This window comes from Oreochromis niloticus, linkage group LG19 (genome assembly GCF_001858045.2).
Source record: "Oreochromis niloticus isolate F11D_XX linkage group LG19, O_niloticus_UMD_NMBU, whole genome shotgun sequence".
In the NCBI taxonomy this organism is placed as follows: Eukaryota; Metazoa; Chordata; class Actinopteri; order Cichliformes; family Cichlidae; genus Oreochromis; species Oreochromis niloticus.
Window position 1 is genome coordinate 30011183 of NC_031983.2, and position 272292 is coordinate 30283474.

The 272292-nt window shown below is 47.0% G+C and overlaps 19 protein-coding genes, 4 long non-coding RNA genes, 14 other non-coding genes and 1 pseudogene across 55 annotated transcripts in view; 26 read left to right on the forward strand and 12 right to left on the reverse strand.

Moving 5' to 3' along the window:
* The first annotated feature begins 24556 nt into the window (after positions 1-24556).
* Positions 24557-63281, forward strand: ccdc88c (coiled-coil domain containing 88C). Of its 3 annotated transcripts, none has more exons than XM_019348552.2 (29): positions 24557-25442; positions 30481-30593; positions 32811-32919; positions 39998-40067; positions 40725-40783; positions 41988-42071; positions 42663-42806; positions 43208-43434; positions 43946-44027; positions 44997-45155; positions 45819-45965; positions 46484-46634; positions 46746-46927; positions 47464-47601; positions 47686-47970; positions 48043-48840; positions 51304-51431; positions 51511-51649; positions 51729-51866; positions 52106-52267; positions 52347-52624; positions 56516-56659; positions 56920-57106; positions 57181-57326; positions 57948-58037; positions 58473-58718; positions 62658-62747; positions 63058-63171; positions 63254-63281. In XM_019348552.2, the coding sequence occupies exons 1-28, from the start codon at positions 25383-25385 to the stop codon at positions 63068-63070; spliced, it is 4569 nt and encodes a 1522-aa protein (XP_019204097.1). In that variant the 5' UTR covers positions 24557-25382; the 3' UTR covers positions 63071-63171; positions 63254-63281. The 3 variants fall into 3 exon arrangements, with proteins under 3 accessions (XP_019204097.1, XP_019204096.1, XP_025756724.1); XM_019348551.2 differs by having other exon boundaries at positions 24558-25442; positions 51508-51649; XM_025900939.1 differs by lacking the exons at positions 63058-63171; positions 63254-63281 and adding an exon at positions 61419-61778 and having other exon boundaries at positions 24558-25442; positions 51508-51649; positions 62658-62753.
* Positions 34360-36036, reverse strand: LOC112843121 (uncharacterized). The gene is made up of 3 exons (XR_003215263.1): positions 35915-36036; positions 35218-35264; positions 34360-34773 (listed from the first exon to the last, which is right to left on the reverse strand). It is a non-coding gene; the product is annotated as an uncharacterized LOC112843121 (long non-coding RNA).
* On the reverse strand, positions 52634-56509 carry LOC109195826 (endonuclease domain-containing 1 protein-like). The gene is made up of 5 exons (XM_025900975.1): positions 55078-56509; positions 54902-54992; positions 54648-54756; positions 54183-54387; positions 52634-53900 (listed from the first exon to the last, which is right to left on the reverse strand). The coding sequence occupies exons 2-5, from the start codon at positions 54979-54981 to the stop codon at positions 53455-53457; spliced, it is 840 nt and encodes a 279-aa protein (XP_025756760.1). The 5' UTR covers positions 54982-54992; positions 55078-56509; the 3' UTR covers positions 52634-53454.
* A 118-nt stretch (positions 63282-63399) lies between the features above and the next one.
* Positions 63400-67425, forward strand: LOC109195827 (protein Daple-like; annotated as a pseudogene). The gene is made up of 3 exons (XR_003215185.1): positions 63400-63405; positions 63836-64057; positions 65100-67425. The product of XR_003215185.1 is annotated as a protein Daple-like (transcript).
* A 451-nt stretch (positions 67426-67876) lies between these two features.
* gpr68 (G protein-coupled receptor 68) lies at positions 67877-88149 on the forward strand. Of its 5 annotated transcripts, none has more exons than XM_019348572.2 (7): positions 67877-68443; positions 84598-84827; positions 84934-85083; positions 85839-85972; positions 86071-86293; positions 86661-86841; positions 86923-88149. In XM_019348572.2, the coding sequence occupies exons 2-7, from the start codon at positions 84726-84728 to the stop codon at positions 87351-87353; spliced, it is 1221 nt and encodes a 406-aa protein (XP_019204117.1). In that variant the 5' UTR covers positions 67877-68443; positions 84598-84725; the 3' UTR covers positions 87354-88149. The 5 variants fall into 5 exon arrangements, with proteins under 5 accessions (XP_019204117.1, XP_013120754.1, XP_025756755.1 ...); XM_013265300.3 differs by lacking the exon at positions 67877-68443 and adding an exon at positions 70268-70434; XM_025900970.1 differs by lacking the exon at positions 67877-68443 and adding an exon at positions 73490-75023.
* Positions 88150-97377: 9228 nt separating this feature from the next.
* LOC112843119 (uncharacterized) lies at positions 97378-98189 on the forward strand. Its single transcript, XR_003215261.1, has 3 exons — positions 97378-97409; positions 97682-97703; positions 97827-98189. It is a non-coding gene; the product is annotated as an uncharacterized LOC112843119 (long non-coding RNA).
* A 258-nt stretch (positions 98190-98447) lies between these two features.
* Positions 98448-108002, reverse strand: dglucy (D-glutamate cyclase). Of its 2 annotated transcripts, XM_005461902.4 has the most exons (15): positions 107755-108002; positions 106583-106668; positions 105334-105487; positions 104653-104739; positions 104205-104358; positions 103588-103738; positions 103100-103222; positions 102804-103025; positions 102124-102241; positions 101783-101925; positions 101569-101668; positions 100961-101109; positions 100734-100853; positions 100149-100309; positions 98448-99973 (listed from the first exon to the last, which is right to left on the reverse strand). In XM_005461902.4, exons 2-15 carry the CDS (start codon positions 106656-106658, stop codon positions 99815-99817), a joined length of 1917 nt encoding a protein of 638 aa, XP_005461959.1. In that variant the 5' UTR covers positions 106659-106668; positions 107755-108002; the 3' UTR covers positions 98448-99814. The 2 variants fall into 2 exon arrangements, with proteins under 2 accessions (XP_005461959.1, XP_013120752.1); XM_013265298.3 differs by lacking the exons at positions 106583-106668; positions 107755-108002 and adding an exon at positions 106242-106570.
* A 2723-nt stretch (positions 108003-110725) lies between these two features.
* Positions 110726-135341, forward strand: apoba (apolipoprotein Ba). 2 transcript variants are annotated; one of them, XM_019348548.2, is made up of 29 exons: positions 110726-110877; positions 111415-111456; positions 111857-111969; positions 112055-112158; positions 112315-112462; positions 113246-113392; positions 113680-113804; positions 113881-113957; positions 115078-115534; positions 115798-115948; positions 116055-116201; positions 117122-117333; positions 119297-119504; positions 119579-119749; positions 119836-120039; positions 120333-120497; positions 120569-120774; positions 120857-121033; positions 121150-121280; positions 122900-123107; positions 123207-123379; positions 123461-123636; positions 123734-123855; positions 123945-124318; positions 124819-132354; positions 132455-132566; positions 132768-132800; positions 132915-133101; positions 133218-135341. In XM_019348548.2, the coding sequence occupies exons 1-29, from the start codon at positions 110823-110825 to the stop codon at positions 134364-134366; spliced, it is 13110 nt and encodes a 4369-aa protein (XP_019204093.1). In that variant the 5' UTR covers positions 110726-110822; the 3' UTR covers positions 134367-135341. The 2 variants fall into 2 exon arrangements, with proteins under 2 accessions (XP_019204093.1, XP_019204094.1); XM_019348549.2 differs by having other exon boundaries at positions 111860-111969.
* A 2260-nt stretch (positions 135342-137601) lies between these two features.
* ldah (lipid droplet associated hydrolase) lies at positions 137602-144847 on the forward strand. Its single transcript, XM_005461901.3, has 7 exons — positions 137602-137691; positions 137969-138148; positions 140338-140472; positions 140546-140715; positions 143102-143342; positions 143703-143785; positions 144168-144847. The coding sequence occupies exons 2-7, from the start codon at positions 138031-138033 to the stop codon at positions 144405-144407; spliced, it is 987 nt and encodes a 328-aa protein (XP_005461958.1). The 5' UTR covers positions 137602-137691; positions 137969-138030; the 3' UTR covers positions 144408-144847.
* Positions 144344-148420, reverse strand: gdf7 (growth differentiation factor 7). The gene is made up of 2 exons (XM_003457211.5): positions 147660-148420; positions 144344-146681 (listed from the first exon to the last, which is right to left on the reverse strand). The coding sequence occupies exons 1-2, from the start codon at positions 147919-147921 to the stop codon at positions 145771-145773; spliced, it is 1173 nt and encodes a 390-aa protein (XP_003457259.4). The 5' UTR covers positions 147922-148420; the 3' UTR covers positions 144344-145770.
* Positions 148421-148885: 465 nt separating this feature from the next.
* Positions 148886-149024, forward strand: LOC112843207 (U4 spliceosomal RNA). Its single transcript, XR_003215393.1, has one exon. It is a non-coding gene; the product is annotated as a U4 spliceosomal RNA (small nuclear RNA).
* Positions 149025-149390: 366 nt separating this feature from the next.
* LOC112843213 (U4 spliceosomal RNA) lies at positions 149391-149530 on the forward strand. The gene has a single exon (XR_003215399.1). It is a non-coding gene; the product is annotated as a U4 spliceosomal RNA (small nuclear RNA).
* A 374-nt stretch (positions 149531-149904) lies between these two features.
* Positions 149905-150044, forward strand: LOC112843202 (U4 spliceosomal RNA). Its single transcript, XR_003215388.1, has one exon. It is a non-coding gene; the product is annotated as a U4 spliceosomal RNA (small nuclear RNA).
* Positions 150045-150419: 375 nt separating this feature from the next.
* LOC112843215 (U4 spliceosomal RNA) lies at positions 150420-150559 on the forward strand. Its single transcript, XR_003215401.1, has one exon. It is a non-coding gene; the product is annotated as a U4 spliceosomal RNA (small nuclear RNA).
* A 366-nt stretch (positions 150560-150925) lies between these two features.
* LOC112843199 (U4 spliceosomal RNA) lies at positions 150926-151065 on the forward strand. Its single transcript, XR_003215385.1, has one exon. It is a non-coding gene; the product is annotated as a U4 spliceosomal RNA (small nuclear RNA).
* Positions 151066-151431: 366 nt separating this feature from the next.
* On the forward strand, positions 151432-151571 carry LOC112843209 (U4 spliceosomal RNA). The gene has a single exon (XR_003215395.1). It is a non-coding gene; the product is annotated as a U4 spliceosomal RNA (small nuclear RNA).
* A 375-nt stretch (positions 151572-151946) lies between these two features.
* LOC112843203 (U4 spliceosomal RNA) lies at positions 151947-152086 on the forward strand. Its single transcript, XR_003215389.1, has one exon. It is a non-coding gene; the product is annotated as a U4 spliceosomal RNA (small nuclear RNA).
* A 364-nt stretch (positions 152087-152450) lies between these two features.
* LOC112843200 (U4 spliceosomal RNA) lies at positions 152451-152590 on the forward strand. The gene has a single exon (XR_003215386.1). It is a non-coding gene; the product is annotated as a U4 spliceosomal RNA (small nuclear RNA).
* Positions 152591-152965: 375 nt separating this feature from the next.
* Positions 152966-153105, forward strand: LOC112843204 (U4 spliceosomal RNA). Its single transcript, XR_003215390.1, has one exon. It is a non-coding gene; the product is annotated as a U4 spliceosomal RNA (small nuclear RNA).
* A 366-nt stretch (positions 153106-153471) lies between these two features.
* LOC112843205 (U4 spliceosomal RNA) lies at positions 153472-153611 on the forward strand. The gene has a single exon (XR_003215391.1). It is a non-coding gene; the product is annotated as a U4 spliceosomal RNA (small nuclear RNA).
* Positions 153612-153977: 366 nt separating this feature from the next.
* LOC112843201 (U4 spliceosomal RNA) lies at positions 153978-154117 on the forward strand. Its single transcript, XR_003215387.1, has one exon. It is a non-coding gene; the product is annotated as a U4 spliceosomal RNA (small nuclear RNA).
* A 363-nt stretch (positions 154118-154480) lies between these two features.
* On the forward strand, positions 154481-154620 carry LOC112843214 (U4 spliceosomal RNA). The gene has a single exon (XR_003215400.1). It is a non-coding gene; the product is annotated as a U4 spliceosomal RNA (small nuclear RNA).
* A 375-nt stretch (positions 154621-154995) lies between these two features.
* LOC112843206 (U4 spliceosomal RNA) lies at positions 154996-155135 on the forward strand. The gene has a single exon (XR_003215392.1). It is a non-coding gene; the product is annotated as a U4 spliceosomal RNA (small nuclear RNA).
* Positions 155136-155844: 709 nt separating this feature from the next.
* alkbh1 (alkB homolog 1, histone H2A dioxygenase) lies at positions 155845-159936 on the reverse strand. The gene is made up of 6 exons (XM_025900973.1): positions 159621-159936; positions 159018-159126; positions 158366-158528; positions 157169-157259; positions 156851-157044; positions 155845-156775 (listed from the first exon to the last, which is right to left on the reverse strand). The coding sequence occupies exons 1-6, from the start codon at positions 159756-159758 to the stop codon at positions 156442-156444; spliced, it is 1029 nt and encodes a 342-aa protein (XP_025756758.1). The 5' UTR covers positions 159759-159936; the 3' UTR covers positions 155845-156441.
* Positions 159937-160154: 218 nt separating this feature from the next.
* On the forward strand, positions 160155-162558 carry slirp (SRA stem-loop interacting RNA binding protein). The gene is made up of 4 exons (XM_003457195.5): positions 160155-160309; positions 161613-161671; positions 161905-162012; positions 162268-162558. Exons 1-4 carry the CDS (start codon positions 160246-160248, stop codon positions 162334-162336), a joined length of 300 nt encoding a protein of 99 aa, XP_003457243.1. The 5' UTR covers positions 160155-160245; the 3' UTR covers positions 162337-162558.
* Positions 160316-161550, forward strand: LOC112843120 (uncharacterized). The gene is made up of 2 exons (XR_003215262.1): positions 160316-161180; positions 161415-161550. It is a non-coding gene; the product is annotated as an uncharacterized LOC112843120 (long non-coding RNA).
* A 613-nt stretch (positions 162559-163171) lies between the features above and the next one.
* LOC109195828 (mitochondrial import inner membrane translocase subunit Tim9) lies at positions 163172-165356 on the reverse strand. Its single transcript, XM_019348582.2, has 4 exons — positions 165114-165356; positions 164826-164874; positions 163708-163803; positions 163172-163626 (listed from the first exon to the last, which is right to left on the reverse strand). Exons 2-4 carry the CDS (start codon positions 164862-164864, stop codon positions 163492-163494), a joined length of 270 nt encoding a protein of 89 aa, XP_019204127.1. The 5' UTR covers positions 164865-164874; positions 165114-165356; the 3' UTR covers positions 163172-163491.
* A 711-nt stretch (positions 165357-166067) lies between these two features.
* Positions 166068-190764, reverse strand: gphna (gephyrin a). Of its 6 annotated transcripts, none has more exons than XM_019348568.2 (24): positions 190620-190764; positions 190440-190468; positions 181650-181728; positions 181508-181565; positions 180975-181067; positions 180806-180900; positions 180199-180265; positions 178831-179136; positions 177700-177801; positions 177151-177288; positions 174882-174924; positions 174608-174745; positions 173326-173418; positions 173178-173233; positions 172605-172724; positions 172471-172529; positions 172113-172388; positions 171783-171870; positions 171317-171390; positions 170966-171030; positions 170345-170448; positions 170016-170112; positions 169224-169362; positions 166068-168755 (listed from the first exon to the last, which is right to left on the reverse strand). In XM_019348568.2, exons 1-23 carry the CDS (start codon positions 190715-190717, stop codon positions 169229-169231), a joined length of 2412 nt encoding a protein of 803 aa, XP_019204113.1. In that variant the 5' UTR covers positions 190718-190764; the 3' UTR covers positions 166068-168755; positions 169224-169228. The 6 variants fall into 6 exon arrangements, with proteins under 6 accessions (XP_019204113.1, XP_005461955.1, XP_019204114.1 ...); XM_005461898.4 differs by having other exon boundaries at positions 166068-169149; XM_019348569.2 differs by lacking the exon at positions 177700-177801 and having other exon boundaries at positions 166068-169149.
* On the forward strand, positions 186300-189331 carry LOC112843115 (uncharacterized). Of its 2 annotated transcripts, XR_003215257.1 has the most exons (3): positions 186300-187176; positions 187295-187480; positions 187698-189331. It is a non-coding gene; the product is annotated as an uncharacterized LOC112843115 (long non-coding RNA). The 2 variants fall into 2 exon arrangements; XR_003215256.1 differs by having other exon boundaries at positions 187295-189331.
* A 502-nt stretch (positions 190765-191266) lies between the features above and the next one.
* Positions 191267-191348, reverse strand: trnas-gcu (transfer RNA serine (anticodon GCU)). The gene has a single exon. It is a non-coding gene; the product is annotated as a tRNA-Ser (tRNA).
* A 17932-nt stretch (positions 191349-209280) lies between these two features.
* On the reverse strand, positions 209281-222993 carry LOC102082553 (uncharacterized). Of its 2 annotated transcripts, none has more exons than XM_005461895.4 (5): positions 222274-222993; positions 215648-219693; positions 214194-214317; positions 211906-212778; positions 209281-210874 (listed from the first exon to the last, which is right to left on the reverse strand). In XM_005461895.4, the coding sequence occupies exons 2-5, from the start codon at positions 219072-219074 to the stop codon at positions 210301-210303; spliced, it is 4998 nt and encodes a 1665-aa protein (XP_005461952.1). In that variant the 5' UTR covers positions 219075-219693; positions 222274-222993; the 3' UTR covers positions 209281-210300. The 2 variants fall into 2 exon arrangements, with proteins under 2 accessions (XP_005461952.1, XP_019204095.1); XM_019348550.2 differs by lacking the exon at positions 222274-222993 and adding an exon at positions 222062-222235.
* A 3341-nt stretch (positions 222994-226334) lies between these two features.
* LOC109195784 (proline-rich receptor-like protein kinase PERK2) lies at positions 226335-233477 on the forward strand. Its single transcript, XM_019348504.2, has 2 exons — positions 226335-227490; positions 233053-233477. The coding sequence occupies exons 1-2, from the start codon at positions 227456-227458 to the stop codon at positions 233456-233458; spliced, it is 441 nt and encodes a 146-aa protein (XP_019204049.1). The 5' UTR covers positions 226335-227455; the 3' UTR covers positions 233459-233477.
* Positions 233478-240297: 6820 nt separating this feature from the next.
* On the forward strand, positions 240298-249468 carry rin3 (Ras and Rab interactor 3). The gene is made up of 9 exons (XM_019348570.2): positions 240298-241180; positions 244297-244477; positions 244572-244743; positions 244911-245032; positions 245212-245398; positions 245744-245875; positions 245957-246123; positions 247421-247535; positions 248611-249468. The coding sequence occupies exons 1-9, from the start codon at positions 240447-240449 to the stop codon at positions 248877-248879; spliced, it is 2079 nt and encodes a 692-aa protein (XP_019204115.1). The 5' UTR covers positions 240298-240446; the 3' UTR covers positions 248880-249468.
* Positions 249469-250600: 1132 nt separating this feature from the next.
* Positions 250601-254323, forward strand: pth2 (parathyroid hormone 2). Of its 3 annotated transcripts, NM_001279492.1 has the most exon segments (5): positions 252037-252111; positions 253247-253351; positions 253497-253690; positions 253693-253699; positions 253970-254323. In NM_001279492.1, coding segments are annotated over 4 exon segments (480 nt in total). In that variant the 5' UTR covers positions 252037-252111; position 253247; the 3' UTR covers positions 254145-254323.
* On the reverse strand, positions 254270-258947 carry tedc1 (tubulin epsilon and delta complex 1). The gene is made up of 8 exons (XM_005461892.4): positions 258457-258947; positions 257268-257349; positions 256992-257191; positions 256778-256915; positions 256330-256392; positions 255988-256074; positions 255728-255865; positions 254270-254876 (listed from the first exon to the last, which is right to left on the reverse strand). Exons 1-8 carry the CDS (start codon positions 258589-258591, stop codon positions 254517-254519), a joined length of 1203 nt encoding a protein of 400 aa, XP_005461949.1. The 5' UTR covers positions 258592-258947; the 3' UTR covers positions 254270-254516.
* Positions 258948-258955: 8 nt separating this feature from the next.
* dnal1 (dynein, axonemal, light chain 1) lies at positions 258956-261835 on the reverse strand. Its single transcript, XM_013265293.3, has 5 exons — positions 261801-261835; positions 259969-260024; positions 259629-259832; positions 259385-259525; positions 258956-259316 (listed from the first exon to the last, which is right to left on the reverse strand). Exons 1-5 carry the CDS (start codon positions 261833-261835, stop codon positions 259273-259275), a joined length of 480 nt encoding a protein of 159 aa, XP_013120747.1. The 3' UTR covers positions 258956-259272.
* A 4972-nt stretch (positions 261836-266807) lies between these two features.
* adi1 (acireductone dioxygenase 1) lies at positions 266808-268744 on the forward strand. The gene is made up of 4 exons (XM_013265311.3): positions 266808-267000; positions 267466-267585; positions 267969-268148; positions 268244-268744. The coding sequence occupies exons 1-4, from the start codon at positions 266878-266880 to the stop codon at positions 268358-268360; spliced, it is 540 nt and encodes a 179-aa protein (XP_013120765.1). The 5' UTR covers positions 266808-266877; the 3' UTR covers positions 268361-268744.
* Positions 268745-269068: 324 nt separating this feature from the next.
* The window catches only part of trappc12 (trafficking protein particle complex subunit 12), a 30282-nt gene continuing 27058 nt past the window's right edge, over positions 269069-272292 (reverse strand). The window contains 2 exon segments of the mRNA XM_019348567.2: positions 269069-270115; positions 272185-272272. Coding sequence (XP_019204112.1) covers positions 269873-270115; positions 272185-272272 — 331 coding nt within the window. The 3' untranslated portion in view covers positions 269069-269872.

Sequence of the window (272292 nt, forward strand, 5' to 3'; positions counted from 1 at the left end):
CTTCTTTCCTTTTTGTATTGGTGACATTGTTTTATTAGTGCTGCTTTTTGGTCTCTGGTTGTCTGTTTAACACGTTAGTCACACTGTTAGGCTACGTCCACACGAGCCCGGATAGATTTGAAAACGGCGTTTTCGTCCACACTCGTTTTCACAGAGTTGCACTAAAACTGCCAAAAACGCTGATGTTGCTGTTCCATGCAGGCGTGAAACACAAGAGGACTCGACCTGCATCATTTCCCTCTGCCGTTTATTTACATTTCAGCTCTTTGAAACGTGGCGGTGAAATGGCAAGACAAGGCACCGAATTCTTGGTTTAAGTGGTCACATGACTGAAAACTGAAAACTGATCATATGACCAACATGCGTCATCGTTTTCGAAAGTCTGCGTTTTCAAAACGCTGCATTTTTCCTTCGGGAAAAACGCCGTCTCAGTGTGGACGGGAGGCCATAACAGAGAGAAAACGATGTGTTTTCAAACCAAGACGCATTATTGTGGACGTAGCCTCAGACACATGGTGGGGTCTGGTGAGGAAATGGGGACATTCACACAGGAAGCCTGGCACCAGGTGAGGAACAATCCACAGGTTTTGAAGTCTTTCGTTCGTCTTTGAGGACGGGGGACAAGGGGATCGACCACTGTAAGAGGTGACAAGGGACTGTGAAGTCTTCCTTTGGGGAAGACCAAAGGTGTAAAACAGGTGTAATGCCTTTTGTTTCGTAGAAGGTATTTAAACCCAGGGCTGTGCTGGGGTTGGGGGAGAGACTGTGCTGGTAAAAAGGATGATTTGTTATTATATATGACTGAGCCTGCACGCTCCATCCCTGCTGTTTTAGGTATTCTGGGGAACTTCGGCTCGTTTTCAGGTTATAAATTAATTTTGGGGAAAAGTGAGTGTTTTCCCGTTAATACAGCAGCACGTCAACTTCAACAGTCCGATCTACCCTTTCGTCTCAGTCCATCGGGGTTTAAGTACTTAGAGAACGAGTCACGTTCTCTCTGGCCTTAAATCAGCTAATTTGACTCAACTTATATCAAGGATTACACCTGATATTCAAAGATGGGGTAATCTCCCCCTTTCTTTAATTGGTAAGATTAATGTTGTTAAAATGAACATTTTACCAAAAGTTTTATTTTTATTTCAGTTTTGCTGAAACATTCTTTTGTTTCACTGGCCATCCTCCTCGGGTCCTCTAAGTGACAACCATTTGTTTCCCCTTCACTCTTGGACTCGACGTTCTCAGTGTGGTGTGACAAGAGTATAAAACAGTTCAAACATTTATATGTGGATGGTGTTTTCAATAGTTTTCCCAATTTGTCTTGTCGTTACGATCTCCCTATTATCCATTTGTTTCGCTATTTTCAAATTTGAAATTTTGTTGCCAAGTGTTTCCCAAATTTCCCGTCTTTACCTCCAGAACAGCAGTGGGAAACTACGCTATCATTTATTCCTCATCACAGAGGAACCATTTCAAAACTCTATGATACTATCCTGTGTTTTAGTAACCACTCTAATGTTAAGCTTAAGTGTACATGGGAAGGAGAACTAGGAATTCAAATCCATGAGGAGTCTTGGGAACAGGCTACAGCGAGGGTACGGTCTTCCACCTCCTGCGCTCGTCTTGGACTTATTCAATTTAAGGTCTTACACAGGGTGCATTTCTCTAAGTCTAGACTTCCTGAGTTGAATCCAGAAGTGGAAAATAAATGTGATAAATGCCACGGCTCTCCTTGTCACCTTAGCCACAGGTTTTTTCTGTCCTGAGCTGGAAGCTTTCTGGGGATGTTCCTGTTATATCAGCTGTTCTTGGAGTAACTCTTCATCCCTGTCCTCTGACTGGTTTGGGATTCCTGATGGCTCACTTACACTTGACTCTACACAAACGGATATCATAGCTCTTTGTTTCAGAGTGTGTGTTTGTTTAGTTGTTTCTTTCATACAGAAGTATATTTACTTAGGAAAATGAAGAAAGGTTAATTGTATTTCAGTAAGTGCAGATTCTGTGTTGTTTTCTTTTTTTAATAAAAATATTTGCAAAAAGAGCTTCCTCACTGTTCAGCTGAGATAAGCTTCACACTTCTGCTGCATGATGACAAAGTGAAACACTCGTTGTGTAACACAGGTTTGGCAAACAACAATTTTTTTTGCAACTATTGACCTAAAAATGCAACCAAGGATTTTTTTTATAACCATTGAAAATGATTTACAGAACAATCAGCTGTTCTGTATCAAATACGACGCCACACAAATGAGTTTGTATGAGACAGAGGAGCCCATCACAGCCTGACCCCTGCAGAGGCTCCATATTATACCCCGTATGTCAAACCGAGTGACATAAGTGACAAAACGATTTATGACCTAGGAAGTAATAAAGGAAGTAATAAAACAGCAGTCACAAAAGTATGATATTAATAAAATTGTGATATTGATAAAGTTATGATATTTCATAACTCGTTAATTTTCAATAATTCCAAAAAATATATGATCATGCAAAAGAAGAACAGAATTTTTACCCAAGTTTTTCTAAACTTTTTAGCCAAAAAAAGTTTAGTTTTGATGGCCACAAAAATGCCGTCTGTTTATGGGCCCGTGCTGGCGCGCCTGTGTGTTTGTGTGAAAATGTGTTAAACCATAGTGAAGTCCTTAGTTCAACTTGTGCTTTTGTAACAGTGAGTATGGCGAGAGATAGAGGCTGCATGCCCCAATGGAAAACTTTATTACATTTGATTTGCATTTGTTTAATCCGAACTAGGAAATTCAAAATCAAAGTCACAAACTCTCATGATCCCAAAGCCCCGAGCATCAGCTCACAGCGTCTCCCACCTAACCCCAAGCCTTAGACAATCCCCCCCGTGCTCGTCCAAGATCACAGCACTGCTGACCCCCGTACCATAGCTTTCTAGGGTCTCCCCTCTATCCCCAACACCTTATGCAAGTTAACAGGGACCAAGAAACCCTCAGGCATCTTCACAGGATCCTTTTTCTCAGGTAGTAAATGAACTTTTTTTTTTAATTATTTGAATATAAATGAGTGCTTGTGTATAAATACACAAACAATACACATATGCTTTCAATTGTCTAATGTAAGTGATGTAGGGAGCTCTGTTTGGAAGTTCAGTTAATGCTAGAAATGTGTTTTGGAGTTTGCACGTGCTTTGTCTCTATGGGGCCACAGTAAATATACTTTTATTACACTCCACATAAAATGTAATAAATAAATCATATAATACAAAAACCAACTATTCACATTTCAACTTTTAACTATTTAAATTTTCAGCTTTTTCCTCTTAAACAAATTTAAAGTGAAACAACACAAAACACTGCAAACCACAACACAATTAAATATAAATTAAAATATGCAAAACAAAAAGAAGATGCACATTCTCTGTCATATGGGCCTGCATGAATAAACTTTCTGAATCCTTTATCATCCGCAACTGCAAATAGTTGTGGATGATTACTATACCTTTCTAATGTGACGTTGTTGTCCCTGGCTCTCTCTCTCTCTCCCTCCCGCTCTGTTCCTGTGCTACTGCGAGTGTAACTACCGCCCCTCCCCCCTCTGCCCAGCGCAAAGCACAAAGCTCGCGTGCGGAGTGAAGCGGGAAAAAAGTGCGAGAGAGAGAGAGAGGGTGAGAGAAAGAAAGAAAAAAAACCCACGCCTCGCGTCGTTCATGTCAAAGATCAGCTCTTAGAGCCGTTTCATTCACGACCGACACATCACTAGAAGCCTGCCAACATTTCCCAGGAGGATGATGATGTGGTGGACATGGCCATGGTTTGTTGTAGGATGAGCAGAGAGCCCAGTGTCGGTCCAATGTGCCACTGCTGCCGTGCTGGTCATCCACTATGACGCCTCTTTTTCCCTGTTTCACCGTACAGCTGAGAAGCTGCAGGTGGACTGGCCCTCTCCTCCCCCAGCTCAGAAACTGTTGCGGTTCGCCAGTTTTATCCTCCCACCGGAGCCCACGATGGCCAAAAACTGCCTTCCTATGTTCCCACACTTTGTCTCAGAGCTAACAGCATCATGGAGCAAACTGCTGTCTACCTGCGTCACTGTACGCGGCTATGGACAGTACATGAAGTTGGATGGCGCTGAAGAGCCTAGCTTAGCTAGCCCCCCCCATGGAGCCGTCTCTGGCTGTTTCTCTGGGCCCGTCCCATAACCATGGTGGCCCCGCAACTCTGCTGTCCAAGCACTGCAGATTCTCTGCGTCGCAGCTGGAGAACATTTATCAGGCTCAGGCCGGCACCACCCATGTCATGACCTCCGCCACCATGCCTCAGACATACCAGGTGACGTTTGGATGGCTGGTTCCTGATCACAGCCCACTAAGACCTCTTCTTAATGAGGTCAGAGTCACCGGATTACATCCCGGACAGGGACAGGGCTGTGTATCTGGACGAACCAGTGTCTCGAAATCAATCACTCGAAACCGTCCAGAATAGATTCGATCTGAAGACAGAAGCTCTGTGAGACATCATCCCCAGTCAGGCGAAGCCCAACCCCACGGCTCGCTAACACAGGCCCGCCGCCACTCTGCCGACCAGCAAGAGATCGACGCCCACTGCAGGAGTGGGAGCGGATCTTCCGGTTCGACTTCCGCTGATCGATCAGTGATCAGCGTGTAACACAGTAACTGTTTGCAGTGCAGGAAACTGACATCAGACAGCATCACTGACCACAGACTCACAGAGATGAAGACTACAGATGAAGATACATCTGTGATGTCATCGCTGTCTCTGTCCTGATATATTGATTACTGATTGACTGTCAGAGCTTCGTGTTAAACACAAAAATAACAAAGTAACATAAATCTGAGATTCAGGTGCAGCTGAGGGGAGGAGTCAGAGAAATCACCTGCCATCTCAGAGTCTGTTACCATGGTGACTGACTCAGAGTTGAAGTTGGAGGACATTTCAATAACATCTTTGATGGACAAATGGATAAATGGCCACGTGGTTTACATAACAGAACAAACTCTGATCTCACTGATATCTGGAGAGAGAAATATCCTGATGACAAGGCGAACAAAACTCCCATTAGTTCCTCAACCTAGAAAAACATCACTGCACCATTAATGCTATAAGTTAAACATCAGTGTGGTTGTTACTGAGGACCGAAACAGCCAATGTCTGATCCAACTTCTATAAACAACTTTACAGATCCAGTTTCTCACAGGCAGATTCCTTCCTGACCTCCATTCCTACTGAGACATTAAATAATAGTTATGTGATCGAACTATTGCAGCGGGAGGTGCTGAGCATTATTAATCTTCTCAAAAATAACAAATCACCAGGAACAGACGGTCTAACTGAAGAGTTTTCTAAGGTTTCTGCTGCTGAGCTGGGCCTGTTTTTGTGGAAAGTCTTGATGAGGGAAGTCTTCCACCCACTATGACTCAGGGACCGCCCACTCTCATTCCCAAACCCAATAAAGACCGTTTACTTCCAGATAATTGGCGCCTATTTGTCTGCTCAATAATGATTATAAGACTTTTGCTCTAATTTCAGCAAAGAGGCTCAAAATGGATTTCCCTCATAGATGAACACAATCAGGTTTTATGGCTTACAGACAAATAACCAACAGTATCAGATCAGTGCTGGATGTTTCAGACTACTGTCAACTTTTTGATGACAGTGGATTCATGTTATTTTTAGATCTTTCTGAACACTGTGGACCAGCAGTTCATTTTACAGTCCTTACATACAGGGAGTGCAGAATTATTAGGCAAGTTGTATTTTTGAGGAATAATTTTATTATTGAACAACAACCATGTTCTCAATGAACCCAAAAAACTCATTAATATCAAAGCTGAATATTTTTGGAAGTAGTTTTTAGTTTGTTTTTAGTTTTAGCTATTTTAGGGGGATATCTGTGTGTGCAGGTGACTATTACTGTGCATAATTATTAGGCAACGTAACAAAAAACAAATATATACCCATTTCAATGATTTATTTTTACCAGTGAAACCAATATAACATCTCCACATTGACAAATATACATTTCTGACATTCAAAAACAAAACCAAAACAAATCAGCGACCAATATAGCCACCTTTCTTTGCAAGGACACTCAAAAGCCTGCCATCCATGGATTCTGTCAGTGTTTTGATCTGTTCACCATCAACATTGCGTGCAGCAGCAACCACAGCCTCCCAGACACTGTTCAGAGAGGTGTACTGTTTTCCCTCCTTGTAAATCTCACATTTGATGATGGACCACAGGTTCTCAATGGGGTTCAGATCAGGTGAACAAGGAGGCCATGTCATTAGTTTTTCTTCTTTTATACCCTTTCTTGCCAGCCACGCTGTGGAGTACTTGGACGTGTGTGATGGAGCATTGTCCTGCATGAAAATCATGTTTTTCTTGAAGGATGCAGACTTCTTCCTGTACCACTGCTTGAAGAAGGTGTCTTCCAGAAACTGGCAGTAGGACTGGGAGTTGAGCTTGACTCCATCCTCAACCCGAAAAGGCCCCACAAGCTCATCTTTGATGATACCAGCCCAAACCAGTACTCCACCTCCACCTTGCTGGCGTCTGAGTGGGACTGGAGCTCTCTGCCCTTTACCAATCCAGCCACGGGCCCATCCATCTGGCCCATCAAGACTCACTCTCATTTCATCAGTCCATAAAACCTTAGAAAAATCAGTCTTGAGATATTTCTTGGCCCAGTCTTGACGTTTCAGCTTGTGTGTCTTGTTCAGTGGTGGTCGTCTTTCAGCCTTTCTTACCTTGGCCATGTCTCTGAGTATTGCACACCTTGTGCTTTTGGGCACTCCAGTGATGTTGCAGCTCTGAAATATGGCCAAACTGGTGGCAAGTGGCATCTTGGCAGCTGCACGCTTGACTTTTCTCAGTTCATGGGCAGTTATTTTGCGCCTTGGTTTTTCCACACGCTTCTTGCGACCCTGTTGACTATTTTGAATGAAACGCTTGATTGTTCGATGATCACGCTTCAGAAGCTTTGCAATTTTAAGACTGCTGCATCCCTCTGCAAGATATCTCACTATTTTTGACTTTTCTGAGCCTGTCAAGTCCTTCTTTTGACCCATTTTGCCAAAGGAAAGGAAGTTGCCTAATAATTATGCACACCTGATATAGGGTGTTGATGTCATTAGACCACACCCCTTCTCATTACAGAGATGCACATCACCTAATATGCTTAATTGGTAGTAGGCTTTCGAGCCTATACAGCTTGGAGTAAGACAACATGCATGAAGAGGATGATGTGGACAAAATACTCATTTGCCTAATAATTCTGCACTCCCTGTAAACTTGGCTTTTGTTCATCCACAGAGACTCTACAGAAACAGCTCAGAGACACTAACGGTGGAACTAAATTTGATCAACAGGCATCAGACAAGGACGGCCTGCTTCTCTGTACCTCTTTTTACCATCCGTCCAACTCTTAGCAGACCACATCAGATCTCATAGGTGTCTCACTGCTGGACAGAAATCTGATCATCACTCAGCTGCCTGATGGTCCTGTTTTTCTGATGAATGAAAACCAAGCAGCTCTGGAAGCAGTGAAAGTGTTCTCTGGAGCTTCTGGCTTACGTCTGAATATTAACGAGTGTGAACCTAAGGCTGTCAAGGAATGTTCCAGTACATCTATTTGTAATATACAAGTTAAAAATGATGTGGAATAATAATTACGAAGGATCAGCAAAGAAGGACATCCTTAAATCTGGAACCTATCCTCCAGAAATCTCAAAGTAGACTAAAGCAGAGTCTCAGAGAGATCTCTCCTTAGTTCTGCTCACCAAAGCAGAGGGAATCTCACCATGAACAATAGCATGTGGAGAAAAAACTCTTAAATGATGCTCTTTACCTTCGTGTGGAGAAATAAGACTCATTATGTTCTCATGAGCAGAGATGGGCAGTAACGCGTTACTTGTAACGCGTTACTGTAATCTGATTACTTTTTTCAAGTAACGAGTAATGTAAGGGATTACTATTGCAAAAACGGTAATTAGATTACCGTTACTTTCACGTAGGAACGCTGCGTTACTGCGTTACTAAAACCGTGATTTTTTGCAAGAACGTCTCATGACAGTGACGTAAGCGAGTGCGATGTTCGTGACAACAGCTGTCTGCAGATCAACAATGGATCAAGTGCGGGAGAGAGTATGAGCGTGCAGCGTTTAAAGCGTGGAAGTACTGACCTTATTTTGAGTTTGATTCCATAAAAAGTGACAAAAACATTAGTGTCCGTTGTGCGTGGGAAGAAAACTTCTTTTTACAGCGAAAAAACCCCTAAACTTCCAAGCAAGCAGCGAGTGTACTACGACATAATGTGAAATTCACAGAGAAACTCGCGGATTCTTCCACTGACCGCTGCAGCACACCTGCACCAGGGTAAACCTCCACCTACCCCAGTCCTGCTTTACAGGTGAAAATAGAGCAACAGGACCGCTAGTCTTTGATTTTATTTATTTTCTGCTGTGTTTTACTTGCATCTATTTGAAAGAGTGAGTGTAAACACAAAAAAATATTTTATTTTATGTGCTGGAATGTGCAGAAAATAGGTTTAAATGTTAAACAAATTTCTTCCAGTCAGAGAATGTTGCATATAATTTAATTTTTGCTTGATGCATAAAGTTAAAAGATTAAAACTAATAAAACAAGTTTTAAAAAGAGACTTTTCCATTTGATTACATTTTGTATGATGGATTATGCAGAAAAAGTAGAATTGGGCTGAAAGATCTATCGCTTTATCACCTATTCAGGTTGTAAATCGTGTTTTTAAAAAGTAACTAAGTAACTAAGTAATTAATTACTTTTGAAAATAAGTAATCAGTAAAGTAACGGGATTACTTTTTGGGGGAAGTAATCAGTAATTAGTAACTGATTACTTTTTTCAAGTAACTTGACCAACACTGCTCATGAGTGTATATGATAAAGGTGATCTAAACTTTACGGATTTTAGCACTTTAAACAACAAATTTAAGATTTAAATATAACACATTAATTCAAACAGTACATTCAATCATCACAAAACCAAAAAAAGCAATTAAAACTGTAGAAGCCTGCATGAGGTTCGACCTCGCTCTGTAGTCTCTTATCGCCCCCTAGTGGTTAAACAATCCTGCTCTACTTCTACTGCACTTTGTAGATGATTAATTTAATTTTATTTATTTATGTTTAATGTTTCTTTTTTCTTCTCCACTAAAGCAACAACATTCATGAGTCTCATTAAATATGGTAAAACTTGTGAACACGATGTAAAAAAAAAGACTCAGACTTGAAGTTAACTCTGGAAGAGAGAGAAAGAAGAGGAAGTCAAAATCAGAGGACACCGGGCCACTCTCCAAAATAAAAGTATGTCTCAGCAGGTGGGAATCAATAAATAATAAGAACCAGTAAATAAAACTGAAAGATAAAAATGGAAAATAAAATAGACTAAATAAAAATAAAATATATACAAAATGAACAAAAGTGGCGAAAATTAACACTAGAACAAGTAAATAAAAATAAACAGACTAAAAATGAAAAGATATGTACAAAATAATTAAGTTAAAAATATGTAAAAGTAAAATAATTGAATAAGAAAAATAAAAAACATAAAATTATAACAGAAAAAAAACAATTAAAACTAGAAAAATTTGCATTTCCTGCGAAAATGCTGTGTGGATGCCTTAACGCTGAAGCTGTCTGCTGAAAAGCTGAAAAAGATGAAAAGTTGTAAAAAGTTGCATGGTGGTGAAAAAAAACATGTCACCCTGAGCAGGATTCGAACCTGGCCCTGCTGGTCTCAAGGCAGCTGCTCATCTCACTGAGCTAAACTCATTCTCTCAAAAAAGAGGAGGAGAGACGGACAATTCTGTTGAAATGAGCAGAAGCTGCTGAGAATTGTGCTGAGAAGAAGTGAAAAGGCTGAAAATTTTGCAGAAAAGAGGTAAATCAGCAGAATTTCTGCAGAAAAGAGGCAGAACAAAAGAGAAAACTGAAAACAGGTTTTGATATGACCAGGATTTGAACCTGGCCCTTCTGGTCTCAAGGCAGCTGCTCATCTCACTGAACCAAACTCATTCTCACAAAGACAAGAGATGGAGCAACTGACAATTTTGCTAAATGAGCAGAAGCTCCTGAGAACTGTGCTGAGAAGAAGTGAAAAGGTTGAAAATTTTGCAGAAAAGAGGTGAATCAGCAGAATTTCTGCAGAAAAGAGGTTTTTTTTCTGAAAACAGCTGAGATTTGTGCTGATAAGAGGTGAAAAGGCTGAACATTTTGCAGAAAAGAGGTGAATCTGCAGAATTTCTGCAGAAAAGAGGTAAAGAAGCAATAAGTTGCGCTGAAAAGAGATGAATCAGCAGAATTTCTGCTCAAAAGAGGTTTTTTTTCTGAAAACAGCTGAGATTTGTGCTGATAAGAGGTGAAAAGGCTGAACATTTTGCAGAAAAGAGGTGAATCTGCAGAATTTCTGCAGAAAAGAGGTAAAGAAGCAATAAGTTGCGCTGAAAAGAGATGAATCAGCAGAGTTTCTGCTGAAAAGAGTTTTGTTTTTCTGAAAACAGCCAAAAAAGCTGGAATTTGTGCTGAAAAGGGGTGAAAAAATGAAAATTTTGCCTACAGGGGTGAAGAAGCTAAAGTATACCAAATCAAAGTATTTGTGCCAAAACATAGTGTTTCTGCCATATTGTGGTACTACTACATTACAACATGAATACGGATTAAAGATGAAAGAAACTGGCAACAAATTCCTCCACTACAAACCAGTCTGATACCACTTCTTTGCAGTGTTCACGTTTACTAAGGCACTACCCAAAAGGCGCCACAAGAGGGCACTCCAACACAAGAGATGAGGTGAATGAGCAGAATTTCTGCTGAAGAGAGGCAGAAGGTTCTGTATGTAGAAAAAGAAACACTGTTGAACCATGTGTGAAATAAATAAAGAAATGAAATGAAAGAACAACCTGGTTCTGCTCAAATTCACCAATCAGAGGTACTGCCTCAGTCTGCTTCATGAGGCTGTGTACTTGTTTCTGCCATGGAGCGTTAACAAGAATCTGAGGTCCATATTAGAAAAGCTGCTAAAATCATAAAACTTTGCAGAATTGTAATAAATTAGCAATATAAATTACAGGTCTGTGATAGTGTATAAATTTGTAGTGAAAAAAAAAAACGTGGACCAAGGTGGGATTGAACCCACGACCTTTGAGCTGCAGAGCCGTGTCATTACTGATTGCGCCACCTGGACAGGGGGCAGCAGTCTGAAAGACAGATACTTGGGCAGTCAGAAAATAGATCGCGGTGAGAGGCGAAAAACGCCGTTTTTTGGAGTTACAAAACGTCGTGTAACTCAAAAACTAGGAGGGCTAGCAGCATAATTCTTGTACTGGGTGAATCAGCGGACTTTGGTGTATTTTGACTGTGATTTTCATAGCTCGTTCTACCTCCGTCGCGGAGATATGACGAGAGAAGAAACGGCTTCATTTCCAGAGTTTGAAGACTGAGAGAAGGACAGATTTCCACCCCTCAAACAAACGTAATTCATTGCTCAACGGTAAGATAATTGTAAAAACGGCTTCCACTGTGAGTGTCAGCAGTGTCTGAAGATATATTGGCACAAGCCTCATGTCCTAACTTTGCTTTGTTAAAGAGATATGGCGATTTGAAAATGCCTCCCGTTTCAGAATTTCAGCTCTGAATTTCAAAACCTCCCCATAGACTTTGAATGGGGAGTATTGAGACCTTGTGTCACTCCGAGGCAAATTGCGAAAAAACGGTAAATCTCACAATAAAGATAGTGACATTGTCTGAAAGCCAGCAAAAATACCTACGTTTTGATGTATAATTTGTGGGGGTTGAGTGGAAATTGAGCGAGTAGAAAGAAGTTGTTTAGACATGAAGAGAAAATTCAGAACGGACCAGCACTCACTCTGACTTAATTGCATAGCAACCATAGCAATGCATGTATTTTCTGAAAAATCACAATTTTGCAACTGAAAACTTAAAGAGAGATAAGATTAAAACGGTAGAAGATCTGAAAAAGCTGAATCAGACAGGAATAGCCCAATAATCTGAGAACATTTTAAAGTTTGAATGGAGTTTCTAGGTGAAAGTATGACAAAGTAGTTAAGTTTCAAAAACAAGCAAGTTTTAGCAGAATTTCTGAAGATTTCCATTCATTTCAATGTGACAAATTAAAGGAAAAAAGTGTAATATTTTAAAAAGTATAACAGTAATAAACACCAAAAGTCATAGCCATCATTAGCAGAAAGAGCAGAACAGTTTAGAGTTTGAACTGAGAAAATCGGCTGAAAACTGAGGGAGTAGATCCACGGCGAAAAACGTACGGAAGCAACTAGAACTAGAAAAATTTGCATTTCCTGCGAAAATGCTGTGTGGATGCCTTAACGCTGAAGCTGTCTGCTGAAAAGCTGAAAAAGATGAAAAGTTGCAAAAAGTTGTATGGTGGTGAAAAAAAAAATTTCACCCTGAGCAGGACTCGAACCTGGCCCTCCTGGTCTCAAGGCGGTTACTCATCTCACTGAGCCAAACTCATTCTCACAAAGAAGAGGTGGACAGACTGACCATTCTGCTGAAATGAGGAGAAGCTGCTGAGAATTGTGCTGATAAGAGGTGAAAAGGCTGAAAATTGTGGGGGTTGAGTGGAAATTGAGTAAGTAGCAAGAAGTTGTTCAGACATGACGACAAAATTCAGAACGGATCAGCACTCACTCTGAGTTAATTGCACAGAATTGTGGAAGTTTCCCATTCATTTCAATGGGACAAATTAAAGGAAAAAAGTGTAATATTTTAAAAAGTATAACAGTAATAAACACCAAAAGTCATAGCAGGAATTAGCAGAAAGAGCAGAACAGTATAGAGTTTGAACGGAGAAAATCGGCTGAAAACTGAGGAAGTAGATAAGCGGCAAAGAACGGAGCAACTTGAAGAATAAAGTATAAAGAATAAAGAGAAACAGGAACTCAATAGTGTGGAAGCCCTTTTAGGGCATCCACACAATAAAGAATAAAGAGAAACAGGAAAACAATTGTGTGGAAGCCCTTTAGGGCATCCACACAACTAGAAAAATCTGCATTTCCTGCGAAAATGCTGTGTGGATGCCTTAACGCTGAAGCTGTCTGCTGAAAATGACTGAAAAAGATGAAAAGCAGCAAAAATTGTATGGCAGTAAAGAAACTGAAAAATTCTGCTAAATACACGTGAAAAAACAAACTTTTGCTGAAAAGAGGTGGAAAGGCAACGATTCTGCTTAAAAGGGGTAAAGAAGTTCAAATTTGTACTGAAAAGAGGAGAGGTGAAAAGGTTTCTTCTGAAATGAGCAGAAGATACTGAGATTTGTACTGATAAGAGGTGAAAGCCTGAAAATTCTGCTTAAAACAGGTGAATCAGCAGAATTTCTACTGAAAAAGAGATTTCTGTTGAAAACACCTGAAAAATCTGGGATTTGTGCTGAAAAGGGGTGAAAAAACTCACAATTCTGCTGAAACGGGGTGAAGAAGAGGTGTTTGGCTGTTGAGAAGAGTTAAATAAGTTGAACTGACAAATGCGATGATATGGCACCAATACTATGATTAGGTACAAATACTATAATTTGGCACAAGTACTATGATTTAGTACAAATACTATGATTTGGCAGAAATAGTATGACTTGGCAATAATACTGCGTTTTAGCACAACTACTGAGATTTGATTGAAATACTATGATTTAGAAAAGATATTATGACTTTGTACAAATACAATATTTTGGCACAAATACAATGTTTTGGCAGAAATACTATTATTTAGTAGAAATACTATGATTTACCAGAAGTACAATGTTTCTGCAAAAATAGTATAATTTTGAAGAAATACTATGCCTTAGTAGTAATACTATAACATCACAGATATATGATGATTTTGCAGACATTCTGGTTTTACACAAATACTATAATGTGGCAGAAATACTATGTTTTAGCACAAATACTATGATTTGCTATAAATACTATGATTTGGCACATATACTGTATTCAGCAGATATACTATAACAAAATAGAGAGTCTACGACTTAGTAATAATACTATAACATAATAGATATACTATGATTTTGCAGACAGTCTATGTTTTTGCACAACTAGCACAATGTGGCAGAAATACTATGATTTGGCACAAGTACTATGATTTAGTAGAAATACTCTTTTGGCAGAAAGGAATACTATGATTAGGTAGAAATACTATGCCTTAGTAGTAATACTATAACATAACAGATATACTGTGGTTTAGCAGACATAGTATGTTTTTGCACAAATACTACGATTTTGCTCAAATATTATGAAATTGCAGTAATACTTTGATTTTGAAGGAATACTATATATAGGTAGAAATACTATGCCTTAGTAGTAATACTATAACATAACAGATATACTGTGATTTTGCAGACATAGAATGTTTTTGCACAAATACTACGATTTTGCTCAAATACTATGAAATTGCAGTAATAGTATGATTTTGAAGGAATACTATGATTAGGTAGAAATACTATGCCTTAGTAGTAGTACAATAACATAACACATATACTTTGATTTAGCAGACATAGTATGTTTTTGCACAAATACTACGATTTTGCTCAAATACTATGAAACTGCAGTAATACTATGATTTTGAAGGAATACTATGATTTGGTAGAAATACTATGCCTTAGTAGTAATACTATAACATAACAGATATACTATGATTTTGCAGACACAGTAGGTTTTTGCACAAATGCTACAATTTGGCAGAAATACTATGTTTGGGCCCAAATGCTATGATTTGTTATAAATACTATGATTTGGCACAAATACTATGATTTAGCAGAAATACTATGTTTTAACATAAATAATATCTTTTGACAGAAATTTCTGCTAAAAGGTACTATTTCTGCTTTTTAGCAGAAATACTGTAATTTTGCATAAATACTATGATTTGGGATAAATACTATGATTTGGCAGATATATTGTATTCAGCAAATATACTAGAACATAACAGACATTCCTCCACTTAGTAGTAATACTATAACATGAAATAAATATTATGGTTTTGCCCCAAAACCATGATTTGGCACAAACAACATGATTTTTCAAAAATACTATGATTTAGCAGAAATACTATGATTGAGCAGAAGTACTAAGATGTAGTAGAAGTACTTTGATTTAGCACAAATACTATTATGGAGGAGTAATACTTTAACATGGGAGAGATATTGATACACACACACACATACACAGAGAGCAAAGTGAACAGTGGCTGTTAAGAGTCTGGGCTTGGTATATCTAGGTCAGCTAAATTGGCTGCACCTGCTGTAATCAGCACTTACACACACAGACACAGAGAGCTATGGGTTTCCTTCAGTGTATTTCTCACATTCAGGATTCCCCTCGAACAAATGGCCATAATTTCCTAACCGTAGGGGCTAGAATGCTCATTCTGACACCGTTTTGTTCAGAAGAGATGGGGAAATCTGCAGGTCTTCATAATTCAGAGATAAAATATAAATTATTGAAGATATATGACTTGTAATACACTGTAACTGAGTAGAGGCGAAGCAAAACTGCCTTGACCTGCCCTCAAACAACGTTTTGTAACTCTAAATCTATATGGAGCATCAAAATCATTCTTTCACCGTAAGAAACAGCAGGCTTTGGTGAACAGTCATGGAAATTTTCAGGTCTCTGTTGAAATCCATCAAAAAGATATGACGAGAGAAAAAAGTGCCTCATTTCCAGAGTTTGAAATCTGAAGAAATCTGAGCGAGGGACAAATTTCCTACCCTGAAAGATGTGTAATTCATGGCCAAACAGTAATAGGTGAGGAAGAAATTCTTGAATTGTGAGCATCAGGGATGTCTGAAGATATATTGGCACAAGCCTCATGTCTCAACTTTGTTTCGTTAAGGAGATATGACGATTTAAAAATGCCTCTCATTAGAGAAATCCAGCGCTGATTTTGAACAAACTCTCCATTGACTTTCTATGGAGAGTTTTGAGACTTTGTGTTGCTCTGAGGAGATTTGCAAAACATCTGTAAATCCCACAACAATGATAGTGACATCTTCTGAAAGCCAGCAAAAATACCTACGTTTTGATGTATAAATTGTGGGGCTTGAGTGGAAATTGAGCGAGTAGCAAGAAGTTGTTTAGACATGAAGAGAAAATTCAGAATAGACGAGTGTACACTCTGAGTTAATTGCATAGCAACCATAACAACGCATGTATTTTGTGAAAAATCACAATTTTGCAACTGAAAACTTAAAGAGGTATAAAATTAAAACGGTAGAAGTTCTGAAAAAACTGAATCACTCAGGAATAGCCCAATAATCTGAGAACATTTTAAAGTTTGAATGGAGTTTCTAGGTGAAAGTATGACAAAGTAGTTAAGTTTCAAAAACAAGCAAGTTTTAGCAGAATTGTGGAAGTTTTCCATTCATTTCAATGGGACAAATTAAAGGAAAAAAGTGTAATATTTTAAAAAGTATAACAGTAATAAACACCAAAAGTCATAGCACACATTAGCAGAAATAGCAGAACAGTATAGAGTTTGAACTGAGAAAATCGGCTGAAAACTGAGGAAGTAGTTAAACGGCAAAAAACGTACGGAAGTCCTAAGAATAATAATAAAGAACTAGAAAAATTTGCATTTCCTGCGAAAATGCTGTGTGGATGCCTTAACGCTGAAGTTGCCTGCTGAAAAAGCTGAAAAAGTTGAAAACTTGCAAAAACTTATATGGCGGTGAAGAAACTGAAAATTCTGCTGAAAACAGGTGAAGAAGCAGAAAATGTTTGCTGAAAAGTGGTGAAAAGCCAAAAACTTCTACTGAAAGGGGTAAAGACAGAGAAATTTTTGCTGGAAAAAAAAACATTGCCCTAAGCAGGATTCGAACCTGGCCCTCCTGGTCTCAAGGCAGCTACTCATCTCACTGAGCTAAACTCAATCTCTCAAAAAAAGAGGAGGAGAGACCGACAATTCTGCTAAAATGAGCAGAAGCTGCTGAGAATTGTGCTGAGAAGAGGTGAAAAGGCTGAAAATTTTGCAGAAAAGAGGTAAATCAGCAGAATTTCTGCAGAAAAGAGGCAGAACAAAAGAGAAAACTGAAAACAGGTTTTGCCATGACCGGGATTTGAACCTGGCCGTTCTCGTCTCAAGGCAGCTGCTCATCTCACTGAACCAAACTCTTTCTCTCATAAAACCAGAGATGGAGAAACTGACAATTGTGCTAAATGAGCAGAAGCTGCTGAGAATTGTGCTGAGAAGAAGTGAAAAGGTTGAAAATTTTGCAGAAAAGAGGTGAATCAGCAGAATTTCTGCAAAAAAGAGGCAAAGAAGCAGAAACTTGCGCTGAAAAGAGATGAATCAGCAGAGTTTCTGCTGAAAAGAGTTGTCTTTTTTCTGAATACAGCCAAAAAAGCTGGAATTTGTGCTGAAAAGGGGTGAAAAAAATGAAAATTTTGCTGAAAATGGGTGAAGAAGCTGAAGAAGCTAAAGTATACTAAATCAAAGTATTTGTGCCAAAACATAGTGTTTCTGCCATATTGTGGTACTACTACATTACAACATGAATACGGATTAAAGATGAAAGAAACTGGCAACAAATTCCTCCACTACAAACCAGTCTGATACCACTTCTTTGCAGTGTTCACGTTTACTAAGACACTACCCAAAAGGCGCCACAAGAGGGCACTCCAACACAAGAGATGAGGTGAATGAGCAGAATTTCTGCTGAAAAGAGGCAGAAGGTTCTGTATGTAGAAAAAGACACACTGTTGAACCATGTGTGAAATAAATAAATAAATGCAATGAAAGAACAACCTGGTTCTGCTCAAATTCACCAATCAGAGGTACTGCCTCAGTCTGCTTCATCAGGCTGTGTACTTGTTTCTGCCATGGAGCGTTAACAAGAATCTGAGGTCCATATTAGAAAAGCTGCTAAAATCATAAAACTTTGCAGAATTGTAATAAATTAGCAATATAAATTACAGGTCTGTGATAGTGTATAAATTTGTAGTGAAAAAAAAATGTTGAACAAGGTGGGATTGAACCCACGACCTTTGAGCTGCAGAGCTGTGTCATTACTGATTGCGCCACCTGGAAAGGGGGCGGCGGTCCGAAAGACAGATACTTGGGCAGTCAGAAAATAGATCGCGGTGAGAGGCGAAAAACGCCGTTTTTTGGAGTTACAAAACGTCGTGTAACTCAAAAACTAGGAGGGCTAGCAGCATAATTCTTGTACTGGGTGAATCAGCGGACTTTGGTGTATTTTGACTGTGATTTTCATAGCTCGTTCTACCTCCGTCGCGGAGATATGACGAGAGAAGAAACGGCTTCATTTTCGGAGTTTGAAAACTGAGAGGAGGACAGATTTCCACCCCTCAAACAAACGTAATTCATTGCTCAACGGTAAGATAATTGTAAAAACTGCTTCCACTGTGAGTGTCAGCAGTGTCTGAAGATATATTGGCACAAGCCTCATGTCCTAACTTTGCTTTGTTAAAGAGATATGGCGATTTGAAAATGCCTCCCGTTACAGAATTTCAGCTCTGAATTTCAAAACCTCCCCATAGACTTTGAATGGGGAGTTGTCAGACCTTGTGTCACTCCGAAGCAAATTGCGAAAAAATGGTAAATCTCACAATAAAGATAGTGACATTTTCTGAAAGCCAGCAAAAATACCTACGTTTTGATGTATAATTTGTGGGGGTTGAGTGAAAATTGAGTGAGCAGCAAGAAGTTGTTCGGACATGAAGAGAAGTTTCAGAAAGGACCAGTGCTCACTCTGAGTTAATTGCACAGAATTGTGGAAGTTTCCCATTCATTTCAATGGGACAAATTAAAGGAAAAAAGTGTAATATTTTGAAAAGTATAACAGTAATAAACACCAAAAGTCATAGCAGGAATTAGCAGAAAGAGCAGAACAGTTTAGAGTTTGAACGGAGAAAATCGGCTGAAAACTGAAGAAGTAGTTAAGCGGCAAAGAACGGAGCAACTTGAAGAATAAAGTATAAAGAATAAAGAGAAACAGGAAAACAATAGTGTGGAAGCCCTTTAGGGCATCCACACAATAAAGAGAAACAGGAACTCAATAGTGTGGAAGCCCTTTGAGGGCATCCACACAATAATAAAGAATAAAGAGAAACAGGAACTCAATAGTGTGGAAGCCCTTTAGGGCATCCACACAATAAAAAAATGACAAATGAAACAGAAGAAAACATGAAATGAATAAAATAAAGATCCACAGTAGAATAAAGGAACGTTCAGAAAGAGGCGGGATTTTGTGCGCAGCCGTACAAACAGCGATGCGCTCTGTGACGTGTAATAGCGTGAGTGCGCCACAGGATGGAGCTATACCCACACGGTGTGAGCGTGTCTGATGGACTTCCGGTGTTCGTGTGAAGCCGTGAGCTCAGGATTCCTTTCAGAATAAAAGCACACACAAAGACAGAAAACAGGGGTGCAGGACCACAGGTGTGACCCGCCCCTCCTCCCTCCACAGGTGATAACGAGATAAACTGATGACAAGCGCAGTGACGTCAAACTGAAACACGCTGACGTGTTTATGAAAGTTTCAGGTGTAAAAACGTCAGAGCGCGTCCGCCACTGCGGCTCCGAGCTTTGATCTTTGGTTTCCTTCAAACCTGTAAGTAAAATCAGAGAGTGCGCAGGCGCAGCGAGAGGATTCCCTGCTGCTCACCGCATGAGGTCGTTTCAGGAGAAAAACTGCTCAGAACAAACAGGATGGTGAGTATTTACAAATTTAAAATATTCATAAATAAATAAAATCAGTCTTTCAAACAGCAGCTTGGAATCTTTATTGATTATGAACACAAACATTCAGATCACAAAAGAATCGATTTAAATTAAAAAAAACAATAAAAAATCATCCTGAAGAAATTCTGTCCTCACTCTTGCCTCCCTTTAGGGGGCGCCACAACCAGCCACCTGCCTGCATCTGGGTCATTCCTACTATTCGGTGCCATTTCAGTGTGATCACTCTTCATCAAAAAATACAAAATTTTGAATTATTTTAACATTTCATCTAAAAGAGGGATTTTCAACCTATAAGAAAAATGTATTGGTCCAGCTAAGGATATTATATTATAATATTTTTTAAAATCAAAGTCTTTACCCATGACGTGCCAAATGTCCACCCTGTTACAGGACATTCAATTTTCTATTAATAACTGTTTTGAATACACAGTTATAGTAATATTTACATTTTCTAAAAGCCACAATGTCCCTTTTTAAAATCTGCAAGGAAATTTCAAGGAAGTATTTTAAACAAGCATTATATTGAAAGAAGACAGGTTCAGTTTTAAGACACAGTGTAATTTCAAAAGATTGTTTTTAGATTCAAAGGGAATATAAAAAAAAAATTGGCTCCATTTTTAAGTAACTTAATTTTGCTGATTCATTCCCTCCCAATAACCAAAGAGACATGCATTATGTTTGTTGATTTGATTTAATTAACAAAAGAAACACACAGGTAACAGGGTGGACAGAGGAGAAACAGGGTGGACAGGAGGTAACAGGGTGGACATAACATCAGTGACAAAAAATACCACCTTAAAGAAACTTTGAACACCTTCACCATGCCCGTCCAACCAACACAGGTAGATACATGTCCACATTAAACAAGCAAATTTTCACTGTACACCCAACATAATGAACATTTTTCTCACACCTTTTACCTATGCAACAGACCAGCAACTCCAGTTTTTTTCAAGGAAATCCCACACTTTCCTCTCCAGCTGAACTGACCTCTTATTCAAAGGTGTTGGTTCTTTCATCAGACACACAACCTGGTCATCCCTATACCAGGTTATGTCCTCACGTGGACTTGGCCAGTGGAACTTGTTGGTCCCGTTCTTGTGCATGCATTTCACTTTAACATCCTCTTCAACCTCCAGAATGATTCCTGGGTAGGGGTCACCATCGTAGTTGATAATGCACCACTGACCAATATGATCTTTTGTGATGTTCTCAGGCCGGGTTGGTCCCTCAGTGCAATGTGGACTTGCCTCTTGACTAAGGCTTATCTCCTTCAGGCCATAGCATTCACAGTCCAGTACACCTTTGTCTGCCTGGCAAAGGCAGGTTATGTCCCTGTATTTTATTGTTCCTGGAGAGAAACTGAGTACTTGGTGGATTTTCATGGTTCCTTTGACAGGCACAAGTGTCGGTCCATCAATAATTTCTTTTACTTTCCTCTCAACATCATCTTCTCCCACAAAAAAAAGTTCCACTGAAGTGCCCATGTCTCTCAGCTTGTGAAACATAGCTTCTGCGTTGGGGATATCTCCTCCATGGCGGACAATTGTGTCAGCTGACCTTTTAAGGGTGGCTCCAATACCATCTGGAGCCCCCTTTCCATGGCTGGCCTCAAAAAAGTTCCAGCTGATGTTTTTGAACCCTTTTTTGAATGGCTCTTTTGAGAGCAGGTAAAAGTTGCCCTTTTGTTTGTATTGTGTAGCTGGACCATCGCTGAAGACATGGAGGTGTTTGATAAGAGGGTATCTTTCTCTGATCATGTCTAACACAGGGTCAAGATGGGCCCATATCGCAGGGGGATCATGCCGCCTGGAAGGTGAGATAGAGCAGAATGTTACTGGTGACTGTTCAGCTGCAGTGTACAGTACTCCAGTATGTAGGGTTGCCTGCTGGTGTGACCCTCCGAAGTGGACTGCTTGTACTTCTTGAGAATACTTACAGGAGTAGTTCTCACTGAACTGTCAACTCTTCTTCTAACCTTGAGGGTCCTGGTTGCGGGGCATTTTCTGGCTCTAGGGAATATTCTGGACTTAGGGGAGGAGTATTCATAGCCTCAAATTCTGTCCTGCCTTTGGCACTAGCCCTCTGCTTTCTTTTCCTTTCTCGCCACTGCTTTCTCTGTGCTCTCTTCTGTTGTTCACTGAGATCTGCCACTTTCTTTTTTTTCTCTTCCTCTCTGTCCTTTCTCCACTTCTCTTTCTCTTTATTGAGATATATCTGTCTTCTCTCAGGGTCAGCATCACGACGTGCTCGGTAGCGCCGCTGCTTCTCCGCAGCAGACATTGGTGCCATTCCCTGAAAAATGTATACTATTCAAAATCTTCTAAAAGTATATATATACAGGTTAATAATAATTACCAATACACACTTGTATAAATAACCCTAAACACTAAACTTCTATCATCTTACGTCCCCCCTGTTACCATGTGTCCCCCCTGTTACAGTGCATAGCAATAACAGGAGTGACGGTAACAGGGGGGAGATTTTATGCTAAACTTAGCCATTACTACTAGTATGATGAACAACAAGCTAGTACATGGTGACCACTAAGAACCATTTTTAACATGTTTATTAGCCATATTATAAAAATTACAAAAAAAAAATTGTTTCCACTATTAATAAGCGTAACAGGTTGGACGTGTTATGCTTTGCCACATTACAAAATCTTGCTAAAACATTGAAAAAAGGGTTGATTAAAGAGTGGTACTTACTCGTCTTCTTCTTGAAAGTTTTCCCTCCAAAATATGTTACATCCGGGAGTGTCATGTGACTAAAAGAATAATCAGGTGATGTGTTCCATGGAATTCTTATCAGAGTAACAGGGGTGACAGTTGATTCAGGCACACAACATTTTTTAAAGATTTTAAGTATTAAACATGCATTAATAATAAAAAAGAACATTTGATGAGGAACATTAGAAATAAGCCAATCCAGAAATGATGAAAAATCTAGATTTTTTTTTTTTTTTTTTAAGTTATATTTGTAACTGAAGTCGAGCAAGCATGACTGGGGACATAGTACTTTAGTGACTTGTGCTAAAATAAAAGTAATTTACTTTTAATGTATTTATCCTGTGTATATATCAATGTGTTCTATGGTAGAGGGGGGTTAAACATACAAGAAAATGGTTTAGAAATAAGCATTAGACAAGTTTTACACTAAATATACCATATTATGTCATTAGGACTCAAATGGCACCGAATAGTAAGAATGACCCATCTGCTCCTAACACAGCCTCCTCCTCTGTCACTCCAACCCTCTGCATCCTTCATCCATGAACCTCCTCTGAGCTCCTCCTCCGTCCACTGCAGCGGGAAAAATAAGCACTGAGCACGTGCAGAAAAGTCTCAACATCAGTGATTAGAATGAGTCCTGCTGCTCGGTGCAGATTAGCATCAGCTGATTCAGTCCCACCTGATGGCCTCGTAAAGGTGCGTCATCACCAGCGTGTCACACAGAAACATCTCGTGATGGGTGAAACCGTGAGCTCTCTCCAGACCTTCAAACTTTATTTAAAACATGCTGAAGCTTCCAGTGAGACTGTCGGGCCACAGTTCATCATCATTTAATCGTAAACCATCAGGTGCACCTCACAAGGTTTCACACAGGAGTGAAAAGGACAGAAACACCTGGACCAGCAGGTGTGACTGTTTGAAGCAGGGCTGTACACCCGCTCACCTCCACGACTCCAACGCTGAAGAAAACGTTTGCTGAACAGCTTTTAGACGAGCCTGTGAAAGAATACAGACTGATCACATGACACCAACACTGATCACACCGTGTTAGGAGGTCAAAGGGTGTGGTGTATCACCCCAAAAACACCAACAGGGAGGTTTGGAGGTGGGAGCGTGATGGGGGGGGCTGTTTGTCAGTGTACGGCACCGTGAAGCTCGAGACGTTAAATCTGCTGCCGTCTCCCGGGATGATGAAGAAACGAGACGATGATCAAACACAGCCGTGAAACTCTCAGCTGCTTTCAGAGACACAAAATAAAGCTGTTGGGATGGCCCAGCCAATCAGCTCATCTTAATCCACCTGACACATAGAACGAAGGTCAGAGTTCATAGATGGGCCCACAGAACCTTCAGGATGGGCCAGAATCCCACCTGAGCTGTGCAGGAGCTGTCATCAGCAACAAAGGCTGAGACAAAGTATTCAGTGCACTTCAGTAAGTGGGTTTGTGCTTCTTTTACCTGCTGCATATCCACCCTTCCTCGTCTGCACATGCTCAGACCGTCTCAGCCTCTCTGACTCTGAGCCGTCCACAAAGACTCAGTGAAGCTCCTCCTGACCTTCTCTGAACGTCTCCACCAACATCTGTAGAGCTCTTTGTCAGCACGGAGCCACACGGCTGCTCTCTTAGCTCAGCTTCAAAAACTCCTTCTCACATCTTCATCATCAGCTTCACCCTCTGTAGCTCCTACAGCTCTGCACATCAGCACCTGTACACTTCGTCTCCATCCCTCCTCATCCTCTCACTCTCCAGTTAAACAGTTTAAAGTGCCCTCGATGCCTCGCTGCTCGTTACCAGTCCCTTTCTCCTTCCTCACATCCAGCTCTCAGTGAGCCTTTTCCTGTGAGGTACACCAGTACTCCTCCCCTTCTTCAGCTTATGACTATCCCACATGTTCTTTAGATTACTGGAATAATTAAGTAAAACAAAAAACAAACAAACCGACAATATAACTGGAAAATAAAGACTTAAAAAAATCCTGAAATGAAGGAAAAGGAAAGGAAAAGATCAAATAAACACAAAATAATTTGTAAATGTAAATTATAATTGTAATAAATAGGTAAACTAACAGGGCTCATGTCACGTGTTGTGATTTGATTACGTTGTCTGTATTTGATTTTTAAGGCATTTTAATTTGTCCATTATTGGCAGTTTGTGTCCTCCATACATTTCCCTCCTCGGGGCGGTCACCATCTTGTTCTGTCTGAACTCTTTGATTCGGTCTGTTGGTGACGTCAGACAAAGAGTAAATCTGGTCTGTTATTGGCAGATTTCCTGAAAAGAGGCGGGAGCAGAGTTTGTAGTGAGCGCTGATTGGCCGGCGGGTCCGTCGGTCAGTGCTCGTGCGTGTGGCGTCTGTGGGTCAGGTTGATGGAGCGCTGTGGAGGAGAAACACGGTGAAGGTGCTGCGAGCAGCGGAAACTTTTCTGTGTCCCTCCGCTTCGTGTTTTTCCTTCGTCCCGCCTTTTTCGGCTCTTTTTCACTCACTTTACTTTCTTTTTTCAAACTTCACGGCGGTTTCTCCAGTTTACGGTCCCAGTGGTGTCTCCCTGGCAACACGATCAACTGTCCTGCGAAGTTTGGGTCGGTGTTTTTACCTTCAGCGGAAAAAAGCTGCTCGTTCACGCGCTGAGCTAACGGAACCGAGCCGGGACCGACGGGAGCGCGAGCAGAGGCTCTCCCGGTACTTTTTTGGTTCCGTTTCCGTTCGTGTGGCTCGGACCGGCTCTTAGTCGCGAGACAATAGTGAGGGAGAGAAAGAGAGAGGGAGCTCGCGCTGGTGGCGGGGAGGGGTGTCGATGCCTCGCGGCGCTTTGTTCTATCCGCTGTGGAGACCTCCCGCGTGCCCGCCGCGGATACCCGCCGATCGATCGGAGTATTGATGACCGAGCAGAGCCATGGACGTCACCTTGTCCGAGCTGCTGGGCGCGTTCATGGAGTCCCCCCTGGTGGTGTGGGTGAGTGCACGCGCACACACACAGCTGTGAGGTTTGCTGCCCACGCGCTGCACACGTCAGGTGTATCACACACACACACACACACACACACACACACACACACACATTGATTTTGGGGAGTGAGCGGCTGGCGGAGCTTCTGGTTGGTGTTTGTGGGACTTTCCAGGTGTTACACAGAAAAGTTCACGCGCTGTTCTCCAGAGCACATTTTAATCTGAAAGAGTTTGAAGCACTTCTGGTCAGTCTGAGCTTCAGGGGTGGTTTGAGTTCCTGAAGGAGCTGCAGAGACCAGGAGAAGCTTCCGGATGTTTCACCTGAGCTCACCTCATCACACCTTTAACAGAAACACACAGAGCACAAACCAAGCGCTCAGCATCTCTGAGAATCAGCACAGACAGAGCAGATGTGCACGTGGACCAGAACCAGGACCAGGATTGAAACCAGGAACAGGACCCAGAGCTGGACCTGGAAATTTACAGCCAAGTTTTAGGAATTAAAAACTGAAAGTTTCCAGAAAAAATTCAGACAGATACTAATAATCCAGCATGAAGCCAACTCTGCAGACATGTTTGGATCTGGATCAGAACCAGGGTCTGGATCTGGTCCTGGGGTTCCTTGAACCCTTGGATGTGTCGGCAAAAGTGTCCCTGTGTCACTTTCCCACCGTGTCACCTCCTGATCCGAGTTCCTGTCCAGCACAGACGGGCACAATGGTTGGCTGAGCCGGCGGGTCAACAGGAAATGAGGTCACAGGGAAGCAGGAACAGTCCGGTGGAACCAGACTGACTGTTGGAAATCCTTCACGGCTTCATGAAGCTCCAGATGTTTCAGCGGTGATGGTTTGGGCTGTTCTCAGGTCAGTGATGGAGAAATGGAAACACCTGGACGTCAGCAGAAGCTGCAGATGTGCTTCAGCCCTCGCAGATGCTCCAGTGACCCGTGCATGTGCACTGATGCCTCTGTGGGAGGGTCTTCTTACAGCCAATCACGTATCTGATTCACTTCATCAGCTGACAGAGAAACATGTTTGTGATTGATGTGTAAAAACTCGATTGGTCGATCATTTCCTGTGTTGGATGTTTCAGGAGCTGTGGGGGTGTCGTTAACACTAAAGTGTTTGCTCCTGATATCCTGGAACATTATTAAAGCAGATGCAAATTTAAGTTGGACTACATTAAACTGAAAAACGGTTCATGGTGATGTTATCGCCGTGGTGATGATGTTCCTCTGATGGCTCCAGATGTTTGGACTGGAATCATCTCTGAAGCTTTTTGGAGGCAGGTCAGAGACTGGGATGGCGAGCGGTAGTGGTGGGCGGATCGATCCAAATATCGATAGTATCGATCCCAAGTCGGGATCGGTATTGGATCGATACTAGCCTGGTTAGATCGATTCTTTACTTTGAGTTCTGTTTGCTATGCTGTGCTTTCGGCAAAAACGAAACAGCCAGGTCGCTGGACTAGCCGCTCCTGTGTCAGCGGAGAGCAGGCACACTTTCCTCCCCCCGCCCCCCCCTTATGTTTCGGTGTTGCGCTGACACGTCATGTGACTTAGACACTTTGGGGGTTATTAAGTTGTTTACATATTAATTATATTTTTACCAATTGTTTTTGTTGTTGAGAATTTTAATTGTAATTTTCGTATTATAGTTTATCAACACTATTTGTTTTAATTTGTTTACTGGTTTGCGTGCACTTAAGATTAAAAAAAAAGAAGAAAAAAAAAGATCGCCACCACGGCAGACCCGATGGCATTTTCATGCTTCGCCGCATCATTTATTCTTACAATAATCACACGGTTGCTGTAACAGTACATTCAACGGCTGCAGCTCTCCCGCTGCAGCCGTACACATCACCACCACCAAACCTGCAGCGGCATCGCAGAACACGCCCTGCCACATACCCCATCGCCCACTTCACCCCACCCCGCGAGCAGGCGAGGGAATCGGCCTGGACCATCGGCACCCCATGCCCCGGCCCAGCGATGGGGAAGTGTCCACTCTGGCGGTCGCCCGTTCCTCCAGCGGAGGCCTGATGGCCACCCATATGGCAAGCAGAGGCGGCGGAGCAGGAGTGGAAGTGAGCCGGGGCTCAGAAGCAGCTGGGCAGACGGCCGGCACGTAGGACCATGCAGCCTGCGTGCCAAAGCGGACAGCATGCCGCCCTCAGGCAGGACCCCCGCGCACCTCGACCTCCATCTCCAGCTTGGCAGGTCCCGCTGGCGCGCCAGCCTCCGGCTCACCCCGAGCCGCGCGCTGTCCCACCCTTACAGTGATCACCCGGTTGCTGTAACAGTAGTCTACATTCAATGGCTGCAGCCCTCCTGCTGCCAGCTGTACACATAAACACCAAAAACAACAACAGCACAAGCAGCGCACAGGTTTTAAGCCGGTGAGGCATGATTGTAGATGCAGTGAAGGTGAGTCCACCTCATCTGCAGCAGCATCACAGACCACGGCCCGCCACAATAATAAAGCATTTTTTATTTAATTATAAATAAATTATTTCTCCTAATTATGTCCTGGGTTTTAAGTAATTAATAATACAAAAGGAAAAATCACAAAAAACACTTAAGGTCATGAAAATTAATTGCGATTTAGCAATTCAATGAGGCATCCACCTGATTTATTGAAAAGTATCGGTGTCGGTATTGGTATCGGCGATACTGGCCCGTATTTACTTGGTATCGGATCAATACCAAAATATGCAGTATCGCACACCACTAGCGAGCGGAGCTGTCAGCTGCTTACTATCTGTGGCGCTTCCTGTTGAGCTGTCGGCTCAGCCAACCATTGTCCCGTGGGCGGAAACTCGGATCAGGAGGTGACAGGGTGGGAAAGTGACACAGGGACACTTTCACCGACACATCCAAGGGTTCAAGGAACTAGAGCTGGGCGATATATCGAGTTTTTAAAAAAAAATATCGATATATTTTTATACGAGATGTGACAATATCCTTTATATCGATATAGTCTGTGTTACGTTATAATTATAGTTGCGGAGCCGCAAGTTTGCCTCTCTTTCGTCCACTTTTGTCTTTACGCAACGTTACTCGACCTCGCCTCTCCTTCACTGAACACAACTCCCCCTCCTCCCCATCGCTTCACGTGCAGGCAGCGACAAGATGGACACGGCAAATCTCCGTTAACGAGTTACTGCGCATCGCCCCGTGCGTGGGGCTGGACGGCGTCAACGTGTTAACGAGCTAGCCACGCTAACGCCATGCACGGCCTGAAATCCTTTCATTTTCTCAAAAGTTGACTGCGCGCCTTTTGTATGAATTCTGGTTGTGCTTGATGACCGCGAACCGATTTTATGTGATACACAGCGCTCAGCAATCTGTCAATAAATGTTTTAGTTCGACTTTGCTAAGCTACGGAGCTGCACCGCTTGATGGATTGTTGGAGCATTACGGCTACCGAGGAGCCTCGCGGAGTGATACGTACTGTGCTTCAACGTAATATTACCGTACTGTGTGTGTATAAGGGCCATAAATGGCTCCTGTTCAGAGACATGGTTACGAAGCGGATTTCAAACTCCAGGCTGTCAGTCACGCAGCAGAAGTTGGGAACAGAGCAGCTGTGAAATCTGTCTTTGTTATTATGCTCAGCGTCTGTTAGTTTACATTTTGACTGTACAATTGTGAGCTCTTTGTTATGCACAAAACAACATAGTTTTCTTTTATTTATAGAGCATCATTATTTAATAAATGCTCATAATTTATTTTGGAGTAGTTTTTTTCATGTACATCTATGCTGTATGTTAATAAAAGTGCCTGTGTGACATCTGGGACACAGCTTTGACTAAGAACTCTCTTTTTGTTCTTACTTTATGGCTTTAAAAAAATATCGAGATATGAATTTTGGGTCATATCGCCCAGCTGTACAAGGAACCCTGCAGGAACCTCAGGACCCGCCCTGGTTCTGATCCAGATCCTGATCCTGGTTCTGATCCTAAACCCAAGGCCTGAGCTGGATTTAACCTCAGGTTTCCTGAGCCCGGGGGAGGCCACGTGCTCCCACCACAGCAGACTGTGGTTTGGCTTCCAGCAGAGCCTCAGTGAGCGCGTGCAGGGCGTTCCTCGCCATTACCCGAGTGAGTAATGCTTAAAAAAAACATGGAGTCCACTCATTCAAGCCGGCTTGTCTCCGTGAGTCTGCACGCTGTCATTTAAACTCTGAGCCGCCGCCACAGCCGAGGTCATGTGACATTAGAGCCGCTGTTTAATGTGTCACAGCACCATGACCTTTGACCCTGCTCAGCCTGGCTGCAGGCATAAAAATGTCTCAAACTGGAGAAGACGAGAACAAACTGCTGTTTAATACCAACGTGATCATAAGAGACTCCAGGAGAACAAAGTGCACGTCACAGGAACCTGCTCGGGACGCCCTCCTCGGGCCCAGGCGGAGAGCTCGGCTCTTTAGATATGACCTAAACCCCGTCAGCCTCCACTTCCTGCTCACTGAGTCACATGGTCACATCCAATAACCAGTCTAATTATGACATTTGTGTTTCTCCGTGTCTGAGCTGTTCTCCTCATTAAAAGTGAAACGATTTCCTCGCAGTCAGCGTCAGAGGCTTTTATGACCATGGTTTCAGAGGCCCCTCCCCCGCACACACACACCCCATCTCCACCACAGAAAGGTGGCGATTAACAGAGGAGCAGAGATTCCAAACTGTGCCGTCCTTCAGCCCGGTGTTTAGATTACAGCTGAGGATGATGATGATGATGATGTAAAGATGACAGGCAGCCTGAGAGCAGCGACAGCACTTGGGAAGCTGCGTGCCCAGGTGTGAACAGGTGGTTCCAACATGGAAAATGGGAAATATTTTATTTTTATTCCTTGTTACTTTAAATGAGCCGGCAAAGCATAAAAGGGAGCAAAGTTTGAGCTCTTAAACTCAGACCGGAGTTTATCCTCATTTCAAGCTCACCTCTGTGTTTTTCATAGTTTGGCTCTGAATTTGATTTAAAGTTTTTTTTTAAATGTGAAATCTTTTAAAGCTGCAGACAGTTGATGTTCTGATTCTGTCCTCAGGTGCGGACGCTGGGCCCGCTGGGGTCAGGTGACGACGCCGGCTCAGACGAGCGACTCAGCATGTTCATGGAGCTGGTGGACGGCGTCTTCCTGCACAAGATCATGACACACATGTAGGTGGCAGCGAGCGCGTTCATTTGCATGAGTCAGTCAAAACTGCCGAGTGTTTCTGGTGGTTTTTGCCTGTGTGTGTGTGTGTGTGTGTGTGTGTGTGTGAGTACATAAGGGGGGTAAGAGAGGTAATCCTGTGTTTCCTGTGTGTGTCTGTGCGAGTGTATTTGTGCGACCACATCCTGAGTTTCAGGTTCAGACTTCACAGCCAGATGTGCTGCTCGGTGCTGAGGCGCTTCACAGAGTTGTCGTTGTCTGCAGCCTCAGAACACAGCTCAGGTCAGCTAGACTGAGATCCAGGAATTAGACCGAGCCGTGTGTGATGGGCAGAGGCTTGTAGGCTGTGAGCGTTCAGGAGGAAGAGTAGAAGCATCGATCAGAGAGCAGGTGCAGCGCCTCAGCACGCCTCAGTGACTCGTACTTTCACTGCAGCCGTCACCAGCCGAGGCGCTCATGCAGGCTGACTAATATCAGGACTGATTTTCAGCGTGCAGGCTGATCCACTCGTTAGAAAACCCTGACAGGCTGAATCGTGGTTAAAGTTCACTTATTGACAGCAGCTGCAGGAGCTGATCGCAGCCGTGACTGGAAGGAGAGATGCAGTTAAAACCAGACAGCACGGCTGCACACACTCATTCAGATGAGCCCAGCTCACGTCTGACAGGATGTCCAGAGGTGGTGCAGCCGGGTGGTGTTATGTAATGATGGCAGGAAATCGACTTTTCAGTATCTGCCTTTCAAACCTGAAACATTTAGTCTTGTTTCCCCGCGGAGCTGCAAGGAGGAGTGTGTTTGTGGAGCAGTGAGGAGGTGCACATGGGGCTGGTTACTGGGTTTACTGGTTTGTGTTTCTGGGATTTATTGAAATTAAAAAGCGAAAACAGCACCCTTCAAGTCCCCCGGTCTGATAATCCTCTGTGTGGGACGCCCCCCTGACCCCGATCACACCACATGTTCATGTTAGTTATTGTTGTCAGTTATTGTCCTCAGGAACGACGATAATCGCGCTATTGTTCTCCACGGCGAGGGTCGGCTGGGCCGAGGGGGGGCGGTCAGGACCTGCCGGGGCTTCATGGGAAACTGGGTTACAGAGGAGCAGTGAGGAGTATGAAAGGAGACGTTAGAGAGTCGGAGGAGCAGTCGGCTGTTAAATCACTGAGTTCTGCACAGAAACCTGCAGCTAGTTTAACGAGGCCTGCGGAGCTGGCTGAGAGTCGCACTGGAGACGGTTTAATGTCGTGGAAAAAATGAGCTCACAGTTCAGAGCAAGCTGCTGAGAGACGCCGGAGTCAGTGAGGTTGGAGCTTCAGTTATGAAAGAAGCTCGTTCCCCTCTTTGTTTATACCCTGAATGTGTCAGTGTGGATGGACGCTGCTCGTTTCCAGCTCCTCGTTTTTATTCTTCTACTCTGTCAGAGCAGCTTTGCATGACTCACCGCTCAGAATAATCCTCCTTTATCTGATAGTGGCCCTCAGCGCCTCTCACTGCATCCTCTGTCTGAAAAAAGCTCTCTAAGCCTCTCCCTCTTTAAGAACATGTTCTTCTGATTGGCTGCCAGCAGGTGGGTGGGGCAGTTAGCCTCTCCTTGTGACATCATCCAGATCTAAGTGTGTAAAAAGCTGTGATAAACAGCATGTTTGGAGCAGTCTGCAGAGAGCCTTGTCCCGCTTCTGATGCACTCTGATTGGACGGCTGAGTGAGAGGTGACCTTAAACTTCTTTTAAGGTGTCTGCCGCCTGACAAGATCTGCTGGAGGAAAGCTGAGGTGGTGGGACAGAGACACCTGCAGAAAGCTCAGTCTGAGTGAACTGACTGTAAACACTGAGCCGAGTACTTGATTACTCTGACGGAAAACACGACATTTAAATCAGCATTTAATCAGTTAAACCTGATTCTCTGTGAGGGTTTAATGAATAATCACATGTGAAGTCCTCGCTGTGAGACCGGCCCAGCCATCTCCACGCATCACACTGACATGATGACAGCGACAGGAGGTCAGAAGGACGGACAGCGGGACACACCCCCTATTGACATGCTAATCAGGCATCCATGCAGGGAAATGCCTGCGCCATGGTTACCCGAACCTGGTGTGTGTGTGTGTGTGTGTGTGTGTGTGTGTGTGTGCGCGTGTGTGTGTGTGTGTGTGAGATGATCTTTGTCCCAAACAGCCACAAACGTCAGCCTCAGCGCTCCTCTGCTGTGTTTATTTGTCTCCATAGCGACCCGAGCCCCACCAATCAGAGGCTGAACAAGAACGTGAACAATGATGTGTCGCTGCGCCTTCACAACCTGACAGTCCTCACCAGACACATCAGGACGTACTACCAGGTACACACACACACACACACACACACGGTGATTTATTGATGAGTCCCAGCAGGAAGTGATGCAGGAAGTGATGCAGGGCGTGCGTTCACTGGAAGCAGCTGATCTAGAGTGTTGACCTTTCAGCACTGCTTCATCGGTGTGCATGCTGACAGGTGAGGTTTACCTGTGTCAGAGCAGCAGTGGCGGCTGAACGAGGACACGGAGTGTGTGTGTGTGTGTGTGTGAAGTACAGCCCTGCGTGTGTGTTTTCTATAAATCAGAGATAAGCAGCTCAGATGGAGCTGATTTGGCTGAACGGCTTCACATCCTGCATACATTCTCGCACACACACACACACACACACACACTCACACACACACACACACACTTCCTGTGTGTCGTCTGGATTATGTGACTGTATTTTTTCCGAGAGCTGTTAACATTGTTGAAACTGAAGTTTTATTTTTGAGTTTTTGCTTTTATTACAGAGGATTGTTGTTGGTTTTTGACTGTGTGTGTGTGTGTGTGTGTGTGTGTGTGTGTGAGGCCATCAGTTGCTCGCCTATGAAAACAATGCAGAATACGCGACTGCAGCAGGTCTGTAATGATTTGATTCCCGGCCTTCGTGGCTCGTTTATCCTGTGGCTCATCACAGGAAGTGGAAGCACCTGTGTGACTGTGCAGACCTGCTAAAATAACTTCTGCCAGGAAGCAGCAGACACGTTTGCATCCTACAGGCTCCAAACTAGACCTGAGCAACCTCCTTTGGCTCCTCTGGAGGGACCACGGTGTTCCCAAACCCTCAGAGAGATCTCTCCAGCTGACCCAGGGTCTGCCCTGGGGTGTCCTAAAGAAAGGAGCAGGAAGTGCTGTGAGGTCCTGAAAGCTCTGAACCAGAAAGCCTCTGCTAATATACAGTCAGGTTTCAGGTCCTCAAGTATTAAATATAATACAGCTGGAACTGATTATTGGGAGTTTGTCATGAACACACATGCATCATCTGCATAAGCTGATGTCTCCGGCTGTGACCTGCAGGTCTGTGGGTGACGGCGCACCTGTTTGTCTGTTTTCAGACTGAAGCTGCTGATGGAAACGTTACTGTTGGTCTGTTTTTAGCTGCTGGCTGAACACAAAGAGGCTGTTTGTGAAACAGCAGCGACTGAGCGATCAGAGCTGCTCATTTTCATACAGCCGTCTGAGCACTGAGCTTACTGAGGATCAGCTTCCATCGTTCTCTGTGACACACACGGAGCAGAGGTTTGGGAAGCTCCACATACAGTGAAGTGTCCCATCGATGATGCCCTCCTTAGTGTTTCAGGCCCGGCAAGTTTCTATTTCCCTGGTCTGCAGGTTGAAAACAATAAAAGCAGCAGCTGCAGGTGCTGTTTGAAGGGTTTGGTCAGATCTGGTTCTGAGATCAGGGTCAGGTCTGGGTCAGGTCTGGGTCTCTGGCCGGTCTTAGATGCTGACGGGTGTTTAGGATGAGCTGATGTTTGCAGTGAGATCGTGCTGTGTGACCTCCATCTGTCCACAGGAAGTGTTTCAGATGTCATGGTGCCGATGGACTTTTATGAGTTTTAATAAAGTTTTGGTGTTTGAATAGTGAATGACCACCAAGAGGCCACGCCCCCAACAAACACTTTACTTTTATTGTGAGATGGATTTCATTTTTAACTTTGTGCTAATTGGACCGTTTATGAAGTTGTGTCTGGATTTGTGCGCTCTTTGTGACCTCAGCAGTTCTACTTCCTGTAAGGAGAAAACGGCGATGGAGGTGTGGCCACGGTCATCTGCTGGTCTTTGGTCCAGGTTAATAAACGAGGCCTGAAACACTTCAAAGCTGTCGATTCATAGATTTCTGTTCCCTTTAAACAGCTGAAGGAAGAAATAAAAACAAAACATTTACTGAATAAATTAAACGAAACCCACAAAAACACGACAAAATTATTATGAATGAATCAAATCCCATAAAAGCAGTTTGATGTGTGTGTGTCTGTGTGTGTGTCTGTCTGTGTCTGTGTGTGTCTGTGTGTGTCTGTGTGTGTGTCTTTGGGCAGGACGGAGTTAATCTGCTGCCTTTTAAAACATTTTTTAAAAATCTGAGCACAAACACACCTCAGATGATAATATGAAGTTAGCAAGCTTTAGAGAGCAGGATCAGCTGCAGCACACACAGCTGTTCATGTGGGGCTGGGCGTCAGCTTTCTCCTAATTAGATGAAGTCCCAGCAGATGCAGCCTGGCCTGCTGAGTCGTGTGTGTGTGTGTGTGTGTGCGTGTGTAGCTCGGTAAACTGATATCTGGAGCTCTGCTCTCTCACCTGTGTCTTTGCTGTTTCTCTGCCTGACTGTGTCCACAGTTACTGATCTGTTTATCAATAAAAAATGAATCAGTGAAAATACAAAGACGACTCTTTGTGTCTGAAACTGGTTCAAAGGTTAAGGTCCTCTCACCCTGAGAGGTCATTTATGTACAGGTACAGGTGACCTCCTCGCAGTCAGCTGATATTTATGTGCTTTAACTTCAGTGCATTTCATGAGGCCTTGTGTTTTCAGCAGATCTCCAAGTTTCTCATGGCTGAAACATGAGGACTAAAGTGTCACCTGAGTCACCTGCAGCAGTTTGATGTCTGTGACGTAGAGCAGAAAGCAGCTGCTGCCTGATCTTTGACCTGTTTCTGATCATTCGCTACAGGAAACCTCACAAAGTGCATTCTGGGTAAAGTTTAAAGCCTCGTATCAGCCTGTGGGAGAGGTGCGTGCTCAGAGCGAGTGGGAGCACATGAAAGGTCTCCTTTTACCTGCATCCACAGACCAGGATCATCTCTGTCTCAGAGTCAATGCTGTGAATGCAGCTAATGGCTGTGAAAAGGAGGAGCCGATCACATGGATCAATCACCTGATCAGGAGCTGAATCAGCTCTGCTCTGTTTTTATGAGAAACGTGTTTCCAGCCTGGTACACAAACTGTTTATCATGTCATACCAGCTGTACAGCAGAGAGCGTTTCTGTAACTCACCTGCATTGTTAGGGGCGTGGCCTCTGATTGACAGGTAGCTGCTAACTGAACCTCTGGACTGTGTGCTGCTGTGGTGCTTCCTGTGTGTGATCACATCGGCTTTATTAATGTTTTATGTGGTCTGAAGTCAGAGTCCATCCTGGACTAAATTTGGACCTCAGCCTAGTTTCAAAGGTCACGACCTGTAAACAGCCGGTGGGAGAGCGTGACGCCTCTGAAGTGTGAGGCTGTGGTGACCGAAGTAACATAAGCAGCCCTCCTCCCCTCCTCCTCCCCCTCCCCCTCCTCCCCGCTCACTTTACCCTCCTCGGTTACCGTGGGAACTCCAGAACAAAGGCCTCAGCCTACAGTCTGGGATGTTTGGAACTCCGTATCCTCTGCCCTACTTTATACACACACACACACACACACACACACACACACACACACACACACACACAGCTTTTCCTGACAGTAGCAATAAAACACTGACAAAGTGTCTGAGCAGGCTGGGTGTGTGTCTGTGGGTGTGTGTGTGTGTGTGTGTGTGTAAGGTCGGGCTGCAGGGTAACCAGAGGGCAGTTTCTGATTGTTATCTACTTTTGTGTGCGCGCTGTATGTGTTTTGGTAATTTGTGTGTGTGTGTTTGTGTTTTCTCAGACTGTCATCTGGTGAGAGACACGCTCACGTTAACGTGTGAAAACAAACAAAAGTCGCTTTTTTCTTTGTTTACCTCCAGTGAGTATGGAGGACCAAAACTGCCAACTTAAAAATAATGAGTTTAAAATTAAACAAAAATGCTAAAAGTTAAAAACTCAGTAAGTGAACAAAGATTCCAGTAAATATAAAAAGTGTAAATATTTTATTTTGAAATGTTATTTATGTTAAATTTAATCATTTATGCAGTATTTTTAAATTAATTTTGAAAATCTTTTTTTTTAATGAATCTATCAAATATAAGAAATATTATTGCTAATATTTTAAGGTTCTTTATGAAACTTGTTATTTTTTACTCTTTTTTTTTAACGTATAAACTTTTTTCATCAGTTTTTTCTATTGTTTTTATTTATTTTGTGTTTGTGCGTTTGTCTCAGTATTTATCTTCTCACTGTGTTTTCTTTTTACATTTGCTCGTTATTTTTCAGTTTCACTATGCAAATGATGGCCGTCACTCGAAGCGTGTCATGAGCTCAACGAATAAACTTATTAAAAAAAAAAAAAAAACTACATTTAAATGGAAAATGAAAAAATTTTAAATTATATATTAAATTTAATGAAATAAATAATTTTTATATATATTAAATATATAAAAATAAATGATAGATGACATATTAAATGGCTGCATTTTGGGTGTTTTGGGCTGATTATTTATTTTTAAATGTATGTTTTGGTCCTCCGTACAGTGATCCTGGCATAAAGTGTTTCAGTGAAGTAAGCTGAAGCATTTAATTTGTTCCTGGTGAGAAACAAACTAATTAACCAGACTAGTTTTTACCTCTTTTTCTCCTGTCAGATTAATCAGATTAATTTTAGTATTTTATAGTGACGCTGCGTTTAAACGACAGCATGAGGAAACAGACTTCTGAGCTTCACGGGGTGTGCAGACAGTTTCGGGTCGTCGTTAGAAATGAGCTGTGATGCTGTGTTACTGTTTTAAAGCGACTGTCGGTCTCAGAGTTTTGTTTGAGGATGTCTCCTTTGTTCACGAGGTTAAACTTCACGCTCCGCTGAGCTTCCTCCGGTCTTTACTGTCGCGCTGCAGCGTCTGATGGTGGTTTTCTCTCTTCAGTTTCTGTAGTAAACTTGTTCTGCAGCTCCAGCAGCACTGAGACTTTGTGGAGCTTTTATTTTCCGCTGCATCGAGCACTTTTTCCGTCCCGCTGAGGTCTGTGGCCTGACGTCAGCCCGCGGACTCTGCTGGCACGTTTCATTGAAGTCTGGTCTGTGCTTCGCATTTTAAATTGGTGAGAATTTGCTGGAACGCAGACGCCGGCGGCCCGGGAGAAGTCGGCTCTCTCGTTAGCAGCCACCGTTTCATTGATCTGGGATTAGAAACGTGAGCCCAGTGTGTCAGCGGGCCGAGGATTGAGGCCTGTTAAATGGGTCAGTGCTGCCGGCTGCATTGATCTCATGTCAGAGATCCTGCTGGGGACGAGATCGTGATTAGAGTTCAGACTCTCACGGCTGAAACGTTTCAATCAGACTGCAGCCACAATGTGTTTGTGTGTTTTTATTCATGTGTGTATTTAACGGGGACGATGCTTTGAGCTGGATGTCAGTAGGATCAGCAAGCACGACTTGCAGATTTGTTCCTGGTGTAACTTGTAAACTTGAGCTTTATGAAAACAGACAGAAGCTCACGCTGCCTTACAGACAGATGGTGGCCTGGTTGGCTCTCGTGTTACCTGTACAGACCAGTGTAATGTTACCTGCAGGCACCTCAACGCTATAGCACAGCTGACTGTGTGTGTGTGTGTGTGTGTGTGTGTGTGTGTGTGTGTGTGTGTGAGTGAGACACCTACTGTACCTCTGGTCATTATCAGCTCCTGCAGCTCAGGTTACCTGTGGTGTGCCTCAAACTCAGATATATTCAGATATACCTCCCCCTGACCCCTGGTGACCCCAAAGTCCTACCTGTTGATTTAAACCGTGATCTTAAGTTTCTGTAACTGTGCCGCCACAGAGGTGGAGGTGATCCCAGCTACTGAGGCTGCGTAACAGCGGAGAACCAACAGCTAACCAGGTCCACTGATAACAAACAGATAACTCGACCCCAAGCGACGCTACATGTAATGATGTAATCAGTGATGCACATTCCTGACCAAAAGTACAAAAATGGACTTTTCTCTGGAAGCTCAGAGACACCTCGGACTGTCTCTGCCACAGATGTGGAGTCATGTGACCTGCTGTTTATTTGTTTTAAAGAGGTTTCTTCCTGAAATGTCGTCTCCCTCCACGCTTTACTGTCGAGCGCCTGGCCTCCATGTTTTCTTCTCCTTCTTCTCCTGTTGTAGCTGCCTGCTGTCACACCACGCATCGACAGACTCCACCTGCGGACCATCTTGATCGTCTCCTTTACAGGAAACTGAAACCAAAGTCGGAGCTGATGCAGGGGCATGGGAACCTTTCTGAATTTCCCGTGCACTTCATCTTCTCCATGTGCTTCTGCAACAGCTGCAGGTTCTGGTTCTGGTCTAGGATCTGTGGACCAGAACCAGGACCATCGTATCAGCTGCAGGCCGACATGTGAACATGGAAATGCTCAGTTCTTTCTTTCAGAGCTGCAGCCGTGAAAACGGCTCAGAGCATCGAGATAAACGATTCAAACTTTTTAAACTTGGCTTTAATTTTCCACTTTTCCTGAAACGTTGGTGGATTTTAGGCTCAGCTCTGACATGTTCCCGCACACGCTGAGCTGGGGTCACATGGCAGGGTGGGGTCTGCTTTGTGTGGCTGAATATATACACCCATCAGTGCCAGGCTGTGGATAAATATGAGTGTGTGTGTGAGACACCGGGCAGGTTTGGGTGGATTGCTGCTGACAGCCACTTCCCTCCTCCTGAAAACACTCCGATCAGGACGTTTCCCTCTCAGCCTACGGCCCTCTCTGACCTGATGAAGGCCCACCTCCTCCACCTCCTCTGCTCTGCTTTGAAAAGTGTTCATATTAAATCTGTGTGTGTGTGAGTGTGTGAGTGTGGGACAGTGTTCTAGAATGGAAAGCATTCCACCTCGTGGGCTTTTTGTTTCCTGACACACACTTTGTCAGCAGCAGTGTGTTTCCTGTTGGCTGACTGCCCACACACACACACACACACACACAGGTGTGTGTTTCTGATTTCATGAGGCAGAAACGGAGAGACTGAAGCTTCTACCTGTGAATGAAGCTCACGATGACCCACCTGCTGCCTCGTTTCCTTGTCTCACTGACATGTTAATATTTATAAAAACAGAAATATTAAAACCTTTATTTTGGCGGTGGGAATATGTGAAAGGTCCCCAGTTTGAAGCTGAACATGGATCCACCCACCGCCTCATTACTAAGCTTTGTTTCATGATGTGATGTCATCATCGTCACTGTAATGACACTTTGTCTTTTCACAGGACACGCTGCAGCAGCTGATCGTCATGCCGCTGCCCAACATCCTCTGCATCGCCAAGGACCCGATATCAGGTAACGCTTACGTCGCACACCTTCACCGGTGAATGTACCTCCACACGCTGATCAAAGCGCCCGACCAACGCGGTGAAGATAAACTTCAGTCAGTCAAGTTAGGATCATAAAACACGCGAGTCCATCTCACCTGCGCAGGTGCAGCAGGCAGTGCTCATCCCTCCAAACTTTGTCCCAGCTGCTAGAACGAGATAGCCCGCTGCTCCGGAGCGGCTCGTCCATACACGCCACCCATACGGCGTCCTTGCAGTGAGGAGAGCTGAGACGCTCAAATGCACTGAGCGTCTGTGCACAGAGATCAGCTGATCACACACCTGAGGCTGTGCTGACAGTGTGCAGACTGTTTCATTAGACACACAGGGGTGTTAGCAGGTGTGTGTGTGTGTGTGTGTGAGACAGATTTGTGTAGCTTTCGTGCTTTAAGCCTCGTCTTTACAGACTCACCTGTGATGACATCAGCTCTTCGCTCAGCTGAAGACACAGGATTTAAACCAGAGTGTGTGATTGAAAAGTGGTTTGTATTTATTTCTCGGTTGTTCTCAGAGGTCGGATGGCGTGACCGCTGCACCTCGCTGCTGCTGTGGCCTGAAATCATGGCGCCGTGTATCGAGCCATGGCGTGACTGTAACCACGAGTTTCTCTGTTTTGTTCCCTCAGCAAAGAGCATGGAGGAACTGAAGAGGCTTTTGTTGCTGATTCTGGGCTGTGCTGTGCAGGTAACACACACACACACACACACACACACAGCCTCTCCCAGGAATCATGTTTGTGTGTCGTTTTGCATGTCTGAGCACAGCCGTCGCTTCGTGTTCCTGCTGATGAGGGCTGGACTGGATGTGGGCGGGGCTTCTCGCTCTTTTAAACACCAATCAGTTGTGTTTCTGTTAACCCCGTGGATCCTGATCACAGTGAGGTTATTTGGCGTGTTGCTGGAAGCCGCTCCTCCCTGGAAGTGATTTATCCAGATGTGTCGAGCTAAGACTGAGTTTACCTGCTGACAGGTGGGCTCGGTTTGTTCTCCCATCGCTCTGAATGCAGCGACCTCGTCTTCTTCTCGCGACCCTTTGTTTCCGAATTTCCCTCCCCCTTTGTCCCCCCCCCCCCCCCCGCACTTGCTCGACTGGTTCCCGGGAAGAGGAAGGCCATGAGGGGAAACAGGGAGGGAGGATAAACCACAGGGAAATGATGTTGTTGTTGCATTAAATAGCTGTGACCCCGCCCTGCAGACACACACCTGACAACAAAAGGTTGAAGCACATCAGTGAGGATGACGCTGCCTTCAGCCCTGTACCTGCTAACATTTACCTGCACACCTGCTTCCTCCCACCTGAACCTTTCATGCTTTTATTTCTGAGCTTTGCTGCTGCACGTCTGTGACATCATCAGCCCAGACGTGTCGAACACGCTGGATTTTAAAAACTGCAGTTAGTCTGTGATGTGTGTGACTGTGTTCCAGACAGACGCGAGTTTAGAGCAGAAACCAGATTAAATGTAAGAAAGCAGACGTGTGCACATGCAGTTACATCATCAGTGTTTAGATTTTATTGGGTCGTGGATATAAACTGCACAGGTGAGCCCTTCACCTCCAAGTCCACCTGTTACTGACGTAGTTACCATCTCGCCTGAAAACATGATTTTATTCTTTCACTTTTATGTGACGTCATCTTTTATTTGTCTCTTTGTGCTGTTAATGTGTAACACACACTTTCATTTTTAACTTTAGTTTTCTGACGTCTGTCATGTTGTTTTTAAAGATGCTGAATAACTGAAGTTGTTATTTTTGTTATTATTGTCGTCGTCATTAATAATTTCCACACACAGAGAAACAACAGCTGCTGTTTGATTTTAATCCTTCATTTCCTGTGTGTGTGTCTCTGTGTGTGTGTGTGTGTGTGTGTGTGTGTGTGTGTGTCTCCTCAGTGTGAGCGTAAGGAGGAGATGATCGAGAAGATCAAGCTGCTGGACATTCAGACTCAGGCTGCCATCGTGTCTCACATCCAGGAGGTGACTGAAACACAGATGAAGAGCTTCACTGCTGATCACTGATCACATGGTGCTGCTGCTGCAGCATCTCCACCCGGGAAAGTTTGTCCCAGGTGGAGACGCTGCAGCAGCAGCACCCTCACGTTAGTGTGTACCTGCTGCCTGTTTTCATCTGGAGGTGCTGACCCACGTCAGCCTCACAGCGTTCAGGTTAACCTGCAGACCGTCCTCTGGCGTCGCCAGGAGGACGGCACCTGCATCGAGCACAGACGTGGCCTTCTGCTGGAGTCTGTGTTGACTGTGACGGTAAAACGTCTTTGAACTTGAGTGTTCAGAAATCATTTTGTATCAATAGCAGAGGCTGAAGGGGAGGCACCCCTCAGAAACCAGCACGGGACGATCACCGTCGCTGGAGGAGGCCACACCCCTCCTCTGGTTTAGGTTTATCAGCCCCAGGCTTGAACCAGAGAGCAGGTGTAACACTCACTGTGACATCATCATCAGCAGGAAACTGTTTAGAAACTTTAAAATCTAAGTTTCAGCTGCATTATGGGATGTGCTCGAGCTGCAGCGGTGTATATCTGTGTGTCTGTGTGTGTGTGTGTGTGTCAGGTGACCCACAACCAGCTGAATGTTCTGGACCTGTCCTGGCTGGAGGAAGGAGCAGAGATCATCCACGAGGAGCTCGAGCCTCTGTCCCGCAACATGGCGGCGTCCCTGCGGCAGCTCATCGACCAGCGAGACAAAGCCAGCGAGGTACGCTCGCAGACGCAGCTTTATACACGTCCTCAGCGTGACGCAGCCGCCGTGATGTCTGTGAACAAGGCGCTGAGTCTGAAGGTCGTGTTTAGGAGAGATGAGAGGATCCACCGACGTGTTTTAAATCAGTAAAACTTTAACGTCTCAGAATAGCGTGATTGATCGGCTTTAATGATCAATGTGACTGTGATGTGTTATTGACGAGGCTGAGGTCACAGTCGCTCCTTTCATGATCAGGACGTTTGTCTCGTTAAGCTTTAAAGGACGCAGCGTCACGTTTGAAGGCTTGACCAATCGCATCGATCTCACTTCGTTCTGTGTTGCTGACACGAGATTCAACATTTTTCACCTGAAATGTTCACGTTTCCCACTCTGACACCTGCACACCTGCCTTACAGGTGATTGTGGACCTGACCCAGGAGAGGGACTACCTGTCCAGTCAGCAACCCCAGGACGGGTGCAGGGTCCCGGGCACGATCGGCCCGGAGCATGGGCGGAGCTCCGCAGGGGCGGGAGTGAATAATGGCGGCTCGGCCGGGGCGGCGCTATCCAAGGAAGAGAAGCAGCATCTGTCCGTGGAGCTCGCCGACACCAAAGCCAAGCTCCGCAGATACAGACAGGAGCTGTGAGTCTCCGCCTTCAAACACGTCCGTCCAATAAAGTCTGTACGCGCTGAAGGTGGCTCCGCCTTCAGCGTGATGAGCCCGAGCTGTAATGTTTATCTCACGCTAACGCTAACGAGGCTCCAGCACACCTCACAGGCCGTGTGTACACGACCACGCCACTGTAATCACAGGGCGGAGACATGTGATTGGAGTTTACAGCAGGCACGCCTGTGCTACTCACTGACCCAGGAAGCTCTCTGCTGAACACACGTCTCTCTCTTATTTTTGGTCATAAACATGAAGCGTCACAGTTTGCAGAGGTCAGAGAGCCGGTAGTGTTTCCATAACGACGCTGACAGGACGTGTGTGTGTTTAACTGGTGACCGACAGGAAACAGTTTAGAGACAAACGGAGCCACGAAATCTAACACACGACCTCGATCACGTTAACCACTGAAACAGCTCGGGTGCTCTCAGAGCGAGCGTGCTGTTGGCGTCAGATAACTAACGGTGTGTGTGTGTGTGTGTGCAGGGAGGAGAAGACGGAGCAGCTGATGGATTCGAGGCATGAAGTGCAGCGTTTGGATCAGGAGCTGCAGAGACTGAAACAAGAGGTGAGAAACACTGAGGTCAGAACAGGACGAGTCACACATCACTGAGCCGCTGAGCCACAGTAAGGTCGCGTTTCCGTGAGGAGCATTTGTGTGGAAGCTCGTTTTCCTGCGTGTCGGTGTGAGTCGTGCTCAGCTGACTGCTTTTGGGAGAATCCCCGTCTGCAAACGGGATGCTTCCTAAAAGGAAGCAAAAACAGAGCCTGTAATTATTTACAAATGGTCCCCAGAGAGCATCCAATGTTCAACCTGAGGATTTCTTATCTGCTCACTTTGGATCTGATGCCAGCCGTGAAGTTGTTCCAGGAGCAACAGAAAGCTGGAGAAGTCGGAGCTGTGGGAACATCTGACGGCTGATGACAGGTCGGATGAGGCGAAGGTGTTCAGGGGCGGAGCTCTGTGGCAGTGTGAGGATGGAACGGTGACTGAATACAGGCTGGAAACATCTGGAGCAGCTGGAACCGCTCCTCAGCAGGAACGACGCTGCATCAGGTTCAAGATGAGCCCATATTCTACAAAAAGGGACAGATCGATCACTTTGACCTTTGACCTGCTCTCTGTGGGCTGTGATTGGAGGACGGCTCTGTCCAGCTGAACATGGTTTGCACGATGGATTATTTCTAACATGATCCTCTCACACAGCTGGGATTAGACACACATGTAATCTGATGGAGGGTCATTCCCCTCTGCAGTGGTCACTTTGTCCCAGTTTGATGAACTGGTTTTGAGCACGCAGCAGAGATTAATAAGTGTACAACAGGATGACGTGTAATCCAGCACGGCTTCAGCATTTAAATTACCAACAGATTACAGAGCATCAGGAGATCAGAGCCACACAACGTTTGTATAGAAGAAGTTTAAGCAGGCCGCTGCTCTGGGTTCGTGGTTGGATGGTGGCGGCGCTTTTATCGTGAGGTTTGGATTAATAACAGGAAGGAAGTGACGATAACGTGTGCCTGTTTTATTTTTCAGAACCAGTCTCTGTCTGTCGAGGCGCGCTCCGCCCGGGTGTACCGGGACGAGGTGGACTCCATGCGGGAACGAGCCGCACGCGTCGACCGCCTGGAGACCGAACTGAGCAGATGCAAAGAGAAGCTCAACGACGTTCACTTCTACAAAACCCGAGTGGAGGTAAAACCGGAGCGTCACACCACAGAGCAGCCTCGACATTAAAGCCACCGACAAACACCACCATCACCTCCACACGGCGCCTGAAACAGGAAGCTGTGGGTCCTCTGGCGTCCGCTTCAGGCTGGCTCCAAAAGGGAGTCAAATACCTGGCTACTTCCATCTTCTGCATACAGTCTGTGTACGGAGCGACAGTTGAATGCTGTAAACAGATGAGCATAAGAACAACAGCGTGTGCAGACCTGGTGGTGCTCCGGGTGGTGTTCAGCTGGGACACCTGGGTCCTGCATTCATGTTTGATCCCCTCCCTAACCACAGACCTGCACACGCCTTGGTGGCGGCGCCCTCTGTCAGGCGGTTAATGCCTGACTGAAAGTGATGTACACAGACCTCACCGCACAGCTTTCAGGACACCTGCAGAGGTCTGAGGCGTCCACACCTCCTCCACTCGGGGGAGGGGCCTGGTGATGTCAGGTGGTTTTAATGTCGTTGCTGACAGAAAAAAAAAGACAAAGGGGTGAACGTTTATTTTCATATTTCTGTTTATGTCCTCACACCGAACACAATTCTGCACTTAATCTGACCATGTGTGCGTCTGTGCATGTGTGTGTGTGTGTGCGTGTGTGTGTGTGTGTGTGTGTGTGTGTGTGTGTGTGTGCACTCCAGGAGCTCCGGGAGGACAACCTGACCCTGCTGGAGACGAAGGTGTTGTTGGAGGAGCAGCTGTCGGCCTCACGGGGGCGCTGTGACAAACTGCACACGCTGGAGAAAGACAACCTGCTACTGCGGTCAAAGATCCACGACCTGGAGATGGTACGACCCAGACGCACACCGTCACATGGTTCACACAGTCACCGCGCCAGATGTTTCCAGATGTTCTTGACACGAAGCACAGAGATGGTGTCTGGGTGGTGTGTGATGTAGATTAGCACACGTAGGATGAGAGCACCTCCCCTTACTGTCAGGATCAGCCTCTGAAGTTCTCATCATCATCGTTTACGATCACGCCCCCTTTACCTGTAAAAAAAAAAAAAAAAAACTTTATTCAAACCACTTCCTGTGACAAACGGTCACATGGCATCAGCGTACTCAGGTGATAAACAAACTATAATAAAATGCAGTTTAACAGCACACACGTCTGTGATGGGCTGGCCACCTGCCCAGTCTATACCCCGCCCCTCACCCTGTGACCTCTGGGACCTCAGGACCCTGAAAAGCATAAACAATGAATAGAGTGGGCAGGAACCAGAAGAACGCTGGTCTCTGTAAAAATCCAGTTCTCCTGTTAGTGTTGCTCATCATCCACCTGTCTGTCCTCCACCTGTCTGCAGGAGCGGGACAGCGAGCGGCGACGGCTGGAGGAGCTGGTGGAGGAGAACATGCTGCTGGAGATCGGACAGAAGCAGAGCATGAACGAGTCGGCTCACCTGGGCTGGGAGCTGGAGCAGCTCACCAAGAACCACGACAACACCAACACCGAGAGTGAGCCTCCACCTGTCTGTCCTCAGCCCATCTGTCTCCATCATTCTGTCTTACCCCGTCTGTCCTCCACCCGTCTGTACACTGGTAACCGTCTCTCTTCTCTCCGCCCAGCCCGCAAGTCTCTGGTCGACGAGCTGAACGAGTGCGTCTCCAGCCGCATGCTGAAGCTGGAGAAGGAGAACCGGGAGCTGCAGGCGTCCATAGAGAGGCTGAAGGAGGAGAACCACCTCCTGCAGGAGCAGCAGCTCCACACGCAGGAGCTGGACCGGGAGAACCAGAGTCTCAGCAACAAGGTGGGACCTCACAGTCACACCTGCTCGAGGCACTGCTGTTGGGATTCTGTTTTTCACAGTAACAGTGATGCATCGCGTCTCAGTCCTGCAGGCGTGCAACATTTAGTCTCGATGCTGATATGAGACACATACGTGCAACTTTTACTGATTGATAACACAGCTGATCAACAAAGAAACATGGATCTCATTGGTTAAGGTTTACAGTAAAACTCACACAAGCCGGTGTCTCCACCTGACTGCAGGTGTTCATCTACAGCAGCCCAATTTCACGTGCACTACTCGTGCACGCAAACATGAACATCACTCAGTAAACTTTCATTCGTCCAGTATTTGTGTTTGCGTCCGTGCTGCAGGGGAACTTTCAGGGAGTAAACATGAAGAAACATGACGACGTGACCTGATAACAAACTCGTCTCGTTTTTTTACGGCACAGTTTTAACTGTTTTAAGTTTTAACGTCCTGCAGCATCATTTAACCTCAGTGAGCTTTGAAACACTCACCTGTCTCTAACATCTACACCTGTGTTTGTGTTTCAGCTGGAGCGTCTCCAGGGTTTACTGGACCAGGAGAAAATAACCAATCAGGACATGGAGGCTCTGGGGGAGGAGCTACTGAAGGAGAAACAGAGTCTGGAGCGCGAGATGCACGTTCTGAAGGCGGAGAAGGACCGACAGGTGTGTGGCACGCTCAGGTAACATCGCCTTCATTGTCAGTCGCAGAGGAGACCGGCTGACTTCCTGTTCTGCTTGTCCAATCAGATCTCAGAGCTGGAGAGCGAGAAGCAGCACCTGTCGGAGGCAGTGGCGTCCCTTCAGGAGCGCGCACAGTCTAACAGCGTGGCGAGGGTCCGCGAGGTGGAATCAGAGAACCGCCTGCTGCACCAGAGCATCACCGACACCAGCTCCCGATTGGCCAGCCTGGAAACGCAGCTCAAAGTATCCAATGAGGAGGCAGAGAGGCTGAGGGAGCGGGCGGGGCGGTGTGAGGAGGCGGAGCGAGAGGTGGCGCGGCTGGAGAGGAGCCGGGAGGCGCTCAGCAGAGAGGTACGTAAACGCTTCCTCCTCTCTGACGAGTCTCACTGCGGCATAAGTGTAACATGCCTGTGTCGCCTCCAGGTGGCGTCTCTGCGGGCGTGCAGCGAGCGCTCCGAGGCTCTGGAGAAACAGGTGACCTCCTTGGAGCAGGAGGTGCACAGGCTGAAGCGGGAGGCGGAGGAGAGCCAGCGGGAGCTGCAGCGGCTGACGAAGCAGGAGGGAGAAAACGGACTGCTGTCCAAGGAGAACCTGGAGCTCCGCTGCTCCCTGGAGAGCCTGCGCTCCTCATCCACCCGCCTCACCACTGTGCAAGAGGAGCTCCAGGAGGCGCAGAGGGAGATACAGGAGCTGCAGAGGAGGCTGGATCAAGCTGGGGAAGAGACGCAGGGAGAGAGGAAGAGAGTGGAGAGGCTGGAGGTGAACCTGGCAGCTCTGAACCAGGAGAAGCATCACATAGAGGAGGAGATGGAGAAGAGCAAAGAGGAGAGGGTGGAGGAAGAAAGGAGGCGGCAGGAGGCAGAAAGCAGAGAGGAGGACCTGAAGAGGGAGGTGGAGGAGCTGAAGGAGGAGCGGAGGAGGCGAGTGGAAGGAGACGAGGAGAGGAAGAAGCTCCAGCTGGACCTGGAGCAGTCGGAGAAGGGCCGGAAGCAGCTGGAGAAGGAGAGCTGGAGGATGAGGACGCTCCTGGAGGGGAAGGAGACGGAGCTGGAGGAGAAAACCAGGAGGCTCACTGAGGTCACGAAGGAGGGAGGAGCTCTCAAGAAGGAGGTGGAGCGAATGAAGGAGGCGGCGGTGAAAGCAAAGGAGGTGGAGCGAGAGAACAAGGAGCTTCAGAAACAAGCGACGATCGACAAGAGGACGCTGGCCACGCTGAGAGAGGTGAGAGGAGGGGCAGGGGGAGGAGCTTCGTTTACGCAGGTGTCCGTGGCACCGCTGGGTGGGTTATTTAGATTCTAGTTCAGAGTTTGGATCTGAGCAGGTGAGCTGTGGAAGCGTCACTCGTGGGTCCGTGTCGGTCTCCTCGTTGCTGCTGACGCCTGTGAGACCGCGAGGAGCCGCACTTCCATAGCCTGCATTCAGCTCGTCCTTTGCAGAAGTCACGTAAAAAACGCAGACAGCAAAAACGTCATAATCCAGAAACACGCTTTGCAGATCCGATCAGCTGTTCATTGCACTTCCTACTATGGCATGTCCGCCATTACCTGCAGATACCAGGAAGTGACGTCATTTTTTGTGGGAAACTGTTTTTTTCCTACAGGAGCATGTTTGACTTGAACTTAAACTGCACTGTTGGAAATCATTTATTTTGATGCTGTTTTTTTGCACAATAATATTTATTTGAGTTTCTCCTGAAGTTCATAAAAGTGGGTGTAGCTCCAAAATGAAACTACAGAGACACTCAGTCAGTTTGCTGGTTGGAAATATGTGTAAAAACCCAAGAAGGCGGGGTATATATTTCCTACAGGCTTAGTGCATACATGTTATTAAAACTTATATTGATGTATAGCAGCTTGGAAGATGGAACAACAGCAGGTAAAAATATGAAGATGAGCTCTGGTGGACTTGGTTCTGTGGGGGCTTTAAAGGGTTAATCAGTTTTATTTATAAGGCGCATTTCTTTGCTCTCAGAACTGCAAAAAAAGCAGTAAAATGAAAACAGTGTATTAAAATCTGAGGCTATGTCCACACGTACCCGGGTATTTTTGAAAACGCAGATTTTTCTATGCGTTTGCACCTTTCGTCCACACGTAAACGGCGTTTTCGGTCAGTGAAAACGGAGATTTCTAAAAACTCCGGCCAGGGTGGATATTTTCTAAAACTCCGTTTTTGCATTTACGTGTGGACGAGAAAAACGGAGAAAACGCAGCGTCAAAGGTGTGCGCCTTTTTTGACGTCACAGTGTGCGCCACGTTGTTGTTTCGATGAAATGAATTTCTACAATACTGTTACTGTTAATTGTCCTCTCTGCAGTGTTTAAATGCTTACATATACACACATAGTTACTGTCCCTCCACACATATGACTCGGTTCTGCTTCTATGCCCCAGCTTTGTTTACTATTTCCCACCGAGGCTTCTAGACTTCTGATTGGCCAACATTTCTACACGGTTAGGAATATAGCGCCACCTGCTGCTTTGGCATGTTCCTAGCAGCGTTTTCCTTCATTTCTGCCTTTACGTGTGGACGGGATTATTTTTTAAAACGAAAACGGAAAATCTCCGTTTTCAAAAATACCCGTGTACGTGTGGACATAGCCTGAATCTTCATCAAAGACGAGGCGCTTGGTCAGCTTTAACCGACATATACACCAGAAGGCCAGCAGGGGGCGCTGCACTGCTAGGTACTGAACACTGGGGTGTTTTGCAGCATCAGTGTGGAAGGTTCCTGTGAGCGTCACATCGAGTCCTGAACAACCAATCAGCAAGTCTGAAAACGTGTATGTGGTTAAAACAGACTGTAACTTGTGTCAGTTGTTCGTTCTCGGCTCTTTGGAAACCTGCAGAGAGGGGCAGTGTGGCCAAACGATAACGATATAACTCACCATGTAAATGATGCGAGACTAAATACTTTACAGCTCAACTTTGTTAGTGTAAAAAAAACATCAATTTATTTCCACTTAAACAAGCAGCTGTGTTTTCTCTGCATTAAAGCTATAAAAATGTAACAGAGCAAATGCACCTGTGTGGAACCTCCTCTTCCACACTCTGAGTGGGCATCATATCCTTAACGATGCGTCTCTGCGTTAGTTCGTTCCCCCAGCGATGGCTAAGGCCTGCAGCTATTTAAAGCCGACTGTTTGTTGAGTCAGCTTCTTCAGTCTCACCACCGCGCTAGTTGAAGCCTCTTCGTTCAGCTGTGTTGTGCTTCTGCTTCAGATGATGAAGGTTTGTGGTGTTTCCTCCCTTCACCACGACGGCCCGCTTGCATGTTCTACAAAAACATTGTGCTTTGGTGGCTTTCTGACGAAAACCAAACCAGTTCCACATCACTGCGGTTGCTCCACTTTTACAAACCAGTTCTGGTTCGTCTGTTTCATTCAATGATTTGCTTTCGCCCTTCTCATTCTCCGCCGCCGCCGTGCTTTTTACGCCATGTTTGTATGAAAACAAAGGCACCGCGCATGCGTGTTTTACCCATATTCTATCACGATGTTTCATTTTCTTATCATTGCCTAACATTACACCGGTGTTACCGTGAAAGGTATAATGTGTCCCAGCTGTACTGTAGATGCTCCTGGGATTCAGTTCTGGTGCCTTGGGCAGACGCCCGGCGACGTCGGCCGCTCTGAGCCTGACGCTGAGCGCCCGTGACCTTCAGCGGTGTTTGTGTCGTGGTTTTGCAGGAGCTGGTGTCGGAGAAGCTGAGCGTTCAGCAGCAGAAGGTCGAGCTGGAGCGACTGAACGAAGAGCTGGAGAAGATCGGACTGAACCGGGAGAAGCTGCTGCAGCAGGAGCACACGCTGGAGCACAGGTACGACCCTGCGACCTCACCTGTGCACTTTAAACCGATCTCTGACGAGGGACTGACGGATGTGTTTGAATGTCAGCAGGTACAGGCTGCTGGAGTCTCGGCTGGAGGAAACCGTCCAGCAGACCATGAAGGTCAAGGAGGAGAAAATCTCCAGCCTGGAAAAGAAGCTGGAAGAAAGCGGCGCCCTCAACAAGACGCTCCACGCGGAGCTGGAAGCTGTGAGGAAACGCGCCCTCGCCTTCGCGTCTGTAAAGTTGAAGCTGTGCGACAGTCTGACATTTTTCTTTCCCGCTGCAGGCTCGTCAGACGGCGTCCGCCTCGCATCAGCAGCACGAGGAAGTAAACCACAACTCCCAGCAGCACCTGGCGGCTGACCGCAGCGCCACGGCCGAACTGCTGCGAATCAAAGATCACCTGATCGACGTGGAGAAGAACGTGAGCCGCTGTTTCTGATCATCATCATTAATAATGATGTTATCACTGTTAATGATTATAGCAGCACAGGAACGTTTCCTGTTCAGCACCTAAGAAAAGTTCTCACACGTGAAAAATACTTTGTGCTAATTTGATGGTCAACATGTGGCTTGAGGACCAGAACTGGGCCACAGAAAAATAGAAATGAAAGGCGGGATTAGTTTGTGTGACTGCTGTGAAACTGTGTTTGTTTGGTCCAGAACGCCTCCCTGCAGACGGAGAGCAGTCTGCTGAAGGAGCAGCTGAAGCAGCTGGAGAACCAGAACACTTCCCTCAACAACCAGATGGCGGCGCTGCAGCGGCACACCACCACGCTGCAGGAGCAGAACTCGGCGTTGCACACGCAGACGGCGAAGCTGCAGGCACGCTCACGCACGTGTAACTTTGACTCCGTTTACATTCAGGCCGTCGCGCTCACGCTTCATCTCTGTGTCCTCTCAGGTGGAGAACTCCACCCTCTCCTCTCAGAGCGCCTCTCTCATGGCCCAGAATGCCGTGCTGCAAGGCCAGGTGACCGCCCTGGAGACGGAGGTGGAGTCGTGGCAGCGGCAGCGCGAGGAGGCGTGGCGAGCCAGAGAGGGCGTGCTCAGCGATCACGAGCGCCTGCTGAGCGTTCACGAGAGGCAGGCTCACGAGTACGAACAGCTGATCAGTCAGCACGCGGCGCTGAAGGGCAAACAGAGGGCGCTGGAGAGCGAGCACAGGACGCTGCACGGCAAGTAAGTAGACGCGTCGGCGTGAAGCGCTGGAATGAGTCAGGTGACAGGAAGCAGCACAGGTGGGAGAAAGGGCGCCGAGTGTAACCATGGAAACGGCTCCTGATCGCTCGAGCCACAAGTTTCATTTTAGCTGATCTACCTGTCCGTGTCACTTCCTGTCTCTGTCTCTTGATCTGTCAGCTTCACCTTTGACCCTTTAAATCAGGCTAATACCTGCGAGGTGTACATGAATTTGAACCACTCTCAGAGAGACGCTTTGAGGTGGCCGACCTTTGACCCAATGACACTTCCTCCTTTCACAGTTAAATAGAGGTTTGCTCTGAAACTGTAGCTGCAGTTACGATGTGTACATTTAATGACGTTCACAGCACGATGGCGATGAAGAGCAGAGGGTCTGATGAGCACGGAGCGCCGCTGCTCGCTCTGCTGCTTGCTCTCTGTGAGGGGTTAATGTGTTTGTTCCAGCTGAGAAACATCAGGCTCAGGCGTCTGCACCGGTGATCAGATACTGTCTGCACTCTGAGGTCAGAGCGTCCATCGGCTCACTGAAGTTTGTCACACTTGCTGATTTGGACTGAACACACAAACACGCGACACTGAGCATTTCATCAGATTTTAATAAGCAACAAGCTGCAGTGAAGCTGCTCTCAGAGTAAAGCAGCCTGTAAGCATGACAGCATGTGTTCACCTGCACCATAAACATGTGCTGACATTTGTGCGACACAGTTAAGATCACAGTAACTGTTTACATGAGTTCATGTGTGCAGTGCTGAGGAAAGGATGAGCTGCATGACTCTGCAGAGATCAGTGATCTCGTGAGTATTTCTGGACTATATGTCACAAGGATTTCCTGCAGCAGCAGACGCGCCTGCAGCAGCAGACGCGCCTGCAGCCTGCTCCACATAGCAGTTGTTGTCAAACAGCTGACCTGCAACTTGTTTGTGTTTTTCAAGAAAGGCTTGAAGCTGTGACACGGTGCACTCGTAGATCTTGTTCTCAACATTCTTAGCTGTGGCACCCCCACTCTTATAAGACTGTGATGTCTGGTCATAGTAGCAGTAGGCGACCCACATGTAGTCTGGGATGTTGACACGAGCCTCATTATCTCTTTTGATCCAGTTTCCTTCTGATGGAATCGCACCGACCAGAACGTAGACGGAGTTATCTTTGGCCAAACGTTTGAGTTTGGCCTCATGGAGACTCCACTTTTTTTCATTCAGCTTTTTTCTTTGGGGAACTATATTAGTCAGGGTCATAGTGGCTTTGGAAGCATCACCTGTAGAAAATGATGTAGAGACAGAAGAAGGATGTGATTGGTGGGTGGATGAAAGTGTAACAGGTTATGATAAAGTGCTGTTTAGAATAAATTTCCTTCATAAACAGAGTTTAAATATTTTTAAAGGTCTTGTGTTTGAAGTCTTCTTCTTTCCTGTGTTCTCTGGTACATGTTCCTGGGACCGTGTTCTGTCTCCCACATGTGAGAACACGCATGTAAATCTTAATGAGTGTGCACAAGACAGACACGACAAACCCCTCAGAACAGCTCGACCTCTCTTACCTGCATGATGTGAGCTGGGGTTGAGGTGACCATGATTGTATTGATCTTTGTATTGATCTTTGTTTTGATCTTTGTTTTGTTCAAGTTCTTCGTAGTCCTCATCTGTTGCCTGCCTCTTTCCTATTTCCTTAGGGTCTAGTGTAGGATGTTTGTGTTTCACTGAATCCTGTGTCATCATCTTCTTTTCAAACTCCTGTTTCACCAGCTAAAGGTAGAAGATCGACATGTGATGTAAACATGTTATAGATCAGCTGATCTACATACACACAGTACTTTGTTTACATTAAAACGACTCATTCTGGTGCGTTACTGTAATATTAAACACAGAAAGTACTGCCATCACTTTTTACAGTCTTCACTGAAATGTTAAATGTGTGCTGAAGCTTTAGCATCTGTCAGGAAGTCTGGGATCAGCTGTCTGTGGAAGAAACCTGAGTGGGTCTCATTTACAAAGCTGTCGTATACCTGAGGCTCCACCATCCAGCTGTGATCGGAGCTTTTTCCATCCTCAACTTTGTAAGCAGAGTAGACGGGAATGCGGTTGGTGGTGTCGTACAGGGTGGCAAAGTGGTAGCTGGTGGTTCACAGAGTCAATAATTAGAAAGATTGAATCTTAAAAGTAAAGTTCACAATAGCAACGACAGATCGGAAAGTTCATTTAAGTCCAGCTCTGCAGTTTAACAGAATAAATAAATAGTTTTATTTAATATGATCATTACCAGTTATTAAACTTCTGGCAGATGTGGACGTGATTATTGGAAGTCCAGGTTGGCACATGCCCGTTGTAAAAGTATTCCATGCAGTCCTACACAACAGAGCAGCAGAAACCAGGTTTAAACACACACAGAAACCATCTTATCATCTTTATGAATGCACTGACGCGCAAACCTCATTGAAGTTTTCCACGACGTGTGTGTTGACGGGAAAGACGAGGAGGAGGAAGCACACGGTCACTGAGCTCTGCATGCTGGATAAGTCTGAGATCCTCAGCTTTTATAACTTACATACGTTTTTGTTTTTTTTTTGTTTTTATTGTCCTCATGTTATCTCTACTCATAGTAAAACATTGGCTATGAAGAAGAATTTGGCTAAAAACGAGATAAAAACTAGAGTCTGTTTCCAAATGTAAATTACATGCAACCTGATAATTCTTAACATTAAGAATTAAATTAAAGAATATATAACAAACTAGTCTTTTTAATATAGTGTATCTATGCATCTTCTTCCACCTACCAAGTCTTGGTCAGGCTGGAGTCTATCACAGCTGCCATGTGGTGGGAGGTGTGGGTACGCCTCAGCTAGAGGTTTTATAATGGCCACGTGTACCAGTCCTTCCGTCACACACAGAGACGGGCTCATGTTAGAATAATCGGTTAGCTTTAGCCCACCTACACAGAGAACATGGGGACCCCACACAGCAGGGCCCAGTGGCTGCTGCAGGACAAACATGGTTTATTCAGCTCAATACAATAAATATAGACTGTACCCCATAACAGCGGCTGTGCTTCTCAGCAATACATCAGGAGTAGTAAACGGATGTGTGTAAATATTTTGCAATGGCAGCCATGCTGACGTGATCTTCTGAGGATTTCCTGGACTTTTCTGTTGAAGTAGATCAAACTTTGCTGGATTCGAACACTCGGTCAATAAACTTGATGAAGGTAATCAAAGTGTTTTTCAGAGCGAAAGTTTGATTTTTAGCACACTCGAGGCTAACATGGGCTGCCAATAATGTTAGCTTATAACCAGCGGTTGTTGTTTAGCCGTCCATCTCTGCCACTGTATTCAAGATGGCGGGGTAACATGGCAGCTTCCACAAACCAGTGCCCGCTCATGTGTATTTTTAAGGGATTAATTCTAAGAGTGCACATGTTTGTTGAGTACAATATTGTTCCTTTTTCTTTTAAATAAGTGATCACTTCATACTGAAGAAGTCACTTGGATGAGTGATGAAGCATTTCTCCTACTGAAAACACTCCAGATGAACCGAATCAACCGCCTGGGATTTCCTCACCTGGATGACTGAGCAGAAAAGCCCTTGCCCACCTTTTTACCTCTTTATTTTTTCTACATGTGAGATATAACAGAGATGAAGAAGATTAAGTCTGAAATTTAAAAAGTATTGAGTTTGGTTATTTTTCTCAGGGAACCCCTGGTCCTGAGGTCAGAGGTCACAGGGTCCTCTGTGATGTGATGAGGTTGATCTGATGTTGCAAAGTGACACCCCAACAAAACAGCGATGATGACCTTTCTCCAGACATGATCCGATACAGATTCAATAGATCCATACTCCTCGTTTTGCTCTTTTTAAGTGTGTGTGTGTCTGTCTGCAGGTACTGTGCACTGCTGCAGCAGAAGGATGAATTGGAGGCGCGTGAGGGGCGTGGCCTGAAAGAGAAGGAGGAGCTAAACCTGGAGTTCCAGAAGAACCGCCTCCTGCAGCAGGAAAACCTCCAGCTGAAAACAGATGTGGACAGGTGATGTGTTTTCACACACAGACTGTATATAAAGGATGGATGTTACCCTCATGACATCACGCATTAGGTTCTGATGTTTTGAAGCCTCTGTGTTAGCGTTTTGTCCTCCATGTTGGTTCCAGAAGTGACCATGTTTGGATGAGAGGGTGGAGCTACTGGCTGATGTTGCTCATCAGAGCTCAGTAACACCCAATGAAAGCCCTCGACAGCAGCCAATGAGCACAGACTTTAAATTGTTCACCTTCTGCTTCCATCTTCAGACTCTCCGAGAGCCAATCACAGCAGGCGGAGCAGAGCAAGGGACTCCAGCAGCGACTCAATGAACTCAAGAGCTCTTTAAGCTCCGCCCAGCTGGAAGTGAGTCAGTGGATGGCGCGATACGATTCGCTGATGGAGCAGCACCAGACGCTGGATCTCGCCATGACTAAACTAGACAACCACTGTGAGGTAAGCGCACGTTTTTCTGAAACGGCTGATTGACAGGCGGCAGCGTGGTCACCGCCTCCTCTGTGTGTGCACAGCTCCTGAGTCGCCTCAAAGGGAACCTGGAGGAGGAGAACCACCACCTGCTGAGCCAGATCAACCTGCTGAGTCAGCAGAACCACACACTGCTGGAGAGGAGCATGGAGAGCAAGGAGCTGTACCACCAGGAGCAGAAGCTCTACATGTGAGTGCTCGTCAGCCGCCGAGAGGCTCAGACAGGCGACGTCCTGCAGGACGAGCTGATCGCTGACGAACCCGGTTCATCCTCAGCTGTCAGTGCAGTCCTCACATCTGTGTTTAGCTTTTACGTGACTGCAGACACACACCTGCCGGCACACACCTGCCGGCACACACCTGCCATCTCATCAGCAGGTTGGACCATCTAAATCAGGGGTGTCAAACGCATCTGGCCCGTGAGATAATTTCATGTCAGTTAATGATGGCCCGTCGGTGTGGGGGAGCTGAATCTTCAGCCCCGCTGAGAATCCTCGCAGGGAGGGGTATGTGGTTTCCATGGAAACACCAGAGTCTCAGCTAAAGGTTCAACAATTTCAACAACCAACCCAAACAGCTGCCACAGCAGACCATTAAAGAGAAATATCAGTTTTTCTGTGAGTTAAATAAAGTGGAGAGTCTGAGCGAGCAGAACTTTTCTGTCATCTTTGTTCTGACAGTTTAGAGTCGTGCTGACAGAAAAACAGTTGAATCTGTAACGCCTGACAGGAAGTTTCACTGGTGTGTGGGCCGCCAGACATATAGTGATCACAATTGGCCGACTGTGACCGATGTCTGTCTGTCTCATCAGTGATAAGCTGAACGCTCTCCGTCGTCAGAAGGAGAAACTGGAGGAGAAGATCATGGACCAGTACAAGTTCTACGACCCCACGCCTAAAAAGTAAGAGTCCACACTTCACTTCAGCAGCACCAAACCAAACTGTCTTATCTTTATGGCCATCGCCGCCATCTTTGTTTTTGTGGCGCCATGAGAGGCGGAGCATCAGCTGCTGGGTATCCATACGCATCTACAGACCAAATGCCAGAATCCTTCTCACCTTGGCTCACGTGTGCCGCTCACCTGTTTGTCACAGGTGTGACAAACAGGTGAGCGGCTGCAGGTTTCAGCGCAGAGGCCGGGAACATGAAAGAGCCCAACATGCTCGTGGAGGTTTTTCCAGGTCTAGTTGGTTAAAGCGCTTTGAGGCGACTCTTGTTGTGATTTAAGCTATATAAATAAAATTGAATTGAATTGAAAGAGTGACGCCGTTTCCTGCTTATTGTCCAATCAGAGCCCTGATTGTGTTTAAAAGTGTGAGTGCTCACTGTGTTGCAGGAGGAGTCAGTGGGCCGGAGCCAAAGCTTTAGTCAAACTCATCAAACCCCGAAAGGAGAGCAGCCGGGAGAGGGGGGCCGAGAGGGAGCGGACTAAGAGCGCCCCGGACATCCCTCTACCTGCCACGCCCCCCTCCTGCCCCCCGAGACCCCGCCCCCTCCACCCCAGAGGACCCTCAGTGACTCGCAGGACGGCGGCCATAACAGCCCGGGCCCCAGAGTCCAGCTGTGACCCCCATCAGCCGAGGTACACACACACACACACACACACAGAAACTCGTTAAACATGCCTGCAGAGTGTTTAGTTTCCTCTCGGGGACTCGCTCACTGTGAAGTTTGGGGACTTCTGATCACATGTGGGGGAGCTGCTCTCTCTGTCCTGTAGAGGGCGCCGTTGGCTTTCACATGACTGACCGTAAGTTCACATCTGGAACCTTCCTGAGCAGCTGACCCAGCCGTGCACACGTCTGATATTTTTACTGCAGATTTTCAGGGTTTTTATCAGATTCGATCCGTTCTTTGACTTGTTACCTGTCGGTCATCGCTCCACAGACGCAGCTCATTTAAATTCAGACATGCAGTGACAGGTCTGCACAGCTGTTTGTGCACTTTTAGTCTGAACGGGAGTTTTTTGCAGGCGTGTTGTTGGCGTGTTACTCCTCACCTGTATGCACACGTGGAGCGAGCAGCCCTCTCACAGAAACCTCTGTTTGTTTTTTTGGAGCCTAAATGAGAACAAAGTGAAACAGGAAAGAACAACAAAAACTGTCTTTGTGCTTTTTGGCCGGCGTGACGTTCCAGACGTCACATTCTTAGTTTGGGACCGTCGGGAATGCTGGCACGCCTTTAACCCTTTAAAGCCGGTCAGAGCAGGCACGCTCCGTTTTGCGTAACTATTTTTAAATCACTGTAGAACTGCAACCATGTAAGCTAGCGCAATAAATTTTTTTGCACATGAAACCGGAGGAGTTGTACTTACATGTTATGCCATCAGCTTGTCCTCGGTCACGGTTTCCTTCCACATATGGCTTTGCAAAAACTGCATAAAAACCACTTGCAGCAGCAAAAACATAATATTCCAGAAACAGGCTTTGCAGATCCGATCAGCTGTTCATAACACTTCCTATGTTGGAATAGACGTCAGTCATCTTCAGGGCCTTATAAGCCTTTACTGGAGTTTTTAAAAGTCATATTTCACTTCATGCTTTTCTGCATAGTTTCTGTGATGCTTAGAACTCAAACTGCACAGCTGGAAATAGTTTATTTTGATGCACATGCTGTTTTTTTGCAAATTTGCATTATAATATTTATTTTCGTTTTTCCTGCAGTATATAAAAATTGGTGTATTTCAAAAATAAAACTATGAAGACTCTCAAAATAAATTTCTCGTGGTTGGAAACTGTTTAGTGCAACTTTTTTGTATTTACAGTTTTGAGGGACAAACCTCTTAAATTTCTCTAAGCAGAAATATATTTAAAAAACCAAAAAACAATTTTCAATTTTTTTGTAGTTTATTGCACTTTTTTTGCAATTTATGTAGTTACTATGGACTTAATGCAAACATATTATTAAACTTTGGGCTGTAATGGTTGTATTGATGTATAGCAGCTTGAAATGCTCCCACAAACGGCTCTGCAGCATGTAAAAATATAAAGATAAGCTCTGGAGGACTTGGTTCTGTGGTGGGTCATAAAGGGTTAAAATCACTCACGGACCGTCGCTAAGAGCAGGAGCGTCTGTGTCCACGATGAGCAGCACCACAGTGTCCTCCAGCTGTTCAGCACATCTGGACAAAACGGGACAGATCATGTGTTTGAGAGGAAGTTTTCTGTGAAACAAACTGTTGGATGGAAGTGAAAACAAACCTTTGTGTGTGTGATGGCTACAGGACGGCGTGGACTCTTTGTCCACAGAAACAGAGACGTGCTGTGGAAACGTCTTACATCTGGACATGTCCGGGGCTAAATGTGCACTAACACTTCCTCACACTGACACAGAGGGGTGCGATGGGTTTTTAAACAGGGAACCGTCACACACTGACATTGTTTAGGCTCTGCCCACATTTATAAACCGTAAGAAGGTCGGCACTGAAACGTTTGTGACCCAACAAGTTCAAAAAGGTGATGAGTCGTCACAGACAGCAGCTCCTGCGTCGTCCTCTTCTCTGTGGTGCATGCTCCTAACATCTGTGGGATCTGAACTCAGGCTGAGCTCGGCTCACTCGTTTATAAACCTTCTGTTTAACAGAGGACATTACATCCTAGTCTTCCTCACCTCCCTGCTCTCCTTCATCAGTGCCGCGGCGCACTCGGCGACGCCTCCAGCTTCAGATTGAAGTCAGGTGTTTTTAAAGGTCACTGAAGCTGGGAACACTTGAATGCAGCCTGTGAGGGCGTAGTTCCCCTGTAACTAAAGGTTTCAGTGTAATTATTATATTTACATACAGATACTTTCAGGGAGACTAAGTATATTTAGTCGAGTATTTCCACATCTGCGCACGCTGTGACGTGTGTTATGGATTATTATGGAGTGGATCATATTTATATTAAATATTTATCCACACTTGCTTTGATGTGCACGATGCTAAAGGTTAAAGGTTAAAGGTTGATCCACTGCCAGTACTGCAGTACTTTAATGTACTTTCAGTATAATTACTTCTCTGTTTGCTGTACAACCTTGTGACCTTTGAGTATGTGTAGGTAATTACAGTGTAATTACAGGCGTTAGGCCTGAGTCGTTACTGAGAACGTTGCGCAGCAGCGGCGGTGGCGCCGAGCCTTCATCCGAGCTTCAGGTTAACCTGAGCGTGAGCCGAGCTCAGCTCTGACGAGCGCTCTGATTGGTGTGTTCTGGGTTCTCTGCATGATCTCTGCTGTTCGTCCATGACGAGTTCTCACGTCTGTTTTCTTTCGTTTACTCACCTTTCCTTTTCCTCCCGTCTCCTCAGCTCCTCCTCCAAAACGCTTCAAATTTCTCCGCAGTAAAAGTCAGGACAAGATCCTCCCCTCTTCCTCCTCCTCCTTGTCGCCGTCCTCATCCTCCCCATCACCCGCCGCTCCTCCCTCTCTCTCACCAGACGACTGCGATTTTGGTCCTCCGCCGACCTCACAGCTGACCTCATCGCTAGCCAGCCAATCCTAGCCAACGGAGATTTCTAACATCCTCATCCTCATCCTCATCCTTTGTGCCCACTGACACCATCCTCATCATCACAGTCATCAGTGTGACAGACACACACACACACACCTCTGACACTAAAACATTAAAGACAACTTCGAGCAGCCCCGTGTTTCTGGACAGTGTTATAGTAAGTAGTGTGCGTGTGTGTGCGTGTGTGTGTGCGTGTGTGTGTGTGTGCGTGCGTGTGTGTGTAGCTTGCAGTCTGTTCTGAGCTGTAAGTCTTTAAAGTCATGAAGATTTTCAGTCCTGAGTGGATTTAAAGCGATGGCGCTCGCTCTCATCACTTCCTGCTGCAGAAAGCTTCAGACGCCGCTTTAACGCAGACCTGCAGGCTTCGCCCGACGAAACACTCACAGAATCACAACTGCTGCAGGCCGTGTCCCAGCTCACCTGTGCGCTCACCTGTGCGCTCACCTGTGCCCTCACCTGTGCCCTCAGGGTCACATGTCTCAGATAAGCTGCAGCTCGCTGCAGCTGTCATGTTTCATCGTTTGATTAGTTTTATCACAAAAGTAAAAACCAGCGTCTTTAAAGTCATCATCAGACAGGAAGTAGGTTTGTTGTTTCCTGTCTGGACAGCGATGTTCCTGAACCTGCAGATGTGCTTTAATGGAAACTTCACAGATGTCACAGTTATCACTAATGCCCCTCCCCCAGCTTCTGATTGGTCAGATCACAGCACAGTGTCCTTAGTTTTGACTAACCGTGTCCGCTGTCAGGTGGGACGCAGCAGGTGTGTTTGCTGTGTGTGAGGCTCCGCTGTCACTGCTTCAGCTGCGTCATGTCCCTCTAATGCAGATCAGGAGCTGCCATCTCTGATCACGCTGTGATGTCATCAGGTCACATAGTGAGCTAACAGTGAGCGTGTGCGAGCCGCCGTGTCCTGCTTTGCTCTTTGTGACGCTGACCTCACGCTCACGGCCCGCCCGCTCACGCCGCTGTGCTTCCAGTGATTTTAACCCTGCCGCTGTGAATCCCTCCTCACTGCATTCTGATTGGTCCACAGGCTTGGCGGACAGGGGCCGGGGCGTTTATCACAGCAGCACGCCAGGAGGAAGCAGCGAAAGCGTCAACGGAGAAGATGCACAGGGACCAGGTACCATAGCCCTCACAGTGTTTTCACAGGCTGCAGGTCAGCTTCAGTCCTGAGGAAGGTTTCCAGCTCGGGCTCTGAGGTGTTCCTGCCTCACAGAGCGGGAGCTCCGCCCACTCTGTGGCAGTCTGTGGGTCCTGACTAAAAGAGTAAAAGCGCCCAATAAATTGGTGAAACTGAGCCTTGCTGGTGCGGCTGAGCTCAGACGTCGAGCAGAGTCGACGCTGTAACAAAAATGATTCCTGAGGTTTGAGGATCATTAAAGGAGGAACTGCACACACAAGAACTTCCTGATTTTCTGTTTTAATTCCAGGTCAGACCCATAAAATCCATCTGAGCTCCACTCCGAGCCATCCGTCGTCTTCGCTGGGCTTCACCGGCAGCTCTGCCTCCAGGCTGGGGCAGATCGCCGTGCGCAGGCCCAGAGGTAGGCCGGCTTTTCGTTTTACTCAGAGCAGCTGCAGAAGTCTGAAACACTGCACGTGTGACGCTGCGGCTCACATTTACAGGCCCGTTACTGGACGAAGACTCGCGCCACAACGCCTCGGACCCGGCGTTCGGAGGTCGCCCGGGGTCAGCCGACTTCAGCCACAACACGTCCAGCTCCACCTCACCTGTGAGCTGCAGAGGTACAGACACACACACCTGGTTAAATATGGAGGTCTGTGTCTGTGGCCTGCACAGAGCAGGAGTCTCGAACTCCTCGAGGGCCGCGTGTCTCTGCTGCAGCACACATGGTTACGTTTAGTAGGTCGTTAGCAAGACTAACGAACCTGACTGCGTGCTGAATTCAGCCATTCGATTCATGTTACAGCAGCTCATGAGTGAATGAACACGGTGCAGTAGAGTTAGAGCTCGCCGCCTCAGCTTCATCGTCTCACTAAAGAAGGACTCATGGTATTCAGGTGTGTTGCAACAGAGTCTCTGAGAAATGAAATTAAAGAACTTCAGGTCAAATCTGTGCTAGCTAAACTTTGGAGGCGGGACTAGGTGATCTGTGGAGGCGGGGCTAGTTTAGAGGCGCAAATGTCGCCTTTCCCACTTTCGCCGCACTCAGCTGTACTTTCTTTTCAGATTTCTCGGAACGCCAGGGCCGCTCCGTCAGCCTCTCCAGTGACGACGTCACAGGTCTCAGCCAATCACAGCTGACCCTGTCGCGAAGCTCCACCCTTCCATATGACCACGCACCCCAGAGGGCCCAGCCACAGCGTGGCGGCGGGGTCAGAAGTAAGACCCGCCCTGCTTCTCCTGGGAGTGAGATGGTGACGCTGGAAGAGTTCCTGCAGGAGAGCAACCTGCAGTCTCCTCCTGTGGTGAGACATGAGGCACATATTTCTGCACACGCCGCCGTCGCCGCTGATCACACGAGGCGAGCTTTCGGTCGAGGAGACTCACGCTGAAACCGGCCCTGATGTTGACGTTTACCTGCTTTAAATTAGGCCGCCGCCCCTCAGGCCCCCCACAGACTGTAAGCCAGTCACAGGCCTCTCGGGGGATGTTCTGACCTTTGAACCCCTGACCTCACACCTGCCCACAGAGCAGACGTGATATTCAGTTTCACACCAGGAGCTTTGTGTTTTAGTTAATACTTTTAGTAGAAGCAGCAAAAGGTGAGACTGAAACGTGATGATTCAGTGACTCTGAGTAACACTGTGAGAAACTTTAGTCTGAGATGAACTCTGGAGCATGACGTCACAGTCGTGTCAGCGCACTTCCTGTTTGTAGCAGATCAAAGTGTTCGGTGATGTAACGATTGTGTGGTGTGCAGCTTGATGATGATAACCTCTGATAAATAGCACGTAAGAACACGCCCAGCCTGAACCTGCTGCTGCTGTGAGCGCTGCCCTCGGTGTTTTAGTGAGTCGGCGCCTCGAGCGTCCGAGAGCAGAGCGGCAGTAAAACAGGAAGCTCTGCTGCTTCAGCAGGTCAGATGTTTCGGTGTTTCGTGCAGGACGGTGCATGAAAACACTGACGGTGTGTTTGATATGTTGAGGTGCAGCTGATGGGTGGAGGCAGGCACGGCAGTGGAGGCAGGCACGGCAGCGGCGGCGGTTTCTAACTGAAGCGTTTATATTCACCGTGTTTCTGTTTGCTCGCGGTGATATGTGGTTCGTTTCCTGTCGGGAGATTTCACTGGTGGGCGGTCTGTGTTTGTAAGAATTGTGGAGCTAACGTCCCGACACGGTCGGTTTCTCTCAGAGCCGCACGCGCTCTGATCACGCCGTTATTAACCACTTTAGAGGTCAACGTTTATAAAAGCGACCTGTTGTTTTTCCCGGCCTCTCAGTCACATCTCAGGTGTGTTTGACCTTTGCCCTTTGTCAGCCCCGCCCTGACTGTTTCTCTGGTTTTCAGGTGTCCACAGGAAGCAGAGAGGACCTGGTGACGGACTATTTTGCTAGAAGCCCCGCCTCCTCAGCTCCTGCCTGCAGAGATCAGGCAACGCCCACCAGCTACGTCACGCCCACCGTGCAGTCGTCCAATCAGAGGCCGGGACAGAGTGTGAAGCCCTCGCCCCGTCAGCCCGTGGGCCAGTCGCCGGCCTCGGGTCAGAGAAGCAGCCAATCGCTGAGCAGGACCTTCAGCCTGGCCTCGGCCGACCTGCTGCGCTCTAACGGGCCGGACAGCTTCAGAGGACACGACGGCTCCCCCGGCCAGGCTGACGCCGTGGTGCGGCGTCAAGGAGGCGGGACCACTGGGAGAGAGCGGCCGCTGTCGGCTCGTTTTACCGCTCTGTCCAATCAGCACGCAGATGGCAGCTTCCTGAACCCGCCCATCCACCACTCCGCCTCCCTGAACCTGCAGGCGGAGCGCTACGCGGAGCGAGAGCGGGACCGAGGGCGGAGCGCCGCCTCCCGAAATGGCCCTCACCGTGGTGAAATTGCCATGGTAACCCAGTGAGAGCGACGCCTGCCACTCAGCCTGACGACACCCCCGAGTACGCAGAGGTCCCGAGGGAGGGGCGGTTGGGCGACTCCGCCCACATGAAGAAGGATGGCGAGAGAGGGAGGTGTGGCTCGGTGGAACGCCCAAAGAGCACCCCGGCGTCACCCGACCCCAACAACGACCCGCAGACGGTGTGGTACGAGTACGGCTGCGTCTAAATACCGGAGCGCCACGCCCTGCATCCAGCCTCAGAGACAGGAAGTGAGACTGAAGCCACCCTTTCACTTCCTGTTAGTAAATAAGTGGACAGGTGAGGCAGTCACATGATCATCACTCTGAGGTGGATGCAGGACTGGATGGACACTATCAGCGCTCCCCATGGGGGGGCGGGGCTTACCGGAGCGGGACGTTTCCTGAAAACATCTTTTTTGGATTCTATAGTGACGCCGAGCTGACGCTCCGTCTCTAACACACACAGAGAAGACGCTGCTCCATCACCTCCACCCTGCAGCCACCACAACACAACACTACGAGCGGCCCTGTCTAACTGCTGGACTCTCTGCAGGACCGCCGCCTGAATGTACGGGACACCACATTCCCCGCCTCCAAAATCACGCCAAACACTGGAAAAGACACAGGAGGGGTGGAGGAGGGGTGGGGGTGGGGGTAAACAGGACAGGCGGAGAGCCTCCTCCCTTTTAAATTACAGCCCTGCTCCATCCATCTTTAGATTCTATCCCAGCATGCAACGCTCTGACACTTTACTGGAAATGTTGCTCAACCCAAGCCGACACTAGACACACACACACACACATTTATATAATGATAGAGAGACACTCAGGCTTTGTCCTCGGGGGGTTTCTGTGGCTTCTCTGCTCAGCTGGATTTAATTCAAACACACACACACAGACACACACTCTCTCACACACACACAGACACACACAGACACACACTGAGGTTTGGAGCCTGCGGCTGAGAGTAAAATCATTCACGTGTTTCCTCTGAGCTGTAACAGCCACTGTTTTGGTGTTTGTGTTAATTATAGATGGAACACACACACACACACCTCATTCCCGGATTCACGCTCATTTGGTGATTGTCTGTTTGTCTCAGAGGTCAGAGGTCACGTGAATGATTTTAGTGTTTTTCCCTCTGGCTGAGCTCACACACTTCGGGGAGGAAGAGGAGGCACAATGACTGAAGGTGTGTCTCACACACAGCTGATGATATTTAATGACTGACCTTTGACCTGCTGTTTCAAAGCACTACATTAACGATGATGATGATGATGGTAGAGATGAAGATGTAACACTGGAGTTATGAAATGAAGACTGAGCTGATATGAGTTAAATTATTCCTCCTGGAATTTGTACGTGTTTGATGATTTTTTTTGTTTTTACTTTGAAAATACCAAATGACTTCCTGTGTGTGTGGCGGCGCTGCAGGTCGATGATGTCACGTTACCTGTGCGTTTGCTCTGTTTGTGTTTGCTGTAAAGTCGACCTGTTCTGCTGGTTACTGCTGCACCTGTGAGAGTGGCTGAGCATGAGTCTCAGCTCAGAATAATGCTTCTGTGTCTGAGCCATCCTCTGTCTGAATCAGGCTGCTTTAGCTCCTCCCTCTGCGAGGCTGGATTCATACATACACATCATGCTCATTTCTCAGCAGCCAATTAAATCCTCCGGCTTCATCACGAGCCAATCAGATCACGTTCTAAGAATATCTGAGAGCGAGCGAGGTGGCTGTTAGAAAACTTTCTTCTGATTGGCTGCCCCTCACAAACAGTTTGAATGCAGGTGGGTGGGGCCTCTGTGACACTTTTGTGACATCACTTAGATCACCTGTGCATGCAGCAGGTGGGTGACGTTAAGAAGAACTGTTCGACTTTATGGGCTCTTCCTACTTCCTGTGTGCTCGCCGCGAAGCGTCATCTTTCATACGGAGGAGGAAGTGAAAGAGGAAGTGGCAGCGTCAGTGACGTTCCTGCTGTAACTGGATTTGCTGTAGTTCACTTTAAGACGATTTCTGCTGCGGTCGCTGCAGACGCGCTCAGAGGCTGAGAGCAGAAACATGTCAAAGCTTTTTGCTAATAAAGATTTTTAACCTTTGACCTCTGTGTGCTCTGTGGATTCACACTCGTCACACCTGAACAGACACACACAGCATCATTGGCAACACAGCGCTCAGGAAAAGTCTGCTTCCTGTGACGTTTTCCCTCTTAAAGGTAGAGCCTGACGGTCGAGGTCGCGTCAGGAGTGTGAGGTAACAGGTGGTCGTCTCATCAGCCACACACTCGTAGACGCTGTTGGACGAGCTGGGATCGATCCACTCACCACCTGATGGGAACACCACCCGCTCTTCCACCTGAGCTCATGCTGCTCAACGCTGATTAAAGCTGTGAGATCGTCTGAGTGGACAGGTGTGCAGAGGAGGCTCCTCCCCCCTGTAGAGTGCGCCTGTGGCTGATGACCTCTGAGTTCCTCAAATCGAGACACTTTCATTTTAACGCATTTCCTCTTTCTCTGACGGCGAGATGAGTCACGGCTGCAGACGGGTAACCGTGACGGGCTCTTTTCATGCCGTGGGAACGTTTCAGATGACTCGCCAGATGTGCTCAGGCTGTGATCATGTGACCCATCACAGCTGCTTTCCTACACCAGGCATCGCCAGGTTAAATTCAAACTGTGACCTTTGACCTGACCCATCAGTGACCACACCACCAAACCTGAGCTCACAGCGTCAGAATCGCCTTCAGAACGCTGAAATGTGATTGTTGTAAGAGACTCCACGGTCGTCTCCGGACACGCAGACAGGTGAGCGTGTGCAGATCTGACTGTGCGTGCTGCTCGTGTTTCACACGTCTGTGAACGTTTGTTCAAAGATTCAGAAGTTCAAAAATAAAAATGAGGCTGTGACATCACAGAGTGTGTGAGTGTGTGTGTGTGAGTGTCTGTGTGTGTGTGTGTGTGTGTGTGTGTGAGTCTGTGTGTGTGTGAGTCTGTGTGTGTGTGTGTGAGTCTATGTGTGTGTGTGTGTGTGTGTGTGTGTGTGTGTGTGAAACCTGCGGAGGAAATGGTTGTTTTGCTTCTTCCCTGCAGCACCTGAACGCACCGTGAGCCCAGCGTTGTCTCACTGTTATTCAGGTGTTTGTTTTTATCACACCTGAGCACCAACATCCAGACCCGAAGCACAGAGCGCTGCAGTTCCTCTGACGTTCAGCGGAGGCAGCAGTGAGTCAGTTTCCCGCAGCAGCAGGTGATTGGCTGATGATTCAGAGGACAGGTGACTGTAATGGAAGCAGTGACCTCTGACCTTCGCCCTGTGCCAGAACATTTGTAGCGGTGGTCCTCTCATTTGTCTCAGCTCCCTAAACGACACTGAGGCGTTCCTCGGAGAAAGACTCTGGCATGCTAAATGCGGCGTTAAGGGTGAAAAGCAGTTTCCGGGGAGCGTGCGGCACAAGCTGTCAGACTGTGCCTCAGGGGGGCGCTCTCACCTGGACCTTCAGTGTAACCGCTGCTCATCCACCTGCTGAACGAGCTGCTTCACACATGCACCATCATACGGCTCGGGTAGGTTCATGTGCTCGTAGCTCTGCTTCCGCTCAGGTAAATACTCACTGTCACTGTGAGCCTGCCTGGTATCTTTGACCTTTGACCTGCTGCTGCAGCTTGAGTCTTCGGCATCGACAGAGGACGTCATGTGAGGACTGTCCCCACACGGAAGCCCCCTGTGGACATCTCGCAGCTTTTTGCCGTAATGATCGGATCAGGAGGAGCTGACCCCACGCTGGCAGACATCCTGAGGACGCCGCAAACCCACCAACCAGCCTTCACGGCTCACTCTGGAAGCTCCGCCTTCAGCAGCGTGAGCCTGCTGGAGGGCAGGGAGCTGAACACACGGCCTTAGTTGTGTCTTTAAACTTCAGCTGAGATCAAACTAAAATGGTGAACTGGAGCTCAACAAGGTGGACTGGGACCAGAACGCCGAAACGTTTGAGAAAGCGAACGCGTTTGTGGCTGAAACTAACCACCTCAGGTTTGAGGCCACCATCAGGCGCCTCGTGAGGTCTCTGAATCACTTCCTGTTTCCTTTTTCCTGTAGCATAGTGTGTGTGTGGAGATCTGACAGGTGGAGGTCCTCATCAACACCACGATGGAAACTTCCAGAAGAAAAATATCTATCCTTCTGCAGCTCCACTTCCTGCTTCCCTGTGGTGCAGGAAGTGGAGCTGCAGGGGAGGAGCTCCGATTATATCAGATGATATCAGAAGTCATGCTCGGGGATGGCGCTCACTTTGTTTTCACTGGATTTGCCTTTGTTCATGTTTCCTTGGTCTGAACTCCAAAACAGAATAAACTCAGCTAATACAATAAAATCTAAACATTTTTATTTTTATTTTATTGTTTGTTTGTTTAGAATTGTTCCTTCTCTTTCTTCCCCCTGAAAATGTGTTATTCTATAGTTTTTTCCTGTATTGACCCCCCCCCCACCGCGTGCTTCCCGGCACTTTATTTATTTATTTAATTTAATGAATCTCCGCCAGGAGGGGCCGGCTCCCCTTGAGGTCGGCCCCTCCAGGGGCAGCCTGCCCTGACAGGACTGCTGATGACTGTGTGCAGCAGAGCTGTGGACTGTGTGGACACTTTCATATGTTCCCACTCGGATATCATAAAGAGCGTGTGTGTGTGTGTGTGTGTGTCAGAGTGAGATTGTGTGTGTGTGTGTGTGTGTGTGGGCAGGCAGGAGGCAGAGCAGCAGCAGCAGCGTTTGCAGAGACATTCAGAGTGGAGCTGCAGAGCCGGTAAGACCGCGTCCTTACTGAAACCCTGAAAGTGTGTTTGTGTGTGAGCGGGCTCGTGCTGTTGGATGCAGATCATTTCTCTGGCTGGTCAGAAGCTGTGAGTTATTAATTATTGATCAGTTATTAATTGGTTTTGGCGTGTGTTATTCTTCCTGCTGGATGGCGCGTGGAGCTCGTTCATGTAATATTCAGAGAGCACGTGCGTGCAGGATGATTAACAGCGGGGAGCACGCGGGTCGTTTCCAGCTGGAGCGCCATAAAGGCACAGACTACGTCACATCACCTGTGGAGGGAATACCTGAGTCTCAGTCACGTCACTGTGATTTCCCACAACACCTGAAGGTACCGCTGTTGTTCCTAATGAGCAGTGAGGTGTTGGGGGATCGCCACCTCCACCTCCAGAGACGAGCAGCTCAGCTGACTCTCAGGTGTGAGTGAGCGCAGCAGACTCAGGCTGACTGGGGGTCAGTTTGCAGCGACAGGTGCCCACAGCTTTTTTTATGGCTCAGAGTTTGTCAAAGAGCTGCAGGATTAGTTTACAGTTCACATATAGTCCTGCTGGGGTCTGAATCAGGAGTCCCGATGTTGGTGGTGCCGGGTTATCCTGGGAGCTTCCCGGCTGTAGTCAGGATGTGCGGTAACTGATGACAGAGGCTTGAGCATGGGTTCAATCTGTGGTGGTTTCGGGCAGGCTCGCAGGAAATCTGGCACGCAGGGCGGAACGGCAGGGTGGCTTCTCTCTCCCACTCAGAGCCTGTGTGTCCTTTCAGCCGCTCAATCAGAGGCTGAGTTAGTATTCGGGGGGCGTCGGGGTCCCGCGGGGGCAGCAGCAGGCCTGAAGAGCGTTCAGCTGCAGAGGCTGAGCTCAGGTGAACCTGTGTGGAGCGTTATTAAAGCAGCGTGCAGGACGTGAGGCCATGATGCATATTAATAATGTATGCGCTGCAGACCCCCGAGGCTCACAGTGGGAACCTGCTCGCTGTGGATTCAATTACAGGCAGGCGGTGTGGAAATGACACTCGGCTCTGAGTGGGGCCCACCCCACTCTGATCAGTTTAGCTAACCGAATATCTGTGAAGGTTCTCGGCCATCCAGGTCATCGTGGAGAGATGTGAGAGCCCGTTAAGGGGTCTGGGAAGGATCTCAGAGCTGGATTACGCCCACTCACATCTCAGTAAGTCACATGATACGGTGGGACAAGATCTCACAGTGGGTTCACCTGATTGTGACCTACACCCATCTTCACACCTTGGCTCGTGTGATTAGGTAGAGGATCAATAGGGGGTCCACGGCCCTCTTGGGGACACTCGGCTTAAATCTGGAACTCTGCACCAACGGTCTGTTAGAACTGAAACGTCTTCGTGGAAACGTAAAGAAGTCCAGACGCTTTTCTTTCAGAGCTCCTTAAACCAATCGTACATCAGTGAGTCAAAGCATTGAAAGCCCCTCAGTCAGTCTCTGTGGGAGTCACACAGGTGGGACGGATCGACTGACGCCACACCTGTGGCTGATGGACACAGCTGAGATACCATCATACGAATGGTGGGGAGTGGTTCAGAGCAGGGGAGTCTCAGGGAGGTGCTCAGTGGTGAGGACAGAGACGGACGCTGGGACTAACACTGCTGTCCAGCTTCGTCCACACTGGATTTATTTGGGTTTCTTTCTGGCTCCGACTGTGTCCGTGCCCTGAGGCAGCGAGCCGCCCACGTGCTGGTCGTGTCTCTGGGGAGAATCCAACTGGAACTTTCTGGCAGGCTGAAGCAGCCATGCGTCACACGCCAAATTACACACGAGGGCAGTCAGAAGCTGCAGTTCCTCTGGTGTCCAGCAGGGACAGCACAAACATGTGAGAGGCTGACACTGTGCTGGGCGCACAGATAACCTCCCCCTACATTACACCTGTACGGGGGAGCATGTGTTTATAACCCACCTGTTTGCATTGTGTTTTTGGGGGCATGGCCTGTTTTTCATTGTAGTGCTGATGTCAGTGCTTTTGTTGACATTACATAAACTCTGCACATTAGCACATTCACACCGCTCGCGTATGCGTTATTCATAACACGGACATCCACAAACACTAAGAGCTGCCTGACGGAGGTGGAGGTGGGGGCGGCCCTGCAGACTTCAGCTGCAGCTGCTGCAAACTAACACGTCCTGCAGTCTGAGAAGCTCCACCTGCAGTCCTTTTGTGAACACAGATGATCTCAGTCTCCTGTGAGAAGGTGGGGGCAGGTTTGCAGGCGGAGGTGGGGTGGGGGGGTTCATGGAAAAATCTGCTCCACCCATCAGCAGCTAACACGGCCAGCCGCTAGATTCAAACCCAGGACCTTCTCCCTGTGAGGCAGCAATGCAGAAACATTTGACCCTGAGCTCAGTCTGACTTAAAGAAGAGCTCCGCCTCTTCCTGTAAAGACAGTCCAGGCTGTCTGAGGCCTGCTGCTCCTCAGCGACCTCCACATGAATGCTGACAGTCTGAAGAATGACCTCTGACTTGAGGAAATCACCTCCTCATCTTCACTGTGAAGTTCTTCACCTCCAATCAGATTCCAGTATTCCTGTTGCTGCCTGTTCCTCAAACACGCCCCATTCGTGTACAGCGTGAACAGGAACCGGGGTTGAACTCCGTGAGGTCCAAACTGCTCAGAACAGCTCAGACACACGTTGTCATGGCTGCAGCAGCCAATCAGCTGCTGATAAATACAGATGCCCCCACCTTCTCCTGTTTATCCCCAAGAATGCTCGAGCAATAAGAAAAAGTCCGGCAGCGCCGCCTCGGCCACGCCACCCGTCCTGTCCGGCATCACCGGATCAGATCAGGGTTAAAACGTTAGCAAACTGCGCTGCTCATGGCCGGTGCCACACAGCGAGCACCATCAGCTCTCTAACTGCTTATCCCAGGGTCATGGTGGGTGACAGGCAGGACACACCTGCACAGGCCACCTATGCGTCGTGGCACAAAGACAGGAAACAGGTCTAAACATGGCTCAGTCTGCTGGAGAGGGGGGGAGGAGCCTAGGTGGAACAAATCACAGCAGCAGCATCTCAGGGCGCCGTGCACTGGCAACGGCCAGCTGCCACCTCCAAGGGGTTAATGATCGCTCCACTGGTTTCCATGACGTCTGCTTCTGCTGCTTCCAGGTTCAGCATGTCGACCAAAGACCGTCTGTCGACCATTTTGGCTCAAAGTGAACTAAACGGCGAGCTTCAGCTGAGAGAAAGGAAAAGCTTTTATCTGGATGAAAGTTTGAACTCATAACTCAGACTGAACGCCGTGTTTCACCTGACCTGACCTCCACATTCCTCACATCCCAATCTGATCCAGGATCTGGGATAAAGCCGGTCCACGGAGGACTTAAGTGGTCCTGTGGGTTGATGTGTCACTGTGGCATCACATTGGTCTGCTGGCTCCTCCCACACCAAGTGCCAGACAGCGTTGCGGCGCGCCGAGCTGTCGACTGTGACTGAGCGAGCAGCGCTGATGAGATTCAGACCGACGGCCTCTGCGGCCCCACGGACACTCGAGTAGAAGCACTCATCGACAGCAGTGACATCACAGCACGCGTCAAATCCTTCTCCTCAGACGCTCTGCAGGGCGAACGCTTCAGGCGGCTGACTTAGCTTAGAGTTCAAGTGAAGGATGAAGGAATCTGATTACTTTATCGACTGCTCTGTGATGAATGAGTGATGAATCAGCTGATTCTGAAACAAGCCTACCGATGGAGCCCAGAGCGCATGTAGGGATGCTCGTACGTGCACGCCGATCTGCCGAGAGCTCCCCGAGAGGACAGTAAATCAAAACAGCTGATTTATTTCCCGCTGGATGGAGCTGATTTCCCCGGAGGGAGGAGGCCATGGATTTCATATCTGCTGCAGCTTATTAAGTGCTTTTGTTTGGTTATGAATGATGATGTGTGTTTGTTTTCCACTAATACCGTGTGGAATTTTTAGTCCTGGAAACTTTTTTAAAGGAATGAGCAGAATCTAAATCCCCAGTGCGGCTGTGTTCGAACTTCTCATGGTGCTCTTTCACGCTGCTCGCAGTGCTTCCTTGGACGGCGGCCTCAGAGGCTGTTGTTACATAACTGCTGTTGTGTTTGCAGAGAGAGGAGAATGAACGAGCCTGAGGCCTGCTCCGGGCAGCAGAGCGAGCTGTGAGAAGCTCCGAGTGCGTCGGGGACTCGAGCATGAACGTGGGGGAATGAACACTCGTCACTGTGATGTTTAAATGTTCAGCTTTAACCTGACGGGTCGAAGCAGCTGAAGATACAAATCTGGACCAATCAGATCACAGCTGCTCTGACCTGTGATGTCACTCAGACCCAACAGCTGCAGCTATGGCAGACATTTGTGCATCAGTGGGACTAATTGATCGCTGGTCCTGATCAGTATTAATACTTAAAGCGTCTCCATGGAGACCGCAGAGTCCACATCGATCGCTGTCTCCGTCCTCGCGCTGATTCGTTCACAGCCGTCGTGCTTATCAGAAGATTTCAGGTGTGAGTGAGGAAGTGAAGCTGAGGGTCAGAATGAGTGGGAGTCACACAGTCTGTTACCACGGTAACCGTCTCAGAGTCTGCACTACGAGCCAGGTAACGTCAGGGTTAACCTCTGAGTGACCACGAAGGTGAATCGCCATGGTAACTGATGGTGTAGCCCTCACCTCTTCCATTATTTTCCATCAGATTCTCCTTCCTGCCGCCGTAACATGAACTTCATGTGATTTTCACTCAGTGCGGCTAACACACACACACACACACACACACACACACTCCCTCTGCTGTCGCACGTCCAGTCTGGGTTTAACATCTGCACAATGTCACACTCTGTCTTTTATAAAACCGTCCACTCTGCTGTCGGGACATTTATCCATGTTTGTGATTGGTCAGAGGGTGGAAGCCCCGCCCCCGCTTCATAGTGGACTAAGAGGAGAGGAGAGAAAACACACTGAGTGGGAAAAGAGGAAAAATATCAGCGAGGGGCAGCCAATAACAAAGGAGGAAAACTGATAAAGACAAGAAGTGCGAGGAAGTCCAATCACCAAAATAAAACAGGAAATAACATCACAGAATGAATTCCTTTTGATCGTTAATGAAACAGGTGATCAGTTTATGATTCATTAATGATGCTGCTGTTATATTCAAACTCAGGCAGGATTGCGGTGGTCATCCTTATTAGGTTTGGTTCTGTGAGTTTTGTGATTCGAGTCTGAACCGTCTGATTCAGAAACAGCAGGAGAGGAGCAGGTGGGTTGCAAAGCAGCTTGCAGCTGTGGGTGGACTGAAGCAGCTTTACTAGAATGAGTTCTGAGTGTTTCTAACAGGATGTGTGGCTGAGCCTTCAGCTCATGTGGGGCTGCTCCTCCTCTGAGCTTCATGAAAACTTGGAACAAAAAACCAACATCCATCCATCCATCCATCTTCTTCTGCTTTATCCGGGGGCAGCAGCCTAAGCAGAGAAGCCCAGACCTCCCTCTCCCCAGCCACCTCCTCCAGCTTATCCGGGGGAACACCAAGGCGTTCCCAGGCCAGCCGAGAGACATAATCTCTCCAGCATGCCCTGGGTCTGCCCCGGGGCCTCCTCCGGATGGGACATGCCCAGAACACCTCACCCAGGAGGCATCCTTGTCAGCTGCCTGAACCACCTCAGCTGGCTCCTTTCGATGTGGAGGAGCAGCGGCTCTACTCTGAGCCCCTCCCGGATGGCTCACCTTCTCACCCTATCTCTAACGGTGCGTTCACACTGAACGCGATAGAGGCGGCCAGAGCGTCAGGTTTACATGTAAAGTCAATGGAAAGAGCGCGATGACATGCGATTGCGCGTCCGGCGAAAATTCGGAAGCAGATTTGCGTCGCAAAAACGCCAAAACCTGTGAAACGCGCGTCAGTGTACCGCATCTGGCGCGTTTGACTCGCGAAAAAAACCACGCGCGTGAGTTTTTGTGTTGCATTTTGTGCATACGCCTGTTTCGCCTCTACCGCTCGAGTTGGAAAATCTGAACTCCGGCGTCAAATCGCGCCGCGACAACCAATCAGGAGGCTGGTGACGTGGCTCTGAACTAGGTACTAACGCGTACTGTCCCGCTATTTTCCCACTGATGTACAAATACCTTTCCTCTAACAAGATAATGTGTTTATTCAGAAGACATCTGCAGGAGAAAGTGGAAGAGCCTCAGGGACACATATAATAAGGAGAAGAGGACAGAGAAGGAGAAGAGGAGTGGGTCTGCAGCAGGATCGGGGAGGAGATGGAAGTTCTTCGCGGTCATGGGGTTTCTGGACCACTTCCTCACCCCGCGGGAGACTAGCGGCAATATGGTGCGGACCGTGGAGAACTTCCCCCCCGAGGACCAGGGACAGCCCGGAGAGGCAGCAGGGGAGTGTCAGTCAGAAGGACAAGGTTTACAGTGAATTAATGTAGGCAGTTAATTTATGCGTGTTGTCATATAGGAATATATTTTGTTTATTAATAAAACAGTATACAGTGGTCCCGCTGTTCACCCGTCACATTTCGCTGATTTTTGTTATTGCACCGTACAGCTTTCAACAATGCGCATTGCATTCTGCAGCCTGATTGACAAATCTCCTCCGTGTCGTGTCTCCTGCGCTTGCCAAACTTATCATGTTTGGTTTTGATAACCATCACGTCCAATAGAAAAAACAGCACAAAAACACTCATAACTATGACCCTCATTCTGAGATACACACCTGCACCGCGAGGGAAAAAGGCGCAAGAAAGTGGCGCGCAGACGGAGAACAAGCACGGCATAATAAAACTTCCTCCCACATTCCTCCCACATTTCCGGTTCACGGAATGGATGGATTTTTCTTGGATACGCGTTGAGGTGCGAATGTGCACGCGTCAAATTAGGGGCGTTTGGGGCGTTTTCGCTCGCGTCTATCGCGTTCGGTGTGAACACACCGTAAGGGAGAGGCCAGCCACCCTCCGGAGGAAGCTCATTTCTGTCGCCGCCGAACAAAAAAACTTTTATTTTGAAATTTCAAACCTTTATTTTGAAGTGTTTCAGCTTTGGTGGTTTACACATCCCTGGTGACTCGTGGAGAAAAATGAGATTTGTTCCTAGTGAGAAGCCAGTCGGGTTACTGTACCTGAGGCTGTTGTATCTGTCGACGCACTGAAGCACAGCAGGGTGTGTTTTTGAGCCGCGACCAGCTGAGTTTGTGTTTCCTCGTGAAGGCTGCATTCCACTAACCCAGAAAAAGATTTAGTATGTCCCAAATAGTATGTCAGAAACAGTTAGCCAAAAATATCACAACGTCCGACTGCATCTGGCCACATTTTGCAGTCTCTGGGTCTTTTTTGGTCTCTCTGACCCAAAGTCCCGAGCTCGCCGTGAGAAACAGCAGAGAGACGGGACCACAGTGACGCCGCACGCGCATGAAATCGTTAACTTTTAATGATGAACACAGACTGTGCTGTGACAGCAGTCACGGTTTGACTGCAGGCGACGTTTTCAGACTGTACGACATTCTGAATTTGGAGGAAAACGGAAGCAGTCGAACGTGACCGCCAGGTGAACGCATCAGAGAGGGAGGAGCATCGTCCTAACACGCTGACTCAGCACTGTCACCTCACAACAAGGTTCGTGGTTCAAATCTCCTGATCAGCTGCACATGCTCCCTGTGGTTCTACAGTGACTGTGGGCGTGGCTGACACTGGGACGGAGGTTTTAAGTGTCAGTGCAAACGGTCTTTTATTGTAAAACTCTGCACGTACAGGTACAACTCATACGTCCATCCATCATCCCCCTGCTGATGTCACATCACAGCTTAATAATATTAAACATGCGTCTAACAATGAGCTCAGAGTGTGATTAAAAAGCTTTAAACATCTCTATCACCTCTATGATGTCATCGAGAGGGGATATCATTATATGCTCAGCCACAGAAGCTCCACCCACTGACTGTTCAAACCATCAGTTTACAAAGAGCAGCCAATGAGAAGAACGTTGTCTTAAAGGGGGATGAGCTTAAACAGCTCCTTTCAGACAGGGATCAATCTCTGAGCTGAAAATTGAGACACCAAAAGCTGCAGTTCCTGTAACGTCCACCGGGGGCTCCAGCAGGGGTTCAACATGCTGATACTGAGGCTCCACATCCTCCCTCTTCTGTATACAGTCTGTAGTTTCTGAGTAAGATTAATCTGGATGATTTTACGCCTGATGAGTCTGACTTCACCGTCTTCTGGATTTCTGTGAGACTTTCATGTGTTTAACTCGGGATTAACTTTTTAAACTGGCTCAGAGTCCACTTTAACCATTTAACCTCATTTTTAATAGTTCATGTGCAGACAGACGTCCGGCATGGGAACAGCTGTGCTTCGTGGCGAGCAGTCGTGTCACAGCAGCTTCACATGAATCAGAGACCCCGTGAATCGAGCAGCACTGCAGGCGCATCGGTGTGAGCTCACACGCCGCTGTGCGCTGACAGAACTTCTCACGATGGGCTAAAGCAAACACAAACATCCTGTGATTTGGAGGAAATGTGTTTATGTCACAGTTATTAGCCGTCCTGTTTATTATGCATCATTAACGTGCTTATTTTACAAACTCTTCTCAGCCAATCAGAGCCGACGATGACGAGGATGAGCTTTGTGGCAGAGCACTCTGAGGATGAAGCAAACACTGACAGGACCCTCGCTGGGGTCTAATTTACCACTTCCTGCTGCCACCATGGTTACCACCATCAGGTGACTGATCACAGAGTCATCTGTTACCATGGTGATCTCGGCGTGGATGTGTTCTTGCAGTTTTAACCCCGAGTCGGTGCTCGGTGAAGCTCTCGGGTCAAACGGTTCGTCTCTGACATGCTGAGCCTGCTGGCGAGGGGTGGATTTGAGTCGGTGACCAATCAGAGCAGTGTGTGTGGCGGGAAACCATCAGCTGTCTATGAGCTGAGAGGATAAAGGTGACCCGTGCAGGTGCCGCTCGCGTATCAGACGGCCTTCTCAGAGCATGCAGGATGGCTGCGTGCGTCTCAAAGCGTGGCTCGGCTCGACTCTTCAGGAATGTTGTGCACATCCGGCTGTTCCCTAATCTGACTGATTTAAACTGGAGAGGAGGACGGATGCAGCGAGATGATAGCCGTGGTTTCAGAGTGCGGCCTGCTGCGGCTCTAAATGCTTCGCAGCGTGTTATTAAGGAGTCGCTGTGAAGACGCCGCCATGCCAAAGCTAACAGATATAGTTAGAGGTTACGCTGACTGTCACTGTTGCTCCATTTAGACGCTCGCTCCGACCAGCACAAAAACAAGTCTTCCTTCACACGGTGTGACCTTCAGCTCGGCGAGGAAACCCGGCCTCTGCTGCACACGAGACATAAAAACACAGCTTCATATGGAGGGATAAACCTGAGACATGGAGGCTGACAACAAGCTACACGCCTACAGCTCCTGCATACATAGGCGGATGTGCACACGTGTTTCATGCCATTATTTGAAAGGACTGAGTGCTTCGTGTCACACTGACCCTTTGTTTTCACTGATGCTGTGGTTGACTGAGGTTTGCTGTCACTGCGGTGTATGGGGCACAGCAGCCCATCTCTGCACAGGTCGCTGTGAAACCACCCATGATGGTTTGGAGGGTCTGTACGTAAAACCTCCGCTAGACACAACACAGTAAGCTGAGCTGTGTCAAAGTCACCCACACTGGAGGACTGGAACATCTGTACTCCTAAAAACAACAACAAGCAGAGGAACTCGACGAGGAAGCTAGCAACAAAAACTGAAGGCAGACCGATTGGAGTGACGGTCGCTGGCTGAGGTGACCAACTCTGTCACAACTCTGAAAAACAAACTGGCATAAAGCGGAGTGCTGCTGAGAGCAGGATTATGCTAGCTGAAGAACAGCACAGTCAAATCTACCAGGACAATGAAGCAACTTTCCATCTAGAATATCAGAGACAAAGAGGTCAGGACTCTTTGCTGGTTTCTGTAGTTTAAAGAGGGGCTGGCACATGACTGACAGCACAGAGGACGGGCTGAGACAGAACCACAGCGAGTCCAGTGCAGACAAGACGTTTGGTGAAAAGGGAAGTTTGTGTGGATTCCATCTGATTCCGGGCTTCAAGACAGGAAGCTGCATCTATTCTCAGTCCTGAAAGCAGTGGAGCATTTCTACCATCCTGGAAACGTCGTCTCGCCTCTGCTCAAACACCTTTTTCTTCTTTTTCTCAACCAGCTTCTGTTCAGGGTTCAAAACAACCTGAGTTCTGTTTTCCAAAGAGTACGTCACTCGACCTGCGACACGTGAGAACTTCACAGGTTTACTTTCATCTATGTGCCGTTCATGTCATCATAGCATGAAGCAGGACTGACATGCGTTTCTCAACCATTAGTGATTTCACACAGTGACAGAGCCTGAGAACTGAGGAAGTATGAGCGGCTCACCAATTAGATTTCATAAAACATTCGCAGAAACATATCGAAACACGTCGCCCTTCTTAGCGTAGTGCTAAGACCACACACCTTTGGAGTGAAAGTCGCGAGTTTGATTCCCTCCCAGTATCCAGTAAGGGTCCTGGCTAGGCCCACCAAGCCCTGGAATGGCGTGGCTACATCTGCAGCCTGTCCGCAGCTTGGACACGTCACATTTCACTGCATGTTGTACTCTGCATGATTGTGTACGTGACCAATAAAGCTCGTTTCTTTCTTCTTTTCTCAGAGTGTGGCAGTAATCTCACTGGACACTCAGTTTAACAGGTTCTGAAATAAAAATATGATCAGCGTGACCGCGGCGTGCTCAGCGTGACCGCGGCGTGCTCAGTCAGTAGATCTATCAGAGTGTTTAAACAGGTGTTTCAGTAGACGATGAGCCTTTAATGAGGAGCTCTTGAGTCCGTGTCACTGAGTTTTTTATTAACTGATTTGGACAGAAAACTCCCACATCTGCATTGACACGTGGGCCGTTGCTTTCTTTAGTATTTTGACACATCTGCGTCGTGGGTGGATATGAAACATGGAAACACTGTCCCATCACAGTTACAGAAGAAAAGCTGCTGCTGACGTTTGGCACAAAGCCCTTCGGCGTGCAGGGGAAACCCGGTGTTGCTCATGTTTCCCGATATGGAGAAATTCAGATTTGAGAGCTGGGGGTCGGGCGGAGGTTTCAGGACGTGCCTGACGAGGTGAGAGAGGAGACTTTAAGGGGCCTCAGCACTGGGACGGGCTGAAACGCTGCAGCCATCGCCGTCACATCCTGGGCCTCTGGAGACAGCGATCATATTTGTGTTTGACTGGCTTTACTGCGTGTTAATAAAGAGGACCTGTCTTTGACTGCAGCCTCACCCCCTCTGTTTATGTCTGAGGGTGGGAGGAGTCTCCCTTTGAGCCCACTTCCTCCTGCCGGCTGATACGCACACTCACAAATATCTGAGCACCCTGTGCCGCGGTTATTACTGAGACTGCAGGATGGAGAGGTTGTAGCACAGCTGCCGAGGGTGAGACCGACGACAGAGGGGTGGTGGTGCGCTTTTAGAGTGGAGAAAGACACCAGCCGTGGGTGTGTGGATGTCTGCAGGTTAGTGTGAGGCTGTGATCAGCGTTTGTAAAAGCTTTTTTACTTACAGACTTTGTTATAGTAGAGTCAGTGTAAGAGTACCAGTATTATCATTGTTGTTGGTCACAGCAGGAGTTTGAGTCGCTCCTGTTTGCAGACAGCAGCCAAAGAAACAAATCAGAGGAAGTTATTTCTCAATGCAGTTATTTTTCTGTGGCGTGTCACAACCAGTGGCCTCTGATCACTCCTGCTCCATGTGTGTGTATGTGTGTGTGTTTGTGAGACTGTGTGTGTGTGTGTGTGTGTGTCTGTGTGTGTGAGAGAGTGTGTGTGTGTGTGTGAGAGAATGTGTGTGTGTGTGTGTGTGTGTGTGTGTTTCCGTCCTCATCACGTTTGTTCAGATTTACCACCATCAACAGTCCATCATTATTACAATATAAAAATGTGAGGCTGCTATGTGATTTAGTGCTGATGGTAAATGTAGGATGTGTGAGTCTGTGTCTGTGTGTGTACACAAGTAGCTGTTCAGAGATCTGTGTGAGGACCAACAGTCCCGTTTGTTTGAGACTTAAAATGTGGTTTTAGCGTCAGAGTTCTGTTTAAGGTAAGCAGCTCGGGAAGGGTTATATCAATTAGATGTCCTCACTAAGATATGAAAACAAGTGTGTGTGTGTGTGTGTGTGTGTGTGTGTGTGTGTGTGTGTGTGTGTGTGTGTGTTCAGGCTGATGAAGTTTGTCAGTGTGAACACATGAAGGTTGATTCGGAGCGAGCTCACTGAAGCGAGCAGCAGATGTATCCTGGGATTCGTCGTCTGTAAGAAAAAGCATATCGTGGTTGTTGTGATGCTGCGCGGCTCTGTTGGCGGTCGTTTCTCAGCGGTGACTCGGGGCTGATGTCTCTGCTGGTGTTTCAGACTCCAGCCAGCAGCACAGCAGACACTGCGACACATCTCACAGGTGTCACGATGTGAAGCACAAAGGATTTTGGGCAGTTTGGGCTGATCTCAGGTGTTCAGGACGTTTGCTCCACAGGTGAGGAGCCTAAAAACTGAAAGCTGGGTCGCTGTGTGTTGTCTGAGCTGTGGGGGCACAGATTTCATCTGACTGTAAGTCACTGCTTTGTAAAAGGATTTTAAATCTGTGGTGTGAGGACGTGCAGAGATCTGAGAGGACGACCGAGCTGTTCAGGTGTTTGTCTCAGTGAACTCGTCTCTTTCTTTAAGACACAGTCAAAAATCCTGTTACGATTTTCTGACTGTCGTCAGTCCAATGAAGCCGTGTTCACGTTAGCTTCTGCGTACGAACCCAGGACAGAGAAAACATGCTGAGAAAAGTTTTTCCAGCACCACACAAGCTTTAAATAAAAATCATACATGTGAAACAGCATCAGTGTGTTTTTAGATTTAACACCGGCCCACACCGTTACAGCCACCCACACCTGCAGGCAGTCCCCCGCCAACCTCATGTCATGAGTGGGACTAAGTCTGAGAACCCACGCAGACACAGAAAGAGAGGCCGGGGGATTCAAACTAGGAACCACATCACTGTGAGACGTCAGTGCTAACCGCAGAGAAACAGGCTGTTTTTACTCTGAGACGTGCCACACCACAACAGGAAGTCGCTGCTGAGGGCTGAACACGTGAAGACAATAGAAAGGTTCAGTCCTAAGAAGCCTCGGGTCAGCGTCGGGCTGATCACGGCGAGCTGCAAAGAGGTGACGCCCTCAGGGCGGCGAGCACAGGTGGAAGGGAGAGAACACCTGACAGTCTGAGCATTCAGCCTCTGAAGAGCTGGAGGACAGTTTTAATGTCTCGGTCCCAAATTACAGATGCTGATTCAGGCCGAGGCCGAGGAACGTTTCAGACGCCGGGCTTCAGGTTTCTCACATATTCATTTCAAACAGCTGCAGAAAAACGGAGGATGTAACTTTAAAAATGACAAAATGTTGGTTTGAGATGATGTGACCAAGGCCTAATGTAAGTGGAAACAGTCAGCTTGTCACATTTTCTCACTGAAGTTGGATTAAAAACGACACTTCCTTCATATCTGTGCACAGATTACTCATCATTTCAGCATTAGATAAGGACAAACAGGAAGTTCACAGAGCAACCTGCTCGTCATCCAATCCTCTCATGACTCTGTCAGAGGAGCAGCACTGAGCGCGCTCACAGAAATGCTTCAGAAAGTCTCGTCAGTCAGCACGGGCTGGCGTTTTAAATCATCGGCTACATGCTGCACATTTCCAGGTACCCTACAGGAGCACATCAGCGCGGCGCTCTCGGTACAAACTGAGGACTGTAGAGCTGCTCAGGACAGTTAAAGAGTCGCTGTGCTTTCCAAAGCCTCCACCTGCTGGATTTCAAACCTGAGCTCAGCCTGTAACTAAGCTAGCTGTCAGGTTTGGACAGGAAGTCTGCGCGGTCCAACCGCACACCGCAATCTATTTCAGCCTGAGGGCTGCACCTCAGAGGTTTAGCGTGTGTGTGGATGGCGTGGGTTTGCTGGGGCGACCTGAGAAAATGTCTGTGGGATTATCATCACACATTCAATTTAAAGACAGAAACGAGATCATATTTACTTCTTTAAGCTCTCCCTGCTCACCTGCAGGGAGGTGTGTCTAATCTGGACTAAGCTACACTGTTTCTTCCACAGAGCGAACCGTCCAATCAGAGGCCCGATGAGACAAGAGCGGGATAATCCACCGCACAGAGCGCCGAGCAGCACACGTGCTCTGGAGAGATGAATGAGTCAGGGTGAAACAGTGTGAGAGCGCGAGCAGTATGATGGCGATCAACAAGTCTGAAGAAGACACGAGCAACTGCAGCATCAACCATGAGATCCACCAGCAGGTGTTCTCCTGCGTCTACATCCTGGTGCTCGTGGTGAGTGATGGAAGTGTCTCTGCTTTTAGGAAGTATTTCCCGAGTGCTGATAAACGGTGCTCTAGGATCTCCATGTGCTGGATGGTGAATGATCTTGTGTTTGTAGGTTGGTGTTCCTGCCAATGTGTACTCGCTGTACCACGCTGCCCTTCAGCTGAAGCAGAGGAATGAGCTGGGAATTTACCTGATGAACCTCACTGTGTCTGACCTGCTATACCTGGCGTCTCTGCCTTTCTGGCTCCAGTACTTCTTTCAGGTAATGCAGAGACGTCCTGTCCGCTCGCTCTTCCCTCGGCGGTTCTTCACGATGCGTCTGAGGCGCTCTGGTTTCAGTCAAAGTGTCAGTGTCATCACAGACAGTTAGCACAGCGCCACGGTGTCGTCTGCCCACCACAGTGGAAGGCTGTGGTTGGAGCTCGACTCCAGGTTCAGTGCCATTAAAAGTGCCACGAGCTGCAGTTCCTCTAGCATCCACCGGGGGCTCCAGCAGTGAGTCAGTCCCACAGACTCCCACAGTTAAACGTTCCTGCAGAAATAAACATGTTTACATCCTGATACACAAACTGTTTGGTCTCCGTAGATCATTTCCTCCTTTATAACAGCTGTACGAGGGAGGATGTGTTTGTAACTCACATTAAGGCTTAAAGTTTCCATTTTAGGGGCGTGGCCTCTTTGAGTGACAGGTGGATGCTGACACAGGTGGCTGTAGGTGCTAGCTGCCTGCTAGCTTCACCTGAACCGGACCGTGTTTGTGCTGTTTTAATGACATCATGTGACCAATAATATGGCTGTTGTGACGTCACCGTGCTAACAGATCTCTCTAATGTCGTCCCGCTAACAGCGTCATGTGACCTGTGGCTGTGTTAAAGCTCTGCTTGGATTAAGTTGGTGTTAGGTGGAGGTGAACTGGGCCATTATTAGCAGTCTCCTGCCCTGACAGCGTGCGCGGGTGGAGTTCCTCCACCTGCCTGTCTTATTTGGTCCACCTTCAGTCTCCCGTTGCTGTTTCAGGACGATGATTGGCGTCACCGAGAATGGCTGTGTCAGATGTGTGGTTTCCTGCTCTATGAGAACATCTACATCAGCATCGGCTTCCTGTGCTGCATCAGTCTGGATCGCTATCTGGCTGTGGTCCATCCTTTGAGGTAAGATGGTCTCCCGTCGTTTCGTCCTTCGTGGCTGAGATCAGGACATCTTTGGGTTTATGAAGAAGTAAAATCACCGCGACGCATTCTGCCCGCAGGTTCACAGCTCTGCGCTCCATGAAAGCAGCGTCCGTCATCAGCGCCATCATCTGGCTGAAGGAGATCGCGGTGGGCGTCTTTTTCTTTCACCATAAGGAGCTCAGCAAAGATCCCAAAAACCACTCGCTGTGCTTCGAGCACTACCCCATGAAGTCGTGGGAACGTCCAATCAACTACTACCGCATCAGCATCGGCTTCACGTTCCCGCTGGCCATTCTGTTGGTACGGTAACGGCTTTACACGCTCTTTGTGTGTTTCAGGATTTCTGCGTCGGTGTTAAAGAAGAGAGCTGGTTATTGGTCAGGAAACCACGTGTCTCCTGGCTCAGTGCCACAGCCATGAGTCCGCCGCTCTGGGTTAATCCCACATCTTCATGATGGTCTCAGTTATTTCATATTTGTAGTTAATTTGTCGTCCAACATTTTCAGCTGCTCACCATATACGATGACCTTATTTGGTTATTCAAACGCTTCCTTTTCTCGATGTCACAGTTTTTTAACTCTTCACTTTACTGTTGAGAATAAATGTTGTTCATGTTTTTCTGATGAATCTATCCTGTAACCACGGCGTCTTGTTTTGTCTCGGTTAGATTAGCTACCTGTGGGTCCTGCGAGCCGTGGGCCGGAGCGCGGGAACGCAGCCGGATCAGAAGATGAGGATCAGGCAGTTAGTCAGCAGCACCATCCTCATCTTCCTCATCTGCTTCTCGCCCTACCACGTCTTCCTGCTGGTGCGCACGCTGCTGGAGGAGGAATGCAGCTTCATCGAAGGTACCGTTTCACTCGCAGGAAGCCGTCCGATAAATAAAGATGGCGCCGTATTACTGTGATGACACAGTTCTTGTTTTGCAGCCATATTTAACTACTACCACCTGTCCCTGCTGCTGACCACCCTGAACTGCGTGGCCGACCCCGTTCTCTACTGCTTCGTCAGCGAAAGCGCCCGCCGAGGCCTCTACAGAGTCGTCTTCAGACCTGTTGCCAGGATACTCTGCTGCTGCCGTCGCCGTGGCAATGCCAGTCCCGCCAGTCCGGCTAACGACTCCCACGAGGTCGCCACAGACGAGAACAACGGCCAGCCGAACGTGACGCTGCTCACGCACAGCAATACGCTGAACAACGGCCAAACGGACGCTGCCTGCAGAAACACAAGTTTAATCACACGGATGCACGAAGAAAGCATCAAATCACGAGTCACAGAGAGTAACACGGCCTTGGAAATGCGTGTGACAGAGAAGCAGAAACAAAACCCCGACAGGACGGAGGGACGTGGGCAGAAATGAAATGATCAGCATGCCTCTGGGCACCAATGACCCACCTGCACGACGAGGGCGGGCTGTTCTCTGGGGGGGCGTCTCTGTGCTGATGCAACAGCCCAGCCTGAGGGAGATCAGGGTGGATCTGAGGTCTGCAGTCTGAAAGCCCCCATTACCCCTCTGTGGTGTCTGACACGGCGCAACATGGCTGACAAAACGCACATGAGGAGATCTGAAAGACTGCAGAGTGTCACGGCATCACTTCTAATAAGACTTTATCATGTTAGACACACATTCGCGTCTAATAACGCGCCTGAAAGGCTCCGTGTGGCAGCGATGAGGTTCCCGTCAAACAGTGAAACAGGAAGCAGACGTGGAAGAAATAAACCGAACGTTTTCACTGCAGCGCCGGAACAAACAACAGGATTTCCTGTACTTTGATTTGAAGAACCACACGTAACATGAAGGGACGCAGGAAGACCCGACAGAACATTAGAAACGATTATTGATCAGTGATCAGATTTGACCCAATGTTAACCATCGATTGGCTCCAGGACTCATTAAATGGGCCGATTATGACTTAAAACAAGCTGAGACTTTGTGACCCCTAACCTTTGGTGACCTGTTAGAAAGTGTTTCCAGAGTTCTTGTTAAAACGTAGTTTATTATAACAGTGAGTCACACCGATGTTCCTCGCCGTCAGATAAATTCAATTCAATTCAATTCAATTCAATTCAATTCAATTCAATTTTATTTATATAGCGCCAAATCACAACAAAAGTCGCCTCAAAGCGCTCTATGTTGTACAGTAGATCGCACAATAATAAATACAGAGAAAAACCCAACAATCATATGACCCCCTATGAGCAAGCACTTTGGCGACAGTGGGAAGGAAAAACTCCCTTTTAACAGGAAGAAACCTCCGGCAGAACCAGGCTCAGGGAGGGCGGGGCCATCTGCTGCGACCGGTTGGGGTGAGAGAAGGAAGACAGGATAAAGACATGCTGTGGAAGAGAGACAGAGATTAATAACAGATATGATTCGATGCAGAGAGGTCTATTAACACATAGTGAGTGAGAAAGGTGACTGGAAAGGAAAAACTCAATGCATCATGGGAATCCCCGGCAGCCTACGTCTATTGCAGCATAACTAAGGGAGGATTCAGGGTCACCTGGTCCAGCCCTAACTATATGCTTTAGCAAAAAGGAAAGTTTGAAGCCTAATCTTCAATTCAATTCAATTCAATTTTATTTATATAGCGCCAAATCACAACAAAAGTCACCTCAAGGCGCTTTATATTGTACAGTAGATAGCACAATAATAAATACAGAGAAAAACCCAACAATCATATGACCCCCTATGAGCAAGCACTTTGGCGACAGTGGGAAGGAAAAACTCCCTTTTAACAGGAAGAAACCTCCGGCAGAACCAGGCTCAGGGAGGGGCGGCCATCTGCTGCGACCGGTTGGGGTGAAAGAAGGAAAACAGGATGAAAGACATGCTGTGGAAGCGAGACAGAGATTAATAACAGATATGATTCGATGCAGAGAGGTCTATTAACACATAGTGAGTGAGAAAGGTGACTGGAAGGGAAAAACTCAATGCATCATGGGAATCCCCGGCAGCCTACGTCTATTGCAGCATAACTAAGGGAGGATTCAGGGTCACCTGGTCCAGCCCTAACTATATGCTTTAGCAAAAAGGAAAGTTTTAAGCCTAATCTTGAAAGTAGAGATAGTGTCTGTCTCTCGAATCCAAACTGGAAGTTGGTTCCACAGAAGAGAGGCCTGAAAACTGAAGGCTCTGCCTCCCATTCTACTTTTAAATACTCTAGGAACAACAAGTAGGCCTGCAGAGCGAGAGCGAAGTGCTCTAATAGGGTGATATGGTACTACAAGGTCATTAAGATAAGATGGGGCCTGATTATTTAAGACCTTGTATGTGAGGAGCAGGATTTTGAATTCAATTCTGGATTTAACAGGAAGCCAATGAAGGGAAGCCAAAACAGGAGAAATATGCTCTCTCTTTCTAGTCCCTGTCAGGACCCTTGCTGCAGCATTTTGGATTAGCTGAAGGCTTTTCAGCGAGTTTTTAGGACATCCTGATAATAATGAATTACAGTAGTCCAGCCTGGAAGTAATAAATGCATGAACTAGTTTTTCAGCGTCACTCTGAGACAGGATATTTCTAATTTTAGAGATGTTGCGCAAATGGAAGAAAGCAGTCTTACATATTTGTTTAATATGTGCGTTGAAGGACATGTCCTGGTCAAAAAGGACTCCAAGGTTTCTCACAGTGTTACTGGAGGTCAAGGTAATGCCATCCAGAGTAAGAATCTGCTTAGATACCATATTTCTAAGATTTTCAGGGCCGAGTACAATAACCTCAGTTTTATCTGAATTAAGAAGCAGAAAGTTAGCAGCCATCCAGGTCTTTATGTCTTTAAGACATTCCTGCAGTTTAACTAATTGGTGTGTGTTACCTGGCTTCATGGATAGATAGAGCTGCGTGTCATCTGCATAGCAGTGAAAATTTATGCTATGTCTTCTAATGATGTTGCCTAAGGGAAGCATGTATAATGTAAACAGAATTGGTCCTAGCACTGAACCCTGTGGAACACCATAATTGACCTTAGTGTCTGAAGAGGACTCTCCATTTACATGCACAAACTGGAGTCTATTAGATAGATATGATACAAACCACTGCAGTGCAGTACCTTTAATACCTACAGCATGTTCTAATCGCTCTAATAGGATATTATGGTCAACAGTATCGAATGCAGCACTGAGGTCTAGCAGGACAAGCACAGAGATGAGTCCACTGTCAGAGGCCATAAGAAGATCATTTGTAACCTTCACTAAAGCTGTTTCTGTGCTGTGATGAGCTCTGAAACCTGACTGAAACTCTTCAAATAAGCCATTCCTCTGCAGATGATCTGTTAGCTGTTTGACAACTACTCTTTCAAGGATTTTTGATATGAAAGGAAGGTTGGAGATTGGCCTATAATTAGCTAAGACAGCTGGGTCTAGAGATGCTTTTTAAGTAAAGGTTTAACTACAGCCACCTTGAAGGCCTGTGGTACATAGCCGATTATTAGAGATAGGTTGATCATATTTAAGATTGAAGCATTAATTAATGGCAGGACTTCTTTGAGCAGTTTTGTAGGAATGGGGTCTAAAAGACACGTTGATGGTTTGGAGGAATTAATTATTGAAGTTAACTCAGAAAGATCAATTGGAGAAAAAGAGTCTAACTTAACATTGATGGTACTAAGAGTAGCTGTAGAGAAAGTCTTGAAAGTAGAGATAGTGTCTGTCTCCTGAATCCAAACTGGAAGCTGGTTCCACAGAAGAGGGGCCTGAAAACTGAAGGCTCTGCCTCCCATTCTACTTTTAAATACTCTAGGAACAAAAGTGCAGAGGATTCAGATTCAGGACAAATCTGTCTCTACTTGAAGCAGAGCTGATAACAAACCTCATCGTTAGCATCAGTAGACTTCAGTTATTGATAAAGTGAACCTCACGGATTCCTTCATGTTTAAAGGCAGCAGGGTTTATGTTAGCATGAGGAGCTTCAGACGATGCAGCGCCATCAATGAATTCAAATTTAAGTTTGACAGGATCTTTGACGCAACCTGACGAGTCCATAAAAGTCAAAAAGCTTCGGTTACCCTGATCTGAAGCTGGCCTGCTGCCCTTCAAGATCATCTTCTCGTGACCTTGTAGAGTTCAGAGTTCAGTCCTCTGTGGTTTTTGAGTTTGTGTACTATGAATTTGCTGTTCTGTAACTTTATCTCAGTGTTCATAGCAACTGACCAATCACTGTTTTTTTACACCCGAGCCGATCGGCCGGCGGTCACTGGGAGTGTTTCCTGCGATCTGTGTCGGGTCAGTGAGCAGAGCTGCTGCAGCAAGCAAGGCCGTGAGTCCCTGAGGACCTGCTCCAACAGTTGTTTCATATTTGACTTTGTTATTATTCTTAGTTTTAAGTTTCACTTTGGTTTGGTTCAAGAACCAGAACTAATTCCTCAGCAAACAGATCATTTCAGGACATCTTGTGTCATCTGCGAGCCCTCGTGGTGTCTAGTACACCTCACAGGTATCTTAGATTCAAACACAAACTTGTGTTGTTTTGCAAATGTTAACAGCTAAATAAAGAGAAGTCCTCCTGTCCGCGGTGCTTCTCTGAAACAACAGCTGTTTGCATGTCGATCCACGTGTTAGCGGACTGTTTCTGAGAAGTGCTGCACGACCTCACACAGTCTGCCTACCAAACTATGACATCACATTGCACTGATGGTCCTGGGTCAGTGTTAAAAACATGTAGGACCAACATGGCTGCACCCACCTTGCTGACAATGAAAGGCCAGGGGGCGGGACCTAAACGCAGCAGCGGCACTGAGAGCTGGGACGAGGTACACGAGAAGGTGACCGTGAGCGGGAGATTAGCCAAATTTCAGTCAGGTAACTTTTATTCTGGAAGCGTTTGGCCGGCGTACAGCAGTCAGACTGCCTCCCGTCTGTGAAAAACACGACTCACAGTTTCCTCTTCATTTTACTTATTCATTTTACATTTTACCCCCCCCCACACACACACACAGACGCACACACACGCGTGCACACACACACACACACACACACACACAGACGCACACACACACAGGTCACAGCATGTCTTCATAGCCTCCCTTTGAGCCCGTTTCAGCACTTTAACGCTGAGGAAAGAGACTCACTCCAGGGTCTGTATGTTGCTCTCTGCATGCATGGAAATGCCTCTAAGTCTGAATATGTTCAATATGTAAGAATCTGTGTGTTGACTCTGTGGTTATAGACCTGTGTGCTGTACCCTGCTCGCTAACATGAAAGTGACAGAGAATATTTTTATAAAGCTTTAAACTGAGTTCTAAACAGAAGTGGTCAGCCTCGTCTGTGTGTGTGTGTGCGTGCATGTGTGTACATATGCATGTGGTTTTCCTGTCTTAGTTTCAGGCCTGCGGCGAGTGATGCAGCGGTTTCAAAGTCTGACCTTTCTGATGCTGACGGCGTCAGCGACACTCTGAGCAGATATGGAAACGATCTAAATAACATTTGTTACACCGTTTAATATATGAACACATCTCAGTCCCCAGTGAAATGTTTCACCTCATAATGAATAACCAATCACAGCCACAGAATCCCCCGTTTTCTCAGTTTGAGTCTTTTGCCTTTCACATCAGTTAACCATGACGCCAATCACCCTCCTGAAACCACACTGTTCAGGTGGGTTTAGCGTGTCTGGGAGAGAGTCCTGTCTCAGTCACTTATGGATGATGTGAGAGGGTGTGTGTGTGTGTGTGTGCGTGTAGGTGTGTGTGTGTGTGTGTGTGGGTGGGGGGGATAGCAGCTCCCCCTGAGTCTCTCTGTCCTTGCCTGGATGATGAGGAACCTTCTACCTGATTGCAGAAGTTGGAACAGTTTGTTGCTCAACAGCGATGAGCAAGTAATAAACCTCAACAACATTAAAACACAGCACTGATATTTACAGCACGGCTCAGGCCAAACGAGTCCACAGACACAATCAAAGGTCCTTCACTGTTTAGTTTTCAGTCTAGAACGAGGAACCGCCAACAGGTCTGTCAGAGGCCGTCGGTGACCTGCACGTCTCGAGTCTGAGAGCGCGTGCACAGACTTCTCCGTCTGTGCACGCGCTCTCACAGGACACAGACCCGTTGGCGGTCTGTGTCCTGTCACGAGGCCAGTGACAGGACGTCAGCAGCCTCGCAGCAGCATTTTGGAGCGTTCACAGGCCATCTGAAGACGACACAGCACGAAACACAGGCATCGAAAAGCACTTCTCATTCCAGCTTGGACGTCGTTGTAAATGTAACACCTACATTTCTGACAAGTGACAGACGATTAGCAGCCATCCAGATGTTTTTGGCATCAGTACCACAGGACATCATCTGCATAGCAGTGATATGAGATGCCCTTAAAGATGCTGGAGATGTGTTTGTGTGATAGTAAATACAGTGCAGGACAAAGTGACAGAGGTGGAGGAGAGTCACAGATTCATCATAACTGATGATTGAATGCAGAGTAAACAGACAGTGAGTGAAGAGGAAACCCCGTCTGAGTCGTAAACCTGTCTGCGGTCAGGTACCTGCAACACTGCACGTGACAGCCTGATGAAACGAGACGAGTGTGTCAGTGACACATCTTTGTTTACATGTGTCTGTGATAAAGATCCATCAAAAGCATTTCATATGTGTTTCCAAATAAATGCAATATGCACACAGAGTCAGGATCTACAGTCTCTGCTTCTTCATCGCTGCAGCTCTTTGTGGCCAGCCGGAGCTCGAGGAGCCGCCTGGTAAGACTGTAATGTTGGAGAGATCCTGATGTGACGGTTCACTTTGTTCCACAATAAACAGAAACCAACTTCACCCGGGAGCAGTGTGAGGACGCTCCAAGCATTTTCCAGCATGACAGAGAAACGGAGGCCAGAATGAAAACCAAGTGATTCAATTTATTGGAAAACCTCAGAAAACTCTGTTAATCCTAATCCCATCCGAAATCTGTGATCAGCTCGGAGCTCTGAGGCAGGAAACACGAGCAGGAAGCAGACTCACAGGTAACGAGGTGAAGACAAAAAGTAGCTGATGAGACGCTCCAAGAATTCAAAGTCCATGAAATCCCAAAACAAGCAGGGAACACGTGACACAGAGGACCCGAGGGGAAACACCTGGGTAACCACAGACAGGTGAAATGAAGCATGAAAAACAAGACATGGGAAGTAAAACTAAAAGACACGGAGAGTTCAGCTAAAACATCGAACTATGAAGCTACGACTCTGCAGAGAAACTAGGATTTCAAAACATCAAGAACAGAGAATAACTCAGACTCAACCTCACACATGAAGAATATAAACTAAGGACGGAAAACGACAAAACTCAGAGACCATTACACAGAGAAGGTCACATACCTGCTAATTAGCATGTCCCTGTCCTCATATCCCAGCTGTCTCGGCAGATGGCCCCGCCCCTCCCTGAGCCTGATTCTGTTTGGAGTTTCTTCCTGTTCAAAGGGAGTTTTTCCTTCCCACTGTCACCAAAGTGCTTGCTCATAGGGGGCAGTAGGTCTTTATCTGACAATATAAAGTGCAGCTCCTCCTTCGTTCAGACAGATCCACCTGAAGTCGGCCTCAAACTCATCTTTGTTTACAGGTTTGTATGTTTAAACCTGCTGACAGCTGTCGAGCACACTGATCAGCTGCTTACAGCGTTATCTTTGAGCTTTGCTGTGATGCTTAGTTAATGTCCCAACATGTGAATGATAGTCTGAGGTCCACGGAGCAGCTGCCGAGATCAACCAATCTTATCTGAGTATAAGGACTGAAAGACGAGAGCGGTGTCTGTTAAGGCCTCAGGTCAGAGGGCGTGTCTTCCTGCCTGTGACCTGTGACCCTCTCTAGCCACCTAATGGAGCAGACTCAAGCTGGGAATATGAGCCTGTGTGAAACCAGCTCCTGCTACAGAGGTAATAAGAGAGGCCCTGAAGCTTCTTTACAGGATTTACCAGCTGTGATATTGACTGAGCGCAGGACTTCTTCTTCTGTGGTGTACTCGAGGATGCACTTATCCACGAACGTGACTGTGTGACCGTGAAGTGATCCTTCCATGTTATCTGTTGGGTTGGTGAAACATGAAGCTCATGTCCTCTGCAGTCTTAATAATCATCAGCTGACTACGAGGCGAGTTATTCATGCTGTGACATATACCATTTATTTTTCCTGCAGTATGCTGTCAATACACAGGGGCCTGATTATTTAAGACCTTGTATGAGCAGGATTTTGAATTCTGGATTTAACAGGAAGCCAATGAAGGGAAGAAATCTGCTCCTTCTAGTCCCTCATGAATCCCTCCATAAATTGCAGTTAGTTCAAAACACAGCTGCTCATTTTGTATCCAGAATTACATCCACTGAACATATAACAGCTGTTCTTAAACAGCTCCGCTGGCTTCCAGTTCACCTCCGTGTCAGATCCTGCTTCTCACTTTCAAAGCGCTTCATAACCTCGCTCCTCCATATTTATCTGATCTCCATACGTACTCGCGCCCTCCTACACTCAGCTTCCCTTCTGTCTGTTCCACCTGCTCGCCTGACTGTCCTGGGACTCAGAGCCTTTAGCTGTTCTGCCCGAGACTTTGGATGCACTTCCACAGATCTCCGGACCACAAACTCTCTACTTTTAAATCACGTCTCAAAACCATCTATTCAGGACTGCATACAGATGATTCTGTCTTAGTCCATTTTTACCTTGCTCAGCTTTGATGCTTTCATGCATGTGTTTTGTCAGACTTCTATCTAATCAGACGCCAGAGGAGTCGCCCCCTGCTGGACATTAGAGAGACTGCAGGTAAGAAGCCTTTCTTCAGCCTGCAGTCTGACTAATCAGCTCTGTGATGTGTGGCGTGACCTCTCATGGAAAATCTTGTCTGCTCGGTGCGTGGACAGTAAGAGGATCCCTGCTTTTCACAGGCGTCTGCAGCTCCTGCGCTCCCTGTGGAGCATTAATGATCCAAACTGTCAGTGAGGAGCAGCTTATCGCTGTAAGCTGATTAAAGCACTTGTTAACCTCATTAAGATGTGTCAGTCAGCCTGCTTACAGGTCTGATTTCTGCTGATTCCTTCTTTGCCTTCTCTCATCAGCCTGCATTGACTCAGGTCCAGCCACTGAAAACGCCTCACCACACTCGTCATTATCTGGCTTTGAGGTCCGCCTCTCCTCCTGTATTGTGGTGAGTTGTACATTCAGCACATGGCTGCACAAATGCAGCTGCTCGAACACTAAACACAACCACGAGGTCGCTCAGCCGTCACTGCAGCCACAGCTGAGAGGACGCTCAGCGACTCCTGTGATGCTTCTGCTGAACGACGCTTTAAACGGTGAATCCGACCTCAGCCGTTTCCACCGCCGCAGAGGAGCAGCTGGTTTTGGCCACATCAGTGTGAAGTGCAGAGTCAGGACTAAAAGGATGAAAATACTGAGATCAGAAATCTTAGACAGGAAGCAGAGCGTATCTGATCTGAACCACAGCAGCTCTCATTTATCCACCTGCATGTGAAACGAACGCTACAGAGGGGGAATCTGATTGGAGGCCCGAGGGGCGGAGTCGTTTCCTCGGGTTTGAAACATGATAATATCACTACGTTATAAACTGGGTGACTGGTTATGTTAAACTACAGCAGCCGCTCGGGCTTTTAAAGCTCATTTTCACGGTTTCTGTGGTGATGCGTCGCCTTCTTTGTGCTGCAGACTCAGAGCATCCTTCTTACTGAAACCCTCAGATCAACTTTTCCAGACTGTTTCAGGGTGGAGCTGAGCCACCTCCGCCTGTAGCTGGCGTGCAGCAGGCTAGTGATGTGTCATTCGTGAACGAAACGGCTCTTAGAGCCGGGTCTTTGACGTGAACGATGTGAGCCGGCTCCTTATCACGAGCTGTGGGGTTTTTTTCCCTTTCTCTCACCTTCTCTCTCGCACTTTTTCCCGCTTCACTCCGCACGCGAGCCTTGTGCTTGCGCTGGGATGAGGGGCGGTAGTTACACTCGCAGTAGCACAGGAACAGAGCGGGAGGGAGAGAGAGCCAGGGACAACAACGTCACATTAGAAAGATATAGTAATCATCCACAACTATTTGCAGTTGCAGATGATAAAGGATTCAGAAAGTTTATTCATGCAGGCCCATATGACAGAGGATGTGCATCTTCTTTTTGTTTTCATATTTTAATTTATATTTAATTGTGTTGTGGTTTGCAGTGTTTTGTGTTGTTTCACTTTAAATTTGTTTAAAAGGAAAAAGCTGAAAATTTAAATAGTTAAAAGTTGAAATGTGAATAGTTGGTTTTTGTATTATATGATTTATTTATTACATTTTATGTGGAGTGAATAAATAAAAGTATATTTACGGCGGCCCCTAGAGACAAAGCACGTACAAAACCCAACAGAAGTGCTCCAGGACGCTAGGGGCAGTGTTGAGCTTTTGTTAGTGGTGGCTACACAAGCCAGGAAGTATCAACGACCGGATTTGGTGTGTGGTAGTAACAGGTAAATGAACATTATTTTTAATTATTTGAATTTATATGAGTGCTTGTGTATAAATACACAAACTAGTAGCTCTGTTTTGGAAGTTCAGTTAAAGATAGAAATGTGTTTTGGAGTTTGTACGTGCTTTGACCACCACATATATTTATTTATAAACATATATAAATAAAACCACTTTTTTTACATTAGTAATTCCTTTTGTGCATAATTTTATATTATTGTCAACAAAACAACTTGAAGAGCCGGTTCTCTTTACAACTGTTCTTACCCAACAGGTGAAACACAGCTGCCACACAGGTACATCACAGGCCCCAAAAGGTTTTTACCTACATCAGATATAGTGATGTCATCATGTTGCCTAGCAACAGAATAAAATGACCTGTTTTTTCCTTCTGAAGCATCGTGTTGTTTTCATTTCAGAGCCAGCTGCACGAACAGGCCGCGGCGTGGACACGTGAGTATTAATAACACGTGGACCCAAAGGACGCAGAGCTGCCGGCGTTCTGATGGCAGGCGCCAGGACGTGTTGGACTTGTGTGACCCGGGCAGCTTATTTTCCTCTGAGCGCGTTTAAAGGTGATTTCTGTAATAACGCAGCGCAGCGCTCCATCCTCCTCCACCTTCCTCGATATCATTTCCCCTCCAACTCAATCACGTCAGCACGCCTCGCCTGCAGCACATTTACAGAGTCCAACATTCAATCAGGACACCATTCCCCCTCCAGGCCGATATCTGAGCTTTGCTCTGACGCGTCACATGAAATGTACTTTCTACAGTCACAGCCTGAAAATAAAAACACAATAAAAGCAGAGGTGAATCACCAGGTTTTAACCCCTGAACGCCTCGTGCATCATATTAGAAACATACAGTTTCTGAGACGTCTACATCATCAGAGTGATTGTTTCCCTCGAAAACCTAAAGAAACAGAAAAATACATTTTTAAGGAAAAAACTGCAGATGTAGCAAATCTGACACATGAAAATTCTGATATTTGTAGTAAAAGTTTTTAAAAAAAACAGCGAAAAAGAACAAATGATTTTATTTTGAATAAACTGTTTTCATGCACATTTATTTAGTGCTTTGCTTACAGTGCACTGAGGTAAACAGGCAGTAACTGTTTTATAAAGGTCTGTGTTATTCTGTCACGTTTAGTCCTGAGTGGACCTGCAGCACGGTTCAGTCTAATTAGTGGCATGTCTGAGTAAAAGAAGCTGCAGGATGGAGGTGTGATGGTGTTTGGATCATTACAGCGCTGACACAGACAACTGGCTGTTCCGCCCGTCTCCACCCCCTTTGAGAAAACCTTCTCATTGGCTGCCCCTCACAAACAGCAGGTATGTAGATGTCAGCATGTCTGCTCTCTGGGGCGTCATACGTGTCCCTCCGTTGGATAAGTAGAACATCAAACAAAAAAGCTTTACTTTCAATTAAAATTAAATCTCTTCATCGAGTATCAGAGAATAAGAAACATGGTCTCAGCGTCGCTCTGTTTCCAGTTTAGCATGTTAATAACAGCCAGAAAAGACTGACTCAGTGTTTTTAAGGCTGATGGAGCTCCTGTAAGTTTGGACAAACTCCAACCTGCAAATCATCCAAGAAAGAATCAAAAAAGGTAAAAGAAAGCTGTTTAACGCAGATCATTGATTTCTTTTATTCACATCTCATTTCTACAAAACATATAAATCATCTTCAGCTCATTTACTGATAAACAAACAGAGAGAGAACGATTTAACCCTGCAGTTCCTCCAGCGTCCAGCAGAGGCAGCAGTGAGTCGGTCCCATAGACTCCCAGGTAAAATGAAACCTGCTCGCAGCCTGTTTGGTCTCTAGAGATAATTTTCTCCCTCGTAACACCAGATTAACTCGTATTAACTCATAATTATTATTATTATCATTATTAAGGTTTAAAATTTGCATTAATGGGGGCGTGGCCTCTTTGACTGACAGGTGAGATACATTTCAGCTGCTTCCCGCAGCTCTGCACCTGGAGGTGGACGTCCTTCCATCTGCAGGAGCACAAACAGTTAACCTGGCCTGAGGCGCTTCCAGAACAAACTGATTTGTGGTGCGGAGCCTTTCACAGCCTCGACCCAAACATGTTCCCTCATCATCCTCATCAACGATGATGAGTGCTGCGATCTGTACATCTGCTCAGACGGTACAAGCAGCCATGCATCTCACAGACTATTTTTACCCCAACGGAAGAATTAAGCTGTGATTGGTTCATTACAGCGCAGAGCTGGACACCGGGGGGTGGGTGGGGGGGTCACTCTGCTTTGTGAGCATTTAAAGGCAGGCTGAGCGGTTACCAGGCAGCGGCTAAGGCACCCTCACACTCCTCTCCTCCTTCCTCTGTGTTTCCCTGCATCAGGATTGGGATCACATCAGGGAATAATAAAGAGTTCAGATTAAAATGCGCCGCGCCCTCCTCGTGTCACTTCCAGCAGTCTGGTGATCATGTCAGAGTGGGTGGGGTGAAAGGTCAGGCCATCCACCTCCATGGCCAGGTGACCAGTTTTCCCACTTCGGATCCCAAACTGGACCAGAGTGGAGAGGAAGGACTCCTCCTGGGTTTAGGGAGAGAGGGAGATGAGATCGGCCGCCAGCATTAACTACAGTTTATTTAATCAAGTCACGTTAGCTTCACGTTAGCTTCACGCTGTGAACATTTACAGGCACAGAGGCTCCAGATGAGACTGTGGGGGGACATTTGGTGCTTTTTAATGAGCATTTGTGTGTTACCTTTTCCACAGACGGCAGGTTAGTGGTCCAGTCCTGCAGCTGCTCCGTGGAGGTCACAGGTTCCAGTCCCAGCCCCTTCCTCAGGTAGCGCAGGTGTGCCGGGCAGGTGTGGAGCAGGTAGAGCCCGCAGGCCACAGCATAGCCTCCCCAGTTAGACACGCCTGCAGGAGCACGGAAGGAGGTCAGAGAAGATGGAGCACAGGGTAAGTTCAAACTGACCTGCAGCTCACACCAGCTGATCGCTCAGCCTGCATACGCCTGCTGCTGGCTCCGCCCTCCTCTGCTGTTACTGAAGCTGCTGTGTCTGTCAGTGTTTGGACAGCAGCGCTGTGACCAACTGTCCAAACCTTCTACCTTCTTTTGCTGATGCAGCTTTCATAGCTGCTCTTCAAAGAGGAAGAAAAGCTGAAACGGTCACAGCAGCTCAGTGTTGGTGCAGGAAGTCACACCAGGTTAAGATGGCAGACGAGGTCACAGCGAGCTGACTGATGTTCTGCTTCTACCTGCTCATTTACAGCATCCATCAGTGCTGCAACAGTGAGCAGCATGATGCTGCGACAGCTGCTGTGTTCGCAGAGGCCGTACCTGCGGTGACGGCGTGGTCTGCAGGAACCTCACAGGCGATCAGACCGCCTTTGGGCATCAGGCTCTGCACCTTCTCCTTCACCTTCCCCATCCCCAGCTCGTTCCCACCATCACCGATTCCTGCACACACAGACACACACATCATTCAGTCTTCTGTAAGGCTGAGTCGTGATTGGCTGCTGGTTTTATCACAGAGTGTAATGATCAGATGGTGGGGGGGTTCCCGCCTGTGGTGCCGATTCCAGGTATGTGCTTGGCAGCGATGAACAGGTCGTCCACGGGATCCACCAGGTGTTTGATGTTCACTGCTCTCATGTTGTAGTAGTTCCCATCTGCGGCGCGTCCGCTGCGCTCTATCGCCACCAGGTGGTCGAATCTGGTAACGAGTATCAGTGTCACATTAGAACCTGCAGCCGTACCCGTGCAGGTGTGAATAACGGGGCTGTATGCATGAGACAGTTAAAGAACACAGTCTGTGCTCGTTTCCTGTTGTTTGGGCTCACGTGTGATCTGATGATTCCATAACAAACCTGCAGATTCTTCTTTCTATCATCGTAATGTTACACGTGTCCTTTTGCTTTAGGCACAGCAGCACTCCGTCTGCACACACTGCATGTCGTTATTTTAAGGGCTCACGGGGTTTGAAGTCAGGTGACTCGTCACATGACAGTCCTCACGTGTGTTTGGACTCGCTGCAGAGGGTGGAGCAGGTCTGTGAAGGACAGCTGCTGATCTCTGACTGCGACTAGTAAACTGGACTTTTTCCCATCATGCACAGCTCAGCTGGACCAACAAATCCAGCCTATCTATGAAGGTGCCTCACACGCCAGCTCACCTGGGCTTGTTAGGGTCTCCATGGTGACACAGGAAGTGCCGCGCAGCATCTGGACCGCCGTCTTCAAATGTGACCAATGGGATAACAGCCTTCAGGACTCCTGAGGGTGACATCACAGCAGTTTCTTGCACTTTATTTTGAAAGTCATGTTTTATTTTCTCATTCTGAACATTTCTAAATTAAATTAATCCCAGAGCAGAATTAAAACTCTCACCTGTCCTCACTGATTCATCGATGATGGCGCGGTTCATCTCAAGCGCCCGGCGATCCGTCACCATGGTCACCTGTTTCCCCAGAGACAGCAGCATGGTTGCCATGGCAATTGCTCCTGGTGGGCCGTCGGTTTCATCGGGAGGGCTGAAGAGGAGACGCAAACGCTGAGAATCACCTGTGTTACTCGTGACCTCTCCCCCATCACAGACTGTAAACAAATGATGGAGGCAGCTTCTGACGCCGCCGCCATCATTTGTTTACAGTCTGATATAATCCGATGTTGAACTTCCTGGTCACACAGAACCAGGAAGCAGCACTCTGTGTGTGTGTGTGTGTGTGTACCTGTGCATGTAGTGTGTTGGGAAGCCCGTTGTTATGGCAACAGAGGAGGAATGGGATAGAGCCAGACAGGAGCGCAGGAGTTCATCCTGAACGAATAAAGCTCTGATCCCTCGCTCACCTGCAGACGCACAGACACAAACGTTCAAACAAAGAAGAAAAGGAAGCGGCGACGCGACAGGCGCTGCTCAGACGGGCAGGTAGGAGGACGACCACATGAAACTCCCGAGGAGCTCTGGCTGCAGGTGAAAGGACAACTAAAGTTCAGTCTGCAGGTAAACTGGCAGAAAAAACCCCAAAACTGTCCCTTCATCAGGACCTGTCAAACACACGCAGCAGGGTTTAGCCCAACAGCAATGATAAATCCGCCTATTTTAGCCTCTGTGATGCACAATAATAAAAAGCAGCACCACCCGTATGACAGTACAGGAGCTTCATATGTCTGTGCGCGCGGCCGTGGACGCCATGCACAGGTGTAACTGGGTTCTTTAAAGTAAGGACTTTAATGAACCCACAGCTGGTTTTTCATCCTGACTGTGTTGCTCTGTTTGTTTTTCCTGCAGAATAAACTTTAGTCATGGATTCACCTGAAGCACCTGAGGAGCTTCATCAGGCTCTACCTGCTCCATCAGATCTAATCAGCTCAGTTATTCGCTCCTAAAAAAGCATCCTGGACCTTCTACCTGGATCTTCTCCGATCATCACCTCAAGCTGTCTGATCTTCGCCACCGTCCCCTGAGAAACCAGGCTGTACAGCAAGGGATTCTGGGACACCTGGAAGCACAGGGGGGTCAGCTCAGGATGGGGTTTGGCCTCAGTGGGCGGAGTTATGGTGGAGGTAGGTGAGTCAGGAATGTCGGTGAGGAACATGCAGCCGGGCGAGTGGCTGAAGGCCAGTGGAGGCTCTGAAAGACACAAACTGTTCAGGTCCTCTGCAGGCTGTGATGTAAGCACAGTATCAGCCAATCAGAGTGCTCACTGCTGCTGAGGATCGCCTCGATCGCAGTCACGCCACACGCCCAAAAGACTGTGACATCACCAGGCTGCAGCTCCACCGCATCACCATAATCCGGCCTGGACAGGTCCTGGATGCCGAGGAGAGCTACATGCACACACACACACACACACACACACATACACACTGTATATAAAAGATGGCCATAGTCATCTTGACACCACATTGAAGCCTCATCATCTGAGTTTTGTTCAGATTAGCTGAGGTGAAGCTAGCAGACAGCTAGCAGCTACAGCCACCTGTGTCACCATCCACCTGTCAGTCACAGAGGCCACGCCCCTAATAATGCAGAGTAAACTGTTGTTCTGAAAAGACCACAGAGGCCAAACAGTTTGTGTATCATCCTGTAAACATGTTTTTTCTGCTGTAAGGTTTTAACATGAGGACTGACTCACTGCTGCCTCTGCTGGCTGTTAGAGGAGCTGCAGGTGAGTGTGTGTGTGTGTGTGTACCTGGATCTCCTACGTGTACAGGAGCTCCATGTGCCAGTGGGTTGAGATGAGTGACCTTCACTGCTGCATCCAACAGAGCGGCTGGGACGGGACGCATCGTGACCACCAGAGGGCAGCTGAACGCTCCTGCAGGAACACAGGGAACTGCAGTCTGCACACACACACACACACACACACACACACACACACTGATGAGCTGGTGGAGAAGCGTGACGCCTCTCTGCTCTTTGAAAAGCTAAATGTGCACTGTCACATGACCCCGCTCTACGCTCCTGCAGAGTTTCATCAGAGTTCATTGAGAATTTCCGAGCTCGTGTTTACCGACAGAATGACACAAACGCTGCCAAACACACGCTGCTGATGGGCGTGACTACTCCCACTTCACTTCTACCCCTCGGACACTTCACGAGTGTGTCACAGTGAACGTGAAATAATTCAGGAAGTCGACTGGACCTGAGAGCATAAATGAATACTGAGAAAACACGACTGGTCATAAAATCACTGATGATGATCCAACCAAAACATCTGCTCGACTGACTGATCCTTTCACTGCACCCACAGTGCTCCAGCCTGAGCTGCACAGCACACTGTCAGCAACCCAGCGCGGCCCAGCGTACCCTGTACATGCTGACGTTCTTGCCCTGCTCCACGTTCCTGACGGGGACTCCGGCTTCTTTCAGTCGGCCCTCAAAGCCAAAGCTGCAGCCCAGATAGAAACACACCATGTCTGACCACGACCCGGGACGCTCCGCCTGCTGCCCGGGTGGAGACCTGCGAGGCAGAGGGAGGTTGATCACTGACTATTATGCTACAGGAACCAACAGGTGAGGCAGGAAGCAGCAGCTTGTGTTTGTGCTTTAATGTCAAGTTTTCAGTGAAAGCAGCACGGAGGAGCTGGTGTAGAGTAATTCCTGGGACACAAGCTAAAAGCACGTTAGATTTCAGGAGAGATCCTGCCGGAGATGTCGGTATGCTTTAACCAGAGCCCATTTCAACAGTAAGTTATTATCAGGACGCAGTCACGGCTGAGGCTCAATGATTACCCCGACTCATGTTTAACATTACCTGTGTGCGTCACTGTACGTCTGCAGGCTGGAGACGGTTTTTACCAGCCGACCATCCTCATACACACAGTACTGCGAGATGTCCGTCCTACAGGAAACACAACCAGGAAACACTTGATCAGGAAAAATAAAACAGACACAGTCGGAAAGCTCCGCCCTTCGTTGGAGTCAGACGGGTATAGGGCAGAAAAATAAGAACACCGTGAGCCCTCGGGCTTCTGGTCGATGCACCCGTGGTGTCACAGCACCTGCCGGCCCGGCTACAGGCGGCGTGACAACAAAACCCCGTCCTCTCAGGCTGAGGGGTGTCCCAAACAAACATCCACCAAACCGTCTGTGTGGTCTGGCGTCTGTCTCTTCGTGCTCGCTCCTCTCAGTTTGCAGAACAGAAGTTCAATCATTTCATCACATCACGTAGTTTCAGGATCAAACACCTTCTTCTTTGTTCCAGCTTTTCTGAATCATATTCAAAATGAGCAGATTTTATAATGTGATGTGCTGAAATGTGATGTGCTTGTTATCTGAATAGACTCTCGCCTCACAGGTGACCACGCCAAAGGTTACTGAGAGTCAGCAGGAGCTTTGTGCTGCATGGAAAATGATGTGAACGATTTAAAATCATCGGCTCACAGAACCAAACGTAAACCTTCTGCAGCACGTCTGAGAGGACAGGAAGTCCTACCTGATGTCAGCGTGCTGAGCCAGAGGCGGACAGGAAGTCTCTCCTGACTGGCTGCGATAAAGGAGCGGCAGGGGGGCGGGGTTACTGCGACAGAAGGCATGGAAGTCGTCGGCGAGCTGGTTTGGCAGGACGACCACATTAGCCTGCTGGTATCCTGAAACACACACACACACACACACACACACACACAGATGTTACAACAGAGAGAAACCAAGAAGCCCTGACCCTCCAGGCAGCTCTGCAGGATGACATCATCCTTTTCAAGCACTTCCAGAGCTCGTGGTCACCGCTGAGGGCGGGAACCAGTACGTCAACACCTCCACCCTCGCTCTCAGCTCCATCTGCACCACACCGCTCCAGCCTCCACACCAACCTGTCCATCAATCTGCTCAAACTCGTCAACATGACCCCGAAGACACCTGATCGTCTCTGCTGGAGGCAGAAACTCCTCACCAACCCGGAGCGAGCACTCCACCCTTTTTTAGACTCGGAGCAGCCGTTTCTCATTCCTGCTGCTTCACCCTCGGCTGAAAAGCAGCCCAGAGGAAGCTGGAGGCTGCCAGTGAGCGAAGCCAGAAGGACCACATCATCTGCAAAAGGCAAAGATCCTGAGGACCCCAAACCATCCACCGCCTGGCTGAGTCCAGCATCCACCTGACCTGATACCCCATACACCCCCCAGACACTCCGGGAGACACGTCCACAACACTCATGGATACTAACTGAGGATGACTCGAGAGTATACATGTTTACTGGTAGAACAAGCTAACGTTCTTACTGGACTCGCTAAAGCAGCTCCTTTACCAAACCAACAAATCAGCAGAAATTTCACCTCTAAGCCGTCCCGAGTCTGTCCTAAGCCTGTTTTAAGCCTGTCCTAAGCCTGTCCAGTTCAGATGATCTCTTACCGTTGGCTAATCCTGTTGTTGTCTTTATTCTGGGGTCTTTCTGCCGGATTAACAGCCTCAGATTAGCAGGACTCAGATTATTTAAATGTTCTGACTTCATCATCTCACACACAAACATGTCAGTGAGCTGCTTCCTGTTTACCTGTCACTGTCACGGAGCAGGAGGTGAAAGACCCGAGAGAACAATGAGCTGCTCTTATCTGCTTCACCACAGTTAATGTTTGAGCGGGCGGCAGGCGATGAAGTTAATCTTTGAACCCCACTCACTCTTTCTCCTTCCCTCACTGCTCTCCTCCATCAGTGTTTTCTTTTGTGTGTGTGTGTGTGTGTGTGTGTATCACCTGTGTCCATGGCAGAGGTACCGATACCCCTGAGGTATCTGACGGCGCATCGAGCAGCTCTCACTGCAGACAGCATGCTTCTTCACCTAAACGTTAAAAAATGAGTAATGAGTAAACTGAGGAATAGGCGAGCTGTCTGATTGGTTAATTCACTGGTGAACAGCCAATGAAATATAATCTGTGGCAACACTTTGTGATCTTAGATTCAGACGCTTATTTATGTGAAACTTCCTAAACTGTCGGGACAGCAGAACATTGGTGTAAATGAAGCTGAGAGCAGGGATCGAACACCTGCCAGGTGAGGATTCATCAGGGTAACCCGCTCTGCTCGCTCCCACTCATCTCCAACCATCACAGCAGGTCTCACTGCCACCTTTAAACCTGTTACTCATACTGCTCTCCTTCTCGTCTCCTCCCTGCCTGCACTCACCTCCTTGCAGATGCTCCTACCCGATGCCACCTGTCCATCACCACTGCAAACAGGAAGTGGCTCAGAGACCACCTGACAGTAAAGTTCAGGCTACACTGATCCGATACTTTGCACAAAAACATAATGTGTTTGGAAAATCAAAACTATTATATATCAAATTATACCTTCATGATGAATACAAGACATCACATCACTATTGCTCTTGTTTACTTATGAAGAATTATCTTACAAGGAAAAACAAAATCTTAAAAGTCAATACCCACATGCTGAAATCTTCAATTAACACTGAAAATAATTTTACAGCTGAGAAACGTTTTATTAATACCCCAGGAAGGGGTCAGGGTCCAGGAAGGGGTCAGGGTCCAGGAAGGCTGGACGCTTTCAGTGGGAGAAACGTTTCGTCATCATCAGGTTTCGACTTTATAAACAGAACTTCTGCTCAATGGCTGACACTCGCACCCCTGACTCACAATGGGCTGTGAGGTCAGTTTATGATCAATGATATGCAAACTGTGATTGATCATTGATCGGCTATGACAGTGATCAATGATCTTTGATCTGTTTATAAGGTTGGAAACCTGCAGTCAACTGAGACTGAAGAAGTTAGCTGGACGAGTTTCTCGCACTGTACACTACATTAAAAATAGAAACCTCTATTTTAATATGAAAATCTCCTCTCGGAGGGACCAGAGCCGTTAAGCTAACGGTCCTAAAGTCCCTCCGACAGTGTGATTAAACTCACGGTGTGACGGGTTATCCGCGGAGTGTCGGGCTCGGTGATGACAGCTCCACAGGCTAACAGCTGCTAGCAGCTAACAACTGCTAACAGCTAAGTCCAGGGGCTGCAGCCAGGGCCCATTACATCACAGCGAGGCGACGAAGGTTACTCCAGTGCGTCCTCAGTTTCCCGGATTTGAAGGACGTATCGAGTGGGTCCTTCGTGGCCCACCGTATCCCAGCATTCATAGCGTGGCGGTGGAGAAATTTTCGAAAAAATGGCGGGCGGCCGAAGAGGAAAGTTTTGAACGTAAGTACTGAGTTTTATGTCTTTTATTTATGCAGCGATACAAATGTTCCAATAACGAAGAACACGAAAACATGACTGTCACGTGACATTAGTGATGTCAGGTTCATGTTCTACTTGGTTTTAAAGCTTTTACTTTGAAATATACGCCGTTCAATAGTCGACCTTAATCTTACAGAGAATGTGATGATTTTATGGATAATTAAAGTCAGTCATATATCCACAAACACAACAAGCTGAAAGTCAGTGATGCTGCTCGGTTTGCAGTCCTGAATATGACGGCACAAGCAGGATTCACTGCACTGTTAATGTTAGCTATGTTATATTGCTGCCTCTGTTCGGTGGTGTCGAGCCAAACGGACTTTAACGTGTGTTTGAACGAGCTGACGGTTCACTCGTTAAGCTGAAAGAAAGATGCTTTAATCACAGGAGTCACACATGTGTCCACTGGACCATCTGGGAACTCTTCTTGTTTAGCACTCGTAATAACACAAACACTAAATCCTCCTTCTCTTGTGCTGTTTTGTAGCAGTGTGTACACCTGAGACTGTCACCTGTCTGTCTGTCCTGCACTCTCTCTCTGTTTCTTTCTCTCTGATTGTGGAATAAAAGTATGAACATGTATTTATAAGTTACACTTGTGTTTGAATCCTGCAGCTTATCACACATTTGATTTCCATGTGTGACAACTGCAAGTGTCCAGAGTGAGGACAGACTGAGGGACCCACTGCTGCACATCATCTGTGAGGCTTTGCACCCCTGATGATCCACCAGGACAAACAGCAGTGTGTGAGGGAGAGGAGGAGGAAGAGCCAGCACCCAATGTACCTGAAAATAAATGTCCATGTTTTTTTCCACAGTATTGGATTAGTGCTGTATTGGTTGCATCATAATGATTATATGCTTTATATATTCTGAGGAAAGTTGATCCATAGTGTTACATCATAAGGATGTTCTGTGTTTGGATCATCTCAGCCCAGTTTGACCCAGCCTGTCAGCCTGTTTAAGGCTCTGATATGTATTTATAATGTGGCCTGATTTTCTCACCCAATAAAGGAATATTTAATATATCAGTATCAGCCTACTCTTCATACCAAAACATGCAGTTAATCACAGCTTCAGACAAATTTAGTAATTTTATGAACTGAACAGCACGTTGAAGACATTGATATATCAGCTGTTGACAGGTCGGTCTTTATAATGAAGATCCAGTGTTCCCACTCTCCAGCGCTCTGTGTGAAAGCAGCTGCTAAAATGTGAAAATGATTAAAAAATGGTGTTTGGTGACCCGCTGTGGGTCCGTGGACCTGCTGTTAGATGGTGACGTGTCCATAGGTGGGTGGAGCTGTCTGGCGTCGTTCATGGCTCTGCAGTCGCTCACACAGAAAGATGGATAAATACTGTATTTGATTTAAATGCAGGTTTACCAACATCATAGTAGCACAAACAGAGAGTACAGTTTACATTTCCTGCTGCTCTGCAGTCGTCTTCTTCTTCTGCTCCCTTTAGAGGTCCTCCATCTCCTCCTATCCCAGCATCCTCCTCTGTCACTCCGGCCCTCTGCATGTCCTCCTCCTACATCCATGAACCACCTCTGAGCTCTTCCTCTTCTTCTCCTGCATACAGCTCCATCTTCATCCTCCACCCTCCCTCCTCTGCACATGCTCATGTCAGCCTCTGTGGCTCTGAGCTGTCCCTCTGATGGACTCACTTCTGACCCCTCCAAGTGATCCACGATGGCGGCGCACACTGTTGCAGCGGCTCACAGCTCTCCCTCTCAGTACTCCTTTCTTTTGTTTAGTTGGCTTAGTACTTAGCTTTGTACATTTTATAAGAGCACCTTTTCTCTGTTAATTCTGTCAATATGTATATAGAGCTGCAGAACACACACAGCAGGGAGCTGAAATTTTGCATAAATCGATCTTTAACCTGGATTTTGTCAGGTAACTGTGACGGTCAGGCGGGAGCTGTTTGATGAGCTGACATGGTGTGACCAGCTATACTCTGCTGCCCTTTAACGTCTTATCTTTTTAATCCATACGTACTTTAAACTGTCCCTCATTCACCTCATATACTCCCTCTGACCTGCCGAGGGTATGGGTGAGTCCAGCGTTGTGCAACGTTCAGCTTCCAGAGAGCTCAGCTCACACGCAAAGATCACAGCAGCGTGATTAAAGCAGGAGCCCAGCTCAGGTCTGACAATAAATTCAAACAATAATAATAATAATAATCGTCCAGCAGAGGCAGCAGTGAGTCAGTCCCCATAGAGTCCCGTGTTAAACCTCACGTTTACAGCCGGAAACACCAGTCATGGCGGCCATGTCCATCTTTTATTTACAGTTAAACAGGGGCAGTCAGTGAGTGTGGTGTTTTGAATGGGACACCTGTGTCTGTGAGGTGTGTCGTGCTCCTGGATCAGCACATCTAAACAGGTAAAGTCACACCTGGGTTTTATCACCACTGGGGGGGCGGGGTCACAGAGCTTGTACATATATAAGAATTAAGATGAATAAAAGAAAAAATAAACAGCGTGCTGATGTCACCACTCTGACCTCTGTGTGGTTTTACCTGCTGCGTCTCATCATCATGTAAATGATTGACTGAATTCTCGGGAGGGGGGTGGGGGGCAGTGCTGGTCACAGACTAGACTTTAATTCTGAAGGATGAATTCAAGTAACGACCAGGCAGAGTTGAACTTTGACCTCTGAGCGGGACAGAAGGAGGGTCTTCATAAACGCTGAGCAGAGGTGCTGCTGTGTTAGTGTGGAGGAGGCCTGCAACCCATCATGGCTCACAGGAAGCTGTGTCTGCTGCTGCTGCTCAGCTGCTGCGCGCGGGCTCGTAAGTACCGACCCGTCCTGGTGCGCGCACACGAGGACGCTCTGTTAGTCTCACTCAAGCCGTTTTTCTACATGGATGAAAAAGTTGTTCTCTCACTGATTTAAATTCTTTTTCTTTCCTACTTTAAACTCGGTGCTTCCAGCGGTGTAGTCGTCCTCACGTCCACCTGTCTGTTTGACTCCAGCCGGAGACACGGGTCCCCTTTGGGGCGCGTCAGCTTTTCATGCAGTTCATATTGTAAAAGTGTGAATATGACCCATCAGAACAGAAACAGGAAACACTCGTCTCTCTGACGCATGCCAGCCCATCTCCAAACACAGCAAAAATCACTTTTTCCACAAACAAATCTAAATTTCAAATGTTTATATTCGAGTGTATAATGTATTATTTCTAATGGAAAGCTTCTAAAATGTGATCTAAAATATTTGGCTCTTTTTTAAGGTTTTATTATAATCGCGTCCTTCTGGGCTCTAGAAGCCGCTCTCATTACTCAAATATTAAAATACTGTTAAATATGTTGATCGTGTTTTCTTCCAGAGGACGAGCAGGACGTGGACCAACAAACTCCAGCGTGTCAGTGTAAGTCATCCTCACTCTCAAACATGCAAACTCGTTTTTATTCATTTTTATTAAGTTTGAGCTGAAAAATATTAAATATTTAAAGAACTCTGGACTCTCTGCTTGCGGGAGAAAGCCGAGTGTGTGTGCAAACACACACATCGACCTGCTAACAGATCAATGGCGCACTGATAAACACACGGCCTGTTTTCTGGAGATAGCGGCTCGTGGACTCCTGTCCTGTTTGTGAATGAGCTGCTGCTCGCTCTTAGAACAGCACTCACCTGCCACGGGGTCAAAGGTCAGCTGCTGAGTCCTGGTGTGGAAAGCCAGTCCTGAGATGAAGCAAGAGGACAACCATCGAAGTCTTTTCACATAAAGGAGCAAAGCCCTGACCATGTGACCCTCTCCTCCCCCGCAGCAGCATCCAGATTCAAGGCCTTCAGGAAGTACGTGTATCGGTACAGCACAGAGAGCCGGAACAGCGTGACAGGCGCCGCCGACCTGAGAGACGGCCATGCGCTCACCTGTCAGGTAAACAGCTGTTTGTGCGTCCCGTTTTTCACCTGATGACACGATGTTCCTCTCTGACCGTGGCTCTGCTATCGCCGCTCGTCAGGTGGAGGTCGAGGTCCCCCACCTGTGCAAGTTCATCATGCACACCAGGGGCTGCACCCTCAGGCCGGCCCCCAGCTCGGACGCCTTCCAGGCCGCCATGGAAAGGTGAGTGCAAAAACACAGACTGTATATTAAAATGGCATGCTGCTGCCATGTTGGTTTTTGGAGCAGCGAGCACATTTTTGAGTGAGGCTGGTTTATGACACTCGAGACTCTGCTCCCCCCAGAAAACATTAGGTTTCACTGTCTTTGTTCATCCAGGAACCCTCTGAAGTTCACCCTGCAGGGTGTCTCCAACATTCAGCTTTACCCCGAGGCCGATGAAGCGATCGGCATCCTCAACATCAAGAGAGGGATCGTTTCTGCTCTCATGGTGCCGGACGTGGAGGAGCAGCAGGGCAGCCGCACGGTGAGCATCCTCTGAAACACTCCAAACCATAATCACTGTTGTCACAGGAAATACTTTATTTCAGGAAAAACGAAAAGATTTCTTTTATCAGGATTTTTTTTCTGTCAGTAAAGAAATTCAAACTTACCAAGAGTGGAAAACATGAAGGTTTTGAGTTTTAAGCCCACTTCCTGCTTCGACTATGTGTTTGTATCCACAAGATTAACAAAGGTCACAGCAGGGTAACGCCTCTTCACTGCATTCAGACGTGATGAAGACGACCTGCTGATGTTCAACCTGAGCTTCAGCATCGCGAAGAAAAGTGATTTCACTGACTGTGACTGTGGCGAGGTTGTTGGTCTGAGTGTTGCTGCGGTTTTCCCACCAACCATCTCTGAGCTTACAGAGGAAATATCGGTGAGCAGCAGCAGGGAGGAAGTCCTTGTTGATGCCACAGGAGAATGAGCAGGAAGCTGACAGGAAGGAAACAGGAACTCAAATAAACTCATGAGAAGACCATCTCTGTGCCTTGAAGCAGATGGGCTCCAGCAGCAGAAGACCACACTAGGAAACAAAGGCTACGGCTGACACAGACTCATAAAACAGGACGACAGCAGATGGGAAACCATTTCCTGATTTCTGCTGCAAATGCATGAAAGCCTGGATCCCTCCTGCCTGTATCGGTGCTCAGGCTGCTGTGTGATGGTGTGATGGTGTGGGTCGTTTGGCCCCTGACCACGCTCACTGTGCCCATCCCTGTGTGACCTCAGGATCTGTCTACTATCATGTTTTCTCCTTTTTCAGAGCACCGTGCACGGTCAGTGCGTCACTCTGGTGAACTCGAGCAGTGATGTTGCCACAGGTGTGACGCTGGTCAGAGATCTGTCCCAGTGTGACCAGTTCTACAGCAGAGAGCTGACCAACAGCCCGCTGGCCCTGCTGCAAAGACTGGTGGGAACTCAGAAGCAGTTTGTTCTTTTCTTTACCCTCAGTTTGATTTCCTGATTACTGCAGAAACAAATGCACGAAGCACTCAGACGGCTCCACACACCTTAATGATGTTACATCACCTGTAATTATTCTACTTAATGTTGTCCTGTCTGTGAGCTCGCTGAGGCTGACCGCAGACATCGTGACAGTAATGTCACAGTAATACAGCCTCTGTGTCTCACAATAGTCACGAAAAAGGAGTTTAAATGGTGCAAACATGTTTTCTGAAGTCAGGTTTGTGTTTCCAGCACAGCCCGATGTCCAAGCTGATCACAAGCACTCAAAGCTGCAGCTACCAGTTTGATCGGAGGGAAAGGCACATCACCACAGCCTCGTGCACAGAAAACCACAGCTACCTGCCGCTCTCCCACACGTGAGTCACCGTCTGACTGCATGTTTGTGTGCGCGCACAGGGCGCCGTTACGCCTCAGCTTTAATCTGCTCTGCAGGGACAGCACAGTGTCGTCAGAGCTGACGCAGGAGCTGCGCTTCCAAAGCAACAGGAGGACCAGCAACAGAGACTTCAGTGAGTGAGCTTTCCAGTCAGCTGTGGAGTTTCACACCTGGGGATTATTGTTACCTGCCATTTCTTTGATTCACACTTAAACTGCGGCCCTCTGACCTTCTGTCTGCAGTCCAGACGAGGGTTCAGAATCAGTGTTTTATCAGTCCTTGATGTGGTTACAGTCACTCCGGGACAATAAGAACCGTAACAGACTGTTAAATAGAAGGAAAAGCTCTAATACACACAGACAGCTCAGTTATAAATGTCGAGCATTTTTTTCAGAGGTGAAATATGTGTGATTGACATTTTACTCTAACCTGTCAAACTTTATGTTTCTCTGTAGAGCGTCTGCAAAAGACCTAAAAATAAAAGAAATAACTCAGAAAAAACTCTCACCTCTGGAAGCACAGCCAGCTGCACACATCTGTATTTTGTGATTTCCTTCACATTATTTCTGAAGTCGTATCAAGTTCACCAAAAGCACCAAAACATGCAGTTCTTCTAGTGTCCAGTAGGGGCAGCAGTGAGTGAGCCCCCCCCACAGACTGATGTTAAAACTTTACAGCAGAAATAAACATGGTCACAGCCTGATACACAAACAGTTTGGTCTCTGTAGATAATTTCCTGGTTCGTAACACTTGTTTAAATTGACTTAAGGCTTAAAGTTTGCATTATTGGGGCGTGGCCTCTTTGACTGACAGGTGGATGGTGACACAGGTGGATATAGCTGTCTGCTAACTTCACCTGAACTGGACCTCTGGACCATGTTTGTGCTGTTGGATCCTTTTTGAGGACTTTTAATGACATTATGTGACCAATAATAAGGCTGCTGGGAGGTCACTGACGGACAGATCATCCAAGAAGTCTGACTTTGAGTTTTAGTGAAGTTTGAGGATTTAATTTGGACAACAAAATATTGTCAGTTCTGAATTCTGAAGGCTTGAAATGTGGGTGAGGTCATGTGACCACATCCATCCATACACGTCGGTGCAACAGGCAGCTGTACCCCTACATGACCAGCAGGAAAATAATTTAAGTGTCTTCATTAAAGTTTTATAAACCACTGTTGAAGTCCATTTTTAAATGAGACTCACCTCTGACTGGGAAATGAATAAGTGACACCACATGTGTCTGTGTGCAGGTGTGGAGCGCGACCAGGTGAGGCCCCTTCACTTTGAAGATCCTGAAGATAAATCTCCAGTGCAGACGGGAGAAGATGTTCTGACCACCTTACGGGAGCTGGTGACGTTAGCAGGCACAGACCAGGGTCAAAAAAGGGCGGGGCTTTTCCATAAACTGGTATCCGGCCTGCGCGCCCTGAGGAACGAGACCCTGAGCCGGGCGGTTCCTGAGATGCGAGCGGCATCAGGCTGGCTCACCTGGCAGGCCCTGTTCCAGTGCGGGACCTCAGAGTGCACCAGCGCCATCCTGCAGATTATCCGGACCATCGACGGCGTTTCCCTGGAGACAGACGCTCTGGTCTACGCCCTGAGTCTGCAGGCTGACCCTGATGCTGCACGTGTGCGAGACATGCTCAGCATGGCTCAGTATAAACAGAGCAAGCCCATCATGTACGCTCTGGCCAACACAGTGAAGAAGTAAGTGAGGTTATGATGCAGTGCTTCAGGTGACCACTAGAGGGAGACCCATGGTCCCCAAGTCTCAGTGTCACACACGGAGGTGAAACCGTCGTCAGCCATAAAAGGCCGACAGGGTGTGGTCGTCACCATGCCGGGCAGACAGCGTGGTGTTGTTTAGCACACCCTTGATCATAACAGTTTCCATCTCAGTCATGCCTTTAACCTGCAGCATCACGCATCATCTGACCTGAGCAGCTGACCACACTCTTTTTTATCCACAGGTTCCATAAAAACGCGGTAATGCCGGAGGTCACGGATGTGCTCACAGACGTGTCAAAGTTCATGGAGGTGCTCTTAAACGACTGCTCAGTCCCACACTACGACTCTGACCTTCCTCCTGACCCTGCAGAGATGTCCTTCCTTGTCCTGAGGGTACGTGAAGCGTGTCGTGTAGTCATGGATCCATGGACGTACTTTTCTGCTGAAAGCTGTCTCAGGGCTTCAGTCCTCCACATAAATGTTGATTTCTAATCTGCAGGTCGTTGGGGTCATGGGTCAGGCCATGCAAGCCGTCAGCCCCAGCCTGATCTCGTCCATTTTACGATGTGCAAAGAAAGCAGAAGTCCCACTATCACATCAAAAGGCAGCCATACAGGCCTTTAGACTGATGGACGTCAGTGATGAGGTAAAGTCTCTCTCTTACATGGACACACACAGACTGATCTGGGAATGATTGAAACAGTCCAAAAATGACATGTCAGACTCATCTGCTCATTTTAAATCTGTAGCCAGCATGTTTAAGTACGTTTTTCCCAGAAGCAACAACAAAATCTGGGAGCTGGAGGAACATCTGACAGGTAATGAGGTTAATGAGTCACATGACTTGGTGAACATGTCAGAGAGGCTGGCAAGTAATGATGTGGAGGGCAGACACATTATTAATAAAGTCAGAAGAATCAGTGACTCCATCATCTACGTCATGATCTGAAGAACAGACTCAGAGAAATGTGAAGGAAACAGCTGCAGAGCTGGTGGATGCAGGTGGATGTTGATGGATGTTGGTGGATGCTGGTGAATGTTGATGGATGTTGGTGGATGTTGGTGGGGTTCAGACCCTCTGAGCTGACTCTGATCTGGAAATCACTGGATGGACTCAGGACACGTCTGAGAACCATCATCATGAACGTAGCTCATCACTGCATCCACACAGGGAGCTCAGACTGAACCAGAAACACCTCCACCTCCTCTGAGCTTATTTTAGGTGGACTGGCGCCGAGTAGAAGCTGTGGTAATTCCTCTGGGTTGAGGAGGAGAGGAATCACCACAGCTTCTCAGCTTACAGGTTAAAGCAGCATCTCTGCTAGTATGGCAGGGGGCACCTGAGTACAGTCATGACCACTGAAACATCTGGAGCCACAAACACAAGAACACACCAGTCCAGCTCCTCAGTTCAAACACCTGCACAGCAGGTACCCACAGACATACCTCTAACCATTTCAAACGTGAGGCTGGCATCAAATTCAAAATGAACAGATTCTGACTCTGAAAATGTTCAGTACACACGTGATTGTATTCATGTGTCACTGACCGTGTGGTTGGTCACAGGTCAGAGATGTGTTCATGGAGGTGTACCGGGACGATCAGAGCCCCGTAGAAAAGCGTGTAGCAGCTTTCCTGATTCTGATGAAGAGCCCGGACCGAGCGACCATCAGAGACATCGTCAGCAGTTTGGAGAACACGAGGGACGAGCAGCTCAGGAGCTTCGTGGTGTCTTACCTGAACAACATCAGGAACTCCGACGGACCACAAATACAGCAGTGAGTAATCATCCATGAAGCAGGTGCTGAACGACCAGGAATGTCCTGCAGGGGGCGACTCCTCTGAAATCTGATTGTATAGAGGTCTGTGAGAAAATGAGGCGGATGGTCATCTCTGAGCTCAGTGAACTCTTTCAATTCAATTCAATTCAATTTTATTTATATAGCGCCAAATCACAACAAAAGTCGCCTCAAGGCGCTTTATATTGTACAGTAGATAGCACAATAATAAATACAGAGAAAAACCCAACAATCATATGACCCCCTATGAGCAAGCACTTTGGCGACAGTGGGAAGGAAAAACTCCCTTTTAACAGGAAGAAACCTCCGGCAGAACCAGGCTCAGGGAGGGGCGGCCATCTGCTGCGACCGGTTGGGGTGAAAGAAGGAAAACAGGATGAAAGACAGTGGGCTCCGTCTCTAGTTTCAGGTCTGACTGAAGAAAACATGAAGTTCATTTTGGAAACGATTTAGGGCGGGGCTACTTTGTTACTAGCACCTGAGCGTCGGCTGTCTTGGTTTTATGTCAGCTTCATTGTTTGCTTGTCACGCATGGTTCGATAGAAACATCCAGAATGTTCACTTGAGGTTTTTAAACATCAAGCCTTCAAAGTGTGTTTGACTCTGAGGGCAAAGATGTGACGTGGATGATGATGGTTACAGGGCAATGATAGAAACCATGTGGCCTGTTCGACGCTACAGTGGTTACATCCTCCTGTTATAAACAATCTCAGACTGGAACAGTGTTACCTGCACATTGAACTCATCCTCCTATGTTATTCATGTTTCCAGCACATTCACACATTTATGTTATTATATGATGACATTAAATGGACTAAGTACCAAAACTACAGACAGACAAAGTCAGAAACTCGCTGAGCAGCCACATATCTTTAGCTGGTTGAAATCAAAGTAAAGTAAAAAATAAACTGAAGTTTTCTGAACAACAGTTGTAACGCACCCAATAAAAAAGATTCTAGGTCTGACCAACCGTCTCAGCCGTGGGCAAAAAGATGACAGTCAATAAAATTCTAGAAGATAATTTATTGACAAATAATCAAGAGATAAAAGATAAAACAGTCCAGTGTCCCATTTATGAATCAAATAAAACACACAGTCCCAAGGACAGAGCCAGCTATGCCACACTGCCAGTTGCACTCCACGTGTTGCCTTCAACAGGGTTAGAAGTTGTCGTCTGAGACCCACCACCCTGCAGGCATATAGCCAGTGGTCACTCCAGCCTCTGCAACTCTGCTGCCTTTAGGCTGTGGCATATAATTGGCCCTGGCCTGCACAGAGAGACAAAATGACACAGCAGTGTTTGTAGTGTGGGCTATAAGTAGACCAGTGTATCAGTGCAATCAAGTACACCTGCCTCTAATTAGTCCAACCCCATTCCAGCCATTGGCTCACCAAAAATGTGACACACACACACACAACCAATCCAAACCCAGTGCAACTTCACACAATAATATGGAGCTGAATTAACACAGGCACATTAGTCTACCATGTTACACAGTACTGCAGCAGACTTTAAAAATAAGAAATAAACAGAAGCTGAGGCTGACATGTGTAATGAGCAAAGATGGTATCGGTCCAAATATCAGAGTGCAAAGTGGAGAAAGGACAGGAACCATCCATCCAGGCTTCCCTGCTCTTTACCTCGTTAAAGCCCTCGTTAGGCTTTCACAGCTGAGGGAAGTTAAAGCAGAGAAAGAAGCTTTGTTTGAAAATACGCTCATATTGTCACAGATTGTACATGCACTTCTTCACCTCACCACTAGATGTCTCATGTATAGTCTGTATCTGTGATTACTCTGGACTGATAGATGCCACGGTAACAAGAGGAGGGCACCTGATCTGTACACGACTGATCATGACTGAAAAAACAAAACAAAAGCGCTGCTGATTCTGCATTATATTAACAAACACTATTAAATATCATTTATTGTCCTTTCCAAAGACTCAGGGAGTACACTGAGTTGGCCCTGAATGGCCAGCTGTCACCCACAGGCGCCATCTTTGATGGCATGTCCCGCAACTACAAGCTGGACTCCTCCTTGGGATCAATCCAGAGCAGCATCATCTTTGATGGAAGCGACACCTTACACAAGGAGATGATGCTGGAGACCACGCTGAAGGTGTTTGACTACAGCTACGACATCTTTGAGGTATTATTATTTAATCTGCAGTACAAAAATCAGTTTTCTGTCGAGGTCCAAACATTTAAAATCTTCTTTTTAAGGTCGGCGTTGAAGGAACGGGATTCGAACCGACGATCGATGCTCTTTTTGGGGAGAGAGGTTTCTTCCCTGAATCCATGTCCAGACTGATGTACTTGGCGCAGGACAAAGCCCCGATCCTCAAAGCCATTTTGGACAGAATAGCACCCCAACGAGACAGAAGGAAGAGACAGGTGAGAGGTTCTCCGCATACACGGAGCTACCACATGAGCAGATGTTGTGTCACATGCTGAAACATAGACTGGTCCTGTGCTCTCAGATCCCAGAAGACTTTCTGAAAGACATGGCAGACAGTATCCAGAGACTTGTGAACGATGTGAGCTCCTCTCCAGCGCCTGAAGCCACCGCCTACCTCCGGCTTTTGGGGAATGAGATTGGATATCTGAAGACCGGCGAGATGAGGAAAATGTTTGAGACTCTGTTCATGTACTACCACGTCTTCATCAGGGTACTACCTGCACAGGTGAGATTTTCTGTCTCCTGACCGTTTGGTGTGTTGATCATGGCAGGATGTGGCACACAGCTTCAGTGTGCATCGGTGCCTCGATGGAGCCAGCATCAGGAGAGAATCACAGATGATTTAGTTCATTAGTTTTGTTTCACTTTTTAATTTTATTTGCTGCTTAGGTTTAGGATCTAAAAACTACTCGGGTAGGTTTGAACCTCTGGAGCAACCTTTGTGGTGCTTTTAGAGGATCCAGATGTGATAGTGGACTCTCCCATCATGTTTGTTTTCTCCTGTTTTCTTTCCAAAAGGTGTTCTCTGAACTGATATCCAGGACTGACAATGAAGTCTTTGCCCACTACATCTTCATGGAGAATGCCTTTGCTCTACCCACCGCATCTGGCTTCCCTCTCAAGTTCTCACTGGCTGGTGTGTTTGCACCAGGTGTCAGAGGAGGCCTGACGCCCTCGGCAGCGGTATGTTAGCTGCTCTTCATCACATTACAAGTCATGAATCCCGGTGTTACAGCTGCTCTGTGCCTTTGCAGACTGAGTTGTCCTTCATGCCTTCGGTTGGACTGGAGTTCATCACCCAGATGGGCGTGCACATTCCAGACTACGTGGACGCCGGGATTCAGATGCACACCAACATGTACCATGAAAGTTCCCTTAATGCTAAAGCTACAGTTAACCGAAGGCAGGTCAAACTGTCCATCCCTGCTCCTCAGTCAAACACTCAGCTGTTCAGCGTGAGGTCAGTGACCCACAGTCTTTCTCTGTTTGACAGAGTTGTGTTGTTCTCACTCACCTCACTCCACGTTCTTTCTGAAATGCAGCACCAAGGTGCTGTCTCTGTCATCTGGTCAAACAACGACAGGGCCATGCAGAGACCGGACCGACTCAGTCGATTGCCAGCCTCTGTTCAGTGGTCTGAAGCTCTGCACAGGAGTGCGTTACTCCAATCCTACATCTGTGGATCAGGCACCATGTTCCCCCCTAACCGGAGAAACCAGGTAAGAAGACGATCAGCTCATCTGAGTTGATCCTTTGTGATTTGACTTCGAGATCTAATGCTGCTTTTTACCACACAGCTAACAAATCCTGGATTAATGAGAGTTTGTTCTTTCAGGTTTGCAGTTGAAATCCAGCCAACAGGAACAGTTTCAGAGTACACCGCCACCATCACCGATGAAACGGTCAGAGAGGGCAAACGAGGGCGCCATAAGGTGGAAACGCTGAAATTAACCCTGAAGGCAGAAGGTAACACTATTAAATATGATGTCTGGACGTGTTTGTGTGCAAGCTCAGTTCATAAGACTGAGAAGGATGCATAAAGTTAAACCAGACCTTCCCAAAGTGTGGGGCCCGCCCCCTAGGGGGGGCGCAGAGCCATTGCAGGGGGGGGGGCGAGGCATGAAAAGGGAAAAAAACCAAAACAATGCTTGGACACTGCTAGCACGGGGCGGCCACACAAACGCAAAGCAGGAGATGAAGCATCGCTGAATATGTTTCCAAACCAACTTCCTTCCAAGCCAAAGACTAGAAAATATGGTGAAGCATATCTTCCCTTTGGCTTCACCTGCACAAGTGCTGAGGTAGGTCTCCCCTGCAAAATTAGTTTCCCTTCGTCGGGAGCAGCGCTGGGCTGTTTAAATCACAGACAAACAGTATCCCACAGTTGTTCATGTTTTTGAACCCATTTTGCAGAGGGATTGAAAAATGTATTGACAGCAATGTTGAACATTATTACACAGGGGAAAAAAACAACTACATGTAAAATAATCACACCGTGAAGCCTCTGCCTTTCTAAATGCAGGGACAGTAACTGCGTGTGTATGTAAGCGTGTAAAACCTGAAGATAGTCAGATTAACAGTAACAGTATTTTGTCTCTATCTGCCATTCTGCAATTCATCCCATGTAAACAATAACGTGGCGCACAGCGTGACGTGAAAAGAGGCACATACCTTTGACGTTGCGTGACGGACTCTGTAATCCTCGTCCACACGTAAATGCAAAAAAGAAGTTTAAAAAAAATCTCCGTTCTCAGTGATTCGAAACGGCGTTTACGTGTTGACGAAACAGCTGCGTTTTCAAAAATACCCGTGTAGGTGCGGACGTAGCGTAAAAGAATTAGTAGTTTATTTTCTTACTACCTGTAAGTTATTGCAGATAACTTGTATTTGCTTAATTGTTTACTAAATGTTTGAGGTGTGAAATAAACCGCAATGGAGCAAAATATGGGTGTGTGTGGTTGGAGGATGTGTTTGTGCGTGCGCGAACATTTTTCTTGTAAAACAAGGGGGTCACAGCAAAAAAAGTTTGGGAACCACTGGGTTAAACCATCATGCTCTCCCAGCTCTCCCAGCATCATGAACAAATATGAGTCGTTCTCACAAAACAAAGGGTGCTGTGTTTACTTTGGCTCATATCTGTCTAAATCATATTTTATATCTGGGCAGGGATAGCTCAGTAGGAGTGGTCACCCCATGATCGGAAGGTCAGGGGTTCAAATCCACTGAACGGCTACCCTGAGGTACCCTTGAGCAAGGTACTGTCCCTGTACGCTGCTCCCCGGGCGCTGGATTGGTGGCTGCCCACTGCTTCACTGAGTGAGTGGGTTAAATGCAGAGAGGAATTTCCCTACAGGGATCAATAAAGTACACATTATGTAAATCCTTGTTTTCTTTAAACTGTTGTCAGGGATTTTGGAGTGTCTTTGAGGTGTAATGGTCCCGAATGCGTCGGTGAAAGAATTCATAAAAATTAAGCACATTTTTGCTGACGCATGTATTCTTTTCCTGTGCATACTGGATAAAAGTCCACCTGTTGCTCCCTGCAGCTGACAGCCGGCTAATTACTTTAATTTTTATCTTAACAGGTGACGATTCATCGGAGGCCTCGGCAGCTCTGAAATACAATCGCTTAAAAAACACCGTCTCTGCTGAGGTCGTCATTCCTGACTATGACGTGGAAGCAGGAGTCAAACTGGTTTTAACTGAGAGCGGTGCTGAGAGGAAGATGAGGGGCATCACCGTCGATATCACCAACAAGAACATCCCACAGCTGACGCTTGTTGGACGTGCCAGGTACAGAGTTCATTAAACGAGTCTTGGGTCCTTTCTGAGGTTTCGGTTGTGCTGAGTGGATGGGAAAGCCGACAGTACACGTCTTTGTTTTAAATGCAGGCTTAGCATGATGAATGATGGCATGCTGCAACTCCAGATGGTCGTTCCTTCTCTGAAAGCTGATGCATCTCTCACTGCAAACTTAAAGAAGGATGAAGATGTGGTCATGGACCTGGAGACCATCGTGCACCTCTCTGAGATATCATACCAGCAAAAAGCTTCCCTAAAATACGGTAACTGTGCCTCCTTTCATCAATACAGGGGACAGCTGCATGGATTCAGTCATTTGAGGGTTTTCTGGATTTTCTCTCCAGATAATGACAAGTTTGAGGTGGAACTGAAATCTGACCTGAATTCAGAGACGCAGAAAATGATCCCTAATGTGGAGGATCATCGCAGGCAGCTTCAACAGCTCATTGATGAGATCCTGGACCAGAGGGTGGCGCAGACAGACATGAAACTGCGTCACATCATCACAAAAGGAATCGAGGTGTCATAAAACATCGGGTTCAGAGTGTTACGCAGCTTTTACAGAGAGTTTTACAGCTTTACATTGAGATCTAACGGGTCTTTGTTTCACTTTGAAGGCCGGTAACATATGGCTGGACAAACTGACGGCGCGCATCCCCACGCTAGCAAAACTGCGAAGTAAGAGAAGCCTCTCTGATCTCACTCTGCCAGCTCTGCCAGAAAAACTGTTCCTGCAGTCGTAAGTGTTTAAAAATCAGCTTCCAGATATGAATGGGCTCCACCTGTTCTGCAGTGCTTCAGTGTTCACCTTTCATTTTACCTCAACAGCGACACTTTGTTCCGGTACCAGTTCAACAAGGACAAGATGGCCATCTCACTTCCTCTTCCACTTGGAGGCAAAAAGTCAGAAGAGCTGAACGTACCAAACTCCCTGTCAGTGCCCCTCATAGATTTACCACAGATAGGTCTGTACATCCCACCCAGGGCCTATCAGCTCCCACGGTTCACCATACCACCGTCTCTGGATTTGTCTCTCCCCCTTCTCGGTCTGGCTGAAGCATCCACAAAGATCAGCAGCAACTTCTACAGCTGGGAAGGCTCGATCTCTGGGGGCAACATCACCGCCGATGTCCCCAGCTACACTGCACAGTTCAGGGCCATGGCTCAGTCACCTTTCAGCCTGTTGTCATACAAGCTTGAAGGTAAAAAGTTATTCTTCTGTCAAGTCACTTAAGACTCCATGAAATCTGACAGGATAAGATTGAGGCTGGTTAACAATGAGCTCTGTGCTCACGAAGTATTTAAATCAGCACGTGTGGTAGGCTCATGCACCTGTCAGCCAGAGCGTCATACTACTGTTAAGTTGGTCTTTGTTAAGATCAGTTTGAGTTAGACTCTATGTTGGTTTTACGGCAAAGAGAGATCGAACCGGTGGGGTCCTCTGAAAACTTCCATGTACCGTGATATTTCTGCAGATTCATTTCCTGTTACTGGTTAGTGCACATTTGGGTTGTGGTCCAAAACAAACTGCAAGTGCAGCAACAGCACTTCAGTAAGATCACCACCTCTCAATCAGTGCCTGGAAAGCCCTGATGGTGCAGTGAGAAGAGTTTTCACTTACCAACATTCTGTCTTAAAGCAGGTAAAACGTCATGTTTCCATGTTTGCATACTAATATAGTATCATTTGTGTCTGTTTTAAGGCACCGGGATGATGTCAGGAAGAGGCGATGATAATCTCAAGTATCTTCTGAATAGCTCCTTCAGCCATAGCCTCATCGACACAAGCGTCAGCGTCTTAGAAACATTAAGGGTGACGGACAAACTCAAGGCAAGAGCCAATTACAAGATGGAAGCTTCTAGTGCTTTAGGCTTGCAAGCCACCCTCTACTACTCTGCTCATGCGACTTCCTCCCTAAATTCAGACGAAGTCTCAGGAGATGGCACCGTCAACGGACTCCTCAAAATTGGTTCATTCCACACCAACGGTTCCTACCTTCACAGCTACAACCTACGCCCACTAGATCGAGAAGGACGAGGAGAATCCACTCTGCAGTTTGACTCACCAGTCCTACAAGTTCACAACACAGTCCGTGGAGTCTGCAAAAACTCAGAGTTATACATCATGTCCCAAACGCGCGCTCAGAGGGACATGCTCCAGCATGTGGCAGAACTCAGATATAAGGATGCGCAGCTGACCCTGAAGTGCAGCGCCTTGGCCAAAGCCATGGGGGAATCACTAAGTAACCAAGTTGAGTTTGGAGTGTCCAACCAAATGGCCCTTCTCACAATTGAATCCCAGGCATATGATGACAAAAACAGGGTATACTCCCTGATATCAGGATCTCTGGATTCAAATGGGCTTCAGGTAAACTCTGAGGGTTCCCTCACCTTTGAAACAGGGCGTGTCTGGCATAAGGCTTCTGTAACAGCTGGAAAAAATGGTCTGACCACAAGTGGCATAAACAGCATACAGTGCAGTCCTGTGACAGTGGAGAATGTCTTCAACTGTGCGATAGACAGCGGTGGAGCATCCCTGTCCTCCACTACCAAAGCGATGGGTGACGAGAGCAGAGGGGAGCTGAAAATCGAGGGTGAAGTCACAGCTGCTAAAGCCTCGCTTTACGGTGACCTGAAGGGATATGCGTACGACGCAACGACATTAAGCAGCGTGAAAATGATGCTGGACAGAAGAGCTCTGAGTTTTACCGGAAACACAAAAGGAACACTCAGACAGATGAAAACAGAAAACAGCCACACACTCACCCTCACCCTGTGGACTCTCAGCCTCCGCTCCGAGTCAAACAACTTCATCTGTGACGATATTTACTACAAGCAAGACACCAAGCTCGATGTGAAGCCATTTTTTACACGATTCAATATGAGAAATGACCTCAGGTTTTATGACATCGCTTTGAACCACGAGGGTCACGTAAGGCTCGAGCCAGTTAAGGTGGCTCTCCGTGGAAGCATGACTGCAGCTTACAGAGAACAACACAGCGTCAAACATACCTATGAACTCACCTATGACTCACCTATGGCTGGGACCATGAAATACAGCACATCTGGAAACGTGATGGACGCCCAGCTCAGTCACAGCTGTGAACTGGAGTTTGCTGGACTGTCTTTAACATCAGACTGTGAGGCACAGGTAAACTCTGCACCTGTGCGGTTTAACAGCAGCGTTCGCACCATGGCGCTGCCTTTTCGCCTCACTGTGGATGCTGGTTTCAACGCTGCGGGAGAAATGAATCTACGTGGGCAGCACACCGGAGACACGTACAGCCAGCTGCTGCTGAAAGCTGAGCCCCTAGCTCTTTCATTTGCACATAAAAGCGGCATATCAACAGCTCATAAGCTTCCAAGTGGGGAGTCCTCTGCTGGTTTAAAGAACATATTTGAAGGTTTCCTGACTCCAAGCGATCAATTATTATCTTGGGAAGTAAAGTCTAAACTGAACGACCGTGCTTACAACCAGGCGACCAGTATTTCCAACAATCCAGAGAAAGCTGAATTGGAGTTTTCGGCAGTAATGTTAGAAGATTTACGAGAAAATGCAAAATTCAACATGTCTGGTTTCCTGCAGTATGATAAGAACAATGACTGTCATATCATCAAGATTCCACTCATCAAGAGCTTTCCTGCAGCTTTTCAGCAGCTCAAAAACACACTGGTACAAACCTTAGAGTCACTGCAGCAGGTCATCCGTGACGTCGATATCGATGGGCTCATCAGCAACTTTAGAGAAAAGCTAGAACGGCTGCCGACACAAGTGAGTAACTTCATGCAAGAGCTAGAGTTGGAGAACAAAGTAAATCAAGTGAAAGTGAAACTTGATGATTGGATCGGTGCCTCCGCTGTCACGATGAATGACTTGGAGCTTGCTGTGAAGAATCTGAGGAAGAATTTAGAAACTACAGTAACGGACATCATTACCAAAATTCAAAAGCTTGTTTTTTCCGTTGAAGAGTACATCAAGGGTGGACGTCTTGAAGCCCAGATAACAAATGTTCTTTCTGATGTCGGAAATCACATGTGGGCCTTCGATGACCAATATAAAATTAAGCGGTCATTTCTCAGAGTTCTTGATATCATCGAGGACATTATGAAACAGATCGATTTCCAGAAACTCCGGATAAGCGGTGCTGTGTTTCTCCAGGAGCTAGACTCCAAATATGAAATCTTGGAGACGATTAAAACCAAACTATCAGAACTGAAACGAGTCATTGAGGATTTTAACATCAAGTCGATTTTTGAGGATCTGAAGGAGTATCTCCTTTCAATTGACTGGGCTGCGTATGTTGAGCAGTTATCTTATAATATCCCCCCTTCGGAGATAGCAAAGGTCATGGAGTCTATCCATGATGTTATCGTCAACTGGATTGATGAATATGAAATCCCCAACAAAATCAATGAAGTGTATTTCTACACCAGGGATCTTGTTTTAAAATACGACCTTGATGATATATTCAAACAGCTGATGGATCAGGTGGTGATTCTGGTCGAGCAGTTTAAAATTGAAAAGACTGTGCAGACACTGGTAGAAGCTTTGAAGTCTGTCAAATTTGAATATATTTATGATAAAATAATGCAATTTCTGTCCAGTGTGACAAATCAGCTCAGAGCGATCGACTTTAAGAAGAGCATCGATGACCTTAATGAATATATTTCTTCGACTCTTAAATCAATGAGGACATTTTGGTACGGTGCCTTTGTTGATGACGCTAACAAGAAGATTGCTGAACTAACAAACTATATAAACGAGCAGATTAAAATATATGAGCTGGTGAAAAAAATTGAGGCTGTTAGGGACTTTTTCAGAGAGATCCAAACTTCCATTTTTACATATTTGGATGAACTAAAAAACACAAAAGTGGCTGATGCTCTAAAAAGACTAAAAAATGTGATCGATACTACATTTTACAACGACATCAAACTGAAGGTGCAGGATATCCTCGAGGATGCAAGGGAGAGAATTGTTGACATGGACATCAGAGGCGAACTGTATTTATTCCTCGAAAGAGCAAGCGAGTCTTACAGAAATATTGTTGAATTAATGTCTGCAAAGTTTAACCAAATGATGGAGCAGATTGTAAAAACAGCAAAGGACAATGAGTTCATTAACCAGACGAAGCAGGCTGTAGATGAACTTCTGAGCTTACTGAAAAGAGGTAAGATTGAAGTTCCTACTTTTACAGTACCTCTCACTGATCTTGTTATTCAAGGCTTTACAGTTGACATGAAGAATCTGCAGGACATTAGCATCCCAGCTCAAATTTCACTCCCTCGGTTCACCATCCTCAACTTGTTCACCATCCCTGGCTTCACGATAGATGTCGATGAGCTCAAAGCTAGGATCATTGCTCTGATAGATGAAATCAGAGACTTTGAGATCCAAACACCTGACCCAGAGGAAATCTTTGGTGATCTGAAAGTTCTCTACCTGTCTGAACTACCCGATCTCACCTTCCCAGAAATAACTCTATCGGAAATAACATTTCCAGCAATCAACATTCCCAAGTTACAGTGGAGAGGCTTTGACGTCTTAACACGCCCAATTCCAGAGATAACTTATCCCAGGATTCCCAGTGACATTTGTGTCCCACGTTTTGGAAAACTCCATGGAGAATTTAGGGTGTACTCGGAAGACCTGACTCTCGTTACAACAGGAAAAATTGAAAACTCAACATCCACACCAAAAAACCCACAGTTTACAGCCACCGTTGCGTCTCATGCCAAGTCGCACTTCAAGCCGCTGGAGTACACGTTTGAAGTCACAGCTCAGCTGGAGGCTCCCAGAATGAAGAAGCTGCAGTTCACAGAAACACTGAAGGCTGCACACATGGCCTTTGCTATTGACCACGAAGGATCCCTGACACTCACTGGCACCGCTGCTGAGGCTTCTGCCAAGACTGTCGCCAGAGCTGCAACCCAAATGTACACAGCAGACTTGGTCAGTAAAATGGACCTTACTTTAAAGAGTGGAGTCCATGCAGCCGTAGCCACAACCTACAACCACAGCTTGAATATCCCGTCACATGAAACTTCAAGTCAGGCATCAGTGAGACAGAATATAGCAGCCTCTGCAGAATCTGGCAGAGTCACTGTGACTGGAGAGACTACTGGAAATGGAAAGTGGTCGATTTATGACTACGCTGATGAAGGCACTCACAAAAGCAACATGGAGTTTGATGTAAATTTCAGCACTGCAAAGTTAACATTTGTTGGAGAAACTGACTGTGAGGCCTTAAAAGCCAAGCACACGCTAAGAGCTGAATCAGTGCTCTTAAATCGGATTAGCATTGATGCAAAATGTGAAACTGAAATTCCATCTGTGAAGAAGAGTGTTTTGGTTTTAGATGGAGTGGCTGATATCGGGGACCTGAAGGTTGCACTCACAGCCTATCACGATGTTGAATTCAATGGAAAACTGACTGGATCCATGTCCAACTCGCTGGAGTTCACAATCCATCCATTTGAGGTGGCCTTTGATGTTAAGAATAAAGTAAACTCGAAGGTTTTCTTTCCCCTGAGACTGACTGGAAAGGTAGCTCTGCAGCATGACTGTGGTGTTGCATTAAACTCTGTGAAACAGCACGTGTCCTGCTTTGCTTTGGCAAGGTTCAATCAGTACAAGTACAGTCACAACATCACCGCAGAAAACAATGATATGGACATCTTCTTCCACTCTTCGGCAATCGGAGAGGCTAACTTGGAATTTTTGACGATTCCGCTCTCTATCCCAGAGATGACCATACCTTATTTCCAGGTTAAAACCCCTGAAGTCAGAGAATTTCCGCTGTGGGAAAATGCTGGATTCCAAACTTTGCTCACCACACCTCAGCAATCATTTGACATGAACTTGAAGCTTCACTATTACAAGAACCCTGACACCCACAGCTTTGAACTGTACCTTAAACCGATCTACGGTGCAATCAGCGACAAAGCCACCGTCCTCCAGGCTCAGTTTGAAGAGTTTCGGGACAAAGTGGTTGCATTTTTAAAAGATTCATACAACCAAGCAAGGCCACAGTACATCAAACACAGAACTGACACATCTAGCCTGCCACCTAGCATCTTCAGAGTCCCCGGATATAAAATACCAATCCTGGATATACAGGTTTCACCTTTCAGAGCCGAGATGCCGGCCTTTAGCTATTTCATTCCCAAAGAGGTCAGAACCCCAAGCTTTAAAGTCCCAGCTCTGGGGTTCTCTGTGCCGTCCTATACGCTTGTGCTGCCATTATTAAAGTTTGCTGTCATTCATGTTCCAGAAACGTTAAGTGAAGTAACCTTGCCCACTTTTAGACTGCCACGCATGCAGAACAACATAGCGATCCCAGCTATGGGTAACATGACATTTGATTTCTCCTTCAAATCCGCTGTGATTTCGTTCATTGCCAGCGCAGGCCTTTACAATCAGTCTGACATTGTTGCTCGTTTTGGCACCTCTTCAACGTCAGCATTTGACATTTTGAACATAAAAATCGATGGCACCTCCAGCTTGACGAGGACGAGAGGAATAAAAGTGGCCTCAGCTGTTTCCCTGGAGCACGACAACATCAATGCAAACCACGAATGTGCTGTCAACCTCAACAAAAGGGGCATGGAAGCTTCTTTAACCAACACTGCAAAGGTCAAGCTACCCTTCCTCAACCTGGAGCTGAATCAAGAGCTCATCGGAAACACCAAGACAAAGACAAATCTCGCATCCAAGAAAAAGTTAAAGTACATTTTTAGCATTCCTCTGATTGAGGCTGCAGGAAACTTTGACATGAACTGGGAACTGGAAGCACTTCCTTCTTATGTGTCTCTGGAGACCTGCACCCAGGGGAAGACAGACATCACGATGGTGAACGGCTGTAACTTTTCTGGAGATCTAGAGAATAAAGCCAGTTTCTACTTCACTGCCAACAGCCTGCGTTCAACTGTCAAAACTGTCTTAAACTCAAACCTCGACAAACAGGAGAAACAAAAACGAAACTCCAACAACATCTTCCTGTTTGACTTGAATAAGGAGTTAGCTCTGGCGGTTTCCTTGCAGCGAATTTTTGCGACGGCTGAATGCACGAGCACCAACAATGTCGATTTGGCATTTTTCACAACAAATGGAAAACATGTCGCTAAAGGAGAACTGGACTTTATTCCTTTAACGACCTTCAAGACCAAACTGAACCTCGAAGCGAGCCAGCCGAGTAGTTTGGGTGATGCTCGACTCATTCAGAGCATTAACCTGGCCATCAGCTCAGAGAAGCAGTCTCTCACCTGGAGAGTTAAGGAACAGCTCGCATCTTTCGTCCATGCTCATCATTTACTGCTGTCCAATGATGAATCAGCAGTGCGCTTGGATTTGGCTGGATCAGTAGAAGGTCCCCTTGCTTTTTTGAAGACAGTTAAGATTCCTGTTTATCAGAATACCCTCTGGGATGTGCTCAGGTTTGATCAGGTCACCAGTATGAATAAATTACAATTCCTCAATGTCTCTACTAGTATTGTGTACACAAAGAGCATGGATGGCCATGAATATGCAATACCGTTTACACTTTTGGAAAATGGTGTCACTTTTAGCGTCCCTCAGATCAGCATTGCAGTGCCTTCATGGCTCAAAGGAATTCCGAGCTCCGTAAGGAACATAGACGAGCGTCTGGAAAACCCTGACGTCCCGGATCATCTCACACTTCCCCCTGTGATCTCAGTTCCTGCCTTTAACGTACCATTCACGACACTGCATGTGGAGCCCTTCACACTTGATCCTAAAAACCTCAGCATCCCGAGGGTGATCAGCACTGAGGCCTTTGAAATCATGCTGCCTGGCCTGCCAGTACTGTCAGTGCCTGGTTATGATATTAACACAGAGTACCTGCAGGGAAAAACATCATTCCTTTCATTTAAGATACCACAATATGAAATCACAGTCTTGCCTTTTACTCTACCAAAATCAGTGACCATCGGGGAGCAAACCATCAGCCTAAATTACATCGCACGCCAGATTTCCAACTTTGACCTTCCAGCCATCACCATTCCAGAGCAAAGAATCGAAATCCCTGCAACGACCCTCCATCTGCCTTCAAGTGTGTTTATCCCATCTTTTGGTGCCCTCAGCGTCTCTGTGAAGGTTTCATCTCCCATTTATAGTGTGTTGACAACTTCCAGTGTCGAGAAAAAGGACTCTGACCTATTAACTTCACTGAAATCCAGATGTGTTTCTACCATGAACTTCTTGGAATACGACCTCTCTGGTAAGACTAAAGCATACGCCACTTTACCTGATACCACACATTTGTATGAATTACTGCATGTAAGGCAATATAAAACCTAATCTTGCCCATGTTTCCCCAGCTGATGCAACCATGGGATATGATAATGGGGCAATGAGTCTAACTGGGAAGGGCAAATTGATTCACAGTGATGGAAATGTCAACTGGCAACATGTTTTGGCACAAAATGTCCGGTAAGTTAGATAAACGCTGCATTCTAGAGTCGACTGGAAACACTGGTTTAACTTTAAATAAGTTTCCCAATTTCTGTACACTGGTAAACATTTCATGCACATCATTAAAGTGCATCAGAAGCTGTGATGAACTGTCTCAGATCCCATCCGATAAACATTCAAAGTCTGGAATTAAACCCTTGATCGCTCGTTTTCTTTCAGAATGAAGCGCCAAGTCTCAGCAGCTGAGTCACTGTGAGTTTATTTCACCCAGATCCTGATGTTTCACATCTCTCCATAGTTCTCTGTCAGGTGTTTATCACATATGAACTGGAGCATATCTGTACTAACGGTGTGTCTGTTTCAAAGGGAGCCTCGTCACACTCTTAGCGTTGACATCAGCAGCCGAACGTTCACAGATGTGAGCTTCCGCTTTGCTTCCCGCAAAGATGGCATCACTGCATCCGTGTCTTCGCCATCATCTGGTTTCCTTGGAGTGCATTTACAGAGGAGGTCTCCATCACAGCTGTATGGGAAGCTGTTCAGTCGATACCTGGTATTACATCTCAGACTCTTTTATTTCATATTATTGTTACTGTGAGTGCAGCTTTCCAGACTGTTTGATGCTCTGTTTAAAATCATACTCTTCTTGATATCTTCCCTAACTCTCAGTCGTCTCCAGAGAGGGATACCGATGTCTTCGCTGCAAAAGTCTCACTGAGAAACTCGCAAAAATTCATCGTGCAGACTTCATGGAATCGGGACTTCCTGTGGGATGTGATGGAAGGCACCAAGCACAGAGTTCCTGCAATGACAGACGCTGTGTTCAAGTGCATTAACAAGTATCACACCTCCCACTTTGGCTTTGATATCAACCGTGGCAGCAAGAAGCTGAAAAACACACTTTCTTACGCCATAGAGCGAGCCTACGACGAGGTTCCCGTGTCTTGTACCACACTGCAGGATTGGGTCCAAAACTTTGCTGATGGAGCGCGAGATAATTACCGGAAGGCCTCTGACGTCTTGATGTCCATGAGTGTGCAGGATGCTATAGACAGGCTGTTTGAGACGGTGAAGCGTGTCATGAAACAGTGTGAAAACAACATGAATGTGCTGCTACATGCAGCCTTGCAGTTTTTGAATGACACACGGTTCATGGTGCCGGGATCGGAGAGGAAGCTCTCTCTCATGGAAGCGGTCCAGGAAGCCCGTAGTGCCATTCAAAGGATCAACAGCCTCGTGGAGAACATCTCTACAGACATGAGGAAAATCAGGTTCGCCGTACCTGGAAGTGATGCTTTTGTTAGCGGAGATGAGATCATGGATAAGGTGGGGAATATTCTGGACCAGCTGAGAGAGGGTGTGATCAGGGTGATCAACGTGCTCCACCTGACAGCTGCTGGATGTTTACGCGTCGTTGCTGAAAAAGCTGAGAGTTTCCTCGCCTACCTGCAAGATCAAAACTCTGAAATTTCCTCCAAAGTTGATGCCATTTATGCAGATGTTCTGCAGTTTTCAGAACAGCACAGCGAGGAGGCGCAGAGGTGCACAACTGAGTACAGAGACCTCATCAAACTCAAGACCCAGAAAGCCTTAAATGCTCTGAGCATGGAGCGAGTAAATGATGGGACCAGCAGGATCATCAGTATTTTGCAGGTACGCTTCTATGAGGGACTTGATGCCGGTGTGGCTGTAATGACCAGGGTCTCCCAGAGCACAGCCCCCTACGTTAGAGTCAGCGATAAGAAGATGGACATTGAGATACCTTTACCCTTCCTCTGGAGGTCTTTCAGCGAATGGCCGACGCCGCTCAGGCAGTGAATCACAACTTTGAAGATAAAGTGGTTTCATAATGGATGAAAAATTTGAAAACCCCCTTTTTTGACAATAAAAACTGTTTTAAAGTGATATTCATAAATAATAAAAATAAATCATGTTTCTTCTGTGAGATTCACTGAATGTGGTTCAGCCTGCACGTTGCTGTTTGTTGGTGTTCAGTTAAACAGACGCTGAACTCCTGGACTCATTTACACAAATAACATCAGAAATCTATAAGAATAAGAAGCATCGAAGCTTTCTGTGGTTCTTATTCATTTCCTCCTTTGTTGTTTGGCTTCTTCCTGTTAAACTTTGAAGATCAGTTTTCTCGTGTTGGTTTACTTCCTGTTTTTAGGTTGTCTGCTCCGGCCTCCTTTGTTCCACCTGTGTCTCATCCCCAGTCAGCCTCCAAGTCCAAAAAGCTGTAAAATGTAAACAAACAGAAGGAAATGAAAATCTAATAAACTTCTATTTTACCTGCAGAAGAACAGCGAAAACATATCAAACGGCTAAACTGAGAAAACGTACCATTTTAGGTACAATAAGAAAATTCTGCAACATCCCGTCTTCTTTTAACAACAGTCTGTAATGTCTGTGATTGGCACACTGGGGTGGTGGTCCCTCTTTTTCAGGAAGGGGGGACCAGAGGGTGTGGTGCAACATCCTCAGCTTCCATGGGGAAGCTCTACACCAGGGAGCTAGACAGGAGAATCTGCCAAACATGTGCTTCCTGGACTTGAAGAAGGTATTCAGCCATGTCTGACGAGAAGAGAAACACTCTCTAGGTCCAGTGTGGAGTGAGGAGCAGGGAAAGAGATGCTGGCTGGCTTTAAAACTGTTCTATTCAGCATAAGCATTTTTCCATGCATGACAAAAAGCTCAAAGCCAAGCACCACATTTATGATCTTTTATGTCTTTCTTTTGTTTAGTTGTGTTTGAGGTTTTCAGTCCAAATAAAGAAAAAATATCAACACACAATAACACAGGTTCAGATTTTTATTATTAGTTTTTATTAAATAAGGAGAATTGTTTGTGTCCGTCCTGTTTTGTGCTTTAGCTGCTGTGACAGAGGAACTGTTCAGTCTTATTTTAAAAGGTCTGCTCCAAAACACCGACCTCTCCATGACCTCCTGTGGTGATGATGATGATGATGATGCACTGTTATTGTAGATGATAATAACTCCTCTTTATTAATGTGTCGTGAGTCGGTGTAAAATGATCCAGATGTGTAATTTGCTTCACGCAGGAGGTCCATACCTAAGTCACCATGTTTGAGCCTCACGGCGTCGTTAGCATAAAAACAATGTGAAAGTTTTAGGAGGAAATGACAAGTTTTACCACATCATCATCATCATCATCATCATGAGTCACTGCGAGGGGAAACCACACATGTGCATGAAGTACAACATGGAGAGATGCTCTTGTACAATATCAGGTGTCTGTGTGTGTGTGTGTGAGACTGTGTGTGTGTGTCTGTGTGTGTGAGTCTGTGTGTGTGTGTGTGTGTTTGTGAGACTGTGTGTGTGTGTGTGTGTGCATGCGTGTCCGCGCTGCCATGACTGAGCTCAGACAAAACAAAGACACCTGATACGATGTGAATCTTTGTCAGTTCATCTGCTCCTCACGTTAGAACAATGGCCCTCACGCTGCTGCCTTCATTACTTTATCTTCTCCGTTCTTCATCACTCATCCTCCTCAGGGTTGCACACAGAGGGACACACAACCAGTCGCACTCACATCTTTGTGTGTGGAGTGTGGGAGGAAGCTAGGCAGCCACAGAGAGAGACACAGATACAGGGGGAGGCCACCTGTGACACACCTGTACCAGACCTGTGATTGATTATTGGGATATTATGTGTAACCAATGATCGGCTGTGCAGCAGGCAGACCGTGGACTCAGAAAGCAAACATTTAATGCTGAGACCTCGCAGGAAATCCAAGACAGAGACCATAATAACGAGGATAACGAGGGAGAGGCAGCAGGTTGGAGCACAGCTGAGGATAACTAATAATGACTCAGGAGAAAGTTAAACTGAAGACAGACACAGAGAACAGCAACCACCAAAATACAACAGGAAGACAGAAGCAACTGAACGAGGAGAATAAATAAAAAGACCATCAGGAACTTCTATAAGTCCCAGGAATAAGCACAACATGCTAACAGAAAGAAACAATCCAAAATCAACAATGCAAAATGTTAAAGTAACTCGAAGATATAAAAATGAAAAACTAGACCCTTAAACCCAAAAACTCAAACCTGGGCCCAGACCAGCAGACCAAAGCAAAGAACAAACCCTTCACATCTTTGGTCTGGGCTGTGCTGGGCTCTGAGGGTGTAAGAATGAGCTCAGGATGAAACTAAAATAACCGGGATAAAACTGAAAGCTCTTCGTGTGTGACGACAGCCACACGAGCTCAGTGTGTGGATCACTATTATTTATCACGTTCACACCAATGTGTTGCCAACACAGATGTCTGATGCTGAGGGCCTCTGTGAAAGTGACTGGCTTTAATAGTAAACACTTCACACAAATGAATGTATATCATTTTGTGATGTTAAATCAGCTGATAAAAACTAAGGACTGATTATTTTTTTGTTTTGTTTGTGCTGAAAACATGTTTAATAAAAAAAGGGCGCAGGTTTAATAAGCTAGAGTTTCAGTCTGGATGCAACTGAACCCCCCCCCCAAATTTGTGTAATTTTATTTACAATCATTCACAAAGTTTTTCTTTACATTAAGATGCGCAAAAATGACATAAATTGCAAAAATGAATGGCAGAGAGGAAAAGTGCAAAGTTCATTTTTCTTATTATTATCATAATGAAAGGACAAATTCACCTCAGCACATGCATGTTGTATTTGAAATTAATGCCAGTCCTTTCTATCATTTATGTAATTTAATGTGAATTTAAAGATGAGATATTTATCTTCATGTCTGGGATGAATATAAATATGTTACAGAAGCCAAGACGATAAATATGACTTATAAAAACTGAAACACACAATATGACAAACAAAAAGGTAAATCTCGTAACATAATAAACTGAGGAAAATAAAAATAACGGATAAAATCTTTTTTAAAGACTAATAATGAACAAAATAAAATAATAATGGTCATTTGGTACGTTAAATTAAGCAGCGAGTGTAGTTACACTCCGGGCCCGTGGGGGCGGTAATGAGCTGGAAACTGAGCCGCCCAATAAAAAGAAGAAGCTGCGTTGCAGCTGGCCAATCAGCGTACAGCAGTGCAAAGCAGGAAGCGGTTGAAAGCGAGCAGGACCTGCATGGAGAGGATATTTTAGTACTTAATCGTAATTATTCTGACAGGTAAACAGTTTTATTTACAGCGTGTCATAGTATCAGCTTCCGGTGTGACGTTAGCCTGTGAGCGGTTTAGTCTGCAGTCTGTTAGCGGTTAACGGTGGTTGGCTAGTTAGATAGATAGTTAGTTAGGTGGTGGTTAGTTAGTTATTGGGTTTTCAGGTAAGTGAAAGGTTATTTTCAGATCTCAGATCAGCTGTTAGTGAGACACGTGACCAGCTGAAACCTGCAGAGTGAACACCTGCAGCTGTGAATGTGAAGCTCAGTCTGAACCTTTGATCAGACTGGAACCTTTGGACCTGCTGATACACCTGTGATACACCTGCGTGTCTGTCCTCGGGGCTGATGATGGACCCACCACACACAGACTTCTTCTACTGCTGCGGAGCCGCCACGGAGCTGCTCAGGTTTGGATCCTGCCCCCTAACCTCTGCACACAAGGTGCTCTTCCTCATCATCCCAGGTGAGCCCCACCCACATCCACAGCTCAGCAGTACCTGTTGTGTTTCATACTTCCGGAGGAAGCTGTGCTCAGGAGTTCAAACATCACGACATACCCTGTACTGAAGGAATACTGCAGTACAGCACAGTAATACTGTAGTACAGATGCAGTATTACTGTAGTACAGATGCAGTATTACTGTAGTACAAATGCAGTATTACTGTAGTACAGATGCAGTATTACTGTGAACTGTGAACTTTCAGTTCTCAACAAACTAATTCAACCCCCCAACGCTTTACCACCACACTTCTGTTCCTCTGAAACCTGCAACTCCTTGATGCTGTTCTGGACTACGAAAATCAGTAACATCCACCAGCAACTCAGATCAAATGTTGTGTCTACGCCCTCTCCAGAACCTTTTCTCCTTTTTGAGCCGTTTTCCACTTTTCATCTTCCTGATTTATCCGATATTTCCGAGTTTATATGTAAATCAAAGCCTGCCACATGTCATCTTGACCCCATGCCCACGGGGCTTGTGAAATCCTGCCTCTCTTCTTTACTCCCACTCATCTCTGCTATCATTCACTCTTCTCTCACCACTGGTATCGTTCCCTCCTTATTCAAGACTGCTCTAGTCACTCCTATACTGAAAAAACCTTCTTTAGATCCCAACAACTTTAACAACCTCCGTCCGATTTCCAATCTACCCATCATTTATAAAATACTCGAAAAAGTGGTTGCAGCTCAACTTCATTTACACTTGGTTAATAATAACATCTACGAGAGATTTCAATCTGGTTTTCGCTCATGTCACAGTACAGAAACTGCTTTACTGAAGGTCACTAACGATCTTCTAATCGGAGCTGACTCTGGTCTTCTCACCATCTCTCACTCTGTACTTCTAAGCAGACTTTCCTCTCTCGGCATCTCTGACACACCCCTCGCCTGGTTTCAATCATATCTCCTCGACCGCTCCCAGTTTATTCAACTAAGATCATTCCACTCTCGTCTATTCCCGTCACCTCTGGTGTACCCCAAGGCTCAGTTTTAAGCCCTCTTCTCTTCATAATATACATCCTCCCTCTAGGTACCATTTTCCGCAAATTTGATCTCCAGTTTCACTGTTTGGCTGATGACACCCAGTTATATCTCTCTTGCAGACCTGATTCCTCCCTCCCTCCTTCCTCTCTTTCAGAATGTCTATCCGAGTTAAAATCCTGGTTTAGCTTTAATTTTCTAAAGCTCAATGAGGATAAAACTGAGATCCTCCTTATTGGCACCAAATCCAACCTTTTGAAGGCGAACCATTTCTCACTTACCATCGATAACTCCACAGTTTTCCCTTCTCCTCAGGTTAAGAGCCTCGGTGTCATCCTAGACAGTTCACTTTCCTATAAATCTCACATCAGTAATCTCACCCGTTCCATCTACGCAACATTAACAGATTACATCCTTCTCTTTCCACCCAGTCTACGTCCATTCTTGTCCACAGTCTTGTTACCTCCTGTATTGACTACTGCAATTCTCTTCTGCATGGTCTCCCCCAAAATTCCCTCCATAAGCTTCAACTGGTTCAGAACTCTGCTGCTCGCATTATCACCAGAACCCCCTCCTACCAGCACATCACCCCTGTTCTTCAGGAACTTCACTGGCTCCCTGTGAAATTCCAGATAATATACAAACTTCTTCTGCTCACCTTCAAGGCTCCTCCTCACCTTTCTGAGCTGTTAAGCACCATCTCTTCTGCCCGCTCGCTTCGATCTTCCTCTTCTATCCAGCTTGCTGTGCCTTCCTTCTGCCTCAGCACCATGGGAAGCAGAGCTTTCAGCTGCTCTGCTTCCAGGCTGTGGAGCTCTCTACCCACAGATATGAGAAACACTGGTTCTCTCCCCCAGTTTAAATCTCAACTCAAATCCATCTGTTCAAATCTGCATATTCACTGTGAATCCACTGTTTGTTAATTTTATCTTGTGCTTTTGTTTTATTGTTCTTATTTTGTCATTGTTCTATTATGTGTTTTATCCTATTGTAAAGTGTCCTTGGGTGACTTGAAAGGCGCTCATAAATAAAATTTATCATTATTATTATTATTGTTATAGTACAGTGCAGTACTCTGATTTGGACCGTGACGTGCTCCGGATCAGGTTCGTGCCTCAGCTTTGGTTACCGTGGTTACCACAGGTCTCGCTGACCTCGTGCTGTCTATCACAGGTAACCCAGGTGTGGTGGGCTTCTACAGGACCTTCATGCAGACGCTCCACAGCAGGTGTGGCTACCAGCACCCGGTGTGGGCCGTAAGCCACGCCGGCCACTGCGCTCCTCCGGCCTCCATGGACATGATCGAAGGTACGCACGGCTCTGCTCGCAGGAGAGAGGAGCAGCTCGTTCGGGTGTTTTGACATCTCTACTCCTATTGCAGACGGCGCCTCGGCGGCAGAGGACGACGTGTTCGGTCTGGACGGGCAGGTCGAACACAAGCTGGCTTTCCTCAGGAATCACGTTCCCAGAGAAACCAGCCTGGTCCTGATCGGTCACTCCATCGGCTGCTACATCATTCTGGAGATGATGAAGAGAAATCCTGAGCAGAAGGTGAGTCATCGCAGTTCTCCGGTCTGAAGAGAAACCACAAATCAGCCTCGATCCACAAAAACACACAGCTTACAGCATGCACCAACACGCCTGAACCCAAACAGTGAAGCATGCAGGGACAGTGGACGGAGGGAAGGCTCCAGAGCTCAGACATGACCGTGCCGAAGCGTGGTCTTCTCAGCCTGATCACATGATCAGCAGTAGGGCTGCCACAAATGATTATTTTGATAGTCGACTAGTCACCGATTATTTTTGCGATTAGTCAACTAATCAGATCATCATCCATTGGACGTAAAACATACAGCTTATTGCACCAGCAGCATCTGCTCTTATATAACTATCATTAGCTTACAGCTTTAAGTGTTTAAGGTATGTGCTAACTAAAAATAAAGACAAGATGATATTTTATTAAATTTTAATGAAATCTGCAGATTGTTTTGGTGGAGTTTAATAAACTCTGCTCCTTGCTATCGGAGTATATTCTCGAGCATCTCACACTTCTGATAATCAGCTGTCTGCTTGACGTTTATTCAGCTGTGTAAAAACTATAACTTTAATCTCAGCCAAACCGATTTACTCAGGAACAAATAAAATACTAAAAAAAAGCCAAACAATAACATTTTTAAGTTATCTAAGTGACTGTAGCATCCCCGGTTGAAAAGATGGTCTCTCAAACTGATGGTTCACAATCCTTTTATTAAACAGCCGTGTATGTGAACACACCGTAAGAGCTACAACATACAGAATAAAAGACTATTAGTAAATCAAACAGTGTGTTACCTTTAACCTTTTGACTTATTCATTAATCACAAAGTAATTATCTTTAACTTACATAACATATAACAGTGAAATCGTTGCATCGCTGCCTAAACATGACGAGGTACGTTAGCACCCTCTAGTGGGTGAAAACTTAGCCTTTATCCTTAGTAGCGGTCAGCAGCTATATGCTCTGTAAAACAACAAAGTACAAATCCACAGGACAAACTTTGTTACAAACCTTGTTCCCTCATCAACCAGGCGCTAGGAACTGCTTACAACTCAGGATTGCACCTTAATAGCCGTTCTTTTTCCCATTCCCGTCCATTAACCATAGAGCACACCTTCTCTCTGTGCATTAAAACCCGCGCTTCTGCTATATGGTTTACGCCACTTAATTTACGGCACCTTGTTGCCCTGTGACTTTCAAAATAAAAGCATCCGCTCCAACAATATAATAGTCACTCATAACTTTACAAACTACTTTACAAAATATTAATGAGGTCATTTACAGTGACTTATATATCATGTTTAACCTGAGTAGCGAAAGACGACGGTGGGTTTGAAAACGATTTGCCGGGAGTCCGGTGTTCTCACGGGCTCTAGTGAGCCTTGAACCCCGGCTCGCTATCGAGCTGGTGGGTAACAGACGTCTCCGAAAACGTCGGAGCACTTTTGAAAATATGTGATGTCTTGATAAACTGAGCACATATTTTAAGTTAACACAGCTACATTCTCGCCTGAAAATATGTTAAACGTTTATTTTGTGACCCAGAAAGAATAATAAGAGTGATATTAAAACTAACTAGCTGCCGCCATTGTTGACAACTGCGCTGGGTCGCGCTATGAATTCTGGGACACAGTTTCTTCTTCGGGGTTTAACGGCAGCTGGCATCCTTGTACATGCAGTGCTGCCATCTTCTGTTTCAGTCCGTTATTACACTCTTAAATCCTACTACTTAATCCTGCGTCTTTTGCGATCTTAGCTTCAAACGACGCGTCGACTATTAAATTAGTCGTCGACGATTTTAATAGTCGACGTAATCGTGACTAGTCGACTAATCGTGGCAGCTCTAATCAGCAGGACGGAGGCTGTGTGTGAGAACGAAACTAAAAACAAGCCAAATGAGTTTTTAATTATTGGGATCGTTTAAATCTGGAATCCAACGGCCGCGCTGAGGTTTCATTTCATCTGTCGTTCAGAAACGGAGACTCTTTATGTTTTTATTGTTGTTTATTTCATCCTTCGCCTGCTGCTGTCGTTCACAGCGGGAGTGCCACATGTTTGATTTGGTACGCCCTTCCTTTCTCTCCTCCCGGGATCAAACGGTTTGTTAGCCTTTGTTAGGTGAATGTGTACCCGCTACACCGCAGAGCACTCTGTGGGGGTTTGTTCACAAACTCTGTCTTTGGAGCGCGTGACCAGCTCGGGTGGCGCCCGGTGAGTTCCCGGCTGAGGGCTCTGAGCCCTCCCTTCACTTCTCTCCCATCACTTTTTCAGGAAACGGATTAAATGACATGAAAATCTCCCTGCCTCTAATCCGGGAGTTTCCACAGTTTGCAGCTTCCCGTCTCGGAGCTTTCTGTTGTCTGTCTGAAACCTTCTGTCTCCTCTCTGTTTTTAATGCAGGTCCTGAAGGCGCTCCTGCTGTTTCCCACCATCGAGCGCATGGCTCAGAGCCCTCAGGGGAAGGTCATGACCCCCGTGCTGTGTCACATGCGTTACGTGGTCTACCTGCCCCTCTTCCTGCTCTCGCTGCTGCCCGACAGGCTCAAAGTCGGCCTCATCAGACTGATGCTGGGGGGAATCCGCTCTCTGGACCTCACTGTGGTGCAGCCCACCCTGGGTCTGCTCAGTGGAGACTCTGCAGGTCGGCCATGCTTCGTTCTTCTGTGAGAATACAAACTCCTCCATATGCAGCGAGGGCAGATGCTTTTCAGACTGCAGACATTTGTCTTTGATAAGAAGCTTTTATGTGATAACACAGAGACAGAATTATGGAGAGAAACCCTGTCAGCACCAGAGGTGCCTGCAGAAAGGTGAGGGGGTTACATTTACAACATGCAGTGGCTGCATATTAATATACAGGGAGTGAAAGAGCTCAGTGCATGATGGGAATTCCCCCAGCAGGCTGGCAGCCGGTTCAGATTTAACAGCCGAGGTTTGAAATGTTGAGTTTGCAGCGAGAGCCGGACCAGCTTTAATCTCTGTGGTTTGTTTCCACGTGCAGCCAATGCCATGTACCTGGGCGGGCAGGAAATGAAGAAAGTTCTAAAAAGAGACGACACGACTATCGGGAAACATCTCGACAAGGTAAGAAAAGCCCCGCCTGCAAGAGGAGCGAATGAAAATGAAAGCCAGATACCTGTGCAGGTGCTGTCGCCTTTTTATTAAAGACAGCGCCCTGCCGGTCCTCCTGACTGCTCACGCTTCACTTACTGCTCTGTTCTGTACACTTTGGACACTTTACCGACCACATGACCTGACGCCGCCCCCAGCGCTCCTGTCAGATGTTACAGCAGAGCTTAGCGTCAGCGGTCTGACTCTGAGGGTCAAAGGTCAAACCTGTTGTTCCCTTTGTCGCGCTGAGCCTGTGAAAGCCTGATCAGGCTTTGACGGAGCTCAGTTTTGATCACACCCTCTAAAACCACGTTTCCCCTTTTCTCTCTAACAGTCTGTCTGTCTGTGCTTTCAGCTGATATTTTATTACGGAGCGACTGACCACTGGTGCCCGCTGCAGTATTATCACGAGATCAAGCAGGACTTTCCTCTTGGCGACTTCAGGCTGTGTGAAAACGGCTTCCGTCACGCCTTCGTGCTGGACGCCGGACGCGAAGTCGCCGAAATGGTGTTTGAATGGATCCGTGAAGATTTAAGGAGCCGAGTTCCCGGTGACCAAAATGCTTCATTCAGCGCCTCAGCTGGACGTTTGTAACGAGACCACAGAGCCAAACCAGAGGTTCATGTTGTCTTTGTGTAATAAGATGTGCAGGCGTGGAAGCTGTACAAGTTTGTGCTCAGTGAAAACACTAAACACAGCATCAGCCTTTAGAGGCCTGTAGCTGTGACCACATGCAACTCTTATATCTTGGCAAATCATATCAGTGTATGAATGTGAGCGTGAATGAATAGTGGCATTGTAAAGCGCTATATAAATCCAATCCAATCCATTATATAAAAATGCACAACGATTGCATGAGGGCGCTCATCATAGAGACCAAACATTTTTTAAAGTTTTGAAAATTTACAGTGAAATTTCAAAGAAGTCCAGATGAAGCCGCAGATGTGAGGAACAGTATTTTTAATCCATGTGAAATAACTGCTGTAATATTAACTGTTGTTTATCATTTTGGGAATAAATGAAAACTTAATTTATTAAACACACAGATAACTACAACAGGCCGTGTTACTGCTTCAGGTTCGGTCTGAAGATAAAGTTAATCCCACTCCAGGCTCCTGTAAGTGTGTTGCAGCATGAAGCAGTGAAAGCCTCACTCTGTGTTCTCGGAGCAGATTTTATTTCTCTTTTCTATCTTCCCGATTTCCCCGCTGCTCGACCTCGATGGGTCCTCGATACCTCCCAGCTTAAAAATCTTGGAAAAGTTCCCGAACACCAGTATCTATCAGGCCACTTTTACAGGTGTGCGTACAGCCAGTGGAAAAGTGTTCAGCGCTGATGATGAAGATTAAACTCTCACCGAGTCTCACTGCACGAATCCTGACAGGTCGTTCCAGAGTGAGCACATGAAGGCGTGCACTCATCACCGTGCAGATAACTTTGACTGCACGACCTTTACAGTAAAGATCACGCGTGATGTTAACGTAGCTGGAACTGCACAGCGGTCGGTATGAATAAAAAACACAAACTGAAGCAGTTACATCAGAACAAAAACATTTATTAATTTCTCAGTCAGTGAAACGCGGCTGTGTGAGGGCAGGTTCATGGTTATAGACTGAACAGCCGGTGCTGAGCTCAGTAAACTAACAATAAACACAAACTAATATTCCAGATGTGGTGTCAGATGTAATGAGGTGACGGACATCTGTGAGACTAAATCTTTGCTTCTTGGTTCATGCTGAGAAAAATCCAAATGCAGGAAGTGAGAGTTACAAATATGCAAATGGAGCAGAAATGACTCGTTAACACGACTTCAGATGGCGAAGCATCGGCATCTATCAGAGGCGTATTTTCAGCTTGTTCTGCCGTGATTGGCCACAAAGACCAGAGCAAACACACAAACAGGTGTTGCTCTAATCTCAGACCAGTACACGAGCTGAGGCCTGTGTTTGTGCCTGTGCTACCGGCACCCACAGCTCTCCACCACCATGTTGTCGTACTGCTTGTAGACCACGCTGCCGGCTGAGTCGATGTAGAGGATGCTGATGGGGCTGAGACTGGAGGGGACGCAGCAGCTGGGTGGGCTGAGATCAGGGTCCATGGAGTTCATCAGGGTCTGGATGACAGCATGGTTGGTGGGCTCCAGGTGGGCGCGCAGCGGGAAGTCGCACGTGCCGTCGCAGCGGCGCGCCTCGTAGTCCAAAGGGGCGATGATCCAGTCGTCCCAGCCCAAGTCTCTGAAGTTCACATGCAGCGGTTTCCGGCTGCAGCGGCTCCTCCTGCCTGCTCTCGCCGCCCCACCGAAAGACCGTTTGGACAGAGCTCTCTGTCGATGCCGGCGGTTCTTCTTTACGTGTTTTGGAATACGTTTCGGAGGCTTCAGGAGGCTAAATCCACCGCTCTTCATTCTGCGCGTTACCTCTCCGAACAGACTGTCGGCGGTGTCGGTATGCCAGAAAGCCACCAGCAAAGCTTTCTCCTGGGGTGGGCAAGGGGTGCGACCCAGCCCCAGGACCAGAGGGTCAGCCACCTTGTTGGTCAGTTCAGAGAAGGCCAGGAGCTGGAAGCAGGCCTGTGGTGGCTCCGAAGGATTCCTCAGATGGGCCTTCATGCCAGACCATACGTCAAACACCTCCCACCTGGGAAGACCACCACCCAAAACCTCGACAGTTCTGGAGTCCAGCAGTTGTCTCTCTGAAGAGCAGGAGTACAGGCGGATGTGATAAAGGTTTCCTCCGCTTGTTAGGGCAGGTCGAAGGTCTGCCGGAGGCTTCCTGTGGATTCTCAGCTCGGCCTCCACCAGCTCTTCCATCCTGGCCAGGCTGGACAAGTCGAATATGTAGCGCTGACCGCTCTCCCATGATGGAGGATCTGTGGATAAGGAGGAAAGTAAAGGTAGAACACGCAACATTTAACTTTATGTGGAGGTCTGAAAAGACCAACACTGGTGTTTGGCCACATGTGGGACTCAAGCCTCAGTCTCTAATACAGCTCCTTGGCTCTTCATATGATGTCACCTCTAAGTCTTTATGGCATTCATCAAAGTCAGTGATAAACATCATAAAGGGAACTGAGCGCTGTTAAACAAGAAACAGGAATGATATTTACAAATGTCATTCCTGTTGTTTAACCCGTTTAACAAAAACAGGAAGTTAAGAAAGAAATGCACTAAAATGATGCTGAAATGATAAAACTGATGTGTTGGTGTATGTGGATTCATTCATGGATTTCATATCTATTAAAAGCTTTTCAGGCTGACTTAGAGGAGGGTTTAGAGAATTTGAGATAAATTATCAGATTTTCCGGAGCAGGACCACACCTCCAAACACGCCCCTTCTGGTTCTTATCTATATATGACCCCCCCCCGGTTGTACAAGCTGTTTGTTCTTGTTTTTGTGTCCCTCCCTCCCCTTTTTAATCCTTTCACTTCTTCACTTCTCATTGGTTCATGGGGATCTGCCAGGCCCGGGATACGCCAGTCCCCTCTGAGGCTTTCCCCAAACCGCAGCTCAGTTCATGTGCAAGCTGTTCACCTTTGTCAACTGAAACGCTGTCAAACCCAATATGAGGACGAGAGCCCAGCAAGTGAATAGCAATGAAAACTGTAAACCTGGAGATGAGACCGTCTGATGGTCACAACATAGTAAAAACCCAGCATAAATAATCACTTCTGCTAACTTTAAATTCTTTACTAACTTTAAAAATCAGTGATATATTTAGTAATCTGTGTCAACAATGGAAATATGGTTATTTAGAACAGAATAACACCAAATATAGATGTAATAAAACTAGAACATTCAGTTTTTTAGGCAGGCTTTTGAGGGAAAGTGAATTAAATTGGTGTCAAACCTCGTCCTTGGTCCACAAAACTTGTAACTGTGTTAGCAGCTCCTGCTCTGTCTGAAACGTCAAAGTCTCTGCTTTGAGGTTTGGACAGCGTTTGGTATAAAAACACCATGTAGTCGTGGAGGACCACCGAGCCGTTAACTGACCGATCTCTCCTCATCATGCTCATGTTCGCGCCCCACAGCGAACTGGACTGCAACGCTCCGGTCCACTCCATCCCGACCCAGAAAGCAAAGCAGAGCTGAAACAACACGGGATGATCCATCTGAGGTGCTGTCCTCAAGTCAAATAAAGAGCTTCAGGTAGGGGTGAGACTGAGAAAAATCCCCTCTGACTTTCAATCAGAGGATCATCTTCATGTAGATCGTCTGTGTACCTGCATGCAGGTGTACAGGTAGACAGTGCCCCCTGCCAGCTTTGTAGATTTATAAACATGTGTCACATTAAAGGAAAAATGACTACAAAGTGTTTTGAAAAGAAGTTCCATTTTATGCCTCAAAAACAGCTTCAGTGCTCCCGGGATTGATTGTCTAACACACAGCTGGATCTAAGCATTTCAGAAGATAACCCCTCCTTTGGTTTAACGTGTAACTCGAACCTACAGCCATGCAGAGCCACCAACGCCTTCACTGTGAGCGTGGAAGCATCAGGTTTGTCCTGATTTGTAAAGAATGCATTCTGACATGTCGGAATATTTGAATCCAAGGTTTTGTTGATCAACACAGACTCAATTTGAAATGTAGCTTTTATATATTATATCTTATTAACCCTGCCTTTTCAATACAATGCACTCATCATATGTATACTAATTATGAATATTTCACAATTTAAAATTATTATTTTAAATAGTTATTATTATTATTACTAACTTTCATAATACAACACAAAAAATGAATAGATTAGAAAATATATCTTTACATGAATATACTGCTCAAAAAATAAAAAATAAAAGTCAGATAAGCTCCTGGATCAGAATCAGAATATTTTATTAATCCCTGAAAAAATTATGTGGTTACACTAGCTCCAGGATGATAAAAACAATAACAGAGAGAACTAAATTAAATAATACAAAGTATTACAAAGTTTACAAAATATAAGAAATAGCTCTAATGTGAGTAATCCCCCAGTTCAAACCCAATTAGTTCTTGCATCACCCAACATTTGACAGTGCACCATCACTGATGTAAGTGTTGATTCATACCCACCTCAAAAGCTGAACCTCACTGGTTATTCTTGTGCAGAGACAATTTCATAGTCTATGAAGTTCTACTGAGACGTGATTATTGCTGGTTGAAAACTTTAACCAATTCCCGCCTGGATGACTTGAAACACAGTCAGCTATGGCAATTTTGCTAGTCTCTCAGGAGACTTTGTAGCTTGTTTCAATGGTAATTTCTGGAGTTGTCGATTTACGATATCTAGCCGTCCTTTTTATTGAGGGAAGTTGTCAGGTATTAAGATTTCTTGGCAACATTAACACAATATGGGATTCCAATCCTGCATTCAGTAAAACAAAGTATTGACACTTTGCTCTTTGTCAATACATACAAAGGGACCGTACATTCTTTATTCGACAGTCACTGAGCCAGTAAATGGGCAAATGATCAACCAATCACGTGAGCAATCCCCCAGTTCAAACCCAATTAGTTCTTGCATCACCCAACATTTGACAGTGCACCATCAGTGATGTGAGTGTTGATTCATACCCACCTCAAAAGCTGAAACTCACTGGTTATTCTTGTGCAGAGGCAATTTCATAGTCTATGAAGCTCTACTGAGACGTGATTATTGCTGGTTGAAAACTTTAACCAATTCCCGCCTGGATGACTTGAAACACAGTCAGCTATGGCAATTTTTGCTAGTCTCTCAGGAGACTTTGTAGCTTGTTTCAATGGTAATTTCTGGAGTTGTCGATTTACGATATCTAGCCGTTCTTTTTATTGAGGAGGTTGTCAGGTATTAAGATTTCTTGGCAACATTAACACAATATGGGATTCCAATCCTGCATTCAGTAAAACAAAGTATTGACACTTTGCTCTTGGTCAATACATACAAAGGGACCGTACATTCTTTATTCGACAGTCACTGAGCCAGTAAATGGGCGGGATTTCCAAATGATCAACCAATCACGTGAGTAATCCCCCAGTTCAAACCCAATTAGTTCTTGCATCACCCAACATTTGACAGTGCACCATCACTGATGTAAGTGTTGATTCATACCCACCTGAAAAGCTGAAACTCACTGGTTATTCTTGTGCAGAGACAATTTCATAGTCTATGAAGTTCTACTGAGACGTGATTATTGCTGGTTGAAAACTTTAACCAATTCCCGCCTGGATGATTTGAAACACAGTCAGCTATGGCAATTTTTGCTAGTCTCTCAGGAGACTTTGTAGCTTGTTTCAATGGTAATTTCTGGAGTTGTCGATTTACGATATCTAGCCGTTCTTTTTATTGAGGGAGGTTGTCAGGTATTAAGATTTCTTGGCAACATTAACACAATATGGGATTCCAATCCTGCATTCAGTAAAACAAAGTATTGACACTTTGCTCTTGGTCAATACATACAAAGGGACCGTACATTCTTTATTCGACAGTCACTGAGCCAGTAAATGGGCGGGATTTCCAAATGATCAACCAATCACGTGAGTAATCCCCCAGTTCAAACCCAATTAGTTCTTGCATCACCCAACATTTGACAGTGCACCATCACTGATGTAAGTGTTGATTCATACCCACCTCAAAAGCTGAACCTCACTGGTTATTCTTGTGCAGAGACAATTTCATAGTCTATGAAGTTCTACTGAGACGTGATTATTGCTGGTTGAAAACTTTAACCAATTCCCGCCTGGATGACTTGAAACACAGTCAGCTATGGCAATTTTTGCTAGTCTCTCAGGAGACTTTGTAGCTTGTTTCAATGGTAATTTCTGGAGTTGTCGATTTACGATATCTAGCCGTCCTTTTTATTGAGGGAGGTTGTCAGGTATTAAGATTTCTTGGCAACATTAACACAATATGGGATTCCAATCCTGCATTCAGTAAAACAAAGTATTGACACTTTGCTCTTGGTCAATACATACAAAGGGACCGTACATTCTTTATTCGACAGTCACTGAGCCAGTAAATGGGCAAATGATCAACCAATCACGTGAGTAATCCCCCAGTTCAAACCCAATTAGTTCTTGCATCACCCAACATTTGACAGTGCACCATCACTGATGTAAGTGTTGATTCATACCCACCTCAAAAGCTGAACCTTACTGGTTATTCTTGTGCAGAGACAATTTCATAGTCTATGAAGTTCTACTGAGACGTGATTATTGCTGGTTGAAAACTTTAACCAATTCCCGCCTGGATGACTTGAAACACAGTCAGCTATGGCAATTTTTGCTAGTCTCTCAGGAGACTTTGTAGCTTGTTTCAATGGTAATTTCTGGAGTTGTCGATTTACGATATCTAGCCGTCCTTTTTATTGAGGGAAGTTGTCAGGTATTAAGATTTCTTGGCAACATTAACACAATATGGGATTCCAATCCTGCATTCAGTAAAACAAAGTATTGACACTTTGCTCTTTGTCAATACATACAAAGGGACCGTACATTCTTTATTCGACAGTCACTGAGCCAGTAAATGGGCAAATGATCAACCAATCACGTGAGCAATCCCCCAGTTCAAACCCAATTAGTTCTTGCATCACCCAACATTTGACAGTGCACCATCAGTGATGTGAGTGTTGATTCATACCCACCTCAAAAGCTGAAACTCACTGGTTATTCTTGTGCAGAGGCAATTTCATAGTCTATGAAGTTCTACTGAGACGTGATTATTGCTGGTTGAAAACTTTAACCAATTCCCGCCTGGATGACTTGAAACACAGTCAGCTATGGCAATTTTTGCTAGTCTCTCAGGAGACTTTGTAGCTTGTTTCAATGGTAATTTCTGGAGTTGTCGATTTACGATATCTAGCCATCCTTTTTATTGAGGGAAGTTGTCAGGTATTAAGATTTCTTGGCAACATTAACACAATATGGGATTCCAATCCTGCATTCAGTAAAACAAAGTATTGACACTTTGCTCTTGGTCAATACATACAAAGGGACCGTACATTCTTTATTCGACAGTCACTGAGCCAGTAAATGGGCGGGATTTCCAAATGATCAACCAATCACGTGAGTAATCCCCCAGTTCAAACCCAATTAGTTCTTGCATCACCCAACATTTGACAGTGCACCATCAGTGATGTGAGTGTTGATTCATACCCACCTGAAAAGCTGAAACTCACTGGTTATTCTTGTGCAGAGACAATTTCATAGTCTATGAAGTTCTACTGAGACGTGATTATTGCTGGTTGAAAACTTTAACCAATTCCCGCCTGGATGATTTGAAACACAGTCAGCTATGGCAATTTTTGCTAGTCTCTCAGGAGACTTTGTAGCTTGTTTCAATGGTAATTTCTGGAGTTGTCGATTTACGATATCTAGCCGTCCTTTTATTGAGGGAGGTTGTCAGGTATTAAGATTTCTTGGCAACATTAACACAATATGGGATTCCAATCCTGCATTCAGTAAAACAAAGTATTGACACTTTGCTCTTGGTCAATACATACAAAGGGACCGTACATTCTTTATTCGACAGTCACTGAGCCAGTAAATGGGCAAATGATCAACCAATCACGTGAGTAATCCCCCAGTTCAAACCCAATTAGTTCTTGCATCACCCAACATTTGACAGTGCACCATCAGTGATGTGAGTGTTGATTCATACCCACCTGAAAGCTGAAACTCACTGGTTATTCTTGTGCAGAGACAATTTCATAGTCTATGAAGTTCTACTGAGACGTGATTATTGCTGGTTGAAAACTTTAACCAATTCCCGCCTGGATGACTTGAAACACAGTCAGCTATGGCAATTTTTGCTAGTCTCTCAGGAGACTTTGTAGCTTGTTTCAATGGTAATTTCTGGAGTTGTCGATTTACGATATCTAGCCGTCCTTTTTATTGAGGGAAGTTGTCAGGTATTAAGATTTCTTGGCAACATTAACACAATATGGGATTCCAATCCTGCATTCAGTAAAACAAAGTATTGACACTTTGCTCTTGGTCAATACATACAAAGGGACCGTACATTCTTTATTCGACAGTCACTGAGCCAGTAAATGGGCGGGATTTCCAAATGATCAACCAATCACGTGAGTAATCCCCCAGTTCAAACCCAATTAGTTCTTGCATCACCCAACATTTGACAGTGCACCATCAGTGATGTGAGTGTTGATTCATACCCACCTCAAAAGCTGAAACTCACTGGTTATTCTTGTGCAGAGACAATTTCATAGTCTATGAAGTTCTACTGAGACGTGATTATTGCTGGTTGAAAACTTTAACCAATTCCCGCCTGGATGATTTGAAACACAGTCAGCTATGGCAATTTTTGCTAGTCTCTCAGGAGACTTTGTAGCTTGTTTCAATGGTAATTTCTGGAGTTGTCGATTTACGATATCTAGCCGTCCTTTTTATTGAGGGAGGTTGTCAGGTATTAAGATTTCTTGGCAACATTAACACAATATGGGATTCCAATCCTGCATTCAGTAAAACAAAGTATTGACACTTTGCTCTTGGTCAATACATACAAAGGGACCGTACATTCTTTATTCGACAGTCACTGAGCCAGTAAATGGGCAAATGATCAACCAATCACGTGAGTAATCCCCCAGTTCAAACCCAATTAGTTCTTGCATCACCCAACATTTGACAGTGCACCATCAGTGATGTGAGTGTTGATTCATACCCACCTGAAAAGCTGAAACTCACTGGTTATTCTTGTGCAGAGACAATTTCATAGTCTATGAAGTTCTACTGAGACGTGATTATTGCTGGTTGAAAACTTTAACCAATTCCCGCCTGGATGATTTGAAACACAGTCAGCTATGGCAATTTTTGCTAGTCTCTCAGGAGACTTTGTAGCTTGTTTCAATGGTAATTTCTGGAGTTGTCGATTTACGATATCTAGCCGTCCTTTTTATTGAGGGAGGTTGTCAGGTATTAAGATTTCTTGGCAACATTAACACAATATGGGATTCCAATCCTGCATTCAGTAAAACAAAGTATTGACACTTTGCTCTTGGTCAATACATACAAAGGGACCGTACATTCTTTATTCGACAGTCACTGAGCCAGTAAATGGGCAAATGATCAACCAATCACGTGAGTAATCCCCCAGTTCAAACCCAATTAGTTCTTGCATCACCCAACATTTGACAGTGCACCATCACTGATGTAAGTGTTGATTCATACCCACCTCAAAAGCTGAACCTTACTGGTTATTCTTGTGCAGAGACAATTTCATAGTCTATGAAGTTCTACTGAGACGTGATTATTGCTGGTTGAAAACTTTAACCAATTCCCGCCTGGATGACTTGAAACACAGTCAGCTATGGCAATTTTTGCTAGTCTCTCAGGAGACTTTGTAGCTTGTTTCAATGGTAATTTCTGGAGTTGTCGATTTACGATATCTAGCCGTCCTTTTATTGAGGGAAGTTGTCAGGTATTAAGATTTCTTGGCAACATTAACACAATATGGGATTCCAATCCTGCATTCAGTAAAACAAAGTATTGACACTTTGCTCTTTGTCAATACATACAAAGGGACCGTACATTCTTTATTCGACAGTCACTGAGCCAGTAAATGGGCAAATGATCAACCAATCACGTGAGCAATCCCCAGTTCAACCCAATTAGTTCTTGCATCACCCAACATTTGACAGTGCACCATCACTGATGTGAGTGTTGATTCATACCCACCTCAAAAGCTGAAACTCACTGGTTATTCTTGTGCAGAGGCAATTTCATAGTCTATGAAGCTCTACTGAGACGTGATTATTGCTGGTTGAAAACTTTAACCAATTCCCGCCTGGATGACTTGAAACACAGTCAGCTATGGCAATTTTTGCTAGTCTCTCAGGAGACTTTGTAGCTTGTTTCAATGGTAATTTCTGGAGTTGTCGATTTACGATATCTAGCCGTTCTTTTTATTGAGGGAGGTTGTCAGGTATTAAGATTTCTTGGCAACATTAACACAATATGGGATTCCAATCCTGCATTCAGTAAAACAAAGTATTGACACTTTGCTCTTGGTCAATACATACAAAGGGACCGTACATTCTTTATTCGACAGTCACTGAGCCAGTAAATGGGCGGGATTTCCAAATGATCAACCAATCACGTGAGTAATCCCCCAGTTCAAACCCAATTAGTTCTTGCATCACCCAACATTTGACAGTGCACCATCAGTGATGTGAGTGTTGATTCATACCCACCTGAAAAGCTGAAACTCACTGGTTATTCTTGTGCAGAGACAATTTCATAGTCTATGAAGTTCTACTGAGATGTGATTATTGCTGGTTGAAAACTTTAACCAATTCCCGCCTGGATGATTTGAAACACAGTCAGCTATGGCAATTTTTGCTAGTCTCTCAGGAGACTTTGTAGCTTGTTTCAATGGTAATTTCTGGAGTTGTCGATTTACGATATCTAGCCGTCCTTTTTATTGAGGGAGGTTGTCAGGTATTAAGATTTCTTGGCAACATTAACACAATATGGGATTCCAATCGTGTTTAGATACTAAGATTTGTTGGTAGCTAAGCAGCTCAACTTCTTTCAGTGTCCTTGACCGACATTTCATTTGAGAAGGTTTTTCAGTTCTTAGAGCAAGTGGTGGAGAAGAGGGTCACGGACCCTGAGCCAAGGTGTGAAAATGCGTACATGGCAACTTTAATACAATGTGTGATTCAGTGAAATCTCGTATATATAAATGTATTGATGCTTCAGTCGATATCAGCTGGATAGTGTAGTGGTGAGACTCCACGCCTTTGGAGTGGGAGTCACAAGTTCAAGTCCTACTTGGGCCTCTGCATCCAGTACTTCGCTCTCATGGTGATGAGGTACAACACACATGCTACGGCAAGGGGGAGCCAGGACGCCAAGTAAGGGGGGGAGATATCGTCCTTCCCGAGGTTGGCGACATCAGGAAGAAGGGACATTAGAATTTTAACTTTGAATGTAAGGTTGTAATTCATTGAGAGAGAGCAATGAGAGCAAGTTCAAGAGTACTGAACTGGTGGCAGCTCAAAGGCACCTCAGGTACAATGATATTGTGATGAGGCATTACCAAAGTGATGGTACACAGCATCTATGAAGTAGAGTAGCAGGCTTTTGTAATGACACAAAAAAAAAGTTCACAATGAAGCAACATTTCAGCAGCTAATGTTCTGGAGAGAGTCCTGGTGGTAGCATCAGGATCCAGGTGGATATTTTTCATCATTATTTTATTATTATCTTTTTTTTTTTGGTTTGTTTTGTTTTGTTTTGTTTTGTTTTGTTCATTGATTGTTCACTCACTGTTCGTAACTGAATCAGTTTAAGATATTAGTGAGGACTCAACACGTAGTCCGATCACACTAATGGTTAAAAAGAAAAAAAAAATCATTTTGACACTGAACTGGATCCAGATTAGCACCGACTCCTAAGAGTTCATCTTTAAGATCAGGTCTCGTCCCATGTCTGCCAGCATCTACGTCACCGACCCATTCATAAATCCTTTAAGAAGTAAACCCAGTAACCAATCAGAAGCCGTCCTTCATTGAGGCCCGTGCTGTAAGTCTGGACAGGCCCCTCAGTGAGTTCATGTCTCTGCAGCATCAGCAGAGTCTCTGCTGCTGCTCCTCTTCCTCTTTCTGCTCTCTCCATCATTGTATCCGTCTGTCTGTCCAGTGTCTGTGTTTTGGTGACTACAGGGAGTTTCTGGAAATTTCTGTCCAGGCGCCAGCACCTGTCTGACGGTCACATTCACTCTGGAGCTCTGGATGTACCTGGAGCAGACGGCCCATTCCTCCTCGGACACCGGCTCCACCACGGAGCCTTCCTGTGGGGGGGGGCCTGGATGCATCCCCCGTCTCTAACGCCAGACGCTCTGGAGGTGCGGGGAGGATTCGTGGGACCGCGTGGTACAGAAGGCGGCTCGGCCCCGACATCACCATCACATCCCCGCTGTGCATGAGCATGGCTGTAGGGGGGTCCTGTCTGCGGGGGCCGCCCAGGAGGAAGATGGCTGACTGACCAAAACTGTGAAGACAACACGGAAAAATGGAATTCAAACATGTCCTTCCCATAACGACTGTGAAAAAACAAGCGTCCCACCTAAACGACAGCAGCGGCCGAGTGTGGTCCAGCTCCGACTCGTCCACGTGGATTCCCAGAGAAGAGTCCGATCGGTAATAGTTGAGGATTCCCGCTTCCGAGATAAAGCCAGGGAAGCCGCAGGCAGCTGTCACGTGAGCGGAGAGGAGGTGGAGGTCACGTGGGAAAGGAGTGTGACTGCTGGGAGAGTACGTCTGCAAACAGGAGGGGAGGAATGAGGTGAAGAGAAAGAGCGGCCTAACAGACCGTGGCAAACGTTTGCTCTAGAACCGTCGCCGCCTGTGCTTCTGGGGGAGCAGCGGTGAAGCAGATGCTCACCTTTGTGTCCCAGTTGTAATGATAGCCCAGCGTGACCCAGCGCAGCCGTTCCAGGAGAGTCCGAGCTTCTCGTTTTCCAGCCTGAGAAGATCTGCGGATCAAATTCGTACATATTGTGTTATTTCTTAAATCTGTAAATCTGGAACATATCGTATTGTTAAATAGGCTAGTCTGTTACTGTTACTGTACTGGAGCAACTGTAACCCACATAATTTCCTTAGGGGTCAGTAAAGTATGATTCTGAAATAGGTTAAAGAGTAAGACGAGAGCACACATGAAGAGTTTGAGTGACGTCCACACAGTTTGTTCAAAGATCTGACAGCAGCTGAGCTCTCCAAACCTGCAAACAACAGCGGACTTTACAACAGCGCCCCCTGGTGGCACTGAATTCTTTAGACACCACAGCAGTCGAGCACCAAGGATTTTCAGTAATTAAACACCTGAGCTGCTTTTTGTCGCATAAAATAGGAAACAGAGGTTTTGTTTGCGTTCTCATAAACACTAACCCTTCCTCACTTTTTCACTTCACTCTCAGCTTTCACAGCAGAACGTCACAAAAAGCAGCTGCTCTACACCAACGATGGCAATATGAACATCAGGTTAAAGAAAAAATCTGCGCTCCTGTCAACGTCGGCGGAACGTCAGGGGAATGTCAGAAGAACGTCGGGGCAACGTCAGAGGAATTGTCGGGGGAACGTCGCGGAAACAGAGGAATTGTCAGAGGAGCCCCGGGGCAACGTCAGAGGAATGTCATGGGAACGTCAGAGGAACATCGGGGAAACGTCTGAGGAACGTTGGGGAGATGTCTGAGGAACATTAGAGGAACGTCGGGGCAACATCAGAGGATCGTTGGGGGAACATCTGAGGAACACTGGGGAAATGTCAGAGGAACTATGGGGGAGAAAAAGCTGCATTTTAAAGTGGGTCATTTGCATAATTGGAGGATTTGGAACAAGCGAAATGGTTTGAAAATCAGCTGTAAACTCAGAGCTCTAATAATCTTTAGCCATGCTCAGACCGCCACCTCCAAACACACGCACATGCATGACGAGGCACAGATACACCTGAGCAGCCGGAGGGCTGTGGTGGCGTCGCAGTGACCCCTGCTGGTAGTAGACTGTTTACCTTCATTGGGAGTTCGAGCTCCTCCTGCTGTGACCTGTGCAGCATGTACCTGTAGACACCTGTGAGTCTCACCTCAGGCTGTGCACACTCTGTCCCCAGATGTCCTGAGTCTCTAAGGGGGACATGTGCATGTCCAGGTTGCAGATGTTTGGTTTCTGAGGGTAAATCTTCAGACACTGTCGGAGCCAGAACGGCTGCGTGCCACGCAGGAACGGATTGGAAATGAAGATGAACCCTGAACGAGGAAGAGTGCAGAGTCATCATCATCATCGTGTACCCAGAGCACTAAACTCGGTCCAGTTCATGGGCCACATGAAGCCCAGTTTCATCTGAAGCAGGTAAAAAGACATAAAGCAGCTCGTGTGTTCAGCAGCAGGCCACAGCTGAATGAATGCAGAGCATCGTCTTCATCCAGCGAGTCCTCGCTGGAACACGCTGCTGACATTAAATTCCCAGTGGGCAGCCAATCAGAACTGTCCATTACAGTCGAGACCATTCTACTGAGCTAGACTAAAAACACTTCAGTTCCTGAAACGTGGAAAAACAAGACTAACTCTCAGTAACCTCAGAGCCGGCTTCTCCCTACGCTTTACCTTATTGTATGAGGCGCTGCGAGGCGACTGTCGCTGTTATTTGGTTCTTTACAGCTGGATTGAATTGAACCAGACCGCATGCATTGCACTTCCAATCAAAACTTTATTTAAACTCTAACGTGAGCGTGTACCTGGGTGTCCTCGCAGGCCGAAGGCTTGCCATTCTCTGACGGGCTGTAATCCGACTCTGGTGGCTTCCACATCGCTCACTGCGGCGGCGGCGAGGTTAACTGGAATGATCTACACACACACACACACACACACACACACACACCTACATCATTAGCAGACGTCACGGTTGTAAAATCATTTTCGCTCAGGTGCTGTCTACACCTGTTCTTCAGCAGACCTGCACCAGTCAGGTGAGACCCAGTCCACTGTGACGTCAGTCAGGTGGATTCAGGTGATCTGCAGATTCAGACTGTTCGTGTTTGAACTCTGACCCTCACACCTGTCTGCTGCGTCGACCACCTTCAACCTTCACTCTGTGACACACAGTCATCGGTGTGACCAATGAAATGATCAATCACTGATCAGTATTTGTTCATCCAGGTGAGTTTGCTTCACACGAAAACCAGATCAGAAATGAAAGTGGACAGGTGAGGGCAGGTGGAGGTCACCTGTGGAACTTTTCACTTTGTTGGTCAGAGAAGTCAAACTTCAAACTGACCCATGAAAAAGAACAAGGAGGAGAAAGATGGCTGCTAAACGCCGGGAGCGCGCTATGCTCTCACCTGTTCACCGGGCGCACACCTGGAAAAGTCGATGACGTCGCTGAGGTCCGGTGGGGGGTTTCTCCTCCTGTAAAACTTAAAGATCTTCCGAAACGCATCCTCTCCACCCTCCACCATGGAGGCTGCCATCTTAGCCATGACGTCACTGTCCTGCGCGTCCTACTCCGGAAGTAAAAACAAACAAAAATTAAAGAACAAAACAAACAAACAAATAAAAATATATTTAAACAGTTAACAGGGCGAGCGGGGAGAGACAAACTGTAACATGTTTCAGCGTCACTGTCCACGCGGGTCACAGACTTATGGTGCTCAATCACGTGATCGAAGCTGCATTTACTGAACCTCGGAAATCATTTTTTCTTAAAAATGATTTTCTTCAGAGCATTGATGAGCAATAAGAAACAGATTACAAATAAAATGCAGACACATCGAAATATTGGTTAAAAGGATTTGAGAGAAAAAAGGAAAAACAACCAACTCAGAAAAATACATTTGTTCAAAGTTAGGCTTGAAAGAGTTCACATATTTTAACTCCTGCACTGCCACCAATCAGACGCCGTTTCATCGCTCTCAGGTCCCAGGTGGCCCTGAACGCAACATCACGTCACGGGTCAGAGAAAGCAACATGGCGGCGTCCAAGAAAGTGTTCGAGGTGTTCGTGTCCAAAGTGCCGTGGACTGTGGCCACCAGTGAGTCTGCTCATTATCGATCAGTCATGTTTGATTTTTGTGACGACATGTGACGTGTGCAGCCGATCACGCATGTCGATTATCGTCAGGTAGATTGGCACGGGAAGAATTTAACGTGCAGTAAGGTGTCCGGTAGGTCAGTCACGTGGCTGCAGCTTACAGGTGTTTTACCTGAGGCAGTTCACATTAAAGGACTGCCCTAATTACAGGCCGGGCTGATGACGTCAGAGCAGTTTTGCTTGAGTCACAGTTCAGAGTGATTCTCTGTCTGATCCTGAGCTTCCATCCAACCTCTGGAGCACACTGTGCAGGAACAAAATATAAAAGTAGACAACAGGAATAAATAAGAGGAGGAATATGTACAGAAACAACAGGAAGGCCCACAGTGGAGAGCAAAGTCAAAGTCAGCCAGTGTGTGAGTGACCTGAGTGATGAGGGTCACTCACACACTGGCTCATAGTGGGCAGGGTGTGGGTGGGTGTCCGAGTGGCCCAGGGAAAGAAACTGTGAGTGAGTCTGGAGGTGTGGGACCTGACTGACTTGAGGCGCCCACCAGAGGTCAAACAGGTGGTGGGCGGGGTCGGCTGTGCTCTGGTTTACCTGAGACAGAAGGATCTGGCGATGGCCTCCAGGGGTGGCAGATGACAGCCAGTGCTTTTTTGGGTGGTGTTAATGACTGTCTGCACCGCCTTCCTGTTCTCAGTTGTGGCCCCTGAGCACCAAACACCAGGCAGGAGGAGAGCACGCTCTCCACTGAGCAGCAGTAGAAAGCCAGTAGCAGCTCCTGGTCCAGATTCTTTTTCCCAGGACACCGAGGACGTGCAGGCGCTGCTGGGCCTCCTTTACCAGGGCGATGGTGTTGTAGGTCCAGGTGAGATCAGGGGAGATGTGGGTGTCCAGAAACATGAAGGTGGAAACAGATTCTGCCTGTTCTTCATTTATAATGAGGGGGGAGTGGACCTGTCTGTGCCTCCTGAGCTCCATTATGAGTTCTTTGGTTTTAAGGATGTTCAGCTTCAGGTTGTTCTCTGGATCCCAGGATCAGGATCTGAAGTTGGTCCAGTTTGGTGTTGAGCATCCTCACGGAGCTCTTCCTCTTCTCCAGGTGGCTCAGCGCTCTGTGAAGGGTGATGGCATCCTCTGTGGGGTCGAGGGAGGGAGTGGACAGTCTGTGATGTGTGAGACACTACCCACTCGAAACACTAGATGACGACAGATGTGAGGGGACGTGAGAGGAAGCAGGACAGGTGAGGTGCAGACACTCAGGTGTTTGGACTGACATGTTCCTGTGTGTATGTTTCAGAGGAGATGAAGGAGTACTTCGGGCAGTTTGGAGCCGTGAAGAAGTGCCTGCTGCCGTTTGTAAGTAGTCATCACTGACATCACACCGTGTCACACAGTCACATGACCCAACAGGAAGTGACCACCTGTAGCCTCACAGCCACACACACACACACACACACGCACGCCTCAATTCAGCTCTGCATGTTTTTAGTGTGTGAGCACTGCCTGAGATGATGATGCAAGCAGCAGGTGGTGGCAGTGTGTGTGTGTGTGTGCACCTGCATGTCAGTGACGTCTCTGCGTGTCCTCAGGATAAAGAAACGGGCTTCCACAGAGGCTTCTGCTGGATCGGCTTCTCCTCTGAGGAAGGACTCAACAACGCTCTGCAGAAGGACCCGCACGTGCTCGAGGGCGCCAAGGTAAGACCATCTGTCACCAAAGCAAGGGCTTCTGGGTAATGGAGTCGCTGTGGTCTCTTTGAACCAGCAGTGGTCAAATCAGAAAACCTCTGTACTCCTCTGATCTTCTGGATTAAACCAGATCACTTTTGTGATGTCATCTTCTGCACGTTCGCAGAAACAACAAAGAAAATTTTTTGCCTCTGATTGCTCAGTGTCCCCGCCCCCACAGACGGGGACACTGTGAGATGTCCTGACCGTTCGGTCTGTTTCCAGCTGCAGGTTCAGAGGAACAGACGCCTATTTGCAGGACAGAAGTCGGACAAAGACGCCGAGTACGACTGACGCTCCGAGGACGCGCCGCTCTTCTTCTCTCCGTGCTCCGGCTGCCTGCTCGGGCCGACGTCACACTTCCTGTTTGATTATCGTCAGTGAATTGATGACCGATTCGTCAGTCCTCATCTTGTTATTTATTGTCAGCCGCCGTGCTGGACTTCCTGTTGCAACGTGAAACCGTTCATGCCGAGCTGTACAGAAAAAAGCCAATAAAGACCAAACTAAACTCCATTTGTCTCGTGGTTCTATTGTCAGTAAAAGACTTCCTCCTTGACTTTGGGAACAAAATGAAGGAAAAACTTTGAACAGTCTTTAGAAAAAGGAGGATGCTTCTTTCAAAATCCAATAAAGCAGAGGAAGTGTCTGGATAGCAGACGGACTCCACACAAAACTGTAAAACGACAAAGATTTTAGTTTTTACTTTTCAATAAAAACCAAACTGAACAATAGAAAAGCGTCGATCCTGATGAAACCGCACGACTGTCTTTAAAGCAGTTTGCTCCACACTGAGGGAACATCAGAATCCTTCAACACTATCAAAATAAAAGCCCTGCATTCAGAATCTAACCTCATCATTCTGAGTTTGATTTTATTTGGTAATGATCTGAATCATGATGCAAGACAAAGTACACTTCATGTAATATGCAGGAAAAACACTTTAAAAGTAACTGAGTAACTTTATACTTTTGCATGTTGTTAAAAATACAGTAAACAGAAAGAAAATGTGAAACGCTGCAGCTGGTCTTAACGTTTCTCAGGACTCTGTGTGATCTGCAGCAGAGCCAGAGTGAGGTCGGATGCAGTAAAGTACTTCCTAACAGGGATGAAAACGTCCACACATTCCTGATGTCGGATTATTTTTATTTCCAGACATGAAAAATGAGGTCAGCTCATCATCATCATCGTCGTTGTTGTGTTCAATAAAAAGACAAATCTGCACATTAAAGGAATATTCTGCATGTTAATAAAGAATCTGAAACTACATTTCCCATGATGCACAGAACAGCCGACTGATTCCTTCACCCTGCAGACAGACTCTGAGGGGGCGGAGCTTCCGGTCAGAAACTGTAACAAAACGTCCTCATGCGCAGCTTCAGAGTCTGTTTTTACAGCGCCGGAGGATCCGCTGGACCAGGACCAGCACGGCCCGGCACAGGTTCAGGGTCAGCGCGGCTGTCCCAGCAGGCCAGCTTTAGCCGCCAGAGCCTCGTTCTGCTGGATGTGATACTCCTGGAAACGCATGGAGATCCTCTGAGTCATCTTCAGATACTTCTGCAGGCACGACTCGGAGCAGCTCGACTGAAACACAAACAGCTGTGAGGATTTTATCCAGATGTTCCTTCACTTACATGGTTCTGTCATCCAATCATCTTTTTTTACCTCCTCGGGCTTCACGTCTCTCGTGGTGAAGTCTCGGACGCAGTCCATGAAGCAGTTCTCCGTCACCTTGTTGTACGTCCCCAGAAACTCCTTAAACTGAACACAGGAAACAGACACGACTCAGAAAACGGCTGCAGAGCAGCAATTCAACAAAACAATCTGAGAGACGACCGAGAAGGATCCGAGGTTCAGGTCTGGGAAGAAATTTCCTGAAACAGGTTTCACGCTCAGCGGAGACCTCCGTCCTCTCGCTGCTCCAGGCACGCTCAGTTTTACTGATGCAGTCAACAGTTTTGGTTTTCTTCAAGCCCTCCAAGACTGTGAAGCTGCCTTAAAGACCCAAGGTGGGAGCTCAGGATCAAATCTATTACCTCAGATCTGCGTGTGTGACAGAGGCTTCCTGCTGCAGGTTTAAATGATAAGAGCGATGCCACTGGATCAAAGCTGTGACTTTTAGTTCAAAGAACTTTATTCTGATAAATGTATAAATTCAAATGTTTCTTCCACTGAAAACGTCCAGGCGAACCGACGGGGCGACTTTTGGGATTATGAAGTCATCATAAAAAACTTTCAGATAAATTCCTTTTGTTTTTTCCTGTCATTTTTAAATTTTTAAATACTCAGATGTTTGTCATGTTTTCCTCAGACTCTGCTGTTTTACGTTTATTTACTTTTTAAACCATTTCCTGTATCACTTGATTTTGTGCGTATTTAACTTCTTAAACTTTATCTTTTGACCTAAAATGTTTTTCTTACTTTTTCAATATCTAAATTGTGCTTCGGTTATATATTTCTTGCTTTATACTAATCTTATTATTTCCAATTAATATATTTTTTATATCCACACACTGTCACTCCTGTATTGGTCCCAATAAGCTGCCACAGTTTTCTGGCATTGACGGTATTTCAGTTTGTTTTGACTGATTTCTATTTTTATCTATTTATTTTAACCTACGGTTCTGTCGCTCTCTCCTGTTTTGTCCCTCACAGGCCTCCTTGCTGTGTAGTTCAGTGCGGGTTTTCTATGGACCCCGGAGGCCACAGTAACCGGACTTTGTGCCTCTGAATTCTGAGCCTCTGTTCTCAGAGTCCACATGAAAACTCTTGGGGTCACTTACCTGTTTGATCTGGTCGGACTCGGACACCTGGACCGCCATGATTCGGACTCTGTAGGAGGGGAAACGGGGCAACAATTAGCAGCAATGCTAACACACCAGACTCCCTTCATAAATCCTCCATTTTTAGCCCTCTCCTCGGTCCGCCTCTTTTAAAGCTCCCCCGGCGCTCACGTGTTATTCTTTCAATGTGACCTTACAGGTGTGCCGTTCAGCTTAGGTTGGCTGGTTTAGTAACGCTTCAGGGAGCAGAAGTTACTCGGGATTTAGTGACATGATGAACAAACCTACCTGACAAAACAGCGCGTTTAAACGGACTGCTGCTGCTAACGGCTATCGGCTAGCCCGGTAAGCTCCGTGATCCCGCCCTCCGATGAGGGTTCCTGTGTTCTCCTGGAGATGTTCCTCTTCAGCCTCCCGAGCAGCAGCGCTCAGTTCCCCTTTACAGCAGCAGGAAGACAGTTTTTATTCCACCTGAGATCCCAACTGCAGGAGGGGAGCCTCCGAGTGACGGACTGAAGGACGCATGCGCACAGAACAGCAGATTCTCTCCCATTTTTTTGCGACTTTTCATTTAAATTAAAAAACACACACGTTCAACATGAGGCTTACATTAAGCTTAATATTCAGCTATTTAAATTAATAATTTTATTAAATTTAAAACACGAATAAAAAATTACATTTGAGAGAAAAATGTGACGAATGTTCAGGTCAGGAAAGCAACAAGCGCAGCAACAAAAGGTTCCTGCTGGATGGTTCCTACCTGCCTTCAAACATGCAGTATGGAAGCCTGAAGTACTCATTATTTATAAAAACGTAATATTGTGGAAAAAGAATCAAAGAAATATTAAATATTTAATATTTCATCACACATAATATATTTCATCATAATAACATTTTTCATATTCTGAAAAAACAAATTTTCCACGTGTGGGACTAATAAAGGTTTATCTTATCTTAAAAGTTCACATTTCTTCATAATTTACTACAAAACTTTATTTATAATTACTGAGAATCTGGGAAATGAGCGACCAGAGCTTTTTCTGGATGTTTACATCTGACAGAGGTCTTTCATTTCCTACATCAGCATTTCTTTATCATATAGAAAAACAGCGCTTTTCTCTCAGATTCAATTATCTGAGGGATTAAATGTGCAGTTAAAGCTCTTCACACTGACAGGAAGTGACGTTTACCATCCCTGCTCTGAGACGACTGCTGTTATGAATGAAGCGAGCCAAACAGCAGTTACAGAATAATCAGGATTATTTTTATTAATTCATCTTCAGGTTCAATAATATTACAGAAAAACATCCTCTTCATTATATTTATACAGTAGTAGTAGAATGCTGTGTCATTGCTTCATTACAAGTGCTGGTCATAGTTTATAGTGTGTGCAGTGTGACACTGAGTTCAGCCCAGTGTTACGAATCACTCGGTACAAAGGCAGTTTCTCAACAACCTGCTTCTGCTCGCTCTGATGAATCTATCTGGGTTTGATTGGTCCTCCTTGGGCAGGCGGCAGGACACGCACTGATGCTGCGTTTGTGCCGTAAACGCGAGCCGCCGTAAACGCGAGCCGCCAAACGGCAAGCGAGGAAATGCTCATATTTACTATTTTAGGAATTTCTCTGAACGAACAGCCATTTGTCATCGCGCCATTCCCGTGTGACACGGACGCAGCACGAGCCACTCACATATATGCTGTATATATACGGTGCATTTGAGGTAACTGGGAAGTTTCTGGAAACCAAGCCAGAGCACTTAAAGACAGTGTTGGCACCAGAGCATCAGTGTCACGTTTAATCAGATCAGAGGACCCGCCCAGGCGCTGCACCCCACTCTCACGCCTGGAATCACACCTGCCCAAAGAGAAAGACACGCCCCCTTTTTTTATGGGCATGCAGGTGTGACAAGAAGGAGGGGGAAAGAGGGATGGGTCAGAGCTCAGGACAAAGAGCCGCGCTGCATTCAGGACGCCGTGTCAGTACCGTTAAAATCAGACAGAGCAGTTACTCCAGTATGACCTGAATGCAGCGCCTGACCTTTGACCTGTGGGTTTGGTTGATCATATTTAAATCAGGTTTTCCACTGACGTGGTGCCGGCTCTTGGTTGGTTTTGGGAGTCGAGGTGAAGAGCCTCACAGGAAGAAGTTACAGAGCTGGTTCTGCCTGGGTTCTCTCCCAGAACAGGCTGAGAACCAACCACCGCTGTGAGCTGCCTCGGCCAATCATTGGTGACCTCTCTGAGTCCAACCGTGGGCTACAATGTTTGGAAAACTGTCATTTCAGTGGAAAGTCAATAACCTGCTTCTAGATTTAGCAGCAGTACCACACCAGTGGAAAAGAAGTCCCAGCAGGAAGAATCGGATCCATTTTCCCACAAACGCAGCGCCAGAACATTAGGTAGCACAAGCCGGCGTAATGTCTGTGGTAAGAAGAGAAATTTCGTGCAGTTCCCACTCCCACCATCGATCCATGAATCCAACTACGGGACAACCCGGAAAGGACCCGGGTCTGGGTGAGGCAGCGGCACTGAGTTGTTGGAAAAAGGTGGTAACAGGATGAGTTGTCCACTTGATTTCCAAAGCAGAGCTGTTGGTGTGGGTGCAGCAGACCAGACTCAGTCTCACAGGCCGGAATGCCAAGCATCACAAATGGAAATGGGCGCTTTGGGACCGCTGATTTTGAGGTGCCAGTGGTTTTGTGGCACTTTTTATTTGTTAACATCTGATGAAGTAGCACCCCGGTACCACATCGATGGAAAATGGGTCAAAGTAGGAAGAACCGTGTTCCCATTTTACCACCAACATGGACTCTGGGAAATTTGGGAAAATATGAGCTGGTTATCGATTATACATCACACACACACCGCGCTGCAGGAAAACAGGTTAAACGGGAAGGATGAGAGGAAGTGGGCAGTTTGCGTTGGAGCTCTCAGATCTCACAGGACGCTTCTGGTTGTCGGTAACCGGTAAACATTTATCAGCAGGATCTACGGCCAGCAGCTCAGATGCTTCTGCGTTTGTAGTCGGCGAACTATCAAAGGAGGGTTTCTGCACGCTCATACAGTACGCGGAGAGAACGGCGGTCAGATGACGTTTTGATTTACAGCCTCGAACCGACCATAACGAGCACCTTAACACCGTCATGGCAAAAATACACGTGGTGTAGTTACGAGCACCTGAATGTGACACCCTGCCTTCAAGTGATGCAAGCAGATGGGAAAACCGTGAATCGCGTCTGTGCTCCGAACTCGCCGAAGCAGTTGGTTCCTGCACATGTGGTCGTGGGTAAAAATCTGAATAAAGACTCCTGATTGGACAGCCTGATCAGAGCGAGTGAAAGGACAAATCCCACACCCAGAACTCCAGACGCAAATGTGGATTAATCATGTAATCGCGCCCGTCACACGGGTGATCCCAGAGGTTAACATAAACGTCTTCCTGCTGTAAACGTCACACTCTGGTCGAACACCACTTGAACGCAGGGTTGGACCGAACCGCCAGCGTGGCGCAGCTTTGATACGACCGCGATCAGAGACGTCTTTATCGCGTTTATATCGGAGCGGAGAAATCGCTCGGCGCCCCAAAGACGAGCCGCTGACCCACCGAGGACGATTTCATGGCTTCGCTGAGACGTCTCCAGATGTTTGAGAGGGTTAAATCTGCAGAAAGGTAAAAAAGGAACACCAGAGGACGCCTGCAGTTTATTCTCTTTTCTTTTTTCATTGTTTGGCAGAAAATATTCAGTGGCACAAACAACGTGAGCAGCTTCACTCGGAGGACGTCTTCATCAGCCGTGTTTTGCTGATGTTTGGAGTCTGTGTGATCCAGGAGGAGACGCAGTGAAACGGCAGGAAGTTTCTATAGCAGGAGAGAGGACGCCAGAGCAGAGCAAGGGTAGAAAAAGGAGGAGGGTCTCTATGTCTCTAATCTATCCGGGAAAAACGCACAAAGCAAATGAAGAGGAGAGAAGAGGGCATGAATACTACTAAGATGATGATATTGTCAGAACCATGATAATAATAAATAGAATATTAATAATCATTATCATCAGGATAATAATAATATTACAGAATAAATCTCATATTTCGTATATTTTTTCACATTTTTTTTCTCCTTTGAAATACAGTGATCTCCTCAGAGCAGACCAATGAGGACTCAGCCTGCGCTGGCTCCGATTGGCTGTTGCATATGACATCACAGCTAATGGCGACCAGGTAGACATGCACCGGTTCCCCCCCCACCCCACCCCACCCCGACTGTTTCCTGTGCAGACAAGAAGTCCTGGCGTTGCCATGGTAATCGGTAGCGAGTGACGTTTCAGTCTGGAGAGAAAAAGGAGTGTTAACAGAAAGCACATGCTTCGCACGTGCTCAGTGCGTCTGCGGGGCCGCCGTACCTGCATCATAGCCGTCCGATGACCATGACGTCCACGACCTCTCCCTTGTGCAGCTCCACGTACTGCTCTGTTTTAGGGGGCAGCATCAGCAGGCCGTTGGCGCTGCGCATGGACATCAGCCTGCTGGACACCTGGTTACCTGCAGGGAGGAGGGGCGTGGTTACTCACATTACCCAAGTGAGATGTCTTACAGGACACTAACCGAGGCAGCGGTCAGAACAACATTTAAGAGGCTCGTTTACGACGCCTCTGACGTAAATCAGCTGACTGATGTTGACCACAGAGCCAGCGCTGACGGCCGGGCCTGCAACGGGCGCGTCACTGGACGCTCTGCGGAAGCCTCGGGTATCTGGGGACATGCACGATGAATTTGGGAGAAAACGTCGATTCCGTCTCTAAGAAAGCCGGTCGGAGATCAGTCCTTGTTGGGAGATTCAGAGACTTTGGAGCGAGTATCCGTGAGCTGGACTCAGCACCGTGGCAGCGGCCGGGAAAATCACCGGTGGACGACAAATCTGATTGGATGAGCTGATGTAAAGCTCTCAGGGCGGCGCTACAGGACACGAGCGTACCGGCTCATTTGGGCCAAGTGCAGTGAGGAAGCTGAACGACGCGATGCTGCATGAACATGTGCAGCATCTTTATGACGGTTCCATGATGTGAACAATAAAGTCACTCGTGTGGATGAGAAGAGGGCAGAGTTTACCACGGCGAGGAGGAAACATGAAGCAGCGCTTAGACAGCAATGACTGACGATACACACCATCACCGTGTGTGTGTGTGTGCACTCACCTGTGCTCTGAGCCCAGGGCAGCGGCTCCTGGTGATGCCAGGTGAGAATACAGCGGTGGTACTCAGGCCGGGGGTCCAGCTTAACGTCACAGGAGAGCTGAAGAGAAACTGTGCTGTTATTATTATTATTGTTATTAATATTATTGTTACTACGACAATAACTGTGTTATGTAACCCGAGTGATGCATCAAACACTCGCGCGCTCTTTTTACCATCATGTTATTATTTTATTTATTTATTGTAGGGTCACGTTCGCCTGCAGGCAGGGTTACAGCATGACCTCAGAGTGTGTGTGTGTGTGTGTGTGTGTGTGTGTGTGTGTGTGTTACCCTCGCTTTGATGATTGTAGGTCGAGGATCCAGAATGCCTTGCATCTTCCTCAGAGCAGGAATCACAAACAGGTTACACGTCACCACAGCGGACACTGGGTTACCTTGGAAACAATAAACACACAGACCACGTGTGATGATGGTGCAGAAGCTCGATAACATGATGTGGCGTGTTTACGAGCAGCCTCTGAACGATGTCATAAACGTGACGGTGGTCGGTTGGAGTTACTCGTGTCGATGAGGCCTGATGGAGTTATTTTAAGAGACACATATCTGCCTGCAACGAATATGAAACATGGCTGCAGAGTTTCTGCGTCATCTGTTGATTTGTATTCATTTCTTTTCCTCCTTACTTCATGTACTTCACAGTACAATCGTGTACTGTGAAGTACATGAACTGCTAATTCTCAGCCCGTCTCTGTGGAGGCTGCTGACGTTCAGCCTGCGCTGAAGCTTTCTGGTCTCCAGGAGGTTAAAGGCTGGGCTCAGGACGCTCTCAAGCTTCCTGCTTCGCTTTCGGATCCACAATCAGGAATCGTGACACTGATCACAGACGTCTGTGGGGACGACCTGAGGACGCTTCAAAGGCAGGTGAATTACACAGCAGGGGTATTTTGTTACCTGGCAGGGCGAAGATGAGTTTTCGTGTCCCGTCGATGTCGACTGTGGCAAAGGTAGTGGGAAGACTGAGGGACAGAAACACAGAGCAGTGTGAGCAGAGGCAGAGACTGTGGTATCAACCTTCAGGTGTACCTGCAGTACTGTGAGGAACTCCTTCAGCTATCAGAAGAAACATTCGTGACTTCAGTGAACAGACTAACAGTGCAGCCACAGGTGAGGCTCATTAACAGCCGCCTGAAGCGCTTTAAGCTCTCAGGTATTTCACACATAGTGACTGTGGATGAAGGTCAAATCAGCTGATCTGTGCCCAAGTTCTGGGACTAAAGCAGGAAGTCTCGGCTCCCGTCTTACCCTGGCTTCATGAAGACTCGGCCAAAGTGAATCTGCGCGTGCAGGTCAATATCCAGCACCTGTTTCAGGTAGTCCTGATCACACACACACACACACACACACACAGAGTCAGGTTTCCTGCACACTGACGATCAGAAAATCTGCTCAGTGCATCACTCTCTCAGTGAGCTTTACACTGAAAAACTTTAGGCCACGCCCACCTGCTGCCTCACCTGGCCCTCAGCTCGAGTAGGATTTACAGCTCGCGGTCAGAGCTGAAGAAAGAAAGGTAAATCGGCAGCTCCGCCTTCACGTTTGGCTCTCTCTGCCGTCTCACTCCACAGAGAGAGACACTTCCTGCAGCAGCGGCAAAGAAGTCCGCGCAGTCCTGCTTCACTTCCTGAGCGAGCGTGCAGGTGATACTGTAGCTGAGACTCTCAGCAGGTGGCGTGGTCTGAAGTTAGTTAAGTTACTGAAGTTACTGTACCTTCTCTCCCATGGACACACCCCCTGAGGTGATGATGACATCAGCACGGCTGATTCCCTCGTGCAGAGCGGACAGCAGGTCGTCGGGGCTGCAGAAAGAGGACACACGGGCATCACAGGAAGTTCAGGATACAGACTGAGGTCGGACTCGACCAGTGAAGGGACCCCACTGAGGGATCCGTGAACCTCAGACGGTGGATGAAAGATTAGACCCTGACTGCACCGTGCTGGAGGGTGGGGGTGGGGGGTTACCAAACCCTCCTGGAGCTTTTTTATGATGTCAGAACAGGAAATAATCAGACCGCAGTGACAGGCAGGGAAACGCGCTCACTTGTCTCCGACGATGCCGAGGTTGATGGTCGGGTATCCGTGCTCCTGGATGGTGGCGAGGAGAGTGGAGCGGTTGGAGTCTCTGATCTTCCCCGGGTGGAGGTCATCCTCCGGGTTCAGCAGCTCGTTCCCGGTGGACATGACGGCCACCACAGGGAACTTGTGCACGCTGACCTCGGTCACTCCCACCGTGGCGAGCAGGCCGATCTCAGACGGGCCCATGTGAGTGCCTTTAGCCAGCACGCACTCTCCTCGCCTGATGTCGTGACCTATCGGCCTGCGTGGACACAAAAGCACCAAATTGTCTGCGCTGCTCCACCCATTTGACATCCACGACCTGAGAAGCGTTCCCCTCTCACCTGATGTCCTGCCCAGGCCGGGCCTGGACCATGATCCTCACCTCCAGCTCCTCAGTGCCCTGTAACAGACGAACAGGAAGTAAAGCCAGCAGGCACACGCACAACTCCATCAACCTTTATCCTGGTGTTCTTACATCCTCAGACTCCCTCAGCAGCTCCGTGTCTTCTACTTGGACCACGGCGTCAGCTCCGCAGGGAATCGGAGCGCCGGTCGTCACCCTCATCACCTGACCTGGCATCACTGTGTGGGTGGGCTGAAAACACAAGAAGCACAGTTTACAGAGCGATGACATCATCAGGTAATAAGGCTTTTAGTCAAGGTTGAAATTCACAGTAATCAGGAGAAGACGACGACTTCTCTGCTGGAGCAAGTTTTCTAAATTCTGGAGCCTCAAGTGGACGTTAGAGGAACTGCAGCTGTTAGTACGCCAGCGTCTGGCTGCAGAGGTCGACTCCCAGGACTTCCTGCTCTGTGACACGTGTGGCTCTAAAGACCGAACTCAGTGATGTGCATCAGTCTGCCCTCCTGATCTACATTCTGCACATACGTGAACTTGAACAGTCCGAGCATGGCTCACGCTGCACCGCTCATAGAGAGTGTACCATGAGCCCACTCATAGATAACACTGAGGTTACTTAGCAGCGTCTTGCACAGAATCTGATTGACGGATGATGGTTATGCACAAAGCTGCTGTGTGAGAGCTGACCTGCTGTCCAGCCTGCGATTCCCCCATGATGAAGCGATCTCCTGGGCCATCGGCAGCTAAGAGTCAAACGTGAGTCGGTTAGAGCTTTCAGTTCAACAGCTAAAAGGTAAAACAACGCAGATGTTTGAGGCGGTGCCGACAGTCTCACCTCGCACAGCGTAGCCGTCTTTAACGGAGGCGGGGAACGGAGGAAGGTTGTCTTTGGCATAGATGTCCTGAGCGAGAACTCGACCCAAACCATCTGCGGAGAGAAGACTTTCTCAGAGACTCATGCAGGACAAATTCATGGTTTCACTACAATCTGAACACTGTGGGAGGAGCGATTCTCGTGGACTGTGGAGGAACGACGGAGGAGGCCGCCTACGGTCCTGACCGGACGAGCTGACCGACAGCGGGGAAAAGCCGATCAGACTGACGTCAACCTGGATTGACTTTCAGGTGGAGCAACATGTATACAGTTCAAACAGCGTGTGCAGGTGGTGAAATACTTTTTATAATACTACTATTTCCCATCAGATGCCATCACCGCAGCAGCAGCAGCTCTGTAGTGGACACGTGGGCGTGCAGGGCTCGATACTCCTGTGTTAGAGTTAATTAGCAGCACACACACACACACACACACACACACACACACACACACACTGTACACTCACACACACACACACACACACACTGTACACTCACACACACACACACACACACACTGTACACTCACACACACACACACACACACACACTGTACACTCACACACACACACTGTACACACACACACACACACACACACTGTACACTCACACACACACACAGTACACTCACACACTCACACACACACACACAGTACACTCACACACTCACACACACACACACACACACACACACACACTGTACACTCACACACACACACACTGTACACTCACACACACACACACACACTGTACACTCACACACACACACACTGTACACTCACACACACACACACACACACACTGTACACTCACACACTGTACACTCACACACACACACTGTACACTCACACACACACACACACACACACACACACACACTGTACACTCACACACACACACTGTACACTCACACACACACACACACACACACACTGTACACTCACACACACACACACACACACACACTGTACACTCACACACACACACACTGTACACTCACACACACACACACACTGTACACTCACACACACACACACACACACACACACACTGTACACTCACACACACACACACACACACTGTACACACACACACACACACACACACACACACACACTGTACACTCACACACACACACACACACTGTACACTCACACACACACACACACACTGTACACTCACACACACACACACACACTGTACACTCACACACACACACACACACACACACACTGTACACTCACCTCTGTAGTTAATGACTTCAATTCCCAGAATAGGCGTCATCTCAAGAACAGTGATGAAGGCTTTGTCCATGGATGTCAGCGGGAACGGCGACATGCGATGACGGCGCGCCACTTTACTGATGTCGACTGCGCTGTGGCCTACGAGCGCGCGCGCGCACACACACACACACACACACACACACACACACACCTGTAAACACCTGCAAACTATTTTTTCGAGCTTTAAAGGTAAACGAAACACACACACACACACACACACACACACTGAACTCACTGGCTCTCAGTATGTTCTCATTGCTGCCACATCGTGACTGAACCTGCAGAGAAACAGATTATTTTGATTAAAATCATCTTATAGAATAATTTTCTTTTCATGCGTCTCATTCACAGGATGTGGAAACACAAACAATGACTCTGGATGCAACATTCAAGCATTTCAGGAGCACCGAGAGAGCGAGTTGGGTTAATTTTAATCATCAGAGCAGTCTGAGTGTTGAATAAACAGCAGATATAAGCCAGAGCTTTAATTCTGCTCTCCTAACTGATGTTAACAGCTGAAGATGAACAGCAAATTAAAACCAGAGGTCAGAAAGCCGGCGTCTTCTTACTAAAAGCAAAGGTAAATAAGGTTAATGATTGGCTGCTTTGCAGAGATGATTTAAGCATAATTTGATGCTACATTTTTAGCCCATTTATTTTTAAATGTACCACAACTGAAGACATTTCAATAGATCTGAGTGTTTCCAACCATCACAGTCCCATTCATTCCCATTCAACAGACAGCACACGTCCCGAGACTTCCTGAATAAAGTTCATGCACATAACGAGAGCTTCAGGACACTGCTGACACCCGGACTGACAGTGATATTCAAATCTGACCTAAAGATACTCATCTGTAACAGTCTAATGACGTTGTGATGATGGTTACCGATGGTTACTGGGAGCGTGGGGGGGGGCTTCATAATGCTAACTCTGGTTAAATGGATTTTTTGGTCCAAACTTTAAAACAGACTTTGACCGTTGGCACGTTCATCAGTTATCGGTTTTAAGTTTGTTTTGCAAGTTAAAATTAAAAGCATGAGGCATAAAACCTCAGAAACCGATCTGTTGCTCAGAACACGTTAGCATCTAAAATATGCTGAGTCATACACAGACTGTCCTACTTTGCCATGTTTCTCTGTTGTATGGTCTGTATGTCATGTATGTTTGTCCAACAGCTGACAGAGCAGCATACACACACTACACCTGACCTGGATGTTATAAATGTCTGATACAGGCTGTAAAGCTAAGCTACAGCCAGCTAGGTAACCAAGCGCGCTCTAGGCTAGTTCGCCATCTATTTAAACGGTTACACCATTTAATTTTTGACTAAAATCATATTTTTATATAAAATGTAAATTATAATAATGGTTCACTTAACAGGTAAATGATTTTGGCAAGCTAGCCACCTAGCATTTAATTCATTTTAGGCATAATTTAGACAAAGTTAGCCAACAAGCTATGACTTAGCTACACTGCATGAATCTAGTAAGGATTAGCTCGTAATATTCACTGACAAAGAAACGTGAAAATAACCAATAAAGCTCCCAGATCAGATTGTATTTAGGGTTTCATTTTAGATAGCTTTTTATTCATTACATTGGCAGGTTTTTTGGCTAATGGTAGCTAATATGAACTTAGCTGCTAACACACACAAATTACTTCATAGTCAACTTAGCATGTAGCTGGCTAACCTTAACTCGCTGTCTAGAGTCTTTATCTAAACCCTGTGTGAAGGGTTTGTATTTGAGAGATGTTCATTTGGTAATTATTTCTAAGCTAACATTAGCTAGTGGCGCTCATTCAAATAACATGTTAGAGGTGACCAGAAAGCTGGGGAATATGTAATTGATTCAGTAATGTTACAATCAGTTCAAATACTAGTGATTAAAAAAAAATAAAACAACAACAACAACGAAAAAACAAAACAAAACAAAATATGGAAACATATACAAGAAAACAAGTATATAAGGAATAATGGAGGACCCAGGATAGCACCTTAGGGAACGCCACGGGATAAACAGGGAGAAACTTTTCTTAGCGTGTTTTTTAAATTACATGGTAATCTGTTCAGATACTGGCAATAAGAAAGTATTTGATATTTGAAAAAAATGGCACCTGAACCAAGTCTAACTGTGAATAATCGTTTTTCTGCTCCAGTGAAATCGAACACACCGAGTTTGTTATTCACCATAAATCGGCTCGGCCCTGAAGCTGGAGCTCGCTTTTTATGTCAGGAACTCAAATGTGATTTTTCTGGTTCTATGAAGTGAACGGAGGAGGTTAGGAAATAAAGAAAGTAATTAAAAGCTCTCATCATGCAGGAAGTGCTTGTCATTGTTTGATAAAGGGCTTCGATCAGCAATCAGCGTACATGTACTGGGCATGCTCTATGACCGTTACACAGCACAAACAGGAAGCTGCAGTTTCATGCAGAATGGCGTTCTTTGTTGCCGAGCTCTTAGCGGTGCTGTCTGTGTGCATGTGTGAAGGTTTGTGTGTACCTTGGGTGTCGGGCACGAGGCGGTGGAAAGGCGGGAAGTCGCCTGTGTCGCCCGGGGTGACTCGGAGGGGGTGGAGCTTAAAGAGGCCGAATCTCGTGGAAGCACCTGAACACCTCGAGAAATGATCGAGTCCGGGATCTACACACACACAAACACACACACACACACACACACACACACACTTAATGCTAGTCCAAGAATTTCCTTCAGTTGTTTTATTGGAACCTAAAGCTGCAAAGCTGAACACTTACTCCATAACCCCTGACCCCCTCACAATCAGCTGTTCTTTTTATAACTTTACTATATTTAATGAAGTCATGCAAAGTTTTACTTTCATACTCTAATTACTTTCTGATTTTTTTTTTTTTTACTACCAGCGTAAGTATCATATGTAGAATGAAAAAGGGAACTCATAATAGGTCCACCTTAAAAAAAAGGCTGTATCAGATAATCTTCAAGCTAGTTCAGGCAGGAGCGGATGAAGAATGGTGACTGACACAATGAACTGACCAATGAGAGGAGAGGACAGGTGCACGTGTGGAGTCTCACCTGATGGCCATGAGCAGAGGAGCAGGTGAAATGAGTGGGAGGGGCGAGGGTGTTGCCAGGCAGGTAGGGACTCCCTTTAGCCATGAGCACAGCATGGCTCATCTGATGGACACACAGGCATGCAGTCACCCACACACACACACACACACACACACACACACACACACACACACACACACCCCCACACCCACAGAGGTGAAGGACATGAAATGGGATGAAGTGAAACATTCCACACGTCACAGCTCAAACCTGAGCTCACACACAGACTCATTCTGTAAATAAACTGATACGACGGGAGGCTGTGCGCAGTCACTGTGGGGGCGTGGCTTTAAGAGGAACGTTACAAACTAACAACACTAAAGCCAACAGTTAGTCCACACCGGACATCCCTGCACTGGGTAAACCCTTACACCATGGAGGTCATGTTTACACGCGTATTGATGAACCAAAACTGTCCTCACGTCATCACTTCCTGTCGTCTTCTCTCTAATAAACCATAACGAGGCTTCAGTGTTAAAACCTGACAATTTATTCCTTTTATAAACAAGCCATAATGACCAGTTTGATCTAAACTTCTCGACAGCGTCCAACACAGGTCACGTGATGCTCTGTCATGTGACCTGTGGGTCTAAACGCGATGACAGTTTGAAAAACGAGTTTTCTTGGTGGTCATTTTCTCCAAAAGTTGAATCTGTTCATCTGGACGTAGCGTTTTGTGGGAGAAAACGCTCCCACAAAACGCTACGTCCAGATGAACAGATTCAACTTTTGGAGATTTACTTTCCTGGATGATTGAGAATGCATCAAGACGTTGGTGCTCATTTCTTCTACGGTTATAAGAACCTGCAGAGCAATGCCCCGTGGGCAGAGCCTGTAATGACCCGCGGGACCCTGAGTCGGAAGCGTTTTGTAAATGTCGTTGCGCTACCGGGAGGCGGGCCTCCTGCCTTCCCTCCTGCCCGTGGAGCGCTCGCTTCCCGGTGGTGTCTGTGCATCCTGCAGCAGCCGCTGCATGCGGCTGTAGTACAGTAGCTGCTGCAGTGACCCACTTTCCCCACACTGATCATTAAACTTTCATCTGGCAGCTTCCAGCAGCGCCGCCGCTCTACATGCGGCCTGCGCGTGGCTTACCTTGGCAGCGATGGCGGCTGCGGTGATGTGGGAGGAGCCGTGCTGGTGGTGGTGGTGATGATGGTGGTGGTTGTGTGCGTGCCGACCTCTCCTCCGGTCCTCCTCTTCGTCCTCCTCCTCCTCACACTGGGTCCCGCGCTCCATGGTGTGTGTGTTGGTGTGTGTGTTGGCGTACGTGTTGGCCTGCAGAGGGGAGGGGGAGGGCAGCTGCTCCAGGGCGGCGTGCGTGGATTTCACCCGGACCGTGGCCTCGCGCAGCAGGTCGATGGCATGAGGCAGAGCGGGGAGAATGAACTGAAAACACTCCTGAAAAATCAAAGTTTCATCATCATCATGGCGTCAAACGCTCACGGCAGACTCTGCACGCACAGTGGATCGTTTACACGAATGGTAGTTGCGCGGAGTAGTCCAAGCACAGAAGTCCAGACTCCCCCATCCCAAACCCAGCCACCTCCTCCAGCTCATCCAAGTCATTCCCAAGCCTGTCCTGGGTCTGCCCCGGGCTTCCTCAGCCAGAGGACGTCCAGGAGGCGTCCTGGTCAGATGTCCAACCATCTGAACTTCGATGTGGAGGAGCAGCAGCTCTACTCTGAGCACATGTCAAAAGTCTGAACTCCTCCCTCCATCTGTAAGGGAGAGGTCAGCCACCGAAGGGCGAGCTGCTCCTTTCAGAGTTTTCCAGAGTCGGGGTGGTTACCCTGCCATTTTTTGGCTTTCTCATCCCCGCCGCGAACTGCTCCTGTGTGAGCTGGAGGCCACCTGAACAGAACTACGAGATCTCAAGAGCACAAAGGTGAGACCCTGCACCACCTGGCTCCGCCTACAAATCCTGTCTGTAAACAGTCCGACTCACTGCCGGCAACACGGAGCGAGCTCGGACTCAGTGTGGGCGTTAGGGACACACAGAGGTCCATGAGCTCCCACACTTTACAGATGCATGTGAACTGGATTGCAGTGATGTATGACAGTATAGTGTACTGGTTTCACTGGTGCACACAGAGTCTGAGCTCAGATACACCGTCCTCCTGACTCAGCCTGTGTTACTCTGAGCTGTGGATTTGGTGGCTTGGATGCTCAAACTTTATATTTTTAGACTCTGTTGTACTTTTTAAAGCTGCTCGACATCATTTCAGGACATTGCCTAAACGCACTCAGACCGTGCTGGTCAGGGAGAAGGTTGGAGACGCCCACAGAGGTCTGCAATCCAACATCTGTAGTTTTGTAACAACGCAGTTCAACTCTTCCTACTTTAACGGTAAATAACTCAAACGCTGAGCTCCACCTGACCGGATCGTCGCGTCTTACCCGGCGAGTTCAGTGCAAAGATCCACACGGTGCAGACTGAGCAGAGTAAAGTCAGACTCGTACCTGAGAGCCTTTCTTGCTTCCTGGAAGGTTGATGATCAGAGTTTTACCACGAATACCACAAACAGGCCTGCAGAGGAGAAGACACGGCACACAGAGCAGGTTAGAAAACAACCGTTTCCACGCTGTGTCAAACTTAAACTACACCATTCATCAGAATCCTGTGTGTAAACAAACAGGAAGTGACACGTTCAATGTGACTGACAGCACCTAACCAGGTGAATCAGAGATGTGATTGGCTGTAAGAAGATCCTCCCAGAGAGGCCGAGAGTTCAAGATGGTCACGTGACAGGACTGTTAAGGCACCATTAATGCTGCAGCACATCTGGAGGTTCAGGAGGAACATCTGCCACCGTCTGCTTCTTATCCAGGCAGACAGTGAACGAACCTCACGGAGCTCGGTAACTGACCCGAGCACAGCCATGACATCACCCTCTGACACACCTGCTGATCACCTCAGAGGGTTAAAGCGACGCAGCTCGGTGGGCAGACGTGCTGCCGCATTAAATTCAGACAGTTTCCCAAAACATTCCAGATCCAGATGTGAATTTACAAAAATAAACGCACGCCACGTTACAGTGACTGGTCAATGAGCAGTGAGAGCGCTCACCTGGACAGCATGCCCAGTGGCGTGACGTTGAGAGATCCCATCAGCATGGCCAGAGCCATTCCCGGAGCCTCTCGCTCGATCACCTCCTTGGTGGCCTAGAAAACGACAAACCACAGCGAGTTAGAACACGGCGGTCTGCCGTCGAGCCGCGCCTCTGAACCTCCTGTACCTCAGGAGTAACATCTCTGGGAGCAAAGCCGGTCCCTCCGGTCGTGAGGATGAGGTTCAGCTCCTGTTCGTCGCACCACTCCAGCAGAGTTTCCTGCAAACACACACAGCTCGTCACCGCCAAAATAAAAGCACCAACACCGAGCGGCCGCAATCTCTGACTCTGTAGTCAGAGAAACAGAAACGTGTCAGAGTCTGAAATGGCGGCGGTGGCGATCACGTGGACACAGCTAAGGATGCATAAAGACAGCGGCCATGCTGGAGCAGACGTCAGTACACAATTAGAAATAATCACAACTCAGAATTTTTACTGATTTCCAATTTGTTTCAATCCAAATCCTTAACGTGTATTTATGATGCTCAGCGGGTTTAAACCAGTTTACTTACATCTGACAGGACGAGAGCCACGGATGACCTCACTTACACAAAGACCCCGCCCACTGACAGACAAATGTCTGTGAAAAAGCGTTCAATCTTTTCCCTTTAGTGGCACAAACTGAGATATTAAAAAAGGACTCCTGTTTTTGGGATTACCTTGATCTCGTCAATCTCATCTGGAACGATCTTGTAGGCCGCAATGACTCCTCCTAGTCTGCAGGAAGTGACACAATGACAGTTACTGTCACGCTGCTCGTGTGTGTACATGCATGCTGCAGATCTGCTGATGACGACTCACAGCGAGGGGTCGTGGACCAGGTCCTTCAGGTTCACGCCGCTGCGGTCCTCAGCCAGGTTCTTGAAGCAGCTGTCGCTCACTGCAGGGGAAGAACAGCTCAGCACGGTTTCTCACACACACACACACACACACACACACACACACACAGCTCCTCCTCACTTCCTGTCACGTCTCGAGTTCCAGTGCTGCAGGTTTCTAACACTGAGCTCAGAGTGTGAACGCTGTGAGCTCAAAGCTCAGGCTGCTCTGAACTCTCAGGCTGGACCTGCATGATGTCACAAATAGGGGATGCCCTTGTATGCTCATCTCAGCTGCGGAAGCCCCGCCTACTTGTTGTACGAACCCTCTGTTTGTGAGAGGCAGCCAATCAGAGCTTGGAAAGAAAAGTGTCTGGACTTCTTTAAGTTGTTTTTTTCAGTTCTGAAGAACTGAAGAAGCTTCATGGATGAGGGTGAAACGTCTTCAAGCTACTTAAAGAAGTCCAGACGCTTTTCTTTCCAAGCTCCTTCGACTACGATCACCTGGATGACTGAGAACCTTCACAGACAATCAGAACAAAGCTGTCTTAAAGGTGGAGGAGCTAAATCGGCTCATTTCAGGCATGGATGAACTGAGGAGCTGCACTGGGCTCAGTGTGAGATAAAGAAGGATTATTATCAGCTGTGAACCATGCAAAGCTGCTGTAGCAGAGTCCAAGGATAACAACAGGGAGCTGGAAATGAACAGGATGAGTTTTTTGGAGGATCGAAGATTCTCCACAAGTTACAAGAACACAGACACCAAAATATCATCGTCCAGTCTCAAAATGAAAAAGCAGGAAGTGAGCAGAACAGGTCGTTGTTAGCGTCGTCCGTGTGAACCAAATCTTTATTTTTGAGGGGAAGTGAGAGAGTAATGATCACAAAGAATAAATGGCACTTACAAATGAGAATGACAGAAACAACAAATTCAAGGACGCCTGGCAACGCTGTGCCAACAAGACACAACAACTGCACAGTTTGAGAGCAGCGGGACAAAACAAGACCTGCAGGTCCTCGTCGACTCCAGCAGAGCGTCCAAACAAAACCACGGCCACGGGGAAGACCTCCTGCACTGATCACATGACCAACAATGACCACAATGAAGTAACAGCTGAAGAGCTCCATGTGAAGATCTACTGATGAAATGTTGCGGCCGTGTCGTCAGAGCTGAAGGACTAGTCTTCAAGGACCTGCTCAGGGTGAAGTGCTGCAGAGGAAGACGGAGGAAACGGCGGTCCGATAACTCTGAGGGGTGGGCAGGGAAGACCTCGGCAGATTCAAAAAACCCTTGCTCACAACTACGAAGCTCGTAGAAGAACGCCCTCCTGCAGGCGTGCTCAGTGCCGCTGCAAGTCCAGAGTTAACGGACCAAGACAAACAATGAAATGGCAAAAAGCAGCGCATCTAAGGAACCAAGAATAGACCAAGAGCTCACACATCACATGACAGGAAGCCCTGATCTTCCTCATCCAGACTTTGGACTTCAAAGGGGGACAACGTCAGTCCACTTCAGCTGTTTGGTTAATTTCCTCCTGCTGCTTTCTGATCCCTGGACTCTACCCGAGTATCCTCACCTGATTCACAGCTCAGTCTGGTTTCCAGTATGATTTCAGTGGTTTGCTTCGCAGGTTCACTTACATCGCAATCTCTGACGAGCAACAATAAACGAGAAGAGTAACGCCAAAACATAGGTTGTTTTTTTATTTTATTTATCATGCTCCTCTCGTCATTTATTACTTTATTTTACGTCAGGAACTCAAATACAAGGTGTCAGCATCCGGACTGAGAAACGTTTGATCAGTGCTCCCCTACGAATATTAGCAGAAACAGTCACAGTCAAAAGACAGTAGGAAAGTGAGCAGAACATAATACTATTACTCCAGTCCTTAGCTAGTTTAAAATGATTTAAATACAACCGTAAAAAAAAAAGTGACATATTAAACTTAGTCAGTATTCATTTAAGGGAAAATAGGTCAAAATACAGAAACTGTGTGAAACCTCCACCCTCGCTGCTTCTATAGGAGAGAACAGGGTGGATCCACATTCTGCCAGCAGTGGATGCAGCAAATTCACCCCAGGATCAGAGCGTGCAGTGCTCAAAGGAACTGAACAGGAACGATGTGCTCTGAGACGAGACCAGAGTGGAGATGTTTCTCCAACATGCGCAGCAGCACGTTTGGAAGAAACAAACAGCTAGCAGCTGTGAACACGGTGGAGGAGGGATGATGATCTGAGCGCACCATGAACTCCAAACTGTCCCAGAGTCAGTGTGAGGCCGGCTGCCCCACAGATAAAGCTGGGACCAAACTGGGTCATCAACAGGACAAAGATCCAATGGAACGGCTGAAAAAGGAAAGAACGGAGCTGCTGCAGAGCTCAGAGAGCTGTGCATGAACGAATGCTGCAAACCTCAACGACCTGAAGAAGAGCGGACCAAAGCTCGCCCACAGTGATGACACAGACCGATCACTGCAGGTTACTGCTGCTGAAGGAGGAGCTACAATACTTCTGGATTTGGTCTTTTTGTTAAATAATTACTGTGTAATGTACAACGTGTTGTTCATCTGAGGTTGTATTTTCTTAATTTTAACACCTATTTTTTTCTGATGTCCTGACATGTAAAACCTTACGACAGACAAAAGGTGTACGATGCAGTATCATGCTCTGGTTGTCAGTGTTATTTGGTGTGTTCAAACTTTGTTTTCTCTGCTCGTTAAAGTCACTAACGAGGACAGAACTGCGAGCACGGCGGATGAAAGAGCAGCTGTTCTCTTCCTGCTCCACAGAGGGCACTCTCGAGCTCATCCTGGATGAATGGAGCTCTATGGAGCTGAGGAACAAAAAATGTACATTTCGTGGCATAAACATTTTTCTCATGGAAATCTTCAGCATGTTTTTACTAGAAAGGATTGAAACAATATATACAGTTGTATTTTTAGACATTTTAACAGGTTTTTAATGCAGTAAAGTACCTTTCTGTGAGCACCACAAGCCACTTTAATACATCCTCCATTTTGATTTGGGGCATGAAGCCAGCAGCAGTTAGCATCACCTTCAAACACTTCAACCACCGTCTGCTTCTTGATAGTAACTACGACGGTAACACCTGCAGGAGGCATCACCTGGAAAAGAACGCCATCGAGAGAGGACGTCCTATTCTAAAACTCACCAATCAGCACGTGTTAGCCGAATGCTAGTGTTTTGTGGGCAAAAATCAGCGTCACAGTGAATAAAATATTGATCATTACAGTTGATTTGTTTCAGTTCACAGTACTGATTCTGGATTTGTGGGAACTAGCGTGTTTTTGTGTGGAAACCGGTGGAAATCATTGAGGGCCCTCCCACAGCGCCCCCTGCTGGGCGCACAGTGGACTGCCCATGTTATCCTCAGTTAGCTAAGCATCCCTGTCCAGTTTGCATACTGGGTTCACTGGTCCCAGTCCTCTCGCGAGCACGACTCCGGGGCAAACATCAGCTACAGCTTTGGTGCCGCGCTGCGCGTTCATGTTTAATGTTGGACTAAATGGCGTGAGGAGGAAAAACGCTCATTACTGCGTTAAACGGACACTAACGGGGTAAAACCCCGGCCGTTAAACAGCCGCGAGGTCCCGTTATCTTAAAAAAGCCCACCGTGAGCCGAGGCCCTTGTCAGACCCGCAGAGAGACATGAATAATGCAGCTCATGTCGGCTCCGTAACGGCACACTGCTCAAAATATCACCGGCAAGCTAGCCACTAACACCGGAACACCGCGGGGTTACCTCCAAAATAAAAGCACGGTTTCTCGTAGACCCTCACTGCAGCACGCACAGCTCGCCTCGTATTTTGAAAGAGCTCCCCGGCCCTTCTCCTTCCTCCTGGCCGCTTCACGCCGAATAAAACACCTCTGAGCGCCGCAGTTTCGCTGACAGGTGCAACCGGTGCTCACACGTTAATCCGCAGTCACACACAAACACGTTAATCCCGTTCTTTAGCGTGAAACGCGCACCTGTGCGCCAGCAGCCGCGCGGCTCTCGGGGAAACCGGTTAGCATGCGGCTAACGTTAGCCCGCTCTGCAGCGGAGACAGCCCGTATCGTGACACCGACGTGCGCAGGCAGCCGGGCACAAAACGGCGCACAGGTGCGCTGCCCAGAGGCGTTTTAGCGCATGTGATGACACGGTGTCCTTACCTGTGAGGATCCCCACGCGGGTCTGATGGTCGTGGTTGGTGAGCACCATCCCGTCCGCCGCCATGTTTACAACCTCTGTCTGCACTGTGACGGCGCATACAGAGGCTGGGGGTGGAGGGGGAGGGGGTGCTGCACCTCTGGAGGAGGACCGGTGTGTGCATGCGCGTGCATTCTGAATCCCCTCCAACTACCGATACGATCGGGTGACCCGGTACCGCCAGAGCCGCACCTGCAGCTGGATGACCTCTGAGTGGAACCGTGACATTGACCCCACCATCTCCTCCAATCACAGAGCAGCTTTAAACAAACGCAGGTGCCAAACTCAGACCTGCGCTCTGTCTAACATCCAGCAGGGGGCGACTCCTCTGAAGCCTGATTGGATAGAAGTGTAACAGAAATGAGCGTCCTGCTCACCTGAGCTCAGTGAACACCTTCCTGCCTTTACAGGCTCATTCGCTGCTCTCAGGTGTGACTGAAGTACACTGGAAGTTTATTTTGGAAACCTTGGTGGCATTAGAGTCGGGACGGAGCAGGAAGCTGTCGTCTGAGTGCACGCCATCAGACCCCCGGTTCTAAAAATAAGTTATCTGTTTCTGTTATGTTCACCTTTACAGACCCACAGCATCCACGTCAGGTCGGAGTCATAATGTCACCCATCCTGTACTGTGAAGGTGGATCCTTCTTATCAGGGTTTATCATCATGGCAACTGATGTTGCCCAGGAGTAGGGGAGTTTCTAGATTAGAGATCAGCAGGTATGAAATAACTGAGCAATCAGATCTCTGGAAATTAGCGTCACACTCCCTAAAGATCCCTCTGAGCTGTTCAGCAGTGTTTTGTTCTGTCAGCATTTAAACAGGTTTTATTCTTTCCTCTCAGCGTTAAAGTCCACCGAGTCTGCAGCTCAGAGGATAAAAGCTAAGACCGTCTTTAACACATTAATGAAACACTCGATCGTAAAGACACGGCTGTGATATTAATCAGTCTGTTCTGTCACACAGGCTAAACTTTATTAATACAGCAGCTCTTCCAGTGTTTACACACACACACGCACACGGGTCCTCCTTTGTGAAATCAGCCGCTCTGCTGTGAGCACATTTATCCATGTTTCTGATTGGTCAGATGCTGCTAGCCCCGCGCCTTGAACGTACAGGTTAGACCCTGGGTGAACTCAGCCAGGTGAAACAGGCTGATGTTAGGATAAGTGAACGTAGATAACGGACAGTTATTTTTTTATCTGATAATTAAATTCGGTCTTTTTTTTCTTCGTATTGTTGAGATTAGGACGAGATCGCAGTTCGAGTCATCAGCACTAACCCCGCCCATCGAGAAAATCAGGTGAGAATGACCGAGCCGGGTTAGTCTCTCACTTGAGGCTCAGTGAATAAAAGCTGATGTTCATTTAACGCTATATAAATAATATTTAATAGAACTGATTTATGCCCCATGTATGCAGGATTTATGCTCCTGCTCTCTGGTGGCACACAGAAAAGGATTGTGGGAATTCAACCTGCGCAGAAGCTACAGAGAAACGTTCAGCCCAGGACATCACTAACCAATCAAAAGCTCTGTTTCTGATGAAGAACACTGGTTGGAGCAAAGCCTCGGTGGGATCTGAAAGGATCTGCTGACACTCGTCCAGGTTGATTCCATTTATTTAAATTAATGCACTGTGCCCCCCCCCCCCCGGTGGGCTGCGATGGTACTGCAGGTGGGCCACAGTAACAAGTTTAAGTTACTCATGTACAGTTATTTGTTTATATGCATGAATTTGAATGAAAGTGAATTGGAGCTGGTATCACCAGTGTCCCAGATTACAGCTGTTCTATTTGCTGAAACTTTTTCTGTATTTTTGCCAGCGTTGCTCCTCGAGGACCTCAGGCTCCTCCCTGGTTGTGTGCGTCCTGTGAAAGGAGGTCCAGGCTGATGAGGAGGAGGAAGAGGCTGAGCTGGGAGTTCAGTCTCCGCTGTAGATGATCTTTATGGTGGCCACGTCTCGCTCCTCTGCAGACTCGGCGCCTCTCTGAGTGTTTCCTGTAGAGAAGAGGCTCGAGTTGACCTGGAGGATCCACTCTGTGATCCTCTCCTCGCTGTAGTACTCGTCATCACTGCCATCCTCCTCCTCCGGTGTCTCTACATGACCTCTGACCTCTGAGTCCTCAGATAATGTTTCAGCAGCTGAGTCATCGGAGCAGAACTCTCTCTGCTGCCGCCGCTCCTCACAGGCGCCGCCATCATCTTTAACCGTGACCAGCATCGTCGTCGCACGGCCACCGTCCACACCAATGATGTCATCACTCTTCTGCTGTTCCAGCCGCTCAGCGAGCGCCGGTCTGCCGTGGATTTCGCTGAGTCTGTCCGATTTCTGGATTGGTTTCCCCCGCTTTGCCACAAACACATGAAGGATCGTATTTCTGATGGCAGGCGGAGCTGCAGGGACTTCTCCTCTGCCGCCGACGGGTCTGGAGCCCCTGATGGGCGGCAGAGGGATGTTAGCGGCCTGTTTCAGCTCAGATTGGCCTGTTTGTGATGACCTTTGACCCGTGGTTAACCTGCTCACGGTGTGAAGTTTAGAAGATGATCTGTTGATCCGCTGGACGCTGCTCTCCAGAGTCTGACTCGTCCCCTCGCTGACAGGCAGACCCCAGCGCCCGGACTTCCTGCTCCTCTTTAAATCGAACCGATCGTGTTTTCTGTGCACGGCTGCGTCCGAACTTCTCATCGCTCCTGCTTGCTGTTGGCTCAGGAGACGGATCGGACGCCGAGCCCTTCTTTTAAACGCTCCGAGAGACGGTGCCTCCTCCACCCACGTCCCAGCTCAGCCCCGAGGAGTCACCTGATCTGTAACAGTACTCCGGGCAGGCCGGCGAGGACTCAGACTCTTCATCAGCTCATTCACTGCAGACGATGAGCCACCCATCACCAGTGCACAAACACAGAGCCTTTAAAGAAGCGCAGAAAGGAAACTGTGATGTTTGCACAGGGCTGGAGGTCTTTACAGCACTCTCCGATTATCGTAAATCAATAAAAAAAATTAAAAACTGATTAAAACTGAAATCAGACGTCACAGTAAATATTTTAGGTGCAGATTTAACCTCAGAAAAGAAACAAGTCACAATGGATTCAGTGAAGTTATAAATCCGATTGATTCTTGATATAAAAACACATCTGTGATATTTTATACTCTGAGAAAAGGAATTATTCTCTGGGATCGGCCGTCAGAGGAAACAGAACACCACAAAATCATCACGTCTGCAGGTTAAACTTCCTGTCCAGGTGCACTTCGTTTCTAATTTCGCTTAATTAAAAACATTATTTATTCACCCGGCCCTGCAGTTTAGCTGGAAAACCATAGACTGTATGCAAACAATGGTACAGAAGTCCAGTTATGGGACTCGAGTTAGCTGAGGTGATGCCTACCAGACAGCTGCTTGTAGCACCACCCACCTGTCAGTCACAGAGGCCACGCCCCTAATAAACTTTCAATTATCTATGGAGACCAAACAGTTTGTGTATCAGGCTGTAAACATGTTTATTTCTGCAGTAAAGTTTTAACATGGGAGTCTATGAGACTGACGCACTGCTGGAGCCCCTGCTGGACGTCAGAGGAACTGCAAGTTTGGCACAGCCCCACAGGATGTCTTTAAAATGCCCCAAAGCATTATTATTATCATTATTATTATTATTATTATTAGCAGTTTTTTGCATCTGTACGCGTGGCCTGATGTCGGGGTTTTCGGTTTATTGTCCCGTCTCTGATGAAATCTACCTGAATTTAAATAAATATATTTCTCAGCTGCCTCTCTCGCCTGATGAATCCTCCTGTAAAGTATTCACAGGTGAGATCTGATCTGCAGCCGTGGACGTTGGACGCGATCATCGGAGCAGGAAGTGACGGCAGGACCGCAAACCTAAACCCGAGACTTCAGTTTCCAGTCACGTTCTCTTTTAAAGAGCTCCTCCATCCAGTCCCACTTCCTGCTCACCTAATAAAGTCTGTCCACATGGAGGAGGGGGTGGGGGGGTTAGCAGTTATTGCAGTGTGCTGATTGGCTCGCTGTCAAATGTCCAGACAGTTCAGCGTGTTCAGTCCACCGCCAACAAACACGTGCATGCCACTCTCAACAGTGCATCTGATGAACTAAAGCTCTAAAGTTGCAGCATGGCCTCTGACACCGAACACCACCTGTACAGGCCGAGACTCACCTGGTGATCTCACTCTTTCCACCAACAGCCAGCGAGGAAGGTGTGTGTGTGTGCGTGTGTGTGCGTGTGTGTGTGTCCTCTTCCACTCTGGTTTATCACACTAGTTTTGATGGAACAGGCTGTGATGCTTCTGGTGTATTTCCTGTTTTAAGCCTGCAGTAATCCAGCTGTTTCACAGACTCCTGATAATCATCGACCTGGATCAGAACAGCTGTTTTTGGCTAAAGTTCTACAGGAAGTTGTTTACATCAAGCTGTGACTGAGGGGGCTTTAAGTAAGTTGGTTACATGGAATTTTGTTCCACAAGCACAAAGTAAAACACTTAACTTAATGAAGCATTCAGTTTATACCAGGCTTAATTTCCTAATGATTTTAAAATAAATGTTTATGATTACCTCGGTGTCGTTCCACTCCTCTGCAATCACTAAAAACCAAGGAATTTAACACAGGATCTTATTACCCTCTGAATATGACTCTTTTTGTTTTCACCCAAACAAAAAGATCCAAACATGTAAAAACCGTCCAGTAAAATTTGTTTTCATACAGAAAATGTCTGTGATCAGTTTTAAACTCACGAATAAAGTGCAGCATGCCGTAACCGTGGGAAAAACGCTTCTACCAATGAAATGTGCTTCTTTTCATGAACAGGTCTGAGCCGTAAAGATGACATCATCACTGAGCCAGCATTGATGTGTTATCGGTAGTGACATGTGTGGTGATTAAAAACAAAATCAGAAACAGGAAATGACCCCACAGAGCACATGAAGCAGAAACAGCTGAACCATGAGGGAACACTGCCCCCCTGTGGTCAATGTCGGGAACTACAACAGTAATAATAATAATAACGAGACGAAGTCACGTGTGAGGCGTGAATTTTTATTTGATCATAAACTCCTGGCTTTAATTAATCTGAAGAAGGTTTTTATATTTGTGATGCGTTTATGATGAGGCAGTATGAATAAATCTGCACATCTGAGCATTAATGTGATTAAACAGAAACCAGCGCGACAGCGCCCCCTGCGGATCAGTCCCGGGAGCTCTCCCTGGTGTCAGGAAATCAGCCCAGAAATGTAAGAATTGAATAATGTATGGATTTTAAAAGAAGCTGATCATGAGAACGACAATGATGTGATTTTATTGTGAAAGCTGCCGCCGGAAGTTCCCCAGTGTTTTTCTGGATGCAGGTGAACCGCGGGTCGTGCACGCGCTAAAAACTTCTGACCGACGAGGATGGGATTCGAACCCACGCGTGCAGAGCACAATGGATTAGCAGTCCATCGCCTTAACCACTCGGCCACCTCGTCCTATCAGCGTGCCCGCGTCAACCCCCACCCACACCAATCCACGGAGCGCAACTACTAGGAGAGAGTAGCGCGGAGGTCAGAGTTCGTGGGATTGAGGAAAAACACACACTGGAGAATAGTGTACGGGGAGGTTGTGGGGATCACTCGGGCTGTGCGTGTGCGTGTGTGTGTGTGTGTGTGTGGGGGGGGGTTAACAGTCCGGATCGTCCGTGGGAGGAAGCCGTCAGTGAGTGTGGAGGCGCAGGACAAACCTGAAGGTGGAGACAGATTCCACGTGTGCTCATTTATAACGAGAGACAGAAACACTGAAATAAAGATGAAAAATATATAAAAATAATAATAAAAAGTTTAGCAGCAGTGACAGTAATGTAACGAGTAACGAGAGTATTTCAGCAGCACTTCAAATGACAACGAATAAACTGGAGGCAGCGATTTTATTGTAGTTAAAGCGACAACAGAGCCAAAGTCTGAGATCATTAAACGTGCAAACTGCAGCTGCCCGTGTGTCGTGTTTGTGGAGGATGGAGCTGCCTGTGGGGTGTCGACAGTTACACCAGCAGAAGGCGCTGTGAGCCCCACCTGGCTGCACCTGGAGGCTTCTGCTGCTTTTATCTGAGGCAGGATCACTGAGGCGCTGTGAGAGCAGGAGTGAGTCATGTTTAACCAGCATCCAGCTTCGTTCTCTAAACGCCGCTTTTTGTTTGCGTGGGAGAATTTCAAGGTGAACCCGACACCTGGCCTCCGCGGGGAGGGAGGACGTCACGCGGATGTGTCAGATCAGCTGGCACTACTCACCGTTTGCAGACGTGAACGGCGCAGAGTGTGAGGACGGGGCCGAGCAGCGAAAGATCTGGGTCTCTGCCGAGAGCTGGCAGCTTTCTGAGGAGCTCCAGCTTCCCGTAAAGCTCAGGGGAAAAGGGAACATCGGTTTATGGTTATAAATATATGTAGGTGAGCGTGTGACGTGGACTCTGCGCTCCCACGGGTGGGAGAGGTGTGGAGGAAACGGGCCAGGTCACAGCTTGTAAACCCTAAACTGTACCAGAGACCAGAGATGGCTCAAGGCTTCACGTACCTGAAGGCTCAGGTACTGCTGACCTCTGAACCTCCACCTCGTGAGCACGTCCTGTGTCCCAGAACCTCCGTCACCACTATTATCACTATTTATTATTTTTTGTGCAGGTGTGCATTTATTTTTCCTCCAGGTTGGATTCTCCCAACTGAGCTGTCCATCCACGCATGATGGGGGATCATCTCTTTTATTTGTCGCCCCGCGTTCATCAGTTGGGGGTTCCTCGGCCTGGAGAACCTCGTTCGGTTCTCAGCTTTCTGCATTTCTCGTTTTGCTCATTTGCAGATTCATTTGACGTCTGGTTGTGGTTTGAGTGCAAACGCAGCCGTTCACAGGTGGCGAACAGCTCGTATTCTCGCCGCTTGGCCTGTTTTATTTGGCAGTCGGTTTATATAAAGCAAAAGATGTAAAATGTTACTCAGAGGAATTGTTGAGGTGCTCTTTTAGTGCACACTGGTGGGATTTCAGCTCAGAAAACCAAAGGTAGACGTTTTTGTGTATCATGGGTCTGATTGGATCCTGCCAGCATGGAGTGTGAGTTAGAAAGCTCCAAACAGCCCTGCTCGGGTTCAAAGGCTGCGTGGACGTGCAGAGCAGGTATCCGTTCAAGTGAAGCTTTCAGCGTTCAGAGATAGCAGACACTTTGTCTTTGATTTCATGCCATGTCCAAATCCCTGCTGACAGATTCACGGAGATGCGTATGAAAACATTCCCGGCATCTCGTCCGCACGCCCTCCACGCACGGATGCAGGGCCTCCTCTGTGAGTCAGGACTGGGCATGCTCCGACCAGGAGAAACCTGGAGGAGCTCGATGCTGACGAAAGCCCCAGTTACACATTATGTAACCTGCCTTTAAAGTCCCAGTCCGCCAGGGAGGGAACACACACACACACGAGCGCTCGGTTTGCTGTGATGGCCAACATATCAGCCCACACTGCTGCTTTCTCTGAGCTCCAGCCTGGGTTTAAAATAGCTCAGCTGATATTTGTGAGGGTTTTATATAATCGGCACCTCCTGATCTCCTCTTCCTCTTCATGCTGGAGCTTGTATCCCATTCTCTTTCTGCCTGAATCTCTTTCACTCTCTCTGACAAAAGCAGCAGGATGAATCTGTCAGAGAGACCTACCCGTCTGCCCTCACACAGACAGACATTAAAAATCCTCCTCTTCATCGTGCTTCATCGCACTCTGCCTATGAGGTAAACATGCAGCGAGCACAAAGGATGATCACTACGCTAATGGTCCTGCATTTTACTCTACCTACACAAACTGAAGAGCCCGTTTATCTGTGACAGCTTCGTCTATCTGTGCACTCTTTACTGCGGGCTGCTGGGCTCGAATATGCAGCACATAGGAGCGCTGAAACAGAGACGGGCTCACACTGGGCGCTGTGTAGGTACAGTGACCTCACAGCGGCCATATTATTGGTCACATGATGTCTTTAAAGATGCTCCGACAGGCACAGACAGCACAAACATGGTGCAGAGGGCCAGCTCAGGGAGGCTGCGGGTCAAAGAGGCCACGCCCCCAATAGTGCAAACTTTAATGTGAGTTATAAAAACGTTATGAGGGGGAAATTATCCACAGAAATAGCGTCTGTATCGTCCTGTAAGCATGTTTGTTTCTGCTGTACAGTTCTAACATGGGAGTCTATGTGCACTGACTCACCGCTGCCTCTGCTGGACGTCGGTGGAACTGCAGCTTGTGCAGGCTGTGGCTCTGTCTCCACAGACCCCACAGAGGGGTTTCATCAGCTGACTGAACTGAAACCCTAGGACTCTGAGGACAGATCAGATTACGTATGTTGAAGTCACCGCCAGACTAAAGCCTGTTTTCACTCTGCACAGTGGGCGGAGCCTCGTGTCGCGGAGCTTTGAGGGGGTTTTGGGACTTTAGCTGCTCTGACATCCTGCGGGTGACCTCTCAAATCCTGCTATGCATCAGACGGACAGAGGAGGATGCACAGGTGTGTCTTTTCTGAAAGAGGCGTGGCCACAGCTGGAATATTTCTCCTGTTTTGGCTTCCCTTCATTGGCTTCCTGTTAAATCCAGAATTGAATTCAAAATCCTGCTCCTCACATACAAGGTCTTAAATAATCAGGCCCCATCTTATCTTAATGACCTTGTAGTACCATATCACCCTATTAGAGCACTTCGCTCTCACACTGCAGGCTTACTTGTTGTTCCTAGAGTATTTAAAAGTAGAATGGGAGGCAGAGCCTTCAGTTTTCAGGCCCCTCTTCTGTGGAACCAGCTTCCAGTTTGGATTCAGGAGACAGACACTATCTCTACTTTCAAGATTAGGCTTCAAACTTTCCTTTTTGCTAAAGCATATAGTTAGGGCTGGACCAGGTGACCCTGAATCCTCCCTTAGTTATGCTGCAATAGACGTAGGCTGCCGGGGATTCCCATGATGCATTGAGTTTTTCCTTTCCAGTCACCTTTCTCACTCACTATGTGTTAATAGACCTCTCTGCATCGAATCATATCTGTTATTAATCTCTGTCTCTCTTCCACAGCATGTCTTTATCCTGTTTTCCTTCTCTCACCCCAACCAATCGCAGCAGATGGCCCCGCCCCTCCCTGAGCCTGGTTCTGCCGGAGGTTTCTTCCTGTTAAAAGGGAGTTTTTCCTTCCCACTGTCGCCAAAGTGCTTGCTCATAGGGGGTCATATGATTGTTGGGTTTTTCTCTGTATGTATTATTGTGCTATCTATTGTACAATATAAAGCGCCTTGAGGCGACTTTTGTTGTGATTTGGCACTATATAAATAAAAGTGAATTGAATTGAATTGAATTGAATATGGAAATCACACGAGGAGGAGGACTCTTCAAACAGGAGCTGTTCTTTAGTTTGTGCTCGTGTTCTTATCAGAGGTCAGTGCAGAGTCAGTCAAACATGATGCTTTAAAGGGAACAATGTCTCTATTTCGCCCTCTTTCCTCACCTCCTGCTTCGTATCTTTGGTGGGAATAAATAAATCACTGATCTGAATCGTTACCGGGTGGATTTCCGTCTTTGGAGACGCCGCATGAACGTGCTGCAGACTGTTGAGTAATCCTCCATTGCTGCATCACTTTGACCTGTCTGAATGCAGGTGAGGCTGATTACATCACCGAGGCACAGCGACTCGCGCTGATCGCTGGACCAGAGTCGCCATTAGTGGAATTATTTCCTGCTCCTGTGAAAGGAGCCCACGGCTGTGATTCATCAACAAACAGCAAAGACAGAAACTCGACTGAGACACAGAATCTGTTTAATACCTTTTAGCAGAGCGTGTCTTCGCTCGCTTTAGTTTCCCAGCACAAATATTAAATACGAATTCATGAATGTTCATATTTATATTATCAGAAGTTAAACTAAACTATTATCCTCTGTGTATGTCTGTGAGTATGTCAGATGATCAGGGCGCCACTGCAGCTCACTGGGCTGTAGATGATGGAAACATCTCAGATTATTAAAGAAGTTTTGCAGACGATTTTTTTAAATGCTGCAAATTTCCAGTGTTTTCCTTCTGAATACGTGTGAAGAATAAAAACAAAATGTTCTAACACATGGAGTCATCAGAGAGCCTGAAAATATCCTTGTTCAGTTTTTATTCCTGAATCCTGAAGAAATAATCCAGGATCTGTGAAGGAAAAGAAATAACTAGAAATCAGACCGACTCAGAGCCAAACTCAAAGTTTGGGTCAAACACAGATCATCTGACCGGAGGGACCTGGATGCTGAGGGAAGAGGTCCGACATTTAAGAAGGACCCAGACCGAGGAGGGCTTCATAGACCTGACTGCAGCCAGTGCAGAGAAGCTAAAATGGAGCCTGCGAGGAGCCGACAGCAGCATCGTGGAAGAGCTGGAGGCGGGACAGAGAGGCCCGACTGACACCAGTGTAGGTGTACAACTGACAGGAAACGAGAGCATTTCACGATCTCACACAGCTCTGGCCCGCATATGGAGCGGAGATGAAAGAAGCTCTTTTTAAACCCTGAGGTCAAAGCCAGGGTCAGAGGTTTTTGGCATCTGTGGACAAGCAGATCAGAATGTCTCCTCTGATGGAGTTAGAGGAGATGAAAAGGACCGTTCCTGTCTTATCCTCATTCAGGCGAAGGCGAAGCTATGAGCCATCTGGTTCTTGATGCTACCCACCTGGACCAGCGTAGAGGAGATCCCAAAACCCTGCTTACAGAGCACACTGACTTATAAGAGCTGCTTATTTGTAAACGTCACAGGTGACTGCTGGTGAATATCCATGATAATGATGAGAGTTATTAATATTACTGGAGGATCTGAGAGTGTTGATGCTTCAGTATGTGGCTTTTTATCTCACAAGCCTGAGAGTCAGCCTTGAATCCTGATGCCCTCCACTTTATATTCCTCTGTGTGTGTGTGTGTGTGTGTGTTAGATTCTGCTGAGATACAGCAGCCTCTCTTCACACATGCAGTGCATACAAACAGCCAGCACCCACACAGCTCACACTCACACACAAACACACACACACACACACACACACACACACACACACACACACCACGACAAAAGCCAGCAGCCACCCACACACACTCATATGCATGCACATACATACCCCTGAACACACACACACTCGCTCAAACGCTAAGGGCCTTTTGTGCCTCAGTGAGCATCCACCCATGTGTTGGTCTGTCCGTCCATACACAGCCCCACTCTCTCCGCCTGCCTGAATCACCTCACCCAGCTGGCCTGCTGGAGCCACCTCCGCTGACTCCCTTCGATGTGGAGTAGCAGCTCGTGGCTGAGCTCCTCACCCTCCTCACCCTTCAGACGAAGCTCATTTCTGCTGCCCGCGGTGACAGCTGAGGGTAAGGACATCGATCGAATGCTAAACCACCTTTACCTTCACGCTCAGCTGTCTCTCCGGCGTGCCCGGGGTCTGGTGGCGTACCTCACCAAGAACTGAACCACCTTCAAGGTTAAACCTGACGCTAGATGACTAACCTTTCTCACTGTGGCTCAGAATGATGCGTTTTGTTCTTCAATGACTAATCTGCAGCTGGGTCCATGATCCAGAGGACCAGTAGAGGACAGGTTGGAGATGATGACCCCTGCAGTCACAGCAGACCAACACGCTAACATTCATCATGACAAACAGACAGACTGACGGTGAGGACGCGGCACAGAGGAGACAGCAAAGCCACAATTCAACAGTGAGACAGAGATCTTCGTCATGATGGTGCATCGCTATGGTGACTATGTGATTTTAGGATTTAGGCGCTGAGCATGAAACTTGTTGGTTCAGAAAGTTTTCTGGTCTCCTCTTAAACTGACCAATCAGAGCTGAGCATGCCCTGACTGCAGGTCAAAGAGCCGGAGGAAAGCCAGAGAGAGAGAGAGCTGTCTGCTGAAAAACCAAGGGCCATCTAATTAATTTTGATCTGATGGGGAGGAAATGAGCAGCAGACGGGACAGACGCCTCAACGACTGGAGAAACAGTACGGGGCTCAGGTCAAAGTGGCCACATTAATAGGAACAGAAGCGCTTCATTGTTTAGTTACAGTAACAACTGTGTGGCTGACAGGACACCTGAAAATCAGACGTCTGTGCTTTGAAGGAGGACTTGAGGTCGCCGAGGATCATTCTGTGTTTTATAATGGCGTTCACCATGGTAACCGACGCTGCAGGCCTGACCTGCTCCTGATCGGTGATCAGCGAGTACCAAAAATGCCCCAACTGACCAATCAGATCTGTGGACAAGAACGTCATCCTACGTGAAGATCCCTCAGAGCGTCTTTAGTGTCTTTATTTGACGATCAGGAGGAAATCTGGATTCTCGCGAGGAACTTTATCCCGATTTCGTTCCGCTGGCTGTGTCAGCGTTACCGTGAGCGCGCTCAGATGTGTTAATCACCGGCATCAGTAAACGAAGCCTCGGTCTCAGCCTCGCAGGTCCCTGTAGGCGCTCGGCGCCATGACCGCTTTATGTGTCTTCATGTGGCCAGCAGGACGCCTGTCTGTGTTTACCGTCACTGATCCTCAAAAGTTTCTCCAAATTAGATCGAGAATCAGATGAAATCTGCTCGCATATTTTTTCAGACTGTGCTGCAAACAGACTGTGTCATCTGGCCCAGTAAATCACCACAGTCCCTGCGGTGGCTGTGCAAATGGCACATGGATTATCCATTCATCACGGTGGTCTCTCTCCCCTTTCTCTCTCTCATTCTCCGTGGCCTTATTCAAAGTGCTCTAATTAATCAGCCTTAAATAGATGGACAGACCTACATTACTGACACAGCTCCTCCTGCACCATGTACTATTTAACACACAGATGACTCTGCAGGCTGGCTGTGCGTCTCCAATCCTCTCACAGTTTTCCCAGGAATGATTAATCACACAGCCCGATGTCGCTGATTTGATATCAATGAAATCGCTGCACCTCTAATTAAAGTTTCATTTCCTAAATTGCAACCAGGGGTTGGCTTCGTCGCTCGTTTAGATACCGCACTAAATGAATTCCAGTTTTATAACAAGTTGTTAGAGGAAGCCCGGGGAGACAGATGGCAGGGGGGTAAAAATGGCGAGTTTTCCACAAAATATGCATGATTCAATTAAAAGAGGAAATTCAGTGTTTAGGCCACCATCCAGAAAAGGAATGAACAACAAACAGGTCAACAAAGACAGCAAACAGCAGGAAGAAGAGAAGATGACTCAATTAATGCTCACCAGGGAGACAGAGATAAGGCCAACGGGGGCGCGTGAAGGGGTTATTTTTAAAGGAGTTTGATAGTGTCAGGTCGTCATTAGCATCCATTCAATCAGAGGACAAAAAACCCATTTCGTGGTTATAATTGACCTTTCTGATTTTCTCCCTTTGGGGTCACCACCAGTGACGACTTAGGCTACGTTCACACTGCAGGTCTTAATGCTCAATTCCGATTTTTTGATCAAATCAGATTTTTTTGTCTGCTTGTTCACACTACAAATAAAATATGACAGCAAACGCGCTCTAGTGTGAACGCTCAAAGTGGCCCGCATGCGCAAAAGAAGACGTCACACACAGCGCGCTCTGTTTAGACCCAGAGCAAACAGTATTGTTTGACTGATGGTCCTTAATATAAAGACTTCGGACTTTACGTTTCCCAATTTTGCTCTAAGTCATAAAGTTATTTTGTTATTTACATTTGGCCTAATAATGATCCTTATTGCTGTTTTAGAGAGCAGCAGTGCTTCAAAGGATAGCTGCAGATTTCTGTCAGAATCTGCAGATTATACAGTACAAAAAAAATGTTCACGTTTCTCCAACGTTGTCTTCCCAACAGTTTCACTAACATCTACACGGGATGGCCAGGAAGCGTTCACGATGTCTTCTCGGGCACTGATTATTGGCATCTGTCTTGTGTCAGTGACGTAAAAGACGGATTTAATGCGACATGACCGTTCAAACAGCAGTCGCTTTCTAAAACATCGGATATGTATCGGATTCAGTGCCACATACGAAAGTGACCCAGATCGGATTTGTGCTGTTCACACTGTCAGACCATGATTGGATATGGGTCACATAGGGTCAAAGATGTGTGTTACCTGAGTGTGAGTAGTTGCTAAAGCCACATTCACACAGGCCTAGAAACCGGTCAGTAACCTTCTGCTGACTGCCAGTTGGTTGATGGTTGCAGGAGGTTGTTGCTTTAGTTGATAACAATTTGCCAAAGTCACCAGCATGGAAGAGGCTGACTTGTCTGCAGACACCCACCAAACTAGAAACAGAGTCTGTTCCCCTTCAAAGTAAAAGTTGTGCCTTTTAAAGTATGTTGTTTTCAGCGGTAGGATGACTTTTACTTTGAAGGCCAACGGGAGAGCAAATGACGAGTGTCTACAGGCAGCTCAGCATCTTCCCTGAAACCTCTGAGTGACCACAGCAATCTGTCAGCGCCCAAAGCAACGAGGAGTTGGTTCTACGACTTTCCAATTTAGCCTAGACACAAACACCAACTTACCAACCAGTCATGGTCATACTGGGTCACAGCCAGGTTCTCTTAGGAACATCCAGTCACATTACCAAAGAGCTCCTGTGATAGGACAGACAGCAGGAGTAGGTGAAGGGTAAGACAAAAGGTCAAGGTGAGGAACAGGCTTTAGCTGGTGATGGTGCTTTACCTCAGACGAGTTCATCCACAAACACAGGACAGGAAACCGTTTCAATCAGGCTAAAATTTGAAAAACACATCATGAGGTTTTTTGACTCTCAGGTCTTCCAGATTATCTTGTTAAGCTTGAATGTCCTTCTTAACCCTGGAAATGTGATGTCAACAAACACTCCAGCTGAGTTCTTTCCTCTTCAGTTCAAACTTTCTTATTTTTTCATTTCATTATCTGAACTCTTTCACTGTGCTGGCAGGAAGTATTCGGATTGGCTGGACATTGAAGTCTCGGCTTTATTTGAACATTAGTGGCTTTGGGCAATGATCTGTATAACGTCCATCCATGTGGACGTTATAGGCACACCCTTTCATGGAAACGTTACACCCTGATGGTCTTGATGCACACCATTCATTCAGGTAAGTAAATCCCAAAGGTTGATTGTGTTCATCTGGATGTTTTCAGTGGGAGAAATGTTTCATCACTAACCTTATAAACAGTACATTTCCACAACAACTGAAACTAGCCCACTGAATGAACAATGGGGGTTTATAAGGTTGGGCAAACCTGCAGTCAGCTGAGACTGAAGAAGTCACTTGGATGAAACGTTTCTCCCACTGAAAACATCCAGATGAACAGAGAGGTCCTCAAGGCTGAGAGCCCTCAGGGCTGAGAGGTCGATATCCTTTTGGGGTACTCCCTGATGGCTGTGGCCTCTTTCAGCTGGATAATGTGCCCTGCCACAAAGCAAAGATGGTTCAGGAAGGATTTGAGGAACCCAATCCCAAGTTTGAAGTGTTGACTTGTTCTCCAAATTCCCCAGATGGTAAATGGACCGGTCCTTATATAGTGTCTGTGTAGGTTCTCAGTCAGCCAGGTCTTGGTGGTCTAAGGAGCTCGGATGGAGCTTCTTGGAGGTGTTTCAGCTCTTATCCAAGAAGCTTCTTCAGTTCAGTTTTAGAACTGAAGACACTTGAGCCCTGAAGCACACCTTCAGGGGTTATATTCCTGTTCAGTAATTTGTTGTTGATTTCTGCAGCTCTCTGTTGTGATGCTGTCTGCTCTTCACACCGAGTTTGGTGAAGGATATCGACCTCTCAGCCCTGAGGAGCTCTCTGGTTTCTTCGACCAGATGTTTCTGACTTTCGTTCTGCTGAAAAGACAAACGTTGTCCAAAGACTTCTGAAGCATTTGTCTGAATAAAAGCCCGCAGATCACCTCGGGATACCTCTGCACTCACCCTGCTGCCTCTGAATGCCAGCCTCAAATCAAAAGGTTAAAGGTCATGGCTTGTCCACAGGACCTAACGATTTGAAAAGGTTTTATTTTTGAAGCGTGTTCAGTCCTGATTATTTGAGTCAGCATCATGTAAAGGAAGATTTCATCTGCCCGAGGAGGTGGACACACACTGGGCTCATGTCATAAATCTGTCATTTCATAATAGTTAAATGAGCCCTTCCTAGCTGTGAAACTTCACTAAAATGTTCACGTTTCCTTCGGTGTTGTCGCGCAGTCCAATCTCTGACCTACTGCTTCTGCAAGGGTGAGGCAGAATAACCAGGCCAGAGTCACAGCCACCATCAACTTTAGTCTTTATTGTACAATAATGCGCTTCAACAAGGCTTGGGAATATGGCACACGAAAAGATTTCACATAAATCATTTTCCAGCTAAGAATCTGTCTCAGGTCTTAATCGCTAAGCTTTACCAGTGATCAGCGTCGATATGAACAGCAAAGTATTACACGTACAGCCTGATTTTACAAAAGTCAGCAGAGGATGTGGTTTTTATCCATCACAGTGAAACTAGATGTCTTGCCACAGTTTGATGCAACAGAAATTCAAAGGTCGATAAAGTTCGTCTGACTCGTCTGTCCGTTCGGTCCAGTTACTGAGCTTTTGTTCTTCGATCAGACTGTGAAGCAGCAGGTTAGAAAACGTTCCAGTGAGATGCAGGTTTTCAGCTGAAACACGTCAAAGAGCCAATAGTTTAATAAAGAAATAAAGAATCCAGGTAATATGGATTAATCAATGAACAGTGTCACATAAACAGCCATTTCTCGGTCCTCGGCCTGAACACAGGGTCAGGACAAACATGCAGAGTGGGTCACCACGCAAATAGTTTTATCATGCCCCGTCACATCTTTGCAAGAAGAAAGAGTCGGCTTCAAGGAACAGCTCAGCTGGAGCTGGCGGCGAATCACCGAGAAACTGCCCGAAGCCCGACTGTGGAGCTGCAGGGGAAACTGGATCTGCAGACTCCATCCGCAGCTGTTTTCACATCGTTTTTATAGAATCAAAGGGCCAGGATCACAGCAGCGCATACGGCCCACCCCTCCACGTTTATATATTGCTTATGTGTGAAAAGTGGGTGGAATGTGTTCCAGATCCCGATTTGCACGATGTGAGGCTGGCTTAGAAACAAAGTGAGCAAAGAAGGTGTGATTATTTAAATTCAGCCAGTCTCTCCTTCAAGCTCGGCTCCGTGTGCACCTCTGGACCTTTCCCGGGATGTCCGGTTCAGAGCACGTCTACAACGAAGACTCAGAGACCCGACAGAGTCCACAGGCCGAGCACGAGGGTGAAGTGAGACTGTGCAGGGGTCATTTATGAGCTTGTGGGTCTCTACATGCTGCTGGGATATTTTTAACCTTAAAAATTCTTCCTAACAGCCCCCTGAGGGTCAGCGCCTCTGATGGAAGAACATCAGCACAGCCATCGTTCACTGCACGCCGCCTCCTCGTCTCTGACACGAAGAGTTTGGGTCAGTGGAAAGAATGTGGCGTGCAGCTCAGAGGCAAAGTGCAGACTGAAGTCAGAACCAGACGCACAGTAATGATCGAAACAGGAAGTGGTGATCGAAACGGGAAGTGGTCCAGAGGTGCACAAGGAGGCAACTCTGAAAGGAGTCCCGCTGATTGCACTTTGTGTGACGAGACCTCGGATCGATGAAACAGGCACGACTTCACAGACCTCCCAGCGTCCGCAGAGGCTAAAGCAGCAAAATGTGAACGCTTTGGGTAATCTGATTATTTAAAGATTTCAAGTAAAACAAGCACTCCTTTACTGATTTATGACAAAGCCTCTCCAAATACCTCCATTGCTTTCACGGCAACAGCTGAGAGCTGCTGATTCTGATTGGCTGGCAGCTGCACGCTGGCGCATACGCGTGTGTTTTTTGGGAGGAAACAGCGAGTCTCCGCTAAAAAGCTCAGAGCGAGCGCCGTTTGAACAGAAAAGATAATCACGTAATTAGAATTTGCAGGTCTGAGCGACAGCTGCAGGGCGAATGCGAGCAGGACTGCAGAATGAAACGAGGCGACGTGGAGGAGGACGAGACACAGACGTGTGACACAGAGAACGAGCGACAGAGTCTGTGACCGCCATCAGTGGAAGATTCTGCTCTCTTTGACTAAATATAATGTTTACAGAGCTAGTGGTCACAGCGGCTGGAGCAGATTACGTTTACGTTGTGCAGGAAAGTGATGACACGGTGCTGCTGTGCAGTGAAATCTAAAATCAAACTGTGTGAAAGATGGTATCAGGGGATGGTGGAGGAGACCGAGGACGGGCAGGATGAAGGTGGAGAACAAGGCTGCAGCTTGTCGGAGACAAAAACAGCCACAAAACCATTCAGACTCAGCTTGGAGATGCAATCATTCCCATGACAACGTCCTCTGCCGCTGTCGCTCAGAGCTTTAGACAACTTCAGTCTGAGCAGGGCTGCTTTTTGTTCATGTAAAATCCTGCTCCTCACATACAAGGTCTTAAATAATCAGGCCCCATCTTATCTTAATGACCTTGTAGTACCATATCACCCTATTAGAGCACTTCGCTCTTGCACTGCAGGCCTACTTGTTGTTCCTAGAGTATTTAAAAGTAGAATGGGAGGCAGAGCCTTCAGTTTTCAGGCCCCTCTTCTGTGGAACCAACTTCCAGTTTGGATTCGGGAGACAGACACTATCTCTACTTTCAAGATTAGGCTTAAAACTTTCCTTTTTGCTAAAGCATATAGTTAGGGCTGGACCAGGTGACCCTGAATCCTCCCTTAGTTATGCTGCAATAGACGTAGGCTGCCGGGGATTCCCATGATGCATTGAGTTTTTCCCTTCCAGTCACCTTTCTCACTCACTATGTGCTAATAGACCTCTCTGCATCGAATCATATCTGTTATTAATCTCTGTCTCTCTTCCACAGCATGTCTTTCATCCTGTTTTCCTTCTTTCACCCCAACCGGTCGCAGCAGATGGCCGCCCCTCCCTGAGCCTGGTTCTGCCGGAGGTTTCTTCCTGTTAAAAGGGAGTTTTTCCTTCCCACTGTCGCCAAAGTGCTTGCTCATAGGGGGTCATATGATTGTTGGGTTTTTCTCTGTATTTATTATTGTGCTATCTACTGTACAATATAAAGCGCCTTGAGGCGACTTTTGTTGTGATTTGGCGCTATATAAATAAAATTGAATTGAATTGAATTGAATTGAATGTAACGAGGATTACATTACCATCTAAATCTCAGGCTGATTTAGATGGTAAAGAAAGGTCCTACTATACAAGCAGGACTCGGTGAATCTGGGGAGGAAAAACTCCCTTTTAACAGGAAGAAACTTCCAACAGAATGAGGATTGGAGAGGGGATCAGCTGAGACATAATAAAGTTTGGGAGAGAGCTAACAGGATGCAGCAGCAGCATAAACACACAGCGAGAGCATCACCAGCAGCATAACTAAGGGAGGATTCAGGGTCACCTGGTCCAGCCCTAACTATATGCTTTAGCAAAAAGGAAAGTTTGAAGCCTAATCTTGAAAGTAGAGATAGTGTCTGTCTCCTGAATCCAAACTGGAAGCTGGTTCCACAGAAGAGGGGCCTGAAAACTGAAGGCTCTGCCTCCCATTCTACTTTTAAATACTCTAGGAACAACAAGTAGGCCTGCAGTGTGAGAGTGAAGTGCTCTAATAGGGTGATATGGTACTACAAGGTCTTTAAGATAAGATGGGGCCTGATTATTTAAGACCTTGTATGTGAGGAGCAGGATTTTGAATTCAATTCTGGATTTAACAGGGAGCCAATGAAGGGAAGCCAAAACAGGAGAAATCTGCTCTCTCTTTCTAGTCCCTGTCAGGACTCTTGCTGCAGCATTTTGGATTAACTGAAGGCTTTTCAGGGAGTTTTTAGGACATCCTGATAATAATGAATTACAGTAGTCCAGCCTGGAAGTAATAAAAGTGTGGAGTAGTTTTCCTGCAGCTCACTTTATCTCTTTTTCTGCTGAAACCAAACTTTAGTCTTTGTTTTTTCTTAATCATGGCAGTGATGTAGTCATGTATTTGTGTTTATGTGCAACAAATGTGATCAAATCACCACAAAGAAACAGACACAGGAAAGCCCGGGGGCAGTAGGCTCATCCCTGCACAAGTGTACTCATTCATTTCTCCTGCTAGAGGAGGTCAGTGGGACCCAGGGGGTCTCCTCACAGCTTAATTCTGCTTTTCCTGGTTAAATGATGACTTTCACGGGGATTAGGGGTGACGCTGTGCAAAAAACCCCATCCAGGAATAGTCTAACATGAGGGGTAAAAGCCTTCATCAGTCATTAACTGTGTCCTGATTAACATTCACCTCAAAGACATTCAGACAGTCCAAGCAAAAAGCTGCAGCTTTAAAAATAGAGCCATGTTAATGAAACACTCCAGTCCTCTGTGGATGTGCCGGGAAGTCTGTCACTGAACCTGACAGGTGCGTTTAAGGCCCGACCAAATCCTGTCGGTTTACACAGATCATCATCATCATCGTTGTCACTGAAGCCTTTCTGTGTGCGGCTCGCTTCAAGCTCCTCATGGCATAAAAAACATCATCTTATCCCAGCAAGGCTAAAAATCCAGAATTTCAACTCTGGGGCCAGATTTACTAACCAGGAGCATTCTGCAGGTGATCCACCAGCAGTGCACCAAATTTACACAAAGACACAGCCAGTTTAGTTCAATAACGGGCAATGCAACCAGGCAACAGAGCAACTGAGCAACCGAGCAACAAGCAGGTCAAAAATGAGTGATGACAAAAGTGACCCAGTGCATGTGCAGATTCACATCAGTTCTACCATTTAAACCTGAACTCTCGAACAGCTGACGAACAGCTGACCTGAAGGATGCACAAACATTTCCTGACCGATCCGAGTGTTAGTGAGGTTACTGTTACTGCTCTGTGCAGCAACAAGCTGCAGGTATTTCCCTAACACAGGTCAGAGCTCCTTAAAATGACATTTTTACAAACGGTTTGATTACTCGACTGTGACACTCTGAGCTCTCTGACACTCTTAAATTTGACACTCTGAATTCAAGTTCAATAACACCAGCATAACACCACACAGGCCCAGAGACCTGGTCGGTGACTGGTTGCTGCACCTGAAACCTCCATGTGATTATTTGGATGAGCAGCAGTCGTTGAGTGTCCGCACAAAAGAGGAAAAACGTCTCCTGTGGAGTCGAACATTTTCCATTTCTCTGTTTGTACAGCGGCGCTGCAACACGAAAAACACCAACCACAGAAAATCTCCTCCAACGTAAAGGCTCTGCTGTACTGTGGCAACCAAAAGATGCAACTTTTATTGTGAAGGCGAGTTTGAGCAGCGGTTGGCGAGTGTTTGCAGACATGTCAGCAATCACGGGGACATCTGTGGGGCCGCACCCTCTTTACAGCTGATTTCAATCAGCAATTTCTGGCAAACCGGTTGGAGATGCTCATTTTTCCCTACAGATCACACATCCTATCACTACACAATCGATTATACACCTCTAAGCATATATGGAAACTTATATCATTAAAAGATTATACTGACTACTAAGTACAATTTTCCATTGACACAACCTCAGGTTGCCGGGGGTCACTGATTGGTCCCTGTGTGAGGGGCCAAGACCTTATTACAGTATCTCATCAACAGCAGCTTCATGAAAACCAGAAAAAGGTCTGAAAGTGATAAACCGTTAGTAAATCTGGCCCTCGTTCCTCATTTTCACTTTTACATCAAGAACAACAAGATTAAATGTGATTAAGGACGATTAGCCTGTCAGACCTTTATCAGCGACATCGTGCATGAAACGGACTTTCAGCCGCTCTCATCAGTGACCTGACACGTCTGCGATGTCTTTGGAAGGTGCTGCCTGTCCCATTTTTTAGCTCAGTGAATGATAACCACATTCATCGTGTAATGATTGAACAACAGGACCACTGCTGGGATGACTGGCAGCTCCACCTGCCTCCCCGCTGGGTGCACTTCGCTTTGGATTCGGAGGGAAATCTCCTGGATTGCTTTGCTTTACAGCACAAACAAAGCTGAAGCGGCGACAAACGGCGGCAGGGAGCGAGGAGAAAAACGTCTCCAGCATGTTTATCCTCCTCAGAAAAGCCAAAGATGGCAGGGGGAGGATTACGAAAGAAGTCTGCAGAAATAAACCCAGTGTGAGACAAAGACGACCAATCATCTCAGCCGTGGTCTCGCTGTTTATGGCACTTAAAACCGAACTACCTGATGATTAAAAATGTTACACATAAAACCTCTGCATGAGTCTAAGACTGCATTTACAATCAAAATCTGGCTGCATAAATAAAAATCAAACTCAGCCATTATTATACATATAAACACTCCAGCCCGCTCTCGCTGCCAGGGCGTCAAATAACGGCGTTTGTCAAACCACTGGTGTTAGAGAAACACAGACCCTTGGGTGTAAACCACAGACTGTATATAAAAGATGGACACAACCACTGTGCTAACAGTTGGTTTAACAAGCCCCATGTGGAGCCTCAGATTGAGCATTTTAGGGGAGGCCCAGCTTTCTGTACTACAACCTGAGTTAGAGATTGTATGTTATGGTCATTTTTCACATGTAGCTGAAAAAACAGTGGCTCCCTCGTGTTTCCACATTCACCTAACGAGTCAAAGCTTCCTGGTTCAGTTGTGGGAGGAGACACAAATCCCTTTGGGGTTGTGTCAAGAACAGTAAGATTCCCCCAAATCAAACATGCTGAAGTAGCTGTTTATTAAAAGAGCCCCAAACCGTAGAAGAGAGTGTAAATAAATAAATCTAATTCTTTGTCATGATTCAGTGATTTCTCAGCACTACATGCTCCCTGCCTGTCTCTGCAGCCTCTGTGTGCTGAGATCTCTGCACTGCATGTTCCATCTGTGCCACACATTAGCTGTTAATAGCGCTACATTAATTGCACCACCCTCCAGCCTGTGCCAGTCGAAGCCACCGAGGTTAGCAACCTGCGGCTGGGAGCATCGCACAGACACAGATACCTACTGATCAGCGCTAAATAACATAATAAAATCCCACCAAACTGTCGCTCCGCCTTCACGGACGGTCTGTTAGTACAGTAACCTCACAGCAGCCATGTTATTGATCGGATGATGTCGTAAAAAATGCTCCAACAGTACAAAAACAGTCCAGATGTCCAGTTCAGGTGAAGCTAGCAGACAGCTAGCAGCTAGAGCCACCTGTGTCACCATCCACCTGTCAGTCAAAGAGGCCACGCCCCCAATAATCTAAACATGTGAGGTCCTAAACCACTCTCCCCCGGTGTAGGGGGGATGTAAACGTGTTTATTTCTGCTGTAAACTTTAACATGGGAGTCTATCACTGCTGGAGCCCCTGCTGGACGTTAGAGGAACTGCACATTAAGCACTGACTTCACAAGTTTTCCACTTGATTCAAACGTGCCAAGTATCCTGAAACATCCTTTCAGTGTGTCATGTTGCAAACATATGACCGCGGTATTTGGTGGATAAAACCAGCCGGCAGATTTTTATTGATCACTGCCAACTCTCCTGCTTCTACAAGTGAATTTGGCAGCTGTTTCAAATTTGACCAACACCAAAAAACACCCAACACGTATCAATGAGACACCAGCAGATTCGACAGAACAGCCGTATTTGACTCCCTTTGAATGAAGGTGCGTTAAACATAGAATATAGCATGTATCTGTAAGCATATTGCTCATTTATAACATTCACAATTTCAGTCTAAGTGATAAATAAACCATTTAAATTAAACTCTATTGTTAAATCCTTCAATTAGTTGTTCACATTCATCACACACACTCACATATATATATATATTAATACTTTGCTCAATAATTATCTCCATGTTCAAAATATATTATCACACTGTTAAATACACTGTAAACTTGGCTGTGATTATAAAACACACCATAGACTGTAGAGATCAAACTCAGCCAGTTTGTAAAAGTCCGTCTTCAAAGATAGTGCTAGACGGGGGGAGCAGGCGACACGTTTACACTCTTACATCCGTAAAACATCAGAGAGCAGCAAAAACCACTTTCTCCTACTCAGATCACTTTACGTATCACTGTGATTTAATTCCAGCATGGCTCTAATGGTATAAGATGTGAAATCAGTCTGAAGGTGGATCCTCCCTTAGAGTACATTCAGCAGAACAAAAATCCAACAGAATTATTCGGATCTGTTATTTTAACAGACGTGAACGTATGAGTGGAAAAACCAACCGACAGTCAGTAAAACTCTACAGGAACGGTGCTGTTCCTGTGAAGACCGTCCCAACTTAAAGTGATATATGATAATAACAATAACTTGTTGACTAACTGAAGAAAATGCAACGCAGCCTTTACAAGGTCATCGAAGGCAACGGCAGCAGCGAGACGCAGAATTCGGAACAGACGGGCAAAAGCTGCAGGTCTACGGGAGCTAAAGGTCGTCTCTACCTTTCTTCAGCCCATCGAAAGCTTCTACAAACAAGCTTTTCTTTCAGAACTCAGCCGGATGACGATGACGACGGTGACGATGACGAAGACGACGAAGATGAAGGGGTGGGCCTGTAGATCTCGCCACCTCCCAGATCAGTAAACCTTCCCGCCGATGACGACGTCGCCTCCCTCTCTTTGTCCTTCTTGCTTCCCGTGCACACCGACCTCTGAGCGGGTTTAAACTGCCACGTCACCTTCTTCGTCGATGACTGCTCCACAGTCGACATCCTCTTCAACGGTGGAGTGGCGGGTTGAGTTGCCGTGGGGACGGACGATGTTGCTGCCATGCTGGTGGTAACCCCGGAAACTCTCCCTGCTCTGCTGTTGTTGTTCCGGTCTTGCTCCGTAAAGAGCTCGCTCAGCACTTCGGGTTCAGTGGTTTCTCCGAATAAGTCCCAGTCGGGTTCGGCGGGCAGCCGCTTCGGACGGCCAGATTTGCTCCCGGCGGCGGAGGTCCTTGAGGAGCGGCTCGGATCGGAGTCAGACAGGTCCGAGTCCCAGTCGCTGTCCCCTGCCACTGAACCGCAACCCAGCACTGACACATCAACAGGTCCCGAACCTGAGCTCTCTGAATCGGACTCCCTAAAAAACAGAAGAGAAGGCCAGATGTACTCCAGAGATCAGAGTAACTATCACACACATTCTCTGGTACCTTCATCATTTGTGCTTTTTAAAAGCAGGCTCACTCAGACTGATGCAAATGATTGATTGGTGTGTTGGTAATCTGTGTGTGATTAAAAATCATATTGATTATTTAAAACCTTTGCCAATCTGTCTCAGAGTGATTGCAGTCAGTCTGAGTCAGACTGTGATTGGAGACAGGTTGCCTCTCACAGGGGAAGATATAACATTCAATGCAATCACTGAGCAACCACCAGTTTCTCCTGGTAACAAGGAGGCCAGCAACCTATTTTTACTCTAGTGTCACTGAGACATTAGCTGACAGCCAAAAGATAGCACAAGAAACCAAAACTGGATGGATGGATGGATGATGGATGGATGGATGGATGGATGGATGGATGATGGATGGGTGGATGGATGGATGGATGTTGGATGAATGATCGGATGGATGGATGGATGGATGGATGGATGGATGAATGATGGATGGATGCTGGATGGGTGGATGGATGGATGGATGGATGTTGGATGAATGATTGGATGGATGGATGGATGGATGGGTGGATGGATGGATGGATGGATGGATGGATGGATGGATGATGGATGGATGGATGTTGGATGAATGATTGGATGGATGGATGGATGGATGATGGATGGATGGATGGATGAATGATGGATGGATGATGGATGGACGGATGGATGGATGGATGGATGGATGGATGGATGTTGGATGAATGATCGGATGGATGGATGGATGATGGATGGGTGGATGGATGGATGGATGGATGTTGGATGAATGATTGGATGGATGGATGGATGGATGGATGATTGGATGGATGGATGGATGATTGGATGGATGGATGGATGGATGGATGTTGGATGAATGATTGGATGGATGGATGGATGATGGATGGATGATGGATGGATGGATGTTTTTTCTAAATGAATACATCTCTTTCAGCTGAGAGGTGAAGTGTAGACGAGTGTATACTCACTTGCCACTGTAGGCTGTAGTTCCTGGAGGGCCCAGCAGGAGGCAGGCTGGAGCTGCCAGGTAGACAAAGCTGTCGGTGCACAGGAAATCTCCCTCTTCTGGCTTCTGTGGGGTGAGCTGCGTTGGCTTGGCGTCCCGGTTGGGGTTAGGCGGATCCACGTGCGTTTTCGTGCCGTGTGTGTGGTGGTGTATACTGTCCTTTTTCACGTCGTGGGCTTCTGTCACTGTGGTGACTTCACCTTTGGAGGCTGGTCTTGCAGACACAGCAAGGTAAACAAAGCTATCCGACTGGACGAAGGGATCTATGTCGCCACAGTCCAGTCCTGATGTTCTGATTGGCTTCTGGTTGGGATCTAGAAAGTGTTTGATTGGCTGCTTTGAAGGAGACAGAGGAAGAGGGGAGTCTATTCCCATGAGGGTGACTTTTTTCCTGGGGGGCATGTCCTCACTTCTCAGAGCCGTGGAGCTCTTAATAACGCTCTGCTCTAACGGGCTCTTGATGACTGAAACTATTCCCATCTTCCCATTCTTCCTTCTGTCCTCGCCTTCTCCCCTCTCTTCATCTTCCTCCATGTTTCCGCGCCCCGCCTCCTCCCTCTCGCCTTCGATGTCTTCCTGCGAGCATGTGTTGAGGAGCGACGGGTAGCACCATTGTAGCTCCGCGCTCTCCTCCCTCCCCCACTCCTTTAACCCTCCGTCGTCCCCATCTTTCTCCAGCGACGTGCTGCTGCTGCCCAGGTCGGAGCCACTGATTGGCTGGTCACTGTCAGAGCCGGCCTCCTCCTGGCTTTGATTGGATAAAGAGAGGAAGACGCCGCTTGAGTCGGACTCCAGCGTCAGGTTGGAGTCTGGAGAGCTGTCCTCTTTAGCAGAGCTGGAAAAAAAGAAAAGGACAGAAGGCGGTGAAGCATCCCCATGTGTGCTCTGCCCCCCCGAAGCCTTTAAAGTGATAACCCACTTTTCAGATCAAGGCCATTGATTTGTTTTAGCCGCACAGCCCCAAGACATTGGCACAGATATCCCGGATGACGGACACATCACGACAAATACACTCACTTTCTAAATTTTACTGCGGCTGTGACACGGTTTGGTTTGTGTCTTTAGTTGTAAGCCATGAGGAATGATCAGGTAGAGACAGGAAAGTTAACTGTGCAGTTTTTAATCAGTTTCTAATGAAACGTGTGACACGTGCAACAGCTTCATATGAATTATTTCATAATGATGCTGATTACAAACACAGTTACAGCAGCTCCAGGCCTCAGAGCTCAGTTTTAAGAACATAATTAGAGATCATTTAGTTGGATGACATTTTAAGCTTAAATGATTCAGCTCATCAAGGTACGGCTCGCTCTGTTCTGGGACGTTCACACAAAAGCTAATAACAGTGAATAAAACAGCAGCTCGAGTCCATTAAACAGACAGTCTGATGTTTTTATTGCTCAGTGAATATATGTGTGTGTGTATATGTGTATATCTGAAATCATATATGAATATCCAGTATTAAACTTTCTTCACAGTTCAGTCACACTAGAGTAAAAATAACCAGGAAAAATTGGTGGCTGCATTGATTTTTTTAAATAAAGTGGTTGGACAGCCAGTTTCGATTGCAAGGCGACTGCACAATCAGTCTGAGACAGACTGGCAAAGGTTTGCAAATATTGCTGTCTAATTTATGAGTGCCAACACGTTGCATCGGTCTGAGTGAGCAGAGCTCGTTTCTGCAGAACCAGACTGGACTCGACTGCATCCTGGTTATAAAAGCGAGTCTTTTTTAAGTTCAGCTGCCATCCTGCAACAACAACGTCACTGTGAAGCGGTTCCTAAATTTCAGTTTCTCACACGTGATCATTTCAAAGGCAGTGACATCACTGGATTCACTGCACAGCTGCAGTAACTTCGGTCATCAGCCGTCATTTTGACTGTAGTGTGATTCTGGCTTAAAATCAGCCTAATGTGTAATTAAACCCACCCTGTTTCTGACTATGACATCAGAATATGACGTAGTTTCATCCATGGAAATCAGTTTTTCTGATCACTTTGACACATTGTGTCCAACATCCTTTAATCTCGGCTCTGTTTTGGTCTCCTCCAGTTTAGAGAAAAAACTCTGCCCATTTAGCTGCCAGTGCTGTTTCTGCACTGGTTCCTGTTCCTGTCAGTAATCCCATTACATTCAAATACGCCTAAATCTGTCCTCAGTTTATGAGACACAGGACAGGCCTTTGAGGGGCGGAGATATGGCTGATCCTGGATTTTAGCCTCCTGCAGTGACACGTTTAGATTCCTTACCTTGTGGCAGCGGTGGACGTCCCAGCAGATTTGGTTGACCAGGAGCCGGGCGGTCTGTCAGCGTCTGTAGCCGGTGAGGCCGTAGTACTGAGCTCCAAGCTGACCTGGGACCTGCTGCCCACCCCTGAAAAGAACATCACATATTTACCTTTTTAAACAGAGAAACAGTTATAATCAGTGCATCCTGCCTTTTCTTCCCCACTGTTTTCTATTCGAGGCTTTCTTTGGTTCCTGGAAGGATCTAAGCAAAGCCGCCGCCGCTGCTCACATGACAATCAAGCAGAAACGCTCCTGTTTTAAAGCCCTGACTTTTCCTTTATGGAGCAGTGAATCTATCACTGCTGCTACAGTTCATGAAGCATTTCCAAATCTCCACGAGGGGCAGGGTCACACCACTCCCTGCTGTGCTGAACAATTATCACTGCTTTTTATATTTTACATTTACATGCAGGAATATTCATCGACACAACTTTGCTGCAAGTGGCTGCACACCTGAAGCTGCAGTTCCTCTACGGTCCAGCAGGGGCTCCAGCAGTGGGAAACAGCTTGGCTCAGGTTTGCCTCCCACAGCAGCGTTCCCAACAGTTTTTCAGTTCCTCACTGCAAACTGTTAAAACCTCCTTCATAAACAGGCTTTTGTGAAGCTTTTATAAAGTTTCCATAGATGATTAATCTTCTCTATTATTGACTTTTGTTTGTGTTTCTTCTTTTCGGCTCTTTTTATGTCTTTTAAATGCTTTGCTGCTGTTTCTTCTAAATTCTCTGAATAAATACATCGATCGGAGGAGCAGGTTTCTGGCACCAGCTCACCACCTCCTGTTTTGGTCCAATAATTCACAGCCAGCATCACAGCTAAACTCTGAGTCACAAACAATACAGAACAGCGACTGAAATCCAAAACCTGCTCAGCGTCTGCAGCGTGATTACACCGACGGAGCACAAACATCGAACACAGAAGCATCTTTATGCGGGCTTCATTTTAAAGGGATTAAACACCTGTTGTTATAAACAGAAATAAAGAAATACAGCGTAAAAATCTGAAAATGTTATCCCGACTGACTCGATTTGGTTTGTTTTATTGGAGCCAAATTCATTTTAATTTGGAACAAGAAGTCAGCGTGTGACTGCGATGACAGATGTTTCATTACTTTCATCCACCATGTTTTGGACTATAAATCCACTTGTGTGGGTCAAATTTCTGCCGCCTCCTCCGAACTCGTGTTTCTTTGTCTCCACCTGTCTTGTTCCCAGTCAGCTCTCAGCTAACAAGGTGGTGTTCACCTTCATCCTGCCTGCATCGTGTTCATCAGTAAGCGTCACTGACTCCTGTGTTTGTATCATCTAACTCATCATGTGATGCTTCAGGCTGCCAGCATGTTTGTCAGGTGTGATTTCTAAAGCGGCGTGAACGTCCGTGTTGAGTGTGAGTTCCTGCAGGTGTGTGTGGTGTTTACCTGTGTGCAGGGCAGCCTTCTCTCTCTGAGGCCCGGGGTGAGTTTGGTACATATCCGCTCGCTCCCTCTGAGGCTCCAGGAGCGCTGGGTACGTTTCCTGATTGTGGGGGTGAGACAGGTCGAGGTGCTCCAGGTCAGCGTCCAGCTCCCGGGCTCTCCTTTCCAGCTCCGTCAGGCTGAGCTCTGAGGCGGCTGAGGACGGAGGGTGGGATCCTCCGAACCCGATGGGGGGTCGGAGGAGAGGCCAGCGCTGCAGGGAGCCCGAGAGGGAGTCTGTATCGCCTCCTGCTCCTCCTCCTGCTCCTCCTTTATCCCAGCCGTCATCCCATAAAGTGTTGACCATCTCAAGGACAGCATCCCAGCTCTCCACCCCTCCTTCCTCGCCAAGTGTGCCTCCTTCTCCTCCCTCCACCTCTCCTTCTTTCTGTAATGTCACCACCACCTCCTCCTCCTCCTCCAAGCCTCGCCCAGCAGTTTCATCCTTTATCTTCATACTTTTCTCCTCCACTTTGTCAGGAGTTATCTCGATATCTCGGCCTTTTTTCGCTTCCTTGTACTTCTTTGCTTTGTCTTGGACTTTCTCTTCGACTGCCATCTCTGCTCTTTCTCGTTTTGTTTCCTCCACCAGCCCCACCCTAACCTTCTCTTTGTCCTTCTCCACTTTCTCCTCCTTTCTGTCTTTCTCTTCTTTCCTCTCTTCCTTCCCTTTCCTCTCCTCCTCAGTCTTGTCTCCTTGTTTTTCCTTGCTCCTGGATCTCTTTGGCTCCTCCTGCTCTCTGCAGATTCTCCAGTGCTCCAAGTTCTGCTCCTTCAGTGAAGCCCTGCCCACCAAACTGGACCCCAGCCCCGGCTCCTGATGGGAGGGCTCTTTGAGCGAGCATCGCCCCACAATACTGGTGGAGTTTGTTATATTTGATAAAGGGTTCTCTGAGAAGTGACCTGCACGGAGGTGGCCGAGTGGGCGTCTCTTCTCCAGCGCAGAGAGGACGGAGGGGAGGGGGGGAAGGATGGGGAGATTGTGGAGCGCTCCGCCTTGACGAACGGTCCTCTTTCTCACAATGATTCGGCGAGGCCACGTGGACTCGATGCCTTCAGCTGGCCCCGTTGATTCGAGGTCTCCGAGCGCCCTGCTCTGCCGCGGGCTGACCACGCCTGGCCGCAGCCCTGTGGCAGTGCCTGGTCGAGTCCTGGAGCTGGACTTGGAGGATTTGGACTTCTTGGATCGTGAACTTTTCTCCACATGGCTGGATTCGGTTTTATCAATGTTGAAAGTCTTTTTCTCAGGTTGATCTGCAGCAGGAAGCTCAGTTTTATCTTCAGCCACAGCGCTGGTTGGATCCTTATCTGCGGTCTTGGTGCTGTTCTTGACTTCAGTGTCAACCCCGCGCTCACTGTTAGTCTTATTTCCTGTCTCACTGCCAGCTCCACCTTCTACTGCTGCCTCAGGCTTAGACGTAGGAGCAGTCTTAACATCGGTCTCAGGTTTTTCCTCCACCCTGAACTCTGCTGCTGCAACAACTTCCTTATTCACTTTAGCTACGTCAGCTTCTGCCTCACTCTGTCTCTCCACCTGCTTTGAAGTTGCCTTAGCCTCCACCTCTGCTCCTCCCTGTGGCTTCATCCCTGAACCACATCCAGCTGCAGGATCTGCTCTACCTCCAGGCTCAGCCCTGCTCTCAGTCACATTTGAGGGTGTAGCTTCAGCGATTGGTTCTGGTTTCGCTACAGCCCTTCCTGGTCTTTCTCCACTCTTTGATGACCCAGTCCTGTGTGCCTCCTTGTTTGCAGATGGAGCCATATTTTCCCTCTCCACCCCAGACTGCACTTTTCCTTCCAAATCCCGCCCCCCTGGTCTTGTTTTCACCTGGGAGCCCATCCTCGTTTCGTTTTTAACGCTAGCCCTGGATCCGTTGTCATACTTGCTCCAGCTCTCAGCACGATGGTGTTCTTGTATTCCTGCCCTCATTTCAGCCTCCATCACATTTCCACCCCCAACTTCGCTCACTAACCTCGGCCCACACCCAGATTTACTATCAACCAACACCAAACCCACGCTTCCATTGTCGTATTTGGAAACCATGCCCCCGCCCACACCTTCAGGACCGACCTTTGACCCAGCTCTGTTCCTACCCACCGCCCCGGTGCCCATTCTGGGGGCAGCACTGGGCGAGGGTGAAGGAGAGGGCTGGGGGAGCAGTAATGGCGTGGTGTCGAGACCCTGGTCGGACTCCAGAAACACCGAGTCTCTGTCCGAACGCAGAGGAACTGGTCGGCCATACCCGAAGGTCGCGAAAGATGTTTCCCTCCTCTCCCGTTCCCGTGCTCGCTCCCTCTCCAGCCTTCCTCTCTCCCTCTCTCTTTCCCATTCTCGCTGAGCCCACCCTCGCTCCATCTCTCTCTCTCTCTCCCTCTCCCACTCCCTTTCTCGCTCGCTGCGTCCCCATCCTCCTCCTCCTCCTCCTCCTCCTCCTCCTCCTCGATCCCTGAGGTCCTGCTCCAGGTCGTGAGCAGACAGTTGGACCAGCGGGGAGCGGTAAGGGGATCTCCTCAGCTCGTGGGGGGGTGACAGCCTGAGGCTCTGTGTTTGGGAGTAATGCCTGGGCTGGATCACGTGGGGAGGTGAACAGCGTAAACTCTGAGTCTGACTGGGTCGAGGTTTGGCGGGGGAGAAGAACACCGGAGTGTGGTAGCCCGAGGAGAGAGGGGAGCCGGAGAAGGGAGAAATGAGGGGGGAGGTGAGAGAGGAGGACTGCCCCCCAGCCGGAGGGTAGTGGCCCGGGTTTAGATATCCACCTCCTCTGTCCATCATTTCAGATGTAGTCAGCTCCAGACACTCCAGGTGCTTCGGAGGCGTGAGGACTTTCCAGGAATGTCGACCATCTCGGCTCTTTGTGCTGTCTCCATGGTGATGGTGGTGGTGATGGTGGTGTTTCTTTGAGGAGGAGGAGGACACCCCCGGAGCTGAGAATGAAGACACAGAGGGAGAAACCGATCGGTTGAACCGCCCCGGCGAATGACAGCCACCGTCATCTCCGTCCTGACCGCCAAGCTTCAGCGAATCATAGATGGCTCGCTCGTCCAGGCGCCGCACGAAGGAGGGGTTTGGCGTTAAAGACCGGGGCTGCGAGTCAAACATGTCGGGGGGCGCTCTGCTGACTCGGAGTGAGCCACTCGTAGAGTAGCTGAAACTGCCCTCACCGCAACCGTCTCGCCGTATGGACCCTCCAGGGTGGTGGTGGTGATGGCTGTCAATCTGCTGATTGATGCACATGGTGTCATAAATGGATCGCTGGGGTATGTAGCCATCCCCGTATCCCCCCTCCATCCCCCCATCTCGCCCTCCCACTCCACCATCCCCAATTCCATGTTTCTCCAGGCAGCAAGAGCTTTTCCTGAAACACCCGGGACGGCTGAGAGGCTTGCCCATGATTGGTTGGATGGCTGAGGGTGGGAGGGGTTGGTGGGAGTCACGGGTGAAGCTTGAAGAGCGAATTGTGAAGTCGTTAATTTGACTAAATCTAAAAGAAAAATTCAGGCAGTGAAGGACGCATGGCAGCTGGGTTTGAGACGGCCATGCCAGAATAAAACGTCACATTCAAAAACATGTTCCTGAAGCGTGTTCTTTCTGTTTTAATGAGAAGTCAGAAGCATCTCTCTGATGATCAAAGTATGACACTCCTGCAACAACGTGGCCCTCCCGTCAAATAATCCATGACATAACAACGGTGCAAACAACATGAGGAATCCGACTCGGAGAAATATTCCAAACAGCTTTCGGAAAACGGCAAGAAAAGATGAAACGGGTCCAGTTTTTATGTCCACACAGTTTCTGTTTTTAGCTCATCTTCTCTCCCACTCTCCCCCCGATGTGCCTGCATTTGTATTTATTCTGGCTGTTTATTGTTCTACGTGTTTGTTCGGAGCCAATTAAATCTTCATCCAGCAGACCGGCAGTCCGTCAGACAGAGCGACGGTGGATGGACGACTGAATCCAGTCAAAGCCTCTCTTCTCATTCTGGACATGCTCGATGATTAGCTTCGTCTGGCTGTGGAGAGAGAAAGCAAATAAAAATAATTTGAATGGAAAAGAGCCTGAAAAAGTCTCTCCGTATGTATCAAAGTCAGTTAGCAGGATATTAGGTAATAATAGCAATGAACACACAATTACAGGGACTCTCATTCAGTTTGACACTAGAAATTCCTTCATTGGTGGTGCTGCACACAGTCCTGTGAGAAAAATGACCCTAACTGGGCTTGAGACTAGCCTGGATATGGCCTTTACTCTGCAGGGAACCTCTAAAGAAAGATGCATTTAGGTTGTGTTGATATTGGAGCTTGACCACTCTCAGGAAGTTAAAGTCTGTATTCGATTTCAAGTTTAAACTGAGAGCGTTTCTCTAAAACTTTCCTCTGACAGTGCCTGCAGAGCATCTGACAAACTCAGGGGAGCAGTGTGCTGTCCAGAACATAGTGAACCATGTCCTCTAGTCTACAGAGTGCTGCAGAAATGAAACCCCATCCACATATAAAGAAATTCACTCGTCCTGCATCACTTTGTGGCTGACAGGTGGCTGTCAGTGGACGTTCCAGGATTTGGTTGGATAGGTAACCCGCTAAAGTCCTGCAACAGACTGGCAACCTGTCCGAGGTGTATTCCACCTCCAGCCTGTGACAGATGGAATATGCTCCAGTGGAAGAAGATGGATGGATACTGTTGTGAGTAGTCATTTCAGTGACTCCCCTCAAAACTGAGATAATTCAAGCTAAGCTGAGGTAATTCAATGAAGTTTGAAAATATAGGTCACTGCTGGAGCTTAAACCTGACCAAGTATTTTTGGAGCCTCACACTAACCCTCTACCCTATCTAAATACAATCAGGTACTTTTGGCTCCTACACCTACTAGTATACGTTTACTCTAGTAGATTAGGTTTTTTCCTGAGACTAACAAGAGATAACTCATCAACTCGTTAGGTTTCAAAATCATTAAATTGTTGGGCTTAAACAAAAATCTCCTAGTCTAAAGCTAACCTGGTACTTTTTTAGCCTAAACATAACTGAGTACTTTTTGATCTTAAACACAACCAAGTATTTCCTGCCCTAAAGCTAACTTAGTATAATTGAACCTAAAGGTAACCGCATACTCATGGTGCTTAAACCAGGAGTATTATTAGCCTAAAACTAACCAAGTACTTCCTGATCTAAAGCTAAGCCAGTATTGTTTTTAGCCTAAATGTGACTGAGTACTTTTGGAGCTTAAACCTAATGAAGTACTTTTGTTGCCTTCACTTGAGTACTATTGCTCTAGTATGAAAGTTATGTTTAGCTAACCATAGCTACTTCTTGAGCCTAAACATAGCTGAGTATTGTTTTGGTCTACATGTAACTGAGTACTTTCAGCCTAAACCGAGTCAAATAGTTTTGGTGCCTCAGTGTAAGCAAGTGCTTTTTACCTAAACAGACTGGACACTACTTTTTGTGCCTGAAGCAAATGAAGTCGAGTCTAAAAGCAAGCTTGGGACTCGAGTCCTGACCTCGTGTGTCACAGCTGAGAGTTGCATATTTAAACCCGGCTCATTCGCACACTCACCGGCACCAACATCCACAATTACAGAGGTGCTAACATCATCCTGGCCACTTGCTGGTGCTATTAAAAAAAGGCTGTTTAGCTAAACTCCGTGGATATTTTACACAGGTATAGTTCTTACAGCCTAAAAGGTGAGATGTCCTTTCAGGACAATGATGTTAATGCAGCACCAGCTGCTTTAACGTTCGATGAAAATAAATTTAAGATGGCGTCAATATTCCTGCGAATGATCCATTTTAATATTAGAGCTGATTTTCCATTTTTGGTTTCAGGTTTAATGTACTAAAGTGGTCCATCACATAGCATTCGTTTGCGCCTCATAGACTTTCACAAACAGGACGTATTGAGCCCAAGTCTAATTATTAAAACTCAGGGTAACTATGTCTGCCCTGCCAGTAAAAGGTGCATACTTTAAGGTGCAATCTCAGGAGAAATCCAGTGTTTTTTATATAATAATCTCCAAGTGGATGATGAATGAAAATAGAATTACATAAAATAAATGAACTGCTCCTCCTGCACCTGATTTTGGTCCTTGTTAAATTAAGCCTCGGTTACCTGAGGAGGTAAAGTCCGGGTGACAAACTGTACCAGTAAACGTACAATAAGCTACTTGATTTTCTGCAAAAGGCTGTTGAAATGTTGACATCCAGCACACAAACTGAGAGATGTGCTAACCTCAGAACCACAGCAGGCGAAAAAAGTTCAAATCACAATTTACAGATTCACAAACTGAATGTGGAGAACTTGTCATCTCCACATGAAGAGAACTGATTGACTCGTGTTCTGAAAAACATCTTCAGAAAGCTTTTCACAGTCCTCGCACTCATACCCGTCTCCAGCGCGGCGGTGAGCACTCGGGGCTGTCTAATTTCCATCAGCCGTCAAAGAAGCCTATTGATAGTTGAGAATAATTCCAGGTCTCTCTAGCTCTTTCAGCCTTCGTTCTCAAGCATCCTCTCCCTCTCTCCTCTCCTGCTCTCTTTCATCGCTGCCACCGCCACCTGCTCTATTTTCCAAACCAATCAATAGAAAAGCCAGAACCTTATCAGCGTGGTCACAGTCAGTCAATCCACTCCGTCGATCTCAGTCCCATCCCGCTGGCGTGCTGTCATCCCGCTTCAAATCAGCATCCTCGTTTGTTTTTCTTAACTGGCATCTCTGCCCTGTCGCCGCTCTCTCTCTTTATCTCTGCTGTTTTTCTGTCTCTCTCTCTCTCTGCTGTGAATCATGCCTTCTGTCAGTGGAAGGTTTTTTTGACAAGCGCTCTCTCTGCCAGCCAACACACCAACGCAAACCCTCCTCCTCCTCCTCCTCCTCCTCTCCCTTTCACTCTCTCTCCCTACTAGCTTTTCTTCTCCTCGACTCAGCCTCCCTCCCTCCCGTTTGCACTCCACACAGCTTCGGGGCTTTAAGAGCTTTGGAGCTGCAAAGAGACCAACTTCTCCTCTCCATCTGCCTCTCTTTTCTTTCCATCTCATCCCTCGTTCATCATCACTCTTTATCTCTCCCCTTCTCTCATTACCTTCTAGATTTAGTTTGACCTGAGTGGGTTACCCGTGGGAAATCATCGCCATCATACGTTTTAGAAATGAGGCAACGAAGGAGAAAGAAGGACAGTCAGATCTATCTATCTATCTGTATATCTATCTGTTCTGTATCTATGCTTCGGACTCCCACACTCTCTTTCTTCCCTGGCTCGCTCCATCCCTCTTGTAGCCCTCTCAGTTTGCCCTCTACCTCCCACTCTTCACCTCCGCGTTAATGCAACAACACGCATCGGTGTGGAGGCGGCAGGGAGAGTGAGAGCGACACACAAAGAAACAGCAACAATGGGTACGCACATTACTGTACACTGCAATTTAAAAGCATCATCATCAGCGGCAGCGTTTGACCATAAACAGCTGTGGATGGGTTTATTTTTTACCACCAGGAGACATAATGCACGCCTGTACCTGTGTGGTACGACAGGTACGCGCTCTGCACGCACTCTGTTTGGTTCCATTTTGTGGTGAATGAATAGAAGAGGAAATGTTCACCATGTTTGGGCAAAATAAGAATTAAATAACACACGTTAATAAACGGAAAAGAGCCACCCACAGCAACACAAATTTCCTCCACTAAAGAGAAGAAAATGTCAGCGTGCTGCCCACGCGCTTTGATTGACAAGTGAGCTCAAGAGATCAGAAACGCGCCGCAGTCACACTTTAAAACCTCTGCCAAGGCTCCACTTTAGTAAAAGCTTTTCCTCATTTCCTCTCAGGAAGCTGCTCTGCTGCAGCTGGATGTTCATATTAAACACGGCTGATTTCAAATAATGACATCACTGCGAGTGCAAGCGAGAGTTTTGACTTTTCCATCTGTATGATGTCATAGAAGGGGCGTGTCGTTAATATGGTCGTCATGCAGGTCTATAGAGGTTTGAACCATCGGTTACCAGGGAAACATGATTATTCCCTGGCTGGTTGGCGAGTGGTTGGTGATTGGTTGCTGGAGTTTGCTGTGAAATCATTGGCTAAAACCAGAGGTCTCTGTAGTTTGCATGGAAGACGCAGACTGGGTGAAAATTGTTTCGCTTAATGCGCTTTATAATCCGAAAAATACGGTAACTTCTACCTTCCTTTAGCATGAAGTCCAACTTTTGTGCGATGGTTTGCATCTTCCTCTGCCTTTTGGGTGCTACCGCAACCTTTAGTCGACAGTGTTGTGTTTGTTGGGGAGAAAACTTACAAGCATACAGTGCAGCTCTTTAGAGTCACACTGCTAAGATTTATGTTTGACAAGCTGAACGCATTCTGTACTGTACAGGAGACACGGCACGAGGTTGATTGACAATGGTCTACAGCCAATCAGGGCGCAGAACACAATGCGCTGTACAAAACAAACAAACAAAAAAACATGCTAAATTGCAAAAAAAATCTGCGAAAGGTGAACCGCGTTATAGCGAGGGACCACTGCATAACAAAATATTTAAAAAGTTAAAAACATGTTTTTTAAAGTGTCTTTTGAAGTTTGCTGTAAGAACTTTTACTCTGAAGCTGGATTTTGTCATTTCTCATTTCTCATGGAAAAAAGTTTCATGACTGCTCGGCTGTTAGTTAGCAAATATTTGCAGATAAGTCAGTGTCTGCCACACAGACTGTGGGCAACCAAACCATCACAGAGCCAATCAAAGATAGAAGCAGGAGAGATGAGCTTCCTCTGGTTTCAACTTTAGAGAGAGAGGGTGAGGAGGGGCTCAGAGTAGACCACTGCTCCTCAAAGGGGCCAGCTGAGGAGGTTCAGGTGTCTCCTTGATGCCTCGTGTCCGTATTTCCTGGAAACTCCTCACTGCCCATTTAGAAGAGCTGGAGGAAGTGGGTGGGGAGATGGAGGCCGGAGCATCCCTGCATGGATGGATGGATGGATGGAGCACTTTCCCGAATCCATTACTGCAGTGAGGCTATTTAGGCTCACTAAGTATTTAGCCAGTGGATGGTTCTGAAAGCCAGCAGGAGACCTCACTGCACAGTCGAACATTAAGGCAGCAGTTAACATGCATTAGACTGATTTCATTTATTCTTTGGAGGGAAAATCTTTTCTAAAAATGTATTTCATTAAAACTGGGCCAGTCGTCTCCGTGACGCTCGTGTGATTGACACACAGACTGACTCACACTCGTCTTTATTATTATGCTGGCTTGCAATGTGAGCTCGAGCGGTGTTGACTCTGCGTGTCTGCTGAGACGTGATGGACAGAAACGTTCGTCTGTTTGAGAGCAGCCTGTAAATCTGTGTGCACACTGCACAGCTGTGCATGCTGGGCTTCATAAGAGGAACATCTGTGAGAGCATGAAGCCCCGGCGAAAAGTAAGCTTTAAGTGTGAGGAGCTTAGTGCTTCTCTATTTTCATATCTACACCTTTACGTGAAGTTTTCAGTCCTCAAAAAGTCATAACTGAAGAACTGTGAGGGCAGCGGTAGCAGGGAGCATTAGCTGATAACTCCACCCTCACATCCAAATATGGACATTTCCTGAAACACAAAAACAACACGGCAGCATCCAAAACACGACCTCTGAATCTTAAAAATCAGGCTCCAGAAACCAAAGACAGCTGCACGCACCTTTTATATACAGTCTTTGTAATGTTACATATTCCATATGTGTTTGTAAATATGCGCCGCCTTTCACAGTGCTTTATTCGCTCCGTCAGTCACGTCTTTCTCCGTCTGGAACAAAAACCTCATGCTGTACAAACAGCTGATCCTCTCATTCTTTCACTCCTTCCACGTCATCTGTAGAAAATGTTGACACGCCGTCAAATCCTGCAGCTGGCTCCCAGTAAACAAATGAATCACCTAAATCAAATGCTTGGTTGCCATTTCAGCTGAAACAGAACGCAGATAAAAGACGAGGTTTGAAATCTATTCAGACGCATCCCAGCAGGCCTCTGGGGCAGCATATGGTGGCCTGTAACTGACACATATCCTACAATCATGCTTTCATTGTGAGATCGGCCAGGCACAGCAAAGCGCCAGCACGAACGTCTTACAAAATACATCACATTACATCCATTATTCATTATAATCTATGGCACGTCCAAGCTTCGATGAACAGGAGCTGATCTGAGAAATGCATGTGCAGTAATTTATGCACATCAAGACCCTCACATGCCTCGTTCGATGCTCCAATCAGCGATCTTCTCTGCAGCATTAATCAGTTTTCACTTAGTCTGTGATTTTTCCACAGACTGTAAATGCAAGATGGACGTTCAGTCCTGAAACCAGCGACTGTAAACCCGTCTGAGCTCAGCTGATCAGGACGCTCATTTTCTCACAAACCTCAATACAATCAGACTTCAGAGGAGGCGCCCCCTGCTGGGCGTTACAGAGAGAAGGTTTGAGGCCCTGAGCTTATACCCGGTCTCTGGAGCTGATCTGTATTTTTTAAATGGTCGCATTTCATGCAGCTCACCAGAAAAATCAGTGAGAGGCGGTAAAATCATTCAGGTCAGCCTTCAGTCTAAGGTCAGGTCTGTTTTGGCGTCGGCGGCGTGATTAAACAGCGGTGAGGGCGAACGTTACCGTGGCCACAGTGGGCTCCCTGCTGCTCGAGCAGCCGAGGATAAAAACAGTGAGCTGAAAATGACCGAGCGTGACTCTTGGTGTGTCTGTAATGAGGTTTCCTGGTTTCATCCCAGGTGAATGTTGTGGGTCGCAGCGCCCTCTGGTGGATGCTCACTGATGCTGACCATGTAGTGTGAAGTCAGCTTCTCACCTGGTTTTTCATGTGAGTAGTGGAGGCTGTCGGAGTGAAAAATGATCACACAGGAAGCAGCTGCACACTCACCACACATGAATGCACCATGTACGTGTGTGTGTGTGTGTGACCACATATGCATGTCCACCATGCACCGTTAAAGTTTTACAGTAAGTGCAGCCATCAGAGCAGCAGTGGGGGGTTAGACCTACGGACCGAGCTTCTGTAGCTTCTGCACACGCTGCAGAGTTTCTGATTAACATCACCGCTCACTCTGCAGCTCTGTCTCCCAAACCTGCAAACATGAAGTCTTCCTGCCACACACACTTTAATTTGAGCTATCAGTCCAATCTTAATAGTTTCTTTGGGCAGGAATGTCTTCAGGGGGAAGAGAGAAAAGATAAGCTCAGATAGGAGGAGGTGGAGAGAAGCAAAAGCAGAGTTTCTATTGTAAATGTGAGCAGGGAGGAGGAGGAGGAGGAGGAGAACGGGGTCAACAAAAAAAAGAGTGACGCCTGCAGGAAACATGAAGTCCAGCATTCCAGAGTTTGAGCGGAGAGCATCTGGAAAAGTTTAAAAGTAGAGAGGGGAGGGGAGAAGGGGCGGGGAGGAGGCAGAGTCGTGTTTCCGAAAGATGTAAAAATGCAGAAATTCAAAGGTCTGATTGAGCAGCCGAGTTGAGAAAGAGCAGGATCGGCTGCAGAGCGATGAAGCAAAGAGAGCGTGTCACAAGCTAAGAAGAGGCAGAGCAGGGGAAGTCTGACCAAAGTGCTCGGCCTCTTCCTGCCTCACGAACAGCTCAGGAAGTCGAGGCTTAAACACAGGGGAGGGCCGACACACAGGAACATATTTTCCCCTTTGCCTTGTAGTCTCTCCTTATTCAGGCCTGCTCCGATCAACAGGAGGAGGAAAGAAGGGGGCAAAGAGGAGGCGGGGTTTTCGATGGAGCTGAGAGAGACGGAGCAGTCAAACAGTCAGTCGCCGGCGTTATGATGGAGGCCAGCGTCGTTCCCCAGGACGCAGGGTGAGTCTGACGGGGGTCTGCGAGGACATGTACGGGTGGAAAAAGCAGCGAGGAGCAATTTTGAGTGAGAGGAAAGGGGGATGGTGCTGCGGTGTCGGAGTAGAGGAGGGAGTCGGGGGTCGAAAGTCAGACAGGAAAAACAGATGTGATGACTCACTCGCTCATATTTAGGTCAGTGTCCTCCCAGAGTGGGGGAAAAATCCAGATTCTGTGCAGGTTTGGAGTCTGTTTCCACACTTCCAGGGAAGAGTTAGAGAGGTCTGAGTTGATGTGAAGTGGTCCAAAAAGGCGCATTGACTGTTATCACATCTGAATGTCAGCGTAATGCTTCAGGATTTAAACTTAAATTAAAAAGTCTTCAGTAGTGAGCGTCAGGACAAAAACCTTCCCTCATGGAGCGTTTCTGAGGTTTACTGCGAGGAACGATTATCGCTCGATTATTGCTCCTAATCCCAATTTTAAATTTGGTTTGTTTAATTTGTCAAAGAATCAAAGACCTTGTGTAAACGATGGAAGTCGAAAGCACCTAAAGCTGCAGTTCCTCTAACGCCCACTAGAGGCTCCAGCAGAGGCTCCCGAGATAAAACGTCCAACTTTACAGCAGAACGAAAGAAAAACTGTTTTGATCTCTGTAGATAACTTCCTATTTGACTTGTATGAAGGCTTAAAGTTTGCATTATTGGGGGCGTGGCCTCTTTGACTGACAGGTGGATGGTAACACAGGTGGCTGCAGCTGCTAGCGGTCTGCTAACTAGACCTCTCAACGTGTTTGTGCTGTTGGAGCATTGTTAATGACATCTGACCAATAATATGGCTGCTGTGAGCTCACTGTACTAACAGACCGTCCCCAAAGGCGGAGCTCCAGGTGTGGTACACAGTGAAGTTCCAGGAGTTTGATTGGATGTTGTAGAGCACTAATTAGTAATCAGCAGGTCTGTGTGATGGTCTCATACAGTCTACAATCATGGCAGCACTCCTCCCTCGTTTCTAAAGATAATTTTTCAAACTGAGGAGTCCAAAACCGACGGCTGGCTAGGTCCATCTTTTATATACAGGCTATGTTTAAACCCGCATTCTGTGTAATGTCCAGCAGGGGGCGACTCCTCTGTCGCTGCCCTGAAATGAGCGTGCTGCTCTGTGGAGTTTCTCCTCTCGTGTGGAGATGATGGTTGTTGTTAGTTTCTCACTCAGCTCGTCCGTGTCCAAATCACCATGTTATCGAGGCCGTACGTCGGCGGGGAGAGCGAGTGTTGTTGTGCCGAAGGCTCGGTCACCGCAGAGTCAGCGGCGGGTGAAGTATTGTGCTGCTTTACTATGCTGCAGTATCACTTCTTCATTTAAAAGTCCTCGGGGATAAAAGGCCCAGATAACTCATGTATGAGATGTAAAAGTGGATGCTTACATATCACAGGACTGTTACTGAAACCTGCAGAGCTCACGTGTGACTGCATCATTTCAGCAAAAACTGCAGTGGAGTAAAAACTGATGCAGTAACTGTAAAAGTCTGAGCCCACCCACCCATCCATCCATCCTTTCCTCAGGTTGGTCGTGGGGGCAGCAGAGGGCTCTCTGGGGGGCTCAGACCTCTTTTGCTGCTTTTCTTGATGTCTTCATGTTTTTGGTCAGTGAAACAAACTAGAAGGCCTGACCTGCAGCGACAGGCTGCTGTCAGACCAACACCGTCACCTGCACGTCCATATCTTTGAACAAGCATAAATAACCAACACAGCGTTTAGCCTGTGCACATTTATAGAGTTATAGTTTCTTCTTTCTTGACATTTGATGCGTTTGCGGCTGCAGGAGCAGGTCACAGATGCCCGTCATCGTCTTCACAAGCTTTTATTATTTATGTACGGGCTGGTCCTTATTAGCAGTCAGGGCACTGTTTACTCTCCATACAAACACTCTCATGCACCGGGGGCGGCTCAGGGCTCAGTGTCCTGCTCAAGGATACTTCAGCACGCAGACTGGAGGAGCCGGGGATCGAACTACCGACCCCACCCGTTTACTCATTGACAGACTGTAGTGGTCGAACACTTTTCAGCCTGATGATTTGGAGGCAGCACGTGTGAACCAGCCTAACAACCATGAAAGACAGGAAGTATCAGAGGCCGTCCTGCTGGCTGTAAAGCGTTGCGCAGGAAGTGACAACCTTCCCGTGCAGTCAGGCTGAGTTCAGCGTCTCCACCCCTGACCTGCACAGATGCTTTAAACAGAGGTGCCGATGGAGTCCTGCGTGGTGGTGTTTAATCGTCTGACATCTGATGACGGGATGTTGGCGTGGAGCGCCACATGGACACCCTCACCCCCATGATCGCCTTCATGTTGCTCCTTGTTCCTCCTTTGAACAGGTTAAGCACATCCACAGTTCGGGACCATAACCATTCCACTCGTATGACATCACCACCCAGACTGCATTGCAACATAAACCACAGCAGAGCGCGAGTGAAGGCACTGCTTCATGTTTAATAGAGTCAGAGCAGATCGAGTGTGGACTTTAAACCTGTGTCAGGTAAAGACGCACCTCAGTGGTGTGATGGGTGTAGGCCGTTTCTAACGTCTCCTCCACTGGAATCAAAGGTGGAGTAAATGTGCGTGTGTGGTGTTTCCATGTGGTCAGCAAACATGAATCAAACACAGGATGTCTGCTTCTGGTCACAGCTCGAAAATTCAGCTGACTGAACGATTTATTGTCCTGCCTGTCTTCCTGTGAGCAGACGCGGCACTTCTGGCCTGTTGGGCTGGGATCGGTTAGTCACATGATTTCATCAGCCTGAAATCCACTGAAGACATGTCTCAGTGGAATCGACTGGGTCTTTTTGTAAGAACAGCTGAGAGACGGATGGCACCGAAGCCCCAGCAGCTCCTTTCAGACGCCGTCCCTCTCAGGACCTCCTCCAGCTTTTCCTGGAGACAGTTGAGTGATGTAATCTCTCCACTGTGTCCCGGCTTTCCCCGAGATTCCCAAAGGAACATAGATCGGCGGCTAAATCACCTGCATGCTGTGCACGACCACAGACCGGTTCAGGGTCCACGTCCTAAAGACACTTTCATGCACGCTGCACCTCCATGAGCTCGTCCTCACTTCTGCTTCATCCCTTTGGACGGGCATGTCTCTGACACTTGGGCACCAAACAGGTCTAATTAAAGATCCCCCCCCCGGCTGTGTGTAACAGCTGCTTTAAACACAAACACGAGGAGCTCAAGAACAACACCTTACGTCACTCTGCTCATGTAACTGTCAGCTACCTGCTGTCATTTACAATCGCCGGCACTCTTTTCATTGCAGAAGGGGAAGTCAGCAGAGGAAGCCATAAAGCAAACGCTCGCTGATGGCGCCACTCTCAGCTGAGTCTTTGTTATCTACGGGCCGCGAACAGCACTTCAAACTCAGCTACGGAGACAAACGTAAGTTAGCATGACCGTGCTGTAACGTACTGCTAGCAACTGTTCGTCTATTTATAGCCAAACCACCAGACCACTGAAGATAAGGCAGAGGTAACTCAGACTGCAGCAAAGGTAGATAAAGGCTGCAGCCTGCAGCGTGCAGGTGCATGCTGGGATTTTAATAGAACAACATAGGAGGCCCCGAGTGACGGGGGGATCCAGGTGACCCTGACCCCTCAGAGGGTTAACGAGAAGAAACAGATCTTCTTCTTATATGTGGCAAACTGCAAGAGGAAGAAAACAAGTGTTGTGAAAGTGTTTCTTTTCGTGTTTCTTGCTGTCATCTGGACCGCTGAGTGAGTCACCTGTCAGGTAGCAACACACACACCTGGAAACCCAACATCCACCTTCAGCCACGAGGAGCAAAGACAGTGAGACGGATGCAGTCAACCAACCACAGAGCTCAAAGAGGCTGTGATGGTTTGCACGTGTGCAGAGGAGGGAGAGGAGGATGAAGATGGAGCTGCCAGGCAGGAGGAGATGAGGAAGACCTCAGAGGAGGGTGATTGGGACAGAAGAAGAAGTTTTCTCTCGTGCCACTCCTTCCCCGCTCCGTCCTCCGTGTTGACGTCCTGATGGGATCTTTGTTCTGTTTTTTTCACTTCCCTGCTGTGAGCACAGAGACAGCAGGAGCACCTGTCAGACTCACCTGGCAGGTAAAGCCAGGTAGATGCAAACACTGCAGGCGGGCCGTGCATTCACCTCACAACGCGATCAGAAGAACTGATGGTAACGATGTGCAGACATCAGGGGAGGACTACCTTACAACACCAACCTGCTATTTTGGTCTCTGTTTGGTAACCACAGGTCGAGATGAACTGTTTTCATGCCCACGTGACCACAGACTTCCTCTAACAGCATCACGCTGTGAGGAGCAGCTCCCTGACACACACAGACACATGCCCTGCTACCCGTGTGTGAGGCTGAGGAAGGACACGTGTCAAACACGCCTGTGTGCTCATGCTGGATGAGCTTTTATCGTTTCATAGCCTTAAAAAGCCAAACCGGTGACCCCGTGACCCCTAGAGGCTGCGCTGTAATGTCAGATGACGTGATGTAAATGAATCACTTGCACTGACAAACCCCAGAGACTGCTCTCATCAGCTGCTGTTGTCCTGTGCTCCGGTTTCTGATCCACCGCTAACATCTGTGTGGTTTCCAGGCTGCTGTGAGCGAGGAGCTCTGAACGGCGCAGCCAGTCACAGCGGCGAGTGACGAAGTCTCTTAGATTCAATTAGTCTTTATCTTCTCTCTAAGACTTAAACGCCTCAGCTGAAGGCAATGGGATCTCATTTTCAGCTTTCTGAGGATGCTTCACCTCTCACCTGATGAGCTCTAGCATCCTTCTGTGGTTGGCACGTCGGAGGCGGTCCTGAAACTCACCACGCGAGACACAAAGACTTCACACCTTAGCTCACATGACTCAGACTACAACACACCCCGGGCCTTGACAGGCACAGGATGAGTCAGTGATACCACGACCTTGGCATCAGACTTCACCTCCTAACATCCACATGGTCACCAGCACAGCTTGGGTTAGCATCCATCCATGTTCCAGCCCTCGCTCTCGCAGGGAGACCCTACCTGGGGCAAACTGGCCCCAACAACATACCTGCAGGGCCCCTCAGGTGTCTTTATAAGCACCTTAAATCAGCAGACACAAAGTGCTGCACACGACACTGAAAAAATAAAACAACTATAACACAAATGAAACCAGACTCAGGAGCTGGTCATGTGACCTGCGAGCTCCGTCAGGGTTCACAGAGGGGTGGTAGGAGTGGTCCCAGCAGCAACAGAAACGTGGCGTTCGGTGATAGTTCAGCTGGTGTTTGAGGCCCGCTCCGCCGTCTGGATGCTTTCTGAGTCGGCTGTACTGGCGTTAAGTCAGATGTTTAACTCCGCCCCTTTAAAGCCAGCGATGATGCCAGTCATTATAAAATCTGAGACACGCTCAGAGAACCTGAAGCAGCAGCAGGCGTGTTTTAAAAGGCGGGGCCTGGGCCCAGCAGGTGGGCCGTCCTCTCAGTGTGGTTAAAGTCCGAGCAGCTGTTCACATGAAACATCACCAGCCAGCTGTCACTCTGTTTATTGACCTTTGACCTTTTCTCTTTGCAGCCCTGTGACAGGACCACTCGACCCTCCCTCCCCGCTCCCTCCACCCTCGCTGCCCTCCCACCTGCCGCCCCGGCCGTGTCGCCCCAAACCTCCACCTTCCGCAGTCAGGAACTCCCATCTCCCCTCTCGACCTCCTCTGCCTCCATCCACCCCTCCGTCCCTCCCTCCCCCTCTCCCTCCTGTCCACGCACCTCCTACCCCATCTTTGCCTCCCCCTCTCTCACCTTCCCCTGTCCCCACTCCTGCTCCTTCCCTCCTGTCCTCTGTCTCCTCTGATCTGACGCCAACTTTCTCTCCTCCCCCTCTTCCTGCTCCTTTGTCTCCTACACTCCCACCCCCCTCCTCTCCTTCCTCACCCCTCCTCCCCCTGTCTTCCCACCAGCCTCACCGGCTCCTCCGGTGCTGAGCTCAGTGGACCGGCTGGTCGGGAGCACCTCCGTGTGGCGGCCCGAAGGCCTCAGCCGAGAGCAAACCGCCAGGATACTGGAGGAGGAGCCAGCTGGGGTGAGACACACACGCACGCACGCACGCATACACACACATGCACACACACACACACGTGCACACACACACACACGCACACACACGCACACACACGCACACACAGGTATCTACTCTACAATGGGCGTCATTTGCAGGGTAAATAACCTTTACTGTGATGGAAATCAGTCATCATCAACAGCAGAAATATGAAATGTTTGAACTCCAGTACAGACGGTTCACATGTTTAACAGGTTTAAAGGTTATTACTTTCTGAAATGAGGGCCTGATATCAGACACCATAACTCTTTACCTCTGACTCACATCTGGAAACCAAACAAACCTACGGAGAGCAATTTACATCTTCACGCGTGGCGACTCAGCAGGAAGTCATTGTTGTGTTAGAGGAGCTGGGAATAATGATTTAACAGTGACAGCAGGTGCCAGAGAGCCTCTAAAACACACTGAAGTGGTGACTGCTCCCTGATTTTCCTCTTCCCTTTACATAAATAAAGACATTTACATCACAGACTGATGCACAAAATCTGCAGACAGGTTCAAAACTTCACCAAATGCAGGAAATGAAGTTTCTGGTGTTGCTGGAGGAACCTCTGAGATCCCCTCTGACATGAACATACGGAGAATCCATCTCATTTCCTGCTCGACCAGCTCTGATTTGCATTTAACTTTTGTGCTGGATTGAGCAAATATGACGGGTTACACCAGCCGGGCTCTGATTATAACTCACAAATCATTTCTTCATTTTCTGGACCTGCATCTTTCCATCTCTCATACACTTGAAGGCTGCCGTTCCACAGTAGAGATAACATCTAATATTTATTATAAACATATTTAATAATTAGCACATATCAAATAGCAAATCTGAGCAGTGGAGCAGATTTTGTGTGGTTGGTTTGAGATGGAATGATATCCAGGTGAATCACAGCTGCATGTTTGTTTTTATGGGACCTGTTAAATATGTGAGACGCCGACATGTGAGAGCGTCCTCAGACTTGTGCTGACGCTCGCGCTGTGAGTCATACAGCTGTGTACGCTGTGTGCTTCTAAAATAGAAGGCAGCTTCTTATTGTACATCACATGATCTCAGACTCAAAACCACACTCGCTGGTGTCTGCAGGCGTTCCTGGTGCGCAGCACAGAGGACGATGACATCGCGACGCTATCGGCACGGCTGGCCGACGAGCAGGGGGCGCCGCTCGTACGCGACCTGAAGATCCAACAACACAAGACGTGTAGGTGCTGCTTCAGAAAGTACACACACTCACACACAGGAGGAAGTCATTCATTCTTCTCTGTCTCCCCCAGTCGTCCACTTAGAGGGCTCCTCTCTGGTCTTTGATGACATCTTCAAGCTCATCTCCTTCTACTTCCACAGCAGGTAACACAAACACACCTGCAGCAGCACGCAGCAGCACGCAGCAGCACGCAGCGCATCACACAAACACACACAACACTGTAAAAACAAGCCTGCGGTACTCGCAGTATCCACACACTCACATTCACATACATGTGCACACTCTTTCAATACCTGCTTCATTCAACCTTCTCCCAACTCGATCCACCAATCAGGGACATCCTGGCCGTCCCGCTGAGGTTACCCACGGCCATTACCACGGCAACTAAGAGAGAGGAGCTGGAGAGCATTGCTGCTATGGGTGCAGGTAAAATAATCTAACTCATCGGGTCATTAAAGTTCAATTAAAAATCATTGAAACAACATCTGACAGAAAACAGACCAAAAATTTAATCTGACAGAGATTATTAGAGATTATTTGATGATCTGGACCCTGATTTTTGATGGTTTTTGACAAATTATTGATAACAAAGTGAAGAAAACTGAGGGTAAATATGATATGTAAATCTCCAAAAGTTGAATCTGTTCATCTGGACGTAGCGTTTTGTGGGAGAAACGTTTCGTCACTCATCCAAGTGACTTCTTCAGTCTCAGCTGACTGCAGGTTTCCCCAAACCTTATAAACAGGACATTTGCATAATGACTGAAACCAGCCCACTGAAGGAACAATGGGCTGTGAGGTCAGTTCCTTAATCATAATTATGCAAATTCCCATGACCATTGATCAACAATCACTGACCAAAACCCACTGATCAAAGAACACTGATCAATGGCCATGAGTCCCATTCACAGAGAGTTGGGGAATGGCTGCAATCACAGCATTGTAAGATGGTGACAACAGATGTACCCTTAGGCTCCCTCCTCGATTCAGAGATGGTCTTTCCCTCTTCACGTAAATGGCCTCCTTGACTCCGCGCTCAAACCAGCGTTCCTCCCTGTCCAGGATGTGTACATCCTCATCATTGAAAGAGTGTCCACTGGCCTGTAGGTGTAAATAAACTGCAGAGTCCTGGCCTGATGAGGTGGTTCTTCTGTGTTGTGCCATCCGCTTCGCCAGAGGTTGTTTGGTTTCCCCGATGTATAAATCCTGGCAATCCTCCTGGCACTTAACAGCGTACACTATGTTACTCTGTTTGTGTCGGGGGACCCGATCCTTGGGGTGGACCAGTTTTTGGCGCAGCGTATTTTGGGGTTTAAAAGCCACAGAGACCCGGTGTTTAGAAAAAATGCGTCTCAACCTCCCAGCCCATTGTTCCTTCAGTGGGCTGGTTTCAGTCATTATGCAAATGTCCTGTTTATAAGGTTTGGGGAAACCTGCAGTCAGCTGAGACTGAAGAAGTCACTTGGATGAGTGACGAAACGTTTCTCCCACAAAACGCTACGTCCAGATGAACAGATTCAACTTTTGGAGATTTACTTTCCTGGATGATTGAGAATGCATCAAGATGATATGTAAAGCTGTCCCTTTCTTTTAATTAATTAATTAATAATTTTTAAAAAGTGCTATTTCCTGACATCTCTATAAGTTTGACCTGCTTTCATCTTTTTTATCCTTCATCTGCATAGCAGTGAAAATGTATGCTATGTCTTCTAATGATGCTGCCTAAGGGAAGCATGTATAATGTAAACAGAATTGGTCCTAGCACTGAACCCTGTGGAACTCCATAATTGACCTTAGTGTGTGAAGAGGACTCTCCATTTACATGTACAAATTGGAGTCTATTAGATAGATATGATACAAACCACTGCAGTGCAGTACCTGTAATACCTACAGCATGTTCTAATCGCTCTAATAGGATATTATGGTCAACAGTATCGAACGCTGCACTAAGGTCTAGCAGGACAAGCACAGAGATGAGTCCACTGTCAGAGGCCATAAGAAGATCATTTGTAACCTTCACTAAAGCTGTTTCTGTGCTGTGATGAGCTCTGAAACCTGACTGAAACTCTTCAAATAAGCCATTCCTCTGCAGATGATCTGTTAGCTGTTTGACAACTACTCTTTCAAGGATTTTTGATATGAAAGGAAGGTTGGAGATTGGCCTATAATTAGCTAAGACAGCTGGGTCTAGAGATGGCTTTTTAAGTAAAGGTTTAACTACAGCCAGCTTGAAGGCCTGTGGTACATAGCTGATTATTAGAGATAGGTTGATCATATTTAAGATCGAAGCATTAATTAATGGCAGGACTTCTTTGAGCAGTTTTGTAGGAATGGGGTCTAAAAGACACGTTGATGGTTTGGAGGAATTAATTATTGAAGTTAACTCAGAAAGATCAATTGGAGAAAAAGAGTCTAACTTAACATCGATGGTACTAAAAGTAGCTGTAGATAATATTACATCTGTGGGATGATTATTGGTAATTTTTTCTCTAATGATAAAAATTTTATTAGTGAAGAAGTTCATAAAGTCATTACTAGTTAACGTTAAAGGGATGGTTGGCTCAGTAGAGCTCTGACTGTTTGTCAGCCTGGCTACAGTGCTGAAGAGAAACCTGGGGTTGTTCTTATTTTCTTCAATCAGTGACGAATAGTAAGATGTTCTGGCTTTGTGGAGGGCTTTCTTATAAAGCAGCAAACTATTTCTCCAGGCTAAATGATGATCCTCTAAATTTGTGACACGCCATTTCCTCTCCAGCTTACGAGTTATCTGCTTTAGGCTACGTGTTTGAGAATTATACCACGGAGTCAGGTACTTCTGATTTGAGGCCTTAGTTTTCACAGGAGCTACAGTATCCAGAGTCGTACGTAGTGAGGAGGTAAAATTATTAACAAGATAATCGACCTCTGTTGGAGTAGCGTTCAGATAGCTGCTCTGCTCTATGTTGGTACAGGGCATTGAAGATGATAACAGTGGGTGGATTATATTCTTAAACTTAGTTACAGCACTTTCAGAAAGACATCTACTGTGATAAAGTCTACTCTCTATTGCTGTGTAATCAATTATTGTAAATGTAAATGTTATCAGGAAATGATCAGACAGCAGAGGGTTTTCAGGAAACACTGTTAAATGTTCAGTTTCTATGCCATATGTTAAAACAAGATCTAGAGTGTGATTAAAGTGGTGGGTGGGTTCTTTTACATTTTGAGAGAAGCCAATTGAGTCTAATAACAGATTAAATGCCATGTTGAGGCTGTCATTTTTAGCATCTACATGGATGTTAAAATCACCCACAATAATTATTTTATCTGAGCTGAGCACTAAATCAGATAAAAAGTCTGAGAAATCAGAGAGAAACTCTGTGTAAGGCCCAGGTGGACGATAGATGATAACAAGTAAGACTGGTTTCTGAGTTTTACAGCTGGGGTGGACGAGGCTAAGCATCAGGCTTTCAAATGAATTAAAAGTCTGTCTGGGTCTTTGGTTAATTAATAGGCTGGTGTGAAAAATTGCTGCCACACCGCCCCCTCGGCCTGTGCTTCGAGGTTTCTGGTAGTTAGAATGACTCGGGGGTGTTGATTCATTTAAACTAACATACTCATCCTGCTGCAACCAGGTTTCTGTAAGGCAGAGTAAATCGATTTGTTGATCAATTATTAAGTCATGTACTAACAGAGACTTGGAGGAGAGAGACCTAATATTTAATAATCCACATTTCACTGTTTTACTCTTTGGTTCAGATGTGGATACTGTATTGTTCTTTCTTTGGGATTTTTTATGTTTAAGTTGTTTATTGCTGGTTTTTAGTTTGTTTTTTGTCTGTTTGGGAGCTGACACAGTCTCTGTGGAGATGGGTTTTTGGGGGGTAGCAGGAGGAGAGAAGCTGCAGAGAGGCGTGTAAGACTGCAACTCTGCTTCCTGGTCCCAACTCTGGATAGTCATATTTTGGGGGGTTTAATAAATTTGTCCATATTTCTAGAAATGAGAGCTGCTCCATCCAAAGTGGGATGGATGCCGTCTCTCCTAACAAGACCAGGTTTCCTCCAGAAGGTTTGCCAATTATCTATGAAGCCCACATCGTTTCTGGGACACCACTCAGACAGCCAGCAATTTAAGGAGAACATGCAGCTAAACATGTCACTCCTGGTCTGATTGGGGAGGGGACCAGAGAAAACTACAGAGTCCCACATTGTTTTGGCAAAGTTACACACCGATTCAATATTGATTTTAGTGACCTCCGATTGGCGTAACCGGGTGTCATTACTGCCGACGTGAATTATGATCTTACTGTATTTACGTTTACCCTTAGCCAGCAGTTTGAAATTTCCTTCAATGTCGCCTGCTCTGGCCCCTGGAAGACAATTGACTATGGTTGCCGGTGTCTCTAGCTTCACATGTCTGAGAACAGAATCACCAATTACCAGAGTTTGACCCCCGGCGGGTGTGTCGCCGAGTGGGGAAAAACGGTTAGACACATGAACAGGTTGGTGGTGTACCTGGGGCTTCTGTTTAGGACTATGCTTCCTCCTCACCGTCACCCAGCCGCCCTCTTTCCCCAGCTGCTTGGGGTCTGCCGGGGAACAGCTAGCGGGGCCTACGCTATCTTTGGCTGCACCAGGTACAGGGGCCTGGCTAGCTACGGGTGAATGAAGGGTGCGAAGCCGAGTCTCCAATTCAGTAATCCTGGCCTCCAGAGCTGCAAATATGCTACATTTGTTACAGGTATCATTACTGCTAAAGGAGGCCGAGGAGTAACTAAACATCTGACACAACGAGCAGGAAAGTGCAGGAGGGACAGGTGAAGTAGCCATGGTGCTAACGAGTCGGCTACGAGCTAAGCTAAGCTAAGCTAAGCTAGCGAAACAGTACAGAGACAGTGAGTGAATACTGTTAATAAAATTAGTAGGTGAATCAAAAGAGAGTGTGCTTTGGATAAAGCACGTCAAACAATCTCACCCCAACCGGTCGCAGCAGATGGCCCCGCCCCTCCCTGAGCCTGGTTCTGCCGGAGGTTTCTTCCTGTTAAAAGGGAGTTTTTCCTTCCCACTGTCGCCAAAGTGCTTGCTCATAGGAGGTCATATGATTGTTGGGGTTTCTCAGTATGTATTATTGTAGGGTCTACCTTACAGTATAAAGCACCTTGAGGCAACTGTTGCTGTGATTTGGCGCTATATAAATAAAATAGTTTTGTATTGTATTACACAAGAAATAAGAAGGTTTCCTAAATTTTTTATTAAACTTTTAGATATGCTACACAACCACCCCTGTGTTGTAACAGGAAGAGGAAGTGATGACGATAATGATGATGATGAAATCATGTAAATGGGAGTAACTCTTCTTCGTGTTGCAGATTTCTGGACGTCTGACCTGAACCGGCGAGCTGAGAATCAGGACCTGGTGTTGGGTCAGACCCACATGTACCTGTACGTGAACTCTGTTCCTGTGGAGGAGCGGCCCAAAGACACGAGCAAAGACCCGAGCCCCTCCTCCTCCACATCCAAACACAATGTCAGCACCAATCAGAGCATCACCTCCTCCCTGCACAACGGAGAAGCCTCACAGAAGCTTAGCACGCAGGTCAAAGGTCAAACCAAAACAAGCTATGAGCTTAAATACAAGCGCCCCCCACCCCGCCCCCCAGCCTGGGCTCAGGGGCTGGGATGGGCCTCCCCTTCTCCCCTCCTCCCCCCTCACCTCAGCCGCTGTCTTCTGCAACTCCTGAAGCTGAGAGAAAAGAGGAAGGAAAGGGAGGAGTAGTGGAGAGAGAAGAGAGGAAGTTGGCGTTAACATCACCTCCCCCGTCGAGGCCTCCCGTCCCCCCGCAGGGCCGAGCTGCTCCCCCTCTGCCTCCTGCTCCTCTCTGTCGCACCTCTCCCTCCAGAAAAAGCTCTGAGCGAGTGGCAGGAGAAGGGACAGAGAGAGAGAAGGGACAAAATGCTGCGAAGAAAGCCGAGAGAGAGGAGGGAGGAGAGCAGGGGGAGAGAAGGAAAAGTAAATCGGGTCTGCTGTTTGAGCAGGACAGCAGGGACCAGCACCAAGCGGTGGAGGAGGAGGAGGAGAAGGAGGGAGAAGGACGAGGCAACGAGGAGGAGAAGGAGGACAAAGTGAGAGCCAGCCCCCCGTGCCCCCCACCGGGAAAGAAACCGTCCCGCCCAGTACCTCCACCGAGGAAGAAACCCACCTCACCCAACTCACCTGCGTCCCCCAACCAGCCCAGAGGAGCCAATCAGAGCGCTCCGATCAAAGTGCCCCCTGCATCCCCAGCACGGCGGCCGGATGTGTCGCTGTACTCGCCACAGGGGGGCGCTATTCTGGCAACCCAGCCCGACTCCAGCTCCACTAGCAGCGCAGAGGAAGACGTAGAGCTGAACCAGGAACTGGAGCAAAACCACAGGTACGCCTGAGCCCATTACCTGGGCTGGTATGAGCCCGGCTGCATGCCTCCTACTGGTCACTGATGGAACTGCAACAAAAACAAAAGCATTTTCTCCGCAGACAGCAAACGTTAAAAACAAATCAGTTTCATTCTGTTGTGAATTTTGAGTTTAAGTGCTAACTGTTCATCCTCTGGGGCATCATTTACCGCCTCTTTATCAAACCCCGCCTACATCCACCTGTGCACATGCACAGGTCATGGCTCGGTGGAGACCTGTGTGGTGGAGACCGCATCAGGAGGTCAGACAGGTGGCTGTGCCAGATGTTGCAGGTTTAAGATAAGATAAGATAAGATAACCTTTATTAGTCCCACACGTGGGAAATTTGTTTTGTCACAGCAGGAAGTGGACAGTGCAAAAGTTGTGAAGGAAAAATTAGAATAAAATAAAATAAGAATAAATACAGTACACAACTGTACAGAATAGAATAAAATAAAATACTATATACAGTAGAATAAAATAGAATAAAATATACAATAAGATAAAAATAGAATGCAAATGCTTTATAGAACTGAGTAAAAATACAACGATGCCAGAAAGGATTATTGCACATTAGTATTATTGCACATGTGTGGATGTGTGTGTTTGATCAGTTAAAGTCTTTGTTGTGGAGTCTGACAGCAGTGGGGAGGAAAGACCTGCGAAGTCTCTCCGTCCCACACCGTGGGTGCCGCAGCCACTGAAGGAGCTGCTCAGTGCTGTCACAGTCTCATGCATGGGGTGGGAGATGTTGTCCATCAGGGATGACAGCTTAGCCACCATTCTCCTGTCACTCACCACCTCCACTGGGTCCAGAGGGCATCCTAGAACAGAGCTGGCCCTTCGGATCAGCCTGTTCAGTCTCTTCCTGTCCCCAGCAGAGATGCTGCCATCCCAGCAGACCACACCATAAAAGATGGCTGAGGCCACCACAGAGTCATAGAAGGTCTTCAGGAGTGGGCCCTCCACTCCAAACGACCTGAGTCTCCGCAGCAGGTACAGCCTGCTCTGCCCTTTCCTGTAGAGGGCGTCTGAGTTATGAGTCCAGTCCAGTTTGTTGTTCAGATGAACACCAAGGTACCTGTAGCTGTCCACAGCCTCAATGTCCATACCTTGGATGTTCAGTGGTTGCAGTGGAGGATGTTTGTGCCTGCGGAAGTCTACCATCAGCTCCTTGGTTTTACTGGCGTTGATCTGGAGGTAGTTCAGCTGGCACCAGTCCACAAAGTCCTGAGTCAGTCCTCTGTACTCCTTGTCGTCCCCATCAGTGATGAGGCCGACTATTGCAGAGTCATCAGAGAACTTCTGCAGGAAGCACTGGGTGGAGTTGTGGGAGAAGTCTGCAGTGTAGATGGTGAAGAGGAACGGAGCCAGAACCGTTCCCTGTGGGGCCCCCGTACTGCAGACGACCCTGTCCGACACACAGCCCTGAGTCCTCACATACTGTGGTCGGTCGGTGAGGTAGTCCAAAATCCAGGTAGTGAGGTGATGGTCCACTCCAGAGTTCTCCAGCTTGTCCTTCAGAACCGAGGGAAGAATGGTGTTGAAGGCACTGGAGAAATCAAAGAACATGATTCTCACAGTGCTCCCAGCAGTCTCCAGGTGAGAGAGGGAGCGATGTAGGAGGTGAATGACGGCATCATCCGCTCCAATGCCAGGTTGGTAGGCAAACTGAAGTGGGTCCAGTGATGAGCTCACAAGGTGCCGAAGCTGAGCCAGGACCAACCGCTCCAGGGTCTTCATCAGGTGGGATGTCAGAGCCACCAGCCTGTAGCTGTTGAGGTCCTTGGGGCGTGAAGTCTTTGGCACTGGAACAACACAGGAGGTTTTCCAGAGCTGTGGGACTCTCCCCAGCCTCAGGCTCAGGTTGAAGAGGTGCTCCATCACCCCACACAGATGGTCCGCGCAGGACCTGACGACTCTCGAGCTGATGCCATCTGGACCCGCTGCCTTCTTGCCATTAATCCTCCTCAGTTCCCTCCTAACCTGGGTGGTTGAGAGAGACAGGCTGGAGCCTTGTGTTGAGTTATTACCTGTAGCTGTCCACAGCCTCGATGTCCATACCTTGGATGTTCAGTGGTTGCAGTGGAGGATGTTTGTGCCTGCGGAAGTCTACCACCAGCTCCTTGGTTTTACTGGCTTTATGGTTCTGGTAGTTTTGGATCATAAATCTGCTCTCTGTCAAAATAAAACTTTGCTTCTAATTCGATGGTTTGGTTTAGGCTTAAAGTCCAAACAGGATGAGAACCACATGCTGCTGCGATTTATTCCACTGCCATGTAGCGTGGGTCATAAACTGGACAGTAACCCGGCTGTGGCCAATATCAGCACAGCCTGACACCCAGAGGCTCAGCCAGCCGGGTCCATGGACTTGGCTGATAACGCCAAACTCAACCATTATTGTCATCATGCAGTCGAGCTTCATTAGGCTAAAATGAAACTACAGTCATTTACTATCAGGGCTTTGCACACAGCGCAGCCTCTGCTGACTGCACGGCAGGTGACTGCATGTTTACAGCTAACATCAGGATGCAGAGGGTCCCAGCGCAGACCCCTGCTGCACACCACATCTGATCAGCGAAGCACAACAACCTGCAGATACTTCTGAACAGGCTGAAGAACCAGATTAGCAACAAACATCCACCTTAAATGCAGCTGCAGCAGCTACACATTTAGAAGAATGTTGTAATGTGATAGAATGGAGAGATGAGGCTTTGTAAATCTTGGCTCCTCAGCTGGTCATCCTGTGGTTTCAGATTTTGTGCAGCTCCTTTCAGACCACAGCAGACTTTACACGACATTTTTCACACGTTCTGAAACGCTTCTGATCCCCCCGACGGACTCATGGTCTCAGGTTCTCAGGCTGCACACGTCTCTATAAAGCTGACATCATCAAAGGTTTTGAGGTCAGTGTGGAAACCTATAAACACCACTGCTCTGTGCAGGATGTCTCAGTAAGGACCGGAGCTCATAGTCCGCTGCACCATCATGCTGGTCAAAAGGAAATCGCAGTAAAGTGCAGAAAGTTTGTTCATGCAAGTGTCAGGTGTGGCAAAGATACGGTGAGGTCAAACTAAAGGCTTTGCTTTCTTTCCAGCCGCCTGGCAGAGAGTCGCAGCCCCAAAGCAGCCGTCAGACGAACCTCCACCACCGTGATGTTGGACAGAGCCCGCTACCGTCTGTCCACCGTCCTCACCGGGCTCATCAGCCACGAGCGCCGCCTCACGCAGCGCATCGTGGAGCTCGCCAGGGACCCTTTCAGCTACTTTGGCAACCTGGTGAGTGCGCAGAGGCGGAAGCCTCCCACCTGAACCCTCAGCTCAGCCACGCTCCGCCTGGACGCCGCGTCATGTGACCAGTCTGTGTGTTTAGGTGAAGGAGCACCGCGCCTTCACCCTGGAGACGATGTCGAGCCACTCGTCCTCCACCGAGATGCTGCAGGAGATCCGACAGATGATGACTCAGCTGAAGAGCTACCTGCTGCAGAGCACGGAGCTGCAGGCCATGCTGGAGCCGCAGCACCAGTACACGCAGGACAAACTTGGTAACTCACAGCTTTTTATTTTTAGACTGCGTTATGTGGAAGTCACACGGGGAAGTTTGAGCTCAGTCATTTCCTTGAACATCGCACCGCGTCATTGTTTCTGTGGTTACGAAGAAATAAACGGTGACGTCAGCCGTTCTACTCTAACTCTGTTCTTGTGCCTGCAGAGAGCATCGTGGAAGCTGCTCTGTGTAAGAGCGTCCTGAAGCCCCTGAAGGAGTCCATCTATCAGAGGCTGGAGAAGCTGCACACGGGCGACGGCGGCCTCAAACAGCTGGCTCAGAACCAGGTGGTGCAGCGAGCCGCCTCCATGAAATAAAACCTCGACCGTCACTCTTTTCTTTGACTTTTAAAGTTCTTCACCTGTTTTCATCCTTCATGCATGCACCTGCAGGCCTGCCGCAGTCCCTGCGCAGGAGCAGGAACGTCCTCTGCGATGCTGATGGTGTTTGTATTGTTGTGTGTCAGTCTGTAGTCCTCGGCAGCACCACCACGGCGTTAGGAATTACCACGGCTGTCCCCGAGGCCTCGTCTATGGAGAAGATCAGCATCAAACTGAACAACCTGCATCAGGAGTATTCTCCTCAGAAGAAGATCGAGCAGCTGTTGAAGGCCTGCAAGATCATCTACGACTCCATGTCCATCAGCTGTCCAGGTCAGCATCGCCAGCTGTGCTTTAAGCCCCACCCCCACGGCATTAAACTACCTGTACAGGGAAAAGTGCAGATTAATAAATATCTGGAGGTCAGCGTGTAGTTAAGTACCCGGCGGTTATCGAGCGGTTATCGAGCCTCAATCGCTCTGTTTTAAAACTGAACCTGGTGAGCGAGGGGTGGATCTGACTGTGAGCCTGCGTGCTCATTGGTCGGAGATCGTTACTTGGGGCGCATCAGGAAAGTGTCTACTGAGCTCACAGAGCGAAGCAGCTGTGGAGAGCAGAGTCGCCCCCTGCTGGCTGTAAGAATAAAGTGCAGGTTTAGATTTCCCTTTGTCCCTGCAGGGCGGGCCCACGGCGCTGATGACTTCCTGCCTGTGATGATGTACGTCCTGGCCCGGTCCAATCTGTGCGCCCTGCAGCTGGATGTAGAGTACATGATGGAGCTGATGGACCCATCGCTAACGCTGGGAGAAGGTGCCAACCCACGAAAATACTCACACACACACTCATCTGTGTGCTGATTACATCACTGAGTGTGTGTGTGTTTGTGTGCAGGTTCCTATTACCTGACCACCACCTACGGGGCGCTGGAGCACATTAAGACATTTGACCAGCAGAGGTCAGCGACGCGCCAGCTCAGCAGAGAGGTCCAGGACTCGATCCACCGCTGGGAGAGACGGCGCACGTTCAACCAGGAGCGCACGTCTCAGGGATCAATACGGGTACACACACACACACGCACACACACACAGTAATATTTTAGTTTTTAAACAAAAACAATTTCACAGACTGAAAAATTTAATTTCAGTTTTAAAAAACTGAAATAAAATAAAATGACAGAGACTTATCCTTCGTTTTGTTGTTGTTGAATCAGTAACGTTTCCTGCCTGATGAGACTTTTATGAACTTGACTCTCTACTTTCTAAAAGTTCATATTGTAATATTTACACTGATATCTTAAATCTTGCCTCATAAATACAATAATCATTGAAATCATCTAAAACTATCAAAACTAAAGTCTCAAATGAAGTAAAAGTAAACAGAATGAAAACAAAAGTGAAGCTACAAATCTATAAGAACTCTAATGAAGTAAATACGACTGTGTTTGTGTAATCAGAATACTCAAATAAAGCACAGCACGTGACAGCCTATCACTGAGCCAACACACTGAGACAGACAGCCAATCACATTCAGACCTGCTGAGTGCATGTCTGTGGACTGTGGTAGGACCCACATGTGTGCACAGTAAAAATCTAAGTGTGAGAATTGTTACTGGGAGGTCTTAAACAAGGTTATAAGAGTCAACGTCACCTCAAACGGCATCTCGATGAAATCATTTGTAAAGTAACTAAATTTAGGATTTAGAAACTAAGTAAGAAGACAAATGCTCTCTGCTCGAAGCAAAGACTTTTCAGTTGCATGTGAGACTGTAAGGATCTCCAACCGTGACTGCATCTCTCAGACAGTCGACCACCGCCTGGTAAAAACACGGCTGTTATACAAAGGAAATGGAATGGGACCCAGCAGGGAACCCTGAGGTACTCCGTGGGTTCTTTAGCTCTAGTCTTGGCCAGTTTGGTGCCTCAGGAGGTTTTAGTGAATATGTTTGTGGAGACTTTGTGTGGACTGTAATATCTGCTCTGAACTTCTAAACTGTGACTCTGACAGACATCCTCCACGTTACAATAATTAAAAAATTAAAACTGAAATTAAAACGTTTTCAAACTGTTAAAAAATATAACTGAAACCAGAAAATCAGCTGCTGAAGCTGAAATACACGGAGTTTAAAATAACCTGAAACTCATTTAGTTAACGGACGTATTTGAGACGAAGCACAGGTGAAGATAACCACATGGCAGGAAGTCAAACTGATGTAAAACAGGAAACCTTCAAAGTAAAACAGGAAACTAAAAGTAACAGAAGACGACAGGGACACACACGATGATAAAACCAAAACTGAATCCAGCAACTAAACGCACGCAGGCGAGTGAGCGCTCAGACCTCTCTGCTCCTCTGCAGGACTTCCTGACGGTGTGCTGCCCCGAGATCGGAGCAGACCCCAAAACTCTGGGTGTCCTCCCCACGACCACCATCCAGCAGCTCTCCGAGCAGTGCGCCGCACGCTTCGAGCAAGGTAACCCCACGTTGGGGACATTGCAAAGCAGCTTTCTTCCTCTGGCAGTCATAGAATCAGCGAACATCAGCACACATCTGCTCAGATGAAGGTCTTCACACACAGCGGATTGGCTCTCTGGGTTTTCCTGTCGGTGCACTTTCAGCTCCGATCTCTCATCTGGGGTCACCTGTATGCCTCACGGTGGCTGCAGTTATGTGGAGACAGGGTTGGACCCGCGAGGCAACCTGTGCAGTCACCGTGTGATTGACAGGCGAGGAAGCTGCACGGGTAACCGCTGGGCAACCCCAGGTCACTGCAACTACTTGCAGTTGGAAAAGTGAAAATATTCAAAGCAACCTCTGAACAATCAGTTTTTTCCTGGTTGCAGGAGGCTGCAGCCTTATTTTTGAGATTGTCTCTTCTTATTGTGTCGTTTCGGTTAAAGATAGTTCTAAGATAAAAATCAGAGGCATCAGGTCCGACCTGCTCGATGTACTCCAGCATCACCTGGAAGTTCATCTTTCATCTTTTTGAAATAAAATAATCTCAATCAAGAGAAGAGTAAGAAAATTTAAACCAGGCTCCAGACCTCCAGTCCTGATCCATCTCCTCCTATCCCAGTATCCTCCTCTGCATGTCCTCCTTCTGCATCCATGAACCTCCTCTGAGGTCTTCCTCTGCTCCATCGTCATCTTCCGCCCTCCCTCATCTGCACATGCTCAGACCATCTGAGCCCCTCTGACTTAGTGGCCCCTGCTGCTCACTCTCAGTGAGCACCTTCAACTCCACCGTCTCCATCTTTAAACCTTCTTTCCCTCCTGCTGCTGTCCTTGTGTCACTCTTGTCTCCACCTGCTCCGCCCTGCCTGCACTCCACCTCTCTTGTGTACTGTCTGCTGACCCGTGTATTCCAGCTCCCTCGCCGACTTTGTGTTGGCTTTCTTGCAATAATCTGATGGCTGTTTCTTGCTTTGTGAGGCGATGAAGGACACTATGTGTTCCTCTCTGGTTTGGTTTTTACCGCCATGCTGTGACCAGTTTGGACATGTTGGTTCCTGTCTGAGCAGGAAGTGACTCGTGTTTCTCCTCTACAGACTCCTACACCCTCAGCGTGTACATCGATGGCGTCCATCACCCCGTGGCCCAAACAGAGCTCGCCCTCAGCGTGAAGAGCGGCTGCCAGCCAGGAGCCTACTGCTTCGTCTATCACCCCGCTGATCAACCCGCCGACGCCCCACCCCGCCGTACCTGTCCCCTCGACCCGCCGCCGGCTCCACCTGTAGAATGCTTCATCCCTGCAGACATGGCGCCCGCTGACACAGAGGAGCCCGGGGTGGAGGAGGAGAGCCTGATCAGCTTGTAGCTCCTCCCCAATCAGCAGCAGCGGAGATGCTGAGAGGGGGAAAGCAAAAACAAAGCGATGCGTTTCCGCCTCAGGTGTCATTCGAAGCCTGATGTGGACGAGAGCGCGCAGGACAACAGGAAGTTCAGCCATGGTGAGACACGAGCAGTTCGATGAAACACAAGAAAACAAAGACAGACTGAGCTCACGGCGGGCAGGGGTCTGGAACCCCGCCCACTGCGGCAGGACTCACGTGTAATGCTAACATGCACATATATGATCATGTTTGTACTGTTTATGGCCTTTTGATACACGATGCTACTCTCTGTGACGAATTTAACCGAAAGGCAAAGACGACTTTTTGGAAACAATGTGAAAGGTTTTTGTGTTTCTGAATCATTGTCTGTGTGACGTGAGTTTCTAAAACCTGGAATAATATTTAGTAAAAATGAGATATTGTGATTGGCTGAGTTAGGGGTGACTGTCTGAGGCCTGCTAGATCCCTCTGTGGTCGGGTAGACTCTGACGTCTCATCCTCAAGCAAAACCCAACCACACTTCCAAAGGTCGTCTGACGCTGTCCGTGCTGTTAATAAAGCGCCTGTTACCAATGCCGTGTCCTCGTTGTGTCGATGTTTCCCGCTGGGTCAGAAGATCCTCAGGGTTTTACCGCTTTGGTTTTAGAGGCACAACTCTTACTTTGAAGTTTGTGTTGCACTTTTCAGTCCTGTAGGTGCACTGCTGACAGCAAGGGGGCGAACTGTCGGTGACCGAAGCCTCCATCCAAACAAATCCAACACTGATGAAGCCACAGAAATGCTGACGGTACAACAACCTCGCAGCCGCTGATGTCAGTCTGGGAAGATTCAGCGTCACATGAATCAGTAAAGGATCCACAGACAGGAGCTGCTGCTCTCACAGCTCAAGTTTCCACATGTTCTAAATAAAAGAATTAAAGAATAAATGACTTCAAATAAAAATGTGTGCGTGCAGGATTATGGCTACCACTGCTATCAGTGAGATTCATCAGTGAGTGAATTAGAGTTAAAACGTGCAGGACGGTGGAGAGAGGCTGTGACATGTGAAAGCTTTGGGAGGAGGCACTCAGGCAGCTTTCGGTCCACGATGGAGTCAACAGGACTCACCTACACCCGGATTCACCTACATCTCTCCACAGTCTGATCAGTGTCTAAATATCATTTCCAGCAGAATCCAGCGACGGGGATTTCTGATGAGCACAGGCACGGCGAGGAGGCTCACGCTCGGCGTCTGCTGCTCGTTATCCCGCGAGGGTGTTAGACACCTGCTTCCTGTCTGTGGTCATTATTTCCAGCAGCGCCCGTAACGAGCTCCTTAAATGGAGACGAGTTTCCTGTCAGAATCTGTTTTTACCTTTGTCTTTGTTGCTTCATGACCCACCAAACACACACACACACACACACACACACACACACACACACACAACTCAGGTAAGCTCAGTTTGAGCAGAGTGTCGGTCCTCCAGGAACCCTGATCATCACACATTTAATGTTCTGCATCAGTTTGATCAATAATATAAATCAGCGGTTACAAACCTTTTTTGCACCACAGACCGGTTTATGTCCGACAATATTTTCACGGACCGGCCTTTAAAGTGTCGCAGATAAATACAACCAAATAAAATCAGTATTATTCATAACACACGGGAACAGACCCAGGAAAACCGAGTTAACAATAAAACCGATAAAAACCCTGAAAACCATAAATTTCACACCTGAGCCTCAACTCTCGCGGCCCGGTACCGGTCCGTGACCCGGGCGTTGGGGACTGCTGATATGAAATAGAAATTCTATTAATATGAAGGTTTGTTGAAACACCAGCCGCACACTGGAGGGCGGGAAGTCTCAGCAACAACAAACTGATCAGGAAAGACACAGGTGGGACTGAAGGTGGGCGGGATTAATGTGTCAGCGAGGTGTTCTGTTATCTGCTAAATCACTGTGGTAACTGACAGTGAACAGCTCACCTGCTCGGCAGCAGGTTTCCTCTGAGTCGCTGACATGTGCATACAGAACAGCTGCATCAGTCTGGAGGTCGTTCCCATAGGAACCAGTGTTTCCAGGTCGCTGACAGATTGTTGCAGTCGCACGCAGTTTGCACGGAAAATGCTGACCTGTGAGTTATCACAGCAGTCAGGACATCTCAAAGGTGGGAGTTTTATTTTGAAGGCGTTTGCAGACAAGTCGCTAACCTGCAAACAACCAACGTGACTGCAAAGACCAGTTTCACCCAGCAACAGCCAGCAAACACCAGCTGATGAGGATGCAGACGCAGCAAGGTGGGCGGAGCAGGTTCTCTATGGTAAAATGACCTGAAACACCTTTGATGCCCCACCGTGTTCTAGCAGGACGTGAACGCTGTGGTCCTCAGTAACCAGGCCGTCTCTGGGACGTCCTGCAGGAATCATCCCAGGGACACGTTTGATGAACTGAGGTGCTTCAGCACCACGTAGGAAACGTCTGTGGTCACATCGCCCACAGTTTGTTTTAGTGGCCTTCACCGTGGATAAGGACGCCTCGTTAACCTGTCAGTGTGGAGGAAGCTCAGATCGGTGTGTGTGTGTGTGTGTGAGAGTGTGTGTGTCTATTTGTTGAACGTGATTTCTGTTTTTCATGATGATTTATTTTCTCGTTACTGCACAGAGAACATTTCTCACGTCCTATAAAGCTTTTTTGCATTGTTTTGTACGATTGAACAGTCCTGCACGTATGCAAACACACACACACACACACACACACACACACACACACACACACACACACACACAGCAGCTCTGTAATGAGGACGCTGGCCCTCTGCAGCAGCACGGTGACTAACAGTCTTTGAAACGGGACACTAACAAGCTAACGGCGTCCTCGGCACCGAACCACAGCTGGATTGATCTGCTGAGGGGTGTACATGCTTCAGTGTGTGTGTGTGTGTGTGTGTGTGTGTGTGTGGGGGGGGCTCAGACCCTCCACAGTAAGCTGTATATAAGTATGAAAGACCACCATTCATCTGCACACAGTGAAGCGTCAACCAAGAAGCACGAGTGAGGATCCATTTTGTTTCTACTCAGACTTTATTGTGTTGACAGGAAGCAGAAATCTGAGCGGCTGGGACAGCGACTCGCCTGCAGCTCTGCTCAGTTTCTTGGTGGTTTCTCTCCCCGAGTGACGCCAGCATCCAACCTCACGGTCCAGCTCCAAGGAGACACAGCGACACTTGAGCAGCAGGTAAGAAACACCAAACTGGCACTGACATCACAGGTTAGTCCTTCACAGGGCGCCAAACTCAGTCCGGCATCAGATCAGGGTCAAACTGGCAGAGGCGTGACAGCACACATCGGGTCCAATCAGAATGTGTCTTCAGTGATTGGTGAACTAACTTGATTGGAGTATAAAAGGCTTCGTGTGCACCTGCACAGGTGAGCTCAGAGTGAGCTCTGGAGCGAGTCTGTCTGTTCATTAGTCAGTTATAAAGAAGTCCAGGCGCGGGAGGAGGCGGAGTCAAAACGATGGTTTTTATCATGTAAAAATAAGTAAAATATACGACAAGCTAATTTAAAAAACACCACAGTGGTGACATCACTCGACTTCCTGTAAGAGTAATGGATTACATGAGCTCAGTTTGTGAGTATAACGTGACGGCGCCGCCTCCTTCATCACTGCTGTTTACAGCATAAGAACATTCGTCTGTGTCATTGTTAATGTTTGTCAGGTATGATGTCACTGTGACGCCTGTCATCACGCCTAAACAATCAAATATATTTAACTGTAATTATGTGATTTAATCACTATTATTATTATTATTATCATTATTATTATTATGATTAGATGTGCTGCGGAGACTGAGGAAAAAAATATTTCATGAAAGCTGCAGAAGCGTTACCACGGTGATAAAAAAAGTGACACCTGCAGTCTATGAAAAAGTAACGAAGCTGTCGTCGTTATGAAAACAAAGCCAGCGAATCCTGTAATATTACAATAATGAAAAAAACGTCGCCATGTCAGCCAGCTGCAGAGAGACGACAGCTATGTTAAACAGGTGTCTGTGGGGTTAAAGGTCAGCACAGCCTGATTCACTTTCAGGCACCAAAAGCTCCTCGTTAGGGCTCAAACTCGCCGTTTCACGGCTGCCTGACAAATAAGGAGCTGGAGGCGAGCGGTGACCTCGGGGTCAGGGCGCCGGCGTTTACAGCCGCTCTGTCAGCCTCAGACTGAAACACCTGAAGCCAGACTTTGTTCCTCAATCCAGAATAAAAATGTTTAGGAATTACATCAGTGACCATCATCCACCAGAGGAGGCGCTGCAACATGAGATCACAACGAGCTTCATGAAACTGAAAATTCTTCTTCTGTTTGTTTTTAGGATGTCTCAGCTTCCTGTTTTTCCCCGCACGTGCGTCCCGCTGCTTTGCATTCTGGGTATGATCTTGCTGACGTCTGGCTTCCCTCAGTCTCGTCTTCCTCTCAGGTGGGTACGCTCTGAACCAATGAATGAGCCAGACACTCTGCCAGACACTGGAAAGAGGATTTCACCTCCTACGGAGGCCTGAGGGTGCCATGTGAATGATGTTTACACGACATTGTGATGTCACTGTGATCTCATCCAATTGCAGAAGTTCGGAAGATTCGGAGGAACACAAACGAGTCGACTGGGACGTCCTCTACCCTTCCATCTCTCTCCGTGATTGGAGCATCCAAATGATGTCAGCGCCCGGCCTTAGAGCAGCAGCCAACAGCAAAGCAGGACTGATGAGGGAGGCGTGGCTATTTACTCCAGAGGGGGCGGAGACAAGGTACAGCTGGGCAAAACTGATAGGTTCGTAATGAAATATCATAGACTGTATATGAAAGAAGGACAAAGATGAAAAACATTAAACCTGCATTCTTTCTAGCGTCCAGCAGGGGGAGACTCCTCCTCCTATCGGCACAAAGCAGTCTGATTGGATAGAAAGATAAAGACTGGTTTATTATTATTATTATTGTTATTATTAAATTAATAAACAGTCAAATTTACAAGGGGAAAAATTGAATCTCCTATTTAAACAGGAGTGCACTGTGTGTACCCGTGTTGTTTTTATGTCTGTAGTGTGGAGGGGGCGTGGCCTGCCGAATGGTCGTCTCCGGGAGCCGGGATGGCGAAGAGGAACCTGGTGGTGGCCGACGACGCGGCTTTCAGAGAGAAGAGCAAGCTGCTCACCTCCATGGAGAGGCAGAAGTGGCTCAACTCGTACATGCAGAAACTGCTGGTGGTGAATTCGTGACGAGCGCGTCTTCACGGCCCGGTAGCCTCCAAACTCCCAGAAATTTACCCGACGACAGAAAACATCAGAAGCTGGAATCTGGTTAATTTTTTAAATGTTTAAATTTAAAGTGACTCTTTTGGCTCTGCTGAAAATAACTTTGTGTTTAATTTGATGAATGAATAAATATGAAAATGATGTTTCTGACGCCTGTAGTTTGACTTCACAACATTTCATGTATCGGACCAACAGATCCAGTTATGACGGTGTGTGTTTATCAGTTATTAAACACTCTGAGTGAACGGCCTGTGGGCGACTCGTGTGTGCAGCAGCTGTTTCAGTCTCTGCAGAGACGATAGCGTCCTCAAAGCTTCACCGCTTTAAACTGGACGCTCACGGAGGAATCAGCACCAGCTCGTCCAGCCTGCCGATCGACTCCTGCAGCTTCGTCCTGTTGGTCAGCCTCTGCTCGTCCCTCCTCTTCATCAGCACGGCCTCTGCATGAAGAAGCAGAGCCACGGCCTCGGACGCCTGGAGCTCGTTTGGAGGCTCCGCCCGCCCACCGGGGCCTCCGGCCGGGCGCCTCCTTGGCTCCTCCAGCCGAGGCCTCGCTCGGCAGACTTGTGAGAGGGAGGGCAAGGAAGGGAAGGAGGAGAGAACAGGAGGGAGGGACGAGGAGACACCAAACCCTGCCTGAGTCCTCTCTCCTCCTTCTCTGTCCTTACCATCTCCTCCTCGTCTCCTCTGTCCTCTCTGCAGGAGCACAAATATCAGTATAAACACCACAGTTACAGTCCATGTAAGTAGCCTGATTAGAAAACACTGCAGATATTTTCACTGCTATGCAGATGACACGCAGCTCTATCTGTCCATGAAGCCAGGTAACACACACCAATTAGTTAAACTGCAGGAATGTCTTAAAGACATAAAGACCTGGATGGCCGCTAACTTTCTGCTTCTTAATTCAGATCAAACTGAGGTTATTGTACTCGGCCCTGAAAATCTTGGAATCATTTTTGACCAGGACATGTCCTTCAACGCACATATTAAACAAATATGTAGGACTGCTTTCTTGCAAGACTGATAGAGAAAAACTAGTTCATGCTACTTCCTGTTTAAAAGGAATTCTTCCTCCTCACTGCTGCTCACAGCGGGTCGTCTGATTGTTGGGCCGCTGCGTACTGAGTCCGTACCTTTCAGTGTAAGCTGTGCTTTGGTGCTTTATTAATAAAAATCAAACTGAAAATTGAAATGGAGTCGGGCTCCGTTATGTTGGATGTCGTCACAGCGACTGCCTGCACTCTGAGTAAAGCACAGAACAGCAAAGAATCATGGGAAATGCTCAAAGAATGCATAGCATGAATTCCAGTTTAAACATCTATGAAACATCACGGTCGGGTCTGCAGGTTTTCCACGCGCCAGCATCACTCTGAAACTGACGCAGTGGGACCGTGACAAAGGGGCAAATGTGTTTAAACCTTTCCAAACCTAACCGAGATGTTTTCAGTGCCTAATCTGACTGAAGACTGTCGAATGATGAGAAATCAGTCCCATGTAGGACAAAAGTCAGCACCTGTGTTGGCTGACCTCTGTGTGCTGCTCACCTGAGCTGCAGGCAGTCTCAGCAGCACCGCCTCCAGCTTCTCCAGCCTGCTGTTTCCATGACAACACACTCCGGGGTTCTCATTGGTTGGATGTCTGGGCCTCCTGTTGATGGGATCTTTCAGGTCCACAACACTGTCCTACAGTCACGCACACACACAGCATCACTTCCTCTAACATTGCTGTTTCAGCCACTCTGCTGTGAAGCTGATTACTTTTTTAAATTCATCATATTTTCAGGGTGTGAGAACCACAAACGCACCATCCAAGTCCAGAAGACGTCCTCCACCTGCTTCCACTTCAGGTACGCCTCCAGGAGGCTGCACAGCTGCTGCGCACAAACGCACTCCTGCAGCAGAAGGACATGCCTTTCAGTTCCTCCTGTTATAAACTTATCAGTACTGTTTAATCAGCAGCTGGTAGCCCCGCCCTAAACCCTCCCTCCTCCTGCTCCTTTGTGACACTAAAGGCAACGTCATCTCCAAAATACACAGAGACCATAAGCTCGTCTGAGCTCAGAGATCAGCTCACTTCCTCACAGACGTCACTGCTGGAAGCTGCCTCCATCTTTCATATACAGAGTTTGTGAGACACTCAGACGTACCTCCTCAAGTGTTGCAGAGCTGCGGTCAGAGGACGGCGACGCGGCGACGCTCGCAGAAAGAACCTGAACACACAGTTGGTTTAATCTGGTTTAGTGAACATGAAGTGGAGAATATCTGTGACAAACGTGGAAAATCCTGGCATGAGTGGAAACAGTAATGTGGATTTATAGTCCAGGGTTTGTCCAGGCTCGCAGCAGCCCTGTGAGCTGGAGGTTAGCACGGCTCTGACTGGGAGCGTCAGTTCTGGAACTGCCAGTTCTCTGATTTCTAAATTGGGAAGCTGTTTCAAGCTCGTTGTGTTCATAATATATCATAATATATAACATTGTGTTTCATGTCATTGAGCTAAATGTGTCTATCCGACTCAGCGGGCATTTGTTTGAAAGTGGAACTCGTGTTTCCGATTATTCCGATGTCACGTGAACGCTAAAGATGAGGTTTCCTCACAGCGTGCAGAGCTCGGGTTTGCTCTCGCAGCATGGACAGCAGCATCCGTCTCTGATGTCTCAAGCAACCAATGAGCCACTGGAGTCTCCTAAGGGAGGCGGAGTCTACATGGAGGTCAGCAGGAAGGTGTGGCAGCACCTGACAGAGAGGGAGAACACAGGTAAGCACACAGACGCATGGAGGAGGCTCACCTGCACGCTGCCGTGGTACTCACAGGTGTGCACATGAGCAGCATCCTGTCCAGCTTTTGCACTCTCTTCATCACCACGCTCTCCAGCGCTCCTGTGGCGAGCAGCCAGCCGAGCGCCAGGAGGAGTTCCTGGCTAAAGACTGCGCCTCCTTCTTCTCCCTCGTACATCCAGTCAGCGTGAAAGCCGCTCTGCCACAAGCCGGCGGCCACGAGCTTCCTGCGCTCTGACAATAAGCACGAATCAAACGTCAGCTTACAGTCTGCACAAGCGAAGTTAGGGCGAGATGAAGAAGTGCTGACCTGCTGTCGGCTCCGAGCTGTCACAGGAAATGACGCCGGCGGTCTGAAGGATGTCGGCGAGCAGCTGCCAGAACGGATCCTCCTGGAAATCCAGCGAGACGCTGAGTTAGCTCAGAGCTCTCCATCGTCCACTCAGGGAAAGGAGGAAGTGTGCACGATGTGACACAAGCACAAACACACACACACACACACACCTGAAACTACTACATGTGTGGATGTGTTCAAATGTCCAAGCTTTACACACATTTAATATTTGTGGCTTTCTTTTCACTGACGTGAAGATCACCTGGATCGTCACATGACGTGTACGCTGCATTCAAGCACCAGTGGAAAACTAAATGACTGCAGTCAGTCCTCAGGAGCACATTTAGCAGCTCCAGATCTCTTGAAGGCTGAATTTTGAACATACACTTACTGGCCACTTCATTAGGTATATGTCGATACGGCTACACGACGAGAGACGCCTTGCATCGCCTCGTTGGTGTCAGGTGAGTGTTTCTGAAAGCTGGAGCGAGCCGTAACCACCCTGAACTCACACTGACCACACAGTTTGACCCCCCCAGCCCCCGACTCCCCTCTGTACACACACTGTGCAAATTACCATCACTGCTGTGCAATAACCCACAGTGTAAATATAACCCCTTTTTGTTTTTAATCTCATTGTACGTGTGTATAGTTACAATAAAAGCCTTTATATTGTGTTGAAAGCAGTGGTGACCCCGTCACACCCCACCATCCCAGCACCTGCTTCCCTGAGCACACCTTCCAGCATCATTCACACAAACCCGAGTTCAGCGTGATCCTCGAGCCTTTGCTGCCTCCGTGTCACCTGCAGATGTCACTGCAGCCAAGCTGCGGATGAGTGAAGCCGATGAAGCCAATCGGTGCTGGTTTAATGCTCCACGTTCACATCATCAGCTCTTACACCGGGAGGGGAAACCGTGTGGTCTTGCGCAGTTTATCTGCTTCAGTCTTCAGAGATGCTCTTCTCCTCGTCTGTCCACCCCCCTCTGACCTCTGACCCCTCAGTAACCCAGCTCTTAAACCTCTTTTCTTCTTCCTCACTTGGAGCTTCAGCAGCTCGTCTTCATCACGTGCTGTCCTGTGATTGGCTAATTAGATACTTATGTAAACGAGCGGTTGACCAGGTGTACCTAATAAAGTGGCCGGTGACGTGCTCCTGACTCACCTGGACCGCGTCTCCAAACTTGGCCCGTCGGAAGGAGTCCGGGGGGGGCACGGGGTCCAGCCCCGCGGCCGCCAGCAGCCTGCACAGAGCCGCGATCACGTGCTTCACCTGCTTCACCTCTGCGCTCCTCTTCATCGCAGCAGCTGGACAGATGTTCTCTCTGCCGTCAGTCTGTTGGCATTTCGCGGCTAACGTGTTTACTTCCGGGTCCGAGGCCGTTACCAAGGAAGGGAATAAGCCGCTGATTGATGTTCGTCGTAACCAATCAGAAGATAGATCCTGAGGCGGTGGGTGGGACGTAAGCGGAAGTTTGTGTTTCTATCTAAACTTTATTGATAACAGTGCCCTGTGACAGAAACATCAAACATGGCTCACTCTGATAGAACTCTCCGATAGAGTCCAGTAGAAACAGTAAAGCTCGTTTCTGATTGGTTAGTCTCGTTCTAACCTGAAGGAGTCGCAAATGAAGGTGATCCCGTACCTACATGCAGGTAAGGACGCCTCTTCCACAGCTGAAACCTGAAACTTTACCCAGAATGCACTCTGTTGTAGTTTCCTGGAGCGTTTCTGCTCCTCGTGTCACAAACGTTCAATATATTTGAATCATCCGATCTTAAATCCAACTATAAGGAACCAGCAGTGATTATTCATAAAAATCAAAAGTATTTATTTAAATGATCAGCATCACTGAGAATCATAAAGGAACCGTCAAACATATGAACACAAACTCCCGAGCTGCTGTTACAAAAGAGAAAGTCGGCTATAAGACGAACAGCAGTGCGACGAACCACAGGACGACTCCGAGGGCCGCACGGGTCAAGCCTCTCCGTCTTCTCCCTCCTGCTTGATGACTGGGATTGCTGAAACAGCAGAAGAAGAGGTGAGCAGTCTGCTGATTGGCTGATCGTTCCTGCTTTCAAACGCTCACCGTCCAGCTTCCTCAGGCCGGGAAGTCTCTTCGTGGCCTCGTCCATCCACGTCCCCTCGGCCGAGTGCTTCTCCTCCAGAGGGTTTCCCACAAACACGAGGTCGTCGAGGCACGGCAGCTCCACCAACCTCATGAACTCACCTGCACACATCACACAGCACCACATCCAGATCTCACCAATCAGCAACAAGAAGAAACTAAAAGAAATTGGTTTGAGTGAGTTTTCCTGAAGCCTCGAACTTACTCCAGTCTTTGTTGGACATGTACAGGACTCTCAGGCTCTTCAGCCACTGGATTCCATTCAGCTTCTCCAACTGGTTATAAGAGATCCACAGCTGTTCCAGCGTGTCACCTACGGCCGCAAACACACACACACACACACACACACACACAGAGAGAGCTCTACAGACACACACACCGACCACCTTCTCAGCCTCCGTATTCGTGACTTACCAGCCCGGTGAGCAGTCTGATGTTGTTCCTCCCTAAAGACAAGATCTTCAGCTTCTCTGGAAGGACAAAACATCACATTACCCACTGACTGTGTGTGTGTGTGTGTGTGTGTGTGTGTGTGTGTGTGTCACTCAGGCCGTTGAGGTTGGTTATTTTCTCTATGCAGTTCGTGGACAGAGACAGTTGCCTGTGGAGGAAGAAGCACAGCAACACGTCAAAGGTGTGAAGGAAGACACTGACGCGCCTGCTCCCATGTGACCCTCACACTGTTCTGTAAATAACTGAAGCCCTGACTCTGTTGTATATGTACGATGACATTAAAGGCTGTTGTGTTCTATTCTGAGTGGGCAGATCTATGAAGCGCAGTCAACAATTACACTCCACACACTGCAGCTTCATCCGTCAACGCAGAGGTTCCCAAAGTGTGGGGCCCGCCCCCTAGGGGGGGGGGCGCAGAGCCATTGCAGGTGGGGCGCGGTATGAAAAGGAAAAAAAAGAAAAAAAGAAGGCGGCTTGGACACTGTGGACAGGTTTTTGACGGGGCTCCCACACAAACGCAAAGCAGGAGATGAAGCATCGCCAAATATGTTTCCAAACCAACTTCCTTCCAAGCCAAAGACTAGAAAATATGGTGAAGCATATCTTCCCTTTGGCTTCACCTGCACAAGTGCCAAGGTAGGTCTCCCCTGCAGAATTAGTTTCCCTTCGTCGGGAGCAGCGCTGGGCTCTCCAAATCACGGATAAACAGGATCCCACATTCTTGATTTTTAGTTCACAAACACTTCTTGTAATAACTAACTACTCCTGACATTTTGGACATGTTAGCTCTTTATGCAGTAAAGTTACAGTGGGATACAAATAATATCAGGCTGATCCTGCCGTACTTTGTTCCCCCGGTTCAAATCACGGACAAACAGGATCCCACAGCTGTTTATGTTTTTAAACCCATTTTGCACAGAGAGACATTTTGAGGACATAAGAGGAAAAATGTATTGACAGCAATGTTGAATATTATTACACAGGAAAAAAAAAACAACTACACGTAAAATAATTACACCATGACGCCTCTGCCTTTCTAAATGGAGGGACAGTAATTATCTCATGTAAACAATAACGTGGCGCACAGCGTGACGTGAAAAATGGCACATACCTTTGGCGTGCGTGACGAACTCTGTATTCCTCGTCCACACATAAACGCAAAAAAAAGGAGCTTTAAAAAATCTCCGTTTTTGGTGATTCGAAACGCCGTTTACGTGCGGACGAACGGCCCAAACACATAGAAACAGCTGCGTTTTCTAAAATACGTGTGTGGACGTAGCGTAAAAGAGTTAGTAGTGTATTTTATTACTACCTGTAATCTATTGCAGTTTACTTGTATTTGCTTAATTGTTTACCAAATGTTACCAATTTCAGTGGAGTTTGAAAACAAAATATAGGTGTGTGTGGTTGGAGGGTGTGTTTGTGTTTCCATCAAAACAAAGGGGGGCCCAGCAAAAACAGTTTGGGAACCACTGCGTCAACGCAACCTGTCAACTTGGGCTTGATCGGAGGCGAATGAACTCATTAATTTGTGTTTCGTGATCAGTGTTCAGGGACCGTCTTCAAACTGTAACCCATTAAAAAGACTCATCGAGTGAAATGCACCCTGGAAGTCGTAGTTACGCGTCTCCTTCAGGTTTCAGCGTTTGAGTTGAGCTGCTCGGAGTCATGCCTGCAGAAGCATCTGAACCTGGGCTGAGAATCTGAGACAGACAACACGGGCCTGAAAACGCCACGAACACTTTAATCGACCAATTGGCTGTGAGAAAAGTGCATCTGGCATGGTTAATCACACGTGTGCATGTGAGCTTTATTTCAGCTCTAATGCACTGTCGTGTTATAAACTCTTGAGTCCGAGTCCCTCTGAGGTTCCCAAATGACGTCTGTGAGAGTCGATGAGACGCCGTCCGTCTGCAGGACTCACTCGCAGTTCGTCAGCGTGGACAGCGACGCGTCCATCTTCTCTATCGGAGGAATCTGACCGTACAGTTTAACGACTTTCGCCTCGCTCAGTTTCTCTCCCGACTGCTTCTCCTTCTCCCGACGCGCGCGCGCACACACACACACACACACACACACACACACACACACACACACACAGACAGACATAATTACAAACATGTAGGCAGTGAAAGTGGTGATGGCGTGTGAAACAAAAGAGACCAGCACAGACTTTGAGATAAACCCTGTGACCGTCTGTCCGGTGGAGATAAATGAGTCTGTGTGGGATATAACTTCTGTTTGACTATGATCGTTATTCCATTACACGAATGTTTTCCCGATGCTCCGTCATAAACACAAAGACTGTCTGACCTCTGAGGGATCATCACAAACCATGGCTATTTTCCAAAGACCTGATTGGTCCGTGCTTAGGGATGTCATGCATGAGGATCTCTAATCTTGAACATGCGCTGCTCCAGAGCAGGTTGGTTCTGTAGCATCAGTTACCATGGTGATGTATCCCTGAAGTTAATTTAATTCAATTCAATTTTATGTATATAGCGCCAAATCACAACAAAAGTCGCCTCAAGGCGCTTCATAGGTACAGAGAAAAACCCAACAATCATATGACCCCCTGTGAGCAAGCACTTTGGCGACAGTGGGAAGGAAAAACTCCCTTTTAACAGGAAGAAACAGAGTAAAAGCCATCTTTAAATTAACAACAACATGAATTCATTGTATGTTTTATATTTGTGGTTTGTGCTGTTGATCCTGTACACACAGCACTCATGTTCTCCACAGGGGTGAATTTGAGCCACAGTGCTGTAACCATGGAAAGCAGCCTGACTACACCCTGTGAAACAGTGCCATCTGTTCCTATGGAAACCACAACTCTCCTCATCAACCATTATTTCATTTATTTTGGACAAAAACGCGTTTATTCGCGATTTCCCGGATAAGAACTGCTCTACCCACAATCCCACACTGAAGCGACGTCTTTGATTGGTGCAGGTCGCCGTCACCATGGAAATGTTTAAACCCGCAAACGCTCAAATGTTGCCGATTCAAACAAGCTAAGAACTCGTTAAAGTTAGCTTGTTAGCCGCCGTAGCGCTGTTTCCAGCGGGTCGAAGAAGAGACGCCATGTTTCCTCCCTTTGCTAATAAACAAAGGAATACAAATAACAATAATAACTTAACCCTCTACTGCATGACTTTTTAATTTTTGGGGAAAAAAATATTTCTCCCAATTTTGGGGGAGCTTTAGGGTCACTAATAATATATCAATCATAAAATTTGACATCCTGCCCCCCCCAAACAGATATTGGTTTGTTGCTTCAAGGCAACACTGTGCGACAAGGGTAGTAAAATGCCAAGTTATTCTATAATAAGTTGTATTAGTACAACAAGGATGAACAAATAAATAAACAACAAATAAACAATGTAAACATTTCACAAAACAATAAAACACCAAAATGCATCCAACATTTGACCCTAACCCCATGTGCGCGCACACGCACACACACACACACACACACGTTGTGTTTCCATCACTTTTGTGGACATTACATTAACTTACATTAATTTCCTGGAGACTTATCCTGACTCTACCCATCACAAGTCCCTGCCTGAACCTTATCCTAACCCTGACTCAAGCCTTCACCCTAAAATTGAATGATTTATCTTGCAATTTGTCCCCATAAAGTAGGCGAGACCTCACAATGTGAGTGTGTAAACAAATTTGTGTCCCCACAACAATAAATAATACACAACCACACACACTGACACCCGCACAGCAATATTGGTATGGCAGGGATCAGGCCCACACAATGTGCTTACACATGGCCCACATACTGCAAAGAATGACGGCCTTTGGTGGCTCAGACCTGGTTTGCCAGAGGTGGCCCACACATGGGCCAGCACAAGGCCAGTTTCAGACACCCTAGTCGTCCTGTGCTGGCCCATGTGTGGATTACCTCTGGCAAACCTGATCTGGGCCACCAAAGGGCCGTCATTCATTGCGGTATGTGGGCCATCTGTAGGTGGTATGCAGCCACGGCCCAGTTGTAGACACACTGCTGGCCCTGTGCTGGCCTGAACAGTTTCAGCTCTGGCCCCAGATGTCAGCATAATGTGTACCTTAATCAAGCCATGCAATAACAACATGTGCCGGAACATGCAAAACAGTGCAAAAGTAACATGCCGAAACTGTTCAGACAGTGAATGGACTGATTTTTATATAGCGCTTTTCTACTCTCCCAGATTACTCAAAGTGCCGACTTGATACCAGATCCTGGCCAGACCTGCTTGCTATGTGGGCACTAACACACACACAGACACAGTTACTTTACCAACTGACCCCTGACCCCTGAGCTCCTAAGTGTCCCTCAAACCTCATACTCCTCTACTTCACTGTCACTCCCTGAAAGCTCACTGTCCTCACTTTCTGAGGACAGAAAGTGCACATTCCCTTGGTTTCCTTGCATAAAAGGTATTTACATCCATGTCCTGTAATTATGGGTGGATTGTAAAGTAAAAAGCATTGACTATGATCATATAAATGCACACAAACACATCTCTACACACATATGCAAATACACTATATTGCCTGAAAAAAATTGGGCTAACTGCGCAGTGTTGCCTTGAGGCAACGAATGAAAATGAACAGTTTTACTATATAAATAAATTTTAAAAAGTAGAAAAAACAATCAAATATGCTTCTTAACATATTCATGCACATACAAGTATTTTTTAATATAATTTATTTCACTATAAACATGTAAAATAGTGATCTTTATCTTGTCTCCGAATGGAGATGTCTCTCATGTACTGCAGCTTGCAGAAAGGGGTCCTGCCCCCCCCCAAATATAAGTCACACCACCTTCAACTCATCATTTTATTGGAAAGAGATGTGCCTGGTAGCATTATTTGAAAAAAAAAAAAAGTTTTTTTTTTTGAAGGGCCAGTGTAAGGCATGAAAATGTGGTTTGTTGCCTCAGGGCAACGCTATGCAGTAGAGGGTTAAAAACACACCAAAGAGCCCCCCAAAAAGAACCGGAACTACAAACATTCACCATGTCAGCAATTGATGGCTCCTCCTGTTGCTATGGTAACCATCTGCGCCTGCGCACTGGAAACACTTTGCCCAGATTGAAGTAAAATAAATGAGAAAAAACAAACAACAAACCACCTACAAATATGTAAAATAATCATAAAAATATGAAATCATACATAAATATTAGCTTTTAAATTCTGTTTTTAAGTCAGATTAAAAAAAAAATTAGGGTCTATAAATTCTTTGACGCTATGAAGTTATGCCTGTGTGCGCGAATATTTTAATTTATTATTGTTAATTTATATATTAAACAAAACGCGTCATTCTAATTTTAGCGACAAAAGAAATTGTCACTCAAATTTGATTTTTAAATGTAAAAAAATATCTTTAAAATATGTTAAAAATATATTAATGTCCAATATAATAGAACAAATGCAGCTTAATGGAAATGTCAGAGGCAGAGTTCCTGTCTGCCTTTCCTCTGTTTTCTCTCATCATCTCTGCTCCTCCAGGTGAGTTTGTCTTTGTAAAACCGGGTGTCATATATTTATAATGTTTTGAGGCATTAAATGTTTTTCACTGTTCTTTGTCTGTGATTTGTTTCCCCTCCAACCTGTCATGTTTTTAGCTCGTGTCTGCTGGGACACCGTCCACCGGACGACACGACACCGTCGTGGTGGGCCTGATCTCTGATAACAACGAGACGGCCTACCTGAAGGAGATTAGGAATCTGGAGAACTGGTGCCAGAGGAACAACCTCCTTCTAAACGTCAGTAAGACAAAGGAGTTGATAGTGGACTTCAGCACTAAGCAGGAGAGGAACTACCAGACCCCCGTCATCAACGAGTGCCCAGTGGAGAGAGCTTCAAATACCTCGGGGTTCACATCACACAGGACCTGTCATGGTCCTGTCACATCAACACCGTAGTGAAAAAGGCCCAACAGCGTCTCTACCACCTCAGACGCTTGAGAGACTTCCGACTGCCCTCCAAGGTGCTCAGGAACTTCTACTCCTGCACCATAGAGAGCATCCTGACGGGAAACATCTCAACCTGGTTCAGGAACAGCACCATCCAGGACAGACGAGCTCTACAGAGGGTTGTGCAATCAGCCGAGCGCACCATCCGCTCCGAGCTCCCTGACCTGCACTCAATCTACAGCAGGCGGTGCTGGACCAAGGCCAGGAAGATCGTGAAGGACCTCAGCCATCCCAACAACGGACTGTTCTCTCTGTTGAGGTCAGGAAAGCGATTCTGCTCCCTGAAGACCAACACAGAGAGACTGAGGAGGAGCTTCTTCCCGCAGGCGATACGGTCTCTCAATCACACCACCACATAGTACTGACCCACACATATGGTTCTTACACACACACTGGACAGTCTGGACATTTGTTTACACTAGTGGCCACTGCACAACTACACTGCGTGGTCATCTAATCAAACCACTCTATCACAAGTCACTTAAATAAATAACTTTTAAGCATATTTGCACTGCACAAGACACTTAAATATGTGGATTGCACAACCCTGGACGTTACATTTCTTTCATTACCATTTATTACTTGTACAGCTGCTCTTATTGTTCTATATTTCTTCATATATTCTTATATATTTTCTATATTGTGTATTTTGTTGTACAGTTATTTTATTTATTTTTAACTTTAATTTTTATATTTAATTTTATTCTTTCCTAGTTAAATTTACCCTTTATTTTAATTTTCATATTTATTTCCTATCCTATTCATAGTCTTTTATTTTAGGTCACGAGCAGTTGTCTAAGCCTTTCACTGCATATCGTACTCAGTATGACTGTGTATGTGACAAATAAGATTTGAATTTGATTTGATGATTACAGATCCGCAGACCTCTCAGTTGTCATTTTTCCTGCTACATTCCGGGTACTTGAAAGCAGCACACCGGAAGTGCTGCCGCAGTCACGTGACACAGCGGTGCAGCAGTGAGAGGGGGCTCCGACAGCGCGCGGGTCCAGCTGTGAAGTGTTTCGTCATGGTTCTGGAGGCCTGGTACATGGACGGGTCCGAGGAGGACCAGAGGAGGCCGCACAGGCTGGAGCCGAACCAGCCGGTGAGCCTGGAGCAGCTGAAGGAGCTCGGAGTGTTTTACTGGCAGGTGAGTCCGCAGAGGGCCGCTCACGTGTGCAGGTTTTCGGGTTAAAGGTCAGCGGTTCCTGGGTGGGAGTTTGTGGAGACCCTTGATCCCCAGCTGGACCCGAACAGCTCAGAGTTCTCGGGTTTGAAGCAGGTAAAACTCTGTGCTGAGGGTTCAGGTGAGACACAGCAGGTATCGGTGTTGGTCACTGAGCTGAAGCTGCTCTCAGACAGCGGCGGGTCAAGCACCCGTGTTTTCTGCACAGTGGGTCAGAGCAGGTGTTACAGGTCACGTGCTGAGCACCTGAAGTCCAGATACCTGCACTGTGACACACCTTATCCAGGTAACTCGGAACAAGAAGGGCGTCCACTCACTGCTGGGGTGTATCGTCATGGTAACTGATACTGGAACCACTGATGAGCTTTTTACTTTTTCTGCTACACTAAACACACCAGGTAAGCGTTGACTGCTTCCTGTGTCCTGCAGCTGAACGCCGACATCTATGAAAGCGACCCGGAGCTGCAGCAGATCCGTAAGGACCGGGGTTACTCCTACATGGACATCATCACGATCCACAAGGACACTCTGCCCAACTACGAGGAGAAGGTAACCCACGCGCTCTGAAAGCCGCAGGTACCAGCACGTGTTTGCGTCTGCGGAGCTTTTAATTTGAAAAGCACCACACTTCCTTTTTAAGGTTTTTCACTGCAGGGAGGGAAAAGTCCTCTGAGCTTCTTCGTCTCATGCATGCAGAGGACTCGAGTCTGAGTGCACCTCTGAGTCCAGCTGTGCGCTGATGGAGGCAGGCTGAGGGCTCCTCCCGCCTCCATCGCTGCACCTCTGTACTGAGTCAGACTCGTGAATTGCAGAGACGCTCCAGATTTAATCCTGGTGTTAAAGATTCCCGGGTCACGCGGGCGTCGGCTGTGCTGAAACTGGAATGTGAGCTCTATCTGAAGTGAGTGAGAGGTTTCCCGTTTCTTCTGCAGCTGAAGATGTTCTTCGAGGAGCACCTCCACCTGGACGACGAGATCCGCTACATCCTGGACGGCCAGGCCTACTTCGACGTCAGGGACAAGGAGGACCGGTGGATCCGGATCGCCATGAGAAAAGGGGACCTGATCACACTGCCGGCGGGCATCTACCACCGCTTCACGCTGGACGAGACGGTACAAAAACACGCCTTACGCCTGTATCTCAGAGTACGGTGCGTATTTGGTTGCTGGTTTTGAATCCTGACTGTTTGATCTGTTTGTTTCTGCAGAACTACACGAAGGCCATGCGGCTGTTTGTGGGCGAGCCGGTGTGGAAGGCTTACAACCGCCCCGCTGACGACTTTGAGATCCGTCAGCGATACATGGCGTCGCTGCAGGGATCCTGAGAGCGCCGTGGACGTCGTTCCCACCGCAGTCAGAGCCTCTGGAGAAAAAGGCTGTCCAATCAGAGCAGAGAACGCTGATGTGGACGACGATGTAGCACGAAGATTTTAATTTCTGTTTCTACTTCTTAGACAGAGATGTTAGTTTTTACTGTGAGGAACAATCAGCCACAACATTAAAACCAGAGCGTGACATCACCAAAGCCACGACACAAAACATTTCACTGCTTTTGACACTAATTTACAAAATTGACCTCACGCGTGCTTCACGACTCAGAACGAGACCATCAGCAGGTCATGGCGTGAGGGCAGCGTCCCCCTGCTGGCCGTGAGAGAGAATGCAGAGGTCAGGTGACTCTTAGACTGCTGCCCCTGACGCCTGGATAAGACGTGCAAAATTCCTGCCTGGTGAGCCTGGAGGCTCCGCCCCTCCACACAGAGGTCCTGGGTGGTTTTAATGTTGTGGCACAGCTTCATTCATCAGGACTTTAACTCTTCTTTAAAGGTTCTCATGATTATTCAGGATCCAGCTCGTTAGTGCCTTCCTGTCTCGCTGATGGATTAAAGGATAAATACGAAGCTGCTGTTTGTCATTTCTTCCCACGTCAAACACACACAGCGAGCTGCTCTTTCACATAAAACCACATTTTATTTCATTTACATAAATATGATCAGCACAGGAAGTAAACACAAATCACTTAAATACAATAATTGGTGACTCAAAGGAAACCCTGCTGCTGATATGTGCATGTTAAACACGAGCGGGTCGATCTCAGTTAATGAAGCTGTCCGGTCTGCAGAGCGCCTCAGGATAATGCCCGCTGGAGTCTCTGACAACCCGCCTCCAGCGTCCCGTCTGTTCCTCCCAAAACACAAAGTGGGCTCAGACTTCAAATTAAAAGGCGAGGTGGGAAACATTCGTCCCGGTGCACTTCCTGCCACGCCTGAATTAAACTGGCGTTTAAAGTTAAAATGTGTGATAAACATGAAGCCGTCCTGCCATCTGACCAGGGAAACACCGATGTGGGATTTTATTCTGGACTTTGCTCTGCACTGGGGCTTTTATTTTGAAAATTCTTCCTGCCCCCACTAAAAAAAAAAAAGGAGCAGGTCTCTGATGTCTGTGCTTCAGTAAATTTGTTCCCTCTTTAACCCTTGACTCAAACATGGTTGGCCAGTTTGTAGTCCAGTTAAATGGACTACAAATGGAAACCGGCGAGCTTCTTTCCTGCAGATTCTGCATATTTACCCTCAGATCTGTTGTTTTTAAAAACCTGTGTGTTGAACCTGGAGACACAGACTGGCTCTGGTGTGATTCAGCAGTCAGAGGGGGGTGAGGGGGTGAGGACACGATTTTCGGGTTGTGGTTGTGCAGCGCTGGAGGACGCTGCTGCAGGCTTTGCTCCTGTGGGTTAACGTGAGGATGATGATGATGATTGGGTGCCCTTCATCTGTTTAGTGACAATAAAACCAGCTGTTTTGTGCCTGGGAGGTCAAACTAAGCTCCTCCTCCTCTCAGACCAGCTTGAGGCACTGCGTGTTGAAGCTGTCGCCCTCCCGGCAGGCGACGGCCTCCAGCAGCGCCTGCTTCTTCTGCGTGCTGCGGGACGACTCCAGCTCGTACATGGTGGTCAGGTTGAAGAGGACGCTCTCGTGCAGGTACTGCGTCGGGTCCTGCTGCACCAGGCCCTCCAGCTGGCCCAGCGATTCCTTCAGGCGGCCCAGGTAGAGCAGACACACCGCCGCGTTGTTGTTGGCCTGCAAACACACGGAGGAAGAGGAGGGTTTAACCGTGCACCACCGGTGTAACAGTCTGAGACAAGATGCTTTAGCTCCTCCCACTTTAAGTCTGACTGGCTGCTCTGAGCAGCACAAAACTATTTGGTTTCTAATGGCTGACACATTTAATGTTCCTTTCCTGTCACATGAGCCAGAGTAGACGCACACTTCCTCCTGAGGAGTGATACGGCTGCAGGATGCAGCCAGTATGAAGAAAGTAGTTCCTACAGGAACCTGCTCAGTCACCAGCTCGCCTGTGGTTGTTTGGTGCCCTCTGCTGGTGACACTTTATCATAAGCTAATAATACAGAGTGATGGTTAATGATACAAGGACATGAGTGCAGCTCAGAGTACTACATTCACTGTTAAAAATGACGTTTTACTGTGATTTTATTACTGGTCTTCATCATCATCATCGTCACTGACGATGTTTGTGACACATGACGTGTCTGCCACACTGATCATCAAACTTCAGTATTACACATATTAAAGTCTCAGGTAACGCGAGTAAATACAAAGTGCAGTTTTAAATGATGATGTAGAAACAAAGAGATCCACAGCGGCCTGCGTGCGTGCAAAACTAACCTCAGCACTGTAATGACTGCAGTCAGTGTGAGTGATGATGTCACTGTGGAGGAATATGGGCTCATAAATATTTTGTACTTGTAAGTCAAAGTTGTGAACTGAGTTTTGTAACCTTGTAAACATCTGAAAATGTTGTGTTTGTGCATCTACAGATGAGAATGTGTGTTTGTAAAAAATATTTACACAAGTTACAAACTGTTTTTGTTAAAGTCTGCTTACAGATACAAAGCACAGCACTGCGTGTCAAACTCTGCACTCAGGTTTCCTGCTTCTGTGCGAGTTTCAGCTTACACGACGAATTTTGACCCGATTTTTCTTGCTTTCAGCTGATTGGTCAGTGTCATGTCAATCACAAATGTAACAATCCAATTAGAGAACAGATCGCTGTTGGTGGGGTGCTTTACTGAGCTTCAGGTCCTGGAAGGGTAATACAGTTTGAAGCTGGAGGATCTTTATATGAATATAAGGCTCATACAAGCCAGGTCCCTGAAGTTTCAGAAGCTGTTGAAAGCATGAAGTTGTGCTAGCCAGAAATACTATTATTACTTCAGTATTACTTTAACACAAAGTCAGTGCTGACCAGGGACCATGGCTGTGAGTCACAGTGCGCAGCATAAATGCCCTTTCACAGCAGACACTCTCACCGCTAACTAAGAGCTAAGGATCCAAAATTTGTTGCGCTGGCGTTTTTGTGCGACAGCTCCTCCTTGTCGTTTCAAAACACGTATCTCTCTGACTTTATCACCTCTAAAAGAGTTTGTGTTGTATTATGTTCAATAAAAACATGTATCGCTCATTCATAACAAAGAAAGATTTGTAACTATCCCCACTAGTGAAGAGTGTGTGGTTTCCACAACACTGCCGCCCCCCCAGGTCCACAGAGCCGTTGAAAAGACTCTGGATGTCCCTGTATGAGCACATAAACCTGGGACAAAGGTCGCCGCACTCGGACACGCACAGTTTTCCTTTGTGGTGATGAAGGAAAACGCTGGGCTGGCATGTAAAAGGCATTTACCCTTCCAGGACCTGAAGCTCAGTAAAGCACCCCACCAACAGCGATCTGTTCTCTGATTGGATTGTTACATTTGTGATTGACATGACACTGACCAATCAGCTGAAAGCAAGAAAAATCGGGTCAAAATTCGTCGTGTAAGCTGAAACTCGCACAGAAGCAGGAAACCTGAGCGCAGAGTTTGACACGCAGTGCTGTGCTTTGTATCTGTAAGCAGACTTTAACAAAAACAGTTTGTAACTTGTGTAAATATTTTTTACAAACACACATTCTCATCTGTAGATGCACAAACACAACATTTTCAGATGTTTACAAGGTTACAAAACTCAGTTCACAACTTTGACTTACAAGTACAAAATATTTACGAGCACAGTTTGAGCCCATAGAGGCAGCCTGATGGCAGTCTGAGGACTGTTCTGGGCACCGTTTGGAGGACGGCGGCGGTACGTACCACGGGGTTCTTTGGGTCGATCTTTAGCACTTCGATGAAGGAGGCGTGTGCTTCGGCGTAGTTGTTCTGACTGAGGTGGACGAAGGCCCTGAAAGCAGAAAACACACA

Bases quoted from the DNA above. Each gene is read 5' to 3' on its own strand.
- alkbh1 (XM_025900973.1), bottom strand. From the start codon at position 159,758: ATGGCTAAGATGGCAGCCTCCATGGTGGAGGGTGGAGAGGATGCGTTT. The intron at 159,127-159,620 runs GTGAGAGCATAG...GTGTGTGTGTAG, and splicing joins GGTGTGCGCCCGGTGAACAG to ATCATTCCAGTTAACCTCGC. The intron at 157,045-157,168 runs GTGAGCATCTGC...TCCTGTTTGCAG, and splicing joins ATTACAACTGGGACACAAAG to ACGTACTCTCCCAGCAGTCA.
- dglucy (XM_013265298.3), bottom strand. From the start codon at position 106,359: ATGTTTGTGTGTGAGATGATGAAGTCAGAACATTTAAATAATCTGAGT. The intron at 103,026-103,099 runs GTGAGCACTCTG...TGTGTCTTTCAG, and splicing joins CGAGGCGATCCTCAGCAGCA to AGCCTCCACTGGCCTTCAGC. The intron at 99,974-100,148 runs GTAACACACAAA...CCCTAAACCCAG, and splicing joins ACCTGCCGTCTGTGGAAAAG to GAGGAGTCCTTCCTCTCCAC.
- apoba (XM_019348548.2), top strand. From the start codon at position 110,823: ATGGCTCACAGGAAGCTGTGTCTGCTGCTGCTGCTCAGCTGCTGCGCG. The intron at 115,535-115,797 runs GTAAGTGAGGTT...TTTTATCCACAG, and splicing joins CTGGCCAACACAGTGAAGAA to GTTCCATAAAAACGCGGTAA. The intron at 132,801-132,914 runs GTGAGTTTATTT...TCTGTTTCAAAG, and splicing joins GTCTCAGCAGCTGAGTCACT to GGAGCCTCGTCACACTCTTA.
- gdf7 (XM_003457211.5), bottom strand. From the start codon at position 147,921: ATGGATCATCCCGTGTTGTTTCAGCTCTGCTTTGCTTTCTGGGTCGGG. The intron at 146,682-147,659 runs GTTTGACACCAA...CCTTATCCACAG, and splicing joins TTTTGTGGACCAAGGACGAG to ATCCTCCATCATGGGAGAGC.
- LOC109195826 (XM_025900975.1), bottom strand. From the start codon at position 54,981: ATGGAATACTTTTACAACGGGCATGTGCCAACCTGGACTTCCAATAAT. The intron at 54,757-54,901 runs GTAATGATCATA...GTGAACCACCAG, and splicing joins TGCCAGAAGTTTAATAACTG to CTACCACTTTGCCACCCTGT. The intron at 54,388-54,647 runs GTATACGACAGC...TTCTACCTTTAG, and splicing joins GCTGGATGGTGGAGCCTCAG to CTGGTGAAACAGGAGTTTGA.
- adi1 (XM_013265311.3), top strand. From the start codon at position 266,878: ATGGTTCTGGAGGCCTGGTACATGGACGGGTCCGAGGAGGACCAGAGG. The intron at 267,001-267,465 runs GTGAGTCCGCAG...TGTGTCCTGCAG, and splicing joins TCGGAGTGTTTTACTGGCAG to CTGAACGCCGACATCTATGA. The intron at 268,149-268,243 runs GTACAAAAACAC...TTGTTTCTGCAG, and splicing joins GCTTCACGCTGGACGAGACG to AACTACACGAAGGCCATGCG.
- slirp (XM_003457195.5), top strand. From the start codon at position 160,246: ATGGCGGCGTCCAAGAAAGTGTTCGAGGTGTTCGTGTCCAAAGTGCCG. The intron at 160,310-161,612 runs GTGAGTCTGCTC...TGTATGTTTCAG, and splicing joins GCCGTGGACTGTGGCCACCA to AGGAGATGAAGGAGTACTTC. The intron at 161,672-161,904 runs GTAAGTAGTCAT...GCGTGTCCTCAG, and splicing joins AGAAGTGCCTGCTGCCGTTT to GATAAAGAAACGGGCTTCCA.
- tedc1 (XM_005461892.4), bottom strand. From the start codon at position 258,591: ATGAAGAGGAGCGCAGAGGTGAAGCAGGTGAAGCACGTGATCGCGGCT. The intron at 257,192-257,267 runs GTCAGCACTTCT...GCTTATTGTCAG, and splicing joins CAGCTCGGAGCCGACAGCAG to AGCGCAGGAAGCTCGTGGCC. The intron at 256,916-256,991 runs GTGAGTACCACG...CCTCTCTGTCAG, and splicing joins TGCTGCTCATGTGCACACCT to GTGCTGCCACACCTTCCTGC.
- dnal1 (XM_013265293.3), bottom strand. From the start codon at position 261,835: ATGGACGCGTCGCTGTCCACGCTGACGAACTGCGA. The intron at 259,833-259,968 runs GTGACACACACA...CGGGCTGGTAAG, and splicing joins AACCAACCTCAACGGCCTGA to TCACGAATACGGAGGCTGAG. The intron at 259,317-259,384 runs GTGAGCGTTTGA...CTGCTGTTTCAG, and splicing joins CGGCCTGAGGAAGCTGGACG to CAATCCCAGTCATCAAGCAG.
- gpr68 (XM_019348572.2), top strand. From the start codon at position 84,726: ATGATGGCGATCAACAAGTCTGAAGAAGACACGAGCAACTGCAGCATC. The intron at 84,828-84,933 runs GTGAGTGATGGA...TTGTGTTTGTAG, and splicing joins TCTACATCCTGGTGCTCGTG to GTTGGTGTTCCTGCCAATGT. The intron at 85,084-85,838 runs GTAATGCAGAGA...TTGCTGTTTCAG, and splicing joins GGCTCCAGTACTTCTTTCAG to GACGATGATTGGCGTCACCG.
- rin3 (XM_019348570.2), top strand. From the start codon at position 240,447: ATGGGCCTCCCCTTCTCCCCTCCTCCCCCCTCACCTCAGCCGCTGTCT. The intron at 246,124-247,420 runs GTACACACACAC...GCTCCTCTGCAG, and splicing joins CGTCTCAGGGATCAATACGG to GACTTCCTGACGGTGTGCTG. The intron at 247,536-248,610 runs GTAACCCCACGT...TCTCCTCTACAG, and splicing joins CGCCGCACGCTTCGAGCAAG to ACTCCTACACCCTCAGCGTG.
- pth2 (XM_005461887.4), top strand. From the start codon at position 253,140: ATGTTTAGGAATTACATCAGTGACCATCATCCACCAGAGGAGGCGCTG. The intron at 253,352-253,496 runs GTGGGTACGCTC...ATCCAATTGCAG, and splicing joins CAGTCTCGTCTTCCTCTCAG to AAGTTCGGAAGATTCGGAGG. The intron at 253,677-253,969 runs GTACAGCTGGGC...TTATGTCTGTAG, and splicing joins CCAGAGGGGGCGGAGACAAG to TGTGGAGGGGGCGTGGCCTG.
- ldah (XM_005461901.3), top strand. From the start codon at position 138,031: ATGATGGACCCACCACACACAGACTTCTTCTACTGCTGCGGAGCCGCC. The intron at 140,473-140,545 runs GTACGCACGGCT...CTCCTATTGCAG, and splicing joins CTCCATGGACATGATCGAAG to ACGGCGCCTCGGCGGCAGAG. The intron at 143,343-143,702 runs GTCGGCCATGCT...TTCCACGTGCAG, and splicing joins GCTCAGTGGAGACTCTGCAG to CCAATGCCATGTACCTGGGC.
- LOC109195784 (XM_019348504.2), top strand. From the start codon at position 227,456: ATGATGGAGGCCAGCGTCGTTCCCCAGGACGCAGG. The intron at 227,491-233,052 runs GTGAGTCTGACG...TTCTCTTTGCAG, and splicing joins GTCGTTCCCCAGGACGCAGG to CCCTGTGACAGGACCACTCG.
- LOC109195828 (XM_019348582.2), bottom strand. From the start codon at position 164,864: ATGGCGGTCCAGGTGTCCGAGTCCGACCAGATCAAACAG. The intron at 163,804-164,825 runs GTAAGTGACCCC...TCCTGTGTTCAG, and splicing joins AGTCCGACCAGATCAAACAG to TTTAAGGAGTTTCTGGGGAC. The intron at 163,627-163,707 runs GTAAAAAAAGAT...TTTGTGTTTCAG, and splicing joins GAGACGTGAAGCCCGAGGAG to TCGAGCTGCTCCGAGTCGTG.
- LOC102082553 (XM_005461895.4), bottom strand. From the start codon at position 219,074: ATGGGCAAGCCTCTCAGCCGTCCCGGGTGTTTCAGGAAAAGCTCTTGC. The intron at 214,318-215,647 runs GTAAACACCACA...TGTTCTTTTCAG, and splicing joins GAAGGCTGCCCTGCACACAG to GGGTGGGCAGCAGGTCCCAG. The intron at 210,875-211,905 runs GTGAGTATACAC...TCTGTTTTTTAG, and splicing joins ACTACAGCCTACAGTGGCAA to GGAGTCCGATTCAGAGAGCT.
- ccdc88c (XM_019348551.2), top strand. From the start codon at position 25,383: ATGGACGTCACCTTGTCCGAGCTGCTGGGCGCGTTCATGGAGTCCCCC. The intron at 30,594-32,810 runs GTAGGTGGCAGC...TTGTCTCCATAG, and splicing joins CACAAGATCATGACACACAT to CGACCCGAGCCCCACCAATC. The intron at 43,435-43,945 runs GTGAGTCTCCGC...GTGTGTGTGCAG, and splicing joins CGCAGATACAGACAGGAGCT to GGAGGAGAAGACGGAGCAGC.
- gphna (XM_019348568.2), bottom strand. From the start codon at position 190,717: ATGATGTCATCTTTACGGCTCAGACCTGTTCATGAAAAGAAGCACATT. The intron at 190,469-190,619 runs GTGAGTTTAAAA...CTTGGTTTTTAG, and splicing joins CGGCATGCTGCACTTTATTC to TGATTGCAGAGGAGTGGAAC. The intron at 170,113-170,344 runs GTAACACACACA...GTTTCTCTTCAG, and splicing joins CTACAATCATCAAAGCGAGG to CTCTCCTGTGACGTTAAGCT.